General features: G+C 53.2%; 4 protein-coding genes and 1 long non-coding RNA gene across 15 annotated transcripts; 2 read left to right on the top strand and 3 right to left on the bottom strand.

Moving 5' to 3' along the window:
* Positions 1-8,743: 8,743 nt before the first annotated feature.
* CTBP2 (C-terminal binding protein 2) lies at positions 8,744-109,769 on the top strand (the record flags this gene model as incomplete). 6 transcript variants are annotated; one of them, XM_081105296.1, is made up of 11 exons in its annotated part: positions 8,744-8,975; positions 43,656-43,759; positions 85,881-86,037; positions 103,044-103,198; positions 103,386-103,530; positions 104,633-104,839; positions 105,736-105,950; positions 106,193-106,323; positions 106,709-106,836; positions 107,219-107,336; positions 108,407-109,769. In XM_081105296.1, the coding sequence occupies 9 exons, from the start codon at positions 85,980-85,982 to the stop codon at positions 108,585-108,587; spliced, it is 1,338 nt and encodes a 445-aa protein (XP_080961422.1). In that variant the 3' UTR covers positions 108,588-109,769. The 6 variants fall into 6 exon arrangements, with proteins under 6 accessions (XP_080961422.1, XP_080961423.1, XP_080961425.1 ...); XM_081105295.1 differs by lacking the exon at positions 8,744-8,975 and adding an exon at positions 42,603-43,063; XM_081105297.1 differs by lacking the exon at positions 85,881-86,037 and having other exon boundaries at positions 8,766-8,975.
* Positions 109,770-109,934: 165 nt separating this feature from the next.
* Positions 109,935-160,045, bottom strand: ZRANB1 (zinc finger RANBP2-type containing 1). Its single transcript, XM_081105300.1, has 10 exons — positions 159,906-160,045; positions 141,497-142,347; positions 126,766-126,953; positions 124,113-124,266; positions 122,827-122,898; positions 122,154-122,352; positions 117,868-117,988; positions 114,143-114,272; positions 113,821-114,050; positions 109,935-112,931 (listed from the first exon to the last, which is right to left on the bottom strand). The coding sequence occupies exons 2-10, from the start codon at positions 142,308-142,310 to the stop codon at positions 112,713-112,715; spliced, it is 2,127 nt and encodes a 708-aa protein (XP_080961426.1). The 5' UTR covers positions 142,311-142,347; positions 159,906-160,045; the 3' UTR covers positions 109,935-112,712.
* A 4,288-nt stretch (positions 160,046-164,333) lies between these two features.
* ABRAXAS2 (abraxas 2, BRISC complex subunit) lies at positions 164,334-183,205 on the bottom strand. Of its 2 annotated transcripts, XR_013996730.1 has the most exons (10): positions 182,934-183,205; positions 180,330-180,420; positions 176,049-176,085; positions 173,595-173,661; positions 170,657-170,847; positions 169,551-169,670; positions 168,769-168,853; positions 167,028-167,142; positions 164,852-166,379; positions 164,336-164,665 (listed from the first exon to the last, which is right to left on the bottom strand). XR_013996730.1 is itself a non-coding variant. In XM_081104514.1 (9 exons), exons 1-9 carry the CDS (start codon positions 183,003-183,005, stop codon positions 165,913-165,915), a joined length of 1,245 nt encoding a protein of 414 aa, XP_080960640.1. In that variant the 5' UTR covers positions 183,006-183,205; the 3' UTR covers positions 164,334-165,912. The 2 variants fall into 2 exon arrangements, 1 of the variants encoding a protein (XP_080960640.1); XM_081104514.1 differs by having other exon boundaries at positions 164,334-166,379.
* An 88-nt stretch (positions 183,206-183,293) lies between these two features.
* On the bottom strand, positions 183,294-186,625 carry LOC308528747. The gene is made up of 3 exons (XR_013996731.1): positions 186,304-186,625; positions 183,685-183,995; positions 183,294-183,560 (listed from the first exon to the last, which is right to left on the bottom strand). It is a non-coding gene; the product is annotated as an uncharacterized lncRNA (long non-coding RNA).
* A 981-nt stretch (positions 186,626-187,606) lies between these two features.
* Positions 187,607-213,364, top strand: EEF1AKMT2 (EEF1A lysine methyltransferase 2). 5 transcript variants are annotated; one of them, XR_013996745.1, is made up of 8 exons: positions 187,613-187,756; positions 189,218-189,283; positions 189,786-189,900; positions 193,685-193,792; positions 197,005-197,221; positions 202,051-202,235; positions 209,139-209,317; positions 211,762-212,086. XR_013996745.1 is itself a non-coding variant. In XM_081104965.1 (7 exons), the coding sequence occupies exons 1-6, from the start codon at positions 187,623-187,625 to the stop codon at positions 199,957-199,959; spliced, it is 717 nt and encodes a 238-aa protein (XP_080961091.1). In that variant the 5' UTR covers positions 187,613-187,622; the 3' UTR covers positions 199,960-199,993; positions 202,051-202,190. The 5 variants fall into 5 exon arrangements, 3 of the variants coding, with proteins under 3 accessions (XP_080961092.1, XP_080961091.1, XP_080961090.1); XR_013996744.1 differs by lacking the exon at positions 209,139-209,317 and having other exon boundaries at positions 211,762-213,364; XM_081104965.1 differs by lacking the exons at positions 209,139-209,317; positions 211,762-212,086 and adding an exon at positions 199,882-199,993 and having other exon boundaries at positions 197,005-197,220; positions 202,051-202,190.
* Positions 213,365-236,592: the final 23,228 nt, after the last annotated feature.

Raw genomic sequence — 236,592 nt, forward strand, 5'->3', positions numbered from 1 at the left:
TACAGATTTGAGCCATCTTGAAACGAAACGCTGGAGCAGGAAGAAGACTAGCAGGCCGCAACTTCACTTCTCCTGGCACAAGTGAAATGTGAGGCATGTCTCCAGAGGCAGGGGCCGGGCCGGGCGCACTCACCTGCCCACAGCCCAGCGAGCAGGCCGGAGGCAGAGCCAGGGAGGGCCCAGCAGGCCCTGCACCTCGTGTCCACCTGGGCTGCGTGGCTTCCCTGCCCGCAGGCCTTGGCAGGTGACCCAGCCTTGCAGCCTCAGCCTCATCATGGGAGTAGCGAGGGCCATCCTCGTGAAGTGGTGATGCTCTCCTGAGACGGAAGTGCATCGGGAGTGGTGGGGGAGGCAGGCCTGGGCTCCCTGGCCAGCTGCCCTGATGAACACGGGCCTATTTGTGTATTTTCGGGGAAAAGATGGATGAGAGTGTTAAGTACAGAGTCCCCTGAGGAGCCAGGCTACTGCAGTCAGCTGTGTGCAGGTGACGGAACTGCCGGCTGCGGCAGGAGCTTCCGACCCGAAGCCGGTTCTAGTTGGAGCTGAGTAACTTCCTGCGATGGTGAAACTCTGTCCAGTGCGCAGCGGTCCCGGTGTCCAGTCCGTTTCCAGCCGGTGTCTTGTGGCCATCCCCGCCGTGGCCCCACCAGGCTCCTGCCATGGCCGGCCTGGGCTGAGTCGCTCAGGGCCCCCCATGACTCCAGTGTTAGTCACAGTTGCTCACACGTCTGAAGGTCTGCGTGTCACAGGCCTGCCCGGCTGTAGGAAAAGGAACGTTCCGAGGGGCAGGCCCAGGGCTGGGCCTGTGAGGAGGTGGCCTCCCAGGAGGCCAGGGGACATTTCCGATTCATGTTGGCTCCGGACTGACCCGATGAGCCACTCCTGCAGAATTCTCGGCTTTCCCTTCTGTGTGCTGTGCGCAGATCAAGCATGTTTTATTTAGTATTTAAGTTTGTTTCCCAAGGCGTGAAGTACCGTGAACTGGGAGGTTTGAAGAGCCACCCTGCACACAAGGCCTGCCCCCTGTTGGCTGAGGCGCCTTAGCAGGAGATGTGATCAGGACTCTCTGCCTCACTTGTGGGCCAGTGCAAGATGGAGATGCAAGGCCCTGCTCAGAACTACCAGGGTTTCAAGACAATGGAGCAGAAACCCCGCGTAGGGCCTTCTGAGAGCAGGTCTTGGTGGCTGCGCGGCGGAGCTTGTGGTGCTGGCCCTGCCCCTAACCTTCAGAGCGTCCCCTCTCACACAACTGGGCCCTCCCCCTGGCATGGTGGGGAGGGCGGAGTGAGGTTTCCCTGAGTGAGGTCCTCCGTTCTTGGAGGCAGAAAGCAGCTGAGGTCCTTGTCTGTCCCAGGTCCCCCTCAGTGCTGGTGGCAGAGTGCGGATCAACATGTTTGTTTATTCCCCCGTATGTTACGCTACAGACCAGCTTGTTTTGGTTTCCTTAGGACTCGAGTCACTGTTTTCCGAAGGACTTAGGCAGAGTGTGAGTGTGTGAGAGTGTGGAGTGTGTGTGTGTTTAAAAACTAAAACGGATGGGCTTAAGCCCAATGCCAACTAAATTCCGAGGCAGCATCAACCACTCGGATCTGCACCCCTCACGGCTCGGCGTGACACGGGTTTTAGCGCAGAGTTGGAAGGGCCGCAGCCTCTGTAAAGGCAACATGTAGCCACTGGTGGAATTAATTATGAATCACGCTGGGATTACATTATGGCCACGGCGAGCTCCGCTGTCCACAAGACGCGGCGGAGTCCCCACCCCTGCCCCCAGCAGCGCCTCGGGGTCGTAGTGGTTCCGAGTGAGCTGAGCTGAATGATAGAGAAAGGTGAGCGACAAGGCAGTCAAGTCCCACTCCCGCGACCCTCGTGGCAAAGACCCTTAAACCCGCAAGCGCACACAACTAGTCCACTTTACTGCACAGCACACGCTCCACTCTTACCCAGGGCCACTATCATTTTTTGACAGCCTTTGGTTCCTGGAAAGGAAACAGGAGAGATAGGGAACAGAGAACCAGGGGCCTCCGTTAGAGGCCTGATTACGGCCCCGGGAGGCTAGCTGCGATGGGTCCCACGGGTGGTCCACAGCCCCAGGTCCGGTTCTGAGAGGCACAGAGTGCGAGAGAATCATGCCCTCCTGCTAAACAGGAGCAACGAAGGGCCTTTCAAACTCAACACTTCACACTGGGGGTATGGCTGTTTTTAAAATGTTTGTTTTTAAATAATTTTTAACTTTATAGCTAAGTTGTTAGAACTCCCATGTAGCCATCTCCCCAGTTCACCAGTTTTTAATGTTCTGCCACATTTGCTTTCTATACATGTTATTTTTTTCTGAACTCTTAGTTGCATACATCATTTCCCTGTGCCCCTTTACTTTTATAAATTATACAAATAATATAACAAAGTATAGGTTAAAAAATCCTTTAAAGATAACCCCAAATCCTACCTCCCTAATACTAAAATGTTCAATTCAAATTACATTACTCTTTGTAAACAATTTGCATATATAGCTTTTATGCAGCTCTCTCGAAATACAGTAACTGAGTGATCCATCCATCCTCCCATCCACCCATGCATCTAAGAAATACTTAATCAAGCACCTCCTACTATCCAAGGTCCTACAAAACAGATCAAACTGTCACACATTTTCATGGTTACAACTGGCCATCAAGGGCAACTCTTGTCCCCTAAAAAAGTCCCTTGCCCTAAGTCAGAGATGTTGATATGACTGGGATTTTATATATTTATTAATAATTTTTCACTCCCCCAAATATTTTAGGTGGTTATAGTAAAAACATATATACAAGCCTACAGTTGACCAAAAAAGTCAAAATGGGAACCAGACACGCCTCCCAGTGGTTTCTCAGGCCAGTTTCCTCAAGTCCAGGAAGTGACCTTATGGCACCTGCGTATCCTCACCAAACCAGAAGAATTCACAGAGCTTATTTTCAGTAATTTGTATTATCAGGACAATTGGTATTTTGTTTTCCAGGTATAAAACTACATGAAAATATTTAATATGCCTTTTCCAACAACACAAACCACTCCTCTCTCGCAGTCCCTTTGCATGGAGGAAGCACATGTTGCTTCCTGGACTGTGACAATAGGCTGTCTGCATACATGTGACTTTGAGCATCCTAGCAGCCAAGGAAACAAGGAATCATGGTTTACCCAGTTCTAATGATCTGTTCAAAGCACACCATTAGTCCTTCAAGAGATGCACCTTATTGTCTTCTGAAGGAGTGTAGAGCAGAGGGCTGAGGGAGCATCTAGAGTAGACCAACTCTTGTGCCCACTGTGTGTGTGTGTGTGTGTGTGTGTGTGTGTGTTGGGGGGTGGGCTGGCAGAGAAGTGAGTGGACCGATAGCCTGTGGTAAGAGTGCTCCCCTATGTTGTGGCCTGGATGAAACCCATGGCTTCTTGGGGGACGTAGACAGCACCTGAAAGGAGAAGTACTGTGCATCCATGAGGGAGGTGGCCCTGGAGGAGGGATTAGTGGGGGAGGTGGGGGGTTTTGCAGGATACGGCAGTGTCTTAGAGGGGCAACTGTGCCAGGTCAGCAGAGAAGTGGCTGGGCCCCCAGGAACAAGCCCTTGTCCTCTCTGTGCTGAGTATTATACCTGTGCCAGTTACCCTGCCCCTACACTGCAGTACTGGGGCTCCCTGGCCAGACCCCACACCTGGAGCGCTAGGACCCCACCCCCAGAGCCTTGGGGTAGGAAAACACCCCCTATCTGAATCCCAAATTCTAGAACCCAGAAAGGAGACAGAGTCCTTGAAAAGGGGAAGCAATCACTTTGATAAGGGTTTGAACTTGATGTGCCAAGAGACCCATGAGCAGAGGCTGGTGAAGCCAGAAGAAACAACCCAACCAGAAGACAGGCAGTCTTCATTGGCAGCATCGGGTGGAAATGGAGACTCCTGGGCAGATGAGCTGAGCTCCCAGAATAAAGGGGAGACCATTGTTCCAGTGCGGCCCTTTCAGACTCCCCCACTGAGGACGCTTGGCTCACCAGCGGACCCCAACAGATGGAGAATGCGGTGGCCAGCTTTTCTGTGGAACTCAGACCATCAGAAGAAAGTGATGGGCATCTTTCACAGGAAGTCAGGTGCAGCCTTTTTGAACTCTGAATTATTTCTTCTTCCTAAATATGAGAGTAACATGCAGAAGGATGACACTTCTTAGTAACATCGTTTATGTTCTGCTTTCTCATTGTCACAGCTTTTTGTTGGGGTTCTGAAACCCACCCTCAGGAGCCTTAAAATCCACATGTCGTACCTATCTGTGTCTTTAAAAATCTGTTAATGTTTAATTCTTGGGTTTTCTTTCTTTTTCTCTCCTTTAAAGATTAGATTGAAAGCTTGTTATTAAAGAACAAACTTTCAGTAAGAAGATGCTAAAAATTTATTCCAGAAGTAACTAACTTGGCCTTTTCTGAACTAATAATGAAGATATGTAAATGCAAACAGAAACCCTTCTTGGAATGCGGGGGGGAGGGGGCATGTCGGAATCAGACAGGAAGGAGTCCAACCCCATCTCCTCACTGGCCAGCAGGGTGACCTTGGGGAAGTCCCATTAAGTTGCCTCAAGCTCCCTCATCTGTGAAATGGGGATAAAGCCAGCATGTCTCTTCAGGGACTGCTGGGAAGATAAAGATGTGTGTCAGGGGCTTAGCCCAGCACCAGGACCTCTGAGTTGGGGACAGTTATTGGTTGCTACTGTTACTTTTATGGCTCTTTTTTTGTGTGTCTGTCACAGTTGGAACACCAGAAACCGAACCTGACCAACTAAACAGGACCAAATGGAAAAAGATCATGGAGAAGACTGAAAAACGGGCATTTCAGCACAGAGGTAAAAATCAGTAAAAGGCATTTATTCTGTAAACTAACTGATATGTATTTTAAAACAAAGTATGTTGTCTTTATCTTAATTTTCCTCATTACAAATTCCCTTTATTAATGTTTATTTTGTTATCTACTACTGGTATTTTTAAAAATATATTTTTGTTGATTTCAGAGAGGGAGGGGGAGAGAGAAAAACATCAATGATGAGAATCATTGGCTGCCTCCTGCACACCCCACACTGGAGATGGAGCCCGCAACCCAGGCATATGCCCTGACGGGGAATCGAACTCTGACCTCCTTGTTCTTAGGTTGATGCTCAACCACTGAGCCGTGCCGGCTGGGCCAAATTACCTTTATATATAGTAATAAATATGAACTAAAAAGTTTGTAAGACAAAAACTACTTTGCAGTATCGTTATAGTGCCGCGGTAAAACATACATAACACTGACCATTTCATTCTGTTTTAAGTGTGCAGTCCTGTGGCATTGAGCACATTCACAACAGGTGCGACCTTCACCACGACCCGTTTCCAGAGCTGCCTCAGCACCCAACGGAATCTCTCTGTGCCCACTACACAGCCACCTCCCTCTCTCCCCTCCCCACAGCGCTCGGTAATCTCTATTCCACTTTGCCTGTCTGGATGAACTTGCCTCGTCTACATGTCCTATTTGTCCGTCTGTGTCAGGTTTATTTCACTTAGTGCAGTGTCCTCAAGGTTCATCCACGTTATCACAGGTGCCAGCATTCGCTTCCTTTTCAAGGCTGAATAGCGTTCCATTGTGTCCACACCACATGTGTTTCCCACCTCTTGGCTATTGTGAACAAAGCTATGAACACCGTATATAGGTACACATATTTGAGAGCCTGGTTTCCATTCTTTTACATATACACCTAGAATTGGAATTCCTGGGTTACTTTTTGAGGAACCTCCATACTGCTTTCCACAGCAGCTGCACCAATTTACATTCTCGCCAGCAAGCCACAAGGGATGTGATTTCTCCACATCCCTACCGACGCTTGGTATTTTCTGTTTTTTCTTGATCTTTTAAAATTTTATAACAGCCATCCCAATGGACAGGAAGTAGTATCTACTGTGGTTTTGATTTGCATTTCCCTAAGGATTGGTGATGCTGATTGTTGGTCATTTTTGTATATCTTTCTTTGAGAAATGTCCATTCAAGTCTTTGCCCACTTTTGAATTGGGCTGCTTTTTTGCTGTTGTTTGGAGCGTCTTTTTTAAAACACACAATTGTAGTTTAAAGTAATTCACTTATTTGGGCCAAATGGGCTTACTATTTTAAAATACAGGGTGTTGACCTGGCTGCGTGACTCAGTTGATTAGAGCGTCGTCCAGTACACCAAAAGGTTTTGGGTTCCATTCCTGGTCAGGGCACATGCCTAGGTTTCAGGTTCTATCCCGTCAGGCGTGTATGGGAGGCAACCAATGGATGTTTCTCTCTCACATTGTTTCTCTCTCTCTCTAAAAATCAATAAAAACATACCCTCAGGCGAGGATTAAAAAAAATACAGGGTGTCAAGTTGAAGTAAATAATTTTTGGCTCTGAGGACGCTTCCTTTTTAACATTCTCAACACAAAGAACATAGTATTTTCTAAGTTAGGTCAAGTTCATAGTAGACATTCAAGTTGAATTAAGTTATAGAAGAAAATCAGCTGACTTTGTGGTTTCTGGGTGAGAATAAAGGGCCACTCAGAACCAAAGGTCATCTGTGAAATAGGAAGTAGAAAAATATTTATAGTTATAATGGTTATAGTTTATGCCAAGATCTATCTTAGGCGCCATGACCTTGCGACAGAACTGCTGGAGATGATGTTTTGGGGATACAGGTCACCAGAAGATGTGGGAACCAGGCACGTAGCTGGCCTGGCGGGGCCTGTTAGGGCCACGCAGAAAACGTGTTTGTCAACATCTTAGTCGCTTCATTCCGGGAGCTAGGGGGTGTGAGTGGCCTAGTCCAGCCTGACATCACATCTGGGAGGTCTTCAGTAGTTTTAAGACTTTATTGTTTTATGATGAAACAACCATCAGGAGTCACAGCCCCGCAAGGCCGGTGGCCACTTCCGAGTGCACTGTAGCCAACGGGCAGGGAGCACCTACTCCCTGCTGAGGCCAGATCAGGAGTTCTTAAATCTGAAAATGTTAATAGACTGATGCCTGGCACAGCGCTCCGGGATGCAGGAGGGGGTCCAGCGGCGAGATGGCCCTTGCTCTGGCCCCAGGCCCGAGTAGTTTCCTCGGCTCCGCAGGGTGTGGTGCACTCCCCAGCCACCAGGCTCCGGGCATTGCTGCGGGCCTGGGAGGCCGGACCTCACACCCTCCCCACGCCTTTCCTGCGGAACGTCTCAGTCCACTTCCCAGCGTCTCACTGTGATTTTCACATAGTTCGAGACTAAAGGCTCAGTTCAGCCCAGACAGGGGCGCGTGGAGGACGCGTGGCCGACCTCAGGGAAGTGAGATGAGTTTGGGGGCTCCGGGCGCACACAGAAAAGCCCCCGACCCCGCAGCCGCCGACTCCCTTCCGCAAACGCAGGCATGGAATCCAGTCCAGGTGCGGCTGGCCCTCGGCCTGCTCCCCAGGTTTGGTGTCCAGGCTCGAACCTCGAGGCGCGCGGAGGCACGGGCTCCCGGCGCGGAAGGGCACCGCGCGAGCCCAGGACCCCGACTCTCGGCCCCCCAGGCCTCAGCGCGCCTCTCCCGAGAGGCCCGAGCTCTCCCCCGAGAGAAGGCTTTACAAACAGCCCGGCGAGATCCAGGCAGCAGGAAGGAACGTGGTTTTTAATGTGTAAGAAATGCTTCGCTTCTCGTAGGGAACACAACCGCTTCGAGTTCCAGCACAGAGGGCCCCCTCCCCGAGCACCACAGCCACGGCGCCTCTCGGGCCAGGCGCCGGCCCCTTCTCCCGGATCCGGATTTGGGGAGCACAAGTGCCCCCTGGGGCCGGCCCGCGCCTGCCCCCGCGGGCCTGGGAAGGCAGAGCGGCGGTCGCAGGGGCCCAGGAGGAAGTTGGAGCCTCGGGGCCTGGAAGCGGGCAGGTCGGCGCGGGCCTGGCTAAAGCCACCCCGAGGCGCTGCGCCCAGGCTCGCCCGGGCTCGCGTCCCCCCATGTGGCCGGCCGCCTGAGGCCCCACGTGGAAGGGGGTGGAGGAGGAAGGGGGCCGCGGCGGGACCCCCGCCTCCGCCGTCAGACCCCGCGCTTCTCCAGGGCCTCCCGGGCGGGGCCGGGCCAGGGAGTGCCGCCGTGCCCGGGCCCGCCCGCCGCGCCAGTGTCCACTTTCGCGAAGCCACTAATCCCCCGAGAGAGCCGATTTGTAGTGAGGAGTCGCTCAAGGGGGCGAGGCCGGCCCATGTGGGGTTGTGTCATTGGTTTGCAAAGAGACCCCGCCTTTCAAAAAAAAAAAAAGAAAAAGCGAGTGAGCGAGCCGCGACCCTCACCTCGCCTCCACCCTCGCTCCTGAGCAGCCGGCGGGCACCGGAGACGCGGCGGGCAGCTCCTTTCCCTCTCCTTTTCTCTCCGTTTTCCTCCTCCTTCCCCGGAGGAGAAAACAAATAAAGAGCAAATAGCCGGGAGGCGCTCGGCATCCAGGACGCTCCCTCCCCCGATCCAAGTTGGAATTAGCATCCTCTTGGCGGTGAGCACGGCTCGGGGCGTGCGCGGGCCAGGGACCCCCCCAGCGCGGCCCCCTCCGGGCGGCCGGGCGCGGGGCCCGGACCTGGGTGGGGAGGACTGGGAGCCGGTGGGCGGAGGAAGGGGGTGGGGTGGGTGGGGAAGTAGGAAGAGGCTCGGCGGCGAAGGGAGGAGGAGGAAGGGGAGGGGAGGGGAGAGCTGGGGAGGGAAGGGCGGGAGGGGGAGGGGCGGGGAGCTGGAGAGATTAAGTTTTTGTGTGTGTGTGCCTGTGTGCGTGTGTCATTTTAAGGTGGCCCAGCAGCGGCCCAGAAGAGCCGGCAGTGGCCCGAGGAGCTAAGGACCGAGCCGAGAGCCATGCCTCGCTGAGCGGGGGCCGCACAGCCGCCGCCACCGCCACCGCCGCCGGGTGGGGTGGGAGGGGCGGGAGCCGCCGCCGCCGCCTCCCGGGTGGGCGCCCTTCACCGTGGACGCCAGCGGCCCGGGACGAGGTAAGAGGGACCCGGGGTGGGGGGGCTAGGGCCGTCCCCACCCCCGCCTCACCTGCGTCGGTGGGCTGGGGCGCCGCGCCCGCGCCTCACTGCGCCACTCGGGGCGGGGAAGGAGGGCGAAGGACACGGAGCCGGCATCCGAGGACATCTTTGGTCTGCGCCCCCGGCTCCGTGTCCCTGCGTGGTCCCGGGGGTGGGCGCCAGCCTGGGGGGTCCCTCCTGGCCGCCCCCCGCTGCTGGTCGCGCCCGCTGGCTGCCGTTTGCGCCAGGATTTTTGTTGTTGTGATGAGAGTTGATGAATGCGAAGTAGGCGGTCACCTTCCTTCCCATCAGGATTGGCAAAGAAAAAAAATCGAAACCCCGAGCGTGGCGACGTCCGGAGGGCAGTGGCAGCGGCGGCGTCTCGGCGACAGTTTCCTAGGCGCCCCCGGCTCTTGCTCCCCGAGGCCGGTGGGTGCGCGCACGGGGACTGCCCACGACCCAGGCCGAGCGCGCCGCGCGCCGCGGGGACAATATGGCCGGATCCCCCGGGACCGGGAGTCCGAGCGCGCGGGGCCTTGCGCTGGCGGAGCGGGGGCGGGGAGAGCGGGGTTCCGCGGGGAAATCGGGGCGCGCGCGGCCAGGGGCCCCCAGGGGAGCGGCCCCCGCCAGCCGTGGATCCCGCGCGGCGCCCCGGAGCGCTGGCGAAAGACGGGAAAGGAGGCAAAGTGGACCCTTTTGTTTTGCCGGCCCCGCATTGTTGGCTCCTCCGGGCAGCCGGGCCCCATCTGCCGCCGCCGTCCACACCGCCGCGCGGGGCCCGGCCCGCCAAAGTCGCCGCGGGGCGGGGGCCTGGGTGGGCCGGGCGGCGGGCGGGCCGGGCATTTCCTCTGCCCGGCCGCGCTCCCGCGGGCACCACTTCCTCCTTGCCCGCCGCCGCCTGGAGCCCGGCCCGCCCGCCGCCCCCGCCCGGGCCGCACTTTTCGGGTGGGGCGAACCCAAAAGAAAAAGTTTCGCAGGAGGGGTGGCCGGGGCGCGCCCTGGGCTGCGGGGACCCGGCGCGGCGCCGCTCCCGCTGGGCCGCCGCGATCGCTCCTTCCTTGTGCTCGGCAGCAGGACGGACCCCGCGGCCGAGGGTAGCGCCTTTCTTTCTCTCCCTCGCGCTCCTCCAAGCCCCGGGGCAACTTGGGCAGAGCGCGCGGGAGCCGGGGCGCGCCGGGGCCTTTCTCCAGCGGGGGTCCTGCGGCGTGGCGGATCGTCCGCAGCCCCGGCAGCGCCTCGGTGCTGTGAGGCCTCGTGGGCCGGGGAGCCCCGTGCGGTCACAGCCGGTCGCGGCGAGACACACAAGCGTTCACACGCTCTCCGGTGCCTCGCTTTCCGCCGCCGCGGACGGTCACGGGCACCGAGTGTGCGTGTGCGTGTGCGTGAGCGGTGATCGCACACACCCCGGCTCCCGAGTCATTTTTCCGGAGGCGGCCCAAGCCGCAGTTGGCTCCAGAGGGGCCCACGTTTAGTAATTCACATGGAGAAGGAGGGGTTTTTCGTAGAAATCCCGCTTGTTCTGCGTCCTTGCCGGGGAGGCTGCTGGCAGTGGCCTGCGTCGTTATGCTGGGCTTCCTTGCCCTATCCGGGCCAAACAGATCTTTCTGGATCCCTCCCCACCCCCCAATTTTTCTTTAAAGATGGGAGGTCGGGTTAAGTTCTTAGAGAGTCAGATGTGAGTGGCTTGAAGGGTAGACAAGAGAATTCTATAAATATGCATTGGGAATTTAAAATGCTAAGTGCCTTATTTGCAATTCTGTTGGATATTCTAGCGACTCGTATATTTTTATCTGACATGGATAATTCGGAGGGGACACGTATTTTGGTGAGTTTACACAGCGACTTTCCCTCCTGACTTTGGTGAAATATATCAAACTCTCCTACTAGTCTTTCAGAGTATCTTTCCTCAGGTAGGTCCTAGGATTCAAAGGCATTTTAAGAATCACCGCGTGTTCAGCGCCTGGACTGCGGTGCCGCCTCTCGGGCTCTCCCGGGAGCTTAGCTTCCCAGTACTTCCGAGACTTGCACTGCTTTGGGAATTTTTTTACAAATCTTTTACGTTTTGAGGTAACAGGACTTTAAAAGATCTTGTTTTGTAGTCATTTGATTTCAAAGAGTACTTCTTACAGCAATTATAAAGTGATATTCAAAATGCCAATTAAACGCTTTCGGTCAGAGCAGGGTTTTTTTCTTTATGGTAGGTAACAGGGGCAGCATCCTAGAGTGGAAACACTAACTATCCTTTTGTCTGGCCTCAGCTCTCCGAGCTGCGCTGACTCTCCTGTAAAACCCCATGCCCTTTTTATTGCCCCCCAAAGAAGAGTTAATGAGACCGTAGGTTTCAAGCAAAAAAGCAGGCCCTCCTTGCAAAATATGCTTACAGTTGCCATTGAAGTTGGATGTTAGCCGTGAATGCACCAACCTTTAATGAAACCAGTTTAATCGTTCACACTTGATCAAGTATAACAGGACCAAACAAAGGAATAAGCCAGCATATTTCTGTCGAGCATTGAGGGGTTTAGTGTAAGTGTTGATGTCGGGTCACCCCCTCCCCCCACTCTGCCCCAGTACAAGGGAGGGAGGCTTGAAGGCAAAGGGAATTTATGGCTCTGATTGGTTTTCTGTGCCCCAGGGAGAAGGGTCCCCAGTTTGCCCCGGTAGAAAGTAGTTATTAGAGGGAATTTAAAATCTGGAGTTTGGAGCTTGCTTTGAACCTGACAAGGTGCTTTTTGGTTTAAATCTTTTTCCTGTTTGGAACGATGAGGCTAAGGGTACGTGGCCGCCCTTCTTTCTAATTGTACCTTAATGAGGCCGAGGGGAGGGTGCGGTGGCTCTGCAGATTGCGCTCGGGGCCCTGTGTTATTTACGACTTCATTTGGGATCTTTGAAACTGGCCCTTGAATGGGTGTTCTTCTGGGGGAGGGGCAGCGTGAATTAACCTTTTCTAACTGATTTTAAAAACCCTTTGTCTCTAACATGTATTTTTTCCGCTCAGCACGGTAGGACTTAGTCTTTGACTTAGCAAAGAAACATTTGCAAAGTGTGTCTTTACAAAGTTAAGAAAGTAAAAAAGTTTGGTCACTGAAAAGCAAACATTACTAGCATTGTAAAAATACACCAGTGACATATTTCGGCCTTTTCAGACGACTGGACTCGGGCACACCTGTTCCTGTCCCTGGCATTGTTGGTCAGGTCGTGTACACAAGATGAAGCAGGAAAGCTTGCTCTCGGGGTAATTATTAACTGCCCCTCCGCTCGCCTTTCAGGGAATAATCAATAGCTTTACTCTTGACTCTTAAAACTCCAAACAAAAATCCTATTCATAAGCCTGAAAAGTGTTTTAAAGAGAGATGAAATGAAGAAAAAGAAACAGCCATCACCACAACAAACAAAACTACAAAACCAGCGTGTCACCGTGTCAGCCTTTGAGTGGCGGCCAGGAGGTACGCAGAGGGGAGCCTAGGAAAGACGCGCTGGATTTGAAGAGGCTGTTTTGCTGGGAACTAAAATCAGAAGCAAAGGGAGCTTCTCTAATTAAAACAAAGAGGACGGCCCTCTCTCCAGAGGGGCCCTGCGAGGCCAGCCCGAGCGCCATGGGCCGCCGCCCTCCGCGCTGTGAATCATTGTGAAGGCACAGCTCTACCCTTCGCACTGAGCGCTTTCCCTAAATGGAGAAATGTAAAGAGTTTACGGCCACGGCAGAGTGGCCACCCCAGTTGTCATTTTTTACCTCTTGTCACTTCACTGCAGAAGGCTGTCACCATAATGTATGTGAGTGCAGCCTGGGTCCTTCTGTTAATAATCTTTCTATCAGTGAAGAGCAGCAGCCAAGTGTCCCCTGTCCCCGATAACAGCCACGAATACATACCCTCCAGCACGCGGTGGGAAAGGACATTTATCTGGTGGGGAGGGTGCACCAGCTCCGCTCCCCCCGTGCTCTGGCTGATGGCAGGGGTGGGCCACATTTTTGTTATAATTCAAAAATTGGAATGCGGGTTGCCTGACCCTTTGAAGAGAAGTGCTTGTCCTTAACAGAAGCGATCATATAGTGAAATATCGGGGGGGGGGGCCTCATTTCCCCCAAAACCTCTGTGAGTCATTAGCTGAGAGTGCTAGTGTGGACCTGACTGAAACTTGCGGTGGCACATGGCAATGCTGGAAGGGCTGTGCTCTGGGCCGGCCGCTGGGCAGATGGCTTCCCACACAGCTGGCCCGCATGCCCGTTCCCACTGCGGTCACAGCACTTCGGGGAGGAGGGGAAGCCAAGGCTTCTCCCCCAACCTGATCTTTTGAAGTTGATTTTTATTCAAGTCTGTTTGATGGAATATGTATCAAAGGCTTGTGAAAGGGTGTGTGTGTGTTTTTTAAACTCTATCTCTGGGTTTGGGAAATTATATTTAATAATCGCTAAAAACTTCAGAACCATTTTTAAGGTGTTCAGTGTTTCTTTTGATCCTGATTTAATGGATGGTACCCACAAGCCATCGTGTGGCTCTAATGGCACTTGCCAATTAACGTTTGGGTAAGATCTGCAGTTTGCTTTCAGGTTTCATTACAAATGTTTCAAGCCCAGATGATGGCTGCACTTGGCGTTCAGGACTGAACCCAGGGAAGAGAAGGGCTTTGCACATGGTGCAGAAAGAGGGATTCACAGATGAATGAGGGTGCACAATGGGGGGAGAGCCGGCCATTGTTTGTGGGGAATGTTGACCATGGCAGCCCAGGGCCAGTTTCGCCTTCACTGACCGCTGGGGACAGAAACTTCAGGAGCTCAGCCAATGGGGACCAGCAGCAGCTGCCGCCTGCACAGGGCGGCCCAGGCTGCTGCCTGCAGAGCCTTTCTTGGAAGGTGGGCTCTGGGCGGCCACGGAGCTGGGTGCTGCTCTTCTGAGGAAGGCTTCTCAAAGCACAGGAGGGTCCTTCAAGGAAAGTGTGAAAAAGCAAACTCTTCCCCCTTGAAATGCAATTTTAAGAAATCATATTCAACACTTCCCAGAAATGGTGGCACCTGAAGTCACGGGAAGCGGCTGTGTTTATTTTTATTTCTCCTCATGTTAAAGTTCCTTAGTCTGTTTATAGTGTTGGGGAAAGTGCAGCTAAAAGGAGGGTTTGCTGGATTTTTGTGTTCTTGTGCCGCTGTGGCCTTTTCTGAAAAATGCTCACGTATGTGGCAGCTGCCTCCTCGTTCACAGCGCACTGAGTCCACGCGTCCACGTGGGAGCTGAGGCTGCAGAGTGGAGCTCTCTGTGGCCAAAGGGACAGGCCCCCCTGCTCCCTCTGTCTCCGGCCCCTCCCCCAACGAGTCAGTGTGGACACTAACCACTGTGGGGCCCATGCCATGCCGCTCTGGCTTCAGCCAGGTCCCCTTGGTCAGAACTTGGGGGGCCCGCCGACCTTTCCCTCGGCGTCCAGCCCAGCCCCTTCCTGGTGAATGCCTTCCACGTGGCCTGGCTTACCTGGTTCACATTGAACAGATGGTTGCCTGTTGGTTTAATACTCACAATATGTTGATAAACAGGTGTGTTCTTGTTCATGGGACAGGTGATGCTTTGGGGTTTGTGGAGAGCTGTGATTTACGTCTTTTCTAGACGATAACAGCCTTCGTCTCCCGAGGGGCAGGTGGGTCTTAGAGCGTGTGGATCCCACCTCGCTCTTGGTGCCTGAGCCTGGTCGGCAGCCTCACCTTTAGGCTGTTTTCTAGGCATCTACACGGTGGGCCGAGGGAGTGCTTTTCACCACTGTGGCTCTTAAAATCTCTCCCACTTGTAAATGTGGAAAAACCCACCTTTCCTTATGACATTGCTTTGATTTCCTTCAGAAGTGCTCTTCTGAGCAGAAATGTGCTTTTTGCATTAAAGTAAACCTCTGACTCGAAAGACACTGTTAACTGGCTTGAGGGTCGCACCCCGGCCTAGGTGGTGGCAGGAACTGGGAGGGGCCTTCTGAAGGATGTGTAATGTAGATGGTGTGCGGGGCTGGGGGGAGGGGGTGTCAGCGCCTGCTCCACAGCCAGGGAGAGGCACTGGCTCGCACAGACCTCATGGTCATGGATCCCAGGAAGTTTCTTTGGAAGCAACTGTAGACCAAGATCATAGAGGTCCACTCCCCCGGCCTAATGGGCCCTGCCCCCAGTGTGGAGGCCAGCAGAGTGGCCTGCAGCAGGCCTCCTGCCCGTGGGGTGGGGTGGGGTGGGGAGGAGGGAGGGCAGCAGGGGGAGTTCCTTGGCTCTGAGGGCTGAGGCCAGGAAAGGGTTTGGGCACCTCCTGCCCAGTGATCTCGCTGCTGCTTGATTCTTCGCTGATGGCTGTGGTCAGTGCTGTTGGTCTCCAAGTGCCAACAGTCCCAGTTTATCCTCTGCTTGTTCAGGCCCAGGTGGGTCTAGGGAAGGGGTGGGGGTCCCCACAGCCCTTTTAGGTGGTGCAGAGCCAGGGATGTGGCAGCGAGAGCCAGGGCGGGCCCGAACCCACCAGGCCTGGCTGAGGGCACTGAACGTGCAGGCGGGGGTGGAGCGGCCTCGCCTGGTCACTGGGCTTGTTTTGCTGGGAGGGACAGCTGGCACTGGAGCTGCCAGGCCAGATGGGCTGCGTGGGCTCCTAGCACTGACTGAGCCTGGCTGACCACTGGGTCAGGGTTGGGGCAAAGCTTTCCAAACACTGGACACCCCGAGGGTTCCCCGCACTTGGGGCACCTACCTAATGAAGTGCGGTGGTGGCGAGGGGGAATGCTGTGTTCTCTTTCCAGCAGGGGTGACATTTTAAAGTTTTTCCTGTCCGTCTCCAGAAGTCTGTACCTCTGCCCTTGATGCTCACCTGCTCTTCAGGGACTGGATGGAGCAGGAGGCCCAGCGCGGAAGCCAAGCGGGAATGACGCTTTCTGCCCCCTCCTTGGTGTCCGGAGCACAGATGCCGCTCTGGGTTTGCGCTAGACTCGCTCCTGGAGGGCAAGCTTAGGTAGGAGCCCGTTTTCTGTCGGGCCTCAGGAAGCGCAGCTAAGGGCCTACGAGTAACATCTCAGAGTGGTTTTGACCTGAGAAGCATTTCACAGTTGTTAATCTTCACCACACTCCTGCGGGCCGTGGGGACCTGGGGACCCTCTGTGTCCATCCAGGCCCAAGCCTGAGCAACTGCCAGTCTCCGCTGCGGGGAGGGTGCGACTGGGGAGGGTGCGACTGGGCCCGGGAGGCCGTCCGGACCCGCTTCACCGGCTCTTAACGCATGGGGACCGCCTTCCCCTCCGCAGGCTGGCGCCCCGCCCCCACACCTAGTCCTGACTCCCTCAGGAAGCGCCCCTCCCCTTGCGCGCCCCTTTTCATTTGTAAATCGGAGCTGCTTCCCGCCTCTGGGAAGTCACCCAGGGTGGCCTGTGTCCACTTCCTCCTCCTTCCCTCCCTCTCAGGACAGTTCCCGCCGCATGCCCTCAGGCTCGCCTGCGCCCCTCCCAGTCCCTGGAGCCCTGATGGGACCAGAACCGGTACCGCGCTGCACGGAGCCTGAGCCACCCCAGCGATCCCAAAGCTGGGAGGCCTTGTCCCTGTCGTGTTCCCACACCGCCCTTTCCTGGTGAACATAGAGGTTCATTGATTGGCTGCAGGATGGCGGTCAAGAGGCAACAAACAGGAAAGGGCCGATGGCTATGACTTGGGAAAGTGTGTTCAGATCGTCTTAGAAATGGCGGTAGTAGTTGCGGGCACTGCGAGGGCATCCAGGACAGGACCCCACTGCATCGCCTCTGCAGCGATGTGGGGCGAGATTGCCCACCAGTGAGTGGTAGAGCCAGGACGACCTGGGACATCCCCATTTCCCACCCTCCTCTGGGCAGAGGAGCTCCTGTGTGTGGCAGGTCATTGAACTCGTTCTCTGCGTGAGGACCACACTTGGTGAGCATTCACGTGCTGGTACCTTGGCACTCCCACTGGACACTGGGTGTCTGTTGCCCTGGATCCACAAGGGGGTGTCCTGTCCATGGCGCCCGTGGCCCCCACAGCGGCAGAGCTGGGAGTGAGCCAGGCGGTTGGCAGTGAGGCTCCGGCAGGATTTCCTAGTGGAGGAGCCTGTCCTGGGAACCTCCCTCTTGTCACCCGGGGAGCAGAGGGGGGAGTTTCCCTGGCCCGAGAGCCTGCCTGTTGTCCCTGGGCTCACAGTTCTCTTTCTCAAGCCCGAATCGCTTTCTAGATCACATGGGCCCGCAAAGCCTGGCTTGTTTTCATTCCGTCTTTGAGGAACGGTCTTGGTTAGGATCTCACCATCTACTGCTAAGGAGGGATTTCCAGATGGTTTCCTGGGCCAGGCCTGTTTTAGATTCGTGACACTTTTCTGGTTAATGAAGCCTGAGTGGGTGGCTCAGTAGACGGGCCTGGCTGGGTGCACAGGGGTTGGGGTGGGGTGGGGGGCTTCCTGTCCTTCTGGATCCTGGAAGGACCTGGAGGGCCAGTCACGTGCTGCTGCTCCAGCCGCATTCTTCTATTTATCCTCCCCCTCCCTGAGGTAGACGGGAGTGCGGTTCTATGGAGGAAGAAACGGGGGTCAGGGAGGAGCCGAAGGTTCCCTAGTTCCACCTCCACTGGCTCCATCTTCTTGGTAATTAACTGAGACATCCTGTGGCTTTGGACTGGCAGCCGGGTGCGCTGGGAATGGCCTTGCCCCACCAGGCGAGGTAAGACCCCTCTGCCCTCCCAGCCGCTTTCTCCCCCCCCCCCCCAGCTCCCTGGATTTTGTGGATAGCTTTCACAGAGCTTAGGGATTTTATGTTAACATTCAGTTCAGGGGCCAGGTGTCTTGTTATCAGTAGATAGACTGCAATTCCCAAGTTTGTGGTCTGGATTCACAAACTCATGAACTCGGTCGGGTCTTCTCCAAGCAGGCTCCTCCTTCCTGTGTGAGCCCCTCTCTGGGGTGGGGCTGCCGGTAGATGGGATGCTCCCCTCCCTCCCTCTCAGGCTGCTTCTCACTTTCCACCCTTCTCGTCACGTATGCCTTACAACCTGAGCTGGTTCCTGTGTGCAACATGGCGGGGTTTGGGGGAAGAGACAGGGAAGGCGGTGAGGGTTCCACCGGGTGGGGGTGGCTGTGTGCACCACTCACGCACAAACCGGCCAGAAACTCGCCTGAGCCAGTACCTCTCCCTGGCTGTGCCCTGCTTAGGCCTTGGCCTTGGGAAGGAATTTGAATGAGTGCTCCTGAACAAAAGGAACAGCCTTCTTTTCAAAGGGGCCGTCGGAAGTGAAAGGGAAGGGCACCGAGTTGGGTGTGTCCTGGAGCCTGGAGCTGGTCCCTGCTGGGGCGATTAACTCCCCAAAGGGGCCCAGCAGGTGATGCCTGTGGAGCTCTCCTGCCGACCTTGGCTCCCTTCAAGGTGACGGCCCCACCAGGTGGAGATTTCCTGAAAAACAGGCTTGCCTTTGCCGAGGAGATTACCTTCCTGCCCTGCAGTGCACCTCTTCCTCTCGCGGACACGTGTGTGCTTGCAAACACAGGGGTGCTTGGGAATCCTTAAGCCTTGGCTGGAATCCCAAGGCCGTTGGGGGGGCGGGGAAGGTGGGGGAGAGACGGTGTATATGCCGCCTGGGCCTGTGGGTGCCGCCTGCTCTGCTGCAGGGAAGGGGGTGTCTTGGCCAGCGAGTTGTGTTCACCCACGTGCTGGCCCAGCTCCAGCTCGGTGATGATGATGTTCTGTGTGAAGCCCCTGCAGCTGCCCGCGGGTCTCCAGGGCTGGGGAAGGTTGTGCAGGGCTGGGGAAGGTTGTGCAGCGGCAGGGTCAGCAGCAGCCCTGGGCCAGCTCCCTCCGCGGCCGCTCACAGGCTCTGCCGGACGGAGAAGGGAGGAGCGGCCCTCTGGGGCCCGCGTGTCTGAAAGTGGATGTGGCCGGGCCTGGTGGCTCTGACGTCACTTGCAGTGATGTCGCCCTTGGCTGGCGGGCCACAGCGTGCAGGTTCTTTGTGGGAGCCAGGGTGTGGGTGGTCTTACTTGGGCCTAGGTCTGTGGTGTGGGAGGTGGGGACCCCTGGCTCTGCAGGAGACCCTGAGCTCGGCGTCCAGGCCTCCAGCAGCCACGCTGGTGCCACGGGAGCCGTTCCCGAGCCCCTGCTTTCCGGGCCCCTGTGGGGCTCCGGCGTTCTCCCTGCTCCTGGGGGTGGTTTTCCACACACACCATCCTGCTCGTTTCTCGGCTAAGCCCGGGATTAAGAATGTGGCTTCAGCTGACAAAAACCAGGAGACTTCAGCATTGAAGTTGGCATTCTGTCTGTGTTGCTGGCTTCCTGGGGATTTAAGGAGGACTTTGAACTATGGGTAGGTTTTCCTCCCTAATCTGGCCAGATGTGCTCCAAGTGGAGTGGACAGAGAACGCAGGCACTTGGAGCTGCTTCCTCTGTGGCCCTGGCCAGCTTGCCTTATTGGGTCCCTGTGTCCCAGGGGCGGGAAGGGGCGGGCTTGTGACTGGAGTTGGGGCTGTGCTCCTGCTGCATGCCTGGGCCAGGCCTGAGCTTAGCCCCTCGGAGCTCACAAAACCACTTGAAACACACACTGCAAGGTAGCCCTGGCTCTTTAAACTGTTTCTCTGCAAAGGAGAGTAAAAGGGTTCCCCCCTAATTCCTTCATCTTCTCAATAGCAGGGGGCAAGTGGGGTCTTAGAGTGACGGGAGAGGGGGTTCCTTGTCATTTGTGGGAAGAAGGCTGGCCAGGCAGAGACCACTTTGGGACCACGCCTGTCACTTCTGTAGCCGGCAGTTTTGCAGCCTGGTGACTCCTTGGCGTGTCTGGCCTCTCGCTCAGACCCTGAAGCTTTGCTAGGGCCGCAGCCGCCCGGCAGCCCTCTGACCAGGGAGCGGGCCCGCGGACATCTCTCTGTGCCCTCAGGGCTGAGGCGGCCCACGGGAGATGGCCCTGCCCTCAGTGTGCGCCACAGGAGGGACACCCGGCGGGCCAGCAGGGAGGTGGCCGCGCTGGGACAGCCTGCTGGCATTCGGGATTTCCCGAGTCCTCGCGAAGGACTTCATTTCTGAGCATAAGATGAGGGTAGGAGTAGGCGGTTGTAGGACCCAACGAGGTGATGATGTTTGGAAAGCACTTAGGATAGGCCTGCCACGTCACAGACGTTTGTTCCGTTTTTAAAATACAAACTAAGTGAACAAGCCGCTCTCCCTGGAGGCGCTGTGACCAGCGGGCGGCTCGCCTGCGTGTGAGGGAGGGCCTGGCTCCGGCAGCGGCAGGCCTGGGCCCGCCAGCAGGTTGGTTTCATCCTTCACAGAGAGGACAGGACGGATGAATCGCATGGAGCCAGTTGAAGGGCACAGGGGGCACAGGGAGCAGGGTCGGGTGGGAGCTGGGGAATCCGCCGGGAAGGGGCAGGCCTGGCCCCCCTCTGCCCCTGCATTCCTGGGGCCACAGTGATGAATTGAACCCACTCAGGAGGTGGTTTTTAGGCTGTGGAATGTTATTCCGTATTAGGTCACTTGAGAAGTGCCCAGTAAAATATTTACTTTCTATTTCAGACCTGCTTTCCCTTCCCAGAGAAGAAGGAAAAGTAAGCAGCTCGGTGCCCCCGCCTTTGTCCTGGGACGGGCCCAGCCCGTCTGCCTCTCCAGGCCCCCCTGACACCGGCTGTGCTCGGGGGCGGGGGGAGGGTTAGCACCCTGTTCACAGAGCAGATAAAGGAAGTGCAGGTGGCCTTGAGGTGCCACCTTGCCGGTCCATGGGCAGCAGAACAGTCAGTGCATCCAGGTGCTATGGGCACTGGACTGGCTTGGTGGGTTTGTCTTCCTGGCACGTGGTGGGCACTCGGGCCGCAGCAGTCTAGTGGCTGGCCCGGGTCCCACTGGCCGACTTGTTGTGGGGTGTTTGCGAGTATTCCTGACCCGCCTGGCGGTGGGTGGCACTGGGTCTCCTCCGGGGCATTCATTCAGTCGCGGGGACCGACCGCAGGGCCAGGGCCAGGGCCAGCCGGCGTCCACAGGTCAGCGCAGTCTGGTGAGGATGCGAACTCGGCCGCTGTTACTGCTGCGCGGCCTGTTGGGCTCCAGGTGCGGCAGGGGCTCCTGTGAGTGGAACAGGGAGGCGGGGCTGGGGGATGCCCTTCCAAGGCCCATGGAAGAGACCGGTAGTCCCTTCAGGACCGGCTGGTCAGTTCACGGACCAGCGGTTTCTCTGGGCTGAATTCATGCCGTTAAAGGAATCGCACTTGGAAAGTCAGATGATCCTTGAAAATGCCTTTGGGAGGCAGCTGGTGCTGGAGTACAGACACACCGGGGTCGGGTCAGGTTGTCCTAGCTCCACCTCTGCACATGCGCGGGTGGGAGATTCGAGGTAAGGAAGCAGTGGCTGCTGGGAAATGTTCAGGCGGTCCTGTTTGTTACCAGGATCGCTAGTGTCCCTGCAGAGTGGCAGACAGTGGCCACGGCAGCGCTCTGGGTGTGGGGTAATTGACACCAAGTCCCTGCTCTCCTCTGCCCCGTTGGAGCCGCCAGTCTCCCCAGCCCGGAGTCGTTCAGTGTGAGAGGCTGGCTGTGGGCACAGCGCTTTTCACATGAGTGACTCCTGCAGTCGCCAGGGGGAGCCCAGGTGGTTTGAGAGGGTGGCCTCTGGAGCAGGGGGATCCCCAGGGCACCCCTGGCCGAGAGACAGTCTCCTGGGTTTCCACCCAGTGCCCCCTCAGAGAAGCTGCAGGCAGGGCCGGAGCGTCTGTGTTTTTAACAAATTCCCGTGGTTCTTGGTGCCGCAGCCCCAGACCTGCCAGCAGCACGCAGACTCTTCCCTCCAAAACAAACCGCTCCCAGCACGCCACGCGCTTGGGCCTATGGCTTGAACATTTTGCGCAAGGAATGATTGAAAGATTTTATGTAACTTTCACCACCCACCCAACCCAGATCTGAACAACTGGGTTAAAAGTGGAGATAGGGATTTCTGCCCAACCTGGTCTCTCTCTCTCTCTCTTGGTTTAAGAGGGCTTCTCCACCCAGTTGAACAGCACATTCCATTTCTTGTGTGTCCGTTAAAATTGGAGTTGGGGCCATATTCTGACACACTTGGCACGAGAGGAGGCGGGGTGGAGTGTCACCGGGTACTGCCAAGGAGAGAAAGCATCTTTACAAAGTCAATGTCAGTAAAAATGGGCTGCCCCCGGAAGCGCACTTGGAAAATCTGTAGACACAAGTCCAGGCGGATGCGGTGGGGTCAGAGTCCCAGTGAGCCTGAACTTGGGACCAGCACCAGGCACGCCCACCTCCAGGAGCTCCGGCGCCGACAGCAGCCCTGCATCGCTGTGCCAGACTCAGATTTGGGGAGACACCTTCGACGCAGAAACGGAAGGAAACGCGTTTTACAGCAAATCCTTTTTCTCTTGATTTGGTGAGGCCGACAGCTTCCGTTTCCATGTCGATGGCAGCTTACTGTGTTCTGTTGGCAGAAACCCTTTGGGTCACACGTGCTTTTTTGTTTTTAGTAGCAACCCTGACATGAGACGGGGAGGCAGTGTGGTCACCGCCCACTTTGGAATCGACAGACCAGCCTCAGCAGCCACGGGATGCGCTCACAGGTGATAGATGATGGACCAGGGTCGGAACTAGTCCTCCAAACCACGCATTCACACCCCCAGTTCTAGGGGTGAGGGTGTGTGCATAGATTTGAAGGCAGGGAGGGTGCAGGGAAGTCCATCCAGTTGGGAGCCTGGAGCTTCCTTGGGAGTCACTCCTGCTCCTTGAAGGTGAACTTGAAAAGACGAGCGTGATGTCCTCACAGGAGAATGATTTAAGGGGCCTCCATCTGCCCTTGATGTGAGACCTCGTCTTGGGCTACAGAATTTGCCCAAGTAGTTGGGGTAACTACCTCTGGGAGGTTTGGGGGGTACTCCTTGAGGGAAGTGGCAGCCATTCCCGTAACAACACCTGGCAGAGCGGCTCAGGGCTGGGTGTGCAGGACCGTGTGTCAGGCGGCCCCCACGCTTTTGGGGTCCTGGCAGTTTCTTTCAGGGCTGCTTTTGGACTTGGGGTAGAAATAAGTGACTTTATGATTCATGGGGTTATGCAGACTCGGATACCTTTCTGTTTCCAGGTAGACCTCCTAATAGAGATTAAATGCCAAGTGAAACGGGATGTCTGGCGGAGGTAGCCCCGTGAGCAGTGTCGCAGTGCTAGGCAGCGCGGTTATGTGTCCCTCCCAGTTAAGCAGGTGCGCATTCCTGGAAAAACCTCCTTTAAGAGATTTGGGGAAGCTCTAGTTTAGTAGATCAAATAAAAACGGTGTGTAATACTTTATGCATGGGGTTTTAAATGTTTACATTATGGTAAGGTGATTCCGTTTGGATTGATTTGTGGAAACTTGTGCAGTGACATTGAGATGGATTTGCTTCTTCTGAAAATTGCTCCTTTAAGGAGAATGTGCTTCTCCAGCAAATAGAGCTACTCCTGCGTGCCAGGTGCCAGGGCTCCGAGCAAGAGCCAGGAGGGTTTATGCTGAAGCTCCGAGAAGCACTGGATGTACACGAGCTGGGTGGGGCCAGGGGCTCAGGTGCACGGGCGGAGGGTGGTTCCCAGGCTGAGGGGCGAGGAGGGTGGCCCACTGAAGACTTGACGTTTGTTGCTCTCCTGTGATTGGAGAAGTACTGTGTGTTGTGTGAGACGAAACATCCATCCCCATCCTGACTAGCTGAAGGCCTGGGCAAGGGACCCCCACCTCCTTGTCCTCTGTCCCCACGGCAGGGTGGTGGATGCTGTTTGCATCCACCTCAGGGTATCTGTGTGGGCAGTTGACTTGTGCGTGGCAAACCCATAGCTCGCCTTGATGAATTCTCAAATGCGGGCACTGTTGGGCATTACTGTTTCATTGGTGTAAAGAGAATGAGGTGTGGGGCAGGGGGAGGGCTGGGTCTGCAGAAGCCGAGAGAGGGCTGGAGGGCCACGGAGTGGCCCTGAGTTCAGATTTACCGCCAGCAGGTGCGGCATTTTAGGGCTGTGGCCATGGTTCCTGGGCGAGTGAACCAGCCACGGGCTCTGCGGGTGAGGATGGAGCAACTGCAGAGGAGTGCTGGGGCCCCGTAACAGTAGGTGCCCAGCTGGCTGCGGGGCCAAGAGGAAGACGTTGAGGGCTGCTCAGGGACTGGGGTGCATGGTGGGTCCATCACCGTTTCCCTCAGTGTAACTTAGGCCGCAGCTTGAGTTCTGTCCCGGGCGCCTGGACATGGTCCTGCCATGTCCTTCCGACCCAGCTGATAGGGCGAAGGTATGTTGTCAGTGTCACTTTTCTCCCTGCCTCTCTGTGGTCATCTACAGCGGCACAGGGTACAGGGTGGTGGCCCTCTCTAACAGAAGGGATGGGGGTGGGAGAGGCTCTGCCCTTCGCCTGGGTGAACGGCCACCCAGGCGCCTTCCCCTTCAGCCCCGGTACCTGGGTTCTGCATGGAGGCACCCCTGGGGTCTCAGCGCCACCCGACAGGGACCTGTTAGGCTGGGTGTGGCCTCTAGGGGGAGCTCAGAGGGGCGGCCCATGCACCCACATCCCAGACTGGCCCAGGATGACGGTGGCAGCCCCAGCCAGGATAGACCCAGCCGCATGGCGAAGGGCCGACGGGAACCTGCCCTGCCCTCGCCTGTAGCACGTGGATTTGGCATTAGGCTGATGGGCGTGTGGGCGGCTGAAGTGATGGATGGACCCCAAGGTGAGATCAATTAAGGCACATACTTGAGGGGAGTCTCAACTTTCTGTTTCCTGGCTCAGCTGCTGGAGGTCTAGTCCCTTTCCCGGCACCGTTGTTCAGGGCACAGCTGGTTTCAGCCTGTGTGTAGAGGTGGTGACGGCTGTGCTAAGGGGACTGAGGCCATCCCCCGGGAGAGCTGGCGGGCAGGGCCACTGCAGGTGTCCCCGCCCTCAGGTGGCAAGGCCGCCTGGCCGCAGTGCGGTCATAGTTGCTGCACAGGGAGAGTCACTTGTTTTCGTTCTTTTAAAACTTGATTATGTCAGTAGAATCGACACTCAGTGCAGTTTCCCTTCAGCGTGCAGTTCTGCAGGCCTTGACAGGCGGTGCGTGAACACCACGCGGTCACAGAACAGGCCCGCCAGCCAGGAGAGTCCCATCCCCGCCCTCATCAGATCGGTCCTCTGAGCAGGAAGGCTGGCCTCGGGTTGCGGGAGGCGGGCAGAGGTTGGTGAGGCCAGCGGGTGCAAAGCCTGGAGGACTGGGAGCTTTCCTGTGGGGACGCCACCTGGTCAGTGTCCCTCCCTGAGCTCCAGTCCTGCGTGTCCTGCGTGTCCTGCGTGTCCTGCATGTCAGGTAGGATTGCGACTTCCCTCGGGAGGGGCTATTTAAGGAGAGGATGCTGGACACCAGTGTCTCCTGTTGCACTGTGAACAAAGCCACAATCATCTCGCTTTCTCGTAGGTTTATTTTGTTGTTGTTTTGGTGGGTTTTTTTAGTTTTATTGCTTAAAGTATTACAAAGAGTATTACATATGTCTCCTTTTTTCCCCCGCCCTTGACAATCCCCTGGCCTCCCCTACCCCCCAGTGTCTTATGTCCATTGGTTATGCTTATATGCATGCATACAAGTCCTTTGGTTGATCTCTTACCCCCCACCCCCCCGCCCCCCTACCCTTCCCGGCCTTCCCGCTGCAGTTTGACAGTCTGTTTGAGGCTAATCTCATAGGTTTTAATAGTCTCTTATTTCTATTCAGTTGGGGGAAATGAGTCTCGGAATTTTTTTTTAATTTTACCTGGGGTCGCTGTGTTTATTAATTTTCTGGTTGTTGCTGGAAAAGCCTTCCCAGTGCTGGTTAACCCCCCGCCCCCAGGGCCCTAGCACTGAGGCCGGGTGACTGCCTTCATTGCGCTCAGCGGCTCTGGGTACGTCTCATGTGCGCTTCGAGGTGTTAGGACACCTTCACGCCTGAGCTCAGACTAAACGTGCCCTTGGTCTCTGCCCTGAACCTTGTGTCTCAGCATCCTTGGCTCCGGGGAGGCCCTCTGAGCTGCCCAGCAGCCGGGCAGTGAAGACATGGTCACATGCTCACCAGAGTTGGGCCCAGGAGCTGAAAGGTTGGCACCCCAGCACGTCCAGAAGGCTGTCGGAGCCGGTGGGCAGGGTGTTTGCACCAGCGTCCTGGACCCTGAACAGAGAGGTGGGAGCCTGCTCTCCAGCAGGTCTTCCTGGTGGGAAGACCCAGGCCCTCCATGCCTAACAGCTCCCTCTGTGGTCCCCACCAGGGAAAAGTTGTCCAAAGGCTGCGCTTCATTTAAACATAAGGGAGACACGTGTGTTGTGTCGGAAGGGCGGCAACAAGCATATTCAGTGGTGCCATCCTCAGCTGTGCAGGCAGCCCCGGGGTCGCTGGGGTCCTGCCCTCGCCTTGGGCCCCGTGCCTGGCTCCACAGGGTCGCTTCAAGGTGGATCTTAAGTCCTCGTGGACTTGAAGGGGAGTGGGCGAGCAGCTTGCTACCCTGGCCCAGCCCCGCTGGCCGAGGCTTGGAGACATCCTTGAGGTGTGCAGATGGTCAGGTGGCATTTCAGAGGGTGCCTGTTGGAAAGATCTGCTGGGCGAGGCCTGGGTTTGGGCTGGACGTTTCTTGAATGAGCTTACCTTCAAGAACATTAGAAATACCTAAGTTTGGGGGATGAATAGTAATAATAATACAGCTGCTTTTATTGACACCAGGCATGTGCCCGCAGGACTTGGTGTGTCCATGAGGTCACAGTGAATGCGCTCTCACGGCCAGCTCGGCCAGCTCTGAGGTGCAGGGACACAGCTCTTTGGTGACAGGTGCTGCACGCCAGCCTCAGTGGGGCTTGATTCAGAAGCCCACATCTGCACCCTAACCAAGCGGGCCTGTCTGTGGGCGCGCTCAGAACCAAGGTCTTAAGGTGAAGCTTCAAGGCTCCGGAGCCAATGGGCATCTCAGGGGCTGGGCCTTTCTGGAAACATGCCTTTCTGTGCAGGGGTGTGGGTGGCGGTTGGCGTGGCTGGCGGATTTTCAGCCCGTGGCTGGGGAAGTTTCCCCTCTGGTGCCGTGGTCCTTCCCTGATCGTAAACTGATTACAGCAGCTCGTTCAAGCCCCCAAGTTTGCTTGTCCTCCAGCTCCGCCTGCCTCTTGTTTAAACTTATTTTTAGCTCAGTCCTTGAAACCTCCGTGAGCCTGTCCGTCTCCTGGTGTTTCTGAGCTGCCCAAGGTCGTTTTCATCAGCCCCGTCCAGGGCGCGTGGTGAGACGGGTTAGCCTGGTGGGCAGGGCCTGGTCGGGGAGGCCTGGGTTTGGGCTGGACCTTCCAATGAATGGGCTTCACCAGCAGCCCCCTGGATGTGGAGGCTCCATCCACATGGGCGGGGAGGGGGGAGGTGACCCAGCCTCACGCAGGTGGAGGAAGTGGGAGAGGCTGTGCATAGGGTGTCTGCCCCGGCTTTGCTGGTGGTTCCAGGTGGCTCGCTGCAGATGAGTTGGTGCTGTGCCCCAGGCTCTGTTTGTGACTCCCCGGGCTGGTTTTGTAAGTCAGTGAGAGCCGTGTGGCTGGTTTGGAGGGTGCAGGGGTGTCCTGGTCTGGTCCCCTTGGCCTCAACCTTGTACCCAATGTCAGCCCCCTGAAGTCAGCAGCCCGAGCGGACTCCCGGATGTTTTCCGAGTCTTACCACAAGAAGAATAAAAGCCTTTGGTGCTTGATCTGATTTGTTTGCTGGAAGATTAGTACAAAAGCAGGAAGGAAAAAGAGTGTTGGAGGTGATTGCTAGGCTGGCGGAAGGTTATTCATGGAGCTTTGCTGACAGTTCTTGTTTAAAGGAATTCCCTGTGAGATTTATGAAGCCTTTCCAATTTATTGTCTTTTCAAGTGTAAGGTAAGCAAATAAATAGGTTATTCTCTTTTATTATAAACCCAGCCTGTGTGAGATGAAAATAAGAGGAAGCAGGGCCCGCTTTGCAGCCCAGTGAGTGTCTGGAATTTGGAAAGCATCTTGGAAAGGCTTTGTTTTGTTTCTGGCTTGAGCACATTGTGCGTTTAAAAGATAAAACTTGACCCTTGATATAGTGTGCTGCTCCCGCCCCATCCTTGAGGAGAACCGGCTGCTGCCAGGACAGCTGGACCCTGAGGGCCGCCCACCATGGTCCACGGGGACCCACAGGCCTCGGCACACCAGGATGGCGGGTTCCCAAGACCCTGCTCTGGGTTTGGTCACGGCTGCTTTGCCCAGAAGCCACACCATTTGTGGGCCCGTGGCGTAGCCCTTGGGAAAAACAGCCGTGTCCAGTAGGGGGATGAGGGCATGTGCTGGGGGGCGGGAGCGTGCGGAGACAGGTCGGTGGGGGGGGAAAGACATATGTAATACTTTCGATAATAAAGAATTTAAATTAAAAAAAATAATAAAACATCAATAACAAATTAAAAAAACAGCCCTTTCTGATCAGATGGTGACCTGTCCTCCCAGCCCCTCTTCCTGTCCCCTTGATGTCCAGTCCCTTCTCTGAGGTCGTCGGTGCCGCCGGTGTCTTGGTGGTTGTGATGGGGCGGCTTAGGTCAATAAAAGAAGCCCAGGAACACGAGACCTTGTAATAAGTCAGCGGCTCGTGTCCCGTAGAGACAGCAGAGCTGAGATCTGGAGGGGGAGCTGGGTGGTCGGCCCCCTGCTAGCCAGGCCCCCCACACCCTCATTTGAAATTGCTCCTGGCTCTTTCACAGCCACGGCAGCGCCACCAGGAAGACACCCTGTCACATGGGGGAGACGGTGTAGGTCTCTCCTGAGATGTCAGTGGCCTGGAAAAGAGGTTCTGGGGGGACTGATGGTCAGTGTTGAGGATCGTGTTCTGTAACAGACTGTGGGTCCGATGTCATGGGCGCCTGGCTTGCGCTAGGTGCACACGGAGGTTCCGTGAATGCGTTCTCTGCTGCGGTGGTTTCAGGAGGGAAGGATCTGAGGTGCCCAGGGCAGCATTCCTGCAACCATGGGGCTGTCCTTGCCCTTCTCCCCAGTGTCTGCTAGGGAGTGGCCTTCTGTCACCTCCAGCCATGCGGGGCAGGCGAGCAGCGCCGAGCAGCCCATGCTATGCAGGCCCTGGGATGAGGGCCTGAACACGCCTGACCAGGTCCTGCCTGCCAGGAGGGACCACACAGGCACACAGCGTGGTGGCCAGGAAGCCAGGCAGGGAGGGGCGGGTGGTCCCAGACTGGGAACAGGTCCCATCATACACACTGACACCAGGGAAGCCTCTTCAGGGAGCTGGGGTGTGGGCTGCAGTGGGGCGGAGCCACCTTGGCTCCCAGGTGGTTCTAATGAGCAGAACCACTGCCCAGCCCCACGGCCTCAGCTGTTCCTTTCTGCCCCTGGCCCGGCAGGTCCTAACTTCCTGCCCCCCAGGCTGGGTGGGGGCAAGGGTAGGGAGAGGCTTCCTGGGAGGCCCAGCTCCTCTCTGTGCCTGGGGACAGCCACACCTCTCCTGCAGGGCTGCTCCCGAGGAGTGCTGCTCCCCGAGGGGGGCTGCGGGCAGGACTCCTGGGGGACCAGTCTTCCCACCGCCAGGTGAGGGTCTTTGGGGCTTGTCAGTAGCTCTGCGAGCCTCTCCTGGAGCAAAAGTGGAATCAGTCTTGCGGGGCAGGTGCCTGTGGGGCTGAGGGCGGGGCAGATTGAAGGTGGGAGAGCTGGCCGCTGGGGTCCGGCCACCTCGGCCCTCCCCAAACCAGGAAAGCGGCTTCCCTGCGAAGGAACTCCAGAGCCACGGAGCCTTCTGCCTCGGTCAGTGTGCAGCTGGCAGGGGAGAGCGGCTGTCGCCTAGGAAACCAAGCAGAGATGGCTCAGGCCTGCCAGCCTGTTGGGGCTCCATGCCTGGGTGGGGGTGTGCACCCCCCAAAACTGGCATGAGTCAAGGGGGATGGGGTGGGGAAGGTCCTGTGTGCATTTTTACAGGGAGAGAAGCCAGCTTCTGCGAGTGTCTCCTAGGTGTCGGGTGGGAGGCGGGTAAGTTCTGTGAATAGGACAGGAGAGAGGGAAGCCGGGGTGTGGGGGCGTGGTGGGTGCTGAAGAGGGAGTGGAGGAAACCCTGGGCCTTTCCAGGAATCTTGCTTGTGGGTCAATGGGCTTTTGTGGAGGCTCGGGGGGAGGGGCGGCCAGGGCTGTGGGTGCCCTGGTAAGAGGAAGTGAGCACGGGAACCATGTGGCCCTGGACCAGGGAGACGCCGCTGGCTGGCCCCACGGTGGTGCCCGCGGCCTCCGTCCCTGTGTAATTACGAATGGGGAGGAGTTTGAGACTCTAAAACCACAAATGAGATCCTGGGGACTGGGTGTTGGGATGACCCCACAGACTGTGTGTGTGTGTGTGTGTGTGTGTGTGGCGGGGGGCGGGAGGCCCGGCAGGGTCTAACCAGCAGGCTGGCTGAGTGGCCTCGGCTGCTGCTGCGGGAAGGGGGGGTTGTGCCAACTCAGAGGCCGGGTTGGGAGGGAACGAGGGAGAAAACACGAGCGAGGTTCAGACTGGAGGTCTGTTGGCAAGTTCCTCCCTTGAACGCCTGGAGAGGGGCGCCTGGGGTGCTGGGTGCTCTGCCCTCATTCACCTGAAGGTTCTCTTTGCTCTCCCGTGGCAGGTGGCAGTTTCCAGCCAAGTCCGTTTGGATCTTTCTTCTCCCCTGGGAACCTGGTGGGTCCTCTCACTGAGTAGCCTCCGGCAGTGACGGGACCAGCGGGATCCTGGGCCCAGCAGATCCCCACCCTGCCTGGGGTTACCTGGCCCCCTGAGCTCAGAGCTAGAGCCATGCCGTAACCGCCCCCCCGCCGCGCCCCTGGAGTGCAGGGGGTTGGATGGCCGGAAGCAGCGGGTCCATCCTATGAAGCTCAGTCTCATTCCGCCGAATCCCCCTGCCCTCGGCCTCTGCTGAGGGGCTCCCACTGGGTGCACTGACTTGGACTCGGGGTTTCTGCTTTTGCTGCTGTGGACTCTCGCATGGGGCTGAGCTCCGGCTCCCCACCCGTGACGTGGGAGGGATAGTAAGTCCCTGACGAGTGGCTGTGGGAATGGAAACAGGTAATGGGTTTAAGAGTTTGGTCATTGGGGGCTCTAGGACATGGCTTTTGAAAGCTTGTGTTTGTCCCTTCTGACCTGTAGTCTTTGTTTCCTGCTTAATATACAGGTGAAGTCTTGAAGGCCTGTGTGTGTCTTGTTTCTGGAACCAAACTGTATTGTATGCCCATGGGAAAAACTCCGGCCTGGGGGCCACAGCCAGGAAGTGAGGGGGTGTCTGCAGGCCCTCCAGGCAGTTCCTCCTGTGCTGCTCGCACCTGCTGGCTCAGGAGAGCACCTTAGAGCGAGGCGCTTCCTCCTGCCCGAGGAGCCCGCAGTCTGGAGGGATGGGTGCGCTTGTGTCATAAGGAAGTTCTGAGGCTTTGGGAGCTGAGTAACTCTGAATTGGTTCATTTTGGTTCATTCGATTCCAACGGCCAGCCCAGTCCTTATAATGACTTACAGTTTACAGCTGTGTTCAGATGACAGCCGCCAAACCACCACCTGTGTTCAGAGGGCGCGATGGCTCAGACCCCATGGAAGGAGACGTTCTGCCTGCATGTCTCTAAGGCAGTGGTTCTCCACCTTCCTAATGCCGCGACCCTTTAATACAGTTCCTCATGTTGTGGTGACCCCCAATTTCATTGTTACAAATTGAACATAATTAAAGCATAGTGATTAATCCCAAAAACAATATGTAATCATATATGTGTTTTCCGATGGTCTTAGGCGACCCCTGTGAAAGGGTCGTTGGACCCCCAAAGGGGTCGCGACCCACAGGTTGAGAACCGCTGCTCTAGGGTGTCCATGGATTTCTCTGCCTCCTGGGCCTTGCACACTTGAGTGTAACAAAGTGGGAGTAGTCACGGCTGAGGGCTAACTTGGGTCCCACTTGCAGAGCGATGACGGGATGGGACACAGAATGGAGGACGGGTGGGCAGGTGAGCAGGTCTGGAGGAGCCTGGGCCACCGGGGCTTGAATCCCACCCCAGTCCGAGATGCCTCCCAGCAGGCTGCACTTGACGCTTTATCCATTCTGAGATGACACAGAGGCAGGAGGCTGCCCTGGGCAAGAACTGGACCAGGGATTTGTGTGTCATGTTTTGTGGGTGCTAACCCACATACTCTACATGTATTTGCATACACCAGACACCTGGGATCAGAGTATGGGGGGCAGTTTGAGCAAGATTCAGGGCTCCAGGGCTCCCCTCCTTGCTGTTCATCACAGTCCAGGGGGCTTTATCTGGGAGAAGGCTCAGGGCCAAACTCAGATCCAGGGACTACTGAACCCTTAGAACTAAGTCATTCATTCTGATTTTTCTCTCTGTGATGTCTGTCCCTTGCTGAAAAAGAGTTTGTTTTCTGGGGCTGTCACTCAAAATATCGTTTTGCACCATACCATTAAACTTGTCAGTGTTTGCTGATTTGTGTTTATTGAAACGAAATCCATTAGGGTGATGTGAAAATAGCGCTCCGCTGTTTACCAAACCCGATTCTTGTTTTTGATATTTTAGTGCATCATCTGTTCTCACTTGAATGTTGTGGAATTTGTTGGTAAAGTGTTATGCAGATGAAAATCCATATTTCATTGAAGTTTTTTTTTATTCAAATGAGTGTAAAGAATATGATAGTCATGGTGCCTGACTTGCCATCTGAAGCAGAACTTGTATGAATGGCATTGGAGCGAGGCTCCGTCTTCGAGAGATTTTGGATGGGCCGGGACCTTGACCCAGATCCGGGTGCTGAGTCAGCTGTCCGGAAACCGCCCCCCTCTCCCAACACTGCCCCTCACCAGCTGGGTGGCCCCTGGCAAGTCCCCCAGCCCTGGGCTGCAGTTCCCTATCTATGACATGGCGACTTCTGTTGCTGTTGGAAAACTTCAACAAAAGCACCATTATCTCACTGGCTTTCATCGTTCTACCTCTCTGGGATTGAGCTGTGTCATAAACTTGGTAGCATGTCACCTGACAGTGTTCGTTTTTCTTTGTCTCTTAGTGGCTCGTACAGTAATTCTGGGCCCGAGCTGTCATGGTATCTTAGGCTTGATGGACATGGAAGCGTTTTTTGCAAACTTGAAAGTTTTCGAGTTGGACGTTCCCCAGGACAAGGACACTTGCTCAGCTTTCTAAGTTGACCAGGGAAAGTCCGGTGGTGACCACACCGCCACTTCGGTGCCACGGCTGTGAGGCAGCGAGAGTTTAAGCCATGTGTTTCTAGTTGTTGGCATCGGAGTTCAGGTTTGGTTCAGTGGTCAGATGACCTTGGATTCTTATGTTCAAGAGAGACCCGGGCGCCTCTACTGCTTCCAAACAAAATGAGCTCCCGGGGTCGCTTCAGGCGGAGAATTCTGACTTTATGGGACAACAGCATTTAACACCGGCCCGGGAGTCCCGCGGTCTTCAGCGGAGGGTGTGCCATGCGCCTGGGCTCATCTGTTTGCTCTTCCGGGAGCTGTGGTGGCCAGAAGGCTCCACTGCCCTGAAGATGCTTGGAGAGGGAGGCTCGGGAACAGGCCGGTGCAGATGCGACTGCCCGGGTTTTGTTCCCACAGTGACCCTTCCCCGTGCAGGGACCTCCCGTGCTCTCAGCCTGCGTTCACCCAAACCTGACCAAGACCCGGGCCACCTTGGGTGTCAGTGGCGCTTTAGCTCGTAGTGGGGAAGTGACACCTGCCCGGCGGTGTTTCTCTGGTCCTTGTTCCAGAGACAGGGTTCTGGATTGACCTGCGCAGAAGGTTCCCCTAATGGGCGTGATTCTACAGTGAGCACACACCCAGCCCCAGATTCTGACACCCAACGCTGTTCTCTGTCCATCTCTGTGTCCATCAGTCTGTCTCCTTGGCAACGGTTCTCTGCTGCATTGTAGGCCTCACTCTGCTCCGCGCCATCCCTTCAGCAAGTATCTCATTACCCGAAGGTGACTTGTCTGTGGCTCGTTCCTTTTGTTTTTGGTTGAGGTTTCAGGGCAGGTATCCCAGAGGTGGGGGTGGGAACGTGAGGTAAAATAAATGTGTAGATCCTGAGCATACTGATCGACTTGTGTACTCCAAGTCCTTGTCAAGACATCGAACAGCCCTGGCCCGAGTGGGATGATTGGGTGTCATCTGGGCACCGAAAAGGTCATCAGCTCGGTTCCCGGTCAGGGCACATGCCCAATTTCCAGGCCCCATCCCAGTAGGAGGCGTGCCAGGCAGCCGGTCGACGGTACGCCCTCACATCGAGGTTTCTCTCTCTGCCTTCCTCTCTCTAACATCAATTACAATATTTTTAAAAATTATTTTGAAAAGATTTGGAACATACTCCCACTCCAGAAAGTCCCCTCATGGCCCCTTTCCAGGCAGCACCCACTCCTACCACATGATCACTTTAGACAACCACGTCTTTACCCCAGTACGATGACTTGTGCCTGTTTCAGAATGTAGTATATAAAGTACATACATGCACACACAAGCTACACATACAGACTTACGTGTATGTGCAGTATTACATAGATATATATATCACACCACCCATACCTTTCTGCAGAAGCTTTTTTTTTTATTAAATTCAACATGATTTTGTTGGTTTGAATGTTGTAGCCAGGACCAATTGCCTGTCTTCCTTTTCACCCGATGCGTCGTATTCCACGGGGAATCTGGTTACCCCAGTGCTTCCTCACCTGTGGACGGACGCGGGCTGTGTCTAGCCCCTGGCTTTTCTGAATAAAGCTACTGTGGCCCATTCCTGTACATGTCTTTTTATGGACATATGTTTTCAGTTCTCTTGGATAAATTCCTAGACGTGGAATTGCTGAGTTGTAGAATTAGGTGTATGTTTAGTTTTATAAAGCAGCTATAAAACGTTACACCGCTGCCCATCGTGAAAACCGAGCTGTTCCTTAAACCATTCAGCAGAAGGTTGGCTTTCTGCTTGAGAGGTGGGGGGCAAGTGAGCGGTTCCGGCACCCACAGGGAGATGCTTGGGGGAGTGTGCCCCGTTTGCCCTGCTGGGGGCGGCACCGCTCTGGAGAAAGCAGCCGTGGCCTCCGATGTAGACGGGCCTGCTTCTCCGCCTTCCTGGACATCCAGCAGGAGGACTGGTTTTTCCTGGCCGGGCCTCGCCCTCGCCCTCCCCACTGCCTCTCCCCAATGGCGGGAGGATCGCAGTCTTTGCCTCCTGGTTCTTTTCCCATCTGTGCCCGCCTTTCTGGCTTCATGGCGAACAGAAGTTGGCTTTGGACTCACCGGATCACCATGGAGTAGTCGCACGTGCATTTCTAGTTTGTTTCAGTGCGAGGGGCCGACTCAGCATGTGTTGTAGGTGGCTGGCTACCTGCAAGTCAGCCGCCCAGTGGGCTGGGCCAGCCTGCAACCCAGCAGCCTCGCCGCTCCTCCAGTCCCATCGGCCAGTGCGTGGCGGGGGTGTGGTTAATAGGGCTACTAATGTGGATTCTATTTTATCCCGCCTCTTTCGGGAAAGTCATCTGAGGGCTCAACACAGTAGGGCTCTGTAAGGGGCGAGATTGGGGAAGGGCTAGAGGTGATCAAGAGTGCAAGTACAGCAGCTGCAAACATCCGGCGAGTTGGCTGTGAACAGAGACGCTCTAAATGGAACAGCCTCTGAGCTGCAGAGACGGTGTGTCCTGAGCTGCTCACCAAGAGGAGTGATTCACTGGGAAGCTGTCTCCTGGGACAGAGGCCTCCGGCCATTGAGGGCCGGTGACAAATGTCAGGCTGGGTTCCTGCAACTGCTGCTGTGCCCCGTCCCCCAGGAAAAGCCAGGACAGACCCTGCGAGGCCGCTGCCTTCTTCTGTCGGCGCTGCTGTTTCCCAGGTGACGTGACGTGGGTGTCCGGCCCAGGGCTCAGCGGTCAGGGGCGTTTGCAGCCCCGTGGGCACTGGGTGTGTGCATGCTTGCTGCCCACGCTGAACTGACCTGCAGCCATTGGGGCTGGGTTTTGGGGAGCACTTGCTGTTTGCCTGGGGCCGGGGAGCAGGAGTAATGTTCCAGCGGGGATGCTGCTCATGTTTGCTTTTTTCAAAAATGATGCTCGTGTCCAGTTACTAAAATCATGGAGACATGGAGCACGCCGTTCTCCGGGGTTTCCTAAGCCGTTGGTGTTGACAAGGCTGCGTGCCTTGTGTTGAAAGGAAGAGGAAGGCCCGAATAGAAGGCTTATCTGTATTGAAGTTTCAGAAGGAAGATGGATCTGCTCTGTGTTTAAATATAGCACGTGTTTGCTACCGACTTGTTGGAGAAGAAGCAATTGAGTATGTAGGTCATCGACTTGGGAGAATGAGTCCCGAGTCCTTCTTGCATGTGAATAACACAGTCTTACAGTCGGGCCGCGATGCTACGCAGAATTGGGTTACACAGAGTTCAGCGGGAGGTCTGGGAGGGGAACGGAGTCACAGGGGATACCTTCGCCCCTTAAGGCATTGGGGGTGTGACTTGGTGCGGGGCCCTGCTGGTCGCAGCCAGCCTGCCGCAGTGGCACTCACCAGTCTCGGGTGTATGGAGAGGGGCTGGGTGCCGCGCCCCCACGCAGATCCGCTGGAGAAGGGGCGAGGGCTGTACTTAATCAGGATAAATGCCAGCGGCGTATTTTAATGCGCTGGATGCAGACACAGTGTGCGGAGTTGCGTGTTTAAAGGGAACTGCCACCCCCTTTGAAGGTATGTGACATTTACGAGATCTGCAGCAGGAGATAGCTTGACAGCTTCGAATTATGTTTGAAAGAGTTTTTCTTTTAAGAAAGAAAATGATTACTTCTACTTTAAATGTCATTGCGGAGACATAAACATGTTTAATCAAGTTAGATATTTAATTCATGTAGAATGTAATTTTCATTCCCACGGGAGAGCCCTGGTTATTTCTTTGGCAGCCTGGAGGCTGGGCAGTGTTGGTGATTTGGATGCGGCTCGGCTTTCTGCGTAAGCGGCTCCTTACGGGTTTAGAGAATCTGGGGGGAGAGCATTGACTGAAATGTGTCGTCGCCCGGACACGTACTTACTGGCACATCTTGGGAGGGGGAGGCCCATGGTGATTGTCCCTGGAGACTCAGGATAAGCTCCTGGCGAGTGAATTGAGGAGTGTGACCCTGAGGACAATAAAGGCAGAAACGGCACAGATGCTTCTGTAATTTCCTTCTTTTGGCTTCTTTGACTCAGCGGGGAGTTATGGAGAGGGCTGGGGTGACGTGCCAACAGCTCTCCGGGAAAGGGAGGCCGCAGGGGCTCTGGGAGGACAGACGCAGAGCCAGGACAGAGCTTTGGGTTGATACAGTGTGACTGGGTTTTGTCACAAATGCTGATGTGGGGTTCGAGGGCACCGGCAAGGTCCCCAGGCAGCTGGACAGGCAGCACTGTCACTGTGGGGCGCCTGAACTGGTGGTCTGCCAAGACAATCCAGAATCTTCTCCGAGGGAGCTGGGTGTTGGAAAGTGGCCAGCCCAGCGGAGAGCCGTGTGCGTCAGCCCGGGCCGGTCTTGGCCTGCTCAGCCTGCTGCCTGTGGTTTCGATTTAGCCAGGCTGGGTCAGGGAGCCCTGGAGTTCGCTGCCAGGGTGCCCACTTGCCCAGTGAGGGCCAGCCCCGGGCCTGGTGTTCTGTGCCCCAGGGCTGCTGGGAGGGAAGGCGCCCTATCTGGGATGTGACCCTGGGAGCTTCGGGCCTGGCAGCTGGGAGGAGAAACCAGTCAGTTGTGCCCGTTCCCAGGAAAGAACTTACGTAGCCGGCGTCTTTGCCAAGTGCGGCGAAGGTCAGGGTTCAGGAGCTGGGAACTCTGCCTGTGGCCGGGAGGGATGGGCTCCAGGCCGCTCTGAGTCAGCAGGGCCCTGAGCACTAGTCCACGAAGAAGGAATCGTCCTGTTTATTGGTCAGCACTAGCCAAACCAACCAACCCCCAGAGGGTTGAGCCTACCTGTTACTTTGTAGCTAAATTTGTTACTTTGAAGCAATTGAAGAATCTTGTGGTTGTGAGGGAAGTGATGCCCGTTACCTAGTCTCCCCAGGGTAACAATTTGCAAAATGATAGGAACATGACCAGGAAATTGACTGAGTCACTCCACACATACTCAGACTCCAGTGTTACATGTATTCACTTGGTACTTACTTCTGTGCAATTGTATCGTGGGGGGAGCAGGGGGCTCCCGGAAGCACCACTGTGGTCAAGAAGCAGAGTCCCGGCACCCCAGGGGCCCCTGCTGTCTGTTTGCAGCCACGCCCACGTCAGGTGGCCGAAACACATGGTTGTTTACAGAGCTGGCCTCCTTCCAAGACCCAGCTTGTTCAGAGAAAGTTCCAGAGTTGGCGTCCCAGTCCCTAACCCTGACAACCACTAATCTGTTTCCCGTCTTTGTTAAGACTGTTATATAAATGGAATGAGGTGGTGTGTAGCCTGTAGGGATGGCATTTCTTCACTCAGGACAAGTCCCTGTGCGATGCACTCCAGTTGCTGCCTGCGTCACTACTTGGTTCCTTCTTACTGATGAAGAGGAGTCCATCCTTAGTTTTGGACTCAATTTTAGACCAGAATCCGGCGATGAGAAAACCCACTCTGGAGGCCTGAGAGTTGCAAAACAGCCCTTCCTTGCTAATGTCAGGGGTTGGGCATCTCTGGCCTCCACTCAGCGTGGCCCATGGCTCAGCCAGCATTCGTGGGTTGGCTCAGCTGGCTAGGAAACCGGCGAGAGCCTCCTTCGCTCCTGAGCTGTGTTGGTCTGGGTTGTGTGGTGCCCGTGGACTGAAATGTGTGGAGAAGCAGAACTCGGGAGGAAGCGTTCCTCAGTGTCCCCACTTTGTTAGCAGGAGAGAGAGTTATTCAACCATTTTCTTTTTATTTGGCTTCTTAGATGTTTCTTTTATGTAATCATTAGTGGCCCAGTGCACGAAATTTGTGCACATTAAAAGGGGATTAATTAGAGGAAATATTTTAATATTGCTATTTGCCCTTTCTCTATAATAGAAGTGTCAGAGATGAAAGAAAATTAGTAAAACATATATGAAAATCTTCCCCCTGTCAGAGTTGGGCACGCTGCAGGACCCAGAGTCAAGTCCCTGCCCACCCGTGTGCACCTTGAAATCGCACGAGACCCAGACCCGGCCGGCCCCACCCCCATCAAGCCCCACCGGGCTGGTGGCACAGCCTCAGGTCCCCCACCCTGGCCCAGCATCACACAGCCTCAAGTCCCTACGGAGCTTGTTACGGGAACCCCGCCTCCACTGTGGGCGCAGCCATCTTGTGACGGTGTGATGGAGTGAGGGTCAATTTGCATATTACTGGCTTTATTATAGGATTGACCACACCTCTCATTTCTCCCTAGGGGTAGGGTGGGGTCAGGGACAGAATCTCCTCTGTCATCAGTGGGGTTTGTGTTACTGATATTGTCAGCACATAGGTTTTGTGTCACTGCCGAGCTAACCCTGTGCCCCTGATCAAATGGGGTGTCGATGGGGTGCCTGGCAGAAAGGCACTTAGAGAACACCTCTGTCTCCTCCATGCCCTCGTCTCCAGCAGGGAGAGCACCTGGGCAGGGCACTCTTCCCAGACACCCTGTTGGTTCATGGGGCTGTGTTCTCAGCATCCTCCTCTCCTTCCACCCCTTCTGGAAGGTTCTGGACCATTTCACAGAGGCGTGCATGCCTCGCTGGTGGTTTTCTTGTTTAACTGCCATTTGGAACCCGGAAAGGCCGTTGCTGAGACACCGACAGTGTCTGGCTTGTGATGGGGGTTGACACCTATCCATTGTGGGACCTGCATGTGCGCGGGGCCCAGCAGTCAGGCTGTCCTTCGAGCCGGACTGATGTTAAGGGGGCCCTGGTCCCCTGGCAAGGACTCTTCTCACTCCTCTGATCTCTCCAGAGTTAACAAGGCGGCGTCATGGCTCGGCTGACTTTCCTGCGGACACGTGGGGACACAGCCAGGCTTCTGGGAGCTGGGGGTCGGACTGCTCAGACCAGCTGCCCTCGCGCCACAGCCAGCTGGGCAGCCGGGGTGTGGGAACACAGCTTGAGTTCACAGAATGACGTTGTTGTGTGGGGGCTGCTGCTCATGGAGCCTCTATTCTTCTTTCTGTCAAAACTTGGCGTGTGTTGGCCTGATCAGCGGCACCCATTTACCGATTCCCCTCTGTGTTTACTTTCCAGTCGTTTCCAAGGCTCCCTCCCCCCAGCCTGGCATCCTCCTGTCTTGTTTATCTCTCCAGCAGCCTGCGGCCCCATGGATGGCACCCAGCTCGGCCGCCCCTGCTCACCTCGCCCGTCCCAGCCCACTGGTGTGCGGGGCACAGAGGTGGGAAAGCAGGAGGCTGGAGGGCGGAGCCAGGGACGCGGATGGATGGACTGCATCTGGGACAGCACAGAAAATAGTCTGTTTTGTTTTTTAAAAAGTGGCTGAGTGCCAAGACTTCCCTTAAAGTTTTCCACGCACTGTCCTTATATTTTAAGACGAGAGTTTTAAAATCTTGGCTGTTGGGTCTTTTCGCATTTTTAAAACATAAAGCCAGCTGAACATAATTAATATTACAGAATTTCCATAAACATTCTCTTTACAAAGACCGAGTATGCGCAGTTTCTTCCTGGAGGGCACTTTTCTTACTGAAGTCCAAACGGGGGAGGTGGGAGGGGGGAGGGGGGAGAGTGACGTGTGGATTTGACCCTCAGCTCTCGGTGCCAGGTGCGCTGTGTTGGGCCGTGGGAAGAATGAGCTTTCAGTGTGGCTGTTTTCCCCCCGGAAAGAAGGGTGATTGTTTCAAAGCTCGTGGCTATGGTTTGGTTTTTGTTGGGCTGTAGCAAGTGGAGGGGATTCCGGGAGGGATCGCGTGGCTACAGTCAGTTTAAATACCTCAGGTCTCACCTGTAAATCCTGTCACCGCGCAGGGATGGCTCACTCCTCAGACACTGACTCCTCGGTTTTGCCAGATGACATCCAAACCAGGTGTCCGCGGCTTCGTGCCCGAGGGCAAGGCCTTGCCGGGAGTGAGTTCACAACCACAGGCTGGGCAGCTGCATACATTCTGTGGAGCGAGTGCAGGCACCATCCCTGGCGACTTGGGCTTCTGCTCTCACAGGGTCAACCCCGGCCCTGGCTGAGGCACATGCTGATCGAGTCCGCTGAGTCATCTCTGTGTCTTGGGCACCCCTGGGAGTCCTCAGAGAGATCCTCCGAGAACATCTCCCCCGGGAACCCACGCGGGACCACTCTACTCTGCACTGTCATCAGGCAGCTGCAAACGTCCTACCTTTCCCTACCTCCTGTCTTTTTTTTTTCTTTTTTTTTAAAATATATTTTATTGATTTTCTACAGAGAGAAAGGGAGAGAGATAGTTAGAAACATCGATGAGAGAGAAACATCGATCAGCCGCCTCCTGCACATCTCCCACTGGGGATGTGCCCGCAACCCAGGTACATGCCCTTGACCGGAATTGAACCCGGGACCCTTCAGTCCGCAGTCCGATGCTCTATCCACTGAGCCAAACCGGTTTCGGCCCTACCTCCTGTCTTTTAAAGGACTTCTTCGACCTTCAGGTAGCAGTGGGTACCCCTTTAACTAGTCTGATCATCTCCCAAGCCCTTTAATGCCCCCCACCCCTCAATCAGCTGTCTGCGCTTCAGCGGCCTGTCTGCAGCCTCTCGGATTTCTGTCTTGAAATTCCATTGAATGCCACCTCCTCTGTGAAGCCCCCTACACAGGCAGTTACCTGTTCCGGGTTAATTTTACTGGGAAGCCTCAGAGCAAGACTGTTCCCACCGCTAAGATCAGGTGGATGATAACATGTTCATTTGTCTTCAGACCTTTGTCTAAAAAGAAAAAGTAATGTTACAGACACTTCTAAGTTTTACTTCATATATGTATGAAGTAATATTCCAAGTATATCAGGAAATACATATGTTTATATAATACCCTTACATATTTGAAAATTCACTGATTACTTAACGTATGTATCCATGAACATTTTCATGTCTACTGTGGAAAGCATCCGAAATAGAAGGGAAAGGAAGCCCAAGGCACACTAGGACAAGCCATACCAGTCAGGGACTATAAATCCCATTATGCAGTTAGTTAAATATTTGGTTTCTTACTATGTTCCAGATACGGAGAAGCCCAGATATGAATAAAATGGGATCAGGGCATTTATTTAGCCGGTAGAGACTTAGAGATAGGCATTGTAGACAGCAGCCTGGCATTCAACAAGGAAGGTATTACAGAAGATACAAGATGGGTTTTGAAGAGTGCATAGGACTTTTCTGGGCAAGCTCTCACCACCTCAAAAATGTGGTTCCTTGGCATTAGTAGATGCTTATTTAACATAAAACTGTTATGTCAGAGGCTTGGGACTACTGAGAGCCTATACTAGTCCCTCCCTCCCTGGCACTAAGAGGCTGTCTCTGACCCCCTTTCCTTGATTTAGAAAATTGGCTGTTTAAGGTGGTGAGGAGGGGGGGGGGGTGCAAATTCCTTCTTGAACTTGAGCAGGTCTTCAGAACCGCTCCTGCCACCGCTCTCCTGTCCTCATGAAGGAGGACCTGGCTGCGTCCGCCCGGAGTGTCTGCCTCCTTATGTTAACAGGACACAGGACTCTGGCTTTTTTAAATGAGGAGTCGGGGCCTGGGAAATCCAGGCGTTCCTCTCTGATTTGCTACATGATCCGGCAGGATACGTCACAGGATGGATCCCAAGGCTGTTTAAAAGAGGAGAAACTATAATAAGAAACTCTAGTTTCCGGAGATTTGAATGGTTTGAAAGGTAGAGTGTGGCTGAGAAGTTGGTTACAGTAACGTCACACATTTTAAAAATATTAGTCATAGGGATCCTGATCGATTATGAGGTGGGGTTGGCAATGGCCAGCATTGGCCATAGCCATTCCTTTCCACAAACCACACCAGCCCTCTCTCACAACACAGACACTCCAGTTGCGTGTCAGCCCAAACGTTGAAAGTCAGTGCTCTATGGAAAAGGCACAGCAAAGGTACCTGGCGCGCCTGCTGCCCAGGTGTTGGCCCTTTCTGTGTGCCTTCCCGCCTGCCACAGGGGAGCCCTTCCCCTCAGGCCCCTGATGCTCCGTGTGGACAGGAAGTGGCTCAGATGGTGCGAAAGGGCCCATGCAGTTGCTCTTCATTCCATGTACCGGAAAATAAATGTGAGTTCTGTTTAATGCATCACCTCTTTTCATATTGCATTTGCCAAGAAAGTGCAATTTTATTGAACATTAGGATTGAATTCTTAACTGAGTAATCAATTTTAGTAGTAAGTTAAAATGCCTTCTATTAATGGACAACTGCAACCGTTAATCAGGGTTACAGTGGATTAACGGTTGTCAGCATTTATGCTAATGGCGCCGGGGCAGGGTGGGCCTGTGCCTTGCCGTGTATCGCTCTGCATTCCGCACACAGTGGGCGATACTCTGTGCCGCGGTGCTGACTGCGTGGCGCCCCTGCTGGCTGCTTGGAGACGTGGTGCCGTTTTCACGGCGACGACACGTCACCTTCTGGGTCGGCACGCTGGCTTCGTGTCGGGAGAGATGGAAACGTTCATTTGTTCTGCTGCTCCCCTGTTTAATGTGATCTGCGCTGTGACTAAGGCAAGACAAATAGTATTTTTAATGAAACCGTTTAATAACCTCTGGAAGCCGGAGTCGAAGGCACTGGGAAAACGCAGTTAAAGGGTGGCTGGGTGTCCACAGCACAGACACCGCGGCTTCCGTTCCACTGACCCGGCCCTTCTGCTTTCAGGGTTTCATCACCGTGAATGGTTTTGAACCAATGAAGCTGGATTCCCTTCAAGAGACGGACCGCCCATCGTGTGGACTGTAGAGCTCGTGGACGGATTTATTTGGGTGAGTTACTGTAAAGTGCCTGCAGGTAACAGTTCAGGCTTTCTAGAGCCCCCTTTGGAATGTGTTTTCAATTAGTGGGTGACTATGGATCGCTGCAGCCTCTGGGAGTTTCATCGGGGTGTCTAAGAGCAGGGCCACATTGATTGCCGTTCAATTAATTGCATCTGGTATTTTCATTTATCAGAAGCAAAATACATGTAATTAACTCTGAAGCAATATAGTACCGTGTGAAATGATTGCTGTTGCTGCTATAAAGATAAGTCAGCGGGAATGCTGCTGCTAGGAGCGCGGGTCAGAATGGGAGTCGAGTTCGGACTTCTCGACACATTAATTACAAAGAATAAAGATGAGTTAGGGAGACCACCTCGACCCCCTCGAGTCGTCTGTACAGTGGTGGGCGCGCTTCCTTAGTGCGCCCGCAGCCTGCTGGCCAGTCTTCCCGAGCTTACACCCCCATGGCCAGCCTCAAGGCGGCTTGAGCACGGCTGGGCGAGTCCTGGCCGCTGCACTCACGGGGCTGTGGTTGAGAAAGCATCGGTGATGGAGTCCGCCCTCCACCCGGGGCCTGGCTTTAGTTTCAACACCTTGAGCCATTTTTCACAAAACCTGGCTCGTCCTGCAAGTGGCAGCTCTCGGCGTGATTGAGTTTTACCGGCTTTAAAGCATGTTTCTTCTTGAGCTGACACCATCTTCACACAAGAAGGAAGAGCGGGTGAGCACATTTCCTCAGTCTTTTCCGTTAAGCCCTTACACTTGCTCCCCAAAGTGTAAGTAGGATGGAGTCTCCATTGTAAGGGAAGGTCAGGTCCCCGCCGTGGCTCCCTGTTCCTCGGAGCTGGGAGCGCCAGGGGCAGCCGGGCTGAACCTCAGGCTGAACCAACCAGCAGTGTCTCACGGTCCCCACGTCTCCCTCCATTCCGCACTCCATAGAGGAGTCAGCTGGGGGTGCCGAGGCGCCCCCCTGGTCACCGCAGTCGCCTCTTGGAGCCATCTGGAGCCGAGCTTGTGGATTGAGTAGCTGGACTGGGGCGGTCTCAGAGCTCCCCACCTGTTCAGGTTGAATGTAGAAGCCAGGGCGCCTTTCCTAGGGTGGCCTGAGCGGTCTTGCCCGCCAGAGGCCACAGCGGAGCGTGACATTGCCCGAGGACCACTCATCAGAGCAGACTAACCTGCGCCTCCAAGAACCTCAGCACTGGGGGAGACGAGAGACTAGAAAGCCAGGGCGCATTTTGGGGGAGGCACGGGAGTATTTACTAGAAGTCTTGATGGTCCCTCACAACCAAAAAACCTCCCGCTGTGCCTTCCAAGGCCAACCTGCCTTTCTTCCTGGCCCTCACCTGTGTTCCTTCAGTTAGACCCTGTGCATGCTGGGATTGGCCCAGGTCTCTCAGAGACATTGCGGTGCAAAGTCTTGGTGGGTCTAGCTTTGGTGGGTCTCCGTTCCAGTTTTGGGGTGCTGGGTTTGAAGGTGTTTTCAGGGGTGATGGAAATAAATCCATCGGACTCCTGTGGGCCCATGGAGTCTGCGCATTGGCTGTGCCCCGTGCCCGAGTTCTTCACAGGAAGGTGTCTGAGGCTCACCTGCTGCTGGAGGGGCGGGGGGACTCTTGTCTGGATAGCCCAACCTTGAGAGCAACGCTCAGTACATTTCATAGACACCGTTGGTTGGAAAACTACTTCCTCTCAAGATCCGAATGTGGAAATTGATAGTGCAGGGATGAATGGGCTTTTAAAACATTGACAGTGGTTGAGTAATAACATCTTCATTTGACTCAGCCTGATACCTGAACCACTGTGGGATCTTGTGTAGCGGAGGTCCCGATCTCAGAACGCTGACATTGTGTAAATGTGTCCGATAGCAGAATGAAAGCGCAACACGCCTCCTGATCAGGTTCTTGAGCCCCGAGCGCCCTGCCCTGCCAGTGGGCTAACCTGCACCCCTGACTACCTTGGCCTGTATTCACAGGGGAGCGTTCTCAGGTCCCCAGAAAGTACCTCTCTCTTCTCTATGACTCATCACTCTGGCCAGGAAGGTGTACCCCACTTTTGGGATGGCCACACACAAAGCCCTGCCTGTAGTCAATGCATAGCCACACCAGAGGGGCATCTGGGGTTGCCTCAGCCTGGGGGCTCACCTGCTGCGTCCTGGAATGGACGGGCCTTTTAAACGCGGGCGAGGAGAAGGACAGATGAAGTCGCAGCCCTGAAAAGGCCGGCCGGGGTGCTGGAACCCTCTGCTTCACTGTTGTCATCTTAGTGATGTTGAGTATGTCCTCATGTACTAGCTTTGTGTAAGCCGATTATTGTAGACGTGGTATTTTGGAATGTGGCTTTTTGTAATAACTCCAAATCAGACACCAGCTTTCTCCCCAGAGAGGCTCCCTCTGCGCACCAGTGAGCGGTGACAGACTGCCTTTCGCCTGCTCCTACCACCCGTTCTCCACTGGTTCCCTGTTACAATCGCTCTGGTTTGCCCGCTTCTCCTGGAGCTGAGCTAGGTCTCCTGGGGTCATGTGGGTCATTGTTTGTCTTGTGCTGTTTTGTTATTGAGCATTAATATTTATAGCGGCTCCCAGTTACCTTGTAGTTTTAACAAAAGCGCCAGGAAAAATAAGTGCTTTTTGTTGAATGTCTACAAACAAGTGGAAATGGAAATCAGAGCCCTGGCTTTGTTCTGTGAGGTGATGGTGGGTAGTGGCAGCTGTGGTTTGGCAGAAACACCGCCGAGCATCCGGCCGCCTGCACCCAGCGAAGCTCACGCACTGTTATTTTGACAGGTCGCCATCGCGCCCGCCTCGCAAGGCCCCAGGGAGAGGCCACCTGAAGGCCCCAGGGCGCTGCGAAGGCGCTTGGTGGGCACGAGGGCCGTGCCTCCATCTGCCATGGGGACCAGGCTGTGGGCCATCGGAAACAGGCCTTACCCAGGCCAGCAGGCATTAGGGCCTCAGCCCTGTTTCCGCCAAGACAGATTCTTTCTTGAAAACAGAAGGGAGAGCATTGCCTGACTTCAGAAACAGCACCCACTCCTGCTGGCTCTGGCTGTTGAGGTGCAGAGGCCGTGCTGGTCCCACCTGTGGCCTCTCGGCCTGCACTGGGCCCTGTGGTCCTGCTCCGTTCTCAGCCACAGGCACCTATGCCCACCTGTAAACCACAAACCAGAGGCCGACACCAGGCCCCTTCATCTGCAGGGGCAGGTGCCAGGAGCTTCGGCCAGGTCCTCAGCAATGTAGCTGCAACAGTGCGGCACTCAGCTGGAGGGGCCCCAGCTGGAGCAGGGTTCTGGGTTCTTGGGATTTTATTCCTGAGCTGCAGGTCCAAGTTCATGTGGGAGCCGTTTCCTGGGAGGAGCTGACGCAGCCCTTCTTTCCTCCTGGCGAGGATCAGAGGGGTCACCCATCCTGTCCCCTCATCCCGGCCACACAGGGCCGAGCCCCCAGCCCGACGCCTCCTGTGGGCTGCTTTCTGCTCTGTTGGTTGTTCCCTCCTCCGCCCCTCACAACTGCTGGTTCTAATCGGTTGATTTACCAGCCAGGGAGGCGCAGAGTCAAACAGAGGGTCTGAATTTTCACTGTCATCCCGGGGCCTGGAATCAGCAAGCCTGCCTGGACTTCCCGGCTCCGGGCCAGGGCGGGTCTCTGCTGAGCCGCACTCCTCTGCGGGCCCTGCTTGGGAGGAGCAGTGTCTTCTCTCCCCTGGCGGGTGGTAGGGGGTCATTATTGAGCACCCCCTCGGGGTGTGATGCTGGGCAGGCGGGAGGTCCACCTCTTTTCCAAGATTTTTATGGTGCTGGCTGGGACCCCGTTTTATTCATGAACATGCGATGCTCAGATCACTGCACCCAGGTTAGGGGACCACCGGAGGCGGAGGCCGGAGGACTGATGGTCATTGTTTCTGAGGCTGGGAGCATGCATGTGTTAAAGGGCAGGGGGGGAGTGCTGCCAGGGTCAGGGCCGCCCTTGTTGCAGGAAGTGATTATTTTCTGTTTACTGTAAGTTTCAGGTTGATGATGTGGAAGTGTGAATGGGTAGGAAATTAGCTTTCTCGTAAAAAAAAATGTTGGGTCTCCAATCGGGTGTGATTAACGAGAGGAAAAGATTGTGTGTGTGAGTCCTTTTGTTTGGTATATCTTTGTTGCCGCCACTGCAGCCACTGCTCCCGGCATGCATTAGACCAGTGGCATTTTTGCTAACATGGTCTTCGTTTTAGGCCGTTTCAGTTTCTACTTCCATCTAGGCCAGCGGTTCTCAACCTGTGGGTCGCGACCCCTTTGGAGGTCAAACGACCCTTTCACAGGGGTCGCCTAAGACCATCGGAAAGCACATATATAATTACATATTGTTTTTGTGATTAATCACTATGCTTTAATTACGTTCAATTTGTAACAGTGAAATTGGGGGTCGCCACAACATGAGGAGCTGTATTAAAGGGTCGCGGCATCAGGAAGGTTGAGAACCTCTAATCTAGGTTCTTACGGAGGGACACACACCACCTCCCGGGTTCGAGTAGCAGCTTCCTCAGCAACAGATGCTAAAGACCCACTTTACAGCCCAAGAAACCATCCATGTGGTACTGATGGAATCTGGCTTCTTTGAGGTTTTTCATCTCTAATTTCTGGATCCCAATGTAGTGCCTTTTCTGAAGTAAGGCTGAGAATTCCGTTGTCCTGGTGGGAGTGTGTCCCCACGCCTGTTGCCCATGGCTCCCTCCTTACCTGGCTTCTAACACCCACAGAACACATGTGCTTTATTTATTGATTGACTCATTTATTTTTGGCAAACGGCAACTCCCACCTGGCCCCATGCTGTTAAAAATACAGCCTTCCTGGTGAGCTGAATGCATTCTTGCCACGTAGCAATTAAGATAATTCCCCTAGACTTGTACCAGTTAAGGATAAGTAGGAGGTTTTAAAAGAAAGTGCTGCGTAATTGAACGGGTTTTGTGTGGGCACATGGGTAACACGTGAGAATACCTGCCCTGAGCGGACTCCTGCGTAAGCAGGTAATAAAAGGGCACATTTTCCTGTGCTTCTCCTGAGAAGCAGCCGAGCGGTGACATTTATACATATTTCATGATGCGGTTTCCTTAGGCACCGGCAGCAAACAAATCAATTTCTCAGCAGTATACTATTTAAAAGAACAGCAACAACCTGCGGGGTGGGCTGCAGAAGCTGTTGAAGTTCATTATATGTGGCAGAAAGATAGAACAATAGGAAATAAATGTGTGGGGATAAAAAAACAAACCAAGGATGCACAGCAGCCCTGGGCGTCTGATTACGGCGTTTAATTTCCATGTCTTCATAAATGTGTCCTAAGAACGGTGCTCCCACTCGGCGCCCCCATTGCGCTCTTTCTCCAGGCTGAGGATCAGATGTCCCCGTGAGCTTCCCTCCCGTGGGTCTGTCGGGAGTGGGCCTTGATTTATTGGACGGTATTGCACTGCCGTTTAATGTAGGAGATTTGCAGGAAACGTGGCAAAGATATCAGGTTCCCGTGCCCAGTAACTCGACACCTTCCCTGTGGCCGCCTCCCCTTCCGCTCAGCTATACATTGTTTAACTGAAAGGAACCTTTTGTTGGTCTGGCCCCGTGTAACCTGCACCTCCTTGGAAAATTCAGCTGAAGCTGCGCAGGGTGACTGGTTTCCCTGGTCTGAGGAAGAGGCAGAGCCCGAGCGGCCTTGCGCCTCCGGAGGGCGCTGGGGGCTGGGCGGTGCAGCTTTCCTGGATGGCCCCTGGGTCACGGTGACCATCGCCCCGCCCCTTCTGCAGCCCAGATGGATTGCTTCCACAATGCACGGGCACAGGGGCGAGATGTTATGGGGACAGCACCGGACGAGGGCAGGTTCTGTGTCCTGGGGGGTCTAGATCAAGTGCCCTCAGCCTCATCTGCATATTAATATCGGTAATCTACTGGAATTGGCTTTGCTGGGTGTCCATCGCCCCTCTGGCACATTGGGGTCCTCCCATGAGGGCCGGAGGGTGGGAGCCTTGCTCGTTGATAGCACAGAAACCCGGGGTGCCAGTCTCCTGGAAGACACTGAGCGTCTGGCTCTGGGGTGAAATTAATGAAGGTGTTGTAAATGAACTTGGATTAAGGAACAGTGCTCTGTTAGCGTAGAACTTCCGAAAGCGGCTTCCCCAAGCTCCCTGAGGCAGAAGCCCTGTCCGTGGCCCTCATGGTCGCCATAGTTCTATGTACATGACCTGCACGTCATGGAAGACACAGCACTGTTCTGATGAATGGGACCGGGGAGGTTTGGCGTGGCTGGGCCCATCCCAGCATCTGTCTGGAGGGCAGGGCTGGCGACATTAGCCGGCAGCGTTTTCTGCAGACAGAAGGCAGCCCAGCATGTTGCACTACCTGTTGGGGAGGTGCGCGTGTTCTGAGATAATGAAGCATAAATCGTGAGCTTTCCCGGCCCTGAGCGACGGCGTGCCTCTGTCTCCCCTGCCTGCCCACAGGGCTGGAAGTTTGAATTTCATGGGCCTTGGGGACCTGGCCGTACCCTCCTGTCTCCTGGGGGCGTGGTGCTTGCAGCCTCCTGGGCGAGGGCTGCATCGGAGCTGGGATTCTGCGCACTGCAAGGAGGCCCAACTGGCTCCGGCGTCCATCACCCCGGGTCCCTCGGGATGAAGGACAGATGGCCTGTGTATCAGATTCCTTCATGGACCCAGCATGGTGGCCGCCTCCTTGCCTGCCCTGCAGATTTGGAAGCTGGTATTTCCTGCGTGCGTAACTGATGGCCCCAGGCCCACGGTTGTTAAAAACCGTAACTTTGAGAGCGCTGTACTGGCTTTTCGTAATTCAATTGAAACTCGCTGCTGCTTCCTAATTACAGCTGAAATGACCTCTAAACCGCGGCAAAGGGCTGCAACTTCCTCTTGGACGGCGGACTCATACTGATTTGTACTCTGATCTCCCACGGGCTTAAGTGGCAGCACCGCGGAGGCCTGTGGAAAGCCGGAAAGCCGTCTGCCCGCGCGTTTAGACAGCAGATTGACACGGCGCTCGACTTGGCGGGGAAGCAGCCGGCTCTTAGTCAGGAACCGCATCGGCGGCCGCTCCCTCCCTCCAGCAGCCCCACGGCTTTGGCACATCCTCCTCGTGTGCGTGGGGAAGGCAGAGACTTGGCCGTCGCCTTGGTGATGGTGGGGGGCTGATGGCAGGGCCAGGAATGCTTGCAGCATGACCTTGGCCCCCGCTGATGGCATTGACCTTGGGCAGACTAAACCCCTCTGCGCTTACTGACTCGGGTTCCCCCTGTGAAATGGGGGTGAGCAGTAACGGTCCATCGCCGAGTTGTGTGGGTCAGTGAGACGCCTGGCGTCCAGGTTACAGGAGCCTTCAGGTGAAAGGTGACTAGGACTCTAGACTTCCTTGCTCATAACAGACAGTTCTGTCCTGTTTTCTCCTGGGACGTTGGACGTGGGAAGCAACCCCCTTTTCCGTCAAGCTGCTAGTGATGTTTCTTCATCAGGGAGGAAGGGTTTGGGGTTCCCTGAGCCTTTTCCCTGCAAGCTCGACTCATTTTGTGCGAGGGAGGGGATCCCAGGCTCAGCAGGGGTGACAGGGAGGACTGCTCCCAGGTGGGACTGGCTACCTGCACACCTGTTTACTGATGTGCTTCCTTCTGTGGGAGCGGGTCCCCCCTCTTCTGTCGATGGCTCCCAGTCTCTGCAGTTTCCGCGGACAGTCCGTGTGACCAGGAGGTGGAGGCGGGTGCAGTCCGTCCCTGGGGTGGTGACCGGTCAGCATGGAGAGGCCCAGCGCAGAGGCTTATCTGAGAGCCGCGCTGGAGAGCCTGCCAGCTCGGCCGCTTCCCATGAAAGCCTGTTAGATCCAGGTCACCGCTCTGGACTCCTGCGTTTTATGGCAAATTCTAAAAATGCAGATTTGTAACAAGCAGTGGTAATGAATTCAGACTGTTTGAATTTCACACTGAATAATGGCTGGAATTATCAGAGCCTGGGGCTTATGAGATCCTTGGATCGCCGTAATCTTTTCTCAAGATTCAATTGATGGCATGAGGTAATGTCACATTACTTTATTAACAGTCCTGGCCATAAAAGAAACACCTACTAGGAAAGGAGAATTTAGTCAAAATACTAGTAATAACAAGGCCATTTGGAATATGGAATATGTTCGGTGAAGTTCAGAAAGCCTCATCTCATTTAAAATGTGACGCTGTGCCCACGGGGACCAAGTGCAATGCCTCTGTGCCCTCGGCTTCCTCGCTTCTCCAGCCAGCACGTTCTCCTTTAAACGCTCCCGTTTGCAGTCTCGGCGGGGATTCAGGGAGTGTGGGAAGAGGGACAGCTCCACAGCTCTGAAATCCGTTCTGGTTTCGTGTTGTTCTCGCTCTTCTTCTGCCTGTCCGACCCGCCCCCAAAGGCAGATTTTAAACCTGCGAGGAAGGACAGTGCACAGACTCAGAGGAGCAGGGCTGTGTACCTTGCTCTGTCTCGGATTCTCTTCCATGTCTGTCCCCCAAACGGCCAAGGTAGCGATTTTCTCCTTTTAAGCTGAGTTGATGGTCACAGGAGGGAGTGAGCACATGTCCTAAAACTCCGTTAATATTTGCACACGTTTGTGGTATTTAAACTTCCTTAATTTTAGAATTTATTGCCACTATTTCGGGTTGTGCGGGGTGTGCAGGCGACACATTGCCCCCGAGTTCCAGCCTCTGGGAGAGCAGCCACATTGCTGGGCGCAAATGTGGGGAGACGCCAGGCCTCCCTTCTCAGCCCAGAAGTGCCTTGTTTGATGTCGAGCTTCACTTACCAAAGGAATGGATTTATAGCTTTTGACATTTTGCTCTTAGAATTAATTAGGTGGCTAATCATTATAAATACCATTTTCTTCTGCTGTTGTCTCCATTTAATAGGGCCTTCTCCTGCCGCATGCACTTGTCAGTTTCAGACTGAGCCTTGTGTTTGGCTTTTATGATCTGTCAAGGGAAAATGGAAGTAAATCCTGTATAATATGCTAATTGATCTGTTTGGGAATTTTTAGATATAGACAACATCTGTGCTTGCCAGCAACTCAGCTAATGGCTTCCGTTCTTGCGCCAATGAGGTTTTCTGGGTCTCCGTGACCTTGCCGACACAGCCCATGTCCTCCCCACCAGGGTTTGGCAGTGTGGAATTTGGGGGCCTTTTTCTGGTGCCCAGGGGCCCAGCCTGAGACCACGCAGGATTCTAGTGTGAGGGTGCCTCCGGCCAGCGTGGGCCGGCTCTAGTCTTGTGCCCCACCCCACCCCCAGCCTAGACCAGACTGGCTAGATCGATGGGTTCAGAGCCTGTGGCCTTGGGCCTGGGCCCCCAGAACCCTGCCAATCTTGTTGATGCTGCATTTCTGGGGAGCGAGGCACCTTTGCTTGCCCTCAGGCGGTGGTTTGGGCCACGTGAGAGCTTATTTTTTAGTGCAAACCTGCGCAGCCGGAAGTATCTTCTCCTGTGGAGCATGAGGGGCTGGCGGGAGGCGGGGGGGGGGGGGCAGGGGGGCGGGGGCGGCTGCGCCCGGGAGAGCCGCCTCCTGGAGGAGCTTTTCCCAGCAGCTGGTGACAGGATCCAGGGCCCTTCAGTAGCCTGAGCGCAGGGTCATACACCGGTTTTCCCTGGCCATGGAGGGCAAAGGTGGAAGCAGCTTTTGGGGGTGGAGTGGGGGGGACCCAGCCTGGTCCAGCACTGGCCTGAAGCGGAAGCCCCGCAGCTGAGTACTGTGAGTGTGCTGGTCAGTCTGGCAACACAGCCCCATCACTCCCTGTGTGTGTGGTCCTGCCAGTTTGGGGAGTGCCCTTATTTCTCCTGAGTGTAATGGATAATGGAGGCTGATCAGCGTCTCCTGGCACTTGGCAGGAGCAGAATAGGATCGGAACCTGGGTCTGGGTTGGACCCGCACACCCAGAATGCTCTGCTCCATTACCAGCTCCCCACACAGTTCCGCTGTTGGTGGTAAAGGTTTGATGTTGAAGGCACCTGATTGGCTGTTGACTTGATGGGTGTTCTGTCCTCTCTCAAGCTTGTTTACAAACAGCCTCTAGAAAGCGGCTTCCTGACAAGCTAAATGCTCTCAGTTGAGATGCATGTGTGGGGCTTGGAGCTCCATTCCCCACAGACCAAGCCGGGTGGGCCCAGACTAGGGCATGCATCTTGGACTTCCCAGGAGCCAGGCCCCCAGGCTGGACCAGCGCAGGGGTCAGGGGACTCAGACCCCAGAGTCTCTGTGTGTGTGTCTCTCTCTCTGTTCAGCAAAAGCCAACCGGCTCCGGGCCCACTGGCACTGCAGGGTGTGGCTGGAGTGGGGACAAGTAAGGAACAGGCTGCGATTCTGGAGCAACCTGCCCAGGCCCACACCTGTTCCCAGGACTGAGCACACCCGGCTCACGCCCTGGCAGTGACTGATGGCCAGGGTGGCCTCCAGGTTTCCGTGTGCACTGTATGAAGGCGGTTACTGGCTGCTGTGCTGTCATCACTGTGGCCTCAGGTTCCTTTTGTCTGCGCCTGTAGACACCTTGGCACAGGTAATCACTGCAGACAGCCTGTTTTCGAGTTACCAGCACCCGGACCTACTCATCTCTGACTGAACTTGCACACTCGAGCACACTTAGATGCTCACACACAAACCCCTGCAGACCCTCACACATGCTCACTCATACACACGGGGGTACAGACCCTGCTTGTGGCATGTGTGACGGGGGCACCTGCATCTGGACCAGGTGAGGAATTTCTCGGACCCCCGTCCTCATCTGGGTGCAACCGATCTCTTAGCTCCCAAGGGAGAGAATGGAGGTCTTAGGCAAACAGTTGCCCGTCTGCACTGTAGGCTGAAACGTTACAGCCGTGGAGTTGGGGTGATTGGACTGCGCAGCCTTTTCCTCCTCCCTCCCCAGTCAGTTTCATCATCGGATTTCAAAGGACCACGAGTGGACCTGGTTACCCATTCCCTCAACCAGGTACTCAGCAAGCATGGCTCAGATCGTGCTATTATGCCAACATTAATGTTAGGGCCCACGCAGTCCATAGTCAGCAGGTTCACACACTACTATCATTAAAATTTCCGGCAAAAGCTGCAAAAATTAATTGGAGGCGTGTAATAGTTTAGAATGTGAGTCAGCTTGTGGTAATATAAATTACGGAAGAGAGGACAGTTTTATATACTGAGAGGCAAAGCTGGCGTACGTTAAGGAGCAGCGATAGGAGTGAGGGGCTGCTTTTCCATTACGGATGCACTCGGAAGGGCCTGGACTCCGCTGATGAATAGCGTTAATTCGCTCCTACAGTTCCAATAATTCATGGTGCAGTTTAATGACTTCTAGATAAAAACAGGATTGAAATGTTAATTTCTCTGAAGAAATTGGGGCCCTCTTGTATATCAGGCATTACCCCCCTATTAACCTGCTAGTTAATTTCGCTAAACAAACCTCTGGGAGATGTTTCATGTTATGAAGACTTCTGTATTTCTTACCTGAGATAGAAGTAACTTTCTTTTTCTTTCTTTTTTAACCTTAATGTATGTGAGTCATCTTAGATGAGAATTTATCAGGCAGAGCTCTGTCTAGATAACTTGACCGAGTGGAGGTCTCTCCACACTTAGCTTCGCAAACAGCCACGTGACTTCATCTGCATTCTGGGGACTAGTAACTGTTCTTCCTTTGTTTTCTTTGGCTGTGGGTTTGGGTGGGCTTTGTGCTGGGAAATAAGGACTGTGGATCCGTCCGTGTGAGATGCCTGAGGCTCTGGTCTCAAATCATGCAGGAATTCTGCGATCACCCTGTTATTTTGTTTTATTTTGCATTTTTCTTGCCTTTTAAACCGAGTTCAGTGCCTGCTCTCAGAAAAGAAGATGGAGCAGGAAATACTAAGTACAGTAACAAAAAGTTAACTAACGGTGTTCTGTGCAATTAAGGAATATTGCAATTTTATTCCCAGATATTTTATCATGGTAAACGTGTATTACTATCTGGTTTTGCTATACAGTGGGGCCTTGACTTACGAGTGTCCCGACTAACGAGTTTTTTGAGATACCAGCTGTCTCTCAGCCGATTTTTTGCATTGAGTTGATAGAGTAATTTGAGTTAACGAGCTCGGTCTCGAAACGAATTAAACTCGTAAGTCAAGACCCCACTGTATACACACACACGCACACACACACACACAGGGCACAAAAACCAAACCTACAGGTATTTAGGGGGCAAGACCCCCTCTCTCTTTATTCTCCTGCTTTGCCTCTGCGTGTGCTGTTCCAAGAGCTTCCTGAGGGAAGGACTCAGGGTGAGGAGGTGAAGGCCCGGCAAGACAGGGCTCTAACCTGCAGCGGGGAGCAAGGCCTGGTCCATCCCTTGTCACACACACATCCCACCCCCAGCTAGTGATCACTGGGCACAGGTTGATGCTGACTCCGTGCCTGGCGTCCTTGTGCTCGAGCCACATTGACCAACCCTGTTGGTGCTGAGCCCAGAGTGGCACGGAGGTCCGTCCTCAGGCGGTTCTGCACCTTCTGGGAAGGGGTGACCCCTACCCATGTTGGCTTGTGCTGCTCCCTGCTGTCCGGTGGGGAGGGGGCTGGGGCCCAGCCTCGCCTCCATTAGACTCACATGGGCATTCAAGACAGGGCATCTGACCAACCGATCTGTGTCCCCTGGTCATGACCACTTGGTGGGGTGGCTCACTGCTCATGTGCCGTGGGCACTGGGCTGTCTGTTTGAAATGGGGCAGAGCCACCCCCCCAGATTCGACCCAAGGAGCTTATCGGCACAGGCATAACTCACCGCCTGCTTTTCCCTGTTCCTTTAACTTTTAATTGAAACCATTTAGTTGCCACCCCTGCTGCTAGGAATCTGGGGACAATTAGGGAGGTCCCATCTGTCCTTTGAACCACATTCTATTGCTTGCTTTGCTCACTCGAGAAGATGGCAGATCCGAGCAGCACTGTCTTTGCTCCCTGCTGGCTGGCTGCTATCTCACTTGAACGAATTATGGCAACTCTTTAATTCAATTATTTTCTGCAGCAGAGGCTTTGAGATGATTCGGGTGGAAGCCGGCGCCGGTTTTCTGGTGTAAAGCGGGGCCTCCGCCGAGGCTGTGGGTGAATTGGGGAGTTTCACTCCGGGTGTGGATTGCGTCCACACTGCCCCCCAAGCTTCCTGGCACAGGCCCCTGTTTGCCATTTCAAAACACAGATTGGAAATGGCAGGTGCCATGGGCTTTGCCAGCCTTCCCCCGAGGGGAGGAATTGTCTGTCCAGTAACATTAGGTCAGCGAGTTCCTGCCCAGCTGTGTGGGAGCGAGGGGCGGGGCCCAGGCCCGGGAAGGCCGGCTGTGACCTCGACGTGCCAATCTCGGCCTTGGTGTTTGACGTGGAGTTAAACAGGCTGTCAGGAGTAGAGGTGTGCTGTACAGTCATCTTCGCCAGTTTGCTTTCTAATGTGGAAAATCTGCCTAAAATAGGACCTGCTGCACTGCTGTCCCACATACGAGGGCGGGGCTGCTCTCCACGGAGTGGCCAGCAGGTCCGGGAGGGCGGGCGGAGGGTGGGCCTCCTCTGGTGGGTGGTGAGACCTGTCCTTGAGCCTGCCCTCTGCCTTCCTTGTGGGCCACAGGGTCCCGTGGATGTGCCCCAAGGCACGTCCTCAGCTCTCAGATCTCAGGACACGGGGAAGCTCATTTTCCCAAAACATTGGGGCGTTTGTAACCCAGTTAGAGGTGCGCAGGTGCTGTTCAGTTGCAGTGAGGGAGCCGAGGAGAAGGCAGGAGCCGGGACCCCGAGGCAGGACAGAGCCCAGCGTGCCCTGCCTGGCGTCCCTGGGTGCCAGGCAGGGCAGCACCGTCACGCTCTGAGTGTGAGCATCTCACAGTGTCACCCTAGTGTGTAGAGGTAGGTGCTTTTCGAGTGTCCTGGCTCCAGAGCCTAAGCTGTGCCCACGTCTGACAGCTGACGCTCGATGTTACTGGAAGGAACTGGTTTGTTCCGGGCAGCCCTTCCTGTGGCAGGACTCCCGCCGTTGGTGCTGTCCCTGCCTCGGCTTTACTCCAAGGCATCCAGAGCCCCGGCTTGAGAACAGCAGCACGGCTGCCGTGTGCATGCGTGTGGACATACACATGTGCGTCCGTGTGTCTGCAAAAAAGGTTAGTAAGATCCTGTCAGAGAGTGGCGATGAAGTAATCAGTTATAATCTTTGGACTTGGAAACCAGCCCGCCTTCCGAAATAGCATGCATGCCCTTTGACCTAGTAACCTCCCTTCCCACCCGGTGACCTCAGGGAGAAGTTTCTACATGGTGTGGATGGCGAGAGTGGAGAAGAGCTGATCCTTTTAAAACGGCGCCTTTACGAGGGGAACCAGCTAAGTGGAAGGCTGTCTTCGAGGGAACGATCCAACATTGAATGCACATTTATGGCAGGAAGGCCTGGAAAACACTCCTGGGGGAGCCTGACGAGTGTGTCACAGTGGTTATCTTTAGCTGGGAGACTGAGGGTGGGTTTTTCCATTCTCTGGCCCCATTGTTTTGTAATGAATATGTGTTGTTTTTTTTCAAATAGGGAAAAAATTGCTGATCATCTCGATGTTTCCAGGATTATATGCTTCTGACTGGGAGGCAGCAGGCCAAGCAACAAAATGCAATTTTTAGAGATAATGCTAATTATCCTAAAGCCGCCAGGGCCTTCTCCTCGCTCTTCCTGGGACATGCCACATCCAAGGTGCTCAGTGCTGGCTGGCCAAAGAGCGTCCTGCTGTACCCCCACTTCACAGTGAGCATGCCCAGATGTCGCCGAGATCGTGCCTACTAGGTGGACCGGTTCATAATGGCGGATTTTGTAATCAAAGAAAACATGATAATTTCAAGAGAAACATCAAAAGTGCTTTATTCAAAGTAATGTCCATCACTAGCTACACATTTCCCCCATCTTTCGGGTGATTTGTGGATACGTCCCAATAGAACTTTTCTTGTTTTGAGGCAAATCATTCAGAGACCCAATTTTCCACTTCTTCGTACGTTGTGAAGTGCTGCTCAGAAAGTGCGTGCGCCGTCGATCAGAACAAGTGTCATCTGAAGGAGCAAGGTCTGGTGAATACGGCTGGTGGGTTCATACTTCCCAGGCAGGATCTTTTCACGTGTCTTTAACTGGTTTTGAAGTGTGTGATGGTGCATCATCATGAAGCCAAATTACGTTGCCGTGTCTTCTGGCCCATTCTGGTTGTTTCACATTCAAAGCGTGGTTCAAATTGATTATTTGTTGTCACTAGCAATCAGTATTAACGGTTTCACCTGGTTTTAGAAGCTCATGATACACCACACCTTCCTGGTCCCACCAAACGCAAAGCAGTGTCTTCTTTCCAAAGCGATTTGGCCTTGCAGTTGATGTTGATGGTTGACCTGGATCAACCCACGATTTTGTGCGTTTGGGATCTCAAAATAAGTCCACTTTTCATCGCCAGTCACAATTTGATGCAAAAAAGACTTTCGTGCTGTTGAAGCAACATTTTACTGATGACTTTTCAGTTTCCTATTTGTCTTTCATTCAGTGGATGTGGCACCCGTTTTCCTTCCTTTAAAACCTTTCCCATTGCTTGTAAACGATCGGAAATTGTTTGCTGAGCAACGGTTAATCTTTCTGCAAGTTGTTTTTGAGTTTGACACGCACCTTCATCCAATGATGCTTGTCACTGTTGGTCTTCACACTTTCTCGGTTGGCCTGGACGTTCTTTGTCTTTCCCATGGAAATCGTCACATTTAAAGCATTTGAACCCGCGCTCACAGGGATCTTGAGATGGAGCGTGTTCACCATAAGCTTCCTGAAGTAAAGTAAGGAATTAAAACTTACTGCAAATGCTCTTTTTTTGGCATGAAATTTTACATTTTTAAGCGTAAAAAATATCTATGATGTTAACACCTTCAGAAATTTTGACATGAAGTTTTGAAGCTTGTTGTCAATACAACAAAATAGCATACATATCAGATCGCATATATATCAACATACGTGTAACTCCATCTATTGGAAAAAATCCGCATTATTAACCAGTCCACCTAGTAGATCAGCGCTTCCTTTCGGTTATCTCAGGGCATGTGCGCAGACATGGGATCTGTGGTACTGGCGTCTGTGTATTTACTGTGAATTACCTAAGTTTGAGGGTTTTTGTTTGTTTTGTGTTGGAGGGTCTTTTTTTGGCAGATCAGTGTCTGTGTGTCCAGCTGCCATTTGGTAGCTGTGTGACCCTGGGAAAATGGCTGGTCCTCTGGGTCCCTCTTTTCTCCTTAAAAACAGGGACAGCTGTGCCTGCTTGGGGGGATCATGGGGACTAGGTGGTCGGTGCTTATAAATTGGGTGTGCATTGGAGCACCCCAGAGAAGCTCTGGAGTCAAACACATCTATGCTGGAGGCACTGTCCTAGACGTGGGATCCCACTCGTAGTCAAACAGAAAAACTCCAGGGAAAAGTAAATACAGAGGGTGGGGTGCAAGGTGTGGGTGATGGGACTCATCCGCCTATAAGACTTGAGGTCCTCAACAGACCGACCTCACCTGTTAGGGGCCTTCCCGCATGTTCCCGGCATGAATGGACATTCCCCAGGGGGGTTCTTCTTTCTTTTAACCTGTGTAGGATGCTTCTGTCCTTGGCAAGGACCTGCCCAAGCCCATCTTCCTCAGGCTTGAGGTTGGGGCTGGCCAACCTCAAGTGGCCAGCTCTCACACTCCACAGGCTCGATTCGTTCAGAAATTCAGTGTCTGTGCCAGTGGGCAGGCTGGCACTCAGCTTATGTTCCAGGAGTGAGCTTGTCTTGCAGGGTGTGTGCGTCCAGCTGAGAATCCTATCCTATATAATAAAAGGCTAACATGCAAATCTACTGAATGGCGGAACAGCCAGTTGCTATGGTGTGCACTGACCACCAGGGGGCAGGCGCTCAGCACAGGAGCTGCCCACAGGGGGAGCAGCCCAAAGCCAGAAGCTGGGCTCATGGCTGGCGAGAGCAGGGGTGGTGGCAGGAGCCTGTGCCGCCTCCACGGTAGCCTCTAGTATAATATGTCTTGTGTGGAGAGCCCGAACTCAGGCCCTGGTCGGGCGCCATATGTGGGGAGCCGGCACGGCCATGGCATACTCATGCCAGCTCAGCCTGGTTCAGTGACCCTGAGTGGGGTCTTAGAAAAGACAGACAGGAGAATGAAAGCTGGGTTTTGGTGGGACGCTGCCCCTCTGATGGACAGCGCCAGCGCCCACAAGCCGTGTCTTTATTTTATAGCAGATGCCATGAGGCAAAGTAGGGGCGTGATCAAGATGTTCACAACATTCCCGTGGGTTTCGATCCTACTCAACTACATGCACCTGAACTCTCAGCCCCACATCACTCAGGCACATGGGGCCACGTGTTCAGACCATAGGTTCAAGCTTTCAGCTATAGCTGCTGGCTATCACTGTGCTGGGAAGGCTCTGCCCTCCAGCTGGGACTTGCACGTGGCCACGAGAGGCCTGTGCCCTCTCCTCAGTCCAAGGCTTGAACCTGCCCAAACGCTGTAGCCGCGCCCGCAGTCTTGGACTGAGTAGTCTTTGGTGAGAGTGTGGAGAACAGGTCTCTGAGCAGGAGTTGAGGTTGCCATGGTGGGAGGCGCCAGCCACGTGATGGTCTGGGGAAGGACTTCTAGCTGAGGGTGCCGGGCTGCAAAGGCCCCTGGGCAGTGGCCAGTGTGGCAGTGGCTGCGGGAGGGGGCAGAGCAGACCAGGAACAGGTTAGGGCAGTGGTCGGCAAACTGCGGCTCGCGAGCCACATGCGGCACTTGGGCCCCTTGAGTGTGGCTCTTCCACAAAATACCACATGCGGGCTCGCACGTACAGTGCGATTGAAACTTCGTGGCCCATGCGCAGAAGTTGGTATTTTGTGGAAGAGCCACACTCAAGGGGCCAAAGAGCCGCATGTGGCTCGCGAGCCACAGTTTGCCGACTACGGGATTAGGATGACGATCCTGATCTTGACCATTCAGGCGGTGGGAGCTCTTTGGAGAGCTGCAGGGATCAGATTTGAAGAAAAGACCCCAAGGTGTCTCTCCGGAAGGTGGCTTAGAAGGGGCAGGAGTAGAAGCAGGAGGCCTCTAGGCGCCCCAGGGGGTCGCTCAGAGGCAGGCCGTGGCGTGGGCCGGCGGGAGTGCCCACGTCTTGCTGGAGGCTGGTGTGTCCCGGACACGCTGCAGGTCCTTCCCCCCCGGGTCTGAGGTGGGAACTGTGTGTGGTCGGTGGGATCTCGCAAACAGCTAACTCCTCCACCGAGCACCTGTGACTGCCGCGCCTTGTGGCTCTCTTGCCTCGTCATTAGTCAGAGGAGCTGACGGGATGGACCCTGCGTAATGGCTTGTCCTCACTTCGCCTTCTCTCAGCTGCTTGGGCCGCCTTCAGGGGCGTGCGAGGCCGGGCTCTGCACGGTTATGCTGTCAGTGAAACAGTATGTCGGTGCCTTTGTCCACTTTCCGCTTTAGCCGCTAGAATAACTCTTGGGGCTCGGCAGCTGTTTGCAGTCTGCTCGTTCCCTCCTGGCACATCGGTGGGCAGCTCGGGCGATGGGTGGGGAAGCTCAGGGGGTTGAGGTGAGTTTTCTGCCCTGGTCTTGGTGGTCGTGGTCAAGACCGGGACGCTGGCGCATGTCCATGTTAATATTTTCAGGTGCCGTTGACCATGGAGAACGGGACCTCGGGTGGGGGGCGGGGGGCTACTGTCAGTGTGCCAGCACGCCTTGCCCAGTCACCTCAGCTTGGTCACAGGGGAGAGGGAGACAGAATTAGCTGAAAATGTTACCTGAGGCAAGAGGTATATTAAATTTTTATAGAATCCATCGAATAATGGAACGTTGAGGTTAGTTACAGACAGATTTTTGTGAAGCTGCTGTCGTCTCCAGAGGGTGGCCAGTTGGGCTGCATTTAAATGGGGTGGGTGTCAGTCAGCTATAAGGAATTGGGGGGGCGGTTCAAATTGTAAGAGAAAGTTTATGTAGGAAGGTGCAGAAGTGAGCCAGCTGGGCTGCGTGGGCTCAGGGCACAAGCCACAGGTGCAGAAGAAGGGCCCTTGGAGCTTAGGAGAGAGAAAGGCACAGGTGATGGCCTGGGAAAGGTGGGGCGTGCTCGCAGGCTGGGCCTTTGAGCTGCTGCGCCAGGGGAGGTGGCCAGCCCACGCCGCTGTTGCTTCAAGCCTGTCCAGGCCTTGGCCTTGGCCACCAGGGAGGACTTGGGGCCTCAGGCTTGCTGTTGGGCTGGTTCTCGCTTTCACTGTGGCCTGTGGAATCGGCCGTGCAGAGTGGAGGCTGAGCAGAGGGTCCGTGGATTCAGGTCCCTCAGCCTCACACCGCCTCCAGCTGACGTCAGAGATGAGGCCAAATGGTGGCTGGTCCAGGGACCCCGGGGGGGGGGGGGCGGGGGGGCTTGCAGGACTGGGGTTCAGGTATTTCGCAGTGTGGGTCGAGGATGGCCACTCAGGAGCCAGTTCCTCGAAGCAGCCCCAGCTCAGGCAGAAGGCAGCCAGGGAGCTGTCAGAGCCCTGCCTTTCCTTTGAGGCCACTGAGCCCAGGCTGAGGTCCACCGCGGGTGGGGCCCTGTTCCCTCTGACCCACCCTGATGCGGGTCCTACGGCAGAAAGACCCACCCATCCACCCACCTCCCTTCTCTGCGCGGTGGTTTCAGGCTCACGGAAGAGTTGAGATTGAATTGAGATGGGACGGGGGTCTGGTTCCCAAATGGCCATTTCCGCATTAGCTTTGCTCTTCGCACACAAGCAGAAGCACTGTATTTTTCCTGAACCCTCTGAGAATTACTTCAAACACAGAAGTGTTTGCAGGTAAAGGATTTCGTTTTTCCTCAATATCATCACATTCTCCTACAGCCAAGTGTCAAAATGAGGGTTGACCCTGATGCTGACACTGTTGAATCCTCAGCCCTGCGGTGGGTGTGGCCGGCCCCGGTAGCATCTCCCTGCGCACAGGGAAGCCTAGTGGCCTTGCTCCTCGGTCGTCTCAGTCCAGAGCACTGTGTCCCCCGGCGGGGATGTGTTCTGAGAACAGACGGGACGTGTAGCAGACTGTCCCTCCGGGCGGGTCTGCCGCGGGTGTTCTGATGAGCCTCGAGTTGTACGCTTTGGGCAGCCCTGTCGGAGGTCACGTGGTGGCAGTTGATCTCCGTGCGGTGAGGATAACCTGAGCCACGTGGTCACTGAGAGTCTGCTTCCTCCGCTGGGAAGCTCTTACCTTCCCACGGCATTTACTGAGCGAGGTGCAGGGAGGACGCCTGAGGCGGTGTGTTGTGCTGGACCTTCGGGCTTCTCCCCTGGTCTCGGCCCGGGTCCTTCCCCCGCGTCGGGCCCTGTGAGGGCTGCCGAGGGAGCGTCTTCCGGGCCGTCACCTGTGTGCACGCTGTTTCCATCTGCTTCCCTTTTTCTCTTGGCACAGTGAGGACCCAGGTAGTGTGTGTAAGGGTCCTGGCCGCTTTCTTCATTTCATGGCTTATGCCCTGTATTCTCCTTGTTCGTTCTCGTGCTCATATTGGTTCAGTTGGGCCAGCGGTGCCTCTTCAGGCTGGCTCCCTAATCTTGTCTCTTTTGACAAGTCTCCCATCCTTGGTTGAGCATTTCTTTACTTCCTGGTTTAATCCCCCCTCCCCACCTCCATCCCCCCCAAGTCACCCTCCTCCACGGCTGTGTGCCTTCTGATGGGCCCTGTGTCGGGATGGAGGGGCCGGGGTGGCGGTGCCCATTTCTAGTTGTGGGTGGAATACACCGACGGGCGCCCTGGGCCGACGGGCGCCCTGGGCCCACGGACTCAGAGGCCGGCCTCGCGCCAGTGTTGACCTTCGGGGCAGGCTCCAGGCCCGGGTCTGGCCCTTCCATATGGCCTGTGGCTAAAGTTCCCTCCGTTCCATAAATAATGGATGACTTCAGCTGCTGGGCGGGGTGTCTCCTTTTCCCACTTTCTTGTGGCGTGTTTGCATCTGGAGACCTCTGTGGCTTTGGAGCCGGAGTTCATTTCAGAAAAGACCCATCGGAGATCATGTTTCCAGTGACGATGGGGACAGCAGATGTCAGCCCTGGTGCCGTGGGTGGCTTAGGGGCGGCCTCAAGTCCCCAGCGGTCCTCTCCTTAGGATCATGGTCAGGGAGCAGTGGCCAGAGGCATGGGGAGGGCCCACACGGAGCATCCAGCGCCACTGACGTCGCCTGCCCTGGCCCAGGTGCGCTGCTGGCTTCTCCCTCCTCGGTCAGGAGGAAGGGCTGGTGGGGCGGGGGAGGGGTAGGGGGGGACTTCTGCTGACAGTTGATAGTAAGACCCCCTAAGCCCAGGAGCCGGGCGGTGTATTTCTCTTTGGAAGTTTTGGCTGCTGTTCCCTTAAGTAAAATTATATAGGCGCCAGGTTTATCTGCTCCAAAAAGTACGGGCTCCTTAGAGAAGCTTAGCAGTCACACTCACACCCTCCCGATGACTGCGCTCTGCAGTGAGCCGGCGGTAAGTGCGTGAATGTACAGCAGAACCGACTCAGAGCGTCTTACTGACAAGATCAGCAGACGTGCAGGCGCAGCATCGGGTCCAGTGAGCGGTGCCCGGGGTTTTTAAATTCTGCCCGAAACATTCAGAATCCCGGGAACAGTCCGTGCTTCTTCGCGCGCCCAGCCTGCGCGTGGTTCTCAGCCCAGAGGAGGCCTGCGGCTGGTTCGTTGGTTCCTAGGCCGGCTCCAGTCTCATCTGAGACAGTGCCCTGGGAATAACCTCACCATCGACACAGTCCTAATTTGGGAGCTGATTCTATTCAAATGAGCAGCCATCATAGATATTTTGGTCGTCTTTTGTCACGGAGAGTAAGTGTCCCTCCGGGAGTGAGTGGCACTCGGCTCTCTCTGGGAGAATCAATAACGGCGCAGGGCAGCGCGGCCCGCCCTGTTGTTGGAGCCAGGGCTCGATTTAGCTTCCTATTCATCATGGGCTGTTGGAAAATGATCTTTCGTCATTGCTTTTTTATTCTTATTGAAACCAGCCACTGTGTTCGTCTCAGTCTGAGGAAGGAGGACCCGAAGGTATGGCGTCCGTGTGACCGACTGTGCTGCCCGCCGGGCCTGCCCGGGTCCTCGCGTCTCATTGGCACCTTCCCCAGATATTTAGAATCCGCCCTGGGTGACCTGTCGGGACCTGGCCAAGGTGGGTGGGGTTAAAGCAGCTGTGGAAATAGAAGAATCTCAGGGCGGCTATAGAACGCCCCGAAACAGAACATCTGTCTGGGTGATGGAGTCTGCTGTGAGCACATGTTCAGCTGCACACGCAACATGTGTAATAACTGATAGTAAGACCCTGCTTCTGACAGCTCGGGCAGAAGGATCTCTGGGCCTGGCCTTGCATAGGACACAGGTCCTCTGCCTCCCTGGGCTGTTGATCTGAGCACCAGCCGGGGTGTCCTTCCCGAAAGGTTCTGCTTCATCCTTGGGGGACCCTGGGGATGCAGTCAGAGCAGTTTTCTGTGTGGACTGGGGAGCAGATGTTGTCTGGGATCCACCTGTGTCTGGATCCAGACCCCTTTCTTTAAGCCGAAACCCAAGCTCCTATTGATACCAAGTGTTGAAATGACAGAGGAGACTCCAGTGGTGACCCGTTCACACTAAAGGCCGTCGAGGTGACCGGAGCATGAACTCAGAGATGGGAAGACTGTGGCATACATGGGGTGGGGCACCGGCCACGCCCCCCACGGCTCTTTCCTGGGTGGTTTCTGCCACTTGCCTGGGTGCTCATGTTTCTGGGGAAGCTCCCACTTGTCCCAAAAAGCTCTTTTGTTGGAAATCCCACTGCACACCTCGGTGCAGTGTGCCACTTGGCAGCGTCGGCGCCAGGCCTGGGCAAGGAGCTTGAAAGATTGTTCTCTGGGCCCAGGAGCTTGGAGCCCAGGGCAGGGTGGTTCTTTCCTTCCTGTCTCCACTTCTGTCCTGTCGCTCTGAAAACACAGATGCGGGGAGCGTGCCCTTGGCCACGTGCGCCCTGTCACCCACAGGCGCCTGTTTCCCTGCAGATTCCCCGCTTAGCCTGCGGAAGGGCCCTTCGGAACCGGCCAGCCGGCCCGTTCTCCGCCCCCGGCCCGTGCCGTCCCCCCGGCCGTGTTTTGTTTCATTTGAGTCTGGCAAGTTGTTCCTGCCGTCTTTCTGGTCTTACCTCACTTGGGGGGCAGGCTCCCCCGCCTCACTCCAGTAATGCAGTCTTCAGCATGTTGGATTAATTTCCTGTTCCACATTGGCTCCAGCTTCCTGCACAAATGCCTGATTTGTTAGCGGCTTTACCACTTCCTCCAGCCGTGGGGCTCTGCGTGGATGTCCCGGTTTTCCCGTTCGTTCCCTGAATCCTGGTGGCCCTCATCCAGTGCCAAGGACTGCCAGCCTTCAGCAAGCTGTCGGGCTTCTGGAGCCCCCGCCCTTCTGGAGCCCCCGTCACCTGGGCTTTGCCAACATGGCTGCCCCGTCCCCCTCAGCACAGGAGGGTGCTGCCCAGCACAGCCCACAGGCACCTGGATGCCAACGGGGCCCTGCTTCACACGCAGACTGGGCTGCTCAGAACGGCTGGCGCAGGTAATGGCTGCACACGGGCTTACTCTTTACAGGAATGCAGTGTTGGGAGGGTGGTAACTTTTTCTCTTTAGTTTAACATTTATGATATACTAGAGGCCCAGTGCACAAAATTCATGCACGGGTAGGGTTCCTAGGCCTGGCCAGCGGTCAGGTCCGATCAGGTTCCCCACCTCCTCCTTCCCTCGCTCCCTCAGCGCCCCACCAATGCCACTGGTCGCCCGCCATGTTCCTCGCCGCCCCCTGGTGGTCAGCACACGTCATAGTGAGCATCGAACTCCTAGTGGAACTTCCGAGGGGACAATTTGCATATTAGCCTTTTGTTAGATAAAATTTTAGAACAATTTTAGATTCACAGAACACGTGAGAAGATAATACAAAGATTCCCATATGCCCATTTTCCCTTGGGTGGGTATCTCCATAGTTATGAGGCATTTGCTATAACTAAAGTTCTCAGTTAATTTAGAGAGGTAACTGGATCCTTCTTTATCATTTAATTTCTTAAGGGTTGTTTCTGTGTGTTTGCGATGCTGTGAAGGAAATAGTTCCACGTCGTTGGTTTCTGTTCAGTTTTCGGGGAGGGGGTGTCAGGGCAGCAAATTTGTAAACAACGAAATTCTCTCTGAAGCTGCACTGAAGGGGTTCCGTCGGCAGAAGTCTCTTCTGGTTACACAGCTAAGCAGAGGGGACCCGGTCCTAGCGCGGAACTAACTCTGGAAACCAGAGCGGTGCGAATGGAAACTGAGCAAGTCCGCGCTGCAGGAAGCTCATTGTTGTGGGCGCTTTAGAGATTGGACTCACCCAGGTCCTGATTTTGGGATTGAAAACCCTGCAAGGCTGGGTGTGGCTGCTCTGCAGTGCTGGGGGAGGGGTCCGCAGAGGAGCCCTGACTGTCCGGGGGGGGGGGGGGGGGCGGTCGTGGCAGGGGATGGAGGCATCACTCGGGGACAAAGCGGGACCAGGAAGCCTTGGTCATGGGCATCTAGCAGGAAAGGACCAGCCCCGAGGCTATAGGCAGGGAGGGGGCGGCACCTGCTGTGCCCAGGCCTTCCTGGGCGGCACAAGTTCATTCTTGCGGCTTCTCTTCCCGATCAGGAGCTGGAGCGCCAGAGATGAAATGGGTCCAAGGTCCAGCAGCGTGTGCAGGGGCCCAGGCCTCGTGCAGAGGGGGGCGGGCCTGCTGTTTGCCGTTGGGGAAACGGGGTGACAGGGACGCAGATACACAGGGCCTGGTCCTCCCTTGCTGGGCCGAGTGAGCCTGGGCGCGGAGTCCCAGAGGAGTTGGTGATGCAGGGGTCACCTCCCAAAGCTGGTAGTCCCAACATCCTCTCCAGGCCTGGCACGCAGGCCCCAGAGCAGTGGCTCCCAAAGCCCTCTGTGTGGGGGCTGGTGGGAAACCAGCACGGCCCCTTCCCAGGAGCCCCCAGTCTGAGGGCACAGAAACCCTAGGAGCTGCCCTTCTTGGCCCAGGACCTGGGTGTTTGCAGCACCTTATTGGGGGGCGGATCCTGACCCTGTAGCGCTTGCCTCTTGCTGTGCATTGGTTCCAGGATCCCCACAGACACAGAATCCCCCGTGGGGCAGTGTTTAACAGAACCTCCTCTCTCTCTCTCTCTCTCTCTCTCTCTCTCTCTCTCTCTCTCACACACACACACACACACACACACACACACTGCCCCGTGTACCCCCCTCCCCCAACACACACACTTTAAATCATCTTTAGATTACTTATGACAGTGTAAATACTGTATAAATAGTTATACTATATTGTTTAGGGAATAACGATCCAAAAAGTCTGTACACGTTCACCAAAATGCAGCCACCACAGATGTGATTGCATAGTGTACACCAGCAACAGTGTAGCATTTTTAAAAACATTTTATTTTTGATCCACTGCTGGTTGAGTCCGTGGATGTGGAGCCCGCGGATGCGGAGGGTCCGGCTGTGGCCCTGACTGGTCAGCACGTCCCAGGTGTTGCTGGGTTTGGGGCACAAGCAGGGCCTCCATCAGTTTCTGATGGTGACTGGCCTTCCTGGAAGGACCGCATCCCAGAGCCACGGGACATTTCAGGTCAGAGCTCTTGGCAGGGAGAGTGGCTTTCCGCGTGAATTGTTTGTTTTGCCATGAGACCTGCATTCCTGCCAGCAGGTGAGTTGGTGAGATCGCTGGTGTTCTCTGAGGTGGTCCCTGATGGGCGCAGTTCCTGTGGAGACCGGTTCCCGGCCCGGGCAGGGGGCGGTTCTGTGTATTTCCAGTGCGAACCTTTTTCCCCGACGCAGAGCTGCCGCACGTGTCCAGAGCATTTTATGTTCTAAGCGACAGCGTGGTCCCTGTGGGGCATTTAAGATAACCATTAAAGAATATTCTCGTGAAACTAAAACCCTAAATATGCAAAACTCGGCCAAGACGGAAGAAAGGAACAAAACCAGCTTTGAGCTAAGTAACCAAACCAGAAAGGTTTCATTCTTCTCTCCCTTCCTGTGACCTTGACCACAAACCTCGGGCTGTGTCCCCACTTCCTCCCTCCCTGGGTGGGGAGGGGCCAGAGTGGGCAAAGGCAGGCTGGTACCAGCTACTCTGAGTGTTGGAAACCAGCCTGACTGTGGCCTCTGCATGTTCTCTCCAAGATGCCCGGCCCCCAAGCGTGACCCCAAAGTGGCTTTTTCAGCAAGTTGACCTGTTCATGCCTAGTGAGAAAAGCCCCACCAGGCGTGGGATTAGGGTGAGGAATAGTAACAGCCCAGGGAGCAGTGGGTCCCCCAGACTCCCAGGCCAGCGCCTCCAGCTGGGACCAAGGTGTCTTCCACCCTGAAAAGCATGGTGCTTCTTTCCTCCGTCATTCGGCCTCGGACTTGCTCTCCCTCCAGGTGTCTGCTGCACCATCTAAGCTACTTATACATTTATTGCCCTGGATGAAATAAAAAAGCAAGCGGCAGCGATTTATTTTTTGGTACATTTTAAATAACTCTGTTCCTACAGGAAGGGGAGTCGGGTAATTAAATTACAGTGCGCGCGAGGTTCAGGTGCGAGGTTTCAGGTGCCTGGAAGGGCGCTGACAACGCTGGTGCAGTGAACACCCGGGTCCCCTCCCCACGCCTGTCCTCGAAGACACGTCCGGCTTCAAGAGCCGAGACCCAGCTGCAGGGGAGGTTTCTGCTTCGAGCCTTCGTTTACTCTGGAAGTTGGTCCTGTACGTGAATTCCAGGAAAGCCGTCGCCCATGCAGAACGCAGCAGTAACTCGGGATGTCGTTCAGCCGTCGGCGCTGCGCCATCCGTGAGTTGATGAATCGCGGAGATTGACCTGGTAAGAGTCGGCACCTTCACGTGGCAGTGAATTTTACTGCTGGCGGGGAGCCGGGGCCTAGAGCGTCGCCCGGTTCCCTGTGTGTTGAGAGGAGCGGCCCTGCCGCAGCCAGAGCGGATTCTGTGCTCGCCGTCCCGTGGGTTCCTCACGTGGCCACGCCAGGCTGTGAGCAAACATTTGTGCCTCGCCGGGGCATGGTGGACCTTGGGACATGCGTGTGGTACTCATGCACGTGTCTTACAGATTGCGTAATTGTAGGAGCACGTGATTAGCTTCCCAGGTCTCTTTGTAAGAGGGGTGAAGACTCCAGGCCCCGCTGCTCCTGGCCACCCATTTTCCCTGCACGTCCACTCGGCTCCGCCCCGCTGGGCCAGCGGGTGACAGGAGCGGGAGGCACCGCCTGGGTCAGGCTCGGGCTCTGCCACCCTGCACCTCCGTCCCCCACGTCCTGTCTGCTCTGGGCCTCAGCTTTGTCGTTTTAAATGATGCTCACACCGTCCCTAGCTCCTAAGGCTGTTGGGAAGGCGGGTTAGTCCACACAGCATCCTTAGCACAGTGCCCAGGACGCTTAACTTGGGAGTTGTTCCTGCGACAGCTGCCGCTCTCCGTGATGCTACTGAGGGGCCGGACCTCAGCAGTGGCACAGGGCCTGGGTGCCGGCCTTGCCATTACCGCGGCTTTGCTTTCAGAGACCCTGTTCTCCTGGTGGCTGAGTCCCAGGCCACCCTAATCAGGACAGGGGTCCTCTCTAGCTGAGCGGAAGAGATATGGTGTTCAGTTTCGAACAGCCTGTGCTGTGTCTGGGAGCTGGGGGCAAGGAGGAGAGGGGGCCCCCATTCCTCCCCCAGGCTGCTCCTCAAGGAGAAACCACCCCCAAGGAATGTGTGGGTGCTGGCCCCTCCACCAGGGCAGTTCCTACCAGGAAATGTTTTTAGAGCTTGGCTGGCCCAGCGGATGGAAATACGATGTTTGCTCTAGCAATTTGCTTCGTCCTGGAAACATCCCTGGACAGTGCCAAGCCCGCGGTGGGGAGCAGTGTGCTCAGCTCGTTGGGACGCCCAGGACGGGCATTTGAGTGGAACAGGGGTACGTACAAGGGCGGTTTGCCCCCGCGGGGCCCCGTGGGAGCTGGACCTGAGAGGGGCTGCGAGTGCCCTTGGGCACAACTGGGGCAGGCTGGAAGATTCCAGAACCGGGGAAACATTTACAGATGTGAGGCTGCATTGTCGATCTGAAATCTCTGACTCCCTGGCCCTCCTTGGTCTGTCCTCCCAGAGGGCGCTCAGCCCTGCCCAGCACCTGAGTACAGCCACAGGCCGGACTCCGGAGCCTTCCTTCCGGAGCCTGAGCAGCACCAGTTCCCTCCACATCAGCTCCAGGTTGGTCGCTGCAGATGAGCTGAGAGACAGGCAGGCAGACAGACACGGGAAAGGGGCGTGGGGTCTCAGCCAGTCCTGGTGAGGTACAAAAACTGCATTTCCATTTAAAAGCCACTTGAAACCTTTCCTTATTTAAAAAAAAAAAAAAAAAAATTCAGAGCAAGGGAGAGAGAGAGAAACATCAATGATGAGAGAGAATCATTGATCAGCTGCCTCCTGTATACCAACCACTGGGGATTGCGCCCACAGCCCGGACATGTGCCCTGACTGAGAATCAAGCTGACCACTGGCCAGGCAAAAAAAAAATCTTGAACTCAAACAATTTCAAATGACTTATTGATGGCGCCTCCCTGAGGCGGGGCAGCAGGCAGTGCGGGGCGATGGTCTGTGAGGAGGTGGGAGGCGGAGCCCGGGCGGCGGCGGCCCCTTGTTTTCTGTCGTGGATTCCCGTGGAGTGGGGGTGGGGGGTAAAAGTAGCACCGGTGCCTGAAATAAGTGGCGCGTGGAGGGCGTGTGCGCCTGGCTCAGGCTGCCCCATGTGCTCCCGCTCTCCGTGCCGTGCGCTCTTCAGAAGAGTGACTTGGGTTCGAGGTTCTCAGCAGCCACGTGCTTTGCAGGTCATGGGTGGGGCTGTGGAGCGTGTTCGCAGGGGCGACGGCCTCCTGGTCGATCCTGAACCCCACCTCACCCTAAGTGTCTCCCCAGAAGAGCAGCCAAGCCAGGCCTCATACAGACTCCCCGACGCACCCTGTTCCTGGCTCTCTGGCTCCCAGTGAGCCAGCTGGGGCAGGGTGCTGGCTGCAGGCCGTGGCTTTTCCGGGACAGCTGGGAACCAGGGCGGGTCCATGAAGGCAGGTCTTGGGGCCAAGCTACATCTCACCGAAATCATGGTGTTTTTTGAAGTCACACACTCTGCATTTCCTCCACGTCTCACTACGGTTGTCCACAGTTGTACCTTTTAAATGGAAGCGCATGCCTCCTCCAGAACCCTGAGGCAGCAGCACTTTCGCCTCCAGCCTGGACTCTTTCTCTTTGCGATGCCCCTTTGGGTCAGCAGCTGCCCCGGAAAGTTGAGGACTGGTGTGCAGAAACCTCCCTCCCTCCCCGGTGGCAGAAGAGCGTTCTGGGGGCCATAGAAGACCCCGGGCCCTGGGACGTGGGCATTGGTGGCGACGTCTCCCAGAACTTGGCTGGCTCCCATCTCCCATCTCCACGCACTGTGGTTTCGTGTTTTAACAGGGTGTAGTTGTGGTGCTCGCCTGCTGCGCGGTGTTAGGGCCTCCCTCCTGCTGCCGGGTCAGTGAGGAAAGCAAGGTGGTGGGAGGAGTGGTTCGCACACGGGCGGCGCCCAGAGGAGCCCTGGCCCCAGCGCTGTGGGGACGGCGCGGGCAGGGACCTGTCTGTGACGCTCGTGCCCGTGCTCTGTAAGTGCCCGCCTTCGGGAAGAATGGAAGCAGTTCCTGGCTGCGTGCCCACCTGGTCTTGACAAAGAAAGGGGCTCGTCTTCCAGCTGGGTGCAGCGGCGCCCTGCTTTGCCTGCTGTATGGGGCTCAGTTGGGGAGACAGCTCGGAGTTCCAGCGGGGCTTCTGTAAAGCTCTGTGGCTGTTCGGGAAGAACAAACAGCAGTTTTCCAGAAAGCCTCCGAGTTTTCTGGGGCTCCGACGAGAAGCTGGAACGGCCCCCAGTGTGCGGTTCCTGCTGCCCTGTGGTGGGGCTGGCTGCCCCAAGACCCCGCTGGGGGCTGGTGGACGGGAGACGGGCCAGCCCTCCCCCCGGCCCAGCCCTGTGACCTGTCAGAGCCATAACAAAGACCAGGCCAGCCTGTCGCCAAGAGAACAGGATGCGCTCTTGAAGGAGGATTAAAAGGTAAGTTGGATCTGGGACAAATCAGGTCCAAAAGCCTGGGCTTTTGTCAACAAATGAACTTGGCCCTATTTTAAGCCGCACATGTTATGTACCAGGACTTCCTGTTTTTCCAGAGAAAAACGTCTTTTGGTTTTTGTGATGATGGATTTATTGAAACATTTGCTGTTCAAGTGACCCAAGTAGTTTTCCAACCAAGAAGTAAAACTGGAGATTTTGTGACCCGGAGAGGTAACACATGTGCACACACAGCGAGAATGCGTTTCCCGGGAAGGCTCATTCAGGAGGCCCCTGCCCTGTCATGAACAATGAACAAAGAGCTGATTGCCAGTCAGGGTCCTAGACGGCTCGCAGCTCGGGGCTCGGGGCTTGGCTTGTGCGGGGCGGGGGCTGCGCGGGGACAATTGAAGGGGGTTTTGTTGTTCTCTGGGCTAAGTTGAGCCATGTGCTCTCTTTCTAGGAGCCTGGTCCGGCCCATCAGAGCCGCTAAGTCCCGCCCACTTCCTGCCGCCCTCTCGACACCAACAGATGTTTTTTCTTACCAGTGTCACTAGGCCCCTGCGCGCTGACCTCATCAAATTGTATTGGGGCCATTTTCATAACTTTTGTTTCTAAAAACCCGTTTAACCCTTCCTGAGCTCCCCTCTGAGAAAAGATCACCCTGCTTCCTGCTTCTGCCCAGTTTTCATTTGGCCCCTGGACCTGGTGGCGGGTGGACTGAGCCCACCCGGGTCTGGTTTCCACAGAGCGGGGTGAGCCCACAGCTGAAAACTGGAAGTCTGCCCCGAGGACAGACTCACAGACATGGATGCAGGGCAGTTCCCAGCACCTCCTGGGAGAGAACTGCCCAGAATGTGCAGGCGGTGCACTCTGTGCCAGGACCGCTACTCATCAAACAATGGGGGCCCCGGGGGAGGGACTGGGAGGTGGGCCCCAGTAGGCATACCTCAGGGCACCTGTGCGACCCGGACTGCCATTGCCCAAAGTGGGCTGGAAGTGATGGCATGGGAGGTCCTAGCCTGTGGAAGTTTCTGGAGCCACACCCCTCGTCTGAGTGCAGACCCCCCTCCGGCCAGGGGCTGTGTGTGGTGGAGGCGGAAGGAGAGGGGTGGTGCTCCAGCCTTCACTTGAAGCTCACACCCAGAACAGCAGTGACTCGAGGGAATGCGTGCGTGCCCTGGCCCTGCCCCTCGAGCCCTGGGCTGTGATGTTATGTGAGAGGAGTGGACTTCCTCTGGGCTCCCCCTTCTGAAAATGTGCGGGTCGGTGGCGCCTCTGCCCTACGAGCGCCTGGAAGGCTAGGAGCTCCCCGGAAGCCTCACCCAGAACAGGTTTGAGGCCCGAGACGGGCGATGGTGTGTTCTCCGAGGTGCGGGCGCCTTGCTTTGGTTGGTGCGGAAGTGTTTGCGGGCCGCCTGCACATGTGCCGGTGAGTGCGCGCTCAGAAGGCACGCAGCCGCCCACAGCGCTCCGTGCGCCAGTGTGGCGACAGTGGTGCGTGTGGCAGGGACATCCCAGCTTCGGAGCGCAGTCAGAGCTGCCCGTCCCCCAGTCCCTCCCGCAGAGGGAGCCCCTGCCAGTGGCCCGAGCAAGCTTTCTAGTGAGATTCCAGCCCGTTTCCCTTCCTTGTTCTGCTGGCCTGTCTCTTGGCCAACTTTGTGGGTATTCCATCCCCCTCGGGTCTGACAGGCTCCACGTCTGGGGTGATAGTTGGGGTTCAGGGGCCGTGGGCGGGGCTCAAGGAGATGGAACTGCACGTTTTCAGCCTGGATGGCATGGCTGAAGCTGGCTCTGGGCTTTCAAATTTCTGGACCAGCAACACCTGGCAGAACTGCTGGGGATGACATGGGGTCCTGGGCATGACGTGGGGTCCCAGGGATGACAGGTCTTAGGGGATGACATGGGGATCCTAGGGATGATGCGGGGTCCTAGGGATGATGTGGGGTCCTAGGGGATGACGTGGGGTCCTAGGGGATGAGCGGAAACATGGGCTGGAAGTGACCTGGAGTTGTTGTGTCTTAGGGCCTCAGTCTGTGAGGGCAGCAGTTTGGGTTTGTTAATTTCTCAAGTCTCAAAATGTTCCAGAAATGCCATGATTCCAGGAAGCCGTCCAGGGCCACAAAAGCATGTGTGCATCTGTGCACACACACGTGCGGTTTTGTGTACCCACCCACAGCTACACTCCAGGCCCCTCTGCCCTTGGGTTCCTGGCATCTCAGGGCCATCTGTCATTTCTCGTCTGTCATTTCTCGTCGCGGGAAAGGGCTCGTCTATGCTCTGAAACTGAGCAGACGGCTTTCGTGTCACCGGCTCCTCTCCTCTGACTGGGAGAGCTCCGCGGCGATCGCTGCCGTTCAAGGACCAGAAAGCGGGAGGCTGTTCCCCAGCGACTCACCAGGCGGCTAGAGGGCTCATCTGAACGTGCGCCTGGTCCCCGGCCGACTCTGATGTCCCGGGTTTATGGAGGCGCCTGGGTCCGAGGGAGGGCCCGGTTGCCTCCGTTTAGTCTTCGTGTGGGGCACAGCCCTGGGATGTATCTTAAGTGCCGGGTGAGTGAACAGCACCTCGATGACCCTTCTCCATGCCTGTGGGTTGCTGATGTTCGGAGAAGTTTCCTGGGAGATTACGGAGCAGGAGGTATGGCAGGCCCGGCGTCACTGCAGGCGGCTGGGGGTTTACTGCATTGGTGGCTTGCGTTAGCGTCCTCTGTCCTGTGGGGCATGGGAACGTGGTGGCACTGCAGTCCACGCGTGTTCTCGCTTATCCCTCTGCTGTTCACTGGGCCCTCTGGGTGCCACGGTGAATCTGATGGGTCAGGAGAGGGGCTGCACCATGGCCAGCTTTTCAGAAGTTCATGTTACACCACTTCCTTTGCTTTTACAAAAGACCTGCATGAATACCTGCTTTTGCTGATGAAAGAAATCGGACAACTTTTGCTTTTACCAAAAAAGGTAAAAAGTGGAAATAACATTTGTTTTGTGAACTGTTACTGTGTCAGCGGAGCCCGAGTGAGGGCGACCCTGCTTTTACTGTCCATAAGTGTTAGTTAGGTTTATGGTTTGGTGGGTTATTTTTGGGTGTGGGAGTGCTCAAAAAATTTCCCATATCCTATATAATAAAGAGCTAATATGCTAATTAGATTGGAGGCAGAACGATCTTCCGGAATGACCAGTGGGCAGGGGGCGGGGCCACGAGGCAACCAGAGCTGCGAGGGCCGATCCCTTTGCACCAATTTCGTGCATCAGGCCTCTGGGAAATGAATAATTGCTTCTTTGCTTTACGCCGTGTCTGCTTACGGGTGTGTTCATGGGACGCTGTACTTCGCACAGCGGGGACCCTGTGTTGTGCAAGCAGCACCTCATTTGAAATAAAGGATGGGCCACCCCAGGCAGACAGAGCCACTCCTGTTTTGTGGCCCTAAATGGCCCTCAGACATGGCTGGTGACTGTGCTGGGGAGGGGTGGGCACGCTCTCCGGGGGCTACGGGCTGGCCTGCAGGTTTTGAACACGTTACTCAGGAGCCTGTTTGGTTTGGGCCCCGCCTGTCTGCTCCGATCCACTCGTCGCTGAACCTGGGGCCAAAGCTGGTCCCTGCTGCTTCAGGAGGTGGTGGGTTTAGAGCAGCGGTTCTCAACCTGTGGGTCGCGACCCCTTTGGCGGTCGAACGACCCTTTCACAGGGGTCGCCTAAGACCACCCTGCATATCAGGTATTTACATGACGATTCATGACAGTAGCAACATGACAGTTATGAAGTAGCAACAAAAATAATTTTATGGTTGGGTCACAACATGAGGAACTGTATTTAAAGGGTCAGAAGGTTGAGAACCGCTGGTTTAGAGGGAGCTCTCCTGCTGTCTGTGTTTGAGATCATCTTTCCAGACACTTGCTTTCTAAAAATGCACCAAGAACCCAGCCAGCCATCATTTCCTCTGATAACTTATCTCGACCACACGCCTAAAGGCGCTCTCTGACTGAAGGCCCTCCTGCAGGCGCCTCTGACCCCAGGCCTTCCTGTTGGCCTCTCTCAGCCTCTCCCTGGCCTACCAGGTGGCCCACACGCCTAGCTGGGTTGTCCACCCTGAAGTGGGCTGTGAACAGAGGCCAAAGTGAGTCCCACCAATGTGGTTTGGAAGAAGGTGGGGAGGGTCTTGTGATGTCAGAGCAGGAAGGGCAGAGAGAGGCTCCCGCAGCCTGTGGCCTGGAGAAGGTGGAGTCAGAGCTCAGGTGGGGCACTCAGATCTCCATGTGTGGGTCCTTCCAGAGGCGTCACCTGCCAAGTCAGGCCAAGAATAAGCCATATCCTTGGGGCATCTGTTGCTATGGCAACCTTAGCTTTGCTTGGTGCCGAGAGGATGCTGGTCCTGTGGCGGGCGGGACATGTGTGTCCCCTACTTCAGCACTGATGGACTGGACCGGCCCCTCCTTTCCTTCTCCAGCCTGAACCTTGTGGGTGCTCTGCAGGGGTGTGGGGCAGGCTTGATGCGCTGCATCTGTGGTCAGCTCCCCTCTGCTGTGGCCAGCCTGGCAGGTGGAGGGGCCCGGAGAGAAAGCCCTCCCTCCGCTGTCACTGCCGACCAGAATCAGCTCCTGGAACATCCACTCTCCCTCCTCCCTCTCCAAGTGCGTGTCTGTGGGGAGGTGGTGCATTCTGAGGCGTCCAAGGTTCGCAGCAAACACCCCAGGGGGTGAGACAACTGAGCGGCCACCGGCCGGCAGGTGTGCCTGTGCCTGGAAGCTGGTTTGTCATGGGACGCTGGCAGGCCTTTGCCAGTCCCACCTCAGCCCTTTCCTCGTAAACTGTGTCTCTGCCAAGTTGCTTTCAATTCCCATCACTGTGGCTCATTCCTCGTTGACGGATCTTTAAACCAGGCAGGCACCCAGGCACAATGAAAACTCATCCTTAGGGTGGCCTCTGGCCCTTCCTGCATCAGGGGACTGAGCCCCTCTACTCCATGACCTGCCTCCATAGCAGGCCTCCAGCTCAGGGGACCACGCTGCCAGCCCTGAGGCACAGGCCACGGGCAGACGCCACTGTGGTCCCCTGCCCCTGGCTGGGGTGTTCCTAAGGCCTGAGCATGTTTTCTGTAAGGGTGATGGGAGATGCCTGTCCCTTCTGCATCTTGAGACTGAGGGGAAATGCAGTGTGTCATCCTGAAACCACCCCGACTTTTTTCCGGGGTACCTGGACTCTTGCTCCAGGTTCTCCAAGAGGCCAACTTGGGGTGGACAGGAGCTGGCGGGGGGGGGCGGGGGTCCTGGCCAAGCAGCTCAGGCCCACAGCTTCGGAGGCCAAGCAGGGCGTGCAGTGCCCTCTGCCGGCCACAGGTTCCCATCGCTGGGCACCAGGCCTGCTCTGGGAAGGGCTGGAACAGAAGCCAGCTCCACACACACGCTGTGAGCCAGCCCGGAGTGCAGAGACAAGCCCTCCCTGCGGATTCCCACCGCAGGGGGCTGGTCTCCCGGGCAGCTGTGTCCCCCAGGGAGGCGGTGCTCGAGGAGACGGCAGTATTTGAGGCATTCCAGGGGCAGCCAGCAAGAGGCAGGCGTCTTCCAAGCCTGACATTAGGGTCTCTAAAAACTTAAGATCCATCATTACTATCTGTTTAAAAAGGTTTCTTCAGCCCTGACCGGTTTGGCTCAGCAGATAGAGCATCGGCCTGTGGACTCAGGGGTCCCAGGTTCGATTCCAGTCAAGGGCATGTACCTTGGTTGCGGGCACATCCCCAGTGGGGAGTGTGCAGGGGGCAGCTGATCGATATTTCTCTCTCATCGATGGTTCTAACTCTCTATCCCTCTCCCTTCCTCTCTGTAAAAACTCAATAAAATATATTTTTTTTAAAAAAAGGTTTCTTCAATATATTTTTATTGATTTCAGGGAGGAAGGGAGAGAGAGGAACACCAAGGATGAGAGCAAATCACTGGTTGGCTGCACGACAGACCAAGCCCGCAACCCGGGCATGTGCCCTTGACTGGAATCGAACCGGGGACCCTTCAGTCCACAGGCTGGCGCTCTATCCACTGAGCCAAACTGGCTAGGGCTGATAACCAACTTACTAGTATTCCTGTAATTGTCTTTATTAGACATTTAAATACGAGTATAATTCATATATGTTAGAATAAGCCAAATAATCCAAAGTTGCCTTAAAAATGTTAAATTTTTACTACTCCCCACTCCCCACCCGCCCCCGTTCCTTCGACTGTATTTTCAAGTTTAGCACAAGCTTAGCGGTGGCGTCCATACAGCTGTCTCCTGTGGCTCCTGCCTGTGTGGCCCCCAGGCCCAGCCCTCAGTGGCTATCAGCTGCTTCATCTGTGGTTTCACTCCGCACTGGACCATACAACAGACGCATATGGCTACACGATTGTATCACAGGCGGCAGATACCACCCTCGGGTGACCTCTGGGCCCTGGAGGACCTCCCTGTGGCGGAGGCCAGTCTGAGGGCATTTTCTGAGAACTTTCTCTCACATTCTGGATGCGTCCTCTGAGCGGTGTTCACTTTCCTTGCTCAGTGGAAGCATTCTGCAGAGATTTCTTGCTCTCTGTATGCAGCTTAAGGATGAGTTGTCGGGTCAGGGTCAAGGTCAGGGTGGACCCCATTCAGCTGGTCTTCTTGGCCACTCTCCTGCCCAAGGGGAGGACGGGTCGGAAAACGGGGCCGGAAGAACCAGCCTGTGTTCCTGGTTCCTCAGTCCCAATGCGAGGCGCGAGGAAGGCCCGTTGACCCTCCCTGTCCGTGCGGATGAGAGTTTACTTGCCTTTATCCTTTTTGTTTTGTTTCGCTGGTATTTTTAAAGGATGCTTTATTACAACTGTTTATTCCTAAAGCATATTTTTAAGTCAAGTGCTTTTAAAGTGTGTGGAAGTCCTTCCCACGGGCGTCTCGCTTTCCTCATCAGGGAAGACAACGCGGAATTCTCATTGTGGCACACACAGCACAGCCTGTTCGGAAAGGCCGGCGTCGCTCCTGCTCTGGTCCCTGCTGCCTCGCCGGTTTGTCCGGCGCGCTTCCTGCCTTTGCTGCCTCTTGTGATGGCCTCTGACCTCGCAGGCCACCCCGCCGGCCCGGGCCCCCATCCACTCAGACTCGCTTTCTCTGTTTGTCCTCCGGCAGGAGGAGCTCGGGGCAGTTATGGGCCGGCACAGCTCCTTTCTGTCTCCTTCAAAGCCCAGAGAATACTTGGGGGGAGGGGCAGGTACAAGGAGTGAGATCACAGGCTCGAGTCCTTACCTGACACCCACATCGAGAAGCTCAGGGAATTTGAATTCTCTGGTCACCCACTTGGTGGCGGGTTTTGACCTGCCCTGAATTGTTGAAGGTGGTTTTTATACGCGTACATTAATCCAGCCGGGTGAGCGTGTGCCTGTGTTCTGGTGTAGAAATGTTAGTGGTTGGTCTGGGGTTCCCCACCATACGGTGGTGGCGTTTTACCCCAGCGCCTGGGGGAAAGGGTGGTGGACGATGTGCCTGTGCGTCTGTCTGAGGCCATTGTTGCATCAGCTCCGGGAGCAGAGGCTGGGGCCCACAGAGCCGATTGAGGGCATGTGACCAGGGTGTGACCTTGCCGCCTGAGGGCTGGGCTGCTACTGGGCCTTCCCTGGGGACAGATAACAGCCAGGACTTGAGTGGCGGGCAGGCCGGGCTCTGGGAGCCAGCGTGGAGCCTGAGTGTGGCTAAGGGTCCTCTGCTTACCTCCGAGCAGGGATGGGACTGGGGGTGGGAGGCTGCCCTACACACCTTTTTCTGCTACTTGGTGTCTAAAGTCTGTTTTTAACATTGGCGGGGGGGGGGGGCAAAAAAATAAAGCAATATGCCTGCAAGCTACTGAGCAAGGAACCAAGGGGCAGGAGGAGCTCCTGGGCGCCCATGAGTCTCATTCCACAGGGCTCCGTTTCATCCCTTAAAGCGCATTTCTAGTAACTGTATTAGCTGTGGTGTTAAGTCTGCTGTTTAACCCCAGGCCAGGTTTCCTCGCTGCTCCCTGAGCCCCTGGACACTTGTTTTGTTAGACCTGGATTTTAATTGGTCCCTCGGATCCAGTTTACTGAATGAGACCGCATTGCCTGTCTGAGGTCCCACCTGCCGTCCGCCCAGGCCCAGGCCCAGGGCCTGCTGCTCCTGCTTGACCTGAGCTGTGGGACAGATTCTTTCAGGAGCCTGAGGACCCAAGACTGAGCCGGGACTAGATGAGTCAGAGAGGGCGGCCTGCATGCTCCAGGCCCTATTAGAGCGCAGGTCCTGCCGATGGCTGGGGCGGGGGCAGGGGGCTCACCTGTGTTCAGCCTGTTGCTACTCCTCTGGGTCCCTCACAGGTTGGGGAATGAGCCTGACACATCAGAGGGCCTTGTCGCCTGTGGTGCAGGAGACCCTGGAGTGGTGGTGTCCCTCCAGGGATCCCAGGCTCTGGAAGGGGTCCATGAGCCCCGGGGCCTGCTGGGAGCCTTTGTACTTCTGTGGGATCATCTCAACCTCCCAAACTGGAACCCTGCCCCGTGGTGTAACAAGGAAGTGTATCCTGAGCCGCTCAAGCGTAAGGCCCGGTCCCGGTTAGCGCAGAGCTCAGGTGGCTTCCTTAGGGGCATCGAAGGCTGTCGTGGGTCTCCCTGGTTTAGCAGAATTCTCATTCGAAAGATGTCCGTTACTTTGTGGGACCTTCAGATGTCTGAGCTTTGTGAAGATGAGGAACTAGAATAAAGAAACTGGGGAAGCCTTAGGGATGAACTCGGGGTACCAGTGCAGGGGGGGGAGGGCCTGGGTTTCTGCGCCCTGTGGTGGGTCCGGTCCGGCCCGTAGGCAGGGCAGCCGGCTGGTCGTCCTCAGTCAAGTGAACTGCCAGGCCTCAGACCTGGTCGGGGGAGGGGAGCCTCCATTCTCTTGCCCTCACTTTTGGGTGTTTCCATTTTGTCTTTGCTGTCCCAGCAGCGGCTGTACAACGAAGTGTTTTCCTTCCTTTTATCCCCGTTTTCTTAAATCTCGGGTTTCCCTTTCATGGAATAGGCCTCTTTCCAGCAGTAAACAGGCATCTGGCTTTCTCGTCCAGGCGTCTTCCCCGCTCAGCACGGTGAATTCCTGACGCCAGACCTTCCAGCCCAGGTCACACCCTGGAAGAGCTGTGTTTCTGTTGTTTGTAAGGTTCGGCCTTGGGGCACTGTCCCTGCTGATGAAAGACCTGACTTGCCTTTTGACCTTTCGTGGGTTTCGCTGAGGTGCACCTCCCGGGGCGGGGGGTGGGGGGCAGTCTGCGCCTGGGGCTGTGTCCAAAGGGGTGTCTTCCCAAGGAAGGCGCGAGCGGTCCTTGATGGTCTGTTGCTTCCCACCAGATGCCTTCTGCGTTGGGGAGAAGAGGCTCTCCTTCCTTCCTCCTGGGTTCTCGGCTGGTCTTCATAGTCAAGTGGACAGAAGACAGTCACCGGGGAAAGGCTCCCCATAAAGATAAGAGCCAGGGGCAAGCCCGGCAGTGGAGGCTCCTGTGCCGTCCTGAGCTGAGGCGCAGGGCGGGGCGGGCGGCTGGGGCTGGAGGCTGGGTCATTAGATTGTCTCAGGCAGCGCAGGGAGAGGTCTTGTTTTCAGGCCAGGTTAGTGGGAGGATTGCTGGGTCTCAGTTGCCTTCAGCTCAGAGTAAACCCACGTGCCCATGTGGCACCTGGTGGGGTGGCATGTCCTCCCTTGCACACGTGTTTGTCCTAATCTGACCCTCACAGCCACTCTGGGATGCAGGTCACGTGATCCCTCTCCTCCAGAAAGGGGCCTGCTTATCCCCACAGCACGGCCCCCCTCTTCCCTGCATGGCCTTTGTTTACCTGTTCCACAGCGACTGCATCATGTCAGGTGGTGGTCGGGGGATCAATTCAGTGGCAGGAAGTTCTGGCTTAAGCGTGTGGACCAGCAGAAAGGAAAGGTGGAGGTTGGCTCTCACAGCAGGCACTGCCGAGGGAGCCCAGGGCCAGCGCGGGTGACGGGGTGCTGGCCTCGGCGCGGACACACTGCTCCCAGCTCAGCGCCGCCCGGAGGAGGGCTGTGGTAATGGAGTCCTTGCAGTAGCTGGCTCCTTCAGGAGACGGATGTCACACTTCATACATTCTTGCTTCAAAAGAAATACTGCGGGAAGGGGATCGAAGCGACACGAATCAGAGGTTACTGCCACCAAGTCCAGACCTCACACATCCAGACTCGCTGTCTGCGTGGCCCTGGGTCAGGGCGGGCGCCGCAGCTGGAGGAGCCACAGGAGAGCCGGCCACAGGACCTCCCCTCCCCACCCTCCAAAACGCCGGCCGCAGAAGTCACTTGCTTTTTAAAAAACTTTTTAAATAATAGGACACAGATGATTTGTATAAGCTGATGCCTGGTCTTCCCTTTGATTGCATAATTGAGGTTCTGCTTATCAATTTTTCAGGAAGCCATCTAATTATACAGATTAAAATTCAAAGGAAGCAAAAAGGCTGATTATGCCTCACCCAGGGAATTGGAGGAGGGTGTGGGCTCTGCTCAGACGGTGATGCTGCCGGTCCTCACCTCTGAGGCGCTTCACAAACAGGCACCAGCGCCCCTCTCACCCTCTGCGGGTTCGCGCCTGGGCTCTGGCTTCACCACAGCGTCCGGGACCCACGCTCTGGGCAGGCTGAGTGCCCCCGGGGCACACCGGGGTCCTAGCCTCTGTGATGTCCATCCCCCTCCCCCCTTCGCATGATGGACCTTCCATAAGCGCAGCAAAGCAAAGCAATTTAAAGGATACGCCCACCAAGTCGTCATCCACCCAGGTCTTCCGCTGCGTTAGGGCTGCCTTCCTTCATCTCACTAACCCAGCTCGGCCGTTCCTGGTGTGAGGGCTCCCCTGGTTTGGGAAGAGTTTGGGTAGCTCTTGGATTAATGTTGCATTAATTATTTATGGGATCAGAAATTGTGCCTTTCCCCAGCTCTTTAAAGAAAACACCACATAATTATTGCCATAAATCTTTGGGGTGCTTTTTCAGTCTCGTTCCTGGGAAATTAGCCATTAACCACCATGGGCCATAAGCCACCTGCCTCTCCACAGTCACACCTGCATGCTGACCTGGGATAGAGGAACTCCGCGTTTTGCATAACTGATCACTGAACACGATAGTCCCCACTATTGACCCTGGGCCTCGCTTTTGTCTCCAGTCCCTCCTTGGCTGGGTAGCTGGGACACCTTTTTCTCTGTGTGGTTATTGTCCAGCTACGGCTGCAGCAGCGAGTTCAGAGCTGGGACACTGGGTGCAGGTAACAGTATGCTCTCGGCTGGTCCGTGGATGAGCAGGAAGTGAGGGTTGGAGCTTCCAAGATCGAGAGGCCACAGACTCCCTCCTCATCCTCGGTGGCATGTGGGTTCCCTTCGGAGGCTCCCACATCCCCAGCCCTTCTGCCTGGACGCTACCCTTACGGATGGCTCTGTGGCCCCCTCCACATGCAAGGAAGGCTTGGGAGATGGCACTGTGCCCACTGGAGAGGAGTGTGGGCCTTTCTGTCCGTTCTGCCGTGGCGCCAAGGGCTCATGTGGCCCGCAGCAGCAGCTGACCCCTGATGGGAAGGTCCTGTGAACCACCTGGCAGACGGCCTTGAGCCTCTCATGTAGTCGCAGGTGGGTGCCAGCATCTCAGTGCCAGTGAACCTGGGACCTGTTTCCCAGGTGCTCCCGGGGCCTGTGCCACCCCCTGCGGCTCTGCCCTTGGGGTCACAGATGCACAGGACACGTCCAAAGGTCTGTCCCTTGGTCTTTGGCATTGAGTACAAATTACTCCGCTTCCCTCAAGTTAAAAGCAAGAGACCCGATGCCATCGGCTAGCTGTGGGGACAGAGGGCTCTAGCCTGAGCCTGTTTGGTGCTTCCTGCCACAGGCAGGAGATGGGCCCTGGCCCGGAGCAGCCCTTGTGCCGTGCGTGCGGAGGGCGAGCGCCAGGCGGCAGGTCCCCTTAGAGAGGAGCAGCCGTCCTGACTGACCTGTCGCCCTGTGCCCCGGGTGTCCGGAGAGTAAGGCCTCTTTTCTCCTTGTTTCAGGGTTCATAGTGGCGTCATGCCCGCAGCCTCCTGCCAGTCCCCCTAAGTCTTAGAGGACCGCTTTGCCTTTTGAATCAGAGTTGCAAAGTTCGATAAAGAATGGCCCTTGTGGATAAGCACAAAGTCAAGCGCCAGCGATTGGACAGAATTTGTGAAGGTAAGAGCCAGCGTGATTGGCGGTTTTCAACCAAAGTCGCGCAGTCCTGCCCTTGATCGTGACCAGGACACCTGTCTCACCTCTCACTTGTCGGGACCTGGTTCCCTGTCAGACGGTGCACCGCACCCCCACACTGCAGCCAAGGCCCCTGGACCCTAGCACCTCTCACCATCAGGCACCTCTGGCCGTGGCCTTGTGATCAGCAGGCCTGACCTTTGCATAGAGAGGTTGAGGCCTGGCTTCCGGTTGGGTGGGCCAGGAGGAAGCTGGGGAGGAAGTAGGCCTCAAGGTCCATTTTTTTCCACTTACCTAAGATCATTTGCATATGAAAGACACAGTATATTAGGACCATCTTTTTTACTTCCTGAAGTTTCCGGACTTGCTCTGTTTCGAATTAAGATGTTTGCAAGGATGGATTACACATTGCTCCTGAGGGAACCAGTGCTGCCCTTGTGTGCGCATCCCTGCGTCTCCGAGGATGCCTGGGAGTGCTTTAGTCATGAAAGAAAAACAAACATGATTAAAGTCTAATGGAAACCTGGCGACAGCACTCAACAACGTTGCCGAAGCAGCGCCCTCTCCTCATTAGGGAGGGGCGGGGAATCGAGAGCAGCCGTGTGCCGCCCCGGGCACCAGGCCCGCTCGCTCGGTGTGGCTCAGCTCCGCGTGCTTCCTGGTGACTTCACCCAGGGCTGGTCACAGGCGATGGTGGGAGCCCGCTCACTCGGACAGGAGCACGTCTCCCACCACCAGTTGTCCGTATAGAACTGCTCTGAGTGGACGTGGTCCCAGCCACGGGGGATGGAGGCATCAGAGCCGCGTCCTGCCGAGTGGCGGAGCCCCGAGAGACCCCAGAATGTAAGAGCACGACTGGGGTTCCGCAGGGTGCAGAGGTTGGGGTTTGTGCATTTTTTAAAAAATCAACATTTAAAAATGTTCAAGCTCACAGATGGATAGGCGGTCCAGTGGACAGTGATGTCCCTTCCGCTGTGTATCCCACTGGATAACTCGCTGTCTGCTTCTTTCTGTAGAGACGTAGCTAGAAATACCATGTGTGAGAGGGAGTGGATGGGCGTTTCCAGACCCTCGGAGCGGAGCTGTGAGAGCAGCAGTTCGCTCTGAAGGCCCAGGGCATGGATCTCTTTTTAGCATCCTTTCCTGCGTAGACACTGCACCAGTCAGCCCAGGGAACTGGGCCTCGTGCCAACATCCTCTGATCCAGAGACTTCCTCCCCACCTGCTTCAGCCACTCCATGTGCCTGTGTGAAACCTGCCAAGGAACAGTGCGCTTAGTCCTCCAGGCTCTTGGGTCTCCATAATCTCCCATCATTCCAGGGCCTCTGACCTTTAAAAGCATTGACATCATGCAAACCCTCGGGCCAAGTTTGTCTGTACAACATCCCATAACCGAGGTTCACCTTATTGGGGAGGGATTTTTAAATGCTGTTGACCTGTGGAAAGGAGCTGCCATTTAGGTCTTGTTCCAGTTCCAGAAAGCTCCAGGTTTCGGTTCCAAGGTGGGTGTCAGGGATGTCTGGCTGGTCCCACACATTTGTTTAGTGAGGTACCAGCTGCTGCAGAACATCTCCATGGGCTCCTTGCCTGGATAGGCCGATGGAGCATCTGGCCCAGGTGAAGGCGCCTTCACACGTGATGCTGGGGCTCGAGGTCATGCACAGGACAGAGTACCACTTGCTCCTCCGGCTGGTCTGGGGCCTCCATCCAAACCAGCTGGAATAGTGGTCTTGCCGGTGACTTGAAGGCCTGATGTAACTGCTTTAAGCAGCGCTCCTGTTTGCATGTGGATCATTTGTTCTCTGCTTTATCGTGATGCTAATACCAAGCCGTCCTGCGTGACTTGGAGCAGGGCCTGCAGCTGCCTGCTCAGGACCAGAGGCGGCTCCTTTGGGATGTGTAACCGAGGCCTTGGTTTCCCTCTGGGTGTTTGCTGGCATGACGGACGGGCTGCGACAGTCAGGGTTTTAATCTATCACTGCTGTAGCGGCGCAGGTCGGCCTGAGCACCAAAGGGTCTCGGGTTCGATTCCCGTCAAGGGCATGCACCTGAGCTGCAGGTTTGACCCCCATTCTGGGCACATGTGGGAAGCAACTAATTGATGTATCTCTCCCACATCAATCAATCAATCAATCTCTCCCTCTCCGCCCCCCTTCTCTCTCATTCTCTCCCTCCCTTCCACTCTCTCTAAAAACCAATGGGAAAAATATCTTGGGTGAGGATATTTTTAAAAAGAAACAGTGTTGAAGCTGGCTGTCTATAGTCCACAATCATTTGTAATAAATATCTCCAAATAGTTCCAAAATGTGGATATTTAAAATGGGATTCGTAAATGTTGCTGTACATTATAATTGTATGTTTGGATCAGGCAATTATCCACATTTCCAGTAATTACGTCATTAGTGGTGATTACCTTAGCTTTGTAAACATACAACAGTCAGCTAGACAATGTAGACGAACGTGCTGGAACCGAGCCCTTAGTCAGAGATGGACATCAGCAAAGGACGGGGCGGTCAAGGTGCAGCGTCCCGGAGTCACCTGCGAGGAGGGGACTGTGGGCCTCGCCTGGCCACCTGGTCACCTGGCCACCTGGCCGCCGCTCTTGGCTGTACGGTCAGTTTGGAGGTGCAGGCCCTCGCTTTCTGCAGGAGAGAATCAGGTTGTTTTATTCGTTCTGTTGCTTAGCGTCTGTGAAATGCAGACTCAGGCTTCTCCCCACTCTTGTTGATGCGCTGCTGGGCTCTGACTGCACTTGGCCGGGTTATTTAAACTCGCCAATTCTAAGAGCAGCGTGTCTACACCGCCCGTGTCCACACCCCCACGTCCACTCTGAGGGCCGGGGAGGGATGACGCGGTCTTGGTTTTGTGCTGCCGCTGCTGCTCTCGCCCCACCACCCAGCAGGGATCCCCTGTGCCCAGGTTGGCAGCGCCCCGCCCCTGCCTGGGAGTGTCTGGGAGCAAACCTCCCGCTGCCTGGCTGGTCCCCAGCCTCTCTGCTCTCGGTGCGCCTGGCCGTCACTGCGCCTCTGAGGGACAGTGTCCGCCTTCTGGCCTCATACCTCCCTCCCAGGAGCCAGTTCCCGTCTCCGGGCCAGGCCCCCTTCATCCCAGGAGCCCCGAGGGCAGTGCAGCCTCTGCGGACCTGCAGACAGCACATCACCCCCACAATATGGAGGTCCCTGGGCAGGGGCATATCCCACAGCTCAACCTGATGACCGGTGTTTGGGGTGACTGTGTAGCTAGAACCCCAAGACTGCTGCCGGCCTCTCCTCCCTTTTAGACCCTGGGAGTGAGGTGCAGAGAAATGAGACTCCGGCTTCTGGCCGGATTCCGCTCTTTGCTGCGGGTCCCAAATGTGGGGGGACTGTTGCCCACAGAGCCCAGCTCTCGGGTCCCATAGGGGACTCGGCGGCTCTGGGACCCGAGCTCCCCTGCCAGGCCCAGGCAGGGACTGGCTCCGCACCAGCGGGGCTGGGAAGCCGCAGGGAGGGGGCGAAGGGTGTGCCTTCTGCACATCCATGGCTCCCGGCTGGTGGTCTCTGCACTTTTGTCCCTCTTGCTGTGTGGCTTGCTCGCGGGAGAGAGGTGTGTGCCAAGAGGTCCTTCTCTCCCCTTCGCGCCTGGGCCAGTGCAGCTGATTCTTCCAAGGGGGTGGGCAGTCAGCCCTCCCTCAGCGATCAGAGGTCTGTGCAGCCCACCTGCTGGCTGTGCGCTCGGACCCTTGCGCTGTCTGCACGGTGGTGTCACCATGACCCGTGGCCGGCTTCGTGGACCGGGGGCCAAGTGACGGGGTGGCTGGAGGAGGCCTCCTGCAGGTGGGCGGTCTGAGCCGGACCCCGGTGGGCAGGAATGACTGCGGCACCCTGGCGAGGTAACGGGGAATTCTTGGCACCTCCTCCCTTCTCCTGACTTTCCCGTTGCTCGCACCCCTGCCACCTGCCCGCGCCTGCTGCTTCCAGGTACCCGGGAGGGTGCCCACCTCTTGTGCAGGTTTTCACGTGAGTGACTACTGGGCGCGCTGCCGGGACAGAAGGAACAAACAATTTCAGGGCAGAGCTGTTTTTAAACATGAGCTCCGAGACACTTGCCAGGAACAAACCAGCCGTGTGGGAAGTGGGACTCCCGGAACCGTGTGGCCCTCTAACCTCAGCGCCGTCCGCTGGAGCCACCGCCTGCGGGAGGCCGAGTGGGTGGGCGCTGCACCCCACGTTCCACGGGCGCAGGGAGGTGCCCCGGTTTCTTCCCGCCTTCACTCTCAGCGCCGTGCCTCCTGGCCTCGTGGCCCCAGGCCTGGAGGAGGAGGACCAGGAAGTGGAGGGCTGGCCGCACGACCCCCAGAGGTGGTCTCGGCTGTCCCCTGAGAAGGAGACGCCACTCAGCGTCGGGGACAGACAGTGAGGCCAGTGGCCGCCACGTGAGTCCAGCCTTCAGGTTCAGGTTCGCCTGTTTCACCATCGGCTCATCTTTTTTTTTTTTTAAGTAAAGGAGTGAGGCTCTGACCCCAGACCTGCCCTCCTGCTTTCCATCCGAGGGGTTTCCGTCCTCTGGCCGCCGGCGCGCTCGCGGCGGCTTCCCCAGGACTGAGCTCCTGAGGGCGGGCTCAGGGTCTCCCCTCCCTGAGTTCCCGGCTCTCCTGGGACCGCGAGACCCCCCGCAGGGAACTGAGGGCTGGTTGCAGGTCTTGCTTCTAACCCGAGGTCGCCATTCGGGCGATGGGGGGTGGGCAGCTTTCTCTGGGGCTTGTCTGCAAGCGAATGTGGCCGTGTCTGCCTCAGCGTTGGGAAGTGGCTCTGGGCGCGATGCCGCTTTCTGTAGTGGGCGTCCTGGCAGAAGCGGAAGAGACGTCTGTGAGACTCGTTCCTTTCGGAAGCTGGCCCGTCGTGCTGGATGTAGTCAGCACGAGGTTCTTCACAGGCCTGTCGGCGCTGAACCGCGTGGGCCCGGGCCAGGGGTTTTCACCCATCATCTCGGCGGGACTGGGCCCAGGCCGAGGGAGCTGGGGCGGCTGCCAGGCGGGGACGGGTTGGGATGGGTCCGGAACCCGGGCCTCCCGAAGCTGGTCTGCCGCCCTGGCCCAGCCCCCGCTCCAGGCGGCCCAGAGCCTGTCCTGCTTTGCCTCCGAGCACTGGGGGCACACTCTCTCCGCTGAGGCTGGGGAGCCACCAGGAGACGTTCTCACTGGTCACATCTCAGAAGGGACCTGTCTGCCCGAGTGGGGGCATGATCGCCACCTGCTGTCGGGGGTGTTTATTGCACGAAGAATGGAAACGGCATGAGCGCTAACACTGAGGCTGAGGAGCTGCCACGTGTTGGCTGAAGGCGGGGCCTGGCCTGACAGGAGCCCCCGGCACCCCATTTTGAGGGGTTGGAGCAGTCGTCTCTGAGCAGTTACTTTCTGATACTCAAGTAGTTAATTTTATCAGAGACATAGTCGTTGACATTTATGGGTTTTGACATTTTTAAAAAGTGGCAGAGATTCTCCTTTCCCAGCAAGGTAACCCCAGTTGGCTCGGAATTCTGGAAGCGAGTGCTGGCTTTGGAGCTGGGCCTGGGTCCTGAGCTCTGGGCAGGTCCCAGCTCCTCCTCCGTCCCCAGCGTCTCGGGTGTGACGGAATCACAGCTGCCTGTCGCGTCCTTCGGGAACAGAACACCTACAACAGGGCCTGGTACCTGGACATCCAGCAGGTGTTGAAACCTTAACATTAAATCCCCCCTGGGAAAGGCTTGGTGTCAAAGATGCCCCGCCCTGTGGTCACTCCGAAGGGCTGGGGCTGCTCCTGTGTGTCCCGCCCGCAGCCGGGTGCTTGGCAGGGGAGGGTGGCGGCGGACTCCCCCCCTCCCCCCGCCCCGGGGGCCTAAATGCCGTAGAGGTCCGAGCCTGGGGGCGGGAGGAGATGGCGGCTGGCTGCTCGAGGCTCTCGGGGCAGTGTTTCTCGGGCAAAGGCGTGTCCTGAGCGATGCACCAGGCTCGTCTCCACGTGGACCCGCCTTGTTCGTGTTCCTCCTGGAAGGGTTACCAGGGAGGCCGCCTGTGTCTGCAGCCTTGGCTCAGGGAGGGAGAAGCCTGTGAACCAGGCCCAGGAGACAGAAGCCCGGAGGCTGGGCCTGCCCACCTCAGCGCCCCAGGCGCCCAGCGGTGCCAGGGAGACCCGCTGTAACCAGACAGTGCTGTTCCCGTTCAGTTGGGGTTCTGTTACGTTTGCCTGCCTTTTGTGATGTATCTTCTATGTGAACACATCGGGGCTGTTGGTGAGACGTGTAAGCATGGTCTGGAGGGTGGCCGGGCCGTTTAGCCGGGCCTGCGGGCCAGCAGCGGGGTTAGGGCTGGTGCCCGCGGGCTGCTTCTGGGCCCGGAACCCAGCGTGTCTGTGCCCCGTGCTTACCTCTCTGCCGCGGCCTCGGCGGGGGAGGGTGTTGGGAGAGGGTTGGGGTCTCTGTGAGGGTGTTTTCTCAGCTACCTTGAGGCCTTGCTGGCACTTGGGGGGTCAGAAATAGGGGCCACAACATTCAAATACAGACTGGGGTCCCCGGGCTGCTTCCCCACACAGGATTTGGGCCCATTCCTCAACCGTCGGTCGGTGGTCCCAGAGCCCTGGCTTTGGGGAATAGTGTTGAGAAACAGAGCTTGTCCCACAGCTGCACGCACACCGAACAGCAATGGGAGGCGGGCAGGGCGCTGCCCTTCAACACTGTTCCCATTACCGTGCGCCTCCAGTTCCTGGAAATGGGTCTGTGCCCCTTTCTTCCGCCACAGGAAATCTGCAGTGTTTCTCACATCAAAGTTTTTTTGTGTTGTGCTTTTTTTGTGTGGCTCGCCAGTGTGGCTCAGTGGTTGAACGTTGACCTCTGAACCTGGAGGTCACGGTTCCTTTCTGGTCGGGGCACAGGCCTGGGTGGCAGGCTCCCTTCCTCTCTGATATCAATAAAAATACTTTTTAAAAAGCGTTCTGGTTTATACATAGCGGCCGAAGCTAGTCCTTGGCCTCTGCCGCCGTCTTAAAGGAGACGGTCCAGGCGACGCCCAGTGGCTGTGCTGTGGTGGTTTCCCGTCCGGGGCAGGAAGGGCTCTGGGACTCAGTGGGTTCGTCACCAAGGAAGCACCTCGGGGCCAGCTTTCCGTGTTGGCGAGGCATCAGCTGCAGCCTGGCCATTCTCAGGGCGCCTCCTGCCCTAGAACTGCAGGAGACCTGGGCCTTTTTATCCTGCCTGCCTGCCCGTTCACATTTAAGCTGTTCTTAGCCGTGCGCAATGGATTAACATTTCATCGGGGTGGATTAAGATTGGACCGACATTAAAGCCATCTTTTCCTACTTTCCTTCTGTCACTGTTAGGGGATCGGAGGCAGGGATGGGGTGGGCCCCTTTGGGAGGGGGAGGTGCTCATCCAGAAAGTACCCTGGCGAGGCCGAGGGAGGTAAGCCGGAGCCCCGGTGTGGAAGTCATTCCCATGCGGGTCGGAGGCCTGCAGCCGGCAGCTCCGCAGTCTGGATGTCACATGGGACAGAAGCTTAGGGTTTATTTAGCTCCTAATCCGCTCGCTGAGCAGCAGGGCCATGTGCGTGCAGGGCAGGCTGCGGACGGAGAAGCCCTGACCCCCGCCCTCCGGAGGCAGGCGGTCGCCGCTGCTGCCTGTCCTCTCGGGTTCTGAGGATTAATAATTCAGCCTGTCCTTTGCAACCCGACACCCGCCTGGGTGCCTCCGCCAGCTCGAAGGGCTCGGACACAGCCAGTCGGTTTGATGTGTGTCACTGAAGGTTTGTGCAGAGACCCCCCTGCCGGGCCGCCCTCCGCCCATGCCGGTGCCCAGCAGGCCTGTCAGGATCGGGCGGTCGCAGAGCTGGGATGCCGCCGGCTGGTGCGAGAGCCCCTGGGAGGTGGCCGAGGCCCCGGGCCGGAGCGGCTTGCTGACGGACGGGGGCAGAGCGGGGCCCTGGTATGAGGCCGCGCCCGACCTCTGCCGCGAGGCCTTCTACAGCACGGTGGCTGGCAGGAAGAGCTCCGTGCCCGACTTCACCTTCTACGACAGCAGGCAGGCGGTGATGTCTGCGCGCGGCGCCCTGCTGCCCCGGGACTACTACGGCGACCCGCCTGGAGCCGCCCAGGGGCCTAGGGAGCCGCGCCACCACCGGGATCCCGGGGTTGGCCGCTCGCTGCCCGGCTACGGTGTGCTTGGCAGCAGGGTGACATGGGAGCACGTACACGGCCGGGGCCCGGCCCCCCAGGACGCGGCTCCCCTGTACCGGGACCCCGCAGGTAAAATGATGGCGCTGGGGCAGCGGGCGCAGAGCAGGGCCCCCTCGCCCACGCGCTACGCCGGGGAGCTGGCCCACAGCAGGTATGGGGCCGAGGCGCCCGCCTACTCCGCCGGCCAGGGCTACGATGACATCGGCGAGAGGCCTGTGGACCCGGCCCCCACCAGGCAGGCCGCCCCCACATGCCTGGTCGTGGACCCCACTGGGGCCTCCGCCTCTGAAGGGGGCCCGGGGGTGGCCCCAGGCCCCCTAAACCGAGGCTACGGACAGGAGAGCGTCTCCTCCACGTTGGCTTATGAGAGCAGTGAGGCCGGCCTGCCCTTCCCGGGGCCTGCGGGCCGGAGGAGCGCGCAGCCCGAGTTCCTGGCGCTGCTGCGGGCCGAGGGGGTGGCGGAGGCCACGCTGGGGGCGCTGCTTCAGCAGGGCTTCGATTGCCCGGCCGTGCTGGCCACGCTGGAGGAGGCCGACATCAAGTGCGTTGCCCCCAACCTGGGCCAGGCCCGCGTCCTGAGCCGCCTGGCCAGCAACTGCCGGACCGAGATGCAGCTGCGAAGACAGGGTCCAGGGGGCCCCGCGCCCCGCACACGCTCCAGCAGCTTCAGCCACCGCAGCGAGCTCCATGGGGACCCGTCCTCCCTGCAGCCCCAGCCGGTGGGTCCCCTGCAGGCGGCGGCCCCCCGCGGGGACCCAGCGCGCCGCCCCTCCAGCGCGCCCTCCCAGCACCTCCTGGAGACGGCTACCTATTCTGCCGGGGTGGGTGCCCACACCCCCCACTTCCCCTCCAACTCTGGGTACAGCTCCCCCACCCCCTGTGCCCTGACAGCACGGCTGGGCCCCACGTACCCCCCACAGGCAGGGGTGGCCTTGACGAACCCAGGCCCCAGGACAGCCTACTCCACAGCGTACACAGTGCCCATGGAGCTGCTGAAGCGGGAACGGAGCCTGCACGCGGCGCCCCTGCCCAGCCCCCACAGCGGCGCCCAGCTCCTGCGGAAGCCCGGGGTCCCCGGAGAGCCATCCACCCTGTCGCCAGCCAGTCCAAGCCTCCACATGCCTCACTCGCCCTACCAGAAGGTGGCCCGGCGGACGGGCGCCCCCATCATCGTGTCCACCATGCTTGCTCCAGAACCAAGTAATGCTCCCCTCCTCCCTCCCAACCCTCCCTCCTAGGGACCCGCAGGGGACATGAGGGCAGAGGTTGACAGTGGGTCCAGGCATGTTTTGCTCTCGGGCTTAGCTCGAGAGACCACACACACGCATGCACGCGCGCACGCGCAAATACACACACACACACACACACACACACACACGGCACCGCAGCCAGCGCCCAGCCTGGCGGGTTGACCTGGGCGCCCGTGGGCCCATTGCCTTCCCACCCTGCAGTCGAGCTCAGGTTGATCTGTGGGTTTCCTTTATGGGCTGAAACGTGGCCATGTCTGGGAGAAACTCAGAAATCATTTGGAACAGACCCACTGCCAGCTCCTGTGGGGGGCTCTGGAGAAGCGGGGTGCTGCCCAGCACCCCACAGACCACGTCACTCACTTGGCCAGGACTTGCAGCACTATGGGAAACGCACCTCGGAGGCCTGCCCTGGTCAGGGGCAGAAACCAAGCCAGGGGTGCAGCCCTCAGCTCCCTGTTTGAGAAGCCGAGAGGCTGGCACTGGAGGTGCCACGGGCTTCTGCTTCCGGTGGGGGCTGTGTCTTCGTTGGGACCACGACCCCCCGTGGTTCTCTTCTCATCCAGATGTGAGCCAACAGTCATTGGGGTGTTTCCCAGGGCATTGTGGGTAAGCTTCCAGGGGGATGCCAGAGTTTTTCTTTTAACTCCGAACATTACCGACAGTTTCAGCTGTAAATTTGTTTTCCTCTCTTGCCTCCCCAACGTAATCTTTAAAAATGGAATCCAGTTTAAGTGACTTTATTTTTTCAGAATAACTATTATGAGGTGAAGACAGTGTCATGAAAATGCGCCTTAGACAGCGGTGGGTCCCAGGAGCCTTCTCGTGACCCTGAGCCGCTGCGTCAGGCTCCTCTCCCGGGAGTGGCTGCGGGCATGTTGGCCACTGACCGCTGAAACGCCTGCTGGGGAGACAGGGCCCGGCTGGCGTTTCCTGTGTCTCTCGCTGCAGATTCTGGTGTTTGTCTCACGTATGGATTTTTTTTTAAGTCTAAACAGACAGTTTACTTGCCTTTTGTTGAAAGAATAAATCAATGCGGGCAGGAGGAAAGTCAGGTCATTTTCCAAGGCCCCGCTTCCTCCCTCCGGTCACGCATTCTTTCTTTGCAACCAACTGATTTGCATGGCGATGACATTTGTTGCTCCAGTAATTCCATCTGATAATGGCTGGGCTTGCACAGCGGATCTGAAAACATATTCCTTAATTATGTGTTGCTAAGCAACGGGAGGGTTTGGTCATAATCACAGAAAGATTATCTCCTCCTTGACGTCCTGGGAAGGGTTTGCTGCCGAAGGACCCGCCTCGCTGCCTGATTGTCTCCTGTTCCTGTTAATTTCTCTGCCTCTGACACTCGTCCCTTTGTTTGGGGTGTTCTTCATTTGAGTTGTTTGGTGTGATGGTTAGCGCACTGTTTGCGGACCGAGGGATATTGATTGTTTCTCCCGCCTGGCAGCAGGCCAGGGGAGTCGGAAGTCGGCCAGGAAATAAATGTCTCTGTCAAATGGCCTGTCCTGGAGCCCTGGCCGCCAGCCTTCCCTGCCGCGTGTAGACATGGCCCTCCCCCGGCCTCCCCGGGAGCTGACCTGTGCACGAGGCATTTTGCAGGTGTAGGATCAGCAGCCAGGTTGGGGTTTGTTGGAATCTGTCACGCTCCTGGCGGGTCCCTTTGCCCCGAGAGGACGGCATTTGCACTGAAGAGCAGCACCCAGGCCTCAGGGCCAGACACTGGACCTCACGAAGCAGCCCCACCTCGCTCACGCCAGCTGAGCGGACTGGGAGGCCCAGAGCGGGACGGGAGGCAGTGATCTTCAAATCTAGACGTGGCTGCCTCAGCCGCTGGGGTCATGGCTGGGGTCACGGCCACATGAGGAATGCTTCATCTCGGTCTCCACTTCATCTTGGCGTCCTTCATCTTGGCGTCCTTCTGGCTCCCCTTTTCCTTCTCATCTGGAGGGGGCGGGCAGGGGTGCTGCGGGGGCGGGGACACCTGTGTGTGCGGGGGTGGGGGCTGGGGTACCACCTGGTTGTATTCTCTCACACTTTGGATGTTTTCAGGTGTTTGTTTGCCCTGAACTTGCTTCTTTCTGGTCGGCTTTCTTGAGAGAAATAACGGGCTCCTGTTTGCTAGTCCGGGACCTGGCGGCGAGGGGGCCATGTGAGTGACAGCTGGTGGCTCTGCTGTCCTCACATGCTGACCTGGTGGCTGGCACAGCACAGAACCTTCCAGCAGTGGCTGTCACCAGCGATGCCCCTCCCCCGATCGCATGGTGTGGACCCGGGCTGAGGGTTTGCAGGTGCCGGGCCTCCCTGTGACGAGGTGGCAGGCGCAGCATGTAAACAGCAGTGCTGCAGCTGTTTTCATGTTTTTGCCCCAAAATACAGCAGAGCACGGGCTGCCACAGGCCCACTCCCTCAGCACCCCTTCCCTCCCCGCCGCTTCTCTGGGTGCTGCTGGCTTCATGAGGTGCAGCTTGGACCCCATCCAGTCACGGGGGGTGCTGCCTGAGGACCCTGGGGTGGGCGCCGCTGCGCTGCCCTCGCTGGACACCCCCTCCCAGGTGTCTGCTTGGGGGTGACATTGACTTCCAGGTCGGGACATGCCAGCCCCTGGAACCGGAGGGACCCTCCTCGCTCTGGCGAAGCGTCCCGTCCACATTGCACTCCGGGGCTGTTTCTGGGGCGCCCGCAGCCCAGCCTTTCCGTCCCGCGTCAGAGACATCAGGCCTCCGCTGCTTCTGTGGCCCCTGAGCCTGTTGGCCTCAGACGGAGCTCTTTGGTTCCTTGTCCTCAGGGCCTCCCTCGGCTCCGCAGCTGAGGCCTGGCTGTGGCCGCCCCTGCCCCCTCCCCCCCGCCCCCCCCCCCCAAGGTCCTGCCCACTCCGGAAGCTCACGGGTTGCTCTCATTCTCCCCGGCGGCCACGGCTGACTCCTGTTCCCGGGAGGCATGACCGTCTCCGCCATCGAGCCCGGAAGACTTGGCACTTGGCTGCTTCCCGGCTGACCTCGGAGCTGATCTTGGCTTTGCCCTTTGTTCTTGGGGCTGGTTCCTTGGGGCTGGCTTTGGGATAGGGGACAGCCCGCCTTCTAAAGCAGGCAGACCGTCTTTAAAAGAGGAAAGCTACCCGTACTGACAGGAGACTCTCAGGTCCCCAAGCCCGTGAGGCAAGAATCCTAAAGCTGCCAAGGGGACCCCAGTGCAAGGGGAAGCGGGGTTCTGGCCGTTGAAGGGACTCTGTCTGGAGAGGTGAGCGGCCGGTTCTTCCCCGGGGGCTGTGCTGCCAGGAGCCCCGGGAGGAACAGAAGGTCGTGGTGGGTCTGCTGTCTCCTGGGCCTGCGCTGTAGGCCTCTCAGGATTCTAAGAAGTTAAAGAGGAGAGAACAGGGACGGGACGTCCGAGCAGCTGTTGTGCGGGGTCAGGCCGCGTCTTGGCTCCAGCCCGCCCGCCCGGGTCCTGAGGGGCCTTCCTTCTTGGTTTCAGGGCCACACGAGAAAGGCCCCAAACGCCGCGAACTCCACCTGGTCCTCGCGGCCACGTGGCAGCAGCAGGGGTTTGCTTCCTGGCACTGGGCCCAGGCGGCCTCTGGGAGGGGCTTCCTGTGCACTCCTCGGGGCACCCGGCCTTGGTGCCCCTGGTCCTGGGGACGCAGCCCAGGAGGGCTCCGCGCAGGTGGGCAGGCCTGGACTCGGGTGGCGGCCGCCCCTGCTGGCTGCAGCTGCTTGCTGTGCTTTGGAAGAAAAGGGGGTGTCCTCTTTGGAAGAGTGGGGGTGCCTTAGTCTGTCAGGGGCTCTTCCCTGGCCCTGCTGAACCCAAAAGTTCACCCCCAAACCTCCTAGATTGAGCCAAAGCCCCGCTGGATGCGAGGACCCTCCAAACGCTCACTTTGGGGGTCGGGGTAGGCGAGGCTTGGTGTGGCGTTGGGTGGGTTGACTGGGGGTCCTGGGTTCCTGTAGTCCCATCAGCCCCAGGAGCCGGGAGCACTTGGCTGGCAGAGGGCAAGCAGTGGCCCCCGCTCCCGCCACCCCCCCCCCACCCCCCCCGCTCTGCCATCATTCCTTTCTAGTCCATTTCATTTCTCTCAGGCATCCCGTGTTGATGCCATGGCACGTTTTTAGAATTTGAGAAAAACACAAAAGGAACCCCAGCAGCCAGTACTGGGGTCCCCACGAGGGGGCAGGACTGGAGCAGAGCGCACACGGCATCGGGGTCCGGCTGGAGTGCCTGGTGCTGGTGAGAGGCTCGGTTTGGAGGGACACTGTCCTGTGGCCCCGCCGCGCTCCGGGGGCAGCGGACGTCCCCGGCTCCTCCCCACGCCTGGAGGCGCCGCCAGAGCCCGGGGTGCCCTCTGCAGTGCTGAGTCTGCGCCTGAGCCCTTTGGTAAAAGGAGGTGCACAGGGCGTGGCCCAGCCCGTGCTTCCTAGTAAGATGCCGCTCGCCCATCTCCTCAGGATGGAGTTGTGGGACTCCACTCCTGGGACCAGCTGCTCCTCGGCCATGTCCCCCCACCCCCACCCCCCCACGGCAGGCCTGGCCTTGGGGGAAGTAGCGTTTTACCAAAACCAGATGCAGAGCCTCGCGTCCTGGGCTGCTCTGCTGTGGACGGTGTCCTGTGGGCACTCCTGACCGTCCTCACTGGGTCTGAGTGGGTGCTGGTCAGCCGACCCTGCGGGGAGCAAAGGGCCTCGGGGGGCTCCCTGGGACTGAGGGTGGGGAGAGGCCAGACCCTCCACACCAGGAGCCACTGGGAGGCTCGCCCAGCAGGAGGGGCCCCGGGACGCCCGTCAGCCGGGGGCCAGTGTGAGGCCACGGAACGATGGAGCAGTCGACCGGTTCCCGGTTTTGTTGGAAGTTGTGCTGGGAAAGAAGTTCCTGCCCCTTTCCTGCGAGCTCGGGGCGGGGACAGGTCCCGGGGTTGCTCCGGGACCAGGTAAAGGGGCGCAGGTGTTCGTATTCCTGGAGGCGCAGAAGTCCTGCGTTTCGATGAACTGGGTCAGTGGTTCCCACAAGTCTAGGCTTCTGCTTCCTGCCTGGCCGGTTCCGTCCACCTGTTACCCGAGACCCTTGTTTTCTTTAAGAAGCGGATCGACCCCCCAGGGCCTTCCCGGTGGCCATCTCCCGGCCCAGCCTCCAGCAGCCTGTGCCCTGGGCGCTCAGAGGCCCGTGAGGCCCGCTCCCCGGAAGGCTGGATGGGCATGTGCGGGGCAGGGGTGTGTCCCCGGCCCAGGGAGCCCTGACCTGGAGCCAGGCTGCCTGCAACTCGCAGTGGAGCCCGCGGACGAGGGCGGTGCAGGTGCGACTCCGCGGCGGGTCGGACCAGCGTCCCTGGAGAAGGTGCGGGCAGTTCCTGGTGCCGAGGCCTCGGCAGGACGGGGCACCTGGCTCCTGTCCACCCCACAGCCCCAGCCAGGGCGTCCTGCTGGCCTTCCCGTGCTGGCGGAGGGAGCAGTCAGCTTGACTAGAGGGCCACCACGACCCTCTGACCCTCATCAGTGGGTGTCACTGGCCCTGGGGGTGTCGCTACTCCTGCGTGCCCCTTGGCACAGCGCGTGGCCACCCGGAGCTCCGCCTCCCTGGCTGTGAACGGGGGTGAGAGTGACACTAGGACTCTCGTTAGGCCTGGGGCTTCGGGTGGAGCAGCGTCTGGGAATTGGTAGCCTCGCTTTTTATTATAAACCTCACTTTGGTGACTCATTTCCCCCAAATCCCCCGCGATACAGACAGCGGGCACCCACCCTGCGGTCCAGCCCGAGCCGCGGCCGTTTCCGCCGTCTCGCTCGCTGTTGTCCTGCTTACAGACCTGGACGCACGAGGTGTCGGATCGCCCGGGGCACTGAGTCGTCCGGTGGTCAGAGCTGAGATGTCGGGGTCTCCTGGGCCCTCTGCCTCAGCTGCTGCACCTCCGCGGAGCCGTGCTCGACGCCAGGGGGCAGGTGGAGGGACCCTCCCGGGCCTGGGGAGCACACGCCTTCCTCAGAGAAGTGGACCCGGGCAGTGGCCCAGCGACGCTTCCTCAGTCACCTCCGTGCTGGGGTCCTCAGCAGCCCTCCCCGGGGCTCCCCGTCCTCGCGCAGGACACCTGACTCCACCCACCCAGCTGTCCCCTCAGCGCCGACCCAGCCCTGCCCCCAGAGCAGCACACGCTCAGCCGCGCAGCCCCGTCCAGGGCTCGGGCTGGGCCCAGGGCCGCTGCCTTCTGCTGGCCCAGCCTGGTGAGGGCCCAGCCGAGTTTCACCAAAGAGGGGATCCAAGTCGGGGAGGGAGGAGATTGCTAGGCAACCTGGCGTTTGTTTCCCGGGTGACGAGGTGACGCACTGATGCTGTGGAGGGACAGCTCGTGGTGACAGCCCCAGCCTCTCGGAGGCCTGCCTGGTGCCGCCGACCTCTTCCTGGGGTTGCTTTTTCATTCACGTGGGTTTCTTATCATGACCGTGAACTCTGCAGAGCTTGTCCCATCGACCCTCCTTCCTGTGGGAATCCAGTCCGGGTGCTCCCCACCCTGGGAGGGACTCCATGGGGCACGTGAGCTCGGCGCCCGAGGCCCAGGGCTGCCTGTCCCAGGGGAGGGAACGGTCGTCTCACCATTTCCTCGGCAGAGAGGCCCCTCACCCCAGCGAGGGCCTGGCCCCTCTGCCTCAGTGTCCTCGCCCGCTACAGGGGGTGGTGGTGAAGGAAACGAGAAGGTGGCTCCACGTGAACTGATGGCTCCTCTCTTCCCTCCCGGCCGGGCTGGGGTCTCAGGGCCTGTCCGAAGACAGCCCCTGGGCCTCTCGTGGGACGGGCCAGCTGGGGGGCGAGGCAGTGGGAGTCCCGTCCTGCCCAGTGCAGGCGTGTGGGGGCCCAGCCTCACTGAGGCGTCGCTTTGGGCATCCGGGTCCTGGGAGGCAGTTGGTGTTCACCTGCTGCTCCCGGGCTGGGAGGGACCGTGACTGCTTGAGAGCCGCCCAGAGGTGCCAGTGCCCCAGCCCCTCCCCACCCCTTCCTCGGAGGCCAGGACAAAGGTCTTCTCTCTGCTCCGGATTCAGCCGCTGTCCACAGGCTGCCGCTGTGCCTGGGGCTCTGTCCCGGGCAGAGGCCACTGTGCCTGACGTGCGGGCACCTCGGGGCCCAGCTTCTTAGCGTGTGGTGATGAGCCCGGTGGGTGCGAGGCGGGGCCACGGAGATGTGCGTGGCCTTGACCAGGTTCCTCGGCCCGAGTTCCACCAGGCGATGGTGTGAGCTCCACGTGCTCCTGCCAGCTCAGTGTGAGGTGGTCACAGGCCCAGGTCCCAGTCTGGACCCACCCCGATGGGCCCAGAAGGCCGCATTCTGCTCCAGTGGAAGCCCAGTCTCCTCAGCCTCCCAGCACCGCCCGTGAGCTCTGCAGTGACCTGTGGTCCTCGGACCAGGGCTTCGCGTGGTCAGCCCAGGGGAAGGGTTAGGGCCACGGAGGTGGCTGTGGTGGCGGTGGGAGCCCTGCAGACCCCACAGGCTGGGGATGGGGTGGAGGCGCCGGGTACTCACCACGTTGCCCATGGAGTGGGACGGGCCACTTCGTCTGCCCACCACGCCCTGCCGTTCCTCGCAGGTATCCGCCCCCAGATCATGAACGGCCCCCTGCACCCCCGGCCCCTGGTGGCGCTGCTGGACGGCCGCGACTGCACCGTGGAGATGCCCATTCTGAAGGACCTGGCCACCGTGGCCTTCTGTGACGCGCAGTCCACGCAGGAGATCCACGAGAAGGTGGGTCCCCGGGTCCACCCTCGGTCTCCCTGGCTGGTCCCTCTCACTGCCCACCTCCTCTCCCCCCCCAACCCCGGTGTGGTCAGAGTCCCCAGCAGGCCCCTCCTCTGGGGGAGCTGTCCCCAGACCTTGTGCTCCCCCTGCTGGGCGCTGGGGACATGGGCCTGCAGCTCTGCTCCCCCCGCAGGTGCTGAACGAAGCCGTGGGCGCCATGATGTACCACACCATCACCCTCACCCGGGAGGACCTGGAGAAGTTCAAGGCGCTGAGGGTGATCGTGCGGATAGGGAGCGGCTACGACAATGTCGACATCAAGGCGGCCGGCGAGCTGGGTGAGTGCAGCCAGAGGGCTGGCTGGGTCAGCGCTGAACCCAGGGCAGCAGCTGCTGTGTGGGGCTCTGGCCTTTGGAGAATCCCCTGGAGGGGGCCACGCCCCAACCTGGAAAGTTCCCCCCGCAGAGGGTGGTGAGGACTGGCATTTCCGGAGGAAGGGGTGTGGCCGTCGGCGGGTGGTCAGTGACGCCAGCGGTGCCCTTGGTCTCGGGCTGCTCCCTGCGGGCGCCGGGCGGGAGCGACATTCCAGAGTTGGGATGAGAAGGCTGAGCAGGTCCCGGTTCTCTCACCCCCGAGGGAGCAGCCCGTCCCTGGGTGAGGCTGAGCTGCAGCACAACCTTCCCACTGCCCTTGGGCAGCCCCCGCAGGACAGCGGCCCATCGCCCCAGGCGGCAGCGGGCCCTGCCTTCTCGTCCGGCTACTCGCGGCGCTCGGTCCCTCTAAGGAGGCCACAAGGCGGTCAGCCTAGGTCTCGGTGACCTCTGTCCCGTGTACTCATTGGTGCCTGGCACTGAGCTGCCTGCCCTCCTGGGTGGTAGAAAGAATTTGCCGAAACCGGTTTGGCTCAGTGGATAGAGCGTCGGCCTGCGGACTGAAGGGTCCCGGGTTCGATTCCGGTCGGGGGCATGTGCCTGGGTTGCGGGCATATCCCCAGTGGGAGATGTGCAGGAGGCGGCTGATCGATGTTTCTCTCTCATTGATGTTTCTGGCTCTCTATCTCTCTCCCTTCCTCTCTGTAAAGGGTCAATAAAATATATTTTAAAAAAATAAAATAAAATAAAAATTAAAAAAAAGAAAGAATGGTCCACTGTCCTACCCCTTCAGCCATGGCTGCCCTGGCACTGCCCCGCCCTCAGCTTGAGAAGAAGCCTGGCCCCCAGCCCTGGGGGTCCTGCCTGTGGTCCCCAATGTGGCACTGAGAGGGCCCCGTGAGCGAGGCCTCCATGCTGCCCGGGCAGCTGTGCCCTCAGAAGCTGCTTCATTGGCCTCTGCGCCCCCAGCCCTGGCCCCGCCCGTCTCCCACTTCTGATGGGGGCAGCGGGGGCAGGGCTGCGGGGGGTGGGGGGGAGTGTGCTCACCCACGGCCCCGCCTCCTTTCAGGGATCGCAGTGTGCAACATCCCGTCAGCAGCCGTGGAGGAAACGGCCGACTCCACCCTCTGCCACATCCTCAACCTGTACCGGAGGAACACGTGGCTGTACCAGGCGCTGCGGGAAGGCACGCGGGTGCAGAGCGTGGAGCAGATCCGGGAGGTCGCCTCGGGAGCAGCCCGCATCCGCGGGGAGACGCTGGGCCTCATCGGCTTTGGTACGTGCAGCTGCCCTTTCCTGGGAGGTGAGGGTCCCTGCGGTCCTGTGACTGGAGTTTGCTGTCCGCGCCGGGGGGGGGGGGGGGGGGGGGGGGAGGGGGGGGGCGGGGGGGGCATTCTCGGGGGCTGGGCAGCAGGAAGGTCCTGTGCCTGCCAGTTGCCCTGTGGGCAGAGGTGCTCAGTGGGGCTCAAACAGGGTCTGCTGGCTGAGTGGAGCCCAGGGCCGGGAGGCCTCCAAGTCAGAAGGTGGTCAGGCCACCAGCTTGGAGAGCTGTTGCCAGGTCAGCGGTTGTCCAGGGCGACACAGCTGCTGGCCCAGGGAGAGCTTGGCTCATGGCCACACAGCTCAAGTAGGGCCCCACGGAGCATTTGGGAGGGGCTCCGTGACCTTGAGGGTTGACTTGCCCTCTGCCTGGCCCCTGTCTGTCAGCTGGGAGGGAGTGACGCACGCGAGCGGGTGAGCGCCTTCGAGGCCTGGCTACAGAAGGCTCCCGCCGCACGCAGTTTCCTGGTCACTGAGGGCCAGGCCTCGGGGGTGGCCTAGGGGACAGCTGAGTGAGGTAGGAGGAGCCTACACACCTTTCAGCTCTGGGTCTGGTGTGACCACTCAGAGTGGACAGGCCCCCTAGCGTGGGAGGCAGGTGGCCGAGCTGCAGCGCCCTCTGCTGGCGCGCCAGGTCCAGTGCTCTGCGAGTGGCTCTTAGGAGAGCTGCCTGGCTCTTGGCCTCGATGGGGCCGTGGCAGGTCCTGGCCAGCACAGCGTGCGAGTCCGTGCCGGGGGTCGCTCTTTGCGCCTTTGCCATCCGTTTCCTGAAAACCTTTCCGTACGTGGAGGCCAGGCCCGTGCTTTCAGGAGGGGCAGCCTCGCTCACCTGGACGCTCTCTCTCTGCGCAGGTCGCACGGGGCAGGCGGTCGCCGTTCGAGCCAAGGCCTTTGGCTTCAGCGTCATCTTCTACGACCCCTACTTGCAGGACGGGATCGAGCGGTCCCTGGGCGTGCAGAGGGTCTACACCCTGCAGGACCTGCTGTATCAGAGCGACTGCGTGTCCCTGCACTGCAACCTCAACGAGCACAACCACCACCTCGTCAACGACTTCACCATCAAGCAGGTGCGGGCGCCCGCGGCCCGGCTCGTCGCAGCCGAAGGGGAGGGCATGGGCCACGGGCCCCCGGAGCAGGGAAGTCCCCGAGGCACCGCAGTGAGGCCCCCGTGGGGTGGGGCAGCCTCCAACACGACGGACAGAGCCAGGCTTCCCGCTTGAGTCCCTCCAGGGTCAGCAGAAGCAGACATGAGGCTCCACGCTCGGCCTCCTGCTGCCTCCGCCCGCGCTAACGCTCTTCCTGCCCACAGATGAGGCAGGGGGCCTTCCTGGTGAACGCGGCCCGCGGCGGGCTGGTGGACGAGAAGGCCTTGGCCCAGGCCCTCAAGGAAGGCAGGATACGAGGAGCAGCCCTCGACGTGCATGAGTCGGAGCCTTTCAGGTGGGTCTGGCCGCCTGAGCTCTGAGTCCACCTGGCCCCACACTTGGGGGCACTTTCCCAGAAGACAGGCCCCGGGTAGGAAAGCAGACGCCCTTTACAGGCACCTTCGAGGGCTGTAGTGTGTCCTCACGGACTGGAAAGGCGCCAGAAGGTCCCCAAAGGGAATCGGCCAAGGACGAGGCAGGGAAATGGGTGGTTTGCTTGATCTGCAGATGCAGCTCACAGGCCGACCTCCGGGCCTCGCTGGTCCTTCTGTGCGTCCCTGGCTGCTCCTGCCCCTGGGGTCACAGCGCAGCCGTGCCAGCCTCCCTGGCCCCCCCCAATGGGTGAGCAGGCCCGGGTGTGCGGCCAGCACCTCAGGGCCGTGCTCTGTACCTTCCTCCAGCTTTGCTCAGGGGCCCTTGAAAGATGCGCCGAATCTCATCTGCACGCCCCACACGGCCTGGTACAGTGAACAGGCCTCACTGGAGATGCGGGAGGCCGCCGCCACGGAGATCCGCCGCGCAATCACAGGTGAGCCCGGCGCGGCCGCTCATCCCGTCACATGCGCGGAGGAGAGGGGTCACGGGGTCTGCTGTGGGCAGACATCAGCTTTCAGGCTGGTTGAGTTTTGAGTGGGTTGTGCATGTCCCCAACGAACTCAGAGGAGACCGATCCCTCTCAGGCCACGGTAGCCGGTGCACCCCGGGCGGGGCCCTCCCCCAGGGAGCAGGCCGCCTCTGTCCTGGCTGCCGCTGGGCTGGAGAGCTCAGGGCCCCAGAGGCTCCCTCCCCTGGAGTAGATTCGCTGTCAGATCTGTCAGCACAAACCACGCAGGCTCTTTCCCCGGAGCCGCTACTGAGTCTGATATTAAATCCCGATACCCCTCAGGAAGCATGTAACCGTCTCGTTCCAGGTCGCATCCCCGAAAGCTTAAGGAACTGTGTGAACAAGGAACTCTTTGTTACAACGGCTCCTTGGTCAGTAATTGACCAGCAAGCAATTCACCCAGAGCTCAATGGTGCCACGTACAGGTGAGGCTGCGGGAGGGACGCGACACGGGCAGCGCACCCCACCTGGGCTGCAGGAGCTCCTCCTCCTCCCTCGGGGGAATCCCACCCTCTGCCCCCCACTCTTCCCAGGCCTTGGGGTCTGAGCACTGCACAGGGAGCCCCCTTTATTCCAAAGCCCCTTCACAGCCAGGTTTCCGGCAGAAGGACTGAGCCCGTTAGTGACTTCGCTTTTCTGGCCAAAGACCAGGGAGAGGGGGGTCCACAGAGACTGAAGTCAGTGCACAGACACAGGCAGGGGCTTCCCAGACTCTCCCCTTCCCCCCCAACAGCTGGTTCCTGGGAGTAAGTCCTCCCCATAAAGGAGGCGCTGCAGCCTTAGCCCCAGGAGGACATGGGACACACGGTCCTGGCCTGCCCTGCGCGTGGGGGTCGCGGCGGAGTAAGCAGCCCTGGCCCCGACCCTCCTTGGCGCAGACCTTGGCCCCCAGCCCAGCTGAGCTCCAGTGCTCACAGGCCCCGTGCCCGAGTCCTCCCGCGTTGGCACTGAAAAGCCCTGCCAGGGAGGGAGTGGCTCCTGCAGGGAGAAAACCAGCGTAAAGGAGCTGGTGACAGAACAGTTCTAAATCCGCGTCGCCAACCTTTCCGACCCCACGGACCACGGGTTGGCGACCACTGTTCTAAATGGCTGCCTCCAAGTATGACACTGGGCTCACGGTGCCTATGAACCCTGCGCCTGTTCTGGAGGCTAAGTGCTCCGTGTCCTCACACGACGCGTGCTGCCAGCACAGGCCCGCTCTCTGCCTGTCACACGCCAGCAGCCAGGGCCACATCTAGTTGGCGAGGCCTCCGCTTTGCTGGGGATCACATCTTGTGCAGGTTCCCGCATGTGGGCAGAGCTGGGGGTATTCCCGTCGTCTGAGAGCAACAGAAGCAGCCCCGTGTTGTGATCAAAGAGGCTTTCTTGTTCGTGACTTACAGCAGTGTTTTAGTTTTCACACGGGTTCCTCCTTGCTTTGGGGATAGGAAGGCAGACAGATTATAAAAGACCATTTCCTGCCCTGGACTTACCTGCCCTTCTCTGTGCGCCTTAGATACCCGCCAGGCATCGTGGGCGTGGCCCCGGGGGGGCTTCCTGCTGCCATGGAAGGGATCATCCCCGGAGGCATCCCCGTGACGCACAACCTGCCCACAGTGGCACACCCTTCCCAAGCGCCCTCTCCCAACCAGCCCACGAAACACGGGGACAGTCGAGAGCACCCCAACGAGCAGTAGCAGAGGACAAAGGTCAGAAACCTGGGACCAAGAGACCGCTGACAGAGGAGCTCAGAGGAGGGGAGTGGGACCGGCTCTAACTGGTTCTGGGCCTCCACACACCGACATCAGCGTTAGAATGACAAGAGCGAGGAGCCGAGGCGTGGGAAAACGGAAGATGCCTTCTGCTCACGGAGGGGGCCCAGAAAGACTAAGATGTGATTAATTACGACCAACTTCTGTTATTGTGTGTTAAGTTCTTCATCTGTGCATCAAATCACAAAGAATAGGTCTTTTTCCTTTATCAGCCCCTGGGGCACAGCAGGTCCTAGACACCTGGCTGTAGAGAATGTTGCGTCAAGAGTTCCAAACGTCAAGATAAAAACTATTAATAAGAGGCGGTCCCCGTCCTGTGACTCTCCCTTGGTCCCCGGGGCTGGCCACCTCTGTGCTAATAGGGAGATCGCGTTACTACGGAACTGGGAGAGACTGCTGGCCTGGGTCAGACAGCTCGCTGCAAGCACGGATGGAAGACAGTCGCTCCTGGACAGAAATCTCCCGCCAGAACTGCATACTGAGCGGGTGAGCAGTTCTGAGTTCAGTAACACCCTCTAATGATGCAAAAAAAAAAAAAAAAAAAGTATTAAGTTTCACAAGCTGTTTGTACTCAAATATATTTTCTCAGTTCAGATCCTCAGCTATTTTATTGAGTGGAAAGTCTTGAACTGAAAGGGTTCAAGAAGAATAATGTTGCATTTCCTTATGTCTCAGGAAACACTTTTTATGGTAACTTGTCAGATTGTCTATGAACAAACCCACTTTTTTAGACATTGATAAAATCTTCTTTTCTTCACGTAATATTTTATACAAGAACACTTCAGGTGTGTTATTAGATGTGACTGATTTTAACAAATCCTATTAGATTTGTATCAACTAGTTACATGTTATATTCATAGTCTTTTGTGAATCATTGCCTTTTTGTTTAAAAGATGGCCTATTTTGAGCCTTTGTATAGGTACATTCCTGTTTTTGTGACAAAAACCTTTAAAACTGTCCCAAACAGAAAAATAATGGCTATCAGAAATGTTTTGTTTGAGTGTGAGTTGCCGTTACTGTATTTGTTTATTGTAAAGGTGGACATTTAGCGCTCGGTGCAGTTTTCAATAAAAATAAAAATTTCAGTTCTGAAATTCACGTGCATCTCACCAGTGCACACTTTCTCTACTGAGATGTCACAACCAGACTCCAGGGGCTGACAATGGCCGCGTGTGAGCGTTTACTTGAAAAAGCAAAACCCCACAGAAATCCCTCAGTGTCAGTCAGAGGAACCAGTGGGTGAGAACTAAGTCAAATCAAGAAACAAAATGGTCAAGTTGGAGAGTTCTGATTTTTAATTTACCCAAAAGCACAATCACCTGATGCAGGAAGGAAGGTTCACAAAGAAACGTTGCAAAGTGGTTCACATCAGCCATTCCTTCTGTTAACAGCGCAGTCACTGCCCTTGTGCTAGTGCATCTGCAAGCGCCCTGCTTCCAGGCCCCACACTCCTGGAGCCCCTTCCTCACCCTCCCTCCCCCTGTAAGAAGCATCAGCCTCCTGACTGGTTTTCAGGTGCAGCCCCAGCGCCAGCCTCTCTGGTCAGTCACGTTGACACCACCTCACGGGGACGGGGTCCGGGAGCGGCAGCGCAGTCCAACGGGACCGCAGGGCAGAGGCAGGCAGGGCAGAGTGGGGCCGGCAGAACTCCCTGCACAGATCGGGCCGGGGCACAATGAGCCCAAGTCACCCAAAAAGGCAGGTCTGTTCCACGTGCGCCGGGTTTTCATTAGACCAGACACCGCTCCCCGTATCCTCCCTAGAAAAGGCCGCACAGGCAAGGTCTGACTGTCCAGTCAGCCAGCACGCGCACACACAGCGGGCCCAGCCACAGACTTCCGGGAAGGGCGACACATTCTCGGGAAAACAAATATGGCTGTTGAATAGTTCAAGAGCTGAACGTGGCATTGATCCCCCCAAATGCTGGCCTTTCCAGCCACCTGCTGGGAGGCCACGGGGAGCCCAGGGCCCTGGAACCGACAGTCCTGTCCCACAGGGAAGAGGCTGTGCTGAGCGTGGAGGTGACAGGCTCCTCGGGAAGCAACCCCCGCAGACCAGACACGCTCCTGGGCCGGGACCCTCGGGGCAGTGCGGCTGCGGGGAGGCCATGGCGACCAGATGCTTTAACCTCAGGCATCGCTTTGGCTCCTGCAGTTGGGAGGGCAGTTTGCATACAGCAGCTGCACCAGGGTCTGCCCATAAAGACGTGCTCATGGGGGGACGTTTATGGAGATGCTGGCACTACGTAGAGTGTCAGCTGCTAAAAAAAATTACCAAAATGAAAACAAACCACAAAAAGTTTGTAATAAAGGTTTACCCACTTAGAACAGCACGTTCACCTTTCCTGTAACGTATCGGAATTCGTTTTCATGGAGTCACGTTGCGTGCAGCAAGGGGTCATTTGGTCCTGGACACAGAGGGGGAAAGAGCTGAATCACCAATCACACCAGCCAGCCCTGGGCATGCGCCTGGCTTTAGTGTTCAAGCTCACGCACGCCCAATGCCATCCTAACCAGAACTCCGGGGAAAATAAGCAAAAATTCCAATGTTTTCACAGCCTTTTCATCGAAAGGAAGGAAAACGTGTGTAGGCTGAGGTGCTGCTTTCTGAATTCTCTGCTGCATCGACCATCTACTGGTCAGGACACTAAGTCTGTGCCTGAGAGGGTCTGAGACCCTGACCCGTCTGAATGGGTGGGAGACCTGAAGTGGTCACCGAACACTTATAGAAAGTCCTTCTTACCTGAGATGATAGTTTTAACTTTAAATAAGAATGGAGCCGGAACCGGTTTGGCTCAGTGGATAGAGCGTCGGCCTGCGGACTGAAAGGTCCCAGGTTCGATTCCGGTCAAGGGCATGTACCTGGGTTGCGGGCACATCCCCAGTAGGAGATGTGCAGGAGGCAGCTGATCGATGTTTCTCTCTCATCCATGTTTCTAACTCTCTATCTCTCTCCCTTCCTCTCTGTAAAAATACAATAAAATATATTTTAAAAAAAAAAAAAAAAGAATGGCCACAAGTAACCAACATTCACAGACTCGGACTGCTCACTGCGAAACTCATTAAGACAATGCACTGACCGCCTTGTGCATTTTAAATCTTTATTCTGTACTGAACCGCTATCCCAAGTAGCCCAAGCAAAGGCATGCCTTCTAACACAATGTGCTTAAAGCAGAGCTGAGGATACAAGACACCAGGACCCGCGCCTCCACGGGGGCTGGAGCACACGCTGTCCACCGCGTCCAGTGGGCAGGCGCGAGCGCGCCCCTGCCTGCGTCCAGGGAAAGCCGCTCCCGGAGGTGCTGCCTGGCGTCTGGCAGAAGCGCCCGCACTGAGGGCACGCTTCCAAGCGAACAAATGCCGAACACTGAAGGGGCGTGTCGGCAACAACAGGAACAGACGAACAGCACACGGAGTGAGAGAAACCAAAAGGAGGGAACAGCGTCTAGCTGCTCATTCAATAAAAATTCTTACTTTCCTTGTAGCTTGTTCCTTAAAGATTTGATTTTATTGGGCACAACAGGAACTAAATTATTAATAAAATAAGTTTGTTTTATTTTTATGTTTTGCTGTGGACAATTTGTACAAAAAGTTTGTAATCTCTAAGGAGCTCGATTGAGACTCGATGTAAATGGATCTTTTACGATGGAAAGAGGATGCCAGGTTCTAGTTTAAAAAAACATCTCAAAGGAACAAAGCCGTGTGCCTGTGCCCTTGGAGGTGCCCATGCTGAACACTCCTCAGGGACATGGAGATGCTGGTACAACTGCTCCTATTACACAAGTTCTTACACAACCACATGCGTGACATTTATAGACAGACTGACGCCTGGAAAGGAAGAGTTCTGTCTGAATGAATGGGTTTTTACAAACTGGAGTCCAAACCAAGTTCTGTCCTCGCTCGGCAGACACGCCACCGCCGTCGGGTGTGGGTCAGCCCTCCAGGCATGTCCTGCGGTCGCTCGGGCCCATGCCATGCCTCTGCCTGGAGCACCACACTCCCTGGGGGTCACCACAGAGCCGATACCTTGGTCTCCCGCTCTCTGCTCTGTTCATTCGTCTTCGTCGTCTTCATCTTCCTCTCCATCAGACAGGGATGTGCAAGGCCGGATCTGCCGGTAGCGGTCCAGCCACTTCTCGACCATGTGCGTGACCAGGGGGTGGCTGCGCCGCCGAGAGCTTTTCTGCATGGCCACCAGCACGCCGCCCTCGGTCACGCAGCAGTCCAGCCACTCGCGCAGCAGCCGCTCCTGCTGCTCCTCGTTGCCCAGCTGCAGAGCGATGGGGGGAAGGGAAGCAACGCGAGGTCAGACTCCGCTGGCTCCCAAACTAAAGGCCAAAGCAACTCCCTGTCTTCACAGGGTTTCAGCCTCGCACCAGTTTTATAAACCCAGCCTCCTGCGGCCAAACAGAAACGACATCAACAGGGAAGTTCGCAGAAACCGTGAGGGACCTGACATACCAGCAAAGGCCGTCTGATAAACTAACCCTGGCAAAGAGCAGGCGAAGGAGCCACGGCTTCAAACACAAGGCAAGTCGCTCCGCGCGGCGACAGGCTGACGCTGCAAAAACCATGCTCTGTGCGTCCCTTCCCAATGTCGCTACAAGCTTGATGCTTATGAGCATGTGAAGTACAGCAATGCTCCCTCCGGAAGCCTGCGGGTTTCCAGGTGTGCTTCCGCACGCCCTCCCACCTCCGGCCTGTCCACACCACCTTCTCCCTGCACCTGCCAGGCCTCCAGCCTGGGGTCCTGCCCACGCCACTGCCCTACGGTCTAGTCACTGAGCAGCGGGCTCCTCCTCGGGGCAGGCTGGCCACTGGGGTCCCCGCTTCCCGAGTCCAGGCCACGCTGAGCCGCCCTCTTCCTGCCCAGCTCCTCCCGCTCCCGACTCGGGTGTCACTTCCTCGTGACGCCTTCCCTCACCACCTTCTTCAGTCAGAAACCCCGTGTCGCCCGCGCACCGCCTGGCCCCCTCAGCCTGCCCAAGGGCAGGGGCTCCCGTCCTCACTCCATGCTGTCCCCGCAGCACACCCTGCACAGCAGCTGACCAGCATCCAGGAAGCGACCATCACAACCCAGTCCCAATGCACCAGTGCCCCTCGCTGCGTGGGGGCACGGCGTCCCCACGCGCAGTGGCCGGAAGGGCAGGGCTGCTTACCTCCTGAGCAGAAAGGAAGTGCACGTGGAGTAACTTCCGCTCGCTGTCCACCAGAGGCAGGAAGGTGATGGTGACGTCGTCGTCGGTGTTCAGGTTAGCACCAGCACCTCGGCTGCCATAGCCGTCATTTTCCATGGCAACCAGAGCAGAGAAGTGGCCCCTTGTATAGCCCAGGGCGATTGGACTTTTCCAACAGAAACTCTGTTCCCACAACAAAGGCAAATACACACCTGCGAGGAGAGAGAGTCAAACCGATTTGCAGTTGCGGCTGCAACAGCAAGGTCCTCGAGTGAGCAGGGCCTCCCCCCGGCCAGGGGCTCACCTTGGAACCGAGTGTACCCCAACGTCTCTCCCCGGAAGCTCTTGTAGAACTTCACGCCGTAAACGATGATCGGGCGCCTGAGGATGTGCGCGAGCACGAAGATGTGTGTCTGCTCCAAGCTCGCTCCAGGCTGCGCAGAGCAAAGCGAAGTCATTTCTCTGGCAACACTGGTCCCCACACCCTGGGACGCGTAGGGCGCGACGCGGCGCCTCCGACCTCTCTCTCGATTTCTTTGAAAACCAATCTGTCCAGCTGAAGCAGCACTGGGTCCCCAACAGCCAGTCTGCGTAGGCACCCCACCCCCTCCCCACCCCCGAGTCAACCCGGCTGCTCACACCCAGGGACGGGGCCCGCAGCCCGGGGCCCTGGTTCACACTGCCTTCCGTTCGGTTCCCACGGAGTGCGGCCCACAAGGGCCTCCGCGGGGAAAGACGCGGCTCCTTCCTACACACTGGCTGGCAGCACCCTCACTGCAGACACCCCGGCCCACCTTCCCCTGCAACGGCTCTGACAACACGTTTTCAGGAGGCGCACGTCGCAGAGGTAGAACAGACACTCCCACAGCTCACTTCTAGCAGCCCACTCCCCGCTGCGAAGAAATGATTCTGGCACCTTCTCTGGCCTCAGTCACAGGAAGAGAGCCTCCCTGGGGGCTTTAGCGAGACCTCGACTTGACCCTCAGGGCCAGGGAGCTCAGCACCAGCGTGCCCACTACCAGCCCCATGACCCGGTGAGGTCTCCCCTCAGACACAGGACGGGAGCTCACCAGCAGGCGTGGAAGACGGGCCTGGAGCCGCCTTTCTGAGAGGAAACAGATGAAAGCAATCCGAACACACGCGCAGTGCTTACACGCACGCACATGCACGCACGCACACAGTGCTTACACACATACACGCACACAGTGCTCACACACACACACGCACGCACAAAATTCTTACACATACACGCACGCACACAGTGCTTACACACACGCACACACGCACACAGTGCTTACACACACGCACACACAGTGCTTACACATACACGCACGCACACAGTGCTTACACACACACACGCACAGTGCTTACACGCACGCACGGTGCTTACACACACGCACGCACACAGTGCTTACACACACACGCGCGCGCGCAGTGCTTACACACACGCACACGCGCAGTGCTTACACACATACACGCACACAGTGCTTACACACATACACGCACACAGTGCTTACACATACACACGAACACACACAGTGCTCACACACACACGCACGCACAAAATTCTTACACATACACGCACGCACACAGTGCTTACACACACGCACACACGCACACAGTGCTTACACATACACGCACGCACACAGTGCTTACACACACACACGCACACAGTGCTTACACACACGCACGCACGGTGCTTACACACACGCACGCACACAGTGCTTACACACACACGCACACGCGCAGTGCTTACACACATACACGCACACAGTGCTTACACACATACACGCACACAGTGCTTACACATACACACGAACACACACAGTGCTTACACACACACGCACACAGTGCTTACACATACACGAACACACAGTGCTTACACACATACACGCACACAGTGCTTACACATACACGAACACACACAGTGCTTACACATACACACGAACAGTGCTTACACACACACGGAGTGCTTACACACATACACGCACAGTGCTTACACACATACACGCACAGTGCTTACACACATACGCACAGTGCTTACACACACGCAGTGCTTACACACACACGCACACAGTGCTTACACACGCACAGTGCTTACACACATACACGCACACAGTGCTTACACACATACACGCACACAGTGCTTACACACGCACACGCACACAGTGCTTACACACATACACGCACACAGTGCTTACACACATACACGCACACAGTGCTTACACGCACGCACGCACACAGTGCTTACACGCACGCACACACAGTGCTTACACACACGCACAGTGCTTACACATACACACGCACGCACACAGTGCTTACACGCACACGCACACAGTGCTTACACATACACGAACACACACAGTGCTTACACATACACACGAACACACAGTGCTTACACATACACACGAACACACAGTGCTTACACACACACGGAGTGCTTACACATACACACGAACACACAGGGCTTACACACATACACGCACACAGTGCTTACACACATACACGCACAGTGCCTACACACATACACGCACACAGTGCTTACACACATACACGCACACAGTGCTTACACACACACACGCAGTGCTTACACACATACGCGCAGTGCTTACACACATACACGCAGTGCTTACACGCGCGCACAGTGCTTACACACACATGCACAGTGCTTACACACACACGCACAGTGCTTACACACGCGCGCACAGTGCTTACACACATACACGCACACAGTGCTTACACATACACACGAACACACAGTGCTTACACACATACACGCACAGTGCTTACACACATACACGCACAGTGCTTACACACACGCACACAGTGCTTACACACACGCACACAGTGCCTACACACATACACGCACACAGTGCCTACACACATACACGCACACAGTGCTTACACACATACACGCACACAGTGCTTACACATACACGAACACACACAGTGCTTACATACACGCACAGTGCTTACACACACACGCGCACAGTGCTTACACACACACGCACACAGTGCTTACACACATACACGCACACAGTGCTTACACATACACGAACACACACAGTGCTTACACATACACGCACACAGTGCTTACACACATACACGCACACAGTGCTTACACACATACACGCACACAGTGCTTACACATACACGAACACACATGGTGCTTACACATACGAACACACAGTGCTTACACACACACACAGTGCTTACACACATACACGCACACAGTGCTTACACATACACACCAACACACACAGTGCTTACACACACACGCACACAGTGCTTACACATACACGCACACAGTGCTTACACACATACACGCACGCACAGTGCTTACACACGCATACACACAGTGCTTACACACATACACGCACACAGTGCTTACACACACGCACGCACGCACACAGTGCTTACACACACACGCGCACACGCGCAGTGCTTACACACGCACACAGTGCTTACACACATACGCGCACACAGTGCTTACACACATACGCGCACACAGTGCTTACACACACACGCACGCACGCACACGCACAGTGCTTACACACACACACGCAGTACTTATGCACACGCACAGCGCTCACACACACATGCAATACTTACACGCACACTGCTTACACACACACGCAGTGCTTACGCACACACGCAGTGCTTACGCACACAATGCTTATACACACACATGCAGTGCTTACACACACATGCAGTGCTTACACGTGCGCACACACGGTCCTTACACACAGGCGGTGCTTACACACAGATGGTGCTTACACACACACACACACACACACACACACACGGAGCTTACACACACGCGGTGCTTAAACACACACACGCAGTGCTTCGTCATCCCAGTCCGACGTCACCGGACAGCCTGCACCCGTCAGTGAGGAAGCTGTCACTCCCGCTCCACAGCGGGGACCTCCATGGCCACAGAGTCAATGAACCGCATGTGGCTCCGCAGGAGCATCCGGGGTTCTGGCCACATGGCCGATGCTCACGGGCAGGCGCCACAGCTCTTACCTGGCTGGCGAGAGAGAGGATGAATGCCCAGTCTTCCTGCCACTGTTCTTCCCTCAGGGAAAAATGTAAACCGAAGCTCTGAGAATACCACGATTCCCAATCTTTCCAACGTGTGTAAAACCTAGAAAAAATGAGACATTAAAAAATATGCCTCTATAAACAGAACGTTTAATGTCCAATCATTTATTTAATGTAGTTTTTAAGCATCTCGAGTGAAAAGATTACCCCTTTTATTCACTTTACCTGGCTTGCAATATATTTTTCAAATTAAAATGCTTCCACTCTGCTAGCAGCCATCACATCCTCAGACATAATCGGGCTCACTACCCACCAAATCTTCACCAAAACTTCCAACATTAGAGATGAGAACAGTCATTTCAATTGTCTACTATTGGTCTACAAATTAAAAAAACACACACTAAAAATCCTCTGAGAGGCTGAATCCAGTCAGGCAGGCCTTCCTCCACGAGTGCAGGGCAGTCACGCCTGGTCACTAACAACAGGCTAGAAACGCCACGTGTTCCTGAGAATATCGAAGCCACTTCCTTGAGATTTCTCGCACTAAACAGAATGATTTCTCTATAATTATCTACAGAAACAATTCCTTCTTTATATTTAATACCCCGCTAAATACTTCAGCCTAATAAGTTAAGAAGATTGAAAATCAAACTGGGTCATTGGTAGACTGAATTACTAAAAACGAAATCTACTGTTCTTTACATCAAGTATAAAATTAAGCAAAACAAGATATAATTATGCTCAAAATTGTGATTCACTGTCTTACAAAACAAGCCAGCGAAGACCTCTGAAGTAAAGACAGACATTTAACCTGTCACATCAACTTTCTCTCTCACCCTATATAATAAAAGCCTAATATGCTAAATGTCTGGTCGTCAGTTCAACCAATCAAAGCATAATATGCTAATGATACAGGGGGCAGCCACTCCAACTGGTCGGTTAGCTTGCTGCTGGGGTCCAGCTGATTGGGACGGAGCGAGACGGGCCAGATACGCCCTGGAACCCTCCTATGGTTCCTCCCCAGCTGGCCAACCTCCCGCATTCCTCCCTGGCCCTGATCGTGCACCGGTGGTGTCCCTCGGCCTGCGCTGCACCCTCTCACAATCCAGGACCCCTAGGGGATCTCAGCCGGTTTCAGCCTGATCCCGCAGGCCAGGCCGAGGGACAGCACAGGTGCACACATTCGTGCACCGGGCTGATAGTAAAGACCTAAAAACCCAGGTACTTCTCTTGTATGTATGGGAATTCCTGCTGCTATTGTTTAAAGTTCCAGTGCACACACACAAAGCAGCTCAGTGCGGCAGGATCACGGTGTCTCCACAGGCACGGCATGGGGACTCTGAACAGGAAGTGACTGTAGCTTAGATTTTCTAAAACGACTGAAACAGATGTGACAGGGTCTAACTCTTGGTTGATTAGAAAGAATTCTCTACTCCAGGTAATCAAGGTGGGTTTTTACCAGGAGTATAAGTTTTAATGTCAAGTGTCTTAAAAATAAAATATGGATATCCCTCTTTTAAAATACTTAAGAAATGCAAAAGTATGTTTGAATGCGCCAATAACAAATACCCTGCTTTGAAAAGTTCACGGAGAAATATCAAAAACATAGGAAGCTGCTACAAACCAAAAGATGTGCACAGTTGAAAATTAATTGGTTAGGTCCTAGAATCATTTTATAAATGAGATCACTAAATCTGCCAGAAAGTAAATGATGGGGTATTTAAAACTCCTCAAAGAAGACTGTAGGACAAGAAAGTGCAAAAAATATGTCCTTTAAAAAATAAGCTAGTCAAATAAACACGCCCACAAAGACATAAACTCTGAAACTACCCGGGTCGTTAAGAACAGACAATCAAACTAAATCCAGGAACGATGACCAGTGGGACAGCAACGCGAGTTTGGCTTAACATTCAGAAACCCACTCCGTGTCCATGACTCAACACCGTCACCCTGATGGTGCTCCGCAGCTCCACCCAGAGTCAGGCAATCCCAACCCAAGTCCCCGAGGACGACGCTGCAGAAACTGATCCTATGGATCCTGAAATGTCTATGGAAACCCAAAGGACTCAGAATAGCAAGAAGACTGGGAAGCAGTACCTCCTGATCTTGAAACTTGCCACAAAGCTACCCATCATCAGACCCGTCTGATGTTGGCTAAAGACAGACGGGTCAACAGCAAGAAAACAGTTCAGAAACCACCCCTACTTTTATGGTCAGATAATTTTCAACAAAAGCGCCAGAGCAATTAAATGGGAAAACAAGAGTCTCTTCCATCAACGACTCGGGACAGTCAGACACCCACAAGCAACGCAAATGGTTTTACTGCCTCACACCTTCAATAAAAATCAGCTTAGAACAGATCATAAGACACTAAATGTAAAAGCTGGAACTGTAAAATTCTTAGACAAACATAGGAATAATGCTTTCAAATGTTACTTTTAAAATTTAAAACAACATGATTCATATGCTAAGGGCTCTGACGGGTAACAGACAGCGGGCAGGACAGATGGCATGTCAACAGAGCTGGCAATCCTCAACGAGAGCCGAGAAGAAATGCTCGAGGAGAACCTGAGGTGGAGGAAGACTGCCTCCCAGGGGCCTGTCGGAGGATCGCCCCTGAGGAGACGCCCGCAGCTGGAGGGCGTGACAACAGAAACTTCCCAAGCGGAAAAGAACGAGAACACGAATGGAAATGAGAGAGAGAGAATTCCGAACAACTGTGGGCTGCAGAAGATGTCTGTGCAACATCATGGAAGTAACAGAAGAAATATTTGAAACACCAATGACAGACTTTCCCCAAACTAATGTCAGACCACAAACCCAAGAGGCTAAGAAAACACTGAGGAAAATGCCAGAGAAATGTTAAGTAGGCAGGATCGTATTCAAACTACGGAAAATTAAAGAAGAGTTCTTGAACGAAACCTCCAAGGCAGACCTGTAAACTACAGTGCCCAGAACCCACCTTCACAGGCAAAGAATTCATTACTTCCCATTCATCCTCAGAAACCTTGCAGACAAGAAGAAAATGGAATGAAATATTTTTTAAGTTTGGAGAAAAAAAACACCACCTAGAATTCGTCCCCTGTGAAATTATCCTTCAAAAGGGAATAACTAAAGACTTTCTCAGACAAAAATTGAAAGAATTTGTTGCCATACTCCTGCCTCACAAAAAATGTCGAAAATTCTTTAGAGAAAATCTATATATGAATCAGAAACTCTGAGTTACATAAAGAGCGTCGAACAGCGAAGACCTAAGTGAAGGGAAGGTGAGAACCATCCCTTCTGAGGGACACCTTTCGGTAGCTGACATGTCCCTCGGGCACCACGCGGGCTCGCCAGGGCTTTCCCGGCGCCTGCAGGTGGCTGCGGCAGCGCATTCGCTCAGCGGTGACCGGGCCCAGGTGCTGCCCCTGCCTTCTGAGGCTAGAGAGGCTTCCGCCCGGTGCGTGCTCCCCGCGTGCTCTCTACCTGTCAGGCTACTCACGGCCCTGACACTTCCACAGTGAGAGACACCACCTCCCGTGGAGTTTACAGTCTCGTGGGCTTCATGTCACCCTACATACTGACAAACACTCACGGCTGGTGAGTGCGGGCTCAGGAAGTGTGTGAAGAGACTAAGGCAGTAAGCTACCTGGCGCAGGCCATGGTCACTGCTGTGTCAGCATTCAATTAGGTAGGTGTGCGAGAGAAAACGCACATTTTGATACTGAGGTAGGGAAAATAGTACATTTCTAAATGACCCCTGCTACTTACTACCTTCGACAATGGTAAGTTTAATTTAGCCTCTCTTAGTCTCAATTTTCTCATTTATAACTAAATGACACTATATGCACAAAACCAAGAAAATAGCCTAAGTCAAATAAATGCAAAGACCAAACTACTGATTCAGAAACAGGCATCGTTTCCAGTGTCTGACCCCTCAGTGGGTAAACTTGTTTTATCAGAGCTGTACTGCAACATAAAAAACTGGTCTGAAAACCACCTGCGCCTCCGGAAGAAAAAGCGCTCACAATACAATGGCAACTATCTTTTAAAGGTGAGTGACATATAGCCACTTACAAACATGAGCAAAGACCGTATTAGTGGATAAGGCTCCTACTACAACTTCCGGCATTTCTACTTTAAAGCTCGGCAAAAAGGTCTAAAAACCACTGAGATGTTCAAGTGTCTCCATGTCCAAACCCAAGCTTTTTCTCCCTGAGCTTCCCCAGAACCTGGACCAGACGAGCAGTGCCCCCGCCCCGGGGCGGGCTCGGCAGCGCGCTCACCAGTGGGAACAGTCGTGCAGGCTGTCGTGCAGGGCTTTCCGAAGCACCGAGTCCTTGTCGTAGATGCCCCAGGTCGCTTGCAGCACTGAGTCCAGCAGGCAGTCTCCCGCCGTCCGGTTCCAAAGGGCGTAGAGCCGACTGTCCAGGCGCGTAGCCAACTCCAAGGACCAGTTTATGATTGGAGACTCCTCCTCCAGCTCTAATGAGGGAGGAAACAGCACGTTCGTGTCACACCTGCTTCAGAGCGATTCGATGGAGGAAAGAGCTTATTCTCCAGGTGTTAGTGGGTTTGTGTGCAATCTACGAATAAACACCTAAATAAATTTGTCAGGTGAAATATAAACCTTTTGAGTAGCCCAAACAGCTGTGGCTCTAGGTTAGATTATTTATTAATTAGTTAAATTCTTTACAATTAATTTTCTAAAGTCATATGGAATAAGAAGCTGAAAACCAGTAATTGTTATTTGTTCACTATCACAGCTAAGAGAATGAGCCTTTTTAACAGCACAATATGACATTATTAAGGATTTTACATTCTTAATTTAAGTAAAAATAAAACAAGTTGACCATACACTAAACGACTGCAAACCAAACTACCGGTAAACTACTACACAACCAAGTACGAAGTTTACTGGAACGGATGGGGTCCGCACACACGCTGCTCCACGCCTACCTTTTTGAACATCTCTGTCCAGCACCTCATCAAACACCTTTTCTTGGACCGTCGGAGGCAAGTCCTCAATATCTACAAAGAAAAGGAGTCTTAGGAAGTCTTCCTATGTCTCACATCCAAGTTGCCACTTTAAATATCTGTTCATTTTATGTCAATCACAGCTCAATAAAGATGAAATAAAAGAACAAAAAATAGTAAGGCTATCTGACATTCAAATAATAATAATTAACGACACGAAGTTTCATCTATTCTCTTCCCCCATTCTCAATCTCTGCGCAGGCCTGTTAATTTTTCAGCCTTTAGAGCCCTCTTATAAAAGTTACTGAACCAGCCCTGACACAGCGGGGCTCAGGGGTTGAGCAACCCATGAACCAAGAGGTCGCTGGTTCGATTCCAAGTCAGGGCACGTGCCCAGGTTGCAGGCTCCATCCCCAGTAGGGAGAATGCAGGAGGCAGCCCCCTCTCCTTTTCTCTCTCAAAAAATCAATAAAAACATATTTTTAAAAAGGCTTAGTTATTATCTCCTACCTTTTGTAAATGCTCCTGTTCACATCTGAATATAAAAGCTGAAAACACTCAGAACCAAGATGGAAGATACTTTTGAAACTTTTGGTGTTTGGTGCATTTATTGAATGAAAAATGAAAAGTTGCTTTAAAGATATAGAAATCAATGCAACAAGAAAGTAAATGATTCTTTCAAAAGAATGCCAGTATCTTTGATTCAAACAACTTGATTCTTTTTTAAAAAAAATATATATTTTTATTGATTTCAGAGAGGAAGGGAGAGGGAGAGAGAGATAGAAATATCAATGATGAGAAAGAATCATTGATTGGCTGCCTCCTGCATGCCCCACATTGGGAACTGAACCGGCAACCCGGGGATGTGCCCTTGGCCGGAATCGAACCTGGGACACTTCAGTCCACAGGCCAATGTTCTATCCACTGAGCCAAACCAGCTAGGGCAAACAACTTGATTCTTAATTTCAAAATATTAGGCATGAAAAGAAGAAGAAAAAAAGTAGACTGATAATACTTTAAAATAAAGCCAAAGGGAAAAACAAATGAGTTAGGCAGATTTTTAAAATATCTGAGGCCCACAAAGCAGCCAGTCACCAGTGGCTGTCCTCCTCCCAGGTCCACTGTAAGTTCACGAGCCGCTCCTGCACTGGTCACTTCCAGTAACCACAGGAGATGCACACATAATAGCTTCCTGAGAGAAACATTCTCTAGACATAAAAAATGGCTGTAATAGTGGAAAGTCTTTTCCCACTGCAATGTGGAGTCACCTGCCGGCAGCGTGAACGTGACCAGGTCGGTGAGGAAGTAGCAAGCGAAGTCCCCCTTCCGCTGGTGGAGAGAGGCCGCGATCTCCCGCCGGATCTGCTCTGTCAGCTCAGGACACACCATGGCGGGAATACACTTGGCTGCTTGCTGAGACACCTTCAACACAAAAGACATGTTCCTCTGCACCCCGTGCCAGCAGGAGCAGAAGACACCAGTGTTCAAAGGACTTACCAGCATCCCCCAGGAACGGAGGTGGTATTTTGTTTTTTTAATTTTAAACTGCACTGGGTATGGGTATAATTTCCCTAACAGTACAGGGGGCATCAGTACATCATTCCAGGAAAACAGCCAGTTAGCCTCTGGCTCAGTAATTCCCAAGAATTTATTCCCAAGGAAATATACAAAGATGCACATATGAAAACATATGTAAAATGGTGTTGTTCCCAAAGGCTCATCCTAGGAGGGGAGGGAGGACAGTACACAACCTACATTAAGACTACCCATCATGCCCCCAATAAAAACATTCTTAAAAACAGGGAATTCCAGCTCATGGGGAAACGCAGAAACACTCCTCTCTCCCGCTCTGCTGAGACTGTTTCATGTACCCTGACCTGGAATAAAGCAAACACGCTATTTACAAACACGCTATTTATAAAGGGTTAGTTCCTGCTGACTTCAAGGCCCTCCCCATCTCTATAATTCTGGATTTTTACCAAAGCACCTGGCTTCCCCACGGGTGGAACAGACAAGACAGCAAACACTGGAAGCCCGGCCCTCAGGAGAGAAACAGGAGCGCTGGCGCAGTGAGCACCGCACAGAGCCGGCCGGGAACGGCTGGACTCTCCTTTTAAATGACCAACAGCAACAGATGATGGAAAGATGTCACTTCCCACTGAAGCTGGGCTCCTGGCATGCAGAGAATGCCGGGTCAAGGCTGATATTGACAGGAGGAAATGCGTGAGTCCGGGGTGGCCAGACTTCAGCCACGACCCAGCGGGTTTCCCGAATGGAGGGTCCCGATCTTCTAATAAGCCGCCCAGAGAGTAAGCTTTACGGGTCATGTCATCTACGTAATATATGCAGAGAACTCAACTGTAACTGCTATTAAGGGAAGTAAACAGTTTCAAAATCCCTGCATCCCCCACGCAGCCACCCGTCGTATCATTCTGAAACTCTCCATGACAATTCGGTCCCACTAACCCAGTGGTCGGCAAACCGCAACTCGCAAGCCACATGCGGCTCTTTGGACCCTTGAGTGTGGCTCTTCCACAAAATACCACGTGCGGGCGCGCAAGTACAGTGCGAAGTTGACTTAAATTTTTAAGTAAAGTTTATTAAGTTAATTTTAGGGAACGTTGTGGAATGAAAGAAGATGTAGTGTCGAGGATTGAAAAAGGTATGTTGAGACGGTTTGGACATATAGAGAGGATGAACGAAAGGAGATAGATGAAACAAGTATACAAGACGAGTGTGGATGGGAGAGTTGGAAGGGGTCAACCTCAGCGAATGTACCTCAATCAGACTGAGGACGTTTTTAGCAAAGGCCAGCTTAGGAGTACCTAATGAAGTTAATAACAATGTACCTACCCGTATAGTTTAATTTTAAAAAATTTGGCTCTCAAAAGAAATTTCAATCGTTGTACTGTTGATATTTGGCTCTGTTGACTAATGAGTTTGCCGACCACTGCACAACCTGATGTAATGAAATCCTCACTACATCTTAACTCCAGAAACCCAGTCTGTGACACTTATATAAAACCAAATATTAAATATGCTCAGAAAATAACTGCCTGTTTCACACCAGTGTTAAAATGAATCCCAAAAGTAAGTTAAAATTAGCTTATTCCAATCTGCCAACCTTCAGTCCCTTTCCGAAAACCTGGGGAATTTTTCCAAAAACGACTGGACTGAAACAGGAAAGCTGCCAATAGCTGGAGGCTGGCCTCCCCGTCCCCTGCGCCCTGCCCTGGAGCATGAATGTCCCTGAACCCTGCCCCCACCTCTGGCCTCTCCCACCTCAGGACTCAACCATCTCCTTAGGCCAGTAGCCCATAACTTTGGGCCGTGAACTTGGGCAAGGTCCCATGAACTTGAATAGCAATTTTAATTAAATTTAAATCCTACATTTTTACTAACCTTGTGCCTAAATTTAAAAGGCATTTTCTTATATATCACAGATTTGATTTAGCATTGTGATAACTGTATTTCAATATACAGTTGAACCTTGAACAACACGGGTTTGAACTGTGTGGGCTCACTTACATGTGGATTTTTTCAATGAGTACTGTAAATGTGTACAAGGTCATACCCCTTTTTTAGCAGTGCCTGGCACATGGTAGGTCCTCAATAAATATTTGTTAGTGGAATGAGTAACAGATACATCCCAGTTTTTAAGTCAAGTATAACTCAATTATTGTGGCAAAATGTCCTGTTTTAAAGCATATACCCTTAAAAATTATATACTGTTTAAGTCTCAAGCTTAATATAACTTTTTAAAGGGGATAAAAGAATCTGAAACATTTCAGAACTGTTTAGAGAAACATTGTAAGAACTGTTAGAGAAACACTGTCACATAAAAAAAAAAAAAAGAACACACAAGAGAAAAAAACAAAAGAACACATTTCCGCCTGTAAAGAGTGTTTCTGCTGAACTCACCTCCGTGAGCAGGATGGCGAGCATGTCCTGCCGCTGGAAGCGGATGGCCAGGTGCACCAGCGTGTAGCCCACGTCGAAGGCGGAAGGGCGGTTCAGCAGGCGCACCTCATCCGCAGTGAGCTGCCGGGCGATGTCCCCTCCTGACGACTTGTAGGCTTCGATAGCAGCTAAATCGCCTTCTACAACCCCTAAAACAGCATCAAGATAGAAAGGAGTGTCATTCTATTGTTCTCCAAAAAAGCATGAACCTGCAGCATCCGCTCTAAACTCTAAATGTTTCTCTGTGCTTCCTGGGTCGGCACAGCCTAAATGCCCTCAAGAACACACGTAAAGTCAGGGGACTCCCCGACCTTCACTCTCTTCCAGGACGGGAACTGCCCCCCCCACCCCCCATCAGGCGTGGCACTTACCTTCCCTCAGTGCTGGCTGCCCGCTCGTGGGGGTCAGAGGAGTGATCAGAATAGAGGAGTTGGGGGGAGACCAGGAATCTGGTGTGAGAGGAGCCCTCGAGACCTGGCGCCTGCCCTGCCTGCTTCCCGGGCACTGGGCGCGGAGCCCCTGAGCTGCCTTTTCAAAGGTAACTCAAAACGAGGGCTGAGCCTCCCACACTGCGGTGGCTTTGACACAACGAAGAGCAATTAAACCACTTCCAATGTTAAGTGCAAGCTAGCAATATTCTGACGTCAGAATCTCTCAGTCAAGTCTCTCTTACACCCATTAAGAATTATTAAAACTTCAGTAACACTTGAAGCGGATGATTCTGAACAAAAACGTGCTAAAACAAAACATTAAACAGCAAGTGGAGAGATAAAACAAGTATCACCTTCTCCAAGTCCATAAGGAACTTTCCATTCCCACTGAACCACATTATTAATCTCAACACAAACTAACGCTGGGTGAAGGCAGTGACCCTAGTCACGAAGACTTGACAGAAAAATAAAGGTGCTGGTGAGCTTCAAATGCACCACAAACATCTGAAAATAAGGCAAGCACCACGACTGCAGGCCCAGGAGACTGCGGGTGGGTCCTGGCACTAACCGAGCCTATGCTTAGTGTAGTCTACAGTGTCTGCCGCTGCACTCTTGAATTAGGAATTGGATAAATAAGAGCTATTCCTGGGAGTAGGACATGGCACAGTTATTAAGAATGACCAAGCTTTAAAATGAGAATTCAATTCCCACCTCACTAAATGCCGGGACATGCAGAGCACTACGCTAGGCCACGTGAGGAACACCAAGACAGTAAAACATGATTCCTCAACTCAGAACTGTCCTTTGTCATCACATGTGTATGCCAGGAACAGCCAGCATCGAAAGTGTCCAAACTCTGGGGCCAAAAATCCTTCTGGAAATCTACATCCTGTCCCCAGAGAAATGACCTTTCCAGCCACACACGTTTCCAGGTGCGGAACCCATGAGGCGCATTTCTGTTCCCAGCAGCGGAGACGAATGCGTTCCTCAATGTAAAGGCCAGGGACAGCTGGAACCCCACCCCCAAGACATAAAGGGCTTCCAAACACCCTGTGGTGTGACACAGGAATGCTCCCAGCACTTCTGCAAGCAGACCAAGGCCCGAAAAGTCCGACCCCCGCCCTGAGGAGGTCGGAGGAAGGCCAGCCGCACTGGTGTGTGCGTGTACAACGCACACGGGTGCTTTTATCTCCTGAAGCTCACCAGCAATTTCTGTCTTTTGTCTGGAGAAAGGGGAGATCTTCCAAATCACAATGTTCCTATTTTTAGCTACCTCGCCGCTGAGAATCTCCTCTTAGGCAGTCTTGCTTACGAGTTCATTTCCTCTCTAAAGCTTCTGAGGGATTTCTGTAAGTAGAGACTCAGCAGCACAGCGTGAGGGGGAGAGGGAGTGCAGACAGATACCAAATAGCATGACAAGGTGAGCAAGAGTCTTCCGAGTCCTGGTTACAACGTCACCCCGTCTGCCTCCAAATACAGGCTTTAAACCTGCGAACAGAACTTCCCAGGGTTGAGCTGTGTATCAACTGAGCTGACAGAGTGCAATTCCTAAGCCGACAAAGGCTCACGCCCCACCCCAGCTCTGCATAACCTGCAGGTGCGACTGCACGTCCCCGGCAGAGGGTGAGGGTGAATAGAGATGCTGCCCTCCATTCTTCAGTGTGAAATTCTCCAAACTTCTCAGAACATGAAAAACACAAACTTAAGTATAGGCACAAAGCAGTATTTAAAAGGTAAGCAATTTATTATCTGACTAGGGGCCCGGTGCACGAAATTCGTGCACTGGGTGTGTGTGTGGGGGGGGGGGGAGTGTCCCTCAGCCCAGCCTGCCCCCTCTCACATACTGGGAGCCCTCAGGCGTTGACCCCCATCACCCTCCGATCGCCTGATCAGCCCCTTGCCCAGGCCTGAAGCCTCCGCCAGAGGTGTCAGGCTTGGACAGGGGACCCCCATCTCCCCCCGATCACTGGCTCTGGCCCCCGCCCAGGCCTGAGGCCTCTGGCCCAGGAATCATGCCTGAGCAGGGGACCCCCATCTCCCTCTGATCGCCTGCTCCACCCCCCGCCCAAGCCTGACGCCTCTGACCCAGGCTTCAGGCCTGGGCAAGGGGACCATCATATCCCCCCAATCCCCGGCTCCGCCGCCCACCCAGGCCTGATGCCTCAGCCAGAGGAGTTGACCCTCATCACCCTCCGATCACCAATCACCGGATTGGCCCCTTGACCAGGCCTGAGGCCTCCGGCAGGTGTCAGGCCTGGGCAGGGGACCCCCAGCTCCCCGCGGTTGCAGGCTCCGCCCCTGCCCAGGCCTGACACCTCTGGCCTAGGCGTCCGGCCCAGGCAGCGGGGACCTGCAGTGGCAGCGGCGGGCGCCGCGATCGTGGGCTTCGCTTTAGGCCCAGGCAAGGGACCCCTAGCTCCTGGGACTGCCAGCTTCGACCGTGCCCAGCTCCCATCGCTGGCTCCACCCCTACTTCCTGCTATCACTGGCCAGGGCGGCAAAGGCGCCTGATTCTCCAATCATGGCTGGGGGGCAGGGCAAAGGCGGCCCCAGGGCCGCCTTTGCCCTGCCCCCCAGCTCTTAGCTCCCCCCTGGGTTTCCGATCACTGTCAGTGGTAGGGGGCTTCTTCCTGCTTTCCCTTTCGCCTCCCTGCATTGTGCCTACATATGCAAATTAGCCGCCATCTTGTTGGCAGTTAACTGCCAATCTTAGTTGGCAGTTAACTGCCAATCTTAGTTGGCAGTTAATTTGCATATAGCCCTGATTAGCCAATGAAAAAGGTATCGCCGTAAGCCAATTACCATTTTTCTCTTTTATTAGTGTAGATGTCTTGGGAATGTATTTTTTTTCATGAACCGTAATTAAAAGCTCACCAGCTACTGGAGAGTTTTCAGCTACAAAGGTGAGTAAATTTATTACAAATAAAATTTCACAAGAGAATCACGGACCGGTCCTCATTACTGGTATGTTCTATTACACGTCGTTCAAGGGGAGCCACTGATCAAGTTTAGGCAGTTTCTTGAAAGGTGGGTATCCCCGTACACATGGTGTTCAAAAGGGGGTTGGCCCACACTTGGATAACCTAAAAACTTAGCTACCACATGTTTTCTACTTGGGGGGTAAAATAACTTATAAAATGCCTTTGAGTTCCTCATATAACATTGCATTTCTACCACTCGTTAATATTAGGGAATAAAAGGGAAGTAGGAAGGTAGAGGAGTTGGTAGGTAGTGAAAGAGCAAATCCTTGTCAGCGGTAAAATCTCAACATCAGAGAGCAGGGAAAGCAGGGTCGTTCTAGCAGAGGAGAGAGTCCAGATGCTTCTGGCTGCGGACATCTCACCTGCCTCCAAGAGTAGCTGAGCCTCCCTCTCAAGTGCTTTGTCGCTTCCCCATTCACACTAAGAAGGCAAATAAAGGACAGCTAAAGCCACTCCGAGAAGATCAGCTTTTAGGGCTTTAATTCAAAACTGATGGAATGAAATACATGCCTGGCTAAGCAGTGGAGCAGTTACAGATAAAGAAGTGTTAGGAGACTTTAAACATGAAGACCAGAGAGTAAATGAAAGATACCATATTATAGGTTATCTATAATAATAAAAGCGTAATATGCTAATTAGACCGGACAACTTTCCGGCTGCGAGGGAAGCCGGTGCCGGCAGCTGGGGGAAGGCCAGCTCTTGCACGAATTTCATGCATCGGGCCTCTACTAAAATATACACTTGTTAAGGAAAACAAACACGTATATTATTGTTGTGTAGCTGGACCAGAATTTAATATACAGAGTGGGCAAAAGTAGATTAACAGTTGTGAGTATGCAAAACGGTCTCTCCCTGTATTGCTGTTTATTCACTGCTGTATTTTTATTACCAGCAGCTGTACACCTGCTTCGGCTCCCCTGCGTTTGGAGCCACAGGCATAGCTCGCAGGGACCTCATAGCTACTATGGAACTCCTGGTCGGGAGATGGAGCTGGCTTGTAGATGTTTAGAAAACAGACTTATTTTTCCCCCATGTATGGCACAGTTTTCAAAGTTTTGCCTTATTTTATTTTATGACAAAATCATAACGGTAACTAACTTTGAAAAGAATGCCAAATGGTTTTAAAAAAAGCCAGGACTTACCTGAGCCCACACGGGCCGGGCCAGCCCACCACTACCCTGGAGTTCTATGGTAGCTGTGAGAGCACAGCATGCTTTATGCTGGGGGGCAGGGTGCACTTGGAGTCAGCTTGCACACTGTCGGGAGCCCTTAAAGAGAAAAGTGGGTTTTAAGTGGGAATGTTCAGAACGCCCTTCACCGTGGGCAGCAGAAGCTGCGGCTGTGGCTGGCTAGTGTCTGGGTGGTCTTCCTCTAGCAGAGTTTAACTCACTTGGCTGGTTTTGCATATTAGAAGGAAACTATACCACCCTGAATGCCTTTTCTTTATACTCCTAACTATTCAGCTATAGTTCCATCAGGAACTTGGTTTAGTCACAGCAATCTCTTTCCTTTTTTTCTTTTTCTTTTGGTTGATCCTCACTTGAGGATATTTTTCCACTGATTTTTAGAGAGAGTGGAAGGGAGAGGAAGAGACAGAGAGGGAGAAACATCAATGTGCGAGAGACACATGCTTTGGTTGCCTCCTGCACGGACCCGACCAGGGCTAAGATCCAGCCTGCAACCTAGGTGCATGCCCTTGACCAGAGCGTAACTCGGGGCGCTTCAGTCCGCAGGCCAGTGCCCTCCAATAAGCCAAACCGGCTTAACCAGGAGCTGCTTCGTAAATAAAACGAGCAATAGTTTTTTTGTTTTTGTTTTTTTGTGTGTGTTTTTTTTTTAATATATTTTATTGATTTTACAGAGAGGAAGGGAGAGGAATAGAGAGTTAGAAACATCGATGAGAGCGAAACATCAATCAGCTGCCTCCTGCACAACCCCCTCTGGGGATGTGCCCGCAACCAAGGTACATGCCCTTGATCAGAATCTAACCTGGGACCCTTCAGTCTGCAGGCCAACGCTCTATCCACTGAGCCAAACCGGTTAGGGCAATAGTTTTAAGTGCACCTTCAAGTAGGTGCAAGCTCCGTGGCAATCCCAAAAATAGTTTGAGCAGACAAAACAAATCACCTCTAGATGTATTTTTCATACACTAACCAATGGCAACAAGTTAAAATCTTCCATTTCTATTCCCACAATAGTGCTATAAAGTCATAACCCTTCCAAAAGGCCAAGAGATGAGAATCACAACTGGAAATAAATCCTTAATTTAAACTAATCTATTCTACATCAAGATGAGCTTCTACTCAACTCATTCCATAAACTCACTCCATTATGAAAACATCCTCTGTAGAAATAAATATGAGTCAATGACAGGAAGTCAAAAGAGTTTCTAATTAGGCTTTTAAATGTTATACTATTAATCATGACAAACTATGCCAAACACAGCTTATCCTCTGGAGATCTTACCTCCTTGCCTTTGATCAGACTGTTAGCAACCCCACTGCTGTGGAAATATAAATGCCCCACATCACAAGAAACGAGGCCTGAATGCTGGTACCTCCCTAAGAAAGCAGATGCTCGCACACGCAGGAGAACGGCGCCGAGCGCAGTGGGAGGATTCGCAGGAACGTGTCACAAAGTTCCTTTGGAAGGTGATCAGAGATGAGGACAAGTGGTAATGAATTAAAATAGATGATGTGAGTTCAAATTGCAAAGTTCACTTAAAATATGGCCAAGAGAGTCAACGGAGGGGATCCTCTGGCTCTTAGAAACCCAGGGCTCTCGTCATGAAATAGGGAGCAGCAGAATCACAGTCACCCCCGAAATCAAATCCCACAAGCTCTTCTGACCTCAAGTAAAAACTTCTCCTGCTGCCCTGGCTGGTTTGGCTCAGTGGATAGAGCATCAGCCTGCAAACTTAAGGGTCCCAGGTTTGAATCCGATCAAGGGCACATCCCGGGTGGGGGGCTGCAGGAGGCAGCTGGTCAATGGTTCTCTCTCATCATTGATGTTTCTATCTTTCTCTCCCTCTCCCTTGCTCTCTAAAATCAGTAACAATATATTTTAAAAATTTTTTAAAACTGACATGTGACAGATCACCAGGAGAAAACAACCCAATGTAATCGTGTGTGTGCAAGCAGGGGCTCCCGAAGAACAGGGAGCGGAGGACCGAGCAGGCACTAAGCCGTCTTGAGCTGAGGACTGCCGGGAGCCGGTCCATCCTTGCTGTTTCAAGGGACCTGGCATATATGGCATACTATTCTTAATATGTTTGCACACCTTCTTGGCACTATGTGTTTTAACCAAGGTCACCTCTCTGAGAAAGGTTGTTTCCCCAGGTAGGGATTTTCCCCTGAAGTTAGGGAGGGAATAAAACCCCTTAACTAAGTGCCAGGCGGGTAATCACTTTAACTAAGAACAATCATGCTTAAGCTACATAATCTCTACTCCCTGGAATGGAGATAAGAAACGCCCTAACCTTTGGAATACAGATTGATAGGATTGGAATCAACTGGTATAAATACAGATGTAACAAGACAATAGGACACAGAACCTAGACACAGAACCTAAACACAGAACCTTCACAGAACCTAGAAACAGAAGAACTTCGCTGGAGAGAACATGGCAAAAGATCCTGGACAGAAACTGGCCACAGAACCTAGAGACAGAACCTGGCTCCAGAACCTGGATAGAGCATGGCAAGAGAACCTGACTAGAACCTGGTGACTGAACCTGGCTGGAGAACCTCGACAGAACCTGGCTGGAGAACCTAGCGAGGGAACATGGCTACAGAACCTGGCTGGAGAACCTGGAGAACCTGGCTGAAGATCCTAACCAGAACTTCGCTGGAGATCCTGACCAGAACTTGGCTAGAGATCCTGGCTAGGCTGCTGATCAACTGAACGCTGTCTCCATGTCATTCCTTCTTCGCCGATTCCGTCCTCACCTTTGGGGACCCCTGGACTTGCTGGGGTTGGACCCCAGCAGAGGACAACGTGGGGTTGTCATCTGGGACTGCAAAGGGGAGGAAGGCAATTCACATGGAGATGGAAAAGCCAAGGTCTGGTAAGCAAATGTTTGCTGGGCCATCTTGATCAATGGGACACTGGAGACCTTGACCAATGGTACACTAGAGTTCATATACGACAGTGGTTCTCCACCTTCCTAATGCCACGACCCTTTAATACAGTTCCTCATGTTGTGGTGACCCCCAATTTCATTGTTACAAATTGAACATAATTAAAGCATAGTGATTAATCACAAAAACAATATGTAATTATACATGTGTTTTCTGATGGTCTTAGGCAATATATGTGAGAGAGCAGAACTTTCTATTGTTCTCAACCCCCTGCGGTTCTCAACCTGTGACTCTTTTGGAGGTCGAATGACCCTTTCACATAGAGGGAGACGGAGACTGGTTTTCTCACCTGTGAAATTTGGTTTCAAATTCAGCCAGGATAACTTAGCAGCAGAGCAGGAGAAAAAAAATTTAAAATACAGTTTTATTGATTTTAGAGGGCATGGAGAGGGAGAGAGAGAAACATCAATGATGAGACAGAACCATTGACCAGCTGCCTCCTGCAGCCCCCCAAGGGTCGTTCGGCCCCCAAAGGGGTCACAGGTTGAGAACCGCTGATATACAATGACAGCTCCCTGGAGTAATAGGTCCCTCTAGCTCAGCCGTGGGCAAACTACGGCCCACGGGCCGGATCCTGCCCGTTTGAAATGAATAAAACTAAAGAAAAAAAAGACCGTACCCTTTTACGTAATGGTGTTTACTTTGAATTTATATTAGTTCACACAAACACTCCATCCATGCTTTTGTTCCGGCCCTCCGGTCCAGTTTAAGAACCCATTGTGGCCCTCGAGTCAAAAAGTTTGCCCACCCCTGCTCTAGCTATATTATTCAGGGCAGCTACAGAGAGGTAAAGGTTCTCTCTGGGTCTTCTGTTTCTTAAAAATAACCAGCTTAAAATAATAAATATCCCCAAAATAATGGCGGTAATCTGCTCCCCTCCCTTAAAATAGAGTATTATCCAGTCTTAAAAAGGGAGTTCTGACACATACTACAACATGGATGAAGGTTGAGACATCATACTAAATGAAATAAACTAGTCACAAAAGGACAAATACTGTACGATTCCACTTATATGAGGTCCCTAGAATAGTTAGTTTCTCAGAGACAGAAAATAGAATGGTGGTTCCCAGGGAATGGGGGTGGGGGGGGGGGAGATGGATGGCGATTACAGGTGTACAACAATCTATAATAATAAAAGGGTACTATGCTAATTAGACCGGATGTCATTCCAGACAAGCCAGAGCCGGAGGGAAGCTGGTGCCGGCAGCTGGGGGAAGGAAGGCCTACTCTTTCACGAATTTTGTGCGTTGGGCCTCTAGTTTGAATATATTTTGTGCCACTGCACCATACACTTAAAAATGTCCAAGATGGAAAACTTTGTTACCTATACTTATATAACCATATCCTAATTGAGGATGATTCTGTAAAATAAATGGCCTGGACTCTGAAAATGTTAATGTCATGACAGAGTAAATAAGGAAAACAAAAAACTCCTGGGGCACTGTTTATAGGAAACTAAAGAGATAAAACAACTAAATACCATGTAGAATCCTCAGCTGAATGGGACTGGAGCAGTAGCTATTAGTGTAACTATTGGTGAAAATAAACATGGACTGTGAACATTAAATTTTTCTGGATAATTACATTGTATGGCTTTGTAGAGAAATGACATACATACAGAAGTACTTAGAGGCAAAATGCCCAGACATCTGCAGCTAGCTCTCCGAGGGTTCAGGAAAAACTCACACGGAAAGACAGACAGAGCCGGAGAAAGGGAGAGAGCAAAGTGCGAGGCAGTAACAATGGTCAAATCTAGGTTGAAGGCATGTGTCCATGTATTAGACGTGTCACTTTGCCACCGGTTTGAACTCCTCGGAAGAAAAGGCTGATGGGGGAAAGTGGCCGCCTCTGCACAGCAGGGTTGAAGGTGGAGAAGAGAGAAACACATGCTTTCCTTTATAAACTCTTCTATCTATAACTGCTTGATGTTTTAGCCCTGTGCATAGTTCAGTAAATGTTCAAAATTAAAATTATTTTATGGTCAACAGTAAAGTCCCCTGCAGTCTAAACATCTTTTTGTATTTAATATTTAAATGATATATCCAGGTTTCATAATTCAGAGTGTTCATGTAATACAGTGTTTTTAAAAACGACAGCCTTTACTAAATAATGATGTATATTCAAGTGTCAGTGTCGCATAACCAGGCATCACCAGTCACACTCCCCTCCTCAGCACCCAGAGACACATGACTCGCTGGCAGGCCTGTGCACTCCATCATTTCTAAAAGCCAGGAGTCCTGCCTGAGGCAGATGAGAGGCGGCCAGAAGCATGTCGCTGGCCTTCTAGCTCAGCCACTGCGTGCCTCTCCGTGACACGGTGCTCCTGAAAGCGCCTTTGTCCCAGGAGTCAGTCCCCAGCTCCTCCAACAGCCAGGCTGCACTGGCCACGGGAAAGAAAATGTGTGTGCGCTCCCCAGACTGGAATCTTTATATTGCTGAGACTGATCACAATTCGCTTAAAAACCATGACATAAAATGCGCTTTTATAGCCAAAGTTCCAATATGACAAGAGGAAAGCCTCAGAAACCAAAAAGTACCTGAAGCTAACACTCCTTTCATGGTGCTAAAGTAACTCTATTACCTGTAACATCAGCAGCCTTGGATAGGACGGGTATGGAGCGAAAAGATCTGAGGTTTGGTTTTGTTTTTCATCCTCACCCAAGGTGACGTTTTAATTGATTTTCAAGAAAGAGAACGAGAGGAACACTGATGTGACAGAGAAACATCAATAGGCTGCCTCCCATAGGCACCCCGACCGGAGATCAAACACAAAACTTTGGTATGTGGCCTGATTGGGAATCGAACCCACAACCTTTGTGGTGTACAGGACAATGATCAACCTACGGAGCCATCTGGCCAGGACAAGACTTGAGTTTCTATAGCGACACACACACATCCCAGGTGAGAGCAGCACACAGCGAACCAAGGACACACAGGCACTGCCAGCGTGCCAGCACTGTTTCCTTTTATGGAGGCAGTGCCACAGATGTGCTGCAGGAGTCTGTGTATATTTTGGATCCTATTAAAAGCTTTTTATAGAATATTTTAACTCAAACCATTTTTGTTTTTAAAAATGTAATTTAAAATCTAATCATTTTAAATGTCGAAGACTCAAGACCCTTTCCTCAAGCTCTGCCTTTATTCATGACGTAACGCAACGTGTTAAGGAAAAAAGGCCGCTGAACAGCAGTGTCTTCCAGGAGGGCGCTCAGTCCCATCCCTAAGCAACCAGAGCGGCACACTGGCATCCTAGAGTAACCCTAGCACTTCGCCCGCTGGGACTGAAAATGACAGGGGGACACTCTGTGTAAAGCATATGACTGTCTGACCACTATGCTCTACACTTGAAACCAACACAAAATAATACTGAATGTAAACTGTAATGAAAATAAAATGTAAAGTCCTTTTCAGAAAACTAAAAAATAACCATAACAAATCTATCAGAATAGTGAACAATTTCATTAGCTTCCTCTCTAAATTCCCAAAAAGATGATCTCCAAAAATTAAATATTAGAACACAGATCTGCTACTGGGCTTGCAACTCAGAAGTGGTAATTAGCACAAAGCAATTCCATAGGACAGAAAAAATTCTAAAGATAGAAAGTTGATTGTGCAAACAGCTGTGGTATACCAACTTGAAAACAGGCAAACACAAGCAAAGAACACAAACCAAGAACTACAGAAATGCCACACTAAAAATCAAGTTCAAATGTTCTGGCCTATGGGATGCCGGGAAACAGTAGCAGGTGACAGACTACCTTGGGACCTAGCAATCAGCTTCATGTAGACCTATTTATCTGGCTGCCTTGGTATCAAATGTTCTGAAAAAGTTCAAGTAACAGTACTCCTTTCACCGCCGTGAAACGTACACCCACCAGTCACGTGACAGATCCTCTGCTGCTGAGGCTCTGTTTACTTTGACCTCCTCAACAACTACCTTCTCCTTCCTATTTTCCCCGCTGCCAAGCTGGCCTGAGGCTGTTTTTATTTTCCAGTTTCTTATTACTTCGTGTCAGTTTTGTCATAAGTATACATTTTAGACTTAGTGTACATACTCTGGAGATTTTTTTTTAGTACATGTGCTGCCGAAGCGAGTGCTGAAATGATTCTTTTAAATGCGTATCAGCAAGCCATAATACAACATACCTAATGAAACCTGGAGAACATGAGGCCAGCAGACAAGAAAAGATTAAATTTCAGTAAATGTGAACTTCTGTTAATTAATCCAACAAAATATAAACACGGAACAATGCTTTCAGCATATTACAGAGAACAGGGCGTGACTGCCTAATAGGAACAGGGCCATAATCTTGCGTACAGCAGTTGGGAGCCATGTTGTGCAGTGAACAGTCAAAACCATCTCCTGACGGGAAAGACAGACTCCACATTACCAAAACCAAGCACAGTCAATCCGTGGCCCTAAGCACCGAGCAACTCTGGAGTGGGTGGCAACAGAACTTAACCGCAAAGAAACTGATTTGTAAATAAAACACAGCCAGATCAACTACTGGTCATGCTGGTAGTAGTTTTTATTCCACCTTTAAAATGAGCTCAGAGCTCTTAGAATTTGAAGAGGTACAAGGATGTTTGTTCAGAAGAAGAATGGCGCGGCTCAGTGGTTGAGCCTCTACCTAGGAACCAGGAGGTCAAGGTTCGATTCCCGGTCAGGGCACAGGCCCGAGTTGCGGGCTCAGTCCCCAGTGTGAGGCAAGCAGGGGCAGCCCATCAGTGATTCTCTCTCATCATGGATGTTTCTCTCTCTCTCCCTCCCTTCCTCTCTGAAATCAATAAAAATATTTTTTTTTAAAAAAAGGAAAAATATATGTAAGGAAATAAAAGGTAGCAGCAAGAAGACAGAGTATTCATAAGACAAGAAATAACAGCCTTAAAGGCAAGGTAATACTTGTTGGTCTAACTTGTGTTTCAAGGAGAGAAAACACTTCAAAGCAGTTCTTATGCTGAGATCCACTAACCTGAAGAAGCAATGAACCTGATTCCTAGAGAATTCTATGGCCCCAAAAGAGGTTAAGAATCATTGTGATGTAGTTCATTTCCATCTATAAACGTATGTGCACTGTAACACCACCTTGTAGTAAACATATGCATAGGACGCCACTGCTTGCAAAAGTGTTTTTAAAAGTGTCCCAAAAGGCATGCAGCTGAACTGAAAGACAAGCATGCCTAGATACGAAAGGTCACGTCACCTAAGAGCCCATTTACACGGACTACCCAGGACAGGTCCCAGGACAGGTAAATCCACAGAAAAAGCAAGCACTGTTGGTTACCAGGAAGGAGGGGGGAAGGGGATATGAAGTAACTGCTTAACCGGTACAGGGCTTCCTTTTGGGGTGATGAAAGTATTTCAGAACCAGATAAAGGTGGTGGCTGTACAACACTGTGAATGCACTAAATGCCACTGAATTGTTCACATTCAAAATGGTGAATTTTGCTATGTGAATATGACCTCAATTTAAAAAATTAATAATAAATAAAACTCTTTTGCCCTAGCTGGTTTGGCTCAAGTGGATAAAGTGTCGACCTACGGACTGAAGGGTCCTGGGTTGATTCTAGTCAAGGGCACATGCCTGGGTTGTGGGCTTGATCTCCAGTGGGGGGCGTGCAGGAGGCAGCCAATCCATGATTCTCTCTCATCACTGATGTTTCTCTCCCTCTCCCTTCCTCTCTGAAATCAATAAAAATATGTTAAAAAAAATAATTTTATTAAAAAAACTTCTTAAAATAAATAAATAAAACCCTTTTGTATTTCCTTATTAAAAAAAAAAAGACAACCACTCTCTGTGTTGCCCCGACTCGGGGACGGAGCAGAGAACCCCAGGATGAACGGGGACCACACAGGTAGAAGCTGAAGGTGCTTCCCTCCTGGTCCTCAGGGCAGGGATGTGGGGCTACGTCACAAGTGCCTGCTCTGCTGGGTTTGGTGTTCAGAGGGCTCGTCTGCAAGACACTCTTTTTGCCAGGGCAAAACTAAAACACAAAACTCAGATTTTTTTTTTTTGTAAATTTCCTCTTAGGACCTGCAGGTTTCATATAGTTATGGCTTCTGTATTCCTGGGGCTATATTCAGGGGGATAAATGAGAGAAATTAATACTGGGGAAAATATATATACAGATAAGCCATGTTTGAAGCTTAACTATTGTTCCACAAGATGTTTACCTTTAGTAGGTAGTCAACATTTCCTTTATAAAACTGAGTATCAATGTAAAGCACCCATCCAAATATCCAAAATCAAATTTCTCAAAACAAAAGAAAAAATGTGGCTCAGCTGATTGAGCATCTTCCCATATACCAAAAGGGTGCAGGTTCGATTCCTGGTCAGAGCACATACCGTGGTTGTGGGTTCAATCCCCGGTCGAGGTGCATACAGGAGGCAACCGATTGATGTTCCTCTCTCACATCAATGTTTCTCTCTCTCTCATTCTCTAAATCAATAAACATATCCTCAATGAGGATTTAAAAAATAAAGGAAAAAGAAAACATGGAAGAGTCAACTGCTTTTGTGAAATTATATCACAAAAAATTAACTTACAACATGTCTACCCTTTAACAGCTCTGAGCCAGTAACTGGGACCAATACCCAGAACTTCCTTAGAAAAGCACTAAAACCACAAAACACGCAAATCATGACTGACCTGTGGAATCAGTTGGCCTTGTGAAATCAAGTTTCATAGAGTTTGTAAGTACTTACTGCATGACAGTCATGTTAAACTGACATCATATTTTCAAGGTCAGCATTATTATGTTTGTGCAACTTCTCGGAGTCATACATTTTTGTGATATTTTTAACATCTGACTACAGCTCCTCCATCACAAGGTGCTCCCACTGTTTACCACACGGAAGCAGCAGCTGTGTTCTTCAGCCCCAGCTCCTTCCTGTGCATCGAGCAGCCGCTTGCAACCCCAGGTATGTATTTTACTACTGATGTGTAGAACACTTTAACTTAAAAGCTTTGCTCCCTACTGATGGAGACACATATACAATGGAACGGAGGCAATTTAGGACAAAGTTATAACAAGATCATGCTGAATTAACTAAATGCTAAGTAATATTGACCCTGCTTATATCTTTCATGTCACTGTCAATATCTTTTCCCATCCCATTCAATAAAATGCAAAAACTTACCCACACAAGCATTGAGGAACAGCCAGTCGGTCTTTTTCATCCTGTTCTTAATCTGCTTTAGTTTTTTGAAGTCCACCTCAAGCTCCTCCTTGCTGCCCACAGCGCCCGCCAACTCAATCCTCTGGAAATCCATCTGCACGTCGGAGTCCCGCTTCGTGGTGGGAGGCGACCTTCTTTGGCTGTTGCTGCTGCTGCAGCTTCCCCTCCACCGAGCCCTGTCCTGCTCATTTATTATTGAAGAAGCCTCTTCAGTCTCTGCCAACTCTATCGCTTCAATATTATTAGGTCTGGGATGATCGCAAACAACACACTTTTTAGCCTTGGCCCAGTTTTCATATGTGCAAATAGAACAAGTCCAATGCTGGGTCCTTGTGTTCAGTTTATTTCTGTCATTGTATTCCTCGCAAGGATCAACAGAAAAAGCAACTGGTCTTGAGCCAGATCCTGAGGATTGAGGAGACTCTGTGGGACTCCTGGTCCTGCGCTGGGATAAGCACTGGGTACATCTGATTGCTCTTGGCCAGTTCAAATACGTGCACATGTGGCAGGACCATTTATTTGCATTCTCCACGCTGTACGAAGACTTAACCCTTGGTCTTGCACTAGAGTCTGGGCATATCAAAGGACTACTTCCTCCTTCGGTGCTGGAAGGATCCCAATCTCGACCAACATCACTGGAGCCGCTTTTGAATGGATCTTCTGTGATAATAGTTCCACTAGGCCTCTGGGCGCGACACATGGTGCACTTGATTGCAGATGGCCAGTTTTCATACGTACAATATTCACAAGCCCACTTAATTCCACGTTCTGACATTGTGCACTTCTTGAAGTGAGTTATGTCAAGCAGGAAGCTATAAATAATTAGGACATGGTTATTAAAACAATAACGACATAATTCCACCTCTGAATAAATGCCAACATAAAAGTTTGCTTTCATTTACAAAATACAAATTTTTCCAAAGATGCATGTAAGATTTCATAGTGAACTATCCTATTTTCTTTTTTTAATTTCAGGCACTGGAGATAAATTCCCAAAGAAAAACCTTAGCTCTCTCAGGATTTAATGAAACTGTATTTCAGAATGCAAGAGAGAGGAGAAACTAGGAGTGTGCTGTGGGAGCGAGGGAGCCTAAACAGGGAAGCCACTAACAGAAACGTTTCATTTCAGCCAGGAATCACCATCACGTTAGAAAAGGAACCAACAGTTCGAAGACTCAAAGGGAGGGAAAGGAACACAAACCAAGGATCTTAAACACATAGCCATTCTCAAATCACGAACAACATAGATTAGTATGCTATCTAGGTGTAGCATCATAATGCTTGATTTACTAAAGAATTCAGAAGATCAAAGTCAATTCTCTTATTCTTGCTAAGGGAGAAAAACAGCGGGAAAATGCTAATTACCCACCGCTCTTAATAAGCACAGGTAAAGAGGAAAGATGTCGAGGAGCAATCCTTACAGTGAACCAAGTAACACTGAGACAGGGAAAGCTGCCTGATAGCCTACATACCCTCACAACCTAGTTCTGTCTGACACAATGAAAAGCGCAGATCACCTACACGTGAGACAGTGAAATCGACGGAATGTCTCCGAGATGACTAGAAGTATATCACTCTAATAAAATATTCAGTATTTGAAATACACTGAAAATTCAATTCATATTCAAAACATACTCACTATTACAGTTTCCTAGGATTCAACACTGGGCCTAAAACTACACTAAAATGAAGACTTCACTATTAATGATAACTAATTTATGAATGATGCAACTTAAAAGACAAATTAAATCATAACTTTTTTTTAATGGTTTGAATGTAGGCATTGGCCACTAAAGCCAGCCTTTCCCTTTTCTTAAATCCCTTCTCAACTAAATTAATGTCGCTCCACCTACTTTTAACCAGAAAAGTAACAGAAACCCTAGAGAGGGTAAGGGCGCTCTTCCAGACACTTTCTCGGGGTGTTTCCTGAACCTGGAGGCTCAATCTTCCACTTGACAAGTGGCCCCACTCGCCACGCCCTCACTCCCTGGGCAGTATGAACTGGTAAGAGGACAAACTCTCTACACGAAAGGCTACTATTTAATAGCTAAAATAAAAACCACTTACTAAGACTTTAGTTTTCATGCTATGACCTCCACCTTGCACAGGATTAGTTAGAATAAAAGTACAGGTTATAAGTCAGACCAAAGACAAGATTCAGTCTTCCTTGGGAGATCCTGCAAAACGGGCTAAGTGGTCTGTCTGACTGTGAATAGCTCTAATCCTGTAAAGACCAAAACTCAATTTCACTTGAAGCCTGCTACTTTATCCAAAATATTTTAAAAAGGCTTTATTTTAATCAATTCTCTATTTTACTCCTGCTCATTTCTTTTAATAATGAACTACTATATTTAGAATTTTAATTTAACACAGCAATAAAAGTAGCTGGTTGGGCTGGTCAAATTAGACAATGCAAGGACATTTTTCTATGAAACCTTAAATGGATGAGCACTAAATGCACATTAATATTAACTTAGTAGTGCTAGTCGATTCCCACCTGCAATGCTTGTTATTACTGAAGGGGAAAAACTGCTATAAACCAAGTAAGTAAAAAACAAACACAAAACAATAATTTGCTTATATTTACTAGTAGTTTCGAAGGTTTTCTTCTTCAGCAACGGTATTTTTCCCTGGCCCCGCTAGTTTATATTTGCCTTGCTTAGAGTTTTAAATTTAGTTTGTACACACTGATTACACACGATGTGACAAGTGTTTTGAAAGTCAGAGAACTAGAAACATATAAGTATCCCTAAAATGGACAACTGAGATTTAAATGGCAATTTTCATATTAATTAGGCAGTTTCTTCCTTTAGTTTCTCAGGGAAAAAATCAATTCCTTGCTCATGCTATTGGAAGTTAAAATGAACAAGTAGAGCCCTAGCTGCTTTAGCTCAGCGGATAGAGCGTCAGCCTGCGGACTGAAGGGTCCCAGGTTTGATTCCGGTCAAGGGCATGTACCTGGGTTGCAGGCACATCCCCAGTAGGGGGCGTGCAAGAGGCAGCTGAATCGATGTTTCTCTCTCATCGATGTTTCTAACTATCCCTCTCCCTTCCTCTCTATAAAAAATCAATAATATATATATATATTTTTTTTCCGATCAGTATCCTTTATGTTTTTGTTGTTCTGTTTTTTTTTTAATTGCTTAAAGTATTACAAAGAGTATTACATATGTCTCCTTTTTTTTTCCCCGCCCTTGACAATCCCCTGGCCTCCCCTACCCCCCAGTGTCTTATGTCCATTGGTTATGCTTATATGCATGCATACAACTCCTTCGGTTGATCTCTTACCCACCCCCCTCCTGCCCTCCCACCCTCCCCGGCCTTCCTGCTGTAGTTTGACAGTCTGTTCGAGGCAGCTCTGCCTTTGTATCTATTTTTGTTCATAAGTTTATAATGGTCTTTATTATCCAGAAACAAGTGAGATCATGTGATATTTTTCCTTCATTGACTGGCTTATTTCACTTAGCATAATTCTCTCCAGTTCCATCCATGCTGTTGCAAATGGTAAGAGTTCCTTCTTTTTTACAGCAGCATAGTATTCCATCGTGTAGATGTACCAGTTTTCTAATCCATTCATCTACAGATGGGCACTTAGGCTGTTTCCAGATCTTAGCTATGGTGAATTGTGCTGCTAATAAAATATATTTTAAAAAAATGAACAAGTAGAAACTTACATAACAAGACAAATGACAGGGATACTCTAAGTAATTTCACTATTTCATTTACAATATTCACATTCAAAAATCCATGCATCCTTTGACTACTCCTTACTTTGATATGTCTGTAGGCTCAACTAAACAGCTTACCTTACGTTATTATCTTAGCTACTCTTCAGGGCACAAAGGTGCCCGCACAGCATATTGAAAGGTCCATGTCTAACAAGGAAGTTTGGCATAAAAAATTGAAGCATCGTGTCAGATATGCCTGGTAAATAGCCTACCTTCCAAAATACCCAGTAACTAAGCAAAACCAAAGCCAAGCTCAAGGCTTAGTATCAGGGCGTTATATTTATATTAGACAATGACAGATACAATGTCCACTCTACGGGAACTTGGAACTTTGGAGAAATACTGCTTTTGGTAATAGAAAGCTAAAATTCACTGGAGAGGATTATCTGAGAGAGCCATTTATTCCGGTGGCAATCAGTAAATGGAATGTAAGAGAAAAGATAACAACAGCTCAACTATGTGATTTTGCATTATTGAGATGAAATTAACACTAGGTAAATTTTTTTCTTCCAGATGTCAACATACCTAAAAGGACATAAAATCTTTTTCAACAGCAACCAGCTCTGTAAGTATTGCACACTGAAAAACAACATCGTTGTTAAATCTCTTTTAAGTTATTAAGATATAGTCAGATGCCCAAGTAAATTTAATTTTCAAGTCTGATTTTACATTAACATAGACTTCCTGTGCTATCCAATGAATGATACTTCAATTAATTGGTACAATTAAGCAGCAGTAAAATCTACATAATCTGGACCTTATTTAAGGGGAACCAGACACAACTGCTACCCTTAAAACATATCCCTTGGTTCAAATGCAACTGCAGCAGTTCCCATCCTGTAAAACAAAGGCCATGAATTCATTTGTGCATCAAGCTCTACCACATGTCTCCAAGCACATCAACCATGTCCAGTACAAATTCCTAACTGCTTTGGATCATATCCTTCCCAGTTCAAATAATAATAAAAGCACACGTATTATGGAGATATGGGTTAGTGGCTGGGGGAAAGGAAGGGGCTAGTAATTGAACACCTTTCATACTGGCATGCTTAATAACAAATTAATTAAGCCATATTTGTGAAGCTCTGCTTAAACACTGTAGAAGACATATCTACACTGAAGTCTATACTACAAATTCCCCCAACCTACCGAAACCCTGTGAAGGAACTGGAGAAGGGAACAATCCTCAAGTGCGAGCTCCTTAAGAAACAAACAGAGAAGCTCAGCTGCCAGTTTCAGATGATAAATTATCCAAAGAAAGGACTAATATCAGTCTTTAAGGTTCTAAGTTAGCTTTAGTAATACAAGTCTATATCTAGTAATATAAATATGTTAATAGAATTGTTGACAGAAGTATTAATTAATATAAACCTGTGGAGACTTACAAATGCTCAAAAAGCATCTTAGGGGAATACAGATGAAGCTAAAACTAAAAGGATATTCCAAACATGTTGAATTTCCATGTTCTGCTAAAATATTGCAAAGTAATTAATTGTGAATTATAATATTTATATAAAGTACTACTTAACTCTTACGCCAAAAATTCCAGTTATGTCCTCTTTTCTCCTCAGCATCTTTCTACATCACCGTCTTCCTCACAACAGTCGACTGAATAAATAACTGGTCTTGAGCGAGACCCTGAAGACTGTTGATACGCTGAAGCCTCTCTCTACAATCTGACCTCATTCCAGGGCTCCAATCGCTTCCCACATCCTACAGTAAACCTCTTATCTTCCTCTGACAACAAACTCCTACCCTGACTTCCCCAGTCCCCACTGAGGACACCAACAACGCCCTTGCACCAGCATAAACGCAAAATCATCTTGAACTCTGCCTCTGTATGCCCCGCATGCGCTCTGTAGCGCTCTCTGTCCAGTTCTTTTCCTCCCCTCCCAACTGCATCACCCCTGCCTGCCTCAGCCAGGTCAGACTCCCTCCTCTAAGACCTCCTAAGCGCCTTCCCTTTCTAAATGCATCCAGGTCACGGCATCAGCATCAATCTCCCAAGAACAAGACTTCCTGCGCTCTCCCCTCCCCATGTGCCCACACAGAACACACATACCCCAGCCTCATGCACACACCCCCGCCCCGCCCCAAATAATACACACTTCAAGGCAGCAGTCGCCATCGGGTGGTCCGCGGGCCGAAAGGTTGGCGACCGCTGCTCTAGCACCAGCTGAGAAACACAAGTACTACCTAAGGCGCGGTTCAAGGCTCATCTCTCTCATGAAGTTTTCTTCAAGTCCGAGCAATCACACTTCAAGTGACATTTGACACTGACTGTATTTCCTCTTGGAGCTAGCTGAGTTCTGAACACAGTGTGTGCCCTGTATCATGCCCTCCCCTCAGTTTCAATCAGGCTGCCAAGCTTTCAAAACTTCTGGCTCAGGGCTTCTGGTATGGAATGTGAGCCGCTGAAGAGACTACACTGAGGCCTGAAAAAGGAGAGAAGGGGTTTGGCAACTCGGGCAAAAGAAAGGACTTCTAGGGACGGGCCCACTCCTGTGGCAGACCTCAGTAGACAGTGGCTGCCACTAACAACTACATGTCAAGCCACAGCACTCGTGAGATGGTTACCTATGCAAACCCTGGGGACAGATACATGAGATTTAATTCTGCTCATCTCTCTATATGCATGTAATTTTTCATAATGAAAAGTTTTTTAAACCAGGAAGGTAACAAATGCTGTTCTAGACTAAAAACTAAGGCTTAGGTTGCTAAGGCTGAAAAAGGCACAGGGATATTGTGACGATGCTACTCAGAAATGTTTGAGAAGCAACGTTAAAACATTTGGAAACTTAAGAATATAGCTTCTCTCACCAACTCACAGGTACAATTCACAAAAGAGAGGAAATATATCAAAATATGAATCAAAGTTTCTTTCATCCTGAACTTGCACAGATGAAGCACACTTCAGAAAACCTAAAACAGACTTAAACTGACGTAATAAAATCTGTCTTTGCAATGTCTCTCATAAACACAGATGCAAAAATCCTCAACAAAATATCAGTAAATCTAACCCAACAATGTATAAAAAGAATTATATACCACAACCAAGTAGAGTTTATCCCAGATATGCAAGGCTCATTCAATGTTTAAAAATCAGTAATGTAATCCATCTTATCAGCAGGACACAATCCCCCCCCCCCAGAAAAACCCCCACACATAAACACATGCAGAAAAGGCAGTTGACAAAATCCAACACTCATTCATGAATTAACAAAAAAAAAATTCCTAGAACTAACAGGTGTAGATTACAGCAAGTTTACAGGATACAAGGTTAATATACAGAAATTAATTACCTTCCTATATACCAGCAATGGAATATGAAATTAAAAACATTAACATTAGCATCCTCAAAATTTGAAACACTTAAGACTAACTCTAACAAAATATATACAAACTCCAAAACACTAATGAAAGAAATCAAAGAACTAAAGAGACATTCCATGTTCATGGATAGGAAGACAATATTGTCAAAATCTCAGTTCTTCCCAAATTGATCAAAAGATTCAATGCAATCCCAATCAAAATCCCAGCAAGTTATTTATCAACAAACTAATTCTAAAGTTTATATAGAGAAGTGTAAGACTCAGAATAGCCAACAGAGTACTGAAGAAAAAAATAAAGAGGACTGGCTACCCTGACATCAAGACTTAATATAAAGCTACTAGAGGCTCGGTGCATGAAATTCGTGTACGAGTAGGGTTCCTAGGCCTGGTTGGCAATCAGGGCCTTCCAGCTGCTGGCCAGGGCCTTCTTCCCTGGCTGCCAGCTGCCTACCAGAGCTTTCCTTCGTTCCGCCCCGCCCCATGATGATCAGTGGACGTCACAGCGTGTGATCAAACTCCCAGTCTCCTGGTCAAACTCCCAAGGGGACACTTTGGATATTAGCCTTTTATATATATAGAAAGTAATCAAGACTGGGATACTGATAAAAGAACAAATAAGTCAATGGAATAGAACAGAGAGCCCAGAAACAGGCTCACACACATAGAGTCAACAGATCTTGGAAAGCAGTAAAGGCAATATGATGGAGAAAAGATAGTCTTTTCAAAAAGTGGTGCTAAATAACTACACATGCATTAAAAAAAAAAAAAAAAGACTCTAGACACAGACCTTACACCCTTCACAAAAAAAAATCAAGCACGGCCTGGCCAGCATGGCTCAGTGGTTGAACATCAACCTATGAACCAGGAAGTCATGGTCAGAACACATGCTCAGGCTATGGGCTCCATCCCAGGTGGGGAGCGTGTGGGAGACGGCCAATCAATAATTCTCTCTCATCACTGATGTTTCTCTCTCTCTCTCTCTTCCTCTCCCTTCCTCTCTGAATATAAGAGTGTGTGTGTGTGTGTGTGTGTATACAGACATATATATTTATATATATATTAATTAAGCACATACCTAATGTAAATGCAGAACTATAAAATTCCTAGAAAATAAAAAAAAAATCTAGATAACCTTGGCTATGGCAATGTCTTTTTAAATAAAGTACCAAAGGCACAACCAATCAAAGAAATAACTGATAGGCTGGATTGGTTAAAATTAAAAACTGCTTTGCAAAACACACTGTATAAAGAATGTCAAAAAAAAGCCAGAGAATAGGAAAAAATATATGCAATATGCAAAAGACAAATCTGATAAAAGACTGTTATCCTAAGTATACAAAGAACTCTTGAAACTCAACAATAAGAAAACAAACAATCCAATTAGAACATGGGTAAAAGACCTGAGCAGACACCTCACCAATGAACATACAGTGAGGCCTTGACTTACGAGTGTCCCGACTAACGAGTTTTTCAAGATAGGAGCCGTCTCTCGGCCAATTTTTTGCTTTGAGTTGCGAGCTAAAATTCAGGTTACGAGCCAGCTTCAGATACCCCATTGCTAGTTGGCGCAGCGAACATCACAGTGAACGCCACAACATCAGCCCAGCATCACGTGTCTCACTCATTCACTTTAAGATTTGACATATGAGTAATTTGAGTTACGAGCTCCGTCACGGAACGAATTAAACTCGTAAGTCAAGGCCCCACTGTCAGTAGGGAACTGCAAACTAAACAGCAGTGAGACACCACTCACTCCACACCTACTAGAATGACCAAAATCCAGAACCCTGACGACACCAAATGCTGACAAGGGATGTGGAACAGGTACTCTCACTCACTGCTGGTGGGGATGCAAATGGCACAGCCGTTTAGAAAGAGAGTTTGGCAGTTTCTTACAAAACTAAGTATGCTCTTTCTTACCGTAAGATCCAGCAATTGTGCATCTTGGTGTTTACCCAAAGGGGTTGAAAAATTATATCCACACAAAAGCCTGCACACAGATATTTACAGCAGCTTTATCCATAATTGCCTATACTTGCAAGCAACCAAGATGTCCTTCAGTAGGTGAATGGATAAGTAAACTGTGGTAGAGTCAAACAATTAAATACAATTCAGTACTAACAGGAAATGAGTTATCAAGCCATGAAAAGACATGGAGGAACCTTAAATGCATACTACTAAGCAAAAGAAGCCAATCTGAAATACTTCTTATATAACTCTTATTCCAACTATATGACATTCTAGAAGAGGCAAGCTATGAAGACAATAAGAACGGTTGATGTTAGGATTGAGGGAAGGATGACTAGGCAGAGCACAGGGGATCTTTACGGTAGTGAAACTCTCCCATATGACATGATAACAGTGGTTACCTGTCATTATACACCTGTCAATGCACACCACCAAGAACCATGGTTTTACCTTAATGTAAACTATGGACTCTGGTGGATGAAGATGTGCCGAGGAAGATCCATCCCTTATAACAAATGCACCGCTCTGCTTCGGGATGCTGGTAGTCGGAGCGGTTAGGCGTGTGTGGGGATGAGAGATATGAGAACTCTACTTTCTGCTCAATTTTGCTATGAACCGAAGCTATACAAACTCAAGTCTATTTTTTTAAATCTGCTTCTTAACAAAGTTGTTTAGTCATTAATACACAGGAAACATTTTTTAAAATGCCATCAGTTCTCAGAGAAATGATGAGGAGTTTTTAAAAGGCAGGGGAACTTTTAGTGTGAACCTAAAACTGCTCTAAAAAATACCCAATTTCAAATATATTCACACCTAATATCGTAAATTTTTTTTAAAAAAAAAGGGCACTGAAATTAGCATGAAGGGTTCCCACTGGCTAACTCTGAATCAACCTGGGCATCCACATAAGAAATCACAGTAAGGTTTTAAAGCTTTGAAAATAAAACAAAACTATGTCTATAGCCCTAACAGGTGTGGCTCAGTGGAAAGAGCATCGGCCTGCAAACTGAAGGGTCCCAAGTTCGATTCTGGTCAAGGGCATGTACCTTGGTTGCGGGCACATCCCCAGTAAGGGGTGTGCAGGAGGCAGCTGATCAATGTTTCTCTCTCACTGACGTTTCTAACTCTCTATCCCTCTCCCTTCCTCTCTGTGAAAAATCAATAAAATATATATTTTTTTAAAAGTATGTCTACACAGATGTAGATAAACACACAAACAAACAAATAGAAAGATTTTCCTTAGAGTAGAAATCCAACTAATAAATGAAAACAAGAATAACTGGATTAGAAAATCACCATTTGTCAATCTTCACAACAGATTCAGAAAATAATCATCGATGGATGTTGAAATAGTGGACAGATCACGCCAGTTTGGCTCAGTGGATAGAGCGTCTGCCTGCAGACTGAAGGATCCCAGGTTCGATTCCGATCAAAGGCACATGTCCAGGTTGTGGGCTCAATCCCCAGTAGGGGGCGTATAGGAGGCAGCCAATCAATGATTCTCTCTCATCATTGATGTTTCTATCTCTCCCTCTCCCTTCTTCTCGGAAATCAATAAAAACATATTTACAAAAAAAAAAAAAAACTAGTGGAAAAAAGTTTGAGTATTAACAGGATATTTAAAGAGTCTCCAAGTATCCCTCCCTAAAAATAACTGGTATGTTACAAAACCTAGTAGACACCTTGACCAAAGTTAACCACACCAGTAATCACATCATCTGCCTCTTGGCGTGTTGTAATAAGAATACAACATCACTTCTGTGGTATTCTTGCCAAAAAAGTGCATATTCTAACTCTAATTATGAGAAAGCATCAGACATACTGTATCAAGAGACTTTCTACAAAATAACTAGTTCTATATATTTTTTTTCTTCATTCTTTTTTTTTTCTCAATGTCTCCCCATTCACAATACAGACAAGGCAAAGAGCCTGAGCTGAGGCGTATACGGGGTGAGTTTACTCACTCTGTCTCCTGTTCCTGTACAGTCAGTGTAAGCACACAGCCTGTGGTAAGCACCAGGAGGCCTAGTTCTATATTCTTTAAAAACATCAATATCATGAAAAACACAGACATTACTATTCCACTTAAAGGAGCTTGATAACTGCCACACACAAAAAATCTGAGGTTTTGTCTTTTTTTGATTTATATTTTATTGATTTTTTACAGAGAGGAAGGGCGAGGGAGAAAGAGTCAGAAACAAACATCAATGAGAGAGAAACATCGATCAGCTGCCTCCCGCACACTCCCTACCCGGAATGTGCCCACAGCCAAGGTACATGCCCTTAACCAGAATCGAACCTGGGACCCTTCAGTGCACAGGCTGACACTCTATCCACTGAGCCAAACCGGTTAGGGCTGAGGTTTTGTCTTTATAAAAAAACATTAATCGGCCGAACCGGTTTGGCTCAGTGGATAGAGCGTCGGCCTGCGGACTCAAGAGTCTCGGGTTCGATTCCGGTCAAGGGCATGTACCTTGGTTGCAGGCACGTCCCCACTGGGGGGCGTGCAGGAGGCAGTTGATCGATCTCTCTCATCGATGTTTCTGACTTTCTATCCCTCTCCCTTCTTCTCTGTAAAAAATCAATAAAATATATTTTAAAAAAAAAAACATTAATCGGACAACTGACGAAATCTGAATAAGATTTGTGGAAACTCATTCTTATTAAGAATTACATAATAGTATTATACAATGTTAATTTCCTGACTTTGATCATTGTATTGTGGTTATGTAAGAGAAAGCCCTTATTCTTACAAAATACACACAAAAATACACACAAATATTTAAGGATAAAGGAGTATCAAATCTGCAAACAACTTTCAAACAGTTCTAGGGAAAAACATTTTGTGTGTGTGTGTGTGTGTGTGTGTGTGTGTGTGTATATATATATATATATACACATACATATATGTATGTATGTATACAGCCACATCACACAATAAACTAACAACTTATAAGACACTTTCACAGTCTTACATAGAAGCTAGAGTAGTCCTTAAAAATATAAATCAATTCACCAAACAAGGACATGAAATCCTCTAATGGCTTCCCCAAGCCATTTGGAATAAAGTTGCAGTTCCCCAATCTTTCTTGCAATTCTTTTTTTTTTTTTAAATATATTTTATTGACTTTCTACAGAGAGGAAGGGAGAGAGACAGAGAGTTAGAAACATCAATGAGAGAGAAACATCGATCAGCTGTCTCCTGCACATCTCCTACTGGGGATATGCCCGCAACCCAGGCACACGCCCTTGACCGGAATCGAACCCAGGACCCTTCAGTCCGCAGACCGACGCTCTATCCACTGAGCCAAACCGGTTTCGGCTTTCTTGCAATTCTTTATACAAAAATGGGTCTTGTTCTGTTCCTTATACAGCAAGCTCGTGCTCACCTGAAGAGTTTTATCTCTTTTGCCTAAAATGCTCTGCACAGATGTGACAGGGCCAGCTCCTGTCACGGAGACCTGGTTCCACAGCACCAGCATGTCCTCAGGAAACGCTCCCTGACCCCTGCAGTCATTCTCCACCACATCACCCCCTTCCATTATCTGCACAGCACTCATCCCCACCTGGCTTTTTTTTCCCTTTTCTTATTTGCTCCTTGATTGTCTCTCCACATTAGAATGTAAATACAAGTAACAGAATGTCTTTTCACAGGGTTATCTCAACATCCAGTATAGTTACTTTCTCAAACGCTTAAGACTGAACACGTCATAACTCAATGTTTTAACTTCAGTAGCCTTTGGAACAGTTTTTTGTAATGTACTTTTTGAGAATCCTAAACCTCAGATCGCATAGTAGATACCCAATAATTATTAGCTTAATTTGTTGAATGAATTTCTGTAAAATATATGGCCTCAAATTTTCAACTTCATACTAATACAACAAATACCCCCAATACATCCCCTTACAAATGCATGTGCATGTGTGTGCAAAGTGTGCGCGCGCGCACGCGCACACACACACACACACACACACGGGGAGGGGGGTCTTTCCTCTTCCCAGGTGTAGAGAGGACCCACACTGAAGAGGATCACTCCTCCTTCCTCATTCCCAGCCCCCCCTCCCCAACAATACTAGCTGTGGGGGACAAGGCCCAGGCCTGGAGAAAGAGTGAGGCAGTCACAGCCCGGGACCAGCAGAGCCTTTTCCCCTCACCCGCCTGTCACCCAGGTCTCCGTCCTTCACCCCCATGGCTGCTCCGGCACAGGGTGCTCTCCCACAGTTTCTTACATGTGCTGGCCTGGATTTCTATGTACCTTTTTATTCCTTATTCTGCTTCCTATTAGATTTTTAAGACCTCTGAGTAATGGGATGAGCCCTAAACCCTGGATCTATACAGACAACATATATATTCAGCACTGAAAATATGTAGAACTAGTCTGACAAAGCAATTTTGGTTATAGAGGCCATTCTGGGATATACAGTTTGTATTCTTCTAAGTATTGGGGTTTCTGGGACTTTGATGATTTATGGGACAAAATAAATATTTGAAATTATGGCTGTCTCTAAAAAATTTGGGGGGTCTGTTTATACCTCGTACTAAATTAAAAAAACTCAAAATTATTACAGACCTACATATAAGAAAGAAAATTCTTAGACGAAAACACAGATGTGCATCTTCTCGACCATGGATTCGACAATGGCTTCTTAGAGATGACACCAAATGCATAACTGACAAAAGAAAGCAGATAAGTTGGTCTACACCAAAATTACAACCTTCCGTGCTTCAAAGGCCACCATCAAGAAAGAGAAAAGACAGCCCACAACATGGGAGAAAATATTTGCAAATCATTTACCTGACCTGCATCCAGAATATATAAAGAACTCTTACAACTCAACAATAAAAAGATAAATAACCCAACTGAAATATGGGAGCAGGATTATAATAGACACTTCTCTAAAGAAGAGATACAAATGGCCAATAGGAACATGAAAAGGTGCTCAGTACCATGAAAAAATGCAAACAAAAATGAGAAGATGCCACTTCACAAGAAAGGCTACAATATAAAGACTGACAATAACATGCAGCTGGGGAGAAATGGGACCCGCATCAGTGCTAGAAACTAGAAGCGTAAAATGGTGTAACCACTTTGGAACACAGTCTGGCAGTTCCTCAAAGGGTAAACAAAGAGTAACCACATGATCCAGCAAAATGAAAGCATGTGCCCACACAAAAACTTGTACACAACCCTGACCGGTTTGGCTCAGTAGATGGAGCGTCGGCCTGCGGACTGAAGGGTCCCAGGTTCGATTCCGGTCGGGGGCATGTGCCTTGGTTGCGGGCGCATCCCCAGTGGGGGGTGTGCGGGAGGCAGCTGATGGATGTTTCTCTCTCATCGATGTTTCTGGCTCTCTGGCCCTCTCCCTCTCTGTTAAAAAAATCAATAAAATATTTTTTAAAAAAACAAACTTGTACACATATTTCATAATAGACAAAAAGTGTGAACAACCTAAATGTCCAATCAACAAATAGATAAACATTCAATGGAATATTAATTACTCAGCCATAAAAAGGAATGAAACACTGATACATGCTGTAATACCAATAATCCTTGAAAATATTATGCTAAAGCTGCCAAGCCAGACATAAGAGATCATATATTGTATGACTCCACATGTAAGAAATGTACAGAATAGGCAAATCCATAGTGACAGAAAGAGATTCATGTTGCCAGGAACTCAGGCAAAGAAAGAAAGGACTGCTAATGGGTATGGTCTCTTTAAGGGGAGGAAAATGTTCTGCACAGCGGTGCTGTCCACACAACTCTGTGAATGCGCTAAAAACCAATGACGTGTATACTTTAAAAGGGTGAATTTCATGGTGTATGAAATAAACCTCAATGGAGCTGTTATTTAAAAAGAAACAAATGAATGATACTGTGGGGGTCCAGGACAAGCCCCCACAAAATGTGCCTCAGTGGTATGCAGATTCTTGTGAGCTAAAGGCGATTTTAGCTTCAAGCTCAAGAGAAGCTTCTGCCCACTCCCCTGTAGCTATCCAGGGAAATGTGAATTAGAAAAATTATCAGAGATATCTAACTTCTTTTGACCGATCTATAGGGCAGGGCAAACCACCCTTCCAGAAAGCAAAGAATGCTAACTGATCCAGATTTCTCAAAAGGTAAAATTACTGGTATAATTCTATGAAAGTATCTTTTACAAATCCAAATAGTGTATGTAAAAATGTCTAGCATTTCTGTAAAGTTTATTAACAGGCTAATTTTAGCTTCAATTAGGCTAAAAAGGTTTCTGAAGCTTTAAAAGTTATGTAAACTACTTCCTAAAAATCAGTCAATTTCAAGGGATAAAATAGTTTGATGAACTGGAGGAAGAGGACAGGTTTCCACATAGATGCATCAAGATGGTTTACTGCTAAGAGACTATGTATCCATAAAATGTATCCATCAAATGCCAAGCCTTTTACTCACACACACAACACAACAGAAACACACACACCTATTTTCCACCTACATCCGCATCCACCCATGGACTCCATGATTACATGTGTCACCCATGGTGCACAAAAGCACCAGGGACCAGCTGGTTTGTGTTTTCTTCACCCAGTGCCGACCGGTAGCAGTGAATCACACGTTCTCTGAGTCTCATCTGCCTTGTGATCGGTGACACGTGCCCCCAACATCTGAGGTTAAGGATGTAAACTGAGACTACAGATCCTTTTCTCTTTCCCATGAGGCTGCTCCGCACACTACAAATACGAAATGCCCACCCTGAGTGTCACTGGGGCCACACTCGAACAGCAGTAACTGTCCCAGACGCAAATCTGAAGCAAACTACAGAACCGCAGTACTTTTCATTTGAATAAGACATGACCATTATCAAAATGGGGAGCATCCTCTATAGGAAGAAAGCTCTGCTGATAATACATATAAACACACTGAGCGCTCCCCCCCCCCAACATTTTTAGAGACCGCCATAATTTCAAATATTTTGTCTCACAAATCATGAAAGTCCCAGAAACTCTAATACAAACTGCATATTCTAAAATACCTCTATGACCAAAAATACTTCGTCAGACTAGGCCTGCACATTTTCATTGCTGAATATATGATATACGGTCTCTTTAAAGTTTAGGGTTCATACCAATTTCTCAGAGGTCTTAAAAATCTAATAGCGAAGCAGAATAAAGACTTTATAAAAAGATAAATTAAATCCAGGCTGTCATGTTTGAGAAGAAGAAAAAAAGATGAAAGTCCTACACAAGAGAGGAATGAATAGATCCCTTGGGGTTGAAGTCGGCAAAAAGGTTTCTCAGGAGACAAGCATCAACTGAGCCCAGAGTAAAGAATACCCATGGGAAGCTGGTGGAAGAGGGTTTAAAACAGAAAAAGGGCATAAAGAAAGGCCAACTGGAGCCCCTTCGCAGTAACAAGTTCATTTGCTGGAACTAAGGGCTCACAAAGGGAAAAAGGAAGCGTTAAGTCTGAAGAATGGACCAGATTATAGAGAAACTTGACCACCACACCAAGGAGCATAAACGATACTCTGCATGTGACTAGGAGTGCTCTGGAAGTTTTATGTTATGAGCCGAGGAAGTGAGACTGTTCAGATGTGCAAGACCTTATTTACCCGAAGCATAAGCAGAGCACAAACATTCCAAAGGAAACACCGCATCAGGGAAAACCGGGTCAAAGCCCAGGTACAAGAGGCTACTGTGGGGGGAGGGGCATGAGCAACCCTCAGAACCGGACAGTGGGCGAGTTAAACGGGTCCCAGCGGTCTGCCTTTGCAGCTCCCATTTACTTACAGTCTCCATTTACCATAAGAGTAAAGTAAGTATAAAGCGTGTTAAACTGCTCCCTACCTATATCGATCACACATAAGGAGGCAATCTACCCAATACTGCACAACTAGGCTGCGCGTTCCCAAATCATGTTAATCCTCAGATCGGGATGTGATATGTACAGAGCTGGATCAAGGCCATGAGCGTAAAATTAACCTAAGCCCATATCAAGAGTAAATAAATGGGTGTCTGCAGCACTAAGAGGTGTTGAAACATCAACCGAAACAGAAATCCCTCATGACAAACACCCTCCCCCAAAATGAAGATATCATGCCTGCCCCCTAACCCCCCAACAGAAGCGATGCTGTGAAATGTTGGTATGAGGAGGTGACTGGCTGCATATATCTTGTCGTCAGAACCGAAAGCCAAGGAGGAGCCAGGTTGCGCATTTCTTTAAAAACACCTCATTACCGAAGAGGAGCGACCCAGCGTTATTTCCCACGCCGTTTAGGTGACCTCCCAAGGCCCGTGGCACAAGCTCAGATCAAGATGCCTGATGGCTCCCGGGCTTATGGCCTGTGCACGGAGGCATCCCCGTTCGATCCAAACAGGGGTCCCCTGGCGGTCACCCGGGTGATCAGGCCGCCAACCCACCAGGGCCCACCAGCAGGAGCACGGCTCTCTGTGCACAGGCCCAGGGGCTCAAGAGGCCTCCGCGCTGGGCTCCTCCAGCAGCCTTCTCGCCGGCCGGCAGCATCGCAGGGCCGACAGGCCAGACTGGGTAGCGAGGAGGGCGTTCAACCTGACAGCCTACGGGGTCACGGAAAAGGGGGAGCAGCGGTCTGGAGTTCAAAACCCTCCACCAGTTTCAAACCACCGCTGATGTCAGAGCGAAGGGGCCGGTCCGCACTTCCCGGCGGAACCGCGCTGCCTGCCCCGCGCCTGATGCGGGTCCTCACGGCCCTTTTGTCTGCGAAGGGTCCACACGAGCTGCACCGAGAGAACCACCGACGCGCTCGGGCCGTCGTGACCCGGAGCGAGAGGGGTCAGCCGGTCCCCTGGCCGCAGCTCCTCCAGGCTCCCCCCTCCCCCCGCAGGAGCCCCCCACCTTTATTTTCCGAAGACGGAACTGGCAGCAACCCCGGCTCCCGCGGGGGGCGGAGGCGGCGCCCCGAGGCAGAAACGCGAGCTTGGGGACCAGCACCAGCCTGCGACGGCGGACGCGGTCTTCCCGGGCCTCCGGCAGAGGGGGAGCCGAACCCCACTCGCGTGCCCGCTCTGCGCTCCGCCGGGCGGCAGGAGGGCAGTGGGGGAGGGGAAGCTGGCGGAAGAGGCGGCGGGGCAGGCGGCGCGTCCAGCCCAGAGCATCGACTGTCGGTAAACAAGCGGGCGGACCCACCCTCGCCGGCCAGGCCCGGCCCCGCACCGGGAAGCCCAAAAATGAGGGCGCAGCGGCAGCACACAGGCCCCTGCCCCGGCCTCCCCGCGCCAGCCGTGGAGCGCGGGGCGGGCGACCCGGGACCCCGGCGGCCTGATCGGGCGGGAGCAGGAGGCCTCGGCGCGGCGGGGCTGCGCGGGGCGCCCTCCCGAGGCCCGGTTACCTGGCGGCGGCGGCGGCTCCTCCTCCAGCTCCGGCTCCTCCTCTCCGTCCGACCCTCGTTGCCCGGCGGCGACTCCCCGAGCTGCCCCCGGTGACGAGCCGAGCCCGGCCCCTCTCCGCCTCCCTCCGCGCCGCCTCCGCGCCCCCTCAGTCAGGACATGGTCTCCGCGGGCCCGCGCGCGGCTCCCGACCGCCGGAGGCGGGGACACAGGGGCGCAGAGCGGGCGGCGGGGTGCCGCGGGGCGGGGGCGAGAGGAGGGGGGACGACCTCGGACGCTGCGGGATCGTAATGGCGGCGGTGCGGGGCCCCGGAGCCAAATAAACCCTACGGCGAGCAGCACAACGTCAAGGCCGGACCCTGCCGCTCGCCGCACCGTCATTGGCCCCGAGGCCGCCAGCGGCGCAGCCAATGGGCGGCCGCTTCTTTCCGGGCGCAGGAGGCGGGCCGCGGAGCGGTGACGTCACGCCGGCGCCCGGCCCCGATTGTGAGGCGCCCGTCGAGCTCGGGCTGCGGACCCTTGCGGCGCGCGGCGGACGCCGGGAGCGTCGGGAGGGCGCGGGGGCGGGGCACGCAGGCGTGGTGGGCGGGGCCTGGGCGGGCACGCAGGGGGGCGGGGCACGCAGGCGGAGCGCCCGGAGGGCGTTCCCCGTGCCGGGCCCTCCCCGCGTCGGACTCACCTGGGAAAGGCCCGCCTGGCGCCCGCGGCCCTCAGGCGCGCAGCTGCGAACACCGGGACGATACAGGCTCACGTTGTTTGTGTCAGTTTATTCTATGCGTCTATTTGTTACCTTTGAGGCGGGGTGTATGTTCCTGTGTATAATCTGTAGTTCGCGTATATGTACATATATGCATGACGAAAAGCCATGGCATTATATACCAATTGCATCTCAATAAAATAACTTTTAAAAAAAAACTCTTTTCTGGCCCTAACTGGTTTGGCTCAGTGCATGGAGTTTCGGCCTGCAGACTGAAGGGTCCCGGGTTCGATTCCGCTCAAGGGCATGTACCTTGGTTGCAGGCACATCCTCAGTAGGGAGTGTGCAGGAGGCAGCTGAATTGATGTTTCTCTCTCATCGATGTTTCTACTCTCTATCCTTCTCCCTTTCTCTCTGTAAAAAAAAATTTAAAAAAATATATTTTTTTTAAAAAACTTTTTATTTAAATATATTTTATTGATTTTTTTTTACAGAGAGGAAGGGAGAGAGATAGTTAGAAACATCGATGAGAGAGAAACATCGATCAGCTGCCTCCTGCACACCTCCCACTGGGGATGTGCCCGCAACCAAGGTACATGCCCTTGACCGGAATCGAACCTGGGACCCTTGAGTCCACAGGCCGACGCTCTATCCACTGAGCCAAACCAGCCACGGCTAAAAAAACTCTTTTCTGCTATTTCCTAACTTGGAGATGGTTACACTTCTTTAAATTGTAAGTTTAAGGCAGAGAATAAGTAACAGCCATGGAAAAATACCACAGGAGAATGCCCGGGCACAAGCTGTACAGAGAGTGTTACCTGGAGGTGCCTTGGGCATGCTTCCTTTATTTCTGTGAATACGGCGGAGTCGGTCCCTTGGCCACTTGCTGCAACCCCACAGGTGTGTTAGTGTTCCAGTCGGAGGGCGTGGCCTTTTCCCAGCTCCATGTCGCCTCGCATTTTTCTTTTTTCTTTTTTTGATATATTTTATTGATTTTTTACAGAGAGGAAGGGAGAGCGATAGTTAGAAACATCGATGAGAGAGAAACATTGATCAGCTGCCTCCTGCACGCCCCCAACTGGTGATGTACCCGCAACCAAGGCACATGCCCTTGACTACAATCAAACCCGGGACCCTTCAGTCCGCAGGCTGACGCTCTATCCACTGAGCCAAACCGGTTAGGGCTCGCCTTGCATTTTTCATATTTCAGATATTTTTTCAAGAATTTGAAAGACCTTAAAACATAGCAATACTTTAAAAAATGTGAAGCCTTTTAAGTTACTGACGAAGAACTAGCACGGTCAGATTGGACACCTCCGCTTTAGTAAAAGGCTGTTACTCAGTTTAATTGGGTTTTTTAAACCTGCATGGAGACTTCACTTAGAAAAACTATTCATAGTATTATCCTGAGAGTCTCTGCATAAATACAGCAGCCTGTGTAGGCGGCTGCACTGTGGGCACTGAATAATAACAACTTACTTAGCTCTCCTGCCAACAGCCTCTTTCACAATCACTGATACATTGTATCCTCACCGCCATTCCTGTGACAACCTCTTTCACAGTCACTGATACATTGTATCCTCACCGTCATCCTGTGACAACCTCTTTCACAGTCACTGATACATTGTATCCTCACCGCCATCCTGTGACAACCTCTTTCACAGTCACTGATACATTGTATCCTCACCGCCATCCTGTGACAACCTCTTTCACAGTCACTGATACATTGTATCCTCACCGTCATCCTGTGACAGCCTCTTTCAGTCACTGATACATTGTATCCTCACCGCCATCCTGTGACAACCTCTTTCACAATCACTGATACATTGTATCCTCACCGCCATCCTGTGACAACCTCTTTCACAATCACTGATACATTGTATCCTCACCGCCATCCTGTGACAACCTCTTTCACAATCACTGATACATTGTATCCTCACCGCCATCCTGTGACAACCTCTTTCACAATCACTGATACATTGTATCCTCACCGCCATCCTGTGACAACCTCTTTCAGTCACTGATACATTGTATCCTCACCGTCATCCTGTGACAACCTCTCTCACAGTCACTGATACATTGTATCCTCACCTCCTCACCGCCATCCTGTGACAGACATTGTCAGGAGTCCCCCTTCCCAGAGCAACATTATTTGCTCCAGGACTCCTCAATAAATCGAGTTTGGATTGCAACAGTCATTTGCTTATAAAACTTAACACACATCCTAACACGTAATTAACACAAGTATAGATCAAATTAAATACCATGTTATTATGTAAGAACAATAGTTCAACCAACACTTCACTTGGAAAATATTTTAAGAGCTTCTGCAGGCAGGAATGTGGTGTTCAATGATGAGAGAGAATCATGGATCGGCTGCCTCCTGCACGCCCCACACTGGGGATCGAGCCCACAACCCAAGCCTGTGCCCTTGACCAAATCGAACCTGGGATCCTGCAGTCCGCAGGCCAACATTCTAAGCAGCTGGGGAAGTCTCTTGTTTTTATAAACAAACTTCTTCCCACTTCTGTGCTGATAAGGTGACACCTCTGCCACCACCCTCAGTGTGCCCACACAAACACACAGACTTACATGCAGGCGAAGCACACTGACCTAGAACCTAATCCTTTATTACATGTCTTATTACCTAATGCTCATGGAATTGAATATATTCTGCTATTTTGCCAAACACTAAAATGATGAATTACCTAAAAAGTCAGGAATGCCACAATATTTCTCACTCCTTTCAATCATTTCAGAGATGACATGGTCTAAAAATATTCTAAAACATTTGAAAGCATTCATGATGTCATTGAAAGATTTCTTAAGTGAATAGTGATTCATGCACATGATGTCGTTTTCTTCAAAAACAATATGTAAATTCAAATCGCGAACCCAAGAGAAGCATCTGGGAGCTGGCTTCAAAGCTGGGGTGGAACTGTGAAGTCCACAATCCCTGCTACCCTCGCTGTGGACGGTTTGTAGTAGCTGTGAATCTAAAATCCACAGGCTGGATGTTACAGAGGCCGAGCAGGCAGAAATGTGTTCAACCAACACAGAATTACTCTGTGGGATTTTAAAATGTACAGCCTCAGGGTCTGAGATGTCGTTTCTGTTTTGATCCTTCCCTGAAAAAGTCACTTCCAACCTGAGTAAGCACCTCCAGGCTCCGAGGCCAAGGGTCCCAGCGTTCTCTCCTCCGGTGCTGGAGACGGAGCGCAGCGTCTGACCAGGCTCCATCCACAGTCTAGGGCCCTGCTGACAGCGCTGCCACCGTGGACTTGGGAGCCCTCACCCGCGGGACCGGCTCCCGGAGGACCCCGTCCACGCAGGCAGCAGATGCCCATCCCAAGGCAACCGGGATCCGGAGGCTCCCGCGGACAGCACCCCGTCTGCCGCCTCTCCATCGCCAGGCGGTCCAGGCCGAGTCTCTTCAGGGCTCGCCTGGAAGGGGCCTTTGGGAAATTCCCCAGATTCCACTCTATTCTCCATGGGCGCCCAGTGCTCCTGCTACTTGATACTCAACACATTCTCCTCGAAATCCACAGAAATACTGAAGTAGGTTGTGTTCTTGGATTTCCCTGAAACCAGTCTCACACACACACACACAAAACAACCCATGTGGAGACGAGCTTTCCTGCCCTTTAAAAACTGTATTGTCTCCTAAGAACTGCCAGAATGGGTAAACTGAGGCAAGACCGTGTGGGTGCGAGACAGACGTTAAGACAGTGGTGCCAGGATTAAATGAGCTTTTATTGTCACATTTAACTGCTGGTCAGTGTACACCGTAGCTCTCAGTATGGCATAAAATAAAATGTATTTCTGAAGGTCAAACATGAACAGAGAGATGGCAATGGCACTTACAGAATTAACTTAGGTTCACCTGGGGCTGGGCCACGGTGGGGAGCTGATAGACCCAACACGCCTGCGAGGTTCCCATCACACGGGGAGGTTTGAGGCCAACGCTTGGAGGGCAGGACCAGGCCCACAAAGCGGACATGAACAGAGGGCGGGCTCCGCGTCTCCCTCAGTCCGCACTGTCTCACTGGGCACCGGAGCCGGAGCCTGGGAGTCAGCTCCCTCCAGACAATGGAACTACTTTCCAACGCTGGGACTTGAAGCCTCCGGACACGACGCCCTCCTTCCTCCTCCAGGCTTTAGTCCAAAGCAAAGGCAGTTACATTCGGAAGCAGCAACTCCGTGGCTGACCTCCTCACGGACGGCGGGTCTGGTCACTCCCAGGCCAGGAGCCTGACAGGCTCAGGATGTCTTCCGTGGTTTCACACATTCTGGGCCAAACTAGGAAACAAGCAGTAATTAAATAAAAACACAGGAGCATCCTGACAGGAAGTCCAACATTCACAATTATCCTCCAAATGGCAGCTTAAAAAAAAGTATGGTTATTCAGACTTAAATCTTTATTCACCACGATTCTCAAACAGCTTATTAAACGTCTTCTCTCCACAAATAAAGCTGACACTGAGATTTGTCAGGCGGGTTAGAGGAGTCATGGCCGTCTGTGCGACGGCTGACCCCGCATCCGGATCCTGTCCATCACAAAGCTCAGCTCGGGGACGGCGCTCCCTTCTGTGGCCACTGCTCGTGCCCTTCATCTAAGACTCCAGAACAGAGACCATAACTGTGGCCAGTGCCACACAGCAGTGACTGTCATTCCACCAAAGAAAATGGGAGTTTCTTTTGTGACGTACTTGTTTGGATGGTTACTTACTGGTAACTAGTACTTCTACGTGTTTTTAAAGGCAACCATTTTAAGTGACCATACGTACCAGGCTCGTGGAAAACAGTTAAACTGAGCCCTCTCTCTGACCTTAGTCATGCAGACAAGAGAAGGTACAATCGGGCTTCTGGGAATTATCACAATTTCTCTTCTAGCAAAGATGAACTTGGCTCATCACAGAAAGAAGCTTCTATCAAGGCTGCCGCTAACTCATTTCCCTTTGAAAAGTGAACTTCAAGGCATGATAGTGCAAGAGGTAAGTTTTGATTTACAGAACATTTATAGACTAATTGTGCTTAGTCTCTGATTTCCAATTTATTTTAAAGAACAGAAACTGTTGACAAGTCTCTCTGCCTGAATTGACCAGTATATCCATGAATCGCACCAGAAGTAGGGCAACTTGATTATCTTAATGATTCTGTCATGACACCTGCCCCCGGCACCCGGGTGAGGCCCTGCCAGTTCTGTGCCCAGGATTCTCTCGGGAGCCCGGTTCTCCCACCCGGTTAGTCCTCACAAAACTCTCTCAATCGTGATTAAGAAAGCAGTGCTGAGTGGAGCTCCTCCTGGGGAGTTAAATCTGGGAGGTCTGAGCGTTCCTGGAGCCCCCGTCGGGATGTGTCGTGGGCCGAGAATCCCTTGAGTGTGAGTATTCGCTGCTGGAGGGCTCTGTCGGGTCAATCAGGTTTTCATAATCACTGTCGTCCGACCCCTCCGCGCTGTCCCCCGTGGCTCTCTGGGAAGGCAGGCCCGCTCCACCTCCGGGGTACTTCAGTCCAGCACTGTTGGGAGCAAAGCTGGAGGAACCCACAGCTTGAGGTCGAGGCATAAAGACACTTGTTTCCGCGCGAGAATGGCTCAAAGTACTTTCTTGATTGTTTGGGTGAAAATCGGAATAAGGGGGTGGGGGGTCAGAGGCCTCGGCATCTGCCAGTGTACTTCCGCCGTCAGCTGCAAACCCGGGGTACGGCGTCCGAGGGCTGAGCGCCGGCTCCAGGCTCTCGGGCGGCCCCTGTCTGCTGACCACAGCCTGCTGCAGCCCTGTGGGAAGAGAAGACACGGTCACTGTCTGTACCTCCCCAGCCTCGCATCCCCGTGCATGACACGGTCAACCTGCAAGTTCTGGAAAACAGCAACAAAGCAGGAAACTGGTTATCACTCTTAGTTGCTTTATGTTTGAATAGTGCTTTAGAATTTACAAAACATCTTTCTACACGTGAATTCATTGAAACTTCAAAAGCAGCTCACTGAGGTACCGTCATCATTAATATTATTGTTCCCATGACCTAGGCCCGTGGTCGGCAAACTGCGGCTCGTAAGCCACATATGGCTCTTTGGCCCCTTGAGTGTGGCTCTTCCACAAAATACCACGTGTGGGCGCGCGTGTACAGTGTGATTGAAACTTCGTGGCCCATGCGCAGAAGTCGGTATTTTGTGGAGGAGCCACACTCAAGGGGCCAAAGAGCCGTATGTGGCTCGCAAGCCACAGTTTGCCGACCACTAAGTCCTAGGCAGAGCACACTGAGTTCAACAGCACGTCCCTTCTGAAAAAGCTCAAAGGAAAGTGGCCTCCACTCCCCTCAGCCTACCTCAGGGCTCAGAGTAGGACTTCTGTAATTTATTGTACATCTGATGTTTAAAACCAGACACTTCCTTGATACCAATTAGTAAAATTAATAGGAAACTCACTTCTTTCTTGTTCCTTTTCGTTTTTCCTCTGAGTGATTTGTCTTCTTAATTTATTCACTTCGGCCTCACAAGATTCAACTACTCGCTCACTCTTCTCTACATCTGCACACACTGCCTGAGGGGAACGGCAACAGAACAGTTAGCGTGCACCTGGCCAACACAGCAGTCATGCCAGGCCGGGGGGAGCCAGGCGTTGTCCCCACGGTCCGGGGGGGCAGTACTTATTTACCGATTTGCTTTCTTAATTTTGTTGAGATGATTATGCTATTTAGGTTATAAATTCTTGAAAAATAAGAGTAAGCTGGGAAAGATCTATGTTTTCTCTGGATTATTCATTTCTATTGAACTGAAAAGAGAATTTTTGATACCAGTCTAGCATACAAAGGATGAACAAAAGACAGGAATGAGATGCTTTCGATTTTTATTTATAATCAATAATCACAAATCAGACAACATAAAAAAGATTCATTTAATAGAAACTATTCATAATTAGGGAGAGCTGAAAAAGGAAATAGGTTTCAGTTAAGACTTAATAAAAGATAACATTTGAGGTCCATCTGTGTAATTAAACATTCACACCAGGGCATGATGGGATGCTGGTGTGTTCAGAGAGGCCTTCTACAGCCGGCAATGAGATGTGTGCCAGCCACTCTGAAGTCCCTGGCCCAGCTGGTATGGCTCAGTGGTTGAGCATCGACCTATGAACCAGGAGGTCACGGTTTGATTGCTGGTCAGGGCACATGCCTGGGAGGTAGAGGCAGCTGATCAATGATTCTCTCTCATCATTGATGTTTCTATTTCTCTCCATCTCCTTTCCTCTCTAAAATCAATAAAAACATATTTTAAAAACAAATAAATAAAAACAGCCTGTTCATGAATTCAGGACAAAAAACTGGTTTTCACTGCACGTTCTCTCCACCGCAGAAATACTAGGAGCGCTGGACAGTAGGCCGGTGGCCAGAGCCTGACTGAGGCCCCCTGCTGCTAGTGCCTGGCCCTAACTGGGACACCAACACTGGAAGCCGCCTGGGACGCCTTCCTGTTTTGGGCCAGGCCGGCCTCGGCTGCTTCCTCTCTCTCTGGGGCTGCCTTCACTCTCCCTCCATCCTGGTCCTTCTTCCCCAGAGCGAGGCGAGGTGTCTCCAGCTCCACCTCCTTCCTCCATGTCCTCAAAGCTCTTTTGTTCTTAGAGTTTTAGAGAAAGTTACTCCTCAGAACGCGTCGGAGGAGATGGAAAGAACATGGGAAAGGGCTGTTGGCACCTGGCTCAGTAGTTGGCCGGTAGGAGCTGTTTCCGTAAGTGTTGGTTGCATGAATACTAGGAATGAACAGGCTCCACGGGGATCCTCCCACTCGATGGAGGCGCTGGGGCCAAGGGTGTGGATGAGAGGGGAGGAGGCAGGGCTGTTCCGAGTTTGGTCTCTACACAGCGTCCAGCTGATGAGACAGCTCTGCTCTCAGCAAGCCTGCCTTAAGCTCGGACACGCATCCCTAGAAGACGCGCTGTTACAGGTGGGTCACAGTCTGAACGCAGCAGCGTGCCGCCATGCCCAGAGCCCCTGCAAGCCACGCGGAGGTGGCCTCCCAGCTGGCATGGCAGCCTCTCCCCTCTGATGCTACTGCAGGAAATGCACGCTGACTTGTGGGCCACGACTCACTTCTCCGGCGGAAGATTAAAAGTTAAAGTAAAATTAAGAGCATTCAGGCAAGACAAGTAAGTAAAACGAGAAGTAACGGTTACCTGCACCTTCTCCTGCAGCGCGTTGTAAACCTGATAGATGGCCCTGATGTCCTTCATGACGCCATCCTTGTCAAAGAAGTCAGTGCTAGAGGACAGGCAGGAGAGATGTCACGGAAAGGACAGCGGCCATGAACCTGAAAGGCGCTCTCCTGCCCTTCTACCTTCATCTGGTCTTAAACGTGAGCTCCCAGGTGACAGTGTCTCAGCCCCAGTGTCACACTACTAGGCTTCCAGAAGAGAAATAAAAAGGAACCCACGTGACTAAGACCATTTAAAAAATAATATGACCACAGCTTAGGATCTCAGAAATACACATACTCTAGCCACACTTTTATATCAATTACAGAAACAACTGTGGCAACTGATTTAAAAAAAAAAAAAAAAAGTAGTCGCCGAAACCGGTTTGGCTCAGTGGATAGAGCATCGGCCTGTGGACTGAAAGGTCCCAGGTTCGATTCCGGTCAAGGGCATGTACCTGGGTTGCGGGCACATCCCTAGTGGGAGGTGTGCAGGAGGCAGCTGATCGATGTTTCTTTCTCATCGATGTTTCTAACTCTCTATCTCTCTCCCTTCCTCTCTGTGAAAAATCAATAAAATATATTTTAAAATAAATAAATAAATAAAAGTAGTGGTAAAAGTGAACTATCTTTTCAGTAAGAATAAAATTTTGATATATAGGGTGACGGTCTACGCAATTGCATCACTGCATGTTTCACATTTCCCCTCAAACCTTTACATCTTCACAAAAGAAAGGAACCCCGTTCACTGGACCAGGCCCTCACCCGTGCTCTTTGATGACTTTGGCGTAACTCTGAGACGTGTTTGGCACTGAAGACACTTTATATTCTTGCTGGCTGGTGTTGCCCAGGTTGGGAATAGCAAGGGAGATCCTTTGATTGTACCTAAGGGAAGATTCGAGAGCGAGCATGTTCAAGGCCCTGTTCGGGCTGAAGAACGGGCCATGGCAACAGGAATCGGAGCCGCACACTGGGGACTCCCGGGCCTCACCAGCACCGGCTTCCACGACAACCTGAGATGCACGAATTAGGGATGGGTCCTTCCCTTAAAGTGGAAACGACTGCAAAGTCCTTGAGGGCAGAGGTCACGTCTTAGATATCTGCATCCCACAGTGACGGACAGGCCCAGAAACACTGCTGAGGAATCCCTGCAACCTTGCAATGGCCCCCTAACCATGCTTCTCCCCGACGCCGATTCAGTGTATCCCACTGCAGGCAAGTCCAGAGAAGCCTTTCTATGCTCACAGCAGACCCATGGCTGTGGGGTCATCTTTTCTTTTTTTTTTAAGACGTTCACAATGCAAAACCCTCGTTAGCCAGTATGGTGGATCAATTTTACAATTCTGTCTGAAATCTATGCTTTACCATTAAAATCAGACTTCCAGAGCAAAAAACTGTATTTCTACATAATGGATATGGAGAAGCAAATGATGACCCATGGCTGTGGGGTCATCTTTTCTTTTTTTTTTAAGACGTTCACAATGCAAAACCCTCGTTAGCCAGTAGGTGGATCAATTTTACAATTCTGTCTGAAATCTATGCTTTACCATTAAAATCAGACTTCCAGAGCAAAAAAACTGTATTTCTACATAATGGATTATGGAGAAGCAAATGATGATTTCCAGCGGTTTATTCCTATAAGCACTTATGCATAATTAATACATCTTGCTAATGCTTTTTGATTCAAAAACAATTTTAATTTATACAACTGACAGAAAAATACCCTCTCTAACTACAAAGAAAACTCACTAGAAGAGAATTATAAAAGCTTTTCTTTACAGATGCTATAAAATGCACATTTCAAAGTCACAGATCTCCATGGCCTGTGCCGACATCTGTCCTGGTGACGTGAGGTGGGGATGCGGCCTTACCTGCGGTTCGGTCTGAAGAGGACGTACTCCAGAGCGTGTGTGGAACTGTTGGCCGTGGAGATGAAGCTGAAGAGGAGGAAGACGAGGTCGGGCACCCCGAGGATGCGGGTGAGCTGCTTGTGGAGGACTTGCTCCCTGTACGACATCTGCTGCTGCGTGTTCCGCCGGAATCTGTACCATCCGATCACTTTCTGCAGTAGAAACAGAAGGAAAGGGTTGAAAGCTGCATGAAATCTTACACATTTAGGTCTGAAGGTATCCACACAGACACCTGCACACAGATGTTCAAAGCAGCTCGACGTGCAATCGCTCAAAGCTGAACCGACCCACTGCCCATCAGCAGGTGAGCGAGCCGTGGGGCAGCCACACACTGGACACCTGCTCAGCAACAAGCCACCAACTGCGCAGACAACACCGACACGTTCCCCAGGAGTCCTGCTGGTGCAAGCAGCCAGACCACAGTGACAATGACAATAAAAGCCTACGCTACAGGACTCTAGTCCTGTAAAACCCCAGAACATGACAACTAACCTCCAGTGACACGGAGCAGCCCCGGCAGCTCAGGGGCTGCCTAGGGAGGGGAGAAGGGACTCGAAAAGGGCCCGGGAGGTCTGGAGTGACACACGTGGTTTCATAGGTATACACACAGATCAAGACCTACCACAGCGTACTCCATACGTGTGTGCAGTTGATTGTACGCAATTATAATTCAATGCAATGCCTTTGAAAGTTTAGCTTTGTCAGCTCTATCGGCTGCCTAAGGGAAGTAAACTGGCATGTTCTGCGGAAGAGTAGTTCTCCCAATGCGCGAGGCGGGACATCCGGCAGACAGGTGACCTACCAGGCCCTGGGAGCCGCTCCAATGCTCCGGGCCCACCCAAACCTGCAGTCAGAACCTCACAGGCCAGTTCCTGAGTTTCTCCTTGTGCTACTCAGGTTTGAAAATCTCTGCTGTCGAGACAATTTAACTCTTCATTAGAAAAATACTCTGCATATAGCTTCTTTCTTTGAATAAACTGGGTGAAATCCTGTTTAAGATGTAAGGTAATTTAAAATTGTCATATTAAAGTAACAGCCCTGGCCGGTTTGGCTCTGTGGGTAAAGCGTTGGCCTGTGGACTGAAAGGTCCCAGGTTCGATTCCAGTCAGGGGCGTGTGCCTTGGTTGCGGGCACATCCCCAGTGGGAGGTGTGCAGGAGGCAGCTGATCGATGTTCCTCTCTCATCGATGTTTATAACTCTCTGTCCCTCTCCTTTCCACTCTGTGAAAGATCAATAAAATATATTAAAAAAAAAAAAAGTAACAGTAAATCTAGATTTGGTTTTGGTGCTTTCACGTAAGGAAGCGAACCAAGCTTCGCTGAGCCCCTGTGCCAGGCCCCAGCTAACGATGTTACAGATGTTTTAATTAATGACCACAGCCACCCTGGGAGGCGAGTAATGCTGTCTCCACTGAGCTCAGACCACGGCAAGGAGCTCCAGGGAACAGCAGCGGCCCTCAGTGGTACGACTGTGCACAAAGCATGGCTTCAGATTATACTAAAGCAATTAATTCTCACATTCTTTAAATAAAAAGAAAACCCAAACATTTCTGAAGCATAAATCTCATAGAGATGTTTTGTCCAAATCACAGAGCTAATGAGTGAAAGCCAAGATCTGCACAACATTAACTTGAAAATCCCCATCAGTCACACAATGGTGGTCATAAAAAAGGGAAAGCAGCTTTCCTTTAAGAAATAAGTGGCTAAGAAAAACTATCAACTGGCCAGAGCCCTAAGGAGGAATCAGACCGCAACCTTTTGGTGCAGGGACAGCGCTCTCACTAACTGAGCCCCTCCCTGGCCGGGGCTGGGTCACATTGTTTCAAATTGCGTTTCCTGATAGCAGTTAAACATCTTTTCATCTCTTTCTTGGCCATTTGTGGATTTCTTTTTTCTTTTGTGAATTTCCTCTTAATAATCTTTACTCATTTCTTTCACTTTAAATTTTGTCATCTGTTAAAAAAAAACAAAAACCTTCCTGGAGCCTTTAATACGGAGTGACCTCGAGAAAGCTGTGCTCCAGTAAGAACTTCACGGGACAAATCTTAGGTGTCGACAGGATAAAGACTCATGATCTGCACTATGAAAACCGACGGGACAGGAGGGAAGGCGTGGCTGAGAGGAAGCCGGACTGGGAGGGCCGGAATGGGAATGCGTGCTCTTGGGCAAGTCACTGGGAAGGGAGAGCGGGCCCAGGAGGCCCAGGGCGGTCTGACTCCCTCTTCCAGGTGGCGGCCGACACTGAGCACCTGCTGAGCCTGTCATCACTCCCAGAGCACCATCCTTTCCTCTGACCTGCCCCGCCCCCTCCCCTTTCCCTCCCCACCACAGAGGCCCTGAGACCGGACTCCTGATGCTCTTCTGCAGACACCGAGGGACCCGGTCCCACGGCCAGGGCTCACCCACAGGCAATCCTCCAGAGGCTTTACTGCAACATGTTTCTAAGCAACGGCAGTCTCTTTCTGTTTAACACACTGAAAACTGTTATTGGTACTTTTTCCTGAGCGAGGGTGTAATCTATTTTTCTGGAATTTATATACCAAGGTAAAAATCATAAAAGTAATGCATGTGTATTAAATATTTACAATCTTTTTTTTAATCACAAAGTGGACAAATCCACCTCGACTCAACTATTATTAATTTTTGGATTATAGTTCATTTCTTCTTCTTCTAATTTTTACATAAAAGAGTCACATTATAAACACCTAAACTTTTTTCTAGTGATATATTGTAAACATTGTCTCACATCTGTAATTTACCTGTAAAATTTACTCAAGGTAACAGAACTCGTCTATACTGACAGCAGTGCATTGCTCATTTACATTTCTTTCTGTTTTAAGCGCGGGTGATGAGATAAGGAGTGATTTCCAAATCGGAATGGGCAACAAATGTAGCCTACCTTTCTCCGGTCTTTAAGAATCCTGTCCAAACTCTCTTCGTTAACTTTGCTTGCGTAGTCATAAAAACTGGTTTTTTTCAAAAGAGAAAACAATATTGTATTAAAATCACATGGTACTGTGACATGGATATGCTTAGCTACATGCGTCCATGGATCATCTAGCCCAATTCTATGCTGGCTATAGAGACAGAATTGCCGTCACTAGGTATAGAAAGAGAAGTCAATCTAAATGTTTTCCTGACAGGAGGTATCGCTGGCATCACAGAATACTCAAGACACTGTCACACCCAAAGGGCATCACTTCCCCAGTGGGAGGTGCGACAGCAACTAAGTATAAACACGTGGGCTGCGACAGCCTTTCCCTGTTTCTAAGAATCGCTTACTTACAAAAACAAAGAATGCAGAAGCTCTTTTCTGAGAAAGGAGGAGGGAAGTGAGCACTTGCTGAATGCCTCACCAGAAACCCCACCGCATGCTTCCTCGTGTTATTTTATTCCATTCTTGCCTCAATGATGGGAGGTGTTAGTTTAGCCCGACAAGTCAACAAGCTTGACTCCCATTCTTGTGGCTACAGATACCGAAGACAAGTGGCTTGCCCCAAATCCCGGCGCTGGGAGTGGAAGAGCTGGGATTTGAAGGCAGGTCTGGCTAGCTTCAAACTGAATGCACCCACCCCTAAAGCAGACCCATCTGCCCAGGGCCCTGTGCTGAGCAGCCACGCACCATGATTTGTGGCTTTCCTACCACGATCGGCCGGGTTTTAGGAATGCCGCCCTTCCCCCCTCCTCCCACCACAAGCCCGGGCCTTATAAGGCAGGAAGGAGTCCAAGGTACAGTGAGAACACCCAACCGGAGTCAGGAGGCTCCGCTCTGGCTCAGGCCGGCTTCTCACTGAGTGACCCTGAGCACGTTACTAACCCTCTATGCCCCTCATTCCCCTTTTTGCAAAGCAGAGTCTGGAGTGGACAGGTGATGTCTAAGGTTGCTTTCAGCTCTAAGAATTCTGAGTCTATGATCGGAGTTGAGTCTTTGCCGACAGTGCTTTGAGGAATTCCTCAGAAGGGCAAGGCCGGGCATGCCTAGCACAGCTCTGGATAGTGAGGGCCACATGGGCACTTTCACGGACCAGACACAGGCACTGCGTGGGCGCGGCCTCAATCATCTTGTCTGCTCTGAGATTCTTCTCAAATGAACCGCTAGCTGCGCATCTTGCTGCCACTCCTCCCTCGGTTCTGTGTAAATCCAGACAGATGAACGACTGGGCTCCTGCGAGACCTCGTCCTCAAGTAGCCATCGTGCATGAAGACAGAACTCTGAAATAGTGAGGGTAGGGGTGTGTGTGTGTGTGTGTGTGTGTGTGTGTGTGTCACAATACACTCCCCAGGGGCTGGGGTGCAGGGCTGGTGCCTGCCAGCTGAGAATGAGCGGGGTCGGAGGAGGCTGCAGGGAACACACGGCAGGACAGCAGCTGCAAGGAGCTGGCATGTGTTTGGAGAAGAAAGTGCTGCCCTGGCTGGTTGGCTCAGTAGACAGAGCGTCGGCCTTCGGACTGAGGGGTCCCAGGTTCGATTCCAGTCAAGGGCACATCCTGGGTTGCAGGCTCAATCTTAGTAGAGGGGGGCAGCCAATCAATGATTCTCTCTCATCATTGATGTGTCTCTCTCCCTTCCTCTCTGAAGTCAATATATATATACGTACATTTTTTAAGAAGGAAGTGCTGACCAGGAAGCCCGCACTGAACAGTGGGAGCAGCACTGCCTGCTTCCGGGAAGGCCGAGGACAGGCCTGGGGAATTTTAAGAAACGGAGATATCCTCCTCAGACAGCCTCAGCAGGAGGGTCTGGGCTCAGGAAGGAGGCAGAGGCCTGGGTGGGGTTTGGGGAGCTGAAGGCGGGTGTGGAAATACTGGCCGTTTTCTCCCTCCCCTTCCCCCTCTCCTCCCCTAACCCCTCCTTCTCTCGTATCTGTCATTTGCCATCTCCCTTCTGAACGTCTCTCCTCCCATTTTTTTCTCTTTCAGTTGATCATAATATGCAGCTGGTGGATAGCAACTTAAATAAACACCAAAAGGAAGTCTTATGTTTTCTCTGGCTACTGAACCGTTTTTATTACTCTTAAAAACACCTTTCAATCACTGCACCTGTAGGTGGTCCCAAAGAGCTTCCTTCCCTGTTGAAGAGCCCCTCAGGGAGGCTGGTGGGAAGCGTCCATTCTCAATCCCCGAGGCCAGGCTTGGCATTTGGCGCAAGGACAGGCAGTACGCAAGGTCTCCCCCTCTCCTCCCCTGACCTAACAGTGCCATACACGCTGGCATCAACAAATAGGTGAACTTGGAGGCCCTCAGTCATACTTGGGACTTTCTAGCCATTATCAGCTATAGGCATACACTCACTCGTTTTTAATCAATTCATCTTTTAGTAAGAGCTAAAAGCTACCAAGAAGGGTGTGGCTTACCTAAAAAGCTTTGAACAAGGCTGATGGTTATGGATTTCTGTAATCAGAAAGAGAAAATACATCTTAGTTAATCATATAAAATAGCCCAGAAAATACACACACACACACGCGCGCGCGCACACACACACACACATATAGTAGTTGTTGAAAATCTCAGACAATAAAAAGACGGCTCCATTGGCTGAACTCTGTCCTGTGCACCGAAAAGGTGGTGGATTCGATTCCCGGTCAGGGCACATACCTAGGTTGCAGGTTTGATCCCCTGTCAGAGAGGCAACCAATCAATGTTTCTCTCTCTTCCCTTCCTCTCTAAAATCAATGGAAAAATGTTCTTGGGTGAGGACTAAAATAATAATATAAATGAGTGAGAGAGTTTTCCTCGTTCCAACAGGTGCAGTGTGCACACGGGGAAGCACTGTATCTCCTCAGCATTTCCACTCAGAGACACCTTCTCAGAACCACGTGCACGGAGAACAGCAGCCGTTCCCATCTGTCTGCGTGATGCGCATGCATCTGAGAGCTCGCACTCAGGAGCGGGCAGCCAGGCCCTTACTCGGTCTTACCTGGGTACAGCACTGGGGGCAGGAGCCACCGACTGGGTAAGAGCTGTGAGGACAGCCTGGGGAGAGGGCCTGCACCACTGCCCATCAATGACCTGCTAGCTCACAACAACGTGGGCCTGTGTTCTGAAGGGAAGGGAGGAAACTCTGGAAGTCTCTTAACCCTTCCAAAGATGGCCAGCACCAAGGGAAACCGCTATTTACCAGGCAGATCTGAAAAGAGGGCGGTGACTAACCAGAGGGAACAACTTCTTCCAGCTCATCAGGGGGCTCGGGTCTGGTTTGCTTTATGAGACATGAGACCAATTAGCATTCCATTCTGCTAATAGCGTTCTCCTTACAGCGACTCTTTACCTTCAATGTCACAGCCCAGACTTACAGGCTGCAATTTTCACTCAATTAAAAGGGAACCACAACCCTCAACGACGTGGCTAGTAACCCTGTCCTGGTCCGACTGCCAAAACACAGGCGCAGACGCAATGCTCCCTCAGGGGAGAGGAGCTCATTTGCTCAGTTGACACAGCGATACAAATAAGAAACCTCATCCAGAAACGTGCCCTCTTTTATCGCCAAAATGATACTGTGTACCTTCCCAAGGTATTTCAGAGATACTTTTAGTAATTAGGATGTGAAACATCTGTAGCAAAAATGTTACCTCAGGGAGAAGGGGAAAAAAACACACATCTTCAATTTGACAGGAAAGAATATTTTGTTTAAGAAAACGCTAGAGTAAATGCTGAGCTCCGAGTCCACGCCTGTCACCAGTCCTCCCAGCGGACGTCTTCCACGATTTGCAGCCTGGATCAGAAGCACCCTGAAGACATGCTCTAGACCCCGCGTGGCATTTCCTCAAGAAGTGAAATACAGCTTTCCCGGGGAAGACTTTGTGCAACACCTAACCAAGCACACCGCGGAGAAACGGGGAGGTGGTCTCCAACAGGTGAAGCTGCCCATCGGAATGGAGTAGGTGGGCACATTAGCTGGGGGCAGACCTTTGGCAGGGCAGCCTCACCGGGACCGTAGACTTCCCTACGCCGCCAGAGCATCCACATGGCAGATTCCTCGTCATGTGTGTACGGCGTCTCGGCACACACGTCCCCACAATCCCCCCGGGAGGTGCTGCTCTTCTTGCTGGTCTTCCTGTCTCTGCCCCGCATCTCCCACTTTCCTCTCCATTCTTCCCGGTGACTGCCACGACACCAGCTCACTAACTCGGGGCGCTCTGCTGCTGTCTGGGATGGCTCTGCTTCAAGTGAGCTGGCGAAGCTTAAAATGAATATGTATTCAAGACAAGACAGGCACTTCGTGTGCAAAATGTGATATTCTATATAAAGTCCCCTTATTGTATAGAGACAGGTAAAGGTGTCTGTGCATGAATTCACACATTTTCAACAAATAATGTATTTGGCCAATTTATTTTACTTCAAGGATCTAATTCTGGAGGTTAAGTTATGCCAGGACAGTTCTTCACACTATTGCTGTGGAAACTACTTCGCTTCATGTCAGTCCAGGTTTTCCACTGGTTTACATTGATTTTCTAACTAGAGGCCCGGTGCACAAAATTCATGCACTCGGTTGGGGGGATCCCTCAGCCCGGCCTGTGCCCTCTCCCAGTCCAGGAGCTGTCAGTTGGACAACTTTAGCGCTGCTGCGGAGGGGGAGAGGCTCCCGCCACCGCCACTGCACTCACCAGCCATGAGCCCGGCTTCTGGCTGAGTGGCGCTCCCCCTGTGGGAGCACACTGGCCACTAGGGGGCAGCTCCTGCATTGAGCGTCTGCTCCCTGGTGGTCAATGCACATCATAGCAACCAGTCGTTACGCTGTTTGGTTGATTTGCATATTAGCCTCTTATCATATAGGATATGGATTTTATCCATTCATTTTAAAAGTACAGTTGACATACAGTATTACATCAGTTTCATGTTTACAACATAATGATTCAACTTTTATATACTTTACAAGTAAAGTGATCACAACAAGTTTAGTAACCATCTGTCCCAGCAAAGTTATTACGATATGAATGAGTCTATTCCCTATGCTGTACGTTACATCCCCACAACTTATTTTATAACTGGAGGTTTGTACTTCCGAATCCCCTTTTCTGCCCACCCCTCCACCCTCCTCTCTGGCATTCATCATTTTTCCCTGTGTCTATGAATCTGTTTCTAGTTTTTGTCTGTTTGTATTTGTCTTTCTCTGACTTTTTTCACTTTACATAATACTCTCTAGTCTAGATCCAAAGATTTCACTCTTTTTATGGCTGTGTAATACTCCATTTTACATATGTACATCTCTAAGATCAATTAAAAAAGATAATAACTTATTCAAATAAATAGGTAAATATAAACAGCTAGAATATTAATCAGAAATGCTATTTTTGTCATCAGGCTGGATAAGAGAGCTCTTTCTCATATGGTTTGCTGTCAGTTAACTAAATCTGGCATTTTAACCTTTATCTATCAAATTAATTTTGAAATTCAAGTGCAAACAATAAATAATTGCACAGATGTCCAATAAAACCAAATTCTCCACTACAGGATTTTAAAGAACTAAGCAAAACAAACAAGGACAAAACCTCAATGACAGAACAGCTATACCCGTACACCGCACATCTTTATTTAGCAGTCGATGCTGTGGAGCAGGTTTTATAGTTTTGGTCCTATCAAACCATAGGAGAGAGTTCAGCCTCTTCCCCCCCCAATCCAACCCTACATCAATCCTCACCCTGGCCCCCCATCCATGTACCAGGCTATCAGAACAGGCTTGAAATTAATGACTTACCCCAATAGGACCTGACCTTCCAGCAGAATTTCAAACTTTCATCTGCACACCCACTGCATTTTGGTCACAGACACAGGCCAGGGCCCCTGTGTGTTTTATGACCACCTTTCTGTGTTCCTCTGAATGCACACCCTGACCCTGAGTTTGCCTCCTGCATGATGTCTTCCCTGATTTCACCCACTAGCAGTTTCCCCCTCTAATCTATGGGATGGCCTTGGCTCCTTTCTTACAGCACTCATCTTGTGCTGCTGGCACTTCTGTGACTTGCCTCATCCTCCCACACTCCTGGGAGGCAGAAATGCATCTGGATGCTCCTCACACTGCCTGGCACATGCCTTACACTTCAGTGAACATTGGCTGCACAGATGAATAAAATGCCTCTTGCTTTTTCTCTGGGTGTCAGGATATGCTGTTTGATGATACTGACGTGCAGCTAAAAAAACTGAGTCAGTGCATCTATAAATACTCAGTCTTCCCCAAAAATCTCCCCAAACTGACAAAGGCTGTACAACTCGCTAAATTCTACAATTTGCTAAATAAGTGTGAACAACTATGCCAGACCCTTCAGAAAGGCCCTGCATAACACACCCTTTATTATAGGGGGTGATGATGACAATGGGGACACCCTAATTTGCAAATCTGAGGTTCTCAGCGGTTTTGGAGAGACTATCAAGTGCAACAGCACACAGAATCCAAAGTCGGGTCAGGTAGTGGGTAAGGGACAGCGTATAGAATACCTGCACCTACAGCGAGCCACTGTATCCTTACGCTGACCTATGCAAACATTTCACATCATTTATTAGTGCAAATAATTGGCATTGTAATTACAGTGGCTATCTATGACTTTTCTAATCTTTAGATTAAAATCAGTCAAGGGCCAAAGAACAGACTAACCGTACATATACAGAGAGTGTTTCTGAGGTCGGTATAACTCACTCACCAATGACTTGCAGGAACTCTGTGTTGCTGATTTGGGAGTCACTGATGCTAAAGGTTTCCTCTTGTCTCACCTCTCCCAGCAAAAATCCTTCCTAAATGTAATAAAGAAAATAGTTGCACACTAAAAATTAAGACGGTCGGTTTTTACTGGAATTAAGAGAAATTTAGGACATAGTAATTTTTAACAATAATCCAAATAAGCTTGGCATGCAAACCACTATTCTATAAACCAACAAGTAAGACTAGAGAAATCTGAGATATACCTAATAACTGGATTGTTGAAAAAAGGATTCCATACAAGATGAAATATATTTCAACCCCTTCAAGTCTTCCCTGTTTCTCTAAAGTAAAAATTAGTAGAGAGAATTCATCACCTAAATCCTATCAAGTAGCATCACCAGTGTCGGCAGTGGGTGGAGGTGGGTGGGTGGAGGGCATAGGGGGATAAAAGCTTGTTTTCTTGAAACAGACTACAGCTCATTTCATTGCATTGCATGGAAAACACTGCTACTGAGAGAAGGATAAAGACGTTGACACAATGCACAACTAAGTGCTCTTTAGCTGGCGTGGGAAATTAGGGTCTCAGCAAATCTTATCGTTCGCATGCAAGTGCTGCTTTGATAAATGCCGAGGCTGGGCTATGCTCACCTTTGGAGCACACACACCACCATAACAATTCTGGATTATTCGGCACCTAACCTGCTGTTGGAGTACTTTCTATACTTTTAAATGATTGAAAAAATATTAAAATGGAGCCCTGGCTGGTGTGGCTCAGTGGGTTGGAGCGTTGTCCTGTGCACCAAAGGGTCTTGGGTTGGATTCTGGGTCAGGGAACACACCGGGTTTGCGGGTTCAATCCCCAGTCGGGGTTTGTACAGTCCAACTGCATATGGGAGGCAGCCAATTAATGTATTTCATGATGTGAAAATTATATGAAATTCAAATTTCAGTGTCCATAAAATTTATTGGAAACAGTCACCCTAATTTATCTATTGTCTATAGCTGCTTTCTTTCTCTTGCAACAGCAGGGTGGAGTAACTGCCACAGACCACATGGCTCCCAACAAAGTTCTTTGCCTGGACGAAACAAGAATGTGCTACCAAAGCAAATTCTTGGTTCTTCAACTTTAAAATACATAAAATTGAAACAACTCTATTCCACACATATAACTGTGGCAAGGTTAACGTAGGCAAGTATGGTCATATCCAACACAGCTGCAAACTACTGCCATTGGTGAACACTTCTGTTTAGCCGCCAGACTTGGCGCCGTGTAGATATTAAGGAGATGTCTCTTGAATTGAATTAGTAACAATCCGGGTAACGTGGCCATCTCACTGCGTTTGTAGAAAAAAGTACCCACTTTTCAACAGGTAGCTGCTGATTCTTACCATAATCTTGTCCTACACATCAACTGTGACATCGCTAGGCACTCCGCAAATCAGAGTTCATTGAAACCATCTGTAACACGTCCACGGACACTAGGCGTGTCACAAACCACCTACACGCGGGGCTGCATTACAGGAGTAACTCGCTGGCTGCAGTACCAAAAGCCTCATGCAATGCAATGAATTGTATTGTGTTTCAAGAAAACAAGCTTTTATCCCCCTGCCCGGAGGCATGCGCGGCCTCCGGACAGACCCAGGTCGTGTGTGTTCTTATCATTAACCTCTCCCACCAGCGCTGGAGAGATGAGAGGCACCTTCATTTACTGCCATCCAACTGACTAATGGGATCGCCTCTCTAGAAGTTGTTATTAATGGAGGCGAAGACTGCTGACATCCAACCAAACCCAGTTCCTTCTGCAGAGTCGCATTCTGCTTTGTAATGACAAGCAAACCGCCCCCCCCCCCCGCCCCGCCCCGCGCACACACTTATTTACTGACGTTGAACAATGCACTCTTGGCATCTTTTCAAATAGCCCCCCAGTGGGGTGGGCAGACCGAAACACATTCTGAAAGATTCAAATGATCTAGTTCCACAAAGAACTTCCATTCCGAGGTCAGTGACATGAAAAGACAACCCGGGGAATGAAGGCGCGGGAGGCGCCGGGCCCCGTTCGCTCCGCGCGTCCGCGCTCCCTCCCCGCCGGCCTGTCACTTCCCCATTTCACCGCGGCTCGGTTCCGGGGCTCGGAACACCTGCCAGGAACCCAACTCGCAACTTCCAGGCGAGGAGACCCGCCGCCGAGCCCTGCCGTTCGCATCCCCCATGGTCCACGGAGGAGGAAGCGCGCGATCTCATCGAACCCGTGTGAGGAGTGACAGCCACGGCTGCCCGGCTCGCTCCCCGTGACCCCCCGCGAGACCAGCCGGACACCCAGGGAGGGGCAGACGCCCGGCTCCCGCGGAGCGACCTCTGACACCGCCGGCGGCCGGCCGGGCCAGCTCCGCCAAACCGGTGAGCGCGGCCTCCGGGCGGCCGGGCGGCGGAAGGCCCTGAGCCAGGGGGCCCAGCCCGGGGGCACAGGAGCCTGGGCAGCAGGACTCGCCCGGGGCGGGAGCGGCCCGGGTCCCCAGCGCCTCGGGCCGGCCCGGGAGCCGGGGGGACGAACCGCAGGTGGTCCCGGCTCGGTCCCAGCGGCCAGGGCGGCGGGCCCGGCACCTACGTGGTCGGCGTTGCTGTTGGCGCTGTGGAAACACACAGCGCTGAAGGTGTAGCCCGAAATGGAAGCCGCCATGATGGAAATCTCCAGTTCCCCCCATCATGCCCCGCGGAGGGCACGCAGCCTTCCGGCCGGCCCCGCCCCGGAGCATCCTGGGAAATGAAGTCTTCGCAGATGAGGCCGGAGGCCGGAGCGCCCAGGCGGGAGGGGTGATGAGTGCAAGTTTACGGGATCAGAACGAACGACGCCCCCGCACCGTGTCACCCGTGGGTCTCGCGCCCAGCACACCCCAGACATCGCCTCTTCTGCAGAGCCCTTGATGGTTGCGCAAAACAGTATTTTTTTTTTTTTTTTTTTTTTTTTGCAAATAGAATGATGAGTGTTCAAGTCCAACATCTGTCATGCTCAAGGATGGATGCAAGGAGGTGATTCAGGCAGTTGCGTTGTTTGGGGTTAGATATCGAAGTAACATGATGCGACTTCAATCTCCATATGACCTTTCTGGCTGCCATGTCAAGAATATAGTGCCAGGGGAGGTATTCCGGTAACCCAGAGCCGGGATGGCCATGGCTTGGTGGTGGTAGAAGTAAAATGGTGGTAGCAGGGGAGGTGGTAAGAAGCAATTGGATTCTGGGTACAAGGGAACACAAATTTAATGAAATATAATGGAAAGAGGATGAAAGCAACAAATAACAAAAGAAGTGAAAATAAACTATAACAGAGCTAAGCAAAGAAACTCAGGGAAGGAACTCACCTTTCTAATCATTATTCTTCAATTTATTCCATCTTTCTGGTTGGAAACTAGGCTCTTGATCTCCCACAAAACTCTTTCCACACTCTGTCCAAGCAAACCGAACTGTTTTCTGGAAGTTGGGCGGGAAACCCTTGGAATCGTTCTTGACACCCCACTTGGATCAGTCAGCAGTCTTCAAAATGTATCCAAACAACCGGCTCCAGTGAGCTGTGAGCCTGAGCGGCCCAAAGAAGACAGTGCGGTGGTGACAGGATTGAAAAATGTCCCTGAGCCCAGAGACCAGGAGGAGACCGGGAGGAGACCGGGAGGAGCTGTGGGGAGGGGGAGGGAAGGACAAGAATGATGGTAGGATGGCCAGGAACCAGGGGGATAGAGAGCACAGGGAAAAGGGGGTTCAGAGGGATAGGGGGTGTGAGGGAAGGCCATGCAAGACAGTTCAGTTTTGAACAGGTTGAGCTGAACGTAACAAGGGGCACCTAGGCAACTGTTCTAGAAGTCCGTAGCTGAGGGTAGGGGGTGGGAGTTACTAACAGTAAGGATAGCTAACTTTACACTATATAGACTTATTTAATCTTGCTAACAATCCTCTAAAGGAGGATTAAAAAAAATTTTTTTTAAGTATGTTTTTATAGCCCTAACCGGTTTGGCTCAGTGGCTAGAGCGTCGGCCTTCGGACTCAGGGGTCCCGTGTTCGATTCCAGTCAAGCGCATGTGCCTTGGTTTTGAGCACGTGCCCGGTGGGGGGTGTGCAGGAGGCAGCTGGTCGGTGTGTCTCTCGCATCGATGTTTCTAACTCTCTATCCCTCTCCCTTCCTCTCTGTAAAAAAATCAATAAAATATATTTAAAAAATAAATAAAAAAGTATGTTTTTATTGAGTTTTTTTTAAAGACAGGAAGGGAGGATAGATAGAAACATTGATGAGAATGGCTGCCTCCTACATGCCCCCTACTGGGGATCAAACCTGCAACCCAGGCATGTGCCCTGACTGGGAATCAGCCCTGTGACCTCTTGGTTCAAGGGTCCATGCTCAACCTCTGAGCCACACTGGCCAGACTGAAGGAGACCCATTTTAAACTCCATCTTATGGTTGAAGAAACTGAGGTAGCATTTATTGAGCATTTATACATCAGGCATGTAGGATTTTACAGAAAGTATTTCCTTTAATCTCTATAGCTGCCCTATGCCATGGGCACTATTATTATCCTTGTTGTAGGATGGGCAATCTGAGGCCCTGAGAAGTTAAGAAACTTGCCCATAGTCACACATGATAAGGCGAAGGCTCAAATCCTGGCAGTCCAACTGGAGCTGGGTGCCTAGCTCCCCTTTTTAAAAGGTTCACATAAGAGCAGGTGGTGCTGAGGGGCTTTGAAAAGGGATGTGCTAGGCTGTGTTGACCCCTATAGATCAATCAAGAGAGGTAAAGCCTGGCCAGCTGGTGTGGCTCAGTGGTTGAGCGTCAACCTATGAACCAGGAGACCAAGGTTTGATTCCCGGTCGGGGCACATGCCTGGGTCGTGGGCTTGCTTCCCAATAGGGGCGTGCAGGAGGCAGCCGATCCATGATTCTCTATCATCATTGATGCTTCTATCTCTCTCTCCCTCTCCCTGCCTCTCTGAAGTCAATAAAATAATTTTGGAAAACAAAAAAAAAATTGGGGAAAAAACAAAAAAGAGAGAGAAAGAGGTAAAGCCTGGAACTTGGCCCTTAGCTTGTCAACGAGGAAGCCGTTGAGAATTGTTGGGAGCCAGCGTCAGAGCTGTTGTGGGTGAGCAGGGGGTCATGCTGCAGGGCTCGGTGGAGGGAGAGACAGACAGGCGGACCTAGGGCACTCTCAGAACCTCCCTCCTGCCCCATGGAATAGGCGGGGGGTGGGGGTGGGGGGCACTCTCAGAACCTCCTTCCTGCCCCATGGAATAGGCGGGGGGTGGGGGTGGGGGGCACTCTCAGAACCTCCCTCCTGCCCCATGGAATAGGCGGGGGGTGGGGGTGGGGGGCACTCTCAGAACCTCCCTCCTGCCCCATGGAATAGGCGGGGGGTGGGGGTGGGGGGCACTCTCAGAACCTCCTTCCTGCCCCATGGAACAGGCGGGGGGGGGGGGCACTCTCAGAACCTCCCTCCTGCCCCAGAGAACAGGCGGGGGGGGGGGCGGGGGGGGCGCTGTGTTCCTTGGCACGTTCCAGCTTCTCCCTGGTGATGGGCAGCCCTGCTGGGACTAAGCTTCTCCACCTCCCACCAAGAATCGCCGTTGCCCGGGGTGATCAGAGGTGGTGTCCTCACAGCCTTCAGGCCTAAACAGCCAGAGTAATCCTGGGGCCAGAGAAGCGACTCGATAAACGGTGGCTTTTTCCAGGGCTGCATACCAACAGTGTTTACAGCATTCACCACACACAGCAAAGACAGCCTCAGTGCTGGGAAGACATCAGACTGCAGGTGGCCGGATCTTTCATGGCTCTCTCTTAATTATAACCTAGAACTGTCTAAGACCGGCTCAGTCACATTCAAGCCTGCTTTCTCTGGCATCTAGGGTCTCGAGAAGATGAAAACAACCATTCGCCCGGGCAGCACTCATTGGCGCTGGCACCCGGCGGTTTTATTTCTCTGTAATGAGGCTACTTACGCTCTTCGGTGGGTTCTTGAATCAGTACGCACACGGCCTCCCTTCTGCCTCCTCCCCGGATTCTGTCCCTGGTGGTTGCCTGAAGATCTGCGAACGCCTCTTCTTGGAGAAGAGGCACTTTCTTCCTAACTGGGGTTTCTGGGAGCTGGAAAGGCAACCGCTGGGGTTGTTTACCTCGAAGGACTGGGTCTGCAGAGTCAACAGAAACGTGTCCTAGGAAACATTCCTCTCGGTGGGAAGCAGCCTTGCCAGGGGCCTTTGAGATCCTTGCCTGGGACGCAGAACTGCCAGCATTTCATTGCTGCTACACGCCCCCACCACCCCCAGGCCTTCCGCGGCTAAGCTCTCTTGCATTACACGGCACAGGCACAACCAGACCAAGAGGCCGAGGAATTTCAGGTTCACTGGTTGGGAGCAATCTCGTAGAACGGTCACCATCCATTTAGGGCGAGGTACAGGAGGGGAAACTGAGGCACCCGGAGGTGAGGAGTCTTGGATGTGGCCAGGTGCCCCGGAGGGGCAGCGCTGAGTCGGGCATGCTGGCATCGTGCCTCTCAGCGCTCTTTCCTCCACATCACTCTATCGCTCTGATCCCCTTGATCCGGGTATTTGGGGGTGGGGTCCTAGGGCATTCCTTACTTTGGGCACAAATTCCCATGTCCTCCTATTGACTTCCCGTTAGGAGAAGTCAGAATGTTATTTTTAAGGCAGAATCCCAGCCACAAATGAAAGTAGCCGGAAGCCAAATAAAGATTCCCAGATTTGCCCGGCCAAGGTGGTTCAGTGGTTGAGCCAGGACCTGTGAACCAGGAGGTCAGGATTCCATTTTGGTCAGGGCAGAGGCCTGGGTTGTGGGCTCCATCCCCAGTGTGGGGCGTGCAGGAGGCAGACGATCCATGATTCTGTCTCATCATTGATGTTTCTCTCTCTCTCTCTCTCTCTCTCCTTCTCCCTTCCTCTCTGAAAGCGATAAAAATATATTTTAAAAAAAGTTCCCAGATCTGCCCACCAGGTAGAGAGATGCGGTGATTTGAGCATTTGGGCCTTTAGCGTGGCTTACCCACCGCCAAACCTTACAAACAGCAGTTCCCAAATCTAGTGGCTTCGGGGAGCACCTCGAGGAAGGGGGTGCATCTGACGTTGGGCGCAGGGGCGGGGAGGGAGGCGGGGTCCAGCGCCGCCCAGGTCTGGGTTCGGGACCCGGACTTGGGAGGAAGGCGGGGCCGGGACATCACGCGGCCGGGAGCAGTAGAGAGGAAGGCCTCCCGCGGCCTAGAGGCGCCCCCCCCCGCGCGACCGCTCTGCCCCGCGTCGTCTCTATGGCGGCCGCACAGCCGTCCGGGCCGCAGAGCGGGATGAGCGCGCGCGGAGGCGCGGGGCTGACGGCGCGGTCCCGGGAGGGCAGTCCCGGAGCGGGCGGCTTCGCCCCGTCGGCGCTCGGGACCCGAGAGCAGTGAGTGTGGCGCGCCCCGGGGTGGGGGACGCAGGGGTGGCGCCCGGGGGTCTCGGAAGATGGTGGAGACTTGGGGGCGTGGCGGGCGGGAGCCTGCGGGGCCACCGGGGCGGGGAGGGGCATTGGAGGCGCGGAGTCGCCGGCGGCCTCCTTGGGGGGCTGGAGAGGCTTTAAAGGGGTTGACCGGTGACGGGGGCCGGCGCTGAAGGTCTGGGGAAGCCGTGTAGGTCTTGACCCCGAGGGCGAGCTCGGGGAGGGGAGAGGCCGGGGAGACCGGACCGGCGGGGCCTGGGGCGGGAAAGGCCGAGGGCGCGAGGCGGGGTGTGCGCTCCCAGGTGGGGGCGCAGGATGACCCGCGGGGTGATCCTGGGAGGCGAGACAGGGATCTGACCTAACACAGGCTGGGTAAGTGTTGATGAATTAGTAGGTGACGGGGTGAATGGCTGCGGGGAAAGGCGAGGGTGAGAGGAAACTCGGGGGGCGGGGTAAGAGGGGTGCTGCGGGGGTCGGAGGAGGGGGTGCAGTAGGGGGGGGAGAGCTTGACTTGAAAGGAATAAGGGTACATCTTAGCACATCCTGCAAGCAGCGCTTATCTGAGGGGGGGTCCATTGGGAGCAGCCACTAACTTGGTAGAAAAATCCCCGTTTCCCTACATTTTTAACTGGAAGTTTGGACTTGTGTTTGGGACTAAGGGATCCTTGAACAAATACTTATTTGTATTTTTTTTTAAGCTAAAACAGCCTTTTTATGTGTCAGATACTGTTCTAAGTGCTTTACATGTGTAAGCTTACTATGCTTGTCTTTCTTCATTTTTTAAACACTGAGATGTTAAGAGATTTGAGTTATGTGAACTCATTGATGATAACACTAATGTATTTTAATTTTACTTTATTTTTTAGTTTTTTAATTTTTATTGATTTCAGAGAGAGAACAGGAGAGGGAGAGAGAGATAGAAACATCAATGATGAGAGAGAGTCATTAATCAGCTGCCTCCTGCACGCCCCCAACTGGGAATCTGAGCCCGCAACCCGAGCCGTTGCCCTTGTTGGAATTCGAACCTGGAACCCTTCAGTCCTCAGGCCGACACTCTATCCACTGGGCCAAACCAGCTAGGGCTACTTTTTAAAAATAAATATTAGTTTCTTTTAAAAATATATTTTTGTTGATTTCAGAGAGGAAGGGAGAGGGGAAAGAGAGAGAAACATCAATGATGGGAGAGAATCATGGATCGGCTGCCTCCTGCACGCCCCCTACTGGGGATGGAACCTCCTGCCCTGACCTGGAATCGGATTGTGACCTTCATGTGTTCATAGGTCGATGCTCAACCACTGAGCCACACAGGTCGGGCATAACACTAATGATGTTTTCAATGTCCGTCATAAATCTCTGTAACCTATTAGAAATATACATTTAATTCAGTTTAATTCAGGAATCTTGCTTTGCATTTGATTATTTCTGTAGTTGGGATGCTGTGTATGAGCGAGAACTGCACACTTTCCAAGAATATGGAGACACAGGAGAAATCTGGTGAGTTACAGAAAATAGTGGAATCTGGAGGACTGTGTGTGTGTGTGTGTGTGTCTTTATGTTTTAAGTGTGTATCCCAAAGAGAGATGGGCTGACAATCTTGGCAAACTTGAACCAATTCTGGCTCTAGTTGTTGGATTTAAAGAACCTCTGTCTTTTAATGACCCAGATTTAAATTTGATGATAGCGTTAGGAAATTACTCTCTTTCTATAATTGTCCTTTTTAAATAAGCAGTAACATTTTGAGCCATCAATACATACAATTGTTAATGCTGATGTAGAGAAACATTAATAAGTAACACACCGACCTTATGTATTCTGTTCTGTTCTTCGGTGTGTCTTTTCCTAGATAATAGTGCAGATGAAGCTCAAGCAGTCACGGTTCGCACCTTTACCTTCCAGAACGGCTTCATGGCGTACATGAATGACCTGCAGGGGAGCGTCGCTGTGACCTGGCTCTGTTCCTCTGGTGTTGGATTAACCAGTTCTCTGTTTCTAACAGGTTTGGGGAGGAGAGTGTGAATCGACTCCTAAGGTGGATGCAGAGACACAAGATCCCCTTGGATGCTGCGGTGCTGGATATTGGAACCGGAAATGGTGTCCTCCTGGTTGAGCTTGTTGGTACCTTTAGTATTCCTGTGTTACAGCCAAATTTTAAAATGAAACTTAGGGAACTTGCAATCGAGGATACTAACCATCTAAGTTAAAGTAGGGAAGCAAGCATGCCACCTACTTTGAAAGTCACCTGGTACAAAAGGAAGGCGCAGGGATGGGGAGAAGGAACTACATGAAAAGCTAAGGGGTCTGAGTCCTAGTCATGGCCCTTCCCGCCACAGCCTTGACTTTGACCAAACCACTGCATTTCTCTGGGCTTCAGTTCTTTCCCAAAGATTGTGACGTGGTGATTCCTACTGGTTCCTTTTATATTTTATTGATTTTTTTACAGAGAGGAAAGGAGAAGGATAGAGAGTTAGAAACATTGATGAGAGAAATATCGATCAGCTGCCTCCTGCACACCCCCTACTGGGGATGTGCCCGCAACCAAGGTACATGCCCTTGACCGGAATCGAACCTGGGACCTTTCAGTCCGCAGGCCAACGCTCTATCCACTGAGCCAAACCGGTTACGGCCTTACTGGTTCCTTCTAGCTCAGAGCGCCAGAGATCTGTGTATGAAAGGAAGGTGCCTTTTTGCGCCCCCCGTGGGACACATATGCCTCATGTTGGGTGAGCGTGTGGCTGGAACAGGGCATTTTGTGCATGGAACTGGGTTTGGTGCAGGTTCTATCACTGGCTGTGCCATCCCTGTCGTGGGCCTGTGATGTGTCCGTGCTGTGCCACCAGCCGTGGAGGAAGAGAAAGACCAGGGAGGGTTTTCCTGTGTCATGTGTGAGGATGTACGTACAACAGTGAAATGTGCTGAATGAGAACCATGTGCCGCGCCCTGTGCTGGGCGGTGGCAACATGAACATTTAGCTCTTGTGCTTGAGTCGTTCCCAGGATCCTAGAGGCTGGCCTGGCGTGTGGGTGACAGTGAGGCCCAGCGTGGGGGGTGATGCTGGACAGCCCGGCTCGAGGCAGGGCACTGGCACATGTGGGGAGAGGGACGGGGGAGGGGCGGGGAGAGTCAGTGTCCGAGTTGTGTGCAGATCGCAGGAGCAGGAGGATTTACATCTTCGCAGCATTGAGTCTCCGAGTTCATGAGCATGATGCGCTCCTCCGTTTATTTAATTCTTTATTTGCTTTCGGTAATACTTGGTAGTTTTCTCTGTAGAGACCCTACATATCTTCTCTTAGATTGATTCCTAGATTTTTTAAAACTGTTATGTTTTTTAAATTTCATTTTCTGATAGTTTACCATAGTATATGTGTAAAAATTCACTGTAGTGTATGTCAGGTGTAAATAATAATTTTATTCTATCCCAACCTCAATATCTTATTTATTAAAATGCTGTGTACAGCCCTAACCAGTTTGGCTTGGTGGATAGAGCGTCGGCTTGCGGACTGAAGGGTCCCAGGTTCGATTCTGGTCAAGGGCATGTACCTGGGTTGCGGGCATATCCCCAGTGGGAGGTGTGCAGGAGGCAGCTGATCAATGTTTCTCTCTCTTTTCGATGTTTCTAACTCTCTATCCCTCTCCCTTCCTTTCTGTAAAAAAATCAGTAAAATATATTAAAATGCTGTGTACAGTGTTGAATAGAAATTGTGAAGGCAGCTCGCCTTGTAACATTGCCTATGATAAAAGAAAAGCTTCTAAAATTTCACCATTAAACATGTTAGCTATAGGTTTTTATCGTTTTTTTTTTAAATCAGACTGAGGACGGTCCTTTATATTCCTAATTAATAGTGTTTGATCATGAATGGGCGTTAAATTTGATTAGTTGCTTTCTTTGATAAGGTGATTTTTCTTTTGGTTCTATTAATGTTGAGTTGATTGATTTTTTTGGGAGGGTCCTCAGTTTTTTCAATTGACATTTTTATTGACATGATTTCAGTGATTGTTCAATGTTCAAAGCAACGTCTGTCCCTGTAGTAAACCAAGTTTAATTGTGGTGTACGCTCTTTTTCAGGTATTACTGGGTTGGATTCAGTAGTATTTTGCTTAGAATTTGTATAGCTTCATGAGCAATTTGCCAGTAATTTCCTTCCTTGCAGTTTCCATGTGAGGTTTCTGTATAAAGGTTATGCTGCCTCATGAGATGAGATGGGACGTGTCTCCTTCTTATTCTTTGAGAAGCTTTGTGTCTTCCTTAAGCCTTTGGAAGAATCATGGCGAGAGCCTCTGGGCGTGGAGATGTTTTTGTAGGGTTTGAGTCAGTTTTGTGGTTTTCAAGACATTTATCCATTTATCTACATTAAAAATTTACTAGCATGAATTTGTTCATAATGTCCTTTTAAACTTAAAAAATTAACACGTTGCAAAGTTGACTCTTTTTGTTAAAGTTTTATGAATTTTAACACATGTACAGATTCCTACAATCATCACAGGATACAGAGTAGTTCCTCCCAGAAACCTCTTTTCTGCCATCTGTATGGCCACACCCTTCCCCCTAGGTAGCCACTCATCAGTTTCTTGTAGCTAGCATGTAGTTAGGGCATGTTTTTTTAATCCATTCTTACAATCTCTGCCATTTATTTACTTAATATATTTTTATTGATTTCAGAGAAGAAGGGAGAGGGGGAGAGAGAGAAACATCAGTGATGAGAAGCATTGATCGGCTGCATCCTGCATGCCCCACACCAGGGATCGAGCCCACTACCCGGGCATGTGTGTCCTGACTGGGAATCGAACCGTGACCTCCTGGTTCATAGGTCTACACCAGGAGTGGGCAAACTTTTTGACTCAAGAGCCACAATGGGTTTTTTTTTTGTTGTTGTTGTTGTTTTTTTAAATATATTTTATTGATTTTTTACAGAGAGAAAGGGAGAGAGATAGAGAGTTAGAAACATCGATGAGAGAGAAACATCGATCAACTGCCTCCTGCACATCTCCCACTGGGGATGTGCCCGCAACCCAGGTACATGCCCTTGACCGGAATCGAACCTGGGACCTTTCAGTCCGCAGGCCGACGCTCTACCCACTGAGCCAAACCGGTTTCGGCGACACAATGGGTTCTTAAACTGGACCGGAGGGCCGGAACAAAAGCATGGATGGAGTGTTTGTGTGAACTAACATAAATTCAAAGTAAACATCATTGCATAAAAGGGTACAGTCTTTTTTTAATTTATATTTCTTAAATATATATATTTTATTGATTTTTTTACAGAGAGGAAGGGAGAGGGATAGAGAGTTAGAAACATCAATGAGAGAGAAACATGGATCAGCTGCCTCCTGCACATCCCCCACTAGGGATGTGCCCACAATCGAGGTACATGCCCTTGACTGGAATCAAACCCCGGACCGCTGAGTCCGCAGGCCAATGCTCTATCCACTGAGCCAAACCAGTCAGGGCTAATCGGACTTTTAAATCAAGGACTTATTTCATATGCATTTAATGTATTCATAAGACTTAATTGTGTTAAGTAAAATTTATGCTCGATTTATGTGTGAATCAGAGCATGTCAACATCTGAAATTAACTCTATACTTTTCTGCTTGCGGGCTGAAATATACATACAAGTATTCTCATTGGCTTTGAGAAAATGAATTTCCTTTTGAAAAATAAATAAAATATAAAAGCAAAGGAATTGTCACATTCTATAGATTTAAATTTTCAGTTTCGTTTCTGTTTTGATTCCATAATAAAATTTAAACATTATAAATTATTGTATGGTATACATTACTTGGTCTATTAAAAGTGAATAAAACAGTCCCAGTCCTAAAGGAATATTATAATTCATAGGCAAAACAGGATATCAAAACATTTTAAAACTAAAGTATAAAATTACTTCTCTGTCTCTAGGCAAAACTCGGTTTCTCTAATATTACTGGCATTGATTACTCGCCTTCTGCAATACAACTTTCCCGAAGTATTATAGAGAAAGAAGGGTTATCTAACATTACGTTGAAGGTAAGTATTGTTTATATTATCATAAGTTATTTTTATTTCTGATAAAAGTTATAAGATGTTAATGTTGCTAATGTATATCAATCAAACAATCCAAAATGCAATGATTTTAAGTGACTATTAAAATTTTTAGTCTAGTCAGCTAGGGAAGTCATTTCTTCCTCGTGTGCAAGTGTGCTCATCCCTTCCCCACGCCCTCGTGTCTGCAGACACACAAATAATCCCCGAGTTTGAGTCACTACATCAAAAACTGGGAAATGTATTAAGTGGGGAAATACCAAAGAATACCTCGTTTATTTCTGTGCTTGCTGAGGAGATGATGTGTCTCGCATTGATATTTCTAGCTCAGGCACTTCTCTGAGCTCTAGAATTCTATGAAAGCTGCGTATTTTACACTTCCACTTGGATAGCTAATAATCTCTCACTTAGTCCAAAATGATACTTAAACCTGCATCCCCCCAAGGCCCTTCCCATTTCCAATGATACCACCATTCATTTACCAGTTGCACTAACCCAAACCCAAGGGGTCTTCCTTAATTCCTCTCTTTCCTTTAAGTTCTGTATCCAATTCTCTTTTGTTTTTTTTTCTAAAAGAACCCCATCAAATGCAATGACTGGTTCTTTTTTTTTTTTTTTTTTTTAATATATCTTTATTGATTTCAGAGAGGAAGAGAAAGGGAGAGAAACATCAATGATGCGAGAGAATCATGGATCGGCTGCCTCCTGCACGCTCCCTACTGGGGATCGAGCCTGCAACCTGGGCATATGCCCTTGACCAGAATCGAACCCGGGACTCTTCAGTCTGCAGGCCGACGCTCTCTCCACTTTGCCAAACCAGCCAGGGCTTTATCTTCAAAGGCAATCAGGAACATAATCTTTCCTTGATAGTTCCACTGCGTCCTCCCAAATCCAAGCCACCACCATTCCTTGCCCAGGCAACTACAGTAGCCTCTCATGTGGCCTCCCCATTTCCACTCGCCACAGGGCAGCCAGCCTGGTGATTGATTGATTGATTTAAAAATATGGATCACTTCACGAATTTGTGTGTCATCCTTGCGCAGGGGTCGTGCTAATCTCTGTATTGTTCCAGTCTTAGCATGTGTGCTGCCGAAGCAGCGCCAGCATGGTTTTTTATGGTGCAAACCAGCCTTGACCTGTTTGGCTCAGTGAATAGAGTGTCGGCCTGCGGACTGAAGGGTCCCAGGTTCGATTCCAGCCAAGGGCATGTACCTTAGTTGCAGGCACATCCCCAGTAGGGGGTGTGCAGGAGGCAGCTGATCGATGCTTCTCTCTCATCGATGTTTCTAACTCTCTATCCTTCTCCCTTCCTCTCTGTAAAAAAATCAATAAAATATATTTAAAAAAAAAATAAAGTGCAAACCAGGCCTGACTGGTGTGGCTCAGGGGTTGAGCATTGACCTGTGAACCAGGAGGTCAGGGTTCAATTCCCGGTCAGGGCACAGGCCTGGGTTGCAGGCTCGATCCGTAGTGTGGGGCGTGCAGGAGGCAGCGATCCATGATTCTCTCTCATCATTGATATTTCTTTTTCCCTCTCCCTCTCTCTTCCTCTCTGAAATCAATAAAAAATAAGATGCAAACCAGCGCTGGGACTTCCTGTTCCCCAGCCTCCAGGCGCTTCCCCGTGGCACTCAGGGTGGAACCTGCACTTGCCCTCCGCCCCGGCCTCCGCACCTCGCTTCTCACCTCTTTCCCTCTTTATCCCGGTGCTGAGTCACGGCTCCGCTCCTGAAGCACGCCAGGCCTGTCCTCCAGGCGCCCTCCCTGCTGCTCTCTGCCTGCAGCCCTTTGCCCGGATGTGCGCTTGCTTGGCTCGTCCTCCTCACTGAGTCTCAGCTCGAACGTTGCCTCCATGTGAGGCCTTTCCTGACCCCTTTCCCACACATTTCTCTCCCCGCTCAGTCCCCGTCTTCCCCTTTAGAGGATGTACAACATACTCTTTTTTTTTTTTTTTAATATATTTTATTGATTTTTTACAGAGAGGAAGGGAGAGAGATAGAGAGTTAGAAACATCGATGAGAGAGGAACATCGATCAGCTGCCTCCTGCACACCCCACACTGGGGATGTGCCCACAACCCAGGTACATGCCCTTGACCGGAATCGAACCTGGGACCTTTCAGTCCGCAGGCCAACGCTCTATCCACTGAGCCAAACCAGTCAGGGCTACAACATACTCTTATGCCGTGAACTTTTCTCTTTTGTTTGCGGTTATATTCCCAGGGCCCGAAAAATTCCTGCATTTACTAGATGTCTATGAAATATTTGTTGAATAAATGTGTACTTTCATACAGGCACTTAGGATAGAAAATTCTCCAAACTTAGCTCTTAGGAGTGGTAGTCATTATTGCTTCAGGTACAATGACTACTTGGGTGTGAGGGAGGGGAAACCCATGTTCCAATGTATACAGACATAAGGTCTCATTTTCAAGTCAGACAGTAAGGGCGCTTTGGATAATACATTATTTATGACGATCAAGCTTATATGAATAATTATCAGCTAATTGTGTGATTACTTTTTCAAAGTAGCTTTTCAGAATTAAGTTTATGGGCAGATGACTTGGAATATTTTATGGAATTGGGTAGCTCACTGTTTCGAGTGCTTATAATGGCATCGGTTACTGAGAATGAATGAGATGCGGGTGTATCAGATTCTAAAGCGAGTGATGGCTGTAAAGTGAAGTCATTGCGGTGGGAGCAGCCATGGAGCTTCGTGAGCTTCATGCTGTTCATTACGTCCCTTCGCTGCTTTGTGAGCTGCTGAGTCAAAGCAAAAGAACTTTCCTTTCCCTTTGACTTCAGGTCATACAGCTTGTCATCTTCGCTGGAAATCCTCTTATGTCCAGGGGCCTGTCTGAGCTCCCGATAATTGTTGGATTTTTAAGAATATCTCCAATACTCCACTTTTCCACAGAAGTCACGGTGGGCTCTGTTGTGTGCGGCATTAGGCCCCACACCTGGCTTTGATTTGTTTCCACATTTGTAGAGATGTGGAGTGTCCAGGAAACACTGTTGTCTCTCTTACTGTTCTTAGCTTTAATGATCTTGGAACGAAGCACATAAAAGTGAACCATGAAGTTGAAAATATGTTTCACATGTAAAATGCCATCCGAACGAATGGGTGCTCTCATGGATAACTTTTAAGTGCAGTGAAGATTGTGTGGTAGCTGTTCTCACCAGGCACTGGTTTCTCATGTAGGTAGAAGACTTTCTGAATCTTCCCACAGAGCTGTCTGGGTTTCACGTTTGTATTGACAAAGGGACTTTTGATGCCATAAGCCTGAATCCTGACAATGCAATTGAGAAGAGGAAGCAGTATGTGAACTCTCTCTCCAGGGTCTTGAGAGTGAACGGCTTTTTTCTAATAACCTCCTGTAATTGGACCAAGGAAGAGCTGTTGAACGAATTCTGTGAAGGTAATTGGCTGTGCTGTTTGAACATGTGTTTCCTCAGGTTTAATGCCCTTAACCAGGCTTTCCCCTTGTGCTACAGTGTTTTACTTTCCAATTTGTGGGAATTGCCTACTTTTCTTCTCTGTGAATAACCTTGGTCATGCTTTTAACTGTATATGCAAAGAGCAAAGAAGTAATACTGGTTGAGATCCCGCGTCCTGTCTAAAAATTTCCAAGAAATCCTGGCAGTTAAGCACTAAAATTTATGAGCCTATAAACATTGGGTTCTTTCTTTAAGCTGCATAATCTATGACTTGGAAGCAAACAAAGAGAGCTCATGTCCTGTGCTCCCGCCTTTACCCTGGCTGCCGGCAGCCGTGCAGATGGAAGCTGTGTTTCTAAAGCCTCATGAGTTTTAATTTTATACACGTGTCTTCCTAGTGGCCGTGCAGGTCCTGGGGGTTTTCTTACTGTTTCCGGGTATATGGAACAATGGTAACATTGCACAGAAACAACACGCAGGGACCTGGTAGTAGAAATACCGCCTGTCCATTCTTGAGGGAATCTCTGCCTTTTTCAAGATTTTTGGTGCCAAGACAGGCTCCTCTTTGCCCCGTGAACACAGAATCCCAGGTGCCGTGTCTCCTATGCGGGGGTTCTGTGGGAACGGAGTGGCCATCTGTTCACAAGTGGTTTTCGCTCTTCGGCGTGTTCCTCGCGTGTTCTCAGCGACGCCCTGCCTGCCGGTTCGTTCCCGTTGAGCGTGGGCCTTTCTGGGAACGTTCCCTGAGAATTTCCCTCGAGCCGTTGCTAGTTTTTTCCTTAGAATCCTTTCAGCTCAGGATTGAGGTTTTTAAAGGAGGGGGGGATTTTCAGGATGGAGTATCAATGATGGCACTGCGTTTGTGGTCAGGTTTTGAACCTCAAAGCTCATGGGCGGGTGTGCACTAGCTCAGAGGTGGTTTTCTGGGGGCTGAGGGGTGAGGGGTGAGGGACACAGCACACATCCTGTGCGTGCAGTGGTTTTAGCAGGTTCATAACGTACAACCTGAAGTGTGTGAGGCTTGACACGTGAGCCAGTGGCTTCATTGCTGTTGGCCCTGGAAAGCAAGAAGCCCGTGTGATGTACTGTCCTGTATTGCATGTCATTAACTTCATTGTCTTCCACGTGAAGCGCGTTTCCTGTAGAGCCGCGGAGGCCGTGTGAGAGGGCCTTCCTCTTCCTGAAGCTGCAGTTCAGTAAGCGCTGAGCGGCGCTGTGTGGGCAGGGCCTCCGGCTCTGGGTGCAGGTGCTGCAGCCCTGGGCCCGCCGACACGCAGGCCTGTGTGTGATGAGGAGCAGACCTGCCCGTGCAGGGTGCTGCGTGGCTCTGTGCTGAGAACTCCTGGCCAAGTCCTTACCTCAGGTTCCGTTTTAGAGCAGAATATGGAATTTAAGCGAAATGTGCCCTGGCTGGTGTGCCTGAGTGGATAGAGCCCCAGCCTGTAGACTGAAGGGTTCCAGGTTCAATTCCAGTCAGGGCACAGGCCCGGGTTGTGGGCTCCATCCCCAGTGTGGGGTGTGCAAGAGGCAGTCGATCCATGATTCTCTCTCACCATTGATGTTTCTCTCTCCCTCTCCCTTCCTCTCTGAAATGAATGTAAAAGAAAAAACACATATGTATTAAGTTCAATGTTGTCACAGGAAATGTTAGAGAAATAGTGACGTCCGACTGAAGACATGTGCTAGAGCCTCTTCTGGGCATGGTGTGGCGGTCGATGGGAGCCTGCCCCGCTGCCCTGCCCCGCCCCGCCCTGCCCTGCCCCGCCCCGCCCTGCCCTGCCCCGCCCCGCCCTGCCCTGCCCCGCCCCGCCCCGCCCCGCCCTGCACAGGCCTCGTCACAGCCTCAGGACATGCGCCCTGGTCCCTTGGCTCAGGGTAGTGCTTGCTTCCCCAGCCTTTACGGTTCTTTCCTTATTTGAAACATAAATGTTCATAAACCACTGAAGCGAATCGTGCACTTCTCCTTTAGAGCCTCGTTATATAAACATTTGTGTTGCCATTTGATCTGTTGAGGATTCCTTGAAACATTTGCCAGCTACTAGATGTTCTAATTTACTGTCCAAGGAACTTGTCTTTCTTACAACTACTGAATGAGCAAAAAAACCAAAAACCTATCTCACTACAAAAGTAATCCAGATTCATTATGAATAAAAAGGAGTAATATTAACCCCAACATGTAAGACTATAGATTAAAATAATTAAAATCATTTGCTGTCTCTATGGAAATGCAACTGCTTTTTATATGTTGGTGTGTTATCCATTGACACGTACAGCTTCCGTCCTGCGGGGCTAGTCCAGGGAGGGACAAGATTTGTCCTGGAAAAGTCACAACGGCTCTGTTTTCTTTTGAGAATTTTTGTTATGAAGTATTTTAAGCATAAGTGAAATTGCAGAAACAAATACAGCTGTGTCCCCATCCATCTACCTCAGTGGTCCCATTTTCCAGTGTTAAAAAACATCAGGTTCTTACATAGTCTGTCCTTCTATGGAAAAGTTTTCTGTGCCTAGTTTTTGAACATTTTAATATTTAGTTATTTCTTAAGATTTGCTGAAGTTTGATTAAGAATATGAATTAAAATGTAAATGAAACAAAGTAAAAAAGACCAGTTGATACAATAATACATATCTCTTTAACACTTTTGCTGCTTATTTGAACTCAAGCTCAAGGCATGGAAACTTAGAAAATGAAGACACCCCCAAAAGAAAAAATAATTCCTGAACCAATTGCCCATCACTGAGGGAACATGGGTAATGTGAGTGACCTTCCTGCCTTGTCTTATTTTTTAAAAGAAATAGAACAAAATAGTAAAATGTTAAAATTTTATTTTATAGCTTAGGAAATTGCCACGTTCTCTAATTGTGATCCTTACACAGTCACTGTGAGTTGGAGAGGAGTGTTGGTGTCTGAACCCCCTGGCACAGAACCTGGGGATGCTGGGTAAGGTCATGTGACCAGCATCTCTTGCACTAAGTGGTAGAGCTGTGACTTGAACCCAGGACTTTCGACTACAAGTTACTTATTTTTTCCTACCACACTGTGCTACTTTGAAAGTTACTAGTTCCTTGTCTTGATCTTTGGTTACAAACTTTTTTTTTGGTGGTAAAATACAGGGGTGGGCAAAAGTAGGTTAATAATAATAATAAGTAATACAATAATTAATAATAACGCAAGAATAAATTCTTGTGTTTTGCATACTTACAACTGTAAACCTACTTTTGCTCATCCCTGTATATCCTACCTAATAAAAGAGAAACATGGTAATTGGCGTACGACCGCTACCCTTCCCATTGGCTAATCAGCGAGATATGCAAATTAACTGCCAGCCAAGATGGCGGCCGGCAGCCAGGCAGCTTGAAACTAACATGAGGCTTGCTTCCTTCAGTGACGGAGGACTCCACCATTCCCCACCTGCCTTGCTGGCCTCTGAGCCTGCAGTTTAAGAAACATTGTAACAAATATAGAAGCTAAACAAAACCCCAGAAACCTGCTTTCAGCGAGCTGGGATCTCAGAGCTGGAGTTATACATTGTTTCGGTTATAGAACCTAAACAAACCAGATACCTTCTTTCAGCAGCAGAGGCCTCAGAGCTGGAGCCAGAGCTAAAGCTGGCCCAGAATAAAAAGAAAAAGAAAAAAAGGAGCAGTTGGGAGCTTCAGTCCCAGCCTGAAAACAGCCCTCAGCCCCTCACCCAGACTGGCCAGGCACCCCAGTGGGGACCCCCACCCTGAAGGGTGTGTGACCAGCTGCAAACAGCCATCATCCCCTCACCCAGGCTGGCCAGGCACCCCAGTGGGGACCCCCACCCTGATCCAGGACACCCTTCAGGGCAAACCAGCCAGCCCCACACATGCACCAGGCCTCTATCCTATATAGTAAAAGGGTAATATGCCTCCCAGCACCGGGATCAGCGGAGCCGCGAGGCCTCCAGGCACCGGGATCAGCGTGACGGGGGCAGCGCCCAAACCCCCTGATCGCCCTGCGGCTCTGTGTGTGACAGGGGGCGGGGCCACAACCTCCCTATCCCCCGTGCTCTGTTCCTGACAGGGGGCGGCGCCCCAACTCCCCAATCGGCCCTGCTCTGAGCAAAAACCAGGGGCTGCACCTAGGGATTGGGCCTGCCCTCTGCCACCCGGGAGCAGGCCTAAGCCAGCAGGTCGTTATCTCCCGAGGGGTCCCAGACTGTGAGAGGGCACAGGCCAGGCTTAGGGACCCCCCCCCCCCCCAGTGCACAAATTTTTGTGCACCAGGCCTCTAGTATAACATAAGATTTGCCACTTAACCATCTTGAAGGGCGCAGCTCAGGGCATTAAGTGCACCGACGCTGTTGTGGAGCCGTCACCACATCTCCAGAGCTGCTTCATCCTACAGATTCGTTTTTACTCCCCTGTGACTGACCTTTCTGTATGAAGGTTTTGTATGTGTGCTGGGGATCAATTGCATTAGTACATACACAGCACCAACACAGTGCCTGCTGCCTGGCAAGAACTCAGCCGGTGGTGGCTGCTGCCTGCAGGCCGGTGGCGTAGGCTAAGGAGATGCGCAGGGGGAGGGCCGGCACCCAGGAGGCATGAGAAGGAGCCTCTTCTGCAGCTGTTTTCAGTCTCGTCTGCTCCTTGTTCAGTTCAGAGTGTTTCGGGTGAACACACACACACACACAGGAGAACGGAGGCGTCACAAAGTGAAGTGCAGCCACGATTCAGAGTTTGGAATCACATAGTTTCATAAAGGGCTTGAAAGTACAGTGACTACAGGCTTCTTCTGACTGTGGAATTCAGTCCCTAATAAGAGTATTTGAACTTTGTCCGACAGGATTTGAACTCTTCGAAGTGTTGCCAACACCCAAGTTCAGCTTTGGAGGCCGATCTGGAAACAGTGTGGCTGCATTGGTTTTCCAAAAAACGTGAGACTCTTCTCCGGACGAACGCAGAGAGCTTTTAAAAAAGCCCCACATCAAAGTAAAGCTGGCAGAAAATGCAGGTGCAGCTAACTGCTCAGTGAGTACACAGGATGCACATGGTGCACAGATACGAGGTCCTGGGCGTGCAGGCGCGGGCCTGAGGTCAGCCAGGAGTAATTTCAAATGTTCTTTGTATTTGAAATGTAAATATTTTCCTTCTTGATTAAAAACACTTTCCTGTACCTGCTGCACAGCTAACAACTTTAAAGCAGTAAATGGATTGACAGAAGCCTGTGTGCCTGACTTCGTGCCTTGGGAACACCGAATGGAAGATGGCTCTGTGTTAAGATTTCCAAACGATTCCAGGGCCAGAGTAATAAGCAAAACAACTTTATTGGTGTTTTATTAGAGTAGGAAACAGAATGAGCCTACTATTTTGGGTTGAATGGTGGTTATTTAAAAAATTTATTTACTATCTGAGAAAACCTCTAGTCTTCATGTTTATAGTTAAACAAAATCAGGTAACTATATCAGTTGACCAGAAATACTAATTGAGGCTGTATTTGTGGCTGGTGGTTTTTTATCCACTGAGAGGGATAACGGGAAGTACGTAAACAGATAAATAGAAAGACGACTAAGAGATACAGTCACAGGCTTGCACCATGTTCTGTTGCGTATTTGTTTTTTTCAGGTCATGTTGTCTTATTGAATCTTCCCAGTGCCCTCAGGCAGGCATTCCTTCTTCCTGCTTCTCTACATCGGCAGCTCGTGCAGGATGGAGTCAGGGTGGTTCTCTGGCGCTGACTCTAAGGCCCACTCCTCCCTCGCATGTTCTGCCCAGTTCAGTGGGGAAGTAGGACGTGCCTTAGCGCTGCCAGCGAAGGTGGGCGGTTATTGGGGAGCTCTGCTCCATGCCGGTGTCAGTCTGGGCCCTGGGCGCCCGCTCCTCGCTCGCCTTAAAGGACTTGCCCAGTCAGGACCTGGCGGCCTCATTCCCTGTGAGGCCGAGGAAGTTACTCTTACACGTGTGTGAGCCCTGAGCGAGATGGGATGAGGGGGTTCTAGTTGGGGGCTAATTAGTAAGAGAAACAGTTTATTAAGATGTTTGAAAAGATAAGGTATATTAATATGTAATGCTGGTTTGTATTTGGGCTAATCCTTACTCATAAAAGGCTAAGTAGTCGTCACGCCCTCACGCGTGATGCCCTCCGTCACAAGATGGCGGTACGCACAGCGGGCGTGTGCATGTGGGTGGGGCTGGGCTTGATGCTGCGTGTGTGGCACAGAGCCTGCCTGGAAGTCCCGCCGCCTCCCAGCTCTGTGCGCAGCCAGGCCTGGGGGTCCAGTGGCTCTGCACAGCGTGGAGGAGGTGGGCCTGTCCAGTCCCTGTGCAGTACGGAGGCCTGGGGGTCTGCGGCTCTGGCCTACCTCTTTGGGGCAATCCATTGAGGAGCCCTGGATGGTGGGTGGGCAGGGCCTACCTCTTTGGGGTGATCAATTACGGGGCTCCCGCACTGTGACAGGGCACAATCCAGGCTGGGATGTCCACCACCCCCTCTCCTCCCACTCCCCCCCCCCACCTCAGTGCACGAATTTTGTGCACCAGACCACTAGTATTTTAATAATGGAGTCACAATATGAGCTTTCAAAAAAGTGGTATGTTTGATGAGTTTTCATTTTTAGGCCTGTTGGGTTACAGAATGAGGAGAATTGCGTTTGGCAAATGTTAACTCCAGAGATGAGTAAGTCTAGCGTTACATCCTTTTTTGCCATATTGCCCCAGTGCGGGGCAGGGAGGGTGGTTTGATTAAGATCAACATTAATCAACCGTTAAAATTACTACCTGCTTTGCACAAGATAACTCATAGCATTTACATAAATAAACATATTTTGAAAAGCTTTAATTTTGAACATTTAAAAAGTGAGAAATTAAAATACGTTTTTAAACTTAAAATAGCATTGATTTTACAGACTAAACATGGAATCTGACACCAGAAGCATATAGTTTTTAATTGATTGAGGAGCTCTGTCTTTGTTGTCTTTTCACATGACAATTCCTTGATTTCAGATATGATAATAGGATGGAAGTCCTTTCTTGGGGTTTTGAGCTTGGAAGTAGATGCTGTTTTAAATCGCCAGCCTGACGAAACGGCTTTCCGTGCGGCCAGATGGGACACTGGGTTTGAGTCACTAAGAGCTTGGAGTGGTCTTTGTTGAGAAGCTGCTTGTCTGTCGCGCGGGGTGTTGATCTGTGCGTGGAGATGAGGATTTGGGGGACCGTGGAACTGTTGGTACGGCTGCGAAAGGGGAGTTATCTTTTACCAGTTGAATCCTGCTGGAAGCCGCCTCTCAGAGCTTGAAATCAGAACAAATGGAAAGTCCAAAAATGCTAACAATGAATTAGTATTTTCCAGTAAGGCCACACTTTAACAGCCGGGCCAGGAAATGCCACCGAGTTACCGAGACAGTTGTGAATGCACGACTGGGAAACTTGGTTGTGTGACATCACATGCCTGTGGGTGCTGGGGAGAAGGTAGCGAGTGCCTGAGGAGCGCTCTTTCCTCTGGAGGAGGAGTTGGAATTGTAATTTTACTTCATCAAAAGACTCTTATTTGGGGAAACTAGTTTGAAATGCAAACGAGATTTCTCCTGCAGCCCTCACAGATTGTTGTGAGATGTTATTGCTGCCCACAGGCCCTCTGTGGAGGCCCTGAGGCCTGAATGGGTGGCTGTGCCAATTAACCAACAGAAGTTTTCAGAACATTGTGTTCTCAGCCAGGTGCACGGTTAGCATTGCTTTGGGGACTGGCATTTAAGCGTGAGAATGAACCTGCCACTGCCCTGGCAGCTCGACCAAAACCCTTTCAAAGCAAGCACCGGCTGCTGGTGAATGAGTCCCCGTTGTGGTGAGGATGCGGCCCCTCCTTCCTCTGTCACGTGCACACAGCTTTCCATCGTGGGGGGGAAGAGAGGTGCACATGCGAACACTTGGTTTTTGTGTGGATAATGTGTCTCAATCCCCTGATTCTGCATTTTTAAATTTCTATGAAACTATAATGCAGAGGATACCAGAAACCTTAATTTTTCAGGAACTCGTGTTAGTAATTAACCTTTATTTGGCTTTGGAATAATTTTTCTTAAATTGATAGATAAAGAAACAGAGTATCCCTGCGTATGTTAATAGACTTTGAGTTATGTTCTCCTAAATAACGTTTTAGGTATTGGTGTGTGCCTGTGTCTGGTAGGCTACAATGAAAAAACCCAAAATTTGTGACCAGTCCTTTGCTCTCCAGGCCAGCATGTGCCGTGGGAGACCCGGGTCCGAGCTCCTGGTTGTAGCCTGGGAGCCTCGCCTCGCTGCCTCCAGAGCAGACAAGGGCCTGTGTGTGCAGGCTCACCTCTGCTTCTGGGGGCAGTGTGCTGGCCCCAGCACTTTCCCGGAGGGCGGGCCGTTCCCTGAGCTTGACCCCCGAGCTTGACCGTGGGGACCAGCCTGATTGGTTGGAGGACAAGTGCATGGTGGGGGGAAATGGGGAAGCCCTTGTCCGGTCCCTCTGTTGGGCAGGAAACAGTTGACCTGAGGAGAGGCAGGAGCACATGAGCTTGTTTTATTAACAGTTAATTCACGAAAATGGATGCTAATTTATTCTTCATACACACCATGTAATTTGTTAGAAAAGTACAAGAATAGTGTGAAATTCTTTGGTCAATTGATGGATTCCCTATGTTAGGGGCATAGAAATGAAACTCAACAAATACCCAGGCCCACAGGCTCCCTCCATGCTGAATAGCCCGCTCCACAATGGGCTCCTGAACGGCGAGGGTCCGAGCCCAGTGAGTGACTGCATGTGACCCTGAGCGAGATCCCTGGAGTGTTACTGAAAGATCATTCATTTCCAGCTCAGAGGTCAAGATGGGCTCCAGGAACCAGAACAAAAGGGAGCCGAGTCGGTTGGCACCGAGTTTACAAAGTCTTGCCCATCGTGCGGTCGGCTGATCACGAAGCAGGCTTCTCTGGCTGAGCCGCTAGCTGCCGCTGTGCGGACCTACACTGTCGGCCCAGGGAAACTGCGTGAAGAAGATGGGAACAGGTCCCAGGACATGAATGGATCAGGGCCCACTTCCCGGGGAGCTCACCAGAGGCAGAGCTGGCCCGTGTGCCCTTGTCCTGCTGAGGCCATTGTAAGACAGACAGACAGACCGCCAGGAGAGCAACTTAAAGTGCTTGCAAATCACTGGCCCAGTTTATGAGGAAGATATAAAAACGGAACCTGCTTTCTTTGCTCTCACATGGCCCATCTGAAGAAATGGCCATTTCCCACATTGCATTTTAATACCTATTGTGATGCGTGCGTAAGGAAAGAGTCTGTTAGGAAGTGATCTATGGCATGTGCTGAAGAGCTTTTTAAGAAAAGCCAATCAAATGCATTTGTTTTTCCAAATAGCTAAGAATTTACCCTAAAAAATACCCAGCAGTTAGCATATCCTGGGTCTCAGCCGAGGAGCTTGGAGAGAAACTGAGAAGCCTGCTGGGTAAGGAGACCTTGAGCTGCTTTGTGGCTCTGCATTAGCACACTTCCAGGCGGGGCGGCTGTTGTCATCAGTGAGGGTGATGGCATCAGTGACGACAGCAGAAGAGGATGCTGCGGGGAGCGGGTGGGGGGCTGTCCCTGCTCCTGCCTGCCTCTGCCCCTGCCTCCCGCTTGAGATGGGGCTGGTCGGGAGGAAAGGCTAAATGTAGAAGAGGGGTGCTGCCAGTTCTCGTCTCCCTCTGACTCCTGTACCCTGAAAATGTCAGCCTTTGTTCCCATCTAATTTTAGTCCGTCCCGGCTCGGGCTCAGAAAACGCTAGGATGGAGCTCGCTCAGATGGCTGGCAGCCTGGGACTGGGTGGGGAGGGAGGAGAGGGAAGCCGCCGCCTGGGGACCCGCTGCTGGCTTTGGCGATGAGATGCGTGCGGATGCCCGGAAGCAGCAGTAATGACGGTTCCTTTCCGCGTCCCCACCAAGGAGCCGCGCTGCACGGGAGAATCTGACGGGAAAGCGGCCATGTGGTGTTTGACTTAATAAACACACTGGGCGCCCTGCAGAGCCGTGTGCAGGTTTTGGAGAAAGGCCTGGGGTTGGGAGTGAAAGCTACACGTCGCCTTAGTTATAAGTAGGACCTTTGTGGCCGTTGTGGCCCGTGAGACACGGTGACACTGGGTTTGGAATGAGTGGCCTGTGTTGGTGTTTGAGAAGCAATCGTCAGGGCACACGGCAGGCTCGATCCCCCTGGAAACCCCAGTGGTTCTGTGAGGAGGGCCTGTTGGGTCAAATCATTGATAATATAGTTTGTTCAAGAGATAGGACAGAATTCCAGAGGGCTTTATAGTTGCAAGAGCCAGTTGTGGGTTGGTTTTTTAAAATCCTCACCCAAGGATATGCTTTTACTGATTTTAGAGAGAGAGGAAGGGAGAGAGAGAAACATTGATCTGTTGCCTCCCCTGTGCATCCCAGTCGGGGTTGGAACCCACAACCTGGGCCTGTGCCCTGACTGGGAATTTTGAACCTGAAACCTTTTGGTGCACAGGACGATGCTCCAACCAGCTGAGCCACTCGGCGGAGGTTGTGGTTCTTATTTGAATTAAAAAGTAATGAGCTGGATTCAGCTGGGAGGAGAGGTCGTACGTGGGCCTCCCTGTGAGCTCAGAGGCTCGTGCCGGAGCTGCGGCCCCCGGGGGACCTCTGCGTGATGAGACTAAATGGCCAAACGGAAGAGCCGTCATTTTGTTAAGACCAGTTGATTAATGACTTAATTCTCAACAAAGCAATATCAAATTATTTTCTGAAGTTGAAATTTATTTTGATTCTTTTCATTTTATTTATTTATTTGATTATTATTTTGTTGTTAATCCTCACCTGAAGATATTTTTTCATGGACTTTTTTAGGGAGAGTAGAAGAGAGGGAAAGACAGAGGGAAACATTGACGGGAGAGAAACACATCGATTGGTTGCCTCCTGCAGGAGCCCTGACCGGGGCTGGAGAGGAGCCTGCAATCAAGCTGCATGCCCTTGACCGAATCCAGCCCGTGACCCTTCAGCCTGTGGCCGAAGCTCCATCCACTGAGCCACACCAGCTAGGGAAATTTTTTTTTTTAATACTAAAATTTGGAGAAAAGGTGATTGGAACCCAGGCAAGTCACTTTCTTTTTCTGGGTTTCAGTTTTTTCCCCCTAAAACAAGGTGTTAGGCAGTGATATTTAAAGTTCTCTGTCCCTGAGGCTGGCGGCCACAGACTGGGTAGCTTAGACAATAGAAATGTGTTTTATGTGCAGAGACTGCGAATTCCAAGGTCCAGGTGCCAGCAGAGTAGGCTCCGTCCTGCAGCCTCTCCTCTGGGCTGGCGGCAGCGCCGTCTCCCTGGCGGCCACAGGCCTCTCTGACTCTGATGCTTGGGGCGGGGGGACGGGAGGAGGGGGGCGGGAGTGCGCTCGTGGAGCCTGCTCTTGGGTCTCTTCCTGAGTTTCTCGATGGCTCTGGTGCTGAAGCACCTTTTGTTGGTTAAGAAGTGAGGACCAGCCCTGGCCGGTGTGGCTCGGTGGATAGAGCATCGGCCTGCGACAGTCGCGGGTTCGATTCTGGTCAAGGCATGTACCTCTGTTGCAGGCTCCTCCCTGGCCAGGCCCTGGTTGGGGTGCATGCAGGAGGCAACCAATCGATGTGTTTCTCTCACATCGATGTTTCTCTGTCTGTCCCTCTCTCCTCCACTCTCCCTAAAAATCAGTGGGAAAATATCCTCTGGTGAGGATTAAAAACACACACAAAACAAGTGAGGACCAGAAGTCCCAGTGCGCGTCCCAGTGTGTGTCGGCAGTCTCCACGGCCCCCTCTCGTCCCCTCGGTGAGAGCGTCGCCCTCCAAGCGGTGGTGATTTAGTCACGTACGTAGGTCTGCGGGAAAATGCTCGCGTGGACGCACTCGAAAGAAATGCCAAGGCCGAGGTCTCCTTCCTCCTGCAGGTCTGGATGCCAGGTCATTGTTTGCAGCGACATCAGACAAGGGGACCGCACGCAGTCCCAGTGGCGGCACAGGTTCGATGACAGCGTGGAGTTGGGTTTGGTCTCTTACCGGCGCCCAGGAGCAGCGGGCTCAGGCTTTCGCGGTCGGTCCCACCTTGCGTCTACATTTGACTTCCTTGGTGAGTGAGTCGTGCTGCTTTGCTTGGCGCTGGTCTGAGTGTCAGTGCACGCGCAGTGGTGCTTAGAAGTGAGATGTCGGGTACCACTTTCAGAAGCTTGTCTGGTTTGACCTCAGTTCCTACTGGAGCTCACGGGATGGTGGGGAGAGTCCAGCGAGGCAGCTGCTAATGCCCGTCTAGGACATTGCAGATCTGCTTATGTAACCGTCTCACTGGCGGGTAAGTGAATAGCCTCCCAGCTCCTGAAGTGCTGAGTGTGACTGCAGAAGTGCGGCTAGACCAGTGTCCCTTTGCCGAGCTCACCTCAAAGAGCTTACGTCTCTGAACTGTATTTAAAAGCTCTATAGAGATGAGGCCAAGGCCCTAGCTGGTTTGGCTCAGTGGTAGAGCGTCGGCCTGCAAACTGAAGGGTCCTGGGTTCGGTTGCAGTCAGGGGCACGTGCCCAGGTTGCGGACTCAATCCCCAGTGTGGGGCGTGCAGGAGGCAGCCAATCAATGATTCTCTCTCATCATTGATGTTTCTCTCTCCCTCCCTTCCTCTCTGAAATCAGTAAAAACATTTAAAAAAATAGAGATGAGGTCAGGATGGTAAGGTGTGCGCCATGAGGACAGAACACAATCAGCATCACCATTTGGAGGCAGGTGGGCCGCCAGTCAACGCCCGTGAACCTGCTGTGATCCAGTTTTGTTGCCGCTGTTCCTTGTGAAAGTGAAGAGCAGCTGTAAGATAGGATGTCAAATAGCAGGCGACTTCTCACTGATAATCATTCCTTTCTGTTTCAGGTCAGCTACAGGATATGCACGTGCAAAGTAGGCAAGGCCGGCCCCTCTTGTAAACAGCCGTGGGTCTGGTGAAACAAAACGGCTTTGCTTTTTGTTCCCCTGGAAGATGGACACACTGCCCGGGGGGGGGGGGGGGGGGGGGCGTTAGACACTCGCGGGCGGTGTGATGTGCGGGGCAGATGTGCTTTCCATGCTGCTCCCGGGCGTGTCCTGCCCAGTGGAGCCAGAGACTCAGGTTTTCTTCTTGGTATTTCCAATCCAAACGATTCCGCCTTCAAATTGGGAATTTAAACGCTGTTACATCACCCACCGCATCTAGTGTAACAAACAGTTCCTTCGCTGCCTCATGAGAGTGAAGTTCACTTGGTTTCAGTTTGATGGGGCTGGGCAGGCTAGCAGCTTAGAGCACATCACTAGGGGTGAGGTAAAAATAGATTTTGCTGGAGGCAGTGACTTAATATGGCAGATAGTTGACAGAAGAGAAAAGTTAAGTTAAAGTTTGGGCTTGTGTCTCAAATACTAAATGTGAATTCTACTGAAGAATATATATATTTCAAAAGATGTTTTTGTGGGGTTTTTAGTGAGAAAGGAAGGGAGAGAGAGAGAAACATCAATGTCAGAACGAAACATCGACCGGCTGCCTCCTGCATGCTCCCCACCAGGGATCGAGCCCGCACCCCGGACATGTGCCCTGACTGGGAATGGAACTGGCAACCTTTCAGTGCATGGGATAATGCCCAGTCAACTGAGCCACACAGGCCAGGACTGGAGAATATTTTAAGAAAAAAATTGGCCCATCCAGCGTGGCTCAGTGGTTGAGCGTCAACCTATGAACCAGGAGGTCACAGTTCGATTCCCGGTCGGGGTACACACCGGGTTGTGGGCTCAATTCAATCCCAGTGTGATGATTCTTTCTCATCACTGATGTCTCCTCTCTTTCTTCCTCTCTCTCTCTCCTTTCCTTTTTGAAATCAATAAAAATATATTTTAAAAATTGTGACTGTTTTCATTTGAAGATAACGTTTAGTCTGGGTGTGCTGTTGAAATATTTTCCAGGTTAAATTCAGTGTATAGCAGTATTGTTTTTGGTGGAGTAATCGTGTTGTGTGATACTAATTAGACTATATCAGCTAAGACCCTGAGCAGATAAGGGAAAGGCCAGTAACTAATTATGCCTCTGCATCTCGGCATTAAAATAGTAAAGTAGCCCTAGCTGGTTGGGCTCAGTGAATAGAGCCTGAGCCTGTGGACTGAAGGGTCCTGGGTTCGATTCCGGTCGAGGGCACATGCCCTGGTTGCGGGCTCGATCCCGGTGGGGGGCGTGCAGGAGGCAGCCGATCCATGATTCTCTCTCATCGATGTTTCACTCCCTTTCCCTGCCTCTCTGAAATCAATAAAAAAATATTTTTTAAAGAAAGTAAAATAGTTTGGTAAGTTTTCCATATAACAGTAACTTTGAATGTAGATAGTGAAAAGCCTTCATTATATTTTTGCTTCTTTATCATGCCTAACCTTTTCAATGTCTGTGTTTTTCATGGCTTGTGTTGTCTTGTAGCACCTAACCCATAGCTACTGTTAACTTTGCAACAAAACAACAATGTGCCGCCAAGTGGAATTCAGCTTTAACTGTCGCTCTGCTCTTTTTCACTTACTTCCCCCAGAGCTCTTCCTCCAGTGAGCTGCAAGCGTGACATTTGCTGTTTTCAGCACCTGCCAACTTGGAAGCCGGGGTTTGTGCTCAGGACATGGGCTTACAACCCCACTTTGTGGCACACAATGCCGGCCCAGCTGGCATCTCCCTGCCTCAGTGGCGCTAGACGTTTGTGACAAAGCCGCGCAGATTCACACACGCCGATTCAGTAGCGGGCCCCTCAAGCTGCTCTCGACTCCCATTCTGTGTCAGAGGAGTTAGATTGGGATCCTTAAACTTAACGCTGTGGATTTTCGTTAAATTCAGTGAAAATAAATTTGTTTTATTTGGTTCTTGAATCAAAATAACTTTGTCTTCAAGAACTGCAGTACCTTTTAGGAAACGTGTGTGTATAGATTTGGGATATATGTATATACACACACAGGCACACGCAGACACACACACACACACACACACACACACACGCACGCACGCACATGAGGATGCAGCCAGGGCCGTACCTCCTTTCATTAGCGGGAAGGTCTCGGCACAAGGTAACAGCAGAGAGGAAAGCACGGCCCGCCGTGTCAGGCTGCCGTCGGCAGGGCGGGGGTTGTACCTGGAGCATCGATGTGGGAACAATTACAGAACGTTCTGTTTCATTTTCTGTTACTCCTCACCGGGGATATTTTTCCATTGATTTTCAGAGAGAGTGGAAGAGAGGGAGAGACAGAGAGAAGCGTCGATGTGAGAAACACATCCATCGGTTGCCTCCTGCACACGCCGACCTGGGCCTGCGCTGGGGAGGAGCCAGCAACCGAGGTGCGTGCCCTTGACCAGAATTGAACCCGGGACCCTTTGGTCCGCAGGCCGATGGTCTACCCACTGTGCCAAACCCGCCAGGGCAGAACTTATTTTTTTTGAATGAGAGCCACATGAGAAAATTGCCACCATAGTAAGTACAGGTTTTTGATTTCCATCTATAATCAGAATTTTCCACGTTTTCCAAAGAAGCCTCTTTTGCTCACTGGTTCCAGTCGCCAGTCTCTTTGGAAGTGCTTCAGGTGAATTGGGGATGTCTGCCTCCTCATGATCTGTTCTAAGAAATGTTCAGCTTCTGCTTCTAAAAAGATCTTTTCAGATGCAGAAAGGACGGTGTGAAATGTGAATGACTGACCTTTAATACAGGGGTTGTGACAAAGGCGCGGTGGCTCTGCAGGCTGAATAAAGGAGTTAATACACAGCTGGCTGCTGCGGGCTCAGCGCTCAGCGCAACATGTTTGATGTCTGTGTCACTGTTAGTCTAAAAAGAATATGTTGTTCTCAGAGGCAAACTAGTGCATATTTTTAAGTGGGGAGCTCTTTGAAAACTGGGTGCAGATAGATTTGATGGGAAAAACTGAACGTTGACTGGTCCTTACCCAAACTTCAAAGCTTAGTTGGAATATCACATTTGTCTTATTTTAAAGGCACAAAAACAAAACAGCCACCAACTCCCTAGGACACTCCGTGCATATCACAACCCCACCTTTACCCTCCTCTGCACAGAAGTACTTAGGTGAATACTTTTATTAGCTTGTTGATACAAGTTATAGTTGATCACACCCTTTCTTAATAAAATACATCCTGTTTGTCTCTTGTTGCTTAAGAGCTTGAAACTTGGGGTGGGGGAGCTCTTCAAAGGGAATGACACTAAACCCCGGGCGGTGAGTGGGCGGGGTGCCCACCATGCACACAGCCTCCCGCCTGGGCAGCTCTGCTGGGGCCAGGAGAGCCAGGATGGTGGTTCCATCCCTGGGTTTCATCTGGGTCTCGGAGTGAGACTGCCTGTAACCTCCACATTTTCTCTCTCCCAGGATATTCCGTGGTTTAACCCAATCAGTGGGGATCAATTATAATGGAAATGCTACAGGTGATCATTTTTGGTTACTACTTATGGATTTATTCCTAAATTGGCCTATGAATTTGTGTTGAGGTGTCTGCTATAAATCTGGTTCTGGCCTTCTAGGATTGAACAAAGGTAGACAGTGTACCCCCTTCCCCTAGTTGCCGCTTACATGGTCTTAAATCCAGAGTTGCACTGAGTTTATATTTATTCTTCTGAATTGAGCAAAACTCAAATATACAACCTTTTGGGTAGGGTTTTTATAATTAAGAACTATGTAATATAGCTCTAAAAAGTGGGGGCGTTTTAATATCTATAGGATTTGTTAATAGTGTGGGTGGAGCCTGATAGAACGGAAGGTTAAGTGACACAGGCCTGGATGTCTGTATTTTTAGCCTTCGGGGATTCAAATTAAGTGAATGAGAAATAGCTGTCCATTGGCCAGCAGCACAGCTCCTTAACCATGTGTTTTAGTTTGGTACATTCTCAGTAAAATAAAGTCTCAGACCCAGAAAAACAGGCTGCCGTAGGTTGGAAAGGGCCTGCCATCACCACAGTCCTTTGCAGAGTTCCTTGCGACTAAAATCACCCTGAAAGCAGCGAGAGGAATGGTCGCAGTGATTGTGTCCAGGCTCGCCACCCCTGCGCTTGTTTTTTAAGTTGACCTGCTGAACTGGTAATTGCAGGAATAAACTGAATGCTTGCCAGCAGGAGTCACTCTAGGCCTCCTAATAAAAGTAAATTAAACTACTTCCTTAAAGCCCTCCAAGGCGAGGTGACGCGGAGGAGATGGCGTTAGGGAGCTATAGCAGCATTCCCAGTTAACCCGGGCCTGTCTTTGTCCGGCCTGGGAGGACTTGGCCCGCTCCTCTCAGCTGACCCGCCCTAGTTTTGTAAAGTGTTTGTGGATGCGGACATCAGTATCTTAGGATCCCGTGCGTTAGCTCATGTTGGCTTTCGTAGGATTATGCCCCACATCACCTACAAACCCCTCTGCTTTGCTGGCCATGCTCCTCGGAGCAGAAATCACTGGGGTGAGCCGTAGTCAGTGTGAAAGGAGATGTTAGCTCATGGTTTTCTGAAAAAGAATGGGCCCAGTGTGATGAGAAACTGAAATATTTCAGCAATAGCCATGAAATATAATAGTTTCCCAAGTGCACACAAGCTCAAAAAGTTAATTGTTCATTTATGTTTGATACTGGGATTGAAACGTTGGATTAAAACCAATTAAATGTTCCTAGAAGCAACAGAAAAAGTTTCCTGATTTATGAATAGAACCATTCAAATGGCTCAGACACAATCCATGTCAAGTAATGAGGTGTTTTGTTTTTTTGGCAAAGGAGAACACAAAACAGGCATAGGGAGTTCTTTTAAAAAAACCTCCTTAAAAATCTCTCTTTGGACACAAGGTCAATAAAATAACCTCCACCAACAGGCAGGAGTGCGGGGAAGCCAGGACCTCTTCCCAGGACCGTCCCCTCCCCCAGGTGAGCCGCTCGGGGAGCCGCCCGCGTCTCTGTCAGGGCCGCATTCCTGAACTGAAGTCAACATCCCCGGCGACGGAGCTAAACACGCGCCTCGCCTAGCAACCGAGCCTTCCTCCTCCGGCGGCAGGAGTTTGGGCCGCGGCTTCGGAAGCGCACTTCCTTCACTGCCACCCGCGCCGGGGCCAGGGAGCGAGCGCCTCATCTTCCCGAAGTGTGACCACACGCACACGCCCCCGGCCCCCGGCCCCCGGCCCCCCGCAGCCCTGCACCGATCGTGTCTTCAAAACCCCAAACCCACAACCCGGAAGCTGGACGTCTCCAGTGCACGCGGCTCGGGGGCAGTCCCGCTTCGTGCCTCGTGCCGGGGGCCGGGGAGACTCCCGCGGGGGGCCTGGCCCCGGGCCCGGGCCGCCTCGGCCGGTGGCCGCTCGGCCCGGGCCCCTTCCCGCGTCCCGGGCCCGGCCGGCGCGGGCTCGGTAGCAGGACGCCCTCTAGCCCCGCTGGCGGCGCGCCGCGACCCCCCCACTCCCCGCCCACCGGCGGCTGCGCGCACAGCACCCCGCCGCACGCCGCCGGCTCCTGCCCGCCACCCGCCCGCCGAGCGCCCGGCCCGCAGCGCCCGCAGCGCCGTTCCCAGCCACTCGCAGCGGCGATCGGGCGCCCCGCGGAGGCGGCGGCGCGGCCTGGCCGGGCGGGTTGAAGGGACGAGTCGCAGCGGCTCAGGAAGTGACAAGTCGGTTTCCTCCCCGGAGCCGCTCGGTGTGCAGCGCTCGGCGCCGGCGGGAGAGCGCGCGGCAGCCCGACGACTCGGCGACCGCGCGGGGCCCGCGCCGGAGCGCCCGGCCGCGCACAGTAAGCGACCCGGGGGGGGGGCGGGGGGGTCGGTCCCGAGCGGCGGTTCCTGCCCAGCGCGCCCCGCTGCCGGCGGGGGGGAGCCCTCGGCGCGCAGGGCTCGCCTTTCTCGTTTTGTTGCTGGTCTCGCTCCGCCTCGTTCCGCGTCGGGCTAGGTGGTTTCTCGGGGCGCCGCGCCGCGCCCGGGGCCGGCGTGAGACTTGTCAGAGCGCCGCCGGGGAGCGAGCCGGCCCGGCCCCCGCGGAGAAGCCTGCGTTCCCGGGGCGGGCGCGGGCACGGCTGCGCCCGGGTGCCCCCTTCTCCGCGTCTCAACTTGAGCCCCAGGACCCGGCGGCCCCGCTCGCCCCGAACTTCCCGCATCGGTTGCAGACAACTCTTTTGTTCGCGGAAGTTTTCGCTGCCGCCCCGGGATGCGGGCGCGAGCGGCGGGCTGCACACGGCCGGGCCGCCGGGGCGGGCGCGTTGCGGGTGAGGAGGTGCTCAGTCCCGGGCGGGGGCCGCGGATGGGGCGTGCGGAGCGTGGGGCGCCGGCGTGGCTCCTGCACATGGCGAGCAGGGCCTCGGGCGCGGGCACACTGGTCGAGCCACATTTTTGCCCGTCCTTGGCTTGCACACCCGTGGGAGGCCGCCTCCCCTCTCGGGGTTCCACTTGGTGGGGCGGGGCGGTCGAGCCAGGACGCCCCAGAGTCCCGGAGGGCCCTCGCTTTGCGTTGCCCCGAGTGGCTTCTCCGGCGCCCCCAGCTCACCACCCCCGCCTGCAGACTCGGGGAACAATGCTCGTGGCGCGGGACAGGGCAGCAGGTCCCGGGGAGTCGCGCGAGCCGCCTTGCTCGAGTCCTTCGCCCCCGGACGCCCCCTGAAGCCGGCTCCCTGCCTCTGACCACCCGGGCTCGGTAGCACGTACTGTACGTGGAACGACGGCGAACAAAGAGCAGCTCTTTGCAGCGTTTGATGAATGGGATTCTGCCTCCTATAGGCCACACTCCGAGGCTCCCGTGCGTTGTAGTCTCCGGACTCGGTGCTGGGCCAGTGGCCCCGGATGCATTCCCAGCTGGGACCCCGGGCCGGGCACCGGTGCCGCCGCCGCCGGAGCGGGTGCGGACGGAGCCGGCTGACAGTGGCTCAGCAGGAAGAAGTGCGTGTGGCACGGGGTGGGGGAGGCCCGGCTGGCCTGCCGCAGGAGTCGGGGTGGCATTGTTTATTGGCCCGGGAGCCAGGCGAACGTCTTGTGCTGCGCACACCATATTAGCAGACTTGCGAGCCGCGTGCTGGCCGAGGTGCTCCCAGCAGTCCCGGGCCGGGAGGGCTCCCTCCTCGCTCCGATTCCGGACTCCCGGGTCGGGATGCCACCCGGTTTGAGGACTTGGGAAGGGACGGAGGGAGCAGACGGGGTGGCAGCCCCTGTTCCTGACTTGGCCGGGTTTTGGTTTCACTTTACTGTTCCCACTTAGCTGTGAGTTCCCTCCGTCAGGGACAGTTTTGATCCTGAGTTGCAGGTCTGTAGGGACGCCTCCGTCCCCTCTTAGCTGTGGACGACTGGATACACAAACAGCTTCTTGTCCCAGCGATCAACCTGGGCTAGCGGGAGAAGGTTCGGGTCTTCCGTTGTGGATGCAAAGCCCTTGGCCCTGTATCTGCACCGGGCGGGGGTCTGGATGCGGCCAGGCACCCTGCAGGCTTCCAGGGTGCTGACCCAGCTGCCAGGGCACTCACCTTTCCAGTGGGCAGCGTGGGGAGGCTCGGGGCGGGTCTCTGCTTTTCTCCCCAACGCCCCATCCAGAGAGCAAGATGGCTCTGAGGCTGGTTCACATGCTGTTGCCCAGACTTCCTGTGCTCCCCTGAGGAGGGGAGACCGATGAGCAGTCATTTTTACAGCGAGGACCAGTTCAGAACACAGGCGGGCAGTGCTGTGGCGGCAGAGGTGGGCGGGACAAGAACAGCATCCCAGTGTTCTGATAGGTAATGTTTTGGGTTGTTTCTCCCTCCGGTTTCCGGCTTAGGGGCATGTCGTGTGTATGGAGCCTTTTGGAATCTCGTGAAGTCCTTTTGGGAAGAGCTTTAGGATACTTGGTGACATCCTGGTGGCGACACTGAGTTGGCATTTTGTGGGAAGCCCTGTTGTTACTTCTTAGGCCATTTCTGTCCACACCGTTTGGACTTTCCCTGTTGCGTCCTTTGCTGTCCCCTGGCCCCTCCATCTCTCCAGTTCTGTAGGAGCTGAGTGGGTTCAGGGAGCAGGCGCCTGAGCAAAGCCCAGAGAAGGCCAGCTGCCCTGGCCGGCAGGAGGCCAGAGGGAGAGGCGGGAGCCTGTGTAAAACCTGGGAGTGGGCAGCAGAGGCCGCCTCGGAGCAAGTTGGCGCATCTCTGCCCGGCTCTTTAAAAAGGCAGGCCCTTCTCACCCGCTGCTCTGTGCAGTGGGCCCTGCAGGCCAAGGGGAGACCTGCTGTCAGGTGCTTCTCTCCACGCTCACCCCGCCCTGTGACTTTTCTGAATTTCCTACTGGATGGAGAAAACTTGTTGTTTTTGCCCTTAAAAAAAAAAAAAAAAAAAAAGACTGAAATAAGCAAGCACTCAGCCCAGCACAACCCCCGTGGTTACCACCACCACACACACCTCTCTGATGTGCAATAAAAAGAAACGGCAGGCATGGTTTGTTGTGTAATCTGCTGATAATACAAGTTTCGGTCTTGATGGAAACCAGATGTGGAGGGCTCCCTTTAATTGATCCAGCCGGGTGTGGAGAGGGGGGACGGGCACTTTAATAGATCAGCCCTTGCCAACCCCAAAGGCGACGGGTTTTTTTTTCTTCTTTTTTCCACTCGAGGGGAGAATCTCCAAGTCGGGGCTTTTTCGAGGATTTTGCCTCTTGGCCTCTCCCCTTGCTGCAGCTGTCCTTTTTGTCAGCGTCTCCTCTCGTGAAAGAACCGGTTTGTTGCCAACACGAAGCACATGGCCGAGGCTGGCGGGCTCCGTGCAGTTGCACCCGGCTGGGCGCCTCTCTCCCCGTCCAGCTGCTGCCCTGCCCTCCGCCCTCCAACGCAGAGCCCGGCCGAGGGCTTGGGTGCTGCGAGGAATGCTGATTGCTCGCCCCCAGCTCCTCTCCCAGCCCTCCGCCGGCCCCTGGAGAGCTGCTGCTGTTCAAACTTGCCCAGTGAGTACACGGCAGACTCCCTGGCCGGCTCCTTTCTGTGTGTGCCTCCTGCCCACTGTGCGAGGGCTCTCGCTGCCCGCTGAGCCACCTGTGCCGTGGCCATGGTCAGGGGCCGCACTGGAATAGCCGCCTCCATTAACTGCAGTCCCCTCGCGGGCCGGGCCGGGATGTGAACTTTGGAAATGAACCCAGAGGCTTAGATACGCTGATGTGCCCGAGCCTCGCGCCTGCCTCGCCGAGGAAGGTTGGTTTTAGCGCAGTTTACATTAACATGATTAATGGCCGCGCCACTGAAAAGTCTATATTCAAAAGCAATTTACCGGCCCCTGGGGTTCTTCTTACGGGGGAGTCATTTTCTTTGCCAAACAACTTCGTGCGAAGGTAACTTCTTCTTTGATGTCTAATCCAAACCTCGTGCGCGCACAGTTTTGGATCCAGGCGGGGGCTCCGAAAATTGCGGGTTGTGGTTTCCGTGCTGCCTGTCTCGACCTTGCCGAACCCGGGTCAGAGGGCAGCGGGTCAGAGGGCAGCGGATTCTTGCCTCTAAACGTGTGGCAGAGCTAGTGCCCGCGGGTCCGGGCGGAGAGACCTTCCAGGGGGGAGTTGGCTCCGGGAGGGGGTCTGGGAGGAGGGGACGCAGGGCCAGGTTTTCCCTGCAGCAACTGGAGACACTTGAGCGTTTTCAAAAACAGCCGTCTGTGCGGCCGCCTCTCTCTCCTCTTCTCTCTCCGCTTCCCTTTTTGTTCGGCGTGGGTTGATTGAGAGGGAACCGCTGATGGGTGGGTCTGAAAGCAGCCCTAGGAGCCGGAGAAAATAAAAACAGAGGAAGGGCCCGGGAGGATTTTGCATTTCAAAGGGTCTACCTTGTCGAATTTCACATCACGTCAGGGGTTACGGAGCAGCGACAGGCACCCCTCCCCTCCCGGTGGGGCTGCGCTGCGGAGCGGGAGGGAGTCTGCCTTTCAGGGGGGGAGGGGGGAGGGGGGCCGCTTGGCTGGACCGCAGGAAAGTCTTGGAAACAGCGCCCCTCCCCTCCGGCGTGCACTGTCCCTGGAGGGACCTAGTCCACTGGGCCACTCCTAGGAGGTCAACGGGATCATTTTGGTAAGCAGCCGTTTGACCCCAAAATGCGGGCAGGCCGACTCCTGGCTGCTCTATCTCCTTTCCCCTCCTCCCCCAAAACAAGGGAGCGGATTCTCCTGGGTGATGTGGCTCCCAAGTTCCTGAGATTCAGGGCCCCGGAGAGCTGGGTGCCGGGCAATGCGCAGATGGTTCAAACAACAGCAGCAGGGCCCATGGGCGCTGAGGGCTCACCCTGGGCCAGGGGCGTGGCCTGCACTCTAATTCTCAGAGCAATCCTGCCGTGACCGCCGGGGAAACCGAGGCTCAGAGAGGCCGAGTAACTGGCCCCAGGTCGCACGGCCGCCAGGCCCGGAAGCTGGCAGCTCTGGCCCGTCCACCTTGCCCTGCACACACCGTGCCCTCAGCCGGTGTGCGCATGAGACAGGGGCACGGCTTCTGCTTTATCTCAGAGCATGAGTTTTGTTTAGTCTTGTTAGCACCACGGGGAAACGTAGATATTTAACTGCCGCTCTCCCTTTACCCCCCTCTCCTGTAGCCTTTTTTTTTTTTGAGGAGCGATCAGATTCTGTATTGACCACGGGACGAGAGGCAGTGCCTCCACTGGGGAGACGGAGATGTTTTGCTTCGTCCTTACAGAAGACAGATTCTCACGAAAATGTAATTATTCCCAGTGACCTTGTGGGGCAGCGGGGAGTGAGGCTGGCAGTCCGCTAGAAGCATCCCCGTGTGTTCAGATTCCATTTTCCGTTCACAGAGACCCGACAAGGCTCGCCGGCGCCGGGGTTTTTCGTGTGTAACTCGGGTGTCTCCGCAGAAATCGTTCTGTGGCGCTGCCCTCCCAGGTCTGTGCAGAGCCCCCTTTTGTTGATGGGCCTGGAGTCATCAGGCAACAAGCATAACTGTGCCTCCTCCGGCCGTGGGACTGGCCACCCCGCCAGGGCTGGTCAGGTGCCCTGCGTGTTGTCGCGGACAGATGGCTCTTTGCAGGTTGATCCTGGGTGGGGGTGGGGGTGGGGGCAGGATACCCACCTCCTGCAAAGTCTGGTGGGCGGGCTGTGCTGCCCTTTCTGCCCCGAAAGAGTGTGTGGACAGAGCTGGGCCCCTGCGGGCTGCGTTTTTAGAATCCAGTGCAGTGGTTCTCAGCGCCGTCCACACATGGGGTCACCGGGGAGGTTTAAACAAACACCTGTGTCTGGGTGGCACCAGGACCAGTTACATCAGAACCTTAAGAGGAGGGCAGGCTCAGCATTGGTGTTTTTAAATATATTGTTATTGATGTCAGAGAGGAAGGGAGAGGGGGAGAGAGAGAGAGGAACATCCATGATGAGAGAGAATCATGGATCGGCTGCCTCCTGCACACCTCACGCTGGATCGAGCCCGCACCCTGGCCTGTGCCCCGACCGGGAATTGAACCCTGACCTCTTGGTTCCTAGGTCGATGCTCCACCCTGAGCCCCGCCAGCCGGGTTAGCATTGTTGTTTTTAAAGCTTTGGGGTTGGTTCATCTGTGCATCCGAGACGTAGGAGTGAGGTCTGGGATGGACCCCACACGCACCTTGCTTCGCTAGCGGGGACCAGGAGGGGCATAACCCTCTGGAACTTTCCACTGCTGTGTCTCCGTGGAGGTGGGAGTATGGGAAAGGTGCACGCCCCTGGTGAAGTGCCCGCCGTAGATATCACCCCGGAGTTCCTATTTCTGGGGGGCCAGGCCTCGGGTCGCCTCCCCGTGCAGGCCTCGCTCAGCCCCCTGAGCACCTTCCTCCCGGAGCGGAGCGGGTGGGTTTTATGCGGGTGGGTTTTATGTGGGGGGGTGGCGTGGCGGGCGGTCTCTGCGCAGTTCTCTGCAGGCCCTGCGCCCCTCCCTCCCGCTGGTCGGTTCCGCTTCTCTGCTCCCGGAGGTTTGGCCCGTGGTGTCCCTCGGTTCATGGGAGGGAAGGCACAGTCTGTCTGGCTCAGGGCGCACGTTGGTGATTCTCGGGGAGCAGTTGGTCCTTTCCACCTCGCCTGGCAGGACGGCCACGCACCGGCACCTGGTTGTACCTGACCGCCCGCAGCCTGGCCTCCCGACACAGGTGGATGCCCGTCCTCCAGTCCGTTCAGGATGAGCGGGCTGTGGAGAGAAGGTCTCCCGGCCACAACCTTCCGGAGGGGACATCCGACCCCAAGAGGTGCAGGGAGCCCCAAGGTGCCCTCGCCAGGGCGCAGAGGGACAGAGCTGCGTCTGCCGGGCCCTGCCCAGCGCCCTTTCTGTCCTGTGAGACTTTGAGGCCGGCTCTGGCCCAGAGGCCCCAGCTGTGGTGCAGACGTGGCCCCGGCCACAGTGCAGACGTGGCCCCAGCTGTGGTGCAGACGTGGCCCCGGCCACAGTGCAGAGGTCCTCGGCCTGGCGGGCCGGGCCGTCTCGGTCAACATTGACAGGCCAGCCCAGTTTTGCTCAGCGGGTCCCTCGGTTGCTGACATGCAGCTCGGTCAGTGCCAGCGGCGCACGGAGTCCCGATGGGCCTGCTGGGCCTGGCGCTGATGGGAGGGTTTGGTCGCTCTGGCCAAGGTCTCCAGCTGCTCCTCTGCGCATGGTGGTGGGTGGTGAGGCTCGCTCTCCTCCATGGCCCGGGATGGGGCCTGACGAGGTGGGTGAGGAGGGTCCTTATTTTCTCCCGCCCGTCATTCTTGCGTTCACTGAGCGGGCGTGGACCGGGCACCTTCCGAGTGTCCCTCATGGCGCTGGGCACTCGCTTCACCAGTTCACGGAGGGCCCCACAGTCTCTGCCAAGGGACCAGCTCTGCCTGTTGCTGCAGACACGCCGCTCGGACCTGCCGCCGGGCGAGAGGGATGGCGGATGGCGGCTCGTCCTGGTTCCTCCGTCCACGCGTCCTCGTCACCAGCGCCTGCCCGTGCACAGGGGGCTCCGTTCCCGCAGGTCTAGGGCGGTGCCCGGCAGTGCCTGATGGCACCACGCTGCTGCCTCCAGGAGGGCCTGGGTGGCGTGTGGTGGGGCTGTGGGTGGGCCTGCGGGCTCCAGAGGGGAGGGCAGGGCTCGGGGAAAGGAGTGGCCCCGCACGTTCCAGGCTGCTGCCGCCCAGCGCCCGGGGAGGCAGCCCTGTGGATGGAGGGCGCTGACAGGCAAGGCCTGGCTGCCTGGAATTCCCCTGCCTCTGGCTTTCGCCTTGGCCAGGGGCCTGGGAGCGAGGGAGGTTCCCCTGCTGGCGCTGCCTCTGCCGGCTCGGGCTCCAAGGTGGGAAGACGAGACGCTCTGGGTGAGGAGGGGGCCGCTCTGGGTGAGGAGGGGGCCGCTCTGGGTGAGGAGGGGGCCGGGGCGGGCTCTGCGAGGCTGCAGGGCGGTGGGGTTGCCGGAGGGGTCCTCTGTGGCCAGGGCCGGGCTGGGGAGCCCCCTCCTGTGATGCCCCTCTGCTGGTCAAACGGCATCCCCGCTGGATGGTGGTGGGCACGCTGCTGCCCACTTGCTGGCCCTCATGTGCTGGGCGAACCTCCCGGCCTCGGGCTTGCATCCTGCTGGCCCTGCGTTCTGTGCTGGAGGGGCCAGTCGAGAGCCTGGCTGGGTCCGTGAAGGGTGTGGTGCCATGCGGAGGGGTGCGCGGAGACGTGGGTGGTGGTGCCATGAGGTCCAGGGCAAGCTCTGTGCCAACGGGAGAAAACCACAGTGGAGCTTGGGCAGGGCACGGGGGCAGCAGGGCGTGGGGGCAGCCGGCCTCTGTCATGTAGGGCAAGTGAACAGAAAGCTCAGGAGTCGGTGCCTGGGTTCAAATCCGTGAGGCGGTGATTGTCTCCAGCTGGGCTCCCTCATCTGGACCGTGGCCCGTGGGTTTGGGGCGTGGAGTGAGATGTGGGTGGGGACACAGAGTCCCGCGAACATCAGTGATCGTCCCGTGCAGCCTGCAGCCGGCCATGGGGTCAGGAGACCTGGGGGACAAAGGCAAGGACAAGGTGGCTGTGCTCATGGCCCCGTGGATGGCAGGATGAGTGGCAGAGCCCGAGGGGACTTCAGCTGGAGCTGGGCTTGGCGGGCGGGCAGGGGGAGCCTGTGTGACCCAGGGTTGTCAGGTGACATGATTGTTTGGGGAGGAAGGCTTGAAAGCATGTGTGTAGTTTGCAGTGTGTCTCTTCATAAGAGTTAAGACTGGTGAAATCTTTATTTTTTATTTTTATTGATTTCAGAGAGGAAGGGAGAGGGAGAGAGAGAAACACCCATGATGAGAGGGAATCATGGATCTGCTGCCTCCTGCGCGCCCCACACTGAGATGGAGCCTGCAACCCCGGCTTGTGCCCTGACCGGGAATCGAGCTGTGTCCTCGTGGTGCATAGGTTGGTGCTTAGCCACTGAGCCACACTGGCCAGGCTGGTGAAATCTGTCAAGCTTTCGCTTTAGGAAATAAAACCTCTGTTTACTGAAAGGGCTTTAATTTGGGCCTAAACGTAGGAAATGACATTCACGGAGGTGTCCGGAAGTGGCCTCAGGACCTCGGCCCTGCTCTTACCTGCTTCTGGCACGAATCTCTGGGAGCCCGAGTGACCGCGCACCTGTCCGGACTGACGTGGGTCCGTCTCCCACCCTTCGGGCTTCTCTTCAGACTCCTTGCAGGTGATGCTTTCTTTGGTGTCGCCCCTCCTTCAAGTCGGCTGGCGCCTTTCCCCCCGCGGCCAGCACCTCTCCGTGCCGGTGATGCGGTCACCGCTGGCACTTGCCCTCCCACCTGGCCTCTCTTGCTCCCCGGGTGTGGATCTGGCGGCCTCCGGACCCCTCATCACCTTGTGGGGACACTGCCCAGGGCCTAGTCATTTTGACCTTGAAGTGACCTCCTTGGAGGGAGAGCTACTTCTCGACACGGAATTTTCAAGTGCCATCGACTTGGCCAGAGGGCTGCGTCTCTGTTTATTTGCAGCCGAAGCTCTTGCTTGAAGCGGGCACTTGGGATTCCCAGGGGCGCCCGGAGCGTCTGGCCTGGGCCGCACGGGAACGGAGCAGGGCAGTGAGCAAGCCTTTGGGCGCCCCGATTGAGCAAGCCCGACTCAGTGGACAGCTGCCTTGCTCTCCCTTTAAAACAGGGCTGGGGAACGTCGGGCCCACGGGCGTACAAGCCCTGCGAAGTCATTTGGTCTGGCCCTGCCAAGGCATTAGTGGTGAGTTAATTAAAGGTTTGTTTTGTTTTGTTAATCCTCCCCCGAGGATAATTTTCCATTGATTTTTAAGGGAGAGTGGAAGAGAGAGGGAAAGAAACGTTGATGTGAGAGAAATACATGGATGGGTTGCCTCCCGACCAGGGCCCGGACCGGGGAGGAGCCTGCAACCTAGGTGCGTGCCCTTGATTGGAATCGAACCCGGGACCCTTCAGACCACAGGGCAAACGCTCTAACCACTGAGCACACTGGCCAGGGCTCAGTTGATAACTGTGTGTGCTCGAGAAGGAAGTGATTAATATCCAGATGGCCCTTGGCAGGAAGAAAGTTCCCACCTGCTTTAAAAGAAAGACGAGCAGCCGTATTGGTATGATGGAAAGGCGCTCCAGTGCCCTGTGGGCGCTGTGGTGGTGTGTTCTCACCGAGCCCTCGGCGGGAGGGCGGGGGAGTTGCTGACACAAACACGCGAGAATGTTCTGCCTGGGTCGCCTGACACCTGGCGCCCGGCGTGCCTGTGGCCTCCACGCCCTCGGACGCCAGCCCGGACTCCACGGGCCGTGACATGTGACTCGGCCGCGGAGGAGAGCGAGGAAAGCAATGAGCTACAGGGATGGGGGTGCCGGGGTGTCTTCTGTGAGCCCTGGATGGGTTTGCTTATCCGCGTTCAGCTCTGAGGAGAGGAGTGAGTGAGTTATTGCAGATGGCCTTGATTTTGGCAACACACCTCCCTGTGGGGCTAATTCCCAGGGCGGTCAGCCCATGCTGGGGGTGCAGCGCTGTGAGGGGCGCCGGCGAGGTTTGCATTCGGATCTGTGGCACCCGAACCCCATCCGACCCTGCCCAGTGCAGGGGAGTCCCAGTGGACAGCCTCTGCGTGTGGTGACGGACGGCTGTAGACGGCCACAGTCCCTGGTGGTGACGAGGGCTCCGGCATGGTGGACGGAACAGGAGCCAGGAGGGTACATCCTCTTGGAGTCCTCAAGAAGCTGTCTCCTTTGTTTTTCTTAAAATATCTTCTTATTGATTTCAGAGAGGAAGGGAGAGGGAGGGAGAGAGAGAAACGTCCATGATGAGAGTCATTAATCAGCTGCCTCCTGCACGCCCCACACTGGGGATCAAGCCTGCAACCCGGGCCTGTGTCCTGACCAGGACTCCAACCGTGACCTCCTGGTTCCTAGGTCGACGCTCAAACACCAAGCCCCGCCGTCTGGGCTGCTTTGTTGCTCTTAATGGTCTCCTACAAACAGCCGGCCTCTTAAGTACAAGTCGCACAGTGAGCCGACGGTCAGGCAGGAGGCTGGGCGCGGAGCCAGGAAGCGAGGCCCTGGGTTCTAGTCCTGCCACTTTCTTGCATGGACTTTGAACCAGACACCTGGCTTCTCCGTGGACCGGGACTCACAGCGCGCACGTCGCGAGGCAGCAGTGAATGGGGTAGTGTGGGTCAGAGCCCAGCACGTGCCGTTTCCCCGCGGCTACTCCCTGAATGCCTGCTCTGCGCGGCCCCTGTTACAGGCCTCCTCTGTGGCTCGTAGCAGCGTGAGGAGTGGGTGCTGTGATCACTCCCTTTTTATAGGCGAAGACATCCAGGTTCAGTCAGAGAAAGAGGCCCCACGTCATCCAGCTGGTGGGCAGGGCCGGCAAACGAAGCCCACAGGCCAGACCTGGCCCTCTGCCTGGCTTTGCAAATAAAGTTTTATTGGCACGCAGCCATGTCCGCTTGTGTACAGAGTGCCTGTGGCTGCCTCGTGCTCCCATGCGGAGCGGAGCAGTGGTGACAGACCATCTGGTCTCGGAGCCTGGCCCTTCCCACAGCAAAGGTGCTGAGGCCTCGTATGGGTCCTCCGTGCGCCATAGACACGCTGTCCCACGCGGCAGCCGAGAGGCACGTGCAACTGTAAGTGGTTTTCAGCTTTATTGAAATTATCGACAAGTAATTGACAAATGCAATGATTAGATTATTTGAATTAATTAAAACTCAGTGGAATTTCCCTGGCCCGTGTGGCTCAGTTGGTTGGAACGTTGCCTCGTACACTGCAAGGTGGTGGGTTTGGTTTCTGGTCAGGCACATACCTGGCCTGTGGGTTTGATCACCAGTCTGGACATGTGTGGGAGGCAGCCTATCCATGTTTCTCTCTCTCTCTCTCTCTCTCTCTCCTCCCCTCCCTCTCTCTTTCTCTCTTTTCCTCTCACTAAAATCAATAATAATTAAAGAAACTAAATGGAATAAAAAATTCAGGCCCTGGCTGGTTTTCTCAGTGGTTAGAGCATCGATCCATGGACTGAAGGGTCTCCGGTTCGATTCCCGGTCAAGGGCACGTCCCTCAGTTGCAGGCTCGATCCCCTGCCCTGGTCGGGGTGTGTGCTGGAGGCAGCCAGCCAACGTTTTCACCGTGGCCTGTGGGCAGGGCAGCAGTGGCCCTGTGGGCTGACATTTAAGAAAACCCGCTTCGTCCGCTTTGCCTCTGAGCGTGCTGTGCTGCGAGGAGTCTCTTGTGCCCGGGTTGGTTTGAGAGGAAAGGAAGGAAACGCCCTCTTGCTTCTGTATCTCGCATAGAAGTCAGCAGAGCAGAGCCCTGTGTCCGCAGGAGTCGGGATTGAGGAAGCAGCTGTCGGTCCGCGGGGCCCCGGCCGCAGCTGCCATCTGTGGGCGCCAGGGACCCCGCGGCCTGCTCCCTCTGCTGCCTTTGCGCGCCTTTGGCAGGGAAACGTTTCCTTCCCAAGGCCACGTGGGAGAGGCCGGAGGGAGTGCTCCTGGCCAAGCGGCAGCCCCAGGCCCCTCTGCTCCCCACCCTGTGGACGATGCCCAGCAGGGAAGCGAACCGGCCTGCCGCCTCTCCAAGCACATGCCCGGGAAGCCGGCCCCACCGTCGGGGGCCCGGGTTTCACTGCCGACTTCGATGTGCTCAGTTCAGACAGTCTAAGCCTCTGGTCGTGTTCAGGTCTTCGGTGGAGTCCACGGGAGCCGGGTGTGACTGTGGGGCCCTGGGCGCGGCTCTCCAGACCCAGGTGAGAAGGCGCTTTGTCCAGGCAGTTCCCTGAGTGTCGCACAGTCAGGCCCGAGAGACCAGAGGGTGCGCCGCGCGGTCCGGGGGCCAGATGTGGTCCTCCCACGGGACTTGTTTGGCCCCCACGATGCTTCGTGGATTTTGCATTTCTGGACGGACCACGTTGACAGATCAGGGGACTGCAGGCAGAAGCCGGGGTTTCCGGCTGGTCTGGAGGAGCCAGAGGTTTTGAATATTAGTTGGGCAGCGTTGGCCGCCACAGAGTAGCCGTCTGGCCTGGGGGGCGTGGCCTCTGCGGTCGCCCCTGCGTGCCCTGCCTGGCTCGGGAAGGACGTTGGGTCTGAGATCCCTGGGGGACCAGACACTCAGAAGACAAGAGTCAGGTTCTCCGGCTCTGCAGGCGCCGGCCGAGCAGTGGGGACAGCAGGTTCACGTGGGTGCGCCCTGCTGTCCCCCTGGACCCGCGTGTCCCTTCACTCTTGGAAGCAGCCTCAGCCCAGGGTCCCTTCTCCCCGATGCCCAGGCCCGGGGCCCTCTCTGCCCCTCCCGCCCTCGCGTAGTGGCAGATGCCTCGCCTAGTTCATTGTCTTACGCCAAAGGTGCCTGCATGACTTTAACAGACACCACAGGATTTTTTAAAAAATGTATTTTTATTGATTTCAGAGAGGAAGGGAGAGGGAGAGAGAGAAACATCAACGATGAGAGAGAATCATGGATCAGCCGCCTCCTGCTCGCCCCACACTGAGGATGGGGCCCACAACCCGGGCCTGTGCCCTGACCGGGAATCGAACCCTGACCTCCTGGTTCATAAGGTCGATGCTCAACCCCCGAGTCACTCCCGCCAGGCAACAGATGCTACAGGAATTTTTTAAAAACAGAGATTTAATCTTTGAATGATCTTAACAGGCCATCTGGCCGCACCGAGCAAGCAGATAGCTTCTGCTGTGGCAGACGGGAACATCTCTTAGGTTACATGAGAACACGGCCCCCAGGACCTTCCAGCTGACGCCTCCGGCAGAGACAGACCCCCAGGCGGCGGGTGGAGGTGGAGGACGGGGCCCCAATGGCACGTCCGATTCTCCCAAGAACTGAGTTTGCCTCGTCACCCCCCCTCCCCCCGTTTTAATATTAGTTTCCCCTTACATTTGCCTTTTCGCTCAACCTCATTTTCTTCCTTTTGGGGAAGACATTCTGCAAACGATCATTTTCTTCCGATTCTCACAAGTTTCGCCACGGGATTAACGTGGGTGCTGTGAGTGTTGTCCGGATTGTTGGCCGACTTGGAGGATGTGGCCGCAGGTCTCATTGTCCCGGAGCCCTTCCTGCCGCCCTGATGTGCACAGGACGTGGCGTCCCTGTCCGCTCCCTCATCCCCGCGGTCAGTCCCTTCTGTGCCAGGGGTTGGCCCAGCCCGTGTGGGCATCTGTTGCGCTGAGAGGCTTGAGGGCCCAGAGGTCCTGCGGTGCCGTGTTCTTTTTCTCATTAAATGTGTTTTTATTGATTTCAGAGAGGAAGGGAGAAGGAGAGAGAGAAACATCAATGATGAGCGAGAATCGTGGATCAGTTGCCTCCTACACCCCCTACTGGGGATCGAGCCCGCAACCCGGACGTGTGCCCTGACCGGGGATCGAACTGTGACCTCCTGGTCCATCGGTCGATGCTCAACCCCTGAGTCATGCCTGCCAGGCCCCTGCCGAGTGCCTGAGGGCCTTCCAGGGATGGTGGGGGACTCCTTAGGACAAGCACTCGGCCACCTTTATCTAGATCCCAGGTCCTTGCCCGGAGGAAGTACTGGGGGCAGGTCTTGGGCCTCCCACCCCTTACTGACCTCAAGGCCTTTGACAAGAGACTCAACCTTGATGGGCCCTAGCTTTTTCATCTGCAAAATTGTCCTCCCAATGACCAGGGTTCTAGGTACCAAATCCACTGAAACCTCAGCCCTCAAACTTCCGGGAGCGCTGGAACCCCCTGGAGGGCTTGTGAAAACGCTGATGCGGGACCCCATCCCTAGCGTCCCTGACCCAGCCAGTCTGGGTGGCGGCGGAAACTGCATTTCTAACAAGTTCCCGGGGCGAGGCTGCGCGGGTTTGGGGGCCACGCTGAGAACCACTGCGCCGAAGGAAGGGCCGGTGCCAAGGAAGCGGGTGGGGCGTCCTGCACGGGTCCCAGCCAGCACCTGGGGTGCCTGCCCTGCCTGGGAGCCTGATCCCCACGGTGCGGAGGGACCACCAAACTTGGCATCTGATTTTCTGGGACACTGGGCCTAGATGCCCAAAGGCGGTTATTTTTCTCGTTTCCATGGACTGAGTGCTTGGTCCCTCCCAGATTTGTGTGTTGAGACCTTATGCCCGAGGCCCTGATGTTAGAGGTGGGGCCTTGGGGCCTTTAGGAGGTCACTAGGTCATGAGGGTGGAGCCCCCATGAATGAGGTTAGTGCCCTTATAAAAGGGACCCAGAGAGAGCCCTCACCCTTCTGCCATTGAGGACACAGGAGAGGGTGACCATCAGTGAGGAGAGAGGTCTCACCTGACACCGCTTCCACGGTCACCTCGACCTTGGACCCCGGCTCCAGGGCAGAGAGGAGTTTGTTTGTGGGCCGCCAGTTGATGGTGTTTTGTTCCAGCAGCCGCAACAGACCCGGACACGGCCCTTCTTCTGGAAGCTGCTTGTTTGGGACTCATTCAGGCGGGTCTTTCTCTAAGGGCACCAGCCCCTCCTTCCTCATCAGGACCCTGCACTCCCCCTCCCTTCCTCATCGGGACCCTGCACTCCCCCTCCCTCCCTCATCTGGACCCTGCACTCCCCCTCCCTTCCTCATCAGGACCCTGCACTCCCCCTCCCTCCCTCATCTGGACCCTGCACTCCCCCTCCCTCCCTCATCGGGACCCTGGTGACTGAGCTTTAGTGTTGGTTTCCCAGGTGGGTTTGTGTGACTCATTCTCAGCCCCAGGCGGTTGGCGCGAACACCGGCAGGGAGATGCCGGGCAGCCCCGCCGCAGCCGCAGCCGCAGCCGCGTCACCCTTCCTGCCGCTCCGTGTCCCCTCCCGACGTGTGCGCTCTCAGTGCTCCCCAGGACTCCAGGCGCCGGTCCTCAGGCTCAGGTGCCCTTTGTCTTGGGCGGCCTGCAGTCAGTTCCCCGTGGAGGGCTAGGGACGGGACACCGGCGAGGCCAGAACAACTGCTCTATCCATTCTTCCTCTTACTGGGTACAGGGGAGCAGGCCTGGGCTTCTCAGCCACACCTCTAACAGGGAAGAGACCGTGTTACCGCTGGGGAAACCGAGGCAGAGCCTGCCAAGAGGTGATGGGCCTGAGCACAGGCAGAGCCAGCGGGTTGGACGGGGCTGTGCCTGGGAAGATGGGTCCGCCTCGCTTTCTCTGCTGTGCCCAGTGAACCCGAAGCTCCTGCTGGTCTCGTGTCCTTGGCTTCCGATGGACCCGCTGGGGGGATGGCCGTCCCCCACGGACTTTGCAGCTTTGTTTTGCAGAGCGTCCCCCTTCCCAGCCCCCCCCCCCGCCCCACCCCCGTGGGTGCCACGGCTTTGAGAGCAGCGTTCCTGCCGCCTGACTCCCTCCTCCGTGTCTTGGTGTTCTCGTGACCGCGGACCCGTAGGGAGCGTGTGCTGGGCACATGCCGGGTCACATGGTGGTAACTCGGGAGTCCGGGACGATCGTGGCATTCTCGTGGGGGGCTGTGCGCCCCCCTCCCGAGAGAGCACACAATCCCTGTATTGTCTGCCGGCGCTCCCGGTGGCCGCGCGGTCGGGGCAGGGCTGTGGGCGTCCCGGGAGACAGAGATGACTGTTGTGGGGTTTCTTAGCTTTGCGCTGCCCTGTTAGGACGGCAGCTCAGGGTTACCCTGCCAGGGTCCCGGGTCACCCACCATGTGCCCCTCATGGCCCAGCTCCAGTGCGTGGCGTTCTCGCCGCAGAGGGAGAGCAGGACGGACGGGTCTGGCGGGGGAACCCTGAGCCGAGGAGCGGAGAGAGGCGGGGGCTGGGCGAGGAGGCGGGGGGTGCATCTGTATGGCAGCCCCCCCCCCCTGGGACCTCAGCTGGACATGTGCCCGTTTGGGCAGCGTGGGGCTCCTCCCACCAGAAGCCGGGACCAGCGCCCGGCCCCCTGCTCGCTGGGTGTCGGACACAGCACTTCCTGGCGCCCTCCTGGGGTGCCCTCACTCTGTCTCTGGCTGTCGAACTCCTGCCTGTCGGTGAGGCCCCACTCATGCCGCCCCCTGCAGACCTTTCCCTCCTGATGGGGAGGACGGCCCGCTCCTGGCCGGCTCCTCTGTCCAGCAGCGCCCATCGAACCCTGGCTCTGGCTGTGCCATGCGTCCTGGCTGCCCTGGGTGTCTGCACTGTGAACCTCGCCGGCGCCCCGCCTTCCTCCCTCAGGGCTGGCCCGGCCCGGGGACTGTGGGACGCGGGAAGGGTCTCCGACTCCGGGAGGCGGTAATGAGGAAAGCGAGCACGGCTCGGGTGTGCACAGGGGTCGCCCTTCAGCCCGGGTCCCCGAAAGTGCCCCTTGTTAGGAGCACGGCAGCACTCACACCCGCTCCCCTGGGCCACTGGCCCCTTGACCTCCTCCACAGGCTCTCGGGCCCTCCTGCTCTGGGGGTGGGGGTGCTGGCCCTGCTGTGGGGGGTGGGGGTGCTGACCCTGCTGTGGGGGGTGGGGTGCTGGCCCTGCTGTGGGGGGTGGGGTGCTGGCCCTGCTGTGGGGGGTGGGGTGCTGGCCCTGCTGTGGGGGGTGGGGGTGCTGACCCTGCTGTGGGGGGTGGGGTGCTGGCCCTGCTGTGGGGGTTGGGGGTGCTGGCCCTGCTGTGGGGGGTGGGGGTGCTGGCCCTGCTCTGGGGGGTGGGGGTGCTGGCCCTGCTGTGGGGGGTGGGGGTGCTGACCCTGCTGTGGGGGGTGGGGTGCTGGCCCTGCTGTGGGGGGTGGGGGTGGGACCAGAGCACAGCCCTGCGGCGGACCGGGTGAGGCTTTCCCAGGAGCCGGTGTGGGAAGGCCGCCCCGCGGAGGCTCTGATGGCGTTCGCAGGTCTCGGGAGGTGTGAGCGTCAGACACGGGAGTCATGCCACCACAGATCCTGGGAACCAGGCGACCCCAAGCCGCCCCTTGTGCGGATTCTCTCTTGTCATTGATGTTTATCTCTCTCCCTCACCCATCCTCTCTGCAATCAATAAAAATATATTTAAAAAAATAAAAAGAAAATACTAGAGATAATTAAAAATGTTTAAAAGACACCAAGCACCCTGCGTGCTTAGGGATGAGCGTGGACAACGCGTTTGTGCAAACACCCCCATTCCTGCCCCACACGGACGGGTGAGGGGCTGGTCTGCATCCCACCTCCCACCCGGCGGCTCCGGCCCCTCAGGCGCCCGGGCGTCACGTCGAGGCTCCTGCCGGCAGGGAGTGAACTTTGGCCTTGGCTGCTGTCGGCTTCCTGGGGCCTCGAGCTCGGGGGCAGGCGTGAGCCGTCCGGGAGGCTGGCCACTGTGCCCAGCAGGACAGCCGCCAGCTCCCGGCCGCCGCCTCAGCTCACACGGCGCCTGCAGGGCCACAGGGTCACGCTCACTCGGGGTCTTGCTTGCATGTCACAGGCGAGGAAACAGGCCGGGAGGGCAGGGGGCCTGGCTGAAGCCCGCAGCCCGAGCCAGACAGAGCTCCTCAGGCCCAGCCTCCCATTTGACAGGTGAGGAAACTGCGGCCCAAGGCCCAGCCGGGGCCGTTTCCCGAGCCCCTGTCTGCAAGGCCAGGCTGCCCTTGGTTAGGGCTTCTCCAGTTTGGCTTTGGTTTTTAATTTTTCCACCCCTCTCTGTTTCCTTCCGCCGTGCTTGTCAATAGACTGACCGAAGAACAGGTCATGGCCATCTTAGACGACGCGGCTTAGGGTTTCCGTAGATCGGCTCGGGCCCCTGTGCCTCTCGGCACCCGCTCCCCGCCCTCCCCCTCGCCCGGGGCTGGAGGCAGCAGGGTGGGCGCTGCTGGCTCTGGTGCGGGTTCTCCCTCCCCACCGTGTTTCCCGCTTCCCGCAGCCGACCCGGCCCACGCCACGCTCGTCTCTGCGGGCTCGGCCGGTTGCAGTGACAGGCGCGGGGCTCAGGGCGCCAGAGGGCCCGCAGGAAGCCGTGTCCGTGGCCTCCGGGTGATGGATGGGCTCCTGACAGGCCCTGCCGGCAGCTGGCTTCGGCCCCGCAGCAGCGTGGGCGCCTCCTCCCACGCTCGGGTTTGTCTTGGCTCCGGCTCTCAACACTCCCCGTCCCGAGCGTGCCGTCCCTCCCTCCTCGCGAATGTTCCTGGCTCGAAACCACAGGAAATCCCCCCGACACCGTGAGAGCGACTGTGGAGTCCCCGGAACCGAGCCGCAGCGGCTCCTGCCCCTGTGGCGGCTTCCCCGCTATTCAGAAGCCTCGCGGGAGCCCAGGCGGCCCTTGGTGGCCAGGTGAGAGGCTGCTGGCCCGTCCCCACAGGTGGGCCCTGGTGGCCTTTGATTGGCTGAAGGTGAGCCAGGGAATAGCTGCTCATGTTACTGCAGAAAACGCCTTGAGGCCACTTCCTCGGCCAGGGATGGGGCACCGGTGAGCGTGCCCGTGCTCAGGGACGGGTCCTTTACGTGCCTGCTGGGTGGCCTTAGGCTCCTCAGCCTCTCTGAGCCCGGTTTCCTCACCCATCACATGCACGTGGGAGCCCGAGTGAGCATGAGACTGGATAGCAGCCCATCCCCTGGAAAATGCCCAGCGTGGCTCCTGCCCCAGCTGCTCAGGGGTAGCTGGGAAGACGTGATCCTGGTCGCCAGTTTGGAAGCCTTTACGAAGGGCCTGCTCTCCGCTCCCCTCAGGACATCAGGACATCCTGGGCATTTCGTAGGGTGCCCCCATCTTAGAGGGTCTTACCTTAACCTCTCCCCCCTCCGCCCCCTACCCCCCACCCCCTGAGCTGGCAGAGCAAGTTAACTTCTCACACATTACACAAGGGGAGAGTGCGCTGGGCAAGAAGGCATAGCTCATGCCCTGGCTGGTGGGGCTCAGTGGTTGAGCGTCAATCTATGAACCAGGAGGTCACAGTTGGATTCCCGGTCAGGGCCTGTGCCCAGGTTGTGGGCTCCATCTCCAGTGTGGAGTAGCAGGAGGCAGCCGATCCATGATTCTCTCTCATCACTGATGTTTCTCTCTCTCTCTCTCTCTCTCCCTTCCTCTCTGAAACCAATAAAGATTTATATATTGTGGAGAGCGGCTACAGCGTTCGGACAGGTTCAAGCCTCAGACTAATGAGAGGGCACGGTCCTCTAGTGGCAAAGCCACGTGCAAGTCCCAGCCCAGTTACAGCCGAAGGCTATGGCTGTGAGCTTGACCTTATGGTCCGCACCTGTGGCCCACGTGGCTGAGTGATGTGGGCTGCGGGAGGGGCAGCAAGTAAACAGAGCTGGACCAGGTGTCTGTAACTGAGTGGATTCGAAACCGCGATAACGTGTGACCACGCCCTTACTTTGCTCGTGGGATCTGCTATAAAATAAAGACTCGGCTCGCAGGCCGTGGAGCTGTCTCCATCAGAGAGCAGCGTCCCACCCAGCCCCAGCTCTCTTCTCTTGTTCATCTTCTCCATCCTTCACCGCCCCCTTAGGCTCACCCATGGCCGTGCGGGCGCGGCACAATATACATTTTAAAGTTGATGGAATTTCCCTGTAAAAATCGGGAGAGGACAGATGCGTGGGTGCCCCCTGCTGAGGAGGGCTAGGCCCGGGCCCCCAGGCTCCGCCAGGACGAGAGGGAAGCCGCTGTTCATGGAGCAGCCCTCGTGCGAGCGGGGCCTCCCGCCAGCCTGGGCCTGGGCTCTGTCGCCACGTGACACGCTGGTCCTGGGGCAGCCACCGCCGTCTCCGTTCCTCAGGGAGGGAGACTGAGGCTCCGACGGGGATTTGGCAAAGGTCGCTCAGACCGTGCATTTCAAGAGCTGGGGCTCCGGCCCGGTTGCTTGCCTGGGCTCTTCCCTCCGCATGGCCACCTTGGTCGGAACGAGTCGCTTCTGCTCCACGTGGGGGGACGCAGGGTCTCCTGGCCAAGCTGACCGAGGCTGCCAGGAGCCCTGTCCCCCCACCGGCTGACGGTGGGTCTGCCGCCTGTCGGCCGCCCGAGGGCCCCGTGAGGCTGGCCTGTGGGACCTTCAGCCTTGGGGGGGGCGAGAGGGGGGACAGTGCTGAGCTGTCCGTAAAGCCGCTCAGTGTACGGTCTCACACGACTCGCTCACACTCGGGGAGCAGCAGATCGG

Source organism: Myotis nattereri, assembly GCF_964212035.1.
Source record: "Myotis nattereri genome assembly, chromosome: 13".
Lineage (NCBI taxonomy): Eukaryota > Metazoa > Chordata > Mammalia > Chiroptera > Vespertilionidae > Myotis > Myotis nattereri.

What these genes read in the sequence shown, in the direction of transcription:
- ZRANB1 (XM_081105300.1), bottom strand. Translation starts at nt 142,310, where the DNA reads ATGTCAGAACGTGGAATTAAGTGGGCTTGTGAATATTGTACGTATGAA. An exon ending in GGACAGAGATGTTCAAAAAG is followed by an intron (nt 122,353 to 122,826) that starts GTAGGCGTGGAG and finishes CTCCCTCATTAG; the next exon opens with AGCTGGAGGAGGAGTCTCCA. An exon ending in GGGGTACACTCGGTTCCAAG is followed by an intron (nt 114,051 to 114,142) that starts GTGAGCCCCTGG and finishes CTCTCCTCGCAG; the next exon opens with GTGTGTATTTGCCTTTGTTG.
- EEF1AKMT2 (XM_081104964.1), top strand. Translation starts at nt 187,623, where the DNA reads ATGGCGGCCGCACAGCCGTCCGGGCCGCAGAGCGGGATGAGCGCGCGC. An exon ending in GGAGACACAGGAGAAATCTG is followed by an intron (nt 189,284 to 189,785) that starts GTGAGTTACAGA and finishes TGTTTCTAACAG; the next exon opens with GTTTGGGGAGGAGAGTGTGA. An exon ending in GTTGAACGAATTCTGTGAAG is followed by an intron (nt 197,222 to 202,050) that starts GTAATTGGCTGT and finishes TTTGTCCGACAG; the next exon opens with GATTTGAACTCTTCGAAGTG.
- ABRAXAS2 (XM_081104514.1), bottom strand. Translation starts at nt 183,005, where the DNA reads ATGGCGGCTTCCATTTCGGGCTACACCTTCAGCGCTGTGTGTTTCCAC. An exon ending in CTCTTCAGACCGAACCGCAG is followed by an intron (nt 169,671 to 170,656) that starts GTAAGGCCGCAT and finishes ATCTTCCCTTAG; the next exon opens with GTACAATCAAAGGATCTCCC. An exon ending in CGAAAAGGAACAAGAAAGAA is followed by an intron (nt 166,380 to 167,027) that starts GTGAGTTTCCTA and finishes CTCTTCCCACAG; the next exon opens with GGCTGCAGCAGGCTGTGGTC.